The 247,975-nt window shown below is 39.5% G+C and overlaps 18 protein-coding genes and 1 long non-coding RNA gene across 41 annotated transcripts; 12 read left to right on the plus strand and 7 right to left on the minus strand.

The window, feature by feature from the left end:
• Nucleotides 1–1,185: 1,185 nt before the first annotated feature.
• LOC111948382 (zinc finger BED domain-containing protein 4-like) lies at nucleotides 1,186–2,686 on the minus strand. The gene has a single exon (XM_023961161.1). It carries the CDS (start codon nucleotides 2,265–2,267, stop codon nucleotides 1,248–1,250), a length of 1,020 nt encoding a protein of 339 aa, XP_023816929.1. The 5' UTR covers nucleotides 2,268–2,686; the 3' UTR covers nucleotides 1,186–1,247.
• Nucleotides 2,687–62,865: 60,179 nt separating this feature from the next.
• LOC110016069 lies at nucleotides 62,866–70,898 on the plus strand. Its single transcript, XR_002874369.1, has 2 exons — nucleotides 62,866–67,856; nucleotides 67,930–70,898. It is a non-coding gene; the product is annotated as an uncharacterized LOC110016069 (long non-coding RNA).
• Nucleotides 70,899–71,709: 811 nt separating this feature from the next.
• On the plus strand, nucleotides 71,710–103,638 carry LOC101166068 (calsenilin). 3 transcript variants are annotated; one of them, XM_011481841.3, is made up of 10 exons: nucleotides 71,710–72,243; nucleotides 74,131–74,305; nucleotides 80,787–80,789; nucleotides 80,934–81,058; nucleotides 102,433–102,502; nucleotides 102,622–102,692; nucleotides 102,775–102,882; nucleotides 102,965–103,069; nucleotides 103,258–103,320; nucleotides 103,399–103,638. In XM_011481841.3, exons 1-10 carry the CDS (start codon nucleotides 72,001–72,003, stop codon nucleotides 103,444–103,446), a joined length of 1,011 nt encoding a protein of 336 aa, XP_011480143.2. In that variant the 5' UTR covers nucleotides 71,710–72,000; the 3' UTR covers nucleotides 103,447–103,638. The 3 variants fall into 3 exon arrangements, with proteins under 3 accessions (XP_011480143.2, XP_020563365.1, XP_011480144.1); XM_020707706.2 differs by having other exon boundaries at nucleotides 71,712–72,243; nucleotides 74,135–74,305; XM_011481842.3 differs by lacking the exons at nucleotides 71,710–72,243; nucleotides 74,131–74,305 and adding an exon at nucleotides 78,473–79,425.
• Nucleotides 84,571–87,039, minus strand: LOC111948381 (paramyosin-like). The gene has a single exon (XM_023961158.1). The coding sequence runs from the start codon at nucleotides 86,504–86,506 to the stop codon at nucleotides 84,650–84,652; it is 1,857 nt and encodes a 618-aa protein (XP_023816926.1). The 5' UTR covers nucleotides 86,507–87,039; the 3' UTR covers nucleotides 84,571–84,649.
• On the minus strand, nucleotides 91,855–94,202 carry LOC111948380 (paramyosin-like). The gene has a single exon (XM_023961157.1). It carries the CDS (start codon nucleotides 93,746–93,748, stop codon nucleotides 91,892–91,894), a length of 1,857 nt encoding a protein of 618 aa, XP_023816925.1. The 5' UTR covers nucleotides 93,749–94,202; the 3' UTR covers nucleotides 91,855–91,891.
• Nucleotides 98,991–102,195, minus strand: LOC111948379 (paramyosin-like). Its single transcript, XM_023961156.1, has one exon. The coding sequence runs from the start codon at nucleotides 100,936–100,938 to the stop codon at nucleotides 99,082–99,084; it is 1,857 nt and encodes a 618-aa protein (XP_023816924.1). The 5' UTR covers nucleotides 100,939–102,195; the 3' UTR covers nucleotides 98,991–99,081.
• Nucleotides 103,639–107,636: 3,998 nt separating the features above from the next.
• On the minus strand, nucleotides 107,637–110,032 carry LOC101169548 (calcium-binding protein P). The gene is made up of 2 exons (XM_011481843.3): nucleotides 109,571–110,032; nucleotides 107,637–109,073 (listed from the first exon to the last, which is right to left on the minus strand). Exon 2 carries the CDS (start codon nucleotides 109,068–109,070, stop codon nucleotides 107,838–107,840), a length of 1,233 nt encoding a protein of 410 aa, XP_011480145.2. The 5' UTR covers nucleotides 109,071–109,073; nucleotides 109,571–110,032; the 3' UTR covers nucleotides 107,637–107,837.
• A 1,385-nt stretch (nucleotides 110,033–111,417) lies between these two features.
• Nucleotides 111,418–119,163, plus strand: LOC101169795 (protein phosphatase PTC7 homolog). The gene is made up of 6 exons (XM_004074797.4): nucleotides 111,418–111,962; nucleotides 113,481–113,660; nucleotides 114,794–114,992; nucleotides 116,594–116,717; nucleotides 116,806–116,935; nucleotides 117,034–119,163. The coding sequence occupies exons 1-6, from the start codon at nucleotides 111,761–111,763 to the stop codon at nucleotides 117,090–117,092; spliced, it is 894 nt and encodes a 297-aa protein (XP_004074845.1). The 5' UTR covers nucleotides 111,418–111,760; the 3' UTR covers nucleotides 117,093–119,163.
• Nucleotides 119,164–120,198: 1,035 nt separating this feature from the next.
• Nucleotides 120,199–136,609, plus strand: tbc1d10a (TBC1 domain family member 10A). Of its 7 annotated transcripts, XM_023960717.1 has the most exons (12): nucleotides 120,199–120,899; nucleotides 122,095–122,194; nucleotides 122,283–122,390; nucleotides 123,428–123,534; nucleotides 123,630–123,744; nucleotides 123,911–123,976; nucleotides 124,240–124,429; nucleotides 125,619–125,773; nucleotides 125,865–125,955; nucleotides 126,540–126,556; nucleotides 135,653–135,669; nucleotides 135,935–136,609. In XM_023960717.1, exons 1-10 carry the CDS (start codon nucleotides 120,721–120,723, stop codon nucleotides 126,554–126,556), a joined length of 1,128 nt encoding a protein of 375 aa, XP_023816485.1. In that variant the 5' UTR covers nucleotides 120,199–120,720; the 3' UTR covers nucleotides 135,653–135,669; nucleotides 135,935–136,609. The 7 variants fall into 7 exon arrangements, 6 of the variants coding, with proteins under 6 accessions (XP_023816485.1, XP_023816483.1, XP_023816484.1 ...); XR_002291347.2 differs by lacking the exons at nucleotides 126,540–126,556; nucleotides 135,653–135,669 and adding an exon at nucleotides 128,938–129,121; XM_023960715.1 differs by lacking the exon at nucleotides 135,653–135,669.
• Nucleotides 136,610–147,135: 10,526 nt separating this feature from the next.
• On the plus strand, nucleotides 147,136–149,816 carry LOC101170033 (apelin receptor B). Its single transcript, XM_011481847.3, has one exon. The coding sequence runs from the start codon at nucleotides 147,252–147,254 to the stop codon at nucleotides 148,320–148,322; it is 1,071 nt and encodes a 356-aa protein (XP_011480149.1). The 5' UTR covers nucleotides 147,136–147,251; the 3' UTR covers nucleotides 148,323–149,816.
• Nucleotides 149,817–153,338: 3,522 nt separating this feature from the next.
• nfkbil1 (NFKB inhibitor like 1) lies at nucleotides 153,339–156,505 on the plus strand. Its single transcript, XM_004074799.4, has 4 exons — nucleotides 153,339–153,756; nucleotides 153,833–153,951; nucleotides 155,481–155,589; nucleotides 155,675–156,505. The coding sequence occupies exons 1-4, from the start codon at nucleotides 153,483–153,485 to the stop codon at nucleotides 156,250–156,252; spliced, it is 1,080 nt and encodes a 359-aa protein (XP_004074847.1). The 5' UTR covers nucleotides 153,339–153,482; the 3' UTR covers nucleotides 156,253–156,505.
• Nucleotides 156,506–157,098: 593 nt separating this feature from the next.
• On the plus strand, nucleotides 157,099–169,218 carry LOC101170529 (V-type proton ATPase 116 kDa subunit a). 2 transcript variants are annotated; one of them, XM_004074800.4, is made up of 20 exons: nucleotides 157,099–157,759; nucleotides 157,947–158,025; nucleotides 159,288–159,385; nucleotides 161,351–161,488; nucleotides 161,713–161,810; nucleotides 161,891–162,017; nucleotides 162,103–162,185; nucleotides 162,267–162,360; nucleotides 162,432–162,644; nucleotides 165,463–165,613; nucleotides 165,715–165,854; nucleotides 165,948–166,105; nucleotides 166,193–166,283; nucleotides 166,364–166,482; nucleotides 166,864–167,074; nucleotides 167,161–167,280; nucleotides 167,365–167,481; nucleotides 167,608–167,725; nucleotides 167,843–168,014; nucleotides 168,267–169,218. In XM_004074800.4, exons 1-20 carry the CDS (start codon nucleotides 157,649–157,651, stop codon nucleotides 168,367–168,369), a joined length of 2,541 nt encoding a protein of 846 aa, XP_004074848.1. In that variant the 5' UTR covers nucleotides 157,099–157,648; the 3' UTR covers nucleotides 168,370–169,218. The 2 variants fall into 2 exon arrangements, with proteins under 2 accessions (XP_004074848.1, XP_011480150.1); XM_011481848.3 differs by having other exon boundaries at nucleotides 161,734–161,810.
• Nucleotides 169,219–171,158: 1,940 nt separating this feature from the next.
• Nucleotides 171,159–182,582, plus strand: LOC101170773 (oxysterol-binding protein 2). The gene is made up of 14 exons (XM_011481849.3): nucleotides 171,159–171,600; nucleotides 172,219–172,424; nucleotides 175,249–175,499; nucleotides 175,623–175,791; nucleotides 176,408–176,528; nucleotides 176,629–176,695; nucleotides 176,808–176,942; nucleotides 177,554–177,796; nucleotides 177,963–178,083; nucleotides 178,182–178,285; nucleotides 178,428–178,523; nucleotides 179,204–179,388; nucleotides 179,489–179,709; nucleotides 179,879–182,582. Exons 1-14 carry the CDS (start codon nucleotides 171,440–171,442, stop codon nucleotides 180,019–180,021), a joined length of 2,223 nt encoding a protein of 740 aa, XP_011480151.1. The 5' UTR covers nucleotides 171,159–171,439; the 3' UTR covers nucleotides 180,022–182,582.
• Nucleotides 182,583–182,874: 292 nt separating this feature from the next.
• On the plus strand, nucleotides 182,875–190,239 carry slc35e4 (solute carrier family 35 member E4). Of its 3 annotated transcripts, none has more exons than XM_004074944.4 (3): nucleotides 182,875–183,017; nucleotides 183,710–184,317; nucleotides 187,412–190,239. In XM_004074944.4, the coding sequence occupies exons 2-3, from the start codon at nucleotides 183,729–183,731 to the stop codon at nucleotides 187,927–187,929; spliced, it is 1,107 nt and encodes a 368-aa protein (XP_004074992.1). In that variant the 5' UTR covers nucleotides 182,875–183,017; nucleotides 183,710–183,728; the 3' UTR covers nucleotides 187,930–190,239. The 3 variants fall into 3 exon arrangements, with proteins under 3 accessions (XP_004074992.1, XP_020563370.1, XP_020563369.1); XM_020707711.2 differs by lacking the exon at nucleotides 182,875–183,017 and adding an exon at nucleotides 183,047–183,231; XM_020707710.1 differs by lacking the exon at nucleotides 182,875–183,017 and adding an exon at nucleotides 183,312–183,334.
• A 2,166-nt stretch (nucleotides 190,240–192,405) lies between these two features.
• On the plus strand, nucleotides 192,406–194,638 carry LOC101166813 (smoothelin-like protein 1). Of its 3 annotated transcripts, none has more exons than XM_020707712.2 (8): nucleotides 192,406–192,567; nucleotides 192,953–193,052; nucleotides 193,250–193,325; nucleotides 193,399–193,506; nucleotides 193,583–193,640; nucleotides 193,839–193,953; nucleotides 194,067–194,218; nucleotides 194,351–194,638. In XM_020707712.2, exons 2-8 carry the CDS (start codon nucleotides 192,987–192,989, stop codon nucleotides 194,496–194,498), a joined length of 723 nt encoding a protein of 240 aa, XP_020563371.1. In that variant the 5' UTR covers nucleotides 192,406–192,567; nucleotides 192,953–192,986; the 3' UTR covers nucleotides 194,499–194,638. The 3 variants fall into 3 exon arrangements, with proteins under 3 accessions (XP_020563371.1, XP_020563372.1, XP_011480153.1); XM_011481851.3 differs by having other exon boundaries at nucleotides 192,407–192,567; nucleotides 192,951–193,052; nucleotides 193,842–193,953; XM_020707713.2 differs by lacking the exon at nucleotides 192,953–193,052.
• Nucleotides 194,639–196,772: 2,134 nt separating this feature from the next.
• Nucleotides 196,773–205,478, plus strand: LOC101167057 (inositol polyphosphate 5-phosphatase K). Of its 2 annotated transcripts, none has more exons than XM_011481852.3 (13): nucleotides 196,773–197,126; nucleotides 197,630–198,298; nucleotides 199,413–199,520; nucleotides 199,686–199,794; nucleotides 199,883–199,999; nucleotides 200,400–200,575; nucleotides 200,859–200,970; nucleotides 202,606–202,715; nucleotides 202,808–203,018; nucleotides 203,134–203,271; nucleotides 203,355–203,420; nucleotides 203,501–203,605; nucleotides 204,553–205,478. In XM_011481852.3, exons 2-13 carry the CDS (start codon nucleotides 197,700–197,702, stop codon nucleotides 205,039–205,041), a joined length of 2,340 nt encoding a protein of 779 aa, XP_011480154.1. In that variant the 5' UTR covers nucleotides 196,773–197,126; nucleotides 197,630–197,699; the 3' UTR covers nucleotides 205,042–205,478. The 2 variants fall into 2 exon arrangements, with proteins under 2 accessions (XP_011480154.1, XP_011480155.1); XM_011481853.3 differs by having other exon boundaries at nucleotides 196,774–197,126; nucleotides 197,686–198,298.
• Nucleotides 205,479–208,162: 2,684 nt separating this feature from the next.
• LOC101171015 (S-adenosylmethionine synthase) lies at nucleotides 208,163–218,260 on the plus strand. Its single transcript, XM_004074801.4, has 9 exons — nucleotides 208,163–208,427; nucleotides 210,061–210,138; nucleotides 210,692–210,814; nucleotides 212,899–213,011; nucleotides 213,082–213,225; nucleotides 214,085–214,303; nucleotides 214,485–214,667; nucleotides 215,436–215,569; nucleotides 216,155–218,260. Exons 1-9 carry the CDS (start codon nucleotides 208,346–208,348, stop codon nucleotides 216,255–216,257), a joined length of 1,179 nt encoding a protein of 392 aa, XP_004074849.1. The 5' UTR covers nucleotides 208,163–208,345; the 3' UTR covers nucleotides 216,258–218,260.
• A 230-nt stretch (nucleotides 218,261–218,490) lies between these two features.
• On the minus strand, nucleotides 218,491–222,079 carry LOC101171262 (prosaposin). The gene is made up of 10 exons (XM_004074802.4): nucleotides 221,952–222,079; nucleotides 221,815–221,870; nucleotides 221,365–221,439; nucleotides 220,067–220,189; nucleotides 219,873–219,983; nucleotides 219,714–219,788; nucleotides 219,454–219,646; nucleotides 219,031–219,089; nucleotides 218,879–218,944; nucleotides 218,491–218,797 (listed from the first exon to the last, which is right to left on the minus strand). The coding sequence occupies exons 1-9, from the start codon at nucleotides 221,998–222,000 to the stop codon at nucleotides 218,888–218,890; spliced, it is 798 nt and encodes a 265-aa protein (XP_004074850.1). The 5' UTR covers nucleotides 222,001–222,079; the 3' UTR covers nucleotides 218,491–218,797; nucleotides 218,879–218,887.
• A 6,788-nt stretch (nucleotides 222,080–228,867) lies between these two features.
• LOC105357979 lies at nucleotides 228,868–243,585 on the minus strand. 9 transcript variants are annotated; one of them, XM_023961016.1, is made up of 8 exons: nucleotides 243,456–243,585; nucleotides 243,207–243,340; nucleotides 242,267–242,332; nucleotides 241,266–241,343; nucleotides 239,924–239,986; nucleotides 237,062–237,111; nucleotides 231,718–231,911; nucleotides 228,868–229,206 (listed from the first exon to the last, which is right to left on the minus strand). In XM_023961016.1, the coding sequence occupies exons 1-6, from the start codon at nucleotides 243,472–243,474 to the stop codon at nucleotides 237,103–237,105; spliced, it is 369 nt and encodes a 122-aa protein (XP_023816784.1). In that variant the 5' UTR covers nucleotides 243,475–243,585; the 3' UTR covers nucleotides 228,868–229,206; nucleotides 231,718–231,911; nucleotides 237,062–237,102. The 9 variants fall into 9 exon arrangements, 5 of the variants coding, with proteins under 5 accessions (XP_023816784.1, XP_023816785.1, XP_023816787.1 ...); XR_002874324.1 differs by lacking the exon at nucleotides 243,207–243,340 and having other exon boundaries at nucleotides 243,456–243,553; XM_023961017.1 differs by lacking the exon at nucleotides 231,718–231,911.
• Between the last annotated feature and the right edge of the window lie 4,390 nt (nucleotides 243,586–247,975).

Genomic DNA, 247,975 nt, shown 5'->3' on the forward strand with positions numbered 1-247,975 from the left:
CCCAGGGACACGAACACCCCCGGCTCAGGTGTAATATGAACCCCCCCACCGTGCGGAGAGAGCACCGCCGGGCCCAGGGAGCCGGCACCCAAGGGACACGGTTGCCATCGCCAAGGGGCCCGCACCCCCCACCAGGGAAGGGGTAGGGGACAGATGGACCCAGGTCCCACCTTCCTTGTAAAATGTGTGTGCGTGTATGGGTGTTTGAGAGGGTGTTTGTGTGCATGTGTGTGTGTTTATGTTTGAATGTATATATTGAAGGGGGAGGGGTGTGTGTACTAAGGGGGGTGCAGTTAAAATTGGCGAGTAGGGCACTAAGGGGACATCTCCTGATTACTCACAGTGATGTCCCCTCACCCTCCACACCAAGGGGCCCTAAATGTCTAAGGTGCGGTTAAAATTGGCGGGTAGGGTGCCAGGAGGACATCTGCTGCTTGCTTGCAGTGATGTCCAAGCACCCCCCCTACCAAGGACCCTACATGTCTAAGGTGCAAATAAAACCGAAAGAGGGGGGGCCCACTCCATACGGCAACCATAGGAGGGGGGCCACTCCCAAGTAGCCCCCCCCCCAAGGCGCATCGCAGGCTAGACCCCCCACCCCCTCACCCTAATATGAGGTTATATAAGGAAGGGGGTAAGTTGGGGACAGCTGGTAGACTGTCCCCCGGTGGTCAAACAGCCGTCCCCCAGCCCACCCCCAGCAAAGGGGCCAGGGCCACCCAGCCCAGGGGCCCACCCCCGGAGGCGCCGACACCCCAGGCCCGGCACCACCCACCCCACACAGAGAGAGAGGAGCCAGAAAGCGTCGCCCCCCCCCCGGAGCAAGCCCAGGCCCCCACCCCCAGACGCCGGCCCTAGAAGAGCTCTGGTCAGGCCTCGACGGGACCGAGGAGGCCAACCGGCCGAGGCAACCACTGATTGCCTCAGCGGAGACCCCGACCCGCTAGCCCCCCCGACCCGTACTAATAATGGGCCCCCCCTCCCCCCCAGAACGCCCCCCCACAGGACAGGGCCGACAAGCCCCCCACCCCACCCCACCCCAGACCCCGCAGCCGAAGCGGGTGACACCCAGAGCGACCGGGGGCCCCGAGAGGGTTGTCCCGTCCCGCCCCAGAGCCAGGGAAGGGCCGATCCCAGCCCCAGGTGCAGATGGGCAGCCCATCCGGCGCTGCGCCTGCATGCTCTTTAATACGCTCTGACGCGCGCGCGCACACACTCACACAAACAAATGTGTAAAATAAGATTTCTCACCTCGGATCGAGGATTGTAGCAATGCTATACAGGCGCTCACATTCAATGTCACGGAATCTTTTCTGGACCGCTTCCAACAACGTGGCTTTTGAAGTTTTTACACCGTGGTCAGTCTCTGCTGTCTTCTCAAGAAGACGAGTTAAAGCTCTGATGGATGGTATAACATCTGCAGCCGATGCAGTGGATGAGCTGATCTGCTGCGTGAGCTCTTCAAATGGGGCGAGTAGCGAAATCATATTTTCAGCTAATTTCCACTGGCTACTGGTGAACATGGAGGGTAAGTCATAGTCGGCTACATAAGCACACAGGGCACGTTTCTGTTCCAGCAGACTCTGCAGCATGTATACAGTACTGTTCCACCTGGTAGGTACATCTTGCTGTAGTCTCTTGATAGGCTGGCCCAGTTGTTTCTGAATACTTTGAAGTCGTGAGTAAGCAAGCGGGGAGTGTTTGAAATGACCGACGATGCGTCTTCCAGAAGCGATTATATCAGCGATGCTGCGTTGTGACATGACTCCCTCGGTCACGGCGAGCTGGAGTGAATGCGCCATGCACGGCAGGCTGGGTAGATGGGCATCCCTCATGGCCTTTTCCATGTTCTTTGCGTTATCCCTTAGAATAACATGCACTTTTTCTTTCGGGATTCCCCATGCTTGAAACATGTCGCTGAATGCAGCAACAAGAGCCTCTGCGGTGTGTGACCCTGAAAACTCTTGAGAATGTAGAACAACTTTTTGTAGTTCGAAGTTTTGATTAATGAACTGCGCAGTGAGGCTCGACATGGGGCATACACTCGCACTCCAAATGTCACTAGTGAAACCAATCGATGTTATGTTGTCCTTCATAAGGCTGTCGACATATGTAAACACGGTTTGGTATAACTGCGGCAGGCACACATCAGTGAAATATTTACGCCCTGGCAGAGTGTAACGTGAATCTAAATAGGACATGAGTCGCTGGAACCCTTCGTCTTCCACAACAGACAGAGGCTGGTGATCTAGGCAAATGAATTCCATTATTTTGTCTGATATCTCTTTATGCTTCTTACTGTCCCTGCTGTAGGGTTGCTTTCTTTGAAATGTCTCTGTTACTGACAGCTGAGTGAGTGGCGCTTGAGTTGCTGAACTGTCTCGCTCTCTCTTTCACGTTGCAGATTGCTAATGTATTATCTTTTTCGCACACCACGTAGAATTGCCAGACCGGTGAAGCCATTTTTAGCAGGGCGTAAAAAAATCGTCTCGCGAGTTTTGCGTCATCTGATCGGCTTTTCTGGATCGGCCTTTATAGAGACGGCCGATCAAACATCCCAAAGCTATAATCGGCCGATTATGATCGGCGACCGATCAATCGGAGCACCCTTACTTTTAAGGTGATGTACAGTAAGGAACTGAAAAAAAAAAGATTTCTACATTGACACTGACTGTGTCAATGTAGAAACAAGTTTTGTGAAAGCAAATTATCTGGCAGTGGTTACATGATGAAAAAGCAATAAAATAACAACGACATCATCAATAGTCTGTGCAATCACTATTTTTGTGACTGACTTACTGTAGCTCCTTTTTGACTTCCTGTAAAGTTTTGCCTTGAACAACGAAAGTGGTCATTTCTGCCCGTAGAATTTTGGAGGCATGAGTAATGTTTTCGGCTGTTTCTATTTGAAGACAAAATATGGTTAAAAGAATCCATTTAAATGGGATGTTTGTAAAAAACACATACGCTCTTTATTTTCTGACACATACAGTAAGGCAAATACATATGTGATTTTGCAAGTTTTCACAATAAGAAATCAGGGGTCCATCGGAAATTTTCATCTTAGCTCCATGTACACTGTGAGAGACATAATTTAAGAAGAAAAAATTTGTTTTTCAATCAACGAGAATTGCAAAGCAGAAGACTTCCATAATTCTTTGTTTCGTTGTTTTGCCCCACCCCTGTAACTCCTGGTTAATAACTGAACAGATCTTCACTCATGTGGTTTTTTTCACAAGCTTTCGTTCAAAACAGAAATGTCCAGCGGAAAGCAGTTTGAATACAGACCAAAAGTAAAGTTCAGGACTCAATCCAGATCAAACTTGGTCTGGACCAACAGATGGTTCTACTCTGAACACACCCAAAGTGTCTGGTTTCAGTCCTTCTTGGCCAGGTTATCTGCTTTGTCACCTTTTTGTTACTCTATGGTTTGTTGTCATGTTTGGGTTTATTTATTGAATGTTTAAGATTCCGCCATTAAGACAAGTCTACCAAGAATTGGGTCCTACAATTCCAGTTCCTGAAAATAAATACATGCTGTAATTTCCGGATTATAAGTCGCTACTTTTGTTATACCCTTACAGCCCTGCGGTTCACTCATGATGCGGTTAATTTATGTTTTTCAATGACAGCTGGCAGGAGCACTCTTAGAACGGAGGCTGAATACATGATCCAACTCCTAGCAACAAGCCTTTTTGTTTTAGACACACCCACAAGCAGCCAAACATCATGAACCTCACTTCAGCTCTTAGACACTTTAGTCATGGTGCAACAAAAAGAAACACCCATGCCCAGCCGCATCCCACAATCCTTTGGTGCCATTAGACCCAACGTGCACGTGATCGCCACTACAATATGACGCAGCTTTCAAGATAAAAGCAATGGTTAAAAGCAGCGTGAAAAAATCCAAGATCACCTATAGGTTAGGAAAAGCTGGTCTGCTGCTTGATGGAGAGGACAGCGCAAGCTCAGGAGGGAATTTACCTCTGAGTCAGAGTGACACTAGCCTAAGGACTGAGCGACATTTTGCTTTGGAAAGCTCACACCGCCCCAAAGCCGCTATGTGAGATGGAGACATTGTTCTCCTGAATTCGGCTGCTCGTTTACATAGAGCTGCAGGAAAGATGACAGTCTGAAGCCTCCCTCCTGTAACAAAGCATCCTCCCCGCCCCTCAAACACAAAACCTATTAAGTTTGGTTGCTCTGCTCAGAGACACGGTTCGCTCCGTCCACAGGCAGCCGCGCCCTGCGCGCAGGGACAGGACGTCAGGTGCACGAAGCGTTCCTCCCTGGCGCCCCCTCGTGAGGGGAGTCGGAGAAGATTGGACGGAAGGGGCAAGAAGCCCGCGGGCAAGGGCGGAGCACAGAGACGTCCGCGGAGTAACAGTGTGTCACTGTTGTGGAAGGAAACTTCTGGGGCATGCGCTGCGCAGAGGCCCGCTGAGGCGTGCGCTTGCTGCTCTCTTTTACTGGTATGTTTTATTAACCAGCCCTGTTACTACCATATTGCTGCCGTGACAAAGGTGGAAGGAGAGGAGAGCTGCACTCCCGTTCTCCCCTCTTTCCGCTGCCGCTCCCTGCTCCTTCTTAAACACGCACGCGGTTTCAGCACATATAGATCCTCAATCTACAACACAGTGTGGCGACCTGGGGGTTAGCCTCCCCATAAGCCCCTAAGACTCATGGGAAGTGGGGAATCCCGTGTGTAAATTTCCTCAACCTAACAGAGGGACCTGTGAGGAGAAGTGAGGTCCATGCTGTTTGGCAGATGTGGGTGTGTTCAAATAAATCGGCTGATGATTAACTCCTCCCTCAGTGAGACTGAAGCCAGTTGTCCAGTCTGTGGGTCAGGATAATCAGTGACAGGCTTATATGCGGCTTGTATACTAGTGCGGCCTGTGTATGCAAATTGTGACTTAATCTCTTTAAATTGAGAAGGTGTGGCTTGTGATCAGGTGCGCTCTAAACCCGGAAATTATGGTATTTCAATTACAAAGTGTTATAAACTTAATTACCAAATTTTTTTTACTGTAATTTTTATAAATGTTTTACATTTAAAAATATTAAACTTAAACTCTCATTATGGGACAAAAAGCTTCACATGCAGCGTCAATGGTTGGAGGGTTAAATGATAAAAATATTCTCGAGCACCACTGCCAGTGTGTCTTTAGGCCTTGTTTGGAATTATTTTTTGCTTAATTTATCATTATTAAAAGCTTTAAATGTGTCACAATGTTTCATTCAGCTCCAAATAGCAAACAGAACGGCACCAACCTTTTTGGTCTCCAGTCAACATCCAGATTTTGATGTGAGCTTGACCAAGTTGCTCAATGGTGTGGGGAACTCCTTCTTGTAGTTCATCTTCTACAGCTGTTGCACCCAAGAGCTGGAAACGAAATATGGAAATGAAATATTTATTAAACCTCATTTACATGAAACTATGTAATAGTGTAATTTAAGCTGCAAGCGGCGTTGTATGGTCCGCAGACGCAACCTGCCTTCCACGCATATTTTTGTTGCGTTGCACACTTGTCCTGTTGTTTTTATGCTTTGGGTGACTTTTGACCAGATTTTTTGACTCATCTCGTATGTCAGTGTAAAAGCTGTACATGTGACAATAAAAGCTATTCATTCATTCATGTTTTGAACCTTTTTGAGTGTTCGACCCTCGTAGCAGTTACCTGGTCCCTGCAGTCTTTGACTGCTGCGGGCCACAATAAATGAAAGTTTAGCCATTTCTTTAAGAAAAAGAGAACAAATGGAAAATTAACAAGTGAAGAAGAGTCAAGGAAAGGAACTGAAAGCAGGGGATATGAGAGTAGCTAATAGCATTTAAATAGAGCAGCATTTGAGGTGTGTTCAGTGGCCCTAAAGTGAAAATCGCATCAGCAAATCACGCAACACAAAAACATTTGAAAGACCACAAGAACGATTAAAAAAAGAAAACAAATGTTAGAAGACAAAAAAATTAAAGTCAATGTAATCCTGCTTTTTGATTTTGTTATATGTAAAATATTCCTTTGACATTCTAACATTTATGATTGTTTCTTTTTCACATTTATTAAAATATGTGAAATGACTTAATGATCTATTTTTTTTTAATTGTCAGTAAGTCTTTAAAATGATTTAGTATCAAGTGGTTTTTCTATGTGATTTGTGCTTCAGGGCCACTGTGGGTGTGAGTTCATTGGCAAACTTTTTGATTTAGAGACACATTTTGCTGGTGCACTAACAGTCATGTCCTTTTCAATCTCCTCGAAGAGTTCCTCAAGTCTCTCCTCTCTTCCCTCCATGGCGATGCTGGCCTCATGGAGTCTCTCTTTCCACCCCTGCACATAGCTCTCTTCAAGTTGTTTAGAGCTTAAAACTAGGGCCCGTAGGCCGTCCTGTGCGTATTTCTGTTTTGATTAGAGTAAAAATATTATTTTTAGTGTTACACAACGTGTCTACATTGCATGAATAAAAATAATGCAGTTGTACATCTCACATTGAGATGTTCTTGGGTGGCTTCTTTAAGATGGTTGAAGGAGTGCAGTCTTTCAAAAACAACGGTGTCTGCTCCTTTGCACAAGAGGGTGGTTTTTCCTTCAGGGCTGCACACTTTTTGACCGTTAAAAAAAGTTAGTAAAAAAGCCTATTAGTCACACTATGCATGCGCAAAATAGATTCACCATTTTCAACCTTTTTCTTTTAGAGGCTGACAAACCTGAGTTATTGAGGATGTAAAAGGAAAGAAAAGATTTACAGGTTAGTTGTACTTCATCTCAATGAAACACAAAACTCAAAGTAATGAGGATCAGTTTTGATGCAAAAATCAATACACTTAGTAGGATGTAATACCATGCTTGTAAACTTTATCCATTATCTTGCAATCAAAAAATGATATTAAAAAAATGATTACTAACGGTTTTGTTCGTAAAAAGCTGTTTTTTTCTCTCTATCAATAGGTTGTTTTATTTTCAGGTATTAGTTTTTACCCACCTATCACTGACATCCTCTTCCTCCTATTGGTAAAGTCCAGGACAGCGACAAGGTCATAAATGACTTTATTTCCCATCTCCATGAGCGTGATGGTCTCTGGTGTCCGGGAACGGAACTCAAAGCCAAAGCTCCTAGCCGCGGTCACCAGAGCGCTCTCATCGGGAGACTGAGCCTGGTAGATGAGCTCCCCTGTGAAATGAAAAAAAAAAAAGAAGTAATATTTGTTTTACTTCACTGAGTAAACTTCTTATTCTACGTTCACACTGGTCTCTGCAACGTGTGTTCAAGTGGCCACTTCCAAAGAAAAGTCCACAGAAATGCACGTTTCGGGCTGCCACATTCAAAATGATCACATTAATGTGTCACTATGGAAGATTTGTCTGTTTTTCTACGTACAAAACGTGCGGCCATTTAATGCACGTTGAAAGTTGAATCAGTTGAACTTTGACCGATTTGGGACTCGAATTTGGTAGTGACGCATGGATGACGTGCCAATCGTTTGGAAATTGATCATGGAGGAGAAATAAATGTGTCCAGTCAGAATTATGTGCTACCAAGTCATTCACACCTAAAAAGAGCTGTAAAAGAAAAAGCCCGTGACAGGATTCATGAGTGTAACACCGCTTCGACATTTTGCACCAAGCCTATTCCAACTGTAGCTGTGTGTACTTCTGCAAAATGCCTTTAATCTGTTGAAAGATTGGATTAGAACTGAACTGTGTACATGGGCTCTGAAAAAAATGTATCCGAGTATAACAAATGTCTACATCTGTCACACGCTCGATCGGAATTACATTGCATGTAATTCGCAATTACATTTACATTTAAGATACAACAACAACAAATCCCAGTACAAATGAACAAAAAGCAAATCACAAATTACTAATTAAAATACAAATTATTACTGTTTTCTTTAGGTGGACATTATAAATACATGAGACAGTTCAAAATAATTTTTTAAAAATGTATTACTACAGTAAAAATTACAACAATGTTTAGAAAAGGTACATTTTGTGCGTCACTATTAAGGGTATTCCCTTTCCGTTAAGTGTGCACAAGACAGAGAAAAAAATTAACGAAAGAGAGCAGCTGCTAATGGAAAGGGAATACCCTTAATACCAGAAATGACAAAAACGGTTCAACGCGTGTCTGCTTTCTTCGAGCTTTCGCAAAAGCCTGCATCGTTTATGAGGAGCCGGCTACGAGACGTACTATTACAATGACGAAAGGGAAACTGGCGTGTGTGATAAAAATGTAGCCCAGCTGTTCATTTCATATACAGAAGATGAGGACTTTGATGGATTTTTGGATGCTGATTTATGACTGAAAAAATGTAAAAATACACCATAGCATGCATATTTGCATCTTTTGTATGTGTTAAATACAGAAAAAGCACCCATAAATGAAACTTCACCATATAATACAGTACACCCTATGGTCATAAAAATGTGGGTATTTATAATGTCCACATAAAAAAACTGTAAGAAATAACTTTATACAGGATTCGTTTTATATTACATCCCTTTCTGTTAGAAGCCGTGTCTCCACTTTCGTTTGTTGTATTTCTGGATTTGGTCATTTGTGGCGGGACTGCTTTTTGTGATTCGGTATTTGGTCGTTTGCATCCAGATTTGCTGTTGTGTTTCAGGACTCTGTAATTTGTTCGGTAAATTGCTGTTGTGTTTCATGATTTGCTGTTGTGTTTCAGTATTTGTTCATTTGTACTGGGATTAGTTGTTGTTGTACCTTAAATTTAAAAGTGTCTTGCACCGTAAGAAAAAGTAGCAGAGTTCTGTTGAGGACCAAAGTGGCTGTGGTTAACATGGAGTGAGACGATCTTTCATGCATGCTTTTATTTTATTTTTTGAAAGTGACCATTGCTGAACTTTTTTCTTGCTATTAGGGTGCACTTAGGGTTTGGTTAATACGGCCAGCAAACATCAACATTGGCCCAACATATCACGTGTGATAGCTGACCAGTGAAAATACGGGCATATGTTGCAGAAGGAGAGACAGCAGGATAATTATTTCTTCATTCTAAACGCCGTACATTTAATGCCCCCCTCTTCTACCAAAGACAAAGAGCCACTAAAGGAATCTGAGGAGTTAAGACTGGTGCTTTTTGGAGTTCACGATCAAGACTGGAAGCACGCTGGCCATCCGTTTGCACAAATTCACATGATTGAGCGTGGCATTTCCCCAATGCTGGCTTGTGCAAACGGACATTAATTGAAGTAGGGTCTAAGGGCAAGGATGCACAGTTCAGCTTAGTCTGTTTAGTTTAGTGTAGTTTAGCAATTCAGCTATTGAATTCTATGACTTTATGTTCGTTACGGTTCATGTTTATTACACAATTACTGGTATGAAGCCCATTGAGAGGACTATTGTTGTAAACATTGGGCTACTTGAATAAAACTGAATTGAATTTCCTTCCGGACCTCCGTCTGGAGGTCTGGAGCACACACCATGACAAAGCACCCCCTGCTCACAGACACAGTTCTCTTCATGGGGAGTAGCCGGCTGGACCATACTCCAGAGCACAAACTGTCTCCACATGACGTAAAAGCCAGCGCCGTATTGACCCAAAAATCAGAATATTTTCCTGACATGATATGCACCTCACGTCTCACTTATAAGTAAAATATTTTAAAATAATGTTTTTGATGGGGCTTTTACCGTCCTCCTTTTCTTCAGACATCACAGTATGGCACAAAGCGAGCAGGCGAAAGAAAGCCTGAGCCTCCGGGTTTCCTTTCCTCACTAACTCCACCAGATTGGGATCATGGAAAATAAAATTTGAATCTCCAATCTGATGCCCAGAAGAGTTAGACGGCTCCCCTAAACAAAAAAAATTATTTAAAACACATATATTTTACACTAATGAGCTCTATTTTTGCTGTGTTGAACATTTTACATTTGCCCAGATGCTCACCATAGGCTTTTCCTTCAATACAGCACTTGATGAAGGTCATGATGTTGCGCGTCAAGGTTCCCGTTTTGTCACTCAAGATGTATTTTACTTGCCCCAGCTCCTCACTGAGCTTGGTGGTTCTTGCTCGAGCAGGAGTGTTGGTCCTAGGACAATACATATCTCTGTCCCAGTTTATAAACAAACTGTTTCCAAAACAGATTATCTCCAGGCTGAAAATCAAGCATGCAGTGTTCAAACTCTACCCACTTTTCTTCGAAGACATTTTTTTGGCAAATATACCTGACGTAGAGAGACATGGGCACCAGCGTGTTGAGGACTATCACGTAGGAGCAAAAAATTAAGAAGGACGACAGCTCAACACTAACGTCAGGTAACCGAGGAAGAAACACTGTGAACGCAGCGTCAGTCGTCTCAAAGAAGAAATACCAGACTGAGAGAATAGCGGATATTGTCACAAGGAAACCACCGATCTGATGAAAAAGGACAAAACATGTGTTAATAACATTTATTTGCATGTTTTTCAAATTTCTGTAAAAAAATCCCATTATATTTAATCTGTGCCAATAAATGCATTAATCATGAAATTGCATCACACAGATTTCCAATGAGGGTGAGATAAATGGATTTTTTAATTTGCTTGTAGATTTTGAATTTAAATGAACATAAACTCACACATAGCACTAGGATGTTCATCATGCAATCAATTCTTGTCCTTTTGAATGTAGACGTTCCACTGTTCTGCATGAGTTTAGTGTCAGGACCTAAAGGAATGCAAAAAAAAACTGACATTGTCACATAAATTCACCTAGACGATAAAGAGAAACACAGTAAGAGACCACACCAACAAGCAACGGTTCTTGTACACAAGGGAGGAACAAGTGTGATGGAGAGATGCCATCACCCTTTTTCTCAAAGGACTGCTGCTCTCCTTGCTCCTTTAATTCAAAATAGAAGTGGAAGGTTACAACTCACAAGCAGAGAAACAGAGTTGAAAAGTTCTTTAGGGGTGTCATATAATTAACCTTTTCAGCATGTTTTCAGTTCAAACAGCATCCTTCTTTATCTGCTGAGAACAGTGTGTCGTATACCCCCCCCCCCCCCCCCATCCTAGTTTATCGTAGGAAGCTCATGATAAAACCCACTTTTACTGGTAAAAGATCCTCTATAAACTACAGCAAGTTTGGTCTCCTGCATTTTGGGTCCTCCACCACCAGTTTCTGACAAAAAATAAGCAGGTGCTGCTGTTGGAAGTCTGACTAGCTTTGTATTTTCAAAGCTAGTCACACAATGAGCCAATGAGCATAAAACTGTTGGTTTGGATTTCTGTCATAGAGGAAGATTGATCTGCTTCAGAAAATGTCAATAAGTGTATCTTTTTTTAATAAAAAGAGAAACATAAATTAGACAGATAATGTTGTGCAGAAATAAGTCAGAGATTAGTTCCCTAATCTGGTCTCTGATCAAAAACAAGATCCGTTGGGACTATTACAGAAAAAAGCTCAGCACTAAACTTGAACATATGCTCAAACCTGTAAAGTGTCTGTTCTAAAATATCCCTTGAAATGACATTAACATTTGCAGTAGAATACCGTAAAGGCAAGAATACAAAGTTGGTAAAGAGTTTTACAACTTTGCTTTGGGCTTTAACTGAACACTACACTTTAAAGACCCACTCTGATCCAAATTTTTACATGTTCTTGCTGCATTTTACTGATGGAGGACATATATAAAGAAAATTAAGCTTAACTTTTTAATATTTCTTCATTAAATCGTTGTAAATCAGGAGCAGACAAATGCAAAAGTTGCTTGAAAAACAGCGTATTTGTAAAGAAGAAGAGATGCTTGGGGGGCCACAAAATCTCTGTGAGGGGAAGGAGGCGGGTTGCTGCGCACCAGAGGCAAATTTCCTTTAAACTACTGCAGCTCTGCAGAAATGATGTCCTAGAAAATGACACAGGATTTTGATTTGGGCTAAAAACAGTATTATAATAAGTAAAAGAACACTTGGCATCCTTTCACATTAGATGAAAAGATGATCAGAGTGGGTGTTTAAAGACAAAAATTTAACTGAATTCAGGAAAATATGGTAGTTTTAGTTTGTGCTTTTGTAGTAGGAATGGATAGATTCAGTTTTACTAAAGTAAGACAAAAAGTATCTAAACTCTTTATATTTGTTTAAAAGGTTGTGTCCTCTTCCATGCAGAACTTCGTACAAGAGCTTAAAGGAACATCTCATAGAGCATGTGTAAATATTGTGACAGAGCCATGGTCACCTTCACAAACTATCAGTGCAGGACAGTTAGATAGTTTTCAGTTAACAGAAGCATTAGAAAAGAGTAGGGGGGTAAGTCTGCACAGACACGATTTGCTCCGTGCACCGGCGCAATGGGGACGAAGCTTTCCTCCCTGGAGCCGCCCTGGCCAAGCATGTCGTAGAAGATAGGAAGGGGAGACAAGGAGCCCGCTTGGCGAGCACGGAGCGCAGAGGCGTCCGTGGAGCAACAGTGTTTGTTGTGGAAGGAAACTTCTGACGCACGCGCCGCGCTTTTCAGTCGCTGCTGTTTTATTTTACTGGTGTGTGTTTTTAACCAGCCCTATTACTCCCATAACGCTGCTGCGACACAAGTGGAAGGAGAGCTGTTCCCGTTCACCCCTCCATGCACTGCCACTACTTGCTGGCTACTTGGGCAGGAAAAAGTGCCTAACAAAGGGACAACAGGGGCGTCGCATCGATATCTACTTTTTAAGAAGTAGGTTGAATCAGTCGACTGAAGTTCAGCAGCAGGACACACACCACAGTCTGCAGGACATCAACACTCCTGTCCCAGAGGTGGAAGAACTAGGCACAGGAGAACAACCAGAAGCCAACACATCGCACCCCTCAATTGAGAAGAAGATCTTGGGGCGAAGGCCATTAGTCAAGTGGCCGAAGTCCTGCGACAAGACACTGTGGATGGAGGTCAACAACGATCTCTGCCATATCCTTGAAGGAGTCAGAGGCAACACCATGAAGAAATTGGAGAGAATGGGGAACTTCATCTTCACATAGGGATTGGAACGGTTCGGAGTGGTCGAGGGCAAACGATCTACTCCGACAATCCACACCAAATCCCGAAGGCAAAAAGAAATAGACCTGTTAGTTAAGGAGAGGCGGCAGCTGAAGAAACAGTGGAGGAAGGCCACAGAGGAAGAAAAGGAGGGAATAAACGTTCTGCAGGAAGAGATCAAGGGTAGGCTGTCCACACTGAGAAGAGCAGAAAACCTCCTGAGGAAACGCAGAAGGAAGGAGCAGACAAGATCACGCTTCTATAAATATCCCTTCAAATTTGTAAAGAGTCTATTTACAAAAGAAAAAAGTGGAAGTCTCTCTGCATCAAAGGCTGTCCTGGAAGAACATCTTAAAAAAACCTGTACGGATGACCGACACCATGAAGAGGTCTCACTCCCACCTGACATGCCACCAGTGAGCACACCAGAATACCAGCTTGACGCGAGTCCACCCAGGTGGAGTGAAGTGGTCAAAATTGTGCGTAGGGCAAGGGCCGCATCCGCACCAGGCCCCAATGGAATTCCTTATAGGCTCTACAAAAATGCCCCAGGCGTCCTGCAATTCCTCTGGAAACTGATGAAAGTTGTGTGGATAAAGAAGGAGATTCCAACATCCTGGCGGAGAGCCGGAGGGATCCTCATCCCCAAGGAGAAGGACTCTGCAGTTCTCGGCCAGTTCTGCCAGATCAGTCTCTTAAATGTTGAGGGAAAAATCTTCTTCAGCGTGGTGGCTCATAGGCTAACAAGCTACCTGCACAGAAACAACTTGATTGACACATCAATCCAAAAAGCAGGGATCCCAGGCTTCTCAGGATGTGTAGAACACACTAGCGTTATCTGGCATCAGATTCAGCTTGCCAAGAAAGAAAGAAAAGATCTCCATGTGGTCTTCCTGGACCTTGAAAACGCATTTGGCTCTGTCCCCCACAAGTTCCTGTGGACAGCCTTTGATTATTTCAGAGTCCCACCAGCTCTCACAACCCTGGTAAAAGCCTACTTCCAGGATATCCAACTGTGTGTGACGACGGCAGAGTACACTACAGCGTGGCAACACCTGGAAGTGGGAATCATGGCTGGCTGCACCATCTCCCCGTTGGCATTCACCCTGGCAATAGAAGTCATCATACGGGCTTCTCAATGGGTGGTTGGCGGGCAACAAATAAGACCTGGGCTGAGGCTTCCACCGGTCAGGGCCTACATGGATGACCTGACTACTCTGACTACGACCAAGGCTTGCACATTACGGCTGTTGGGAAAGCTTCACAAGAACATAGAGTTGGCTCGGATGAAGATCAAGCCAAGCAAGTCCAGAAGTATCTCCATCGTCAAGGGGAAGCTGTCAGACCACCGCTTCCACATTGGTGAGGAACCTATCCCAACAGTTTCCGAAAAACCAGTGAAAAGCTTGGGCCGCTGGTATGATGCTTCCCTCAAAGACAAAGAGCAAGTAGAGCAGCTCAGAAAGGACATAGCTGGTGGCCTAGAGAACATAAACAGAACCCTGCTCCCTGGCAAACTGAAGCTTTGGTGTATGCAGTATGGTTTACTCCCACGACTTCTCTGGCCATTAACCCTGTATGAAGTGCCACTGTCAAAAGTGGAAAAGTTAGAGAGGCTGATCAATGCCTATGCCAGAAAGTGGCTTGGCCTTCCCAGGTGCCTCAGTACCATTGGACTCTATGGCAGGGGGATGTTAGGAATACCTATCTCCAGTTTGGTAGAGGAGTGCAAGTGTGCCAAGGTCAGGTTGGAGATGACACTCCAAGATACCTGTGACTCACTGGTTGTCCAAGCAGCTCCCATCCTGGCCACTGGGAGGAAGTGGGCCCCCAAGGCAGCAACTGATCTGGCCAAGGCAGCACTTAGACATAAAGACATTGTGGGATGCGTGCAGGAGGGGAGGAGTAGTCTTGGTCTCTCATCTAGCGCACCTTCCTGGAGGAAGGCCAACCCAGCTGAGAGGCGTAGACTGGTGGTCCAAGAGATACGCCGGGAAGAGGAGGCAGCAAGGTGTGCTCAAGCCGTGGCCCAGGCAAAGCAAGGTCAGTGGATGGGATGGGAAGGAGTGGAGAAGAGGAAGTTCTCCTGGAAAGACCTGTGGGAGATGGAGGCATCCAGGGCAAGTTTTATAATTAGGGCTACCTATGATGTCTTGCCTTCTCCTGCAAACCTAAAACAGTGGTATGGCGAAGACCCCTCATGCCCCTTATGTCAAAGCCCAGCAACATTGAAGCACATCTTGGTGGGATGCAAGACCAGCCTCAGTCAAGGCGGTTACACCTGGCGACACAATGTGGTTCTAAGGTGTCTGGCAACAGTGCTGGAAAAACAGAGAACAAGCGTGAACGCCCTTCTTCAGGCAACATCTCATCGGCAGCTAATACCCTTCCTCCGAGAGGGTCAGGCCACCTTCAACACCACCAGTGCAGCTGACATAGGACAGCTGGGTAGAGCACGGGACTGGAAAATGCTGGCGGATCTGGACAGAAAACTCTGCTTTCCACGGGAGGTTGCATCCACCAACCTTCGACCAGACCTTGTACTGTGGTCATCCACACTCAAGCTTGTATACATCGTAGAGCTCACAGTACCCTGGGAGAGTGCAATAGAGGAGGCTTATGAAAGAAAGATGCTGAGGTACGCCGAACTTGCAGCAGACGCCAAAGAGCAAGGCTGGAGCGTGAAGGTACGCCCAGTGGAAGTAGGCTGCAGGGGTTTTGTGGCCACCTTAACACCCAGGCTACTCAGGGAGATGGGAGTGCGAGGGAAGGCTCAAAGGCAGGAAATTAAAGACCTCTCCCAGGCAGCTGAGAAGGGAAGTCAGTGGCTATGGATCAAGAGGAAGGACCTGACCTGGGCCTCCAAATGTCTGGTGACTGATGGGGGTGAACCTGGGACGCTGGGATTCACTGCTGAACCCTCTGGAGGTGTCGTGGGCCTATCAGCGAGACACTGAAGAAGGAGGGCGCCCACTTGAAAACCCAAGTGACGTCACCACTCATCTGCTTGCCACAGTGTCTCATCGGTGCCTTAGTAATTATTCAGGGATAACAACATCTAGTCCTATAAAACAGACATGATAAACTCTTAGTAGTTCCAGGCATTTTTAAGCTTGTTTGCTTGATTTCCATCTTTTTAGTACTACCCCAGCTTCTTTTTTTCCATATATTTTTTATCATAGTTCACAATGACTATAATAAACTTTAAACTGTTCCAAAAACTAAATTACGAGTGGCAAATGTCATTTTTAATGGAAAATTCACAATAATAAAGACCAAACAATTTCTATTCTCAATAACAAGATAACAAACATGTAGACAAAATAAAAATGTATAAATCCAAAAACAAGTCAAAACCATGTGAGCATGTCTGAAAATCCAGGCAACCCTTCAATAAACTGCAAACAAAGTTGCAAGGATTTATTCCAAGAGTTTTTATCATAATGCTTTTACATAAGTCTCCACCTCTACAGCTTTTCTACCTGAAATTGTTGTAATTGTTTTTACTCATTTTATCCAACTATGCAACGTGTTTTAGGCAAAACTCACCTAGGAACTGAAACATGGTGGGAAAGCTGGAAAATAATTCAATGCTGCTCAAGATGAATGTTGCTGCAAAATAGGCAACAGAGCTGCCCCACAAAAAAATGTGGTTTATCCATGTCCAGTTCCTGATTTCCAAACACATCTGAAAAACACAAATATGAACAGTTTATACCAGTATACTGCAACCTGACCTCCATTGTGGCTATAATGAAAATGGCCAATGATTTGAAAAAGAAAAACAAGGGTTAGTCAGTTACTTGAGACACAATGTAATTTATTTTGAAAGAAACCTTTATGTGCTTTTGTCTAAAGTAAAATAAAATAAATTAAAACAGCTATATACAGGCTAGAAGCCGTTTATTTCTTTGCTTGTGTTGCAGAGTGGGGGCGTGTATGATGGGGACCGCGCTTGCTGTGTGTGTGTGTGTGTGTGTGTGTGTGTGTGTGTGTGTATGTGTGTGTAAGGAGAGGAGAGGGGGTGTGAGCGCGGAGCGGGAGAGTGTCGGAGAACCATAATAAAAAGAAGGTGTCTCCCCCAAAACATTGTTTTGGAGTCTTTCTTAACCCACTCTGTGAAGGATCCGCCTTCGGCCCTGGAGGAAATCTCCCGTGCGTTTCTGACCACGGTCGGAAAAAGAGAAGTCATCGCGCAGTAAAGGTTCAACACTTGATCAAACTGTTAGTACAGCACGTCTGCAAACACTTCCTCATTCAAAACTCAGAGCACATAAGCCGGCCGCGCAGCCCCCCTTCTTCCTCTCCCGCGTATACCCTCATCCAGGAGCGCCCAAGACAACGCCTCCTTCGTCGCTGAGTTGCCTCCATGACAACCGCAGTCACACTAAAGTCCGAAGAAGGTCCGCGGAAGGCGGAAATGCTGCTACTTAGTCCTCAGAACGTCTACGTTTGATAGCTTCAGCATTGTATAGTGTAAATGCAAAACTTGGATACGGGTCACTTTTAAAAGATGATGTAAGCGAGTCGTCAAAAAAAATCGGATATAGTCAGAAAATGGGATGTGGGCATCAAGACCTGCAGTGTAAATGCGACCTAAGAGACAGCTTTCTTCCCCAGAGCGGTCTCAGCCCATGACTGTACAATAGAACTGGACTTTGTGACCCCTCCCCCTTGCATTCCAAACAGGAAGTACCTGCTGGTCACAACAAGCCAAAACCCCATAGGTTTCTATAGAGCACATGTGTCAAACTCAAGGCCCGCCGTGTCTTTTTATGTGGCCCGCGAGTAGGGCTGTAACGTTGACCTCATCACCGCATCACCGCACTTCTTTTTTTGTAAGTTCAGTATATGGTGCGTGATTGGAACTATAATAAACACATTAAACACATTCATCTTTGCTGATAATTTACTTTTTCTGCTAGTCCTGTGTTCAGACTTTCCTCCTTTCAGACTATTCTCTCCTTCTCTCCCACCGCGCCTGTCACCTGTCTCTCGATGGCACGCTCTCACTGCCTCTGCTGCAAGTGGCACGCAGCTCCCTTTACACACACAGGCGCGCACTTTCAGAAGCACACATCCTCATTCTACAACAGAAGTTTCCATCTTGCGAGGAAATACGACAAATTAACTGCGTCCTAATTATTCATTTCTATTGTATTCATTTCCATTACAAGCTGCGTGCGTAAACCGCGACAACGCGCCCCCTGGTGGTTCATCAACGCAGTGATCAAAATTCGGACACCAGCTCTACCCACGAGAGCATAAAAGTTTTAATTTCTTAAAAAAAATTGGTGTGTATTTATTCATAGCTAGGGGGAATTGGACTTCAAATATCAGATTGGACAACTAAACATTAGGACTTAAACACTGTCCATATAACCTAACCTGACAGAATCAAATGTAAAAGGATTTATGCTAAAATAACAAGCAAACATATGTTTCTATGTAACTGTAATTGTCACTTCAATAAGTTATAATAAATAAATGAGCTATTTAACATTGAGGAGTAGTTATGTTTATTTTTCATTACATTTAGTTCCATGTATAAGTTATATCTGGCCCTTTGAGGACAACTACTATTCTGATGTGGCCCGCGGTTAAAATGAATTTGACACCCCTGCTATAGAGAAATAAACAGCTGTTACTTAACCGTTCTATTGTTCAGAATAACTAACCATTCTTACTCTGATATCTTTTTTGTTTTATAATATTCTTTATTATCCTTATTTTTTTCTTATGCCTCTCTCATCTTTTAAGTGGGAGAACTTGAACAATTGGTGGCTGACTAAATACTTTGAATAGAACAACTGTAATAAGCAAAGTTGATTTGATTTTTCTTGTGCTTTGGGTAGTGCCTTAAGACATCCATAGCTGTGAACTGACTCATTCTAAATAAAGGGCAGTGGATTGAAAAGAAGGAAAGAGAAAAAAGGGAGAGGAAGAGGACAAGAAAGAAAACTGGAGAATGAGGAAGAAGAGGAGGAGGCAGTGGGAGGAGGATAATTAGAAATGGACAAAGAGGAAGCACATTCTCACCAACAAATTAATTTTTAAAAGGGCCATGTCAGCCTCCACATCCATCTTTACAATGGTGGCAGGGAAACGTTGCCCACTCTGAAGCTGGACCTGGAAAACAGTGAGGACACCTTCAGACCTTCTTCCTGTTCCTCCAACATTGAAATTGAAGTTTTAGTAAAACAACCTTGCTGTCGCCCACCTCCACTCTGGAGTTCCCCTTCAGGATGTGGGCACAGGTCATAATCTCCCCATCCTCATGGATGATGAATCCGGCTCCAGTTTTCAGGCCCCCCCAAATCAAAATAGTTCTAAAGAGAGACAGAGGGGACAAAAGATTTAAAGGGTATATATATCATGCTATTCTATAGCCTACATGCATATATATGACAACCTTCTGCACACTAAAGAAGGATTTAAAAAAAGAGAAAAATTAGTTATTTTTGCACAAGTATGAAAATCCGCTCGTTTTCATGGATTGGGAGGTGCTGATACTCAGAGAACAGGTTTTAGAGGAATACTCAGAAATGCCTGAATGGATCAAAATACTGCTTTGGGGCTGTTTTTTTTTTAATAATTTATAATTTTGGATTTATACATTTTTTAATAAAAATGTATAAATCCAAAAAACAAGTCAAAACCATGTGAGCATGTCTGAAAATCCAGCCAAACCTTCAATAAACTGCAAACAAAGTTGCAAAGATTTATTCCTAGAGTTTTTATCATAATGCTTTTACATAAGTCTCCACCTCTACAGCTTTTCTACCTGAAATTGTTGTAATTGTTTTTACTCATTTTATCCAACTATGCAACGTGTTTTAGGCAAAACTCACCCAGGAACTGAAACAAAGCTGGAAAATAATTCATTGCTGCTCAACATGAATGTTGCTGCAAAATAGGCAACAGAGCTGTCCCACAAAAAAATGTGGTTTAGCCATGTCCAGTTCCTGATTTCCAAACACATCTGAAAAACACAAATATGAACAGTTTATACCAGTATACTGCAACCTGACCTCCATTGTGGCTATAATGAAAATGGCCAATGATTTAAAAAAGAAAAAAAAAGGTTAGTCAGTTACTTGAGACAGAATGTAATTTATTTGAAAGAAACCTTTATGTGCTTTTGTCTAAAGTAAAATAAATTAAAACAGCTATATATAGGAAAAAATATAAAGCTAGGATTCAATCATTGTAAACATTTAAAGCTACATTTTATGAATGAATGGCTTAATGGCTACAAATTCTTTTTAAATAATAGTAAAGAGGTTCATGTAAAGAAAACAGCTGAAGGTGCTATACATAAAAACAAAGAAGAATGCAAAAACACCAATCCCCACTCATTCAATAAAATAATGAAATAAGCCCCTCATCGTAAAATCCACAAAAACAAACAAGTAAAAGAGAAATTACTTAAGTAAAAAAAAGCTAAGGAAGAGAGAACCCAGAAGGCGCCGTCCGCCCTTTCCTCTTGTTGGCGGGGGTGTCAGCATAAACATAAACACCCCAGCCAAGGGTGAGAAAACAATCATAAACAGTCTAAAATGTAAAAAATTATTAGAAAACTTAAAATATAAATACAGCTAAAATATGAAACTGGGATTAAGTTACTGCATAAAAAGTGCATAAAATTTTGTAAAATACATGAAATATAAATAAGAATTAGTTAAGACATTAAGATAACTTGACTAAAAAACATTAAACAAATAAATGTGTGATAAAATAACATAAAACATAAGAATAAGAATACAAATTCTAGATTCCACATAGGAAATCTAATTAGTATCTAGTACTGAAACTAACTAGTGCGCACCAGTTAGTTTTTTTTTCTAATTTACTTCAAAAAACAATTTTTTAACTTTAAATTTCTTTTTTCTTTCAAAAAAAAATTTTTTTCCTCCAGTTTTTTCTTTTCTTCATCAATGGCCCTTAAGGTGCTCCGTACCAACCTGTAAAACACAAGAGGGAATGATGAGACGAGACAACAGCGATGTTATTCTTTTTGCCGTTAAGATTTCAAAACAAAAATCACATTTAAAAGGGATGTTTGTAAAAACCACATAGCTATTTTTTTCTGACACCAAACAGTGAGCTAATTGTGAGTCCCTAGTAGTACCTCTTTCCACGCCTCTACCACGCTGCGTTTCCATTGACCATATCTGCCACTGACTATGAATTTGCGCATATTGGATTTGCGATTAAAAAAATTCACCTAATGGAAACATGTCGATTTCGAAAAAAAAAACCTCGCATTTTACCGAAACGTTTCTATTAATCTGGGGAACAGAAATCCAAAAATGACACGGCTCTCATAGGCTTCCCTCCATTTCTCCCCTCAGTTACGGCTGCAGCAGTCTAAGCGCGCGCGGCGCCTGAGCCTCCTCCCACAGCACATAAAAAGAAAACAGCACCGAAAATTGGTAAACAGAAAACCAAAATAAAAAAGCTATGTATATCATTCAGGAAAGAAATCAGTTTTTTTGGCGCGAACTTTATTTTGGTTCCCGAAACCACGCACATTAGGCTAGCCCATTAGAGTTGCTAATACAAAAACAAAAAAAATACAAAAAATACAAAAAATACAAACCATGGAAAATTAACACTACACAATTCCTAATTTTCTTAGTTCTAATTGTAACAAATTAACAACCAATTTAACGAAAAATATCATTACAAAGGACAGACTCTAGGAGGGGCACGTCTTACCTCAGTCATGGCCGACAGCAGTCTGCTTATTAGGTCCTGCTTGCGTGACCGGGTTTAGTTCAAGTACCCTTGGACAGAGTAATACTCAAGTACAAATGTCTGTAAAACAACTATTTGCCACGAATTTGGTGGAATTAAACTACCAGAAACCAAACACTTGTTACAGTTGCACCAGGAGACTGAATGATTTTATGTTTTGAACCCAGACATGATTATCAATGCTTTTGTAGAACTTTTTAAAAGAAATGCGATCTCCAAACATCTAACGTTGCTCCATCCATGTATATTGTAATTAGATATACAGTAAACCCTTGTTTTTCGCTGGGGTTACGTTCCAAATAGAACCCGTGATAGGCAAAATCCGTGAAGTAGAAACCTTAATTTTTTCTTACAATTATTGTACAATTAAATTCTCTATTATACATTGAAAAGAAAAAAAAAACGTTTTACAGGCTGAAGCATTTGTTTCACAAATAAAAGCTTTTTCAACAAATAACTTCTTTACTGTACTGTCAAATAATAGTTTGAATCATCAATGTGAACAGAAGGCTTCAAATCGCGGAGATTAGCCCCGCCCACCGCGACCCGAGAGTAATTAAATTAAACGGGAGAAAATTTAAAATTATTATTAAAAAAATACAAAGTACGGTCAGACAAATAGTAACTCAGGTGTATTTCACTGCTCTTGAGCCGCTGCATCCTGACTCTGCTCTGCAGTGTTTTCTTCTTGAAGCCCGCGGTGCAGCTGTGTTTGTTCGGGAGAAGAACACAGTGATTCTTGGCAGCTGTTGTCGCTCTTTTTTCTGTGGGTTTTAGAGAAACTCCAAATTGCAAGAGAATTTGCACGTATGTGTTGTTAATTTGGCAAACTGATTTACGTACATGAACATTGTAGTGGCACTCTCTGTGCGTCTTTCTCTTGTACCACCGTTTGAAGCCTGTCCAGCAGTAGCGGTTTTAGGCACGGGCCATACGGGCGATCGCCCGGGGCGGAAAAATGACGGAGGGGCGGCGCCAGCGGCTCAGCTCTTGTAAAATACTTTATGCATCACTATTGGTTTACTTATATCACAGAGTTTGTAACAGCCTGAAACCTGGCGGCGCCCCCGCCCCGCAGCTGCGCTCTCTCCTGTCTTTGAGAAGTAGACGCAAATGTGTGTGAGAAGGAGAAGGGAGGGGGCGCGGGGTGAAGAAGGAGAAGGGAGGGGGCGCGGGGTGAAGGGTGCAGGCTGAGCTGAGCACGGAGCACAAAACGCATGCGCAAACCTGGCTGGATCTTCTTCCAGGGGGGCAACGGTCGCGTAGGCCGAACTGAAGTAGGCCCAAATATTGCAAATAACGTCATTTTTAAGATATTTATTCTTAAATGTTTGCTCTGCCTTAACTTGTAACATTAGTTATGATTCGTGTGTCTGTCTGCTCTGCTGTAACACAAAGTTTTTGTTGTGTTTTATTGTTGTATATTAGTTCATAATGTTAAATAAGCTGTGATGGTAGCATGCTGCTGCTGCTGCTGCTGCTGCTGCTGCTGCTGCTGCTGCTGCTGCTGCTGCTGCTGCTGCTGCTGCTGCTGCTGCTGCTGCTGCTGCTGCTGCTGCTGCTGCTGTTAGCTTTTCAAAACTCCAGTTGATCAAGTCATACCTGAGATCACCAATGTCTCAGGAGCAACTCACTAACCTGCTGTTGTTAGTATCAATCATTCAGGGGGGGAGCAGATTTCATATGATGACGTTATTGACAAGCTTGCATCAGGAAGGCCACAAAGGTTAGGTTTAGTTAGTGTTTTCTGTTCTTAGTGCCTCAGTTACATTTATTCTAGTGTGTTATTAGTGTGATTTGTAGTTTATAATATTTATTTTAGATTATTTATTTGTGTTTGATTAAATATTTCCCACTGTATTTTCAGTTACAATAAATGGACAAAGTGACTCTATTGGGGGGGGCGCCAGAGGAGGGTCTCGCCCGGGGAGTAATTCAGGGTAGAACCGCCACTGCTGTCCAGCAACTGTTATTTGAAACGCGAGTGAGACGTGTTCTTCCTCAACGTTTTATTAAAAAAAATGAAAAATTACACCAACACACGGTCAAAAAACTATATCGCTTCCAACTTTCTCCGGCTTCAATCAACACTGAATCTTGCTAACAGCATCTCTGTGACGTAGCTTTATCTAATTGGAAGTTCAAACAATCTTTATTTAAATTAACTATTAAATGAAAACAGTGCATTTGTCTTAAACAATAACCGTTAAATATAAACTGCAGATTTGGCTTCAAAAATAAATATTAAATGAAAAAACTCTGAATTTGGCTCCAACATAATCCGGCCCCTAATTGGTTAGCAGGATGACTAAGCAATTACAAACTCAAACATAGAGAGCCAAATACTTCAAATATCCATAACACACATCTTCTTTCCTTTGTCTTCACTCTTCCGATACTGCTTCTTCCAGCAGACACAGTTTATTCACAGGCCTTTCCAGCAGACTGGTCTTGGTCTTTATCCGTACTCTTCTCACCATCCCACTGGAGTCTGGTATTGTTTCCACCACTTTCCCCATAAGCCAAGAGTTGCGTGGGGAAGAACTGTCCACAACATCTCCAGCCATGAAATTTCTTCTTGGTCTCAGCCATTTCTGACGTTCCTGTTGTTGTGAAAGATATTCACGGGTCCATCTGGTCCAGAATAAATCCAAGGTAAGTGTCTTCCTTCCAGTTGTTTTTTGGTACTTTCTTAGGTGTTGCTCCACTTTGGTTTTTTGCATCTCAGGGTCCTTTTCTGTTTGACTGATTGTTCTTAATAACCTTTTTCTTTCCTCTTTCAGGTGTAAAAGTGTTTCTTTTATCTTTAGGATCTGTAGTGTATAGCAACAGACGGGCTATTTGTGATGACGTCATCAAGGAGTTGTAAAAAAGGGCGAGAGGGAAATAAAAAGCATGGTGACTGCTATCCAGAGTCCGGTGAATAATTCAGAGTGAATTTAAAGGAGAAACACTACAGGATCCATGCCACTGACCTTTTCAGTTTATGCCAATCTGAATGGTAGTTTATCAGTTCATTCAATGGTTCCTCAGCTTGTTTGACTCTGATGGTGTTGACTGCTAGTTTGTTTTTAACCTCTGGATCATTTAGGAGTTTTTCATCCTTTCTTTCTTTCTGTTCTGGCCAATCTTTTTCACTCTTAACCAAAAAAGCTGGCCCACTGATCCACGTCCCCCCTTGCACCAGACTCTTAGCGTTCAGGCCTCTCGTGGCTTGATCTGCAGGGTTTTCTACTGTTCTAACATACTTCCACTGTGATGGTTTGGTTGCTTCTTGGATCATTCCAACTCGGTTAGCAACAAAGGTCTTAAAACGTGCAGTTTTGCTGTCAATATATCTAAGAACAGTAGTGCTGTCTGTCCCAAAGATAGATTGCAGCAACGGGATTTTGACTTCTTGTTTTAGCATCTTGTCTATTTTAACTGCCAGAGCTGCTGCAGTTAGTTCAAGTCGAGGGATTGTGATTACTTTGAGTGGAGCTACTCTTGATTTTCCCATGAGGAACACACAGTGCCTTTTTCCTTCATTGTTCTCTAATAGCAAGTAGGACACAGTGCCATATGCATTCTCTGACGCATCTGAAAAGTGGTGCAACTGTGCTGCAGCAATGGATCCAAAATCCAAAGGCTTCAAACACCTTGTTACCCTGAAGTTGGAAAGGTGAGTATCATCTTCCAACCATCTTTTCCAGTCTGCAGCATGTTTTTCACCAATGTTCATGTCCCAACCGTGATGTTCTTTACAGAGCTCTTTCAGAAGTAGCTTAGCTGGAAGAATGACAGGAGCTAAGAAGCCCAGGGGATCATAAATGGAGTTGACAACAGATAAAATCCCTCTCCTAGTCATTGGCTTGTCTTGCAGTTGTATTTGGTAGGTGAAATTGTCAGTTTCTGTGTCCCACTGAATGCCAAGAGTTCTTTCAACTGGCAGAGTGTCGTGTCTCAAATCCAAGTCTTTTACTTCACTTGCTCGATGAGGTTCGGGAATTGAGAGCAATACTTTCCTGCTGTTGCTCATCCACTATGTTAACGTGAACCCCCCACTGGCACACAATGTCTGAAGATCCTGAGCCAAGGCCACTACATCATCTTCAGTAGCTACACTTTTCAGACAATCATCCACATAGAAATTGCTCAGAACTGTTCGCACAGCTGCTTGAGGTGCAACATCTTTGTGGTCTTCAGCAGTTCTTCTTAGTGCATATGAGGCAACACTTGGTGACGAGATGGCGCCAAAGAGGTGCACCATCATTCTGAACTCCTTCATGGGCTTGTTTATTTTGCCATCAGGCCACCAAAGGAAACGTAGGAAGTCAGCATCATGTTCTGGCACTCTAACTTGGTAAAACATTGACTCGATGTCGGCTATTAATGCTACAGGCTCCTCACGAAATCTCAAAAGGACACCAACCAATGTGTTGGTCATGTCCGGTCCTTGTAGCCACTCTGCATTCAAAGATTTCCCCTGATAAGTGGCTGTACAATCAAAAACTACCCTCAGCTTCTTTTTCTTTGGGTGATAAACACCGTGGTGTGGTATGTAAAACACCTTGCTGTCGTCACCGTCAGTTGGTGATTTGGCACTTCAACAGCATAGCCCTTCTCAATGATGGTGTTCATAAAGTTCTTGTAGTGCTCAAAGAACTCAGGATTTCTCTGGAACTTGTTTCGTAAGCAGGCTATACGCTGCTCTGCTACACATCGGTTGTTTGGCATTTTGACATTTTTGTTCTTGAATGGCAGTCCAATACTGTAATGTCCACTTTCAAACACTATTGTTTTTTCCATAGATTCCATAAACTGCTTGTCATTTTGAGACATCTCTTCTTTTTCATTATACCTCTGTTCAGGAAAATCAGAGTTGTACTGTTCAACCAGTAGCTTCTCAATTTCAATCATTGAGATCCTGTTTACTGCATGATGAGGTATTTCATTTTTGATGTCCTGTGGTTCTTGCCTTATGGGTCCATTTACCACCCAACCAATTGCCGTTTTTATAGCATAAGGTCCTTTTTCTTGGCTGTTAATTATGCGCCATGGCACCAATGCCTTTGCACAGTTAGCTCCAACAAGTAAACCCACATCTGCATTTATTTCTGGCAAGCTCACTTCTCTGAGATAAGACCACTTCTCAATGTCTTATTGTTTAGGTATGTTTCCAGCGTGGACAGGTAGGTTTCTGTGTGTAAACACCTTTGGCAAATCTATGAACTCTGTGTCTTCACACCCACACACTTCCAGGTCAGTAAGCACTAGACTGTTCATGAGCTTTGGTTCTTCCGGTTCATCCTGTCCCATGGTACTGAGAAGTATTCTTGTTGGTTTTCCTCGTACACCAAGTTTTTGTTGCAGGTCTTCTGTGCAAAATGTTGCTGTACTTCCCGGGTCTAAAAAGGCATAAGTTTCAACATATTTGTCACTCTTCTTTGATTTAACTTTCACCGGTACAGCAAACATTCTTCTTTTCCGGCCCCAGTGCGGCTCCCTGACTGCTGATGGATGGAAACTTGTGCACAAGATACCTCAGTTCCATGTCCATCTTCTTTCTTTTCAGATGCAACTGAGCCTTCCTCTCTTTTTACATGCAAAATTTCAGGATGTTTCAGAGCACATTCTTTACATTCAACTCGCTTTTTGCAAAATTTGCTGAGATGACCTGGTACTAAACATCCAAAACATAAGCCTTTTGATTTGAGGAAATCAATTCGATCTTTGTACACTTGACCTTTGATTTTACTGCACACAGCAAGAGTATGTGACTGCTGGCAGTACAAACATGGCTTCTCGAAAGCACTGACACTTTTGATTTGGCATGTGTCTCTGGAGCATTTTTACTTTCTGAAGAAACGTTAGTTGCAAAAATTTGCTTCTTGGCAAACTGCTTTTCTTTCTGTTCACCCTTTCCGCTTGTGTTTGGACGGCTGTCTGGTATATGTCCAAAGAGAGGATCTGAAGCTATTTTGGCTTGACGGTCAATGTAGTTCACCAGATCAGCAAACCTTGCTCTTCTTCCATCTCGTTCTTTGATATTAAAAGCTTCAGCCTGCCAACGCTCTCTCATTTTGTATGGCAGTTTAGACAACACAGTCTGCAGGTTGGTAGGATTGTCCATCTCATCCAAATATTCAATGTCTTTCATGGTGTTCAGACATCCAATCAGAAAGACTGCATAAGCAGTTAAAGCCTTTGCATCATCAGATCTCACTTGAGGCCATTTTAGTGCTTTATCAATAAATGCACTGGCTATCTTTAGTTCATCCCCATATTGGTTTTGAAGCAATTGTTTTGCCTTCTGATAGCCTCTGCTAGGTGTCATGTGAGCACAGCTGCGAACAAGCTCTTGGGGTTCCCCAGCCGTAAACTGTTCCAGAAAGTACAATTTATCTTGTTCATTGTCCGTTCTCTGCTCAATTGCATGTTCAAAAGCTCTTATAAAACATTTGTACTGCAGAGCATCACCTCTGAACACTGGAAGGTCTTTGGTTGGTAGCTGAGAGAGTTGCTGTTGTTTTACTAGCAGCTCGGTAATTACATTCTGTTTTTGCATGACTGCTAGTATGTCATTACCTTTTCTGTCATTCTGGGTGTTTGGCTGATAGCTCAGCATAGGATGAAACACCGGTATCGTTTGATGGTGCTGCACTGGTGACTGAACGTGCATGTTTGCAGTAACTTGCGGTGGCGTCTTGTTAATTTTCTCTTTCTTAACAGTTTCAGTTGGAAATTTTTGCCTTGATGTGTGGCTACTGCAACCATCTTCCGAGCTTTCATATTCCTTTAACACCTTTAACTCTGCTTGACTTTCAGCCAACGCCGTATCCAGCTCCAACTTTTCTTTTTCTGCTTGAATTCTTGCAGCTTCAAACTCAAGCTCTTGCTTTCTCTTTAGTGCGGCCGCATGTTCTAGCAGCGCTGCATGTTCTGCTTCCTGTCTTGCTCGGGTAGAAGAAACGCACGATGAAGCTGTTATCTGACTTGCACGTGAACTGCGAGAACTAGTCTCTGCTTGTGAAATACTGTCACTTGGCCTCACAGTGTCTTGCAAGTTATTCATAACACCAGAATGTCCTTGCGCATCATCTTCATTTAGTGGTGACAACCTGAGCTCCTGCTCAGCTGCTAGCCATGCTTTTGTGGTTCGCATAAATGCTCTGATTTTTGCCATTTTGGGCTCAAACCAGGTCTCCTGGTCAAAAGTGATCTCATCTTCCTCCAAAAGATTTGTGACTTCAGTATTACAACTGCAAAAATCACTGACCAAAAATTGAAAACCATTTTCCATTGCATCTTGTACATTTTTGACATTTTTTGCATCATTCATTAAAATTTCAAGCTCTTTAGTTTTGCTTGTCAGTGCACTTAACTTTCTTCTTCTTGATGCAATACATCTCTGTAACTTTTCCTCTAAAGCCTTTTCAGTTAGTTTCCGTGATCTTCCCTGCTCTGCTGCATCCTACCCCCTCGCCTGCTCCTCCTCATCAGCCATCACTCAAGTAGCAAAGTTTAAGCACAAACTGAATGCGTTTTTAAGAAGCTTCTCTTTCAAATGACTTCTTTCTATAAACAATCGCAAACAGTTTCTTCAAAAGCACCGAACTCTACGTTGACTGAATTAAAGTTGCAGTCCGTTCACTTATGCGGGATATTCACGGTGATATGTATAGCGCAGCTCGGTGACGTCATCACTTTCATCTCGTCCCTTTTCTTATCAGAAATCTTCGTGTCTTCTTATTACTCACAGAAAAAATAGTAGAATACCTTGTGTGGATAACAGACAGCTTGACAGTCTTATGAGGTGCGTGTGTGGGTGCCTTTCTGTCCGTCTCACGTCCCGCAGCAGGCAAATCACTTCCTCCAGACGTCCGAGCGATCCGAACTTCAAAGCCAGTTTTTTGATTAAAATGTAGTGGCACTCATCTTTCTCTTGTACCACCGTCTGAAGCCTGTCCCGCAACTGTTATTTGAAACGCGAGTGAGACGTGTTCTTCCTCAACGTTTTATTACAAAAAATGAAAAATTACACGAACACATGGTCAAAAAACTATATCGCTTCCAACTTTCTCAGGCTTCAATCAACACTGAATCTCGCTAACAGCATCTCTGTGATGTAGCTTTATCTAATTGGAAGTTCAAACAATCTTTATTTAAATTAACTATTAAATGAAAACAGTGCATTTGTCTTAAACAATAACCGTTAAATATAAACTGCAGATTTGGCTTCAAAAATAAATATTAAATAAAAACTCTGAATTTGGCTCCAACAAACATATTAAACTGCAACGTTATTGACGCACAGGTCGAGAAGAAGCGGAGTGACTTTTTAGCCAATCAGAATACAGAACACAATGCACGACGCAAATCTGTGAAGTAGCGAAACCGTGAAAAGTAAACCGTGTTATAGCGAGGGATCACTGTATACAAAATTTTAATGCATCTGCTGTAAATAAAAGATTGTTCACATCTGTGTTTTTGAAGGACTTATTGTATGAGTTGGTTTGTTGTTATTCGCACAATTATGATTAAATGGAAACAGTGTTATTGCGAAAATGTGTTTTTTGACATTTCCAGAATCTTGATAAAGTTTTGTGCATTGGACTAGTGAAACACAGACTGTATTCAGCTTTCCCTTTATACAGTCAATAACACAGCCTCGGGAGAATTGTACAAGCCATTGAGAAAGAACCATTCGAACATCTGAAACTGTGAACTGTAATTTATTTTTATTTTTATAGTTTGTCCCTCCTGGTTCACCCACGTTGAGCCCGAAACACACAGGATAATCTTTGTTGTTGTTTTTTGAACGCTTTAAATAGAATTGAAGAAAAAGGCCTTCTCAAACGGTATGGATGAAATCTGCTGCCATTGGCTGTCCAAAATCTGTCAATCAAACACCTCAGATGTTCGACGTCAGACCTACATGCTTTTACTGAGGCATCTGATTGGTCCATTTATAACTTGAATAACTTGCAATCAAGAAATAATATATTTAAAAAATAGTATTAGAATGGAGGTGGGAGCCGGTTTAGCTCGTGCTGGTTTGCGGCGCCTTCCGTCCGTGACTGCTCCCTGTTCCCTTCTCTACTTCTCTGCCGGTCCCAAGCCCGGTTGCTTTGAGACGGTTGCGTCAGGAAGGGCATCCAGCGTTAAAAACATTGCCAAGTAAACCATGCGACTTGTTCGCTGTGGCGACCCCTGATGGGAATAAAGCCGAAAGAGAAAGAAGAAGATTAGAATGGAGGTGTTAAGAAGAAGGTATCAGAGCAATAATGGGTATTTTGACAAATGAAATGTTTAATAACTGTCTATTTCTCAATAGAAGTTTTTTTAAACCAGCCACGCTTCCCATTTGGGAACACGAGAAGGGAGATCTTAAGCTGTCCATTGTTTTTGTCTATGCAACACACAGTGTATCTTCTAATAATAGAGTTTATTCCAAAATGTTTGGTAGCCGGTCCGGCGTTTATTAGAGACGTGGTCCTGCTCATCATCCACCACAAATAAGTCAGGTGAAGATTCCATGTCTGCATGCCTGTGTGACCTCAAACCACATGGGTCAAACTCAAGGCCCGGGGGCCAAATGTGGCCCGTCATGTCATTTTATGTGGCACGGGAGAGCATAAAAGATTTTAATTTCTAAAAATAAAAATTTTCTTTAGTTGATTACATATTATTTATGTGTAGTTGCTGTAATTATTCAATGTTTTTCAGGTCAGGCAGACAAAATCTTACTTATGTGATACATGTTCTTAGCAGCTCAGTTTTATGTTATTTTTCTTTATTCGCTTGGACAGTTTGATCCTTCATTAATGGAGTTATATGGGTTTTAATAAGCGGACAAAATTTAAAAGGATTTCTGCTAGAGTAACAAGAATGTTTTCTATGCAACTGTAATTGTCCCTTTAAAAAGTTATAATGCATAAATAATGAGTTATTTAACATTAAGGAATAGTTACATATAATTTCCATTACATTCAGTTACATGTATAAGTTATATTTGGCCCTTTGAGGACAGTCACTTTGCTAATGTGGTCCTCCGTGAAAATGAGTTTGACACTCCTGCCTTAAACAAACTGTTCTGGATTGTAGTTTCTTTTAGCTTGGATATACTGTGAATGTGTGACCAGGAGAAGAGGGAATTGTGTCATCATAGCTGTGTGTCCACATGTAGAAACATACTTCAATCTGTCAGAACATCCAGCTGTTTGCTTTAACAAGAATGAAGTACTAAAAACTGATTGAATATTTATTTATTTTCCAAGAGACCATGGTAAGCGGGATAATGGCCTTCAAAGTGTGCATGTTCAGAAATTAATGCACTCTGGGGAAGGAACCTCAGGCTTCCACGTAGTGCGTTAATTTCTGTCAACGCACACTTTGTTGACCTTTATTCCTAACATAATCCCATTTTATTCAGCAGTGCATTGTGAATGGCTTCACTGAAGAATGTCTATAGCCTACGTGCACAATAGAACTTCCGGTTAACTTCCGTGTTTTGAGTGTAAGGCCGACAACTTCCTGTTGGTCGTGTTATTGTTGTGGGGAGTTTTGTTGAGTTGCTAGTTTTGAGTAAATAGGAGCGGATTTCGGGTAAAAGACAGGCGTTTGGTGTTTCAACGCGTGACAAAGACATCACAACATTGTTGTGTACCCGTGTGCGAATTTGTCAAAGTACAACAGTACTATAAGCTTTCATAGCTTTCCAGTATATGTGTTGTCGGTGAGAGCAGAATGGATGGTGAACACGGCGGGAGGACTTCACCCCAAGCAAGACGAGTCGTGTTTCGTATTTGCAGCAATCGGAAAGAAAATGCGTCATGTAAACACGCCGTTCGGAATACTCTGCCCCGGTCAGACTCGTTCGGATCAAAATTTCTTTCCGATCGACATAGCTGGCTTATACCGATCGTTGTTCATGTAAACGGTCATTATGATCGTGTGTCACTACTGCTCTGGTTTACGTCATGCATAGACGGTGTTTCGCTGAGAGAAAGCTTTGGAGCTCATACGGGACCGACCAGCTGCTCTGCGGACGCCCCGCGTAAAGCGTCGCTCCGCTCTCGCTCCGCGAACCGGAAATGGTCGGCCTCACACTCAAGGCAGCGGAAGTAGAACTCCTTATGCTCCTTATGTGCATGGAGCCTATTGCCCAGTGTTAATGGAAACGCCATGCTGATGATTGTAAATATCCTGTTATAGTTGCTGATATGATTCTGGGCAAAGATTGCAAAAACTCATTTCTGTGTCCTTTATTTTGGAAGACATTGTTCTGACCAAGGAATTTCACTTAGAGAAGAAGAGAAATTCAGAAGTATAATTTCATCTTTACACTGGGCAAGTTGTTACGTGTTGCTTGCTTACAGACAGGAAATAAACTTTTTTTTTTAACATCAATTTTCTTTCTAAATGGTCTTTGCTGCAGCTCCATGATGTTAAAGAAACAATTACAAAAATCTGAATATTTTAATAAGTCTAGTCTTTGTAAAACTGTCAATGTTGACCTAATAATGAATGCACTCTGAAAATGTCAGAGTTGCATGTTTTTCCCACTATCTTTTCCTCCATCACTGCAGTATGTTCCTTTTTAAATCTTTTGGGTTTCATGGGATTTTTAGGGTCCAAATAAAGAACTCTCCTTTGCCAATGCAAAAAGGCACTTCCATTCGCCATCTAGTGGACAGAAAAATATACAGCAGGCAGAAAGAACAGCCGTGAATGATCATTGAGGATCAGGAGGAAAGATTTAAATTGAACAAATGAATGAAAAAAATATATAAAGGTTTGTGATATCAAGATGAATGTTAACTATATTAATATGGAGTCTGATTTTATGATACAATGGTTGGATTAAAAGAAAAAGCAGGAATACATTTGAGATGAGGATGTAATGTCTTGGCTTGTTACTTTATGGCTGTACTTATGTGATAGTCAGAACATCAAAATAGTGACATTTTATTAATTTTTATTAAAATTTTTTTTTAACTTAAATCTCCAAAATTTCTCTAAATTCTCACTTACCACAACTCTCCTCCAAACACAAAGGAGCCTCAGGAATTCATGATTGATAAAGCCGGTCAGCAAAGCTTCGGAGTCGGACGCCATCATTTTCACCTCCTCCCCCACAGTTAGCCAGCCTCTATAATGCTCATTGAGGAAACGCCCACTTGGCACGCACTACAAGCTTCAATACAGAATGTTACATCACCATTAAACAGCCTATTTCATTAAAACATTGGAAAGCTGATCTAAAGCAATTAACAACACAAATCCTGCTGCTGAATTTTATAAAGCAGATTCAAATTTAGTGTCGATCCTCCCCATTTTGTAATTCGATTGATAAAACTCCAGAACATCTTTTTTTCTCGTGTCAGTATTCCTAGGATTAGGTATTAGGAGTTGGATTAAGTTTAAATGTTGCATTCCCTCATTTAGATGTGTAAACAATTAAGGACAATTTAGATGAATGATTCCCAAAAATTCATAATTCTGACAGGATGGTGGAAGTGGCTGTGCTTAAAGTGACCAGTTGGGGTCTTGGTTTGTTTGGAGTCCAACATGTTCTCACTATCAAACTCCATCCACCTCTCTTCTCCACTGAACCAACACTTCTGGTTAAATATCCTCGCCCCAATTGGTTCAAACCATTGCAGAAGGAAGGCAGGGGCTAACAATGAAACAGGCCTTTCAAAAGTGGTTTCAACTGAACATTCAAAATGGCTGCCAAGCACCTTAACTATGTTTTTTGTTGGCACGTAATCCTAACCATTTCTCTGTATCCAGCCAGTCAAGCTCTGGCAACAATAAAAGCATGTTTAGAAGATCATCTCGCTCCATGCCAAAGCTTTGTTTGTTTACAACAGAACTCACTATTTCTATGGCCGTTTCCAGTAGTTCAGACAGTCCTTCGCATGTCAATGATTTTTTCCGATCGAAGGTGTGGCATATAGACACGTTTGTTATAATCGGATAACATTTTTCTGGGAACATGTACACAGTTCAATTCTAATCTGATCTTTGATCCGATTAAAGATACATGTAACAGCAGCTAATGATCATTCAAGGCTGTTCTTTTATCACTCTCCCTGCTGTACATTTTTTGTCCACTACATGGCGCAAAAAAGCAAAGAAGTGCCTTCATAGGATTAGGTAAAGAGCAATTAAACTTACTTTTTTCCCACTGCTAAGAGTTCCTTGTTTGAACCCTAAAAATCCCATGAAACCCAAAAGATTGAAACTTACTTTTTCAATTCTCACGTAAAGCTGAATACACATTACTTAAATGTGCAAAACTTATTAAAAATTCTAGAAATGTTGAAAAAAACTCAATTTCATATTTACAAATTTGCATTAAATCTTAATTGTGCAAATAAACACAAACCAACTTATGTGATAAGTTATTCAAAAAACACAGATGTGAAAAATCTGATGCACAGTCATTGAAATTTCTGTTTGTATATGTATCATTACAGTGCATGGACGACAGTGAGGATGTTTGGTGATCGCATTTCTTTAAAAAAAAAGTTCTACAAAAGCGTTGATAATCATGTGTCCATGTCTGGCTTCATACAATCATTCAGTCCCCTGGTGCAACTGTAACAAGTGTTTGGTTTCTGTTAGTTTAATTCCACCAAATTCGTGGCAAATAGTTGTTTTACAGACATTTGTACTTGAGTATTAGTCTGTCCAACGTACTTGAACTCACCCCGGTCACGGAGGCAGGACCTAATGAGCATGCGCGCGCAGACTGCTGCCGGCCATGACTGAGGTAAGACGTGCTCCTCCTAGTGTCTGTCCTTCGTAATGATATTTTTCTTTAAATTGGTTGTTAATTTGTTGCAATTAGAACCAAGAAAAAATTGAGTTGTGTAGTGTCAATTTTCCATGGTTTGTGTTGTTTTGTTTTTGTATTAGCAACTCTAATGGGCTAGCCTAATGTGCGTGGTTTCGGGAACCAAAATAAAGTTCGCGCCATTTTGTTTTATGACTTTTCTTCTCCTTTTCTGACTCCTTTCTGAGTATTTTGTAATTTTTAGGGAGAAACTCGGTACTACAGTGTCATTTTTGTTTTCTGTCAGGTACGGTGCTTTTATCTGATGTGATTGTGTTTATTCTTTTTTGTTTTATTTTACGTACTGTCGTGGGGGGGGGGACGCTCGCGCTGCAGCCGTTAGTGAGGGGGAAACAGGACAGCCGTTTTATTTTGAAAAAAAACCCAACAACTTTACATCGCAGTTTTGCCAAAATATCCTCAACAACTATCTCCTTCAAGCTCAAACTTTTTCTTTTCGATCACACACGGAATGTCAAATAATGGCTTATGCCTTTCTGTGAAGTTTAATGAGAGAGTTGACCAAACGGTTTTTCTGACTCCAAAAGCACATCCACCTGCACATCTTGTCTACGATTGCAGCCGACGAGCGCAGAGGAAGAGGGGGCGCCCCCATCGGTAGAATTGGGTAAGACACCCTAGAAAAGGCTGGAAAGTCTTGTTGACGGCAGAAATCATGAGGAGCGAAATCCCCGCAGTGAGTAATACGTTTTTAAGTTAAGTCACTAAAATCAAAGTTTTTGAAACAAACAAACAAGCTGTGACAAATATTTCAACCAGCAAACATTTATACCATGGTCTGAGTGAATACTCAATGCCAGTGTGGAATAAAAAGTGATAATCCACAGTAATGCACACCTAAAAATGAAGTTCCGGTCACATACCGGTAGCTTAAATGTTCTATATCACTGTGCTGGTTTCTTTAAAACAAACTTTTTAGGTTTTTCTAGGTTTTTTATAGAAGTAATCTATTTTCATTTTAAGATCTACAGAAAAATAATGGATTAAAAGACATTTATGTCCATTTGCTGCTCAAATTTTAGACATCATCTAAAAACCTGTCATTTTCTAGGATATTTCTGCATAGGGGCAGGGGTTCATTATATTTTGCCGCTGAGTTATGGATGGGACCATTGGTAAACAGTAAGCCTGCACCTATTTATGGCCATTCATCTGTTAACACGTCCTCCTACTAGCATGCAGCCCCTCACAACCCTGAAAACAAAAATGGTGAACCATATTGGAGGTATCCCAGCCAAGCAGTTTTGAGCCAGATGCCGGCTTGGACGAGGAAAGTGTTTGTTTTTTCTTATCCTGAAAAATATTTTGTTGTGGAAATCAGACAATGTTGACTGTTCCCTTTCTATATTTTTAGTCACCAAAATAAAAGCAGTATTAATTTGTTTGGGTAAAAGCGACTTATATATGAGATACAGTTGCAGTGCTTAACATTGTGATCATTAAATAAACTGAATTTTACCATTTTATTACAATGGAAGACAAATTGAAATTCAGGTAGAGTTTTTTTCAATGTCATATTTAAAAAGTAAAAGAAATTGTTTTGGGTTTTGGTAAAATATCGTGATATGTATCGTATTGCCAGGCTCTTGCCAATGCACACCCCTAGATTGTAGCTTTTACGTGACTTTTTCAGGTGTCATTTTTTTCTTTTGCTCTTGATTCACAATAATGTGACGGAGGAAATATCCAGAAATGCATATTTAATCTTAATTTTATATAAATATTTCCTCCATCATGAGTAAAATACTACAAGAACGTGTTAAACTCTAAAAACATGATTTTGATTGGAGTGTGTCTTAATATCCTCATTATTAGTGATAATACTACTTAAAAATATTTTTACGGCATTTTTCTTTAAGCTTTTTTGCTGGGTATCCATCTTTTCAGTACCACCCCAGTGTCTTTTCCCCCCCATTTCTTTAAAATTATAGTTTACTCTAGAATTAAGTTGAAACTGTCCCAAAAAACTCAATTCGGAGTAGCAAATTCACAAGAATAGAATTTTTTAGAGACAAAATAGAAATGTATAAATCCAAAAACAAGTCAAAACAAGGTGAAAAACGTCTACAAAAACAGGCAAACCTCGAAAAAACTGCATACAAAGTTCCAAAGATTTCTTTTGATTTTTGATTTGAATAGGTTTATTTCAAGCAATCAAATAAGAATACACAAAAGCAATACAATCATCAGTTATACATTCATACAACGATGAATCAAACTTAGGATAATTAGACATATTAATAAATATTGCTTGAAAGGGAGTGGAAGGAACCAAACTTATATAATCCCACCTCTGTTCTACCATAACCATTTTATTACATGATTTATCATTATCCTGTTCCTAGCTTTTATCAGACAGAATTAAGAATCATAAAATATCAATAAAGCACATGACAAAGATGAATTACTTAATTATTATGTAAAAATAACTATTTCAGAATATCAACATGGCAAATGCAGATCAGTTATCCAAAATATATGCAGTTTATGTTACTTATAAAAGTAATTGATTTGATTAAAAAAACACTATATACGTAAAATGGACAAAACACTGTTTCAGAGATTTTCAAGTATCTCAAGTATCAAAAAGTATTTCAAGTATCAAAAGTTAAAAATATGTGCAAAATTGTGTTACATTAGGAAAGAATTATGAGTCAATTTATCAATTTTTGGAGCAAGTGAAGTAGTATCATTAAAAGTCAATCAATTTAACCATTTTCAATAATTGATTAATCATTTGTTTTACTGTATTTTTATTTACTTATTTTATAATAAAGTAATGCTGTCAGGGAAAATAAAAAGGGTCCATAATCTGTCTATTGTCCAAGGTTGGCATTTCTTCTTCTGCTGATTAACAGCCGCTCTTCTGGGTATAAACAGAGTTTATAGTTCTCTTCGATGTTATGTCTGCAGACATTAGATTAAGGTCCATAGCCTTCTTCAGCTGATATCAGCGACGGTGAAAGTTGAGGTCAAGTTGTCTGCGGGTCAGAGCTTAGCTGAGAATCAGGTTACGTCAGACTTTTGGAAAAAGCGATGAATCCAGGCGTCATAATTCTTCAAATGATTTGGCTCTTTGATTTATTACTGCATGTGGGTTCAGACGTCCTTGATCAAACACTTCTCAAAGTCCTTCATGGTGTTAATAACCAGAACCTTGGACCGGTCCGGTGGACCAAGTGGTTTGACATAAATCCTGCAGCCTTTAACCCAAGTGTTCTCAATCTGCTTAAGCTTCCTGAGAAGCTTGCCATGTTTGGCGATTTCAGCATTCCTTCTGGTCAGATGGTCGTTCAGATAAGCAGCAGATCCCTTCAGATTTTTCCTTTCATTCATCAGAGCTAGCTTGTGTTTTTGATTCACAAACCTGATGAGGATCGCTGGTTTATCCGTCTCCTTTCTCCTGGGGAGCAGGTGGCAGGTCTCGATGGTGATGAGATCCAGGGAAATCCCTTTAGACGTGATAAATGATTCCACTTGGTGTTCCAGAGACTCTCCACTGCTCTCTGTTTCAAGACTGCTAGCGCTATTAGCATTAGCAATGCTAACTCCAGCTGCGTTTAGCTTTGCCCGAGGTTTGATCGGTACTCCAGTAAGAATGACATAATTCATCTTTACTTGTTGTTCTACATCGTCCAGTCTTTTCTACAGAATGTCAACCCGGTTTTCATTTATTCCAAGGGTTATTATGTTTCTACATATGTCTCCATCTCTACAGCTTTTCTAATTATTAATGTAGAGGTTACTATTTGGTTACTCTTTTCTTCAATTACAAATTAAGATAGAAATTATTACTGTTTTTTTTCTGTGGACATTATAAATACACAAGACAGTCCAAAAGCCTTTTTTAAAAATGTATTACTAGAGCTGTGACGGTGTGGGTTTTTTGATCACCGCAGCAGGTGTTGCGGTTAACCAACACCGCAAGTCCATCAAATTATTGTATGGCACATGCAAGCTTTCCTCAGGAGCTTCAGCTCCAACTCCTCCTTAAATGCCAATGCCTGAAGACCACATAGTTATTAAAATATGTTTTCCTTTTTTTTTAAGCAGCAGGCAATGAGCCTGACAATTATTGTTGTCAATTTCATGTAATCATCATGTAATAGCTTCAAAGTAGTACTAAGTTTAAAAAGGGCTTGTACCAAGCTGGATCCACTGATGACCAAGCCATATTTCCCCTCCATCTGGCAAATGGTGTGACTTAGTAAGCCAGGAGAAGCCTCCACGAGAGATTTTTATAGACGGCTCTGTTTCAGATTTTGGACACATTGTCTTTCTCGTTTCTCTGAAACCAAAGTAGGGGAACATATTTCAGTACGTGTTCTATGAAATATGTAACATATTCAGACTAAATATAATATAAATAAGTTGGTGTCAAGATCACATCCTCATAAAAAAATACCTTGAATATAATCAGTGTGCTATTGCTGTAAAAAAAAGCATTTTAGGGTTATGTACAGTAAGGTACTAAAAAAAAATTCACAGCCTGACTGTGTCAATGTAGAAACAACAGTTTTGTGAAAGCAAATTATCTGGCAGTAGTTACATGATAAAACAGCAATAAAATCCCAAGTACATCATCAATAGTCTGTGCAATCACTATTTTTGTGACTGACTTACTGTAGCTCATTTCTGACTTCCTTTGCAGTTTTGCCTTCAACAAAAGTTGTACCAAGCTGCCCTTAGTATTTTGCAGGCATCGACGATACTTTCAGCTGTTTCTATTTGAAGACAAGATATGGTTAAAAGAATCACTTAGATTTAAAAACAATAAACACTTTAAAAAGGGATCTTTGTAAAAACCACATACACTCATTATTTTCTGACACATACTGTGAGGCAAATAAATATTTGAACACCCGGGTGAAATGATGAAAAGATTCTCGAGCACCACTGCCACTGTGTCTTTAGGCCTTGTTTGGAATTAGTTTTTGCTTAATTGACCAGTATTAAAAGCTTTAAATGTGTCACAATGTTTCATTCAGCTCCAAATGGCAAACAGAAGGGCACCAACCTTTTTCGGTCTCCAGTTAACATCCAGATTTTAATGTCTGCTTCAATAAGTTGCTCAATAGTGTGGGGAACTCCGTCTTGCAACTCGTCTTCCACAGCTGTCGCACCCAACAGCTGGAAACCAAATATGGAAATTAAATATTTATTAAACCTCATTTACATGAAAGTATGTAATAGTGTAATAAATGAAAGTTTAGCCTTTTGGTTAAGAAACAGGAACTGTTTGGATGTTACCGGGTCACCGTAGCCATGAAAATGGGAAAAGGCGTAGCTGGAACGTCTCCTGGCACTGGTGACTGGGCAACATGGCACAACTAGTGGCTCTCCGTCCCTATGCATCTTAGTTTTGGCCTTAAAGAATGAGGAAGGCCATGAGTTAAGAGATCATATAAAAGTTAATCATGGTTTGTGTCAATGGTTTTCTTGCCTCTTCATTGATTGTTGAATAATATTGTGTTAATATAACGTGTAAAAAGATGACTGGAAGTATGCACAGTAGAGAGGACAGGAAAATGCCCAGCCAGGTGTAAAACTGACTGAGGTAGTTTCTTGCTGTTCCTGAATGAAAAAATAAAGATAGTTTAAAAAAGGGCGGGCTGTATACACTCATTACTAGTAATAATGTAACTTAAAACATATCATATTTCCTCTTCTTGCGTTTATAAATACATAGAAAAGAAACATAAAAATGTACACCTTATGGAAATCATTTAAAGATGCTAGATGATGTGTGTGATGATTTTGTTTTAAACTCTTAGTGGTTCCAGGCATTTTTAAGCTTGTTTGCTTGATTTCCATCTTTTTAGTACTACCCCAGCTTCTTTTTTTCCATATATTTTTTATCATAGTTCACAATGACTATAATAAACTTTAAACTGTTCCAAAAACTAAATTACGAGTGGAAAATGTCATTTTTAATGGAAAATTCACAATAATAAAGACCAAACAATTTTTATTCTCAATAACAAGATAACAAACATGTAGACAAAATAAAAATGTATAAATCCAAAAACAAGTCAAAACCATGTGAGCATGTCTGAAAATCCAGGCAAACCTTCAATAAACTGCAAACAAAGTTGCAAGGATTTATTCCTAGAGTTTTTATCATAATGCTTTTACATAAGTCTCCACCTCTACAGCTTTTCTACCTGAAATTGTTGTAATTGTTTTTACTCATTTTATCCAACTATGCAACGTGTTTTAGGCAAAACTCACCTAGGAACTGAAACATGGTGGGAAAGCTGGAAAATAATTCATTGCTGCTCAACATGAATGTTGCTGCAAAATAGGCAACAGAGCTGTCCCACAAAAAAATGTGGTTTAGCCATGTCCAGTTCCTGATTTCCAAACACATCTGAAAAACACAAATATGAACAGTTTATACCAGTATACTGCAACCTGACCTCCATTGTGGCTATAATGAAAATGGCCAATGATTTGAAAAAGAAAAACAAGGGTTAGTCAGTTACTTGAGACAGAATGTAATTTATTTGAAAGAAACCTTTATGTGCTTTTGTCTAAAGTAAAATAAATTAAAACAGCTATATATAGGAAAAAATATACAGCTAGGATTCAATCATTGTAAACATTTAAAGCTACATTTTATGAATGAATGGCTTAATGGCTACAAATTCTTTTTAAATAATAGTAAAGAGGTTCATGTAAAGAAAACAGCTGAAGGTGCTATACATAAAAACAAAGAAGAATGCAAAAACACCAATCCCCACTCATTCAATAAAATAATGAAATAAGCCCCTCATCGTAAAATACACAAAAACAAACAAGTAAAAGAGAAATTACTTAAGTAAAAAAAAGCTAAGGAAGAGAGAACCCAGAAGGCGCCGTCCGCCCTTTCCTCCTGTTGGCGGGGGTGTCAGCATAAACATAAACACCCCAGCCAAGGGTGAGAAAACAATCATAAACAGTCTAAAATGTAAAAAATTATTAGAAAACTTAAAATATAAATACAGCTAAACTATGAACGTGAGAATAAGTTACTGCATAAAAAGTGCATAAAATTTTCTAAAATACCTGAAATATAAATAAGAATTAGTTAAGACATTAAGATAACTTGACCAAAATACATTAAACAAATAAATGTGTGATAAAATATCATAAAACATAAGAATACAAATTCTAGATTCTACATAAGAAATCTAATTAAAAGCTGAATTAAATTGACGCGTCTTTAATAAAAAAAACGCCTCTCTCACCCTCCGCGTGTGGTTTCTCCTCCAAGCTCGGGTCCTCTACCAGAGGCCTGGGAGCTTGAGGGTCCTGCGCAGTATCTTAGCTGTTCCTAGCACTGCGCTTTTCTGGACTGAGAGGTCTGAGGTCTTTCCAGGTATCTGTTGTAGCCACTCTTCCAGCTTGGGGGTTACTGCCCCGAGTGCTCCAAGTACCACAGGCACCACTGTCACATTCACTTTCCATGCTTTCTCCAGTTCTTCTCTGATTCCCTGGTATTTCTCCAGTTTCTCATGTTCCTTCTTCCTGATGTTGTAAAGCGGAACATTGCATCATCTTGTCAAAAAGCTTTTATCCTTTTTTAAATTGGAGGTAAAACTCAGCAGTTTCAGCTATTTTTAAATCGCCATTAACTTTCATCTAAATTTGGGGATTTAAATACATTTTACTTTGTTTAAATAAACCCTTTTGCTTGAATTTAAACACTAATATACATATTATATACACTAATATACATATTATTCCCAAGGCGAGGAATAATTTTCCGTAGCCAAAAGCGCATTAGAAGAGAGTAATTCTATTCTGTGATGACATCTTCTAAGCAACTTGACCTGTAAAATATTTAAAGAACTTTGTATTTTATTCCTCAGCCTAGTCTTTTAAATGATTGTGTGTCAAGTGATTTGTCGACGTGATTTGTGCTTCAGGGCCACTGTGGGTGTGAGTTCATTAGCAAACTTTTTGATTTAGAGACCCATTTAGCTGGTGCACTAACAGTCATCTCTTTTTCCATCTCCTCGAAGAGTTCGTCAAGTCTCTCATGTCTTCCCTCCAAGTGTCCTTCTTCTTTCCTCCAAGTAGCTCTCATACATATCCTTATAGGCAAGAACAAGTGTACGTAAGCCGTCCCGTGTGTATTTCTGTTTTTATTGGAGTAAAAATATTATTTTAAGTGTTACACAACATGTCTACATTGCATGAATAAACACAATCTAGTTGTACGTCTCACATTGAGATGTTCTTGGGTAGCTTCTTTAAGTTTGTTGAAGGAGTGCAGTCTCTCAAAGACAACTGTGTCTGCTCCTTTGCAGAAGAGGGTGGTCTTTCCTTCAGGGCTGCACACTTTTTGACCGTTAAAAAAAGTTAGTAAAAAAGCATATTAGTCACTATGCATGAACAAAAGTAGATTCATGATGTTTCAACCTCTTGCATTTAGAGGCTGATAAACCTGTTATTGAGGATTTAAAAGGAAAGGAAAGATTTACAGGTTAGTTGTACTTCATCTCAATAAAACACAAAACTCAAAGCAATGAGGATCAGTTTTGATGCAAAAATGCATACACTTAGTAGGATGTAATACCATGCTTGTAAAGTTTATCCATTTATCTTGCAATCAAAAAATGATATTAAAAAAATGATTATTAATGGTTTTGTTCGTAAAAGCTGTTTTTTTCCCTCTATCAATAGGTGGTTTTATTTTCAGGTACAGTAAACCCTTGTTTTTCGTGGGGGTTACGTCCAAAAAGAACCCGTGATAGGCAAAATCCGTGAAGTAGAAACCTTTTTTTTTTTTTACTATTGTTATACAATTAAATTCTCTATTATACATTGAAAAGAAAGAACAAACCATTTTACAGGCTCATGCATTTGTTTCACAAATGAAATTACTTTAGAAACGTTTTTTCAACAAATAACTTCTATACTGTACTGTCAAATAATAATTTTATTCATCAATGTGAACAGAAGACTTCAAATCGCGGAGATTAGCCCTGCCCACCGCGACCGAGTAATTGGATTATTTCACACTTTTATTTCAGACTCAGATGTGGTCCATAGAAAAAAAGATACAAATACAGTATACATAATAAAAAGTAAAAAGATATAAATTAAAAGGAGTTTTCCTTTTGTTTTCCTTGTTTTCTTCTTTTGAAGCCCGCGGTGCAGCTGTGTTTGTTCAGGGGAGAAGAACATAGTGATAGGCAGTTGTTGTCGCTCTTTTTTCTATGGGTTTTAGAGAAACTCAAAATTGCAAGAGAATTTGCACGTACGTAATGTAAATTTGGCAAGCTGATTTACGTTCGTGTACATATTAAACTGCAACGTTATTGACGTGCAGGTAGAGAAGAAGCGGAGTGACTTCTTAGCCAATCAGAATGCAGAACACTATGCACGATACAAATCCGTGAAGTAGCGAAACCGTGAAAAGTAAACCGCGTTATAGCAAGGGATCACTGTATTAGTTTTTACCCACTTATGACTGACATCCTCTTCCGCCTATTGTGGAAGTCCAGGACAGCTGCAAGCTCATATATGACTTTTTTGCCCATCTGCATGACTGTGATGGTCTCTGGTGTGTGGGAATGCAACACAAAGCCAAATCTCCTATCTGCGGTTACCACAGCGCTCTCATCAGGTAACTGAGCCTGGTAGTTGAGCTCCCCTGTGAAACGGGGGAAAAAAAGCACTATTTGTTTTACTTCACTAAGTTAACTTCTTATTCTACGTTCACACTGGTCTCTGCAACATGCATTCAAGTGGCCACTTCCAAAGAAAAGTCCATGGAAATGCACGTTTCGGGCCGCCACATTCAAAACGCTCACATTAATGTGTCACTATGGAAGATTTTGATTCTGTTTTTCTATGTACAAAACGTGCGGCAGTTGAACATGTTGAAAGTTAAATCAGTTGAACTTTGACCGATCAGGGACTCGAATTTGATAGTGACATATGGATGGTTTCCTTTTTAATTCACAGATGTGCCAATCGTTTGGAAATTGATCATGGAGGAGAAATAAATGTGCCCAGTCGGAATTATGTGTTACCAAGTCATTCACACCTGAAAAGAGCTGTAAAAGGAAAAGCCTGTGGCAGGATTCTTTAGAGTTAAACCGCTTTGACATTTCGCTCCAAGCCTATTCCAGCTGTAGCTGTGTGTAGTTTTGCAAAATCTATTTAATCTGTTCAAAGATTAGATTAGAACTGAACTGTGCACATGGACTCTGGAAAAAATGTTTCCAGGTATAACAAATGTCTACATCCGTCACACGTTCGATTGGAATACAAAATTTGGACATTCGCTGAACTATCTTAAATGCTGGAAACTGCCATAGAAGAAAATACGGTGGCCGAAAGGTGCAAAACCCGTTTACATTTAAGATACAACAACAACAACTCCCAGTGCAAATGAACAAATATGGAAACACAGCAGCAAACAAGGAACAAATTACAAATTAAGATAGAAAATATAACCTTTTTCTTTCTGTGGACATTATAAATAAACGAGACAGTCCAAAAGCCTTTTTTAAAAATGTATTCAGGGCTCCAGACTAACTTTTTTCACTAGGAACACTGTGGCCCCTAACTGAAAATTTTAGGGGCGCAACCAGAAAATGTATGGGCGCATACCTTAAATCAACATGCTAACCAAATCTACTCATTTCCACTGTATTACTAATAAATACTTTAATAATAGATGCAGAAATTACAATGTGCTGTTTCAAATTCAGTGTCACATTTTATTCTGCACTTTTGAAGATGCAACAACAAGGTAAACTGACAGCACCATCGCTGTCATGACAGTACAAATACTAAACAAAATGGATGGAAATTTATCTTGGTGAGACCAAATAAGTGCAGCCAAGATGCACAATAAGTGTGTTTGAGATCACCCAGGTGGACGAAAAGCTGCGCAGATCACCTGGTGAGACATATATATTTTTTTTTGCTCCAACATCACCTGTCAATCATCACAAAAATATTGCAAGAAAAGGGTGGGAGCAAGGGGCAAACCTACCCGAACACAGCTGGAAATTTAATACTGAACTGACTGAAAGCTGCCCTATAGACTACAAAACAATGCATTATGGGACATGTGTCCTGATGGGTTTTTGTAGTTGAGTGATCAATTAAAATAATTTAAAATACCAATTGATTAAAAAAAGGCAACATACATTACAAGACATTAAAATAATCATAAAATATATAATAACACAGATCATACTAAGGGGGAAAGGAATATTAAAACTAAATTGAATGTTAAGGACAACTCCAACTCCCTGTTCTCCTTTAGTCTTGCTGTAGATTCGCCTTCATCTCACAGCCCCCCCAGCCTCCCCAACTATCCAGGCGAGCCGCCGGTTTAACTCAAACACGTTTATCGTTGCATTTTCCCCACATATTTTCAGTGTGTCTAAGGCTAATCTTGTTGTCGCTCGCACGTGTTTAAAGTTCAAGCCCCGTTAGCTGTCACGCATGTAGGTGTGGGACATTTATTCTCCTCAGCTGACCCGACTCCCGAGGGAGCGGTGTGCTGCCGTAACAGCCGTGCATAAACCGTTTGGTTGCGGCTGATGCGTTGCCGTAACCAAAACCTAAACCTTCCTCCAGGTCTGTATGTCCCAGAGAAAAGTTCAGCACTGAATGCATGTATTTAGAAAATTACGAGCGAATAAATACGTTCTAAAAAGGAAAGTAAGGAACTCCTTAATGTGGTCCGGGGAGGGGGCGGTCAGGTTTCCTTCTTTCAAGACCTGTCATTGTCACGCCCCCAAGAATCATTTACCCCACTGTGATTGGTTGGTCAGCTCCACGCACGACAATGTAAAAGCGTCATTCAGACAAACTGGCGGCCCGCAATAATATTAAACTTTCATATGAAGGCAGGGGCCGCAAAATATCATCTTGGGGGCCGCGAGTTTGAGACCACTGCTGTAGACTCTGGTACACTAGCCGCAGGTCAGAAGAACGAATCAATAGTTCGCTTACCCATAGCTCAGACGCACGCACATATCAGGTTGTGGTGATATTTGTCTCCGTTTCCTTCCCACAGATGTTTACGCACGCTCGATTATCTCTAGGCCCCTCCCCCTACACGCATTTTAGCCACTTACAGTGGCTTTCCCTATTCTTCTCACACACATTGTCCACCTCACAGACATACATCACGCCAGTGTGCGCTCGCGTTTCTTGAGTATGTGTGCGAGTGTGTGTGTCTGCCTGCGTGCGTGTGCGCTCTCGTCTCATTGATTATTTCATTGCTCATTGATGTGCCCCTTCCATGTTTAATGTATAAAAAAATACGGAGGGTGTAAAATTCAGTCGCACACTCAAATGTTGGTCGCAAAATGCGACCATTTGGTTGCAGTTTGGAGCCCTGGTATTACTAGAGGTTGTGGGTTTTTTGATCACCGCAGTGATGAAGCAGCAGGAGTCGCGGTGTTGCGGTTAACCAACACCGCAAGTCCATCAAATTACTGTATGGCACATGCAAGCTTTCCTCAGGAGCTTCAGCTCCAACTCCTCCTTCAATGCAAATGCCTGAAGACCACATAGTTATTAAAATATATTTTCCTTTTTTTTTTAAAAAACAGCAGGCAATGAGCCTGACAATTGTTGTTGTTAATTTCATATCATCATCATGTAATAGCTTCTAAGTAGTACTAAGTTAAAAAGGGCTTGTACAAAGCTGGATCCATTGATTACCAAACCATATTCCCCATCCACTTTGTCGTCCTGCAAATATTGTGTCTTGGTGAGTCAGAAGAAGCCTCCACGAGAGTTCTTTATAGACGGCTCTGTTTCAGATTTTGGACACATTGTCATTCTCGTTTCTCTGAAACCAAAGTAGGGGAACATATTTCAGTACGTGTTATACCTTGAATATAATCATTGTGCTATTGCTGTGAAAATAAGCATTTTAAGGTTATGTACAGTAAGGAACTGAAAAAAAATTCACAGCCTGACTGTGTCAATGTAGAAACAACAGTTTTGTGAAAGCAAATTATCTGGCAGTAGTTACATGATAAAACAGCAATAAAATCCCAAGTACATCATCAATAGTCTGTGCAATCACTATTTTTGTGACTGACTTACTGTAGCTCATTTCTGACTTCCTTTGCAGTTTTGCCTTCAACGAAAGTGGTTATATCTGCCTGTAGTATTTTGCAGGCATAGGCGATACTTTCAGCTGTTTCTGTTTGAAGACGAGATATGGTTAAAAGAATCACTTAGATTTAAAAAGAAAAAACACATTTAAAAGGGATTTTTGTAAAAACCAAATACACCCGTTTTTTTTGCCATGGAATAGCTTCTCAGTAGTTCTAAGTTTTAAAAAGGAGCTTGTACCAAGCTGGATCCATTGATTACCAACCCATATTTCCCATTCACTTTGTCATTTTGCAATTATTGTGTCTTGGTGAGCCAGAAGAAGCCTCTACGACAGGGGTCGGGAACCTTTATGGCCATAAACGCCACATATTTTTAAATGTAATTTCGAAAGAGCCATACAATAATGTAGTGTTCCTTTCCCACATTGAGGCACGGTGAATTAACCTCTTTTAAGGTTCTTTATTCTGGTTACTATAGACCGCAACAAACGGCGTACAATTATTTCAGCAACTCCTCAATCTCTCCCGCTGAGACGAGAGCGCTTCTACCAACTTTATATTCCCCTGCTCCCGCTCCAGCCCTCCCATTTCCCTTATTTGGCCCATAGCTGAACCCCATTGGTCCAAACTACCTAACAACAGGCTGAGCGACAGAACTGAGAGCCAATCAGATTTCTGCTTGATGCATTTAATGAACTACAGAACTTGTAACACGGCACAACAGCCACCCAGTCCAACTCTCTCCGCGATATGTTCAAAACTAAATATACAAATGAATGTGTGCATTTGATGTAATTTCAACATTTTTAAAGTACAATAAACATGTGGATTCCTTTTAATAACATTGTTATGCTGTTGCTAATGAATGATGAGTATTTGTCGTAGTAGTTTTGCTGATGGTCTAGTCTGGTTGACACGTGGTGAGTTTCTGCTTCATGCAGGCGTTGAGACTTTAAACGTGATCGTAGGTCTGAATGTTCTGTAGATGTGAGAAAGACCGCTCACATGCAGACCTGGAGCCAAACATATACTCATACCCTGCAGTATGTGACGGGCAGCGTGTTTTACGTTTTGACAATCCCTGCGCGATTCACCTTGCTGCACCCCCCCCCCCCCCCCGCTTTCTTCCTCACACATCCCGTCCCCGCAACTGCGCGCTCTTTCTCAGAGACGGGAGCGCGCAGTTTTAGGCACGGCAATTCACAGGCATCGCATTGCGCCTGAGAAGGACTGGTCTCATGAAAAAAAAAGTATATTTAAAGATTTGTCCGCGAGCCACATGTGACCATCAAAAGAGCCATAGGTTTCCGACCCCTGCTCTACGAGATTGTTTCATAGATGGTTCAGTTGCAGCTAGTGGACACATTTTCTGTCTCGCCTCTCTGAAACCAATGTAGGTGAATATACTCAAGTATGTATTTTAAAAAATATTTAACATATTCAGACTTAATATAATATAACAAACTGTGTCAAAATCACATCCTCATTAAAAAAAAAAAAAAAATACTTAAAAATATTGTATATTCTATTCTTGCATTTATAATTACATAAAAAACAAACGTAAAAATGTGCAACTCTTGGAAATCTTTTAAAGATGCTGGATGATGTGTATAATATAGTCCTGGGCATTTTTTTTGTTGCTTTTTTGCTTGATATCTATCTGTTTAGTACTAACCCAGCTTCCTTTTTTTTTCTTATGTTTTTATCATAGTTCACAGTTACTCTACAATTAAGTTGAAACTGTCCCAAAAAACTCAATTCTGAGTGACAAATTCACAAGAATAGAGATCAAACAGTTTCTATTCTTAATAACAATATAATAAACAAGTAGAGACAAAATAAAAATGTATTAATCCAAAAACAAATCAAAACCATGTGAATAAAGTCTAAAAGGCCAGGCAAACTTCAAATATGCGGCAAACTTCCTTATTCCAATGTTTACACAGAGGTCTCCACCCCAGTGTCAGACCCCCCTGCCGTCTGCCCTGACTCTCGCTTGGATGATGACTACCCCGTCACTCCTCTGATGCTTTATTGCCTGTTATTGACCCCTGCCTGCCTTACCTTGATTTAACTTTGTGGACTTTTAGCTGAGCTAAATAAGCTGCTGCATTTGGATCCAGCCGTATGTTTTTTGTTTGCTAAACCTACCGAAATAACTGATGTGTCTTACATAGAATGCAAGACTAAAATGTTACAAAACAAAGAAATTCAAAAGAGTAACCACATGCCAGACTCCCGTGTTGCATTGCAGGAGAACAAACTGATTCAAGTAATAGATAATGCACTGGTAAAAATGATTAAGCTGAAGAACGGGTTTCATCCTAAAGGCTGTTATCCCGTACTACTGACCACACCAACAGTGGTAAAAATAGCTAATTGACCTAGCTGGATCCACCTGTCTCATTGTAAACTCTGTAAGTTTCCTGAAGGGTCACCCACCGCTGTAGACAAATCCCAAGTCCGGCTACAAAGGGGGACGGGACGTATAGTGTCCCTGACGTCTCAAACCGGTGAAGCTCTTTATAAGGTCTCTGCAGCACTTAGGGAGAGACCTGGAAGGACGTACAGACTTGAACTGAGCAGAGATGACATGAAACGCATTTAAAAGCAAAGAAATTCCAAAGGTGGCAAGCCGCAAAGGTCCTAAGAGGGGCAACGCATGACCCGTAATCCGAACTAGATGTCAAGCGGTGAAGGATGAAGAAGTGGAACCAGACTAGAAAACTGATAATGATGATGGCCCAGCAGCAGAACTGAAGAACTGAAGAAACCGAGGACAGTTCTCCAATCCCAAAGACAACCTCCAACAGATGTGAGACTCTCCACACTCAGCTAGGAGTGAGGCCTCCATGTTGCCACTCGCAACACCAACGCCCCCACATTGTTGATATGATAATGATGAAGTTGACATGGACATGGCCGCTGTACCCTCCCTGGTGCAACCACTACCCTTCCATTGGACATGCAAGATCGTGGTGGACTGTGGTGCAGCGGCTTTTCATGCTCCCGGCACCAACACCGTTTCCACTACTATTTTAGCTGACTATCCTTTGTAAGCAGACTCTTTGGTCAGGTTCGTAGAGACTGCCAGTGTTAAGAAGCACATATAATGTAGCCGGTCCGAAATGATGACCATAACGAGCACAACATCAAGAATAGCAGGGCCCGCTACTAGCAGGCTGCATCTCTTAAGGGCTCAGAGGTGGCGGAATGATGTACGCTAAACAGAGAGCAAGAGGAAGCGGTGTGCGCAGAAACAAAGGAGGGGTAAATGGGATGGAATGCTAGCCTGGCTAAAGGCTAATGCAGGAAGACCACAGATTCAGTCTTTTTTCCAGGCCAATGTCCACTCCCTGGACAATAAGATGGACATGCTTCCACTGAGGCCAGGGGCTTCCAGTGAGATTAGGAACTCTGCAGTGAGTTGTCGCACAAAAACGTGGCTGAATGACAACATGCCGGACACAGCCTTCCAGTTCGATGGGTGGCTTCCGTTCTGGGCGGACCTTAACGTTTGGCTGGAAAACTTGTGGGGGTGGATTGTGCATCTATATCAACATGGGTTGGTGTACAAACTGCACACTGGTGAACAGCCACTGCTTCATGGCGATAGAGCATATGAATGTTAAATGCCGGCCTCACTATCTGCCTCGTGAGTTTTACGGCGGTGATTGTCATGGCTGTTTACATCCCACCAGGTGCTAATGCTAATAAAGCGCTAACGGAGCTCCGCAACAACATCAGCTCGCTCCAGCATAAGCACCTGGAGGCATTTTACGTGGTTGCAGGAGACTAACCATTTAAACCTGACAGTCGTTTTGCCCGAGTTCCACCAGCATATCATCGTTCCAACACGGGGAATTAACACTCTGGAAAGTGTCTACACCAACAAAAACAAAACGCATACTGAGCTGTCCCCCATTCCCATTTGGGCTTCTCTGACCACATTTCAATCCTCTCTCCTCACACGCCAGGCACCAACACAGAGGACCACCACAGTGTGGCCCAGTGAGGCTGCCCTAGTTCTTCGAGACTTTCCATTACACAGAATGGCAGATCTTCAGGGAGGAAGCTTTGCATGAGGGGGAGGTGGACCAGGAGAAAATAAATCAGGCTACCTCGGCTACATCAGGAAGTGCACAGAGGACGTCACCAGCGCCAGGCCTGTAATGGATTGCCCCAACCAAAAACCCTGGATGAACACAGAGGTGTGGTCTTTACTGAAGACAGTAATGCTGCATTCCGGTCTGTTGACAAGGTGGCATTCAACAGCGAGAAGGGAGCTGTACTCTGGGGTGAAGAGGGCCATGGCTGCATACATTCAGAAAATCCAGGGACATTTTACGTCCAATAATCCCTGGAGTATGTGGAAAGAATCAGAAGTACTTTAATGATCCCACATGTGGGAAATTTGTGCGTTACCACAGCAGTAAACATAGGAGAAAATAAAATAGTATAAAAACAATACTATAAAAAACAAAAATGTAGCAGAAATGTAAACAAATAAGGCGATATAATTTAAAGACTATTTACAAACCGGTAAAAATGTGCAAAAGTCATCTGCTACACTGAGTTATTGTAGAGTTGAATTGTGTTGGGTAGAAAGGATTTCCGGTACCTGGAAGTTTTTGAGCGGAGCTTTTCTGAGCCTCCTAGAGAAGGAGCTCCATTGTTTGCCCAGAACAAGGTGGAGAGGATTCATCTGGGTTGTCTATTATGGATAAGATCTTGTTCAGTGACCCCCTCTCCATCAGCAGGCATTAGAAAGCCTGAGCCTCCAGGTTTCCTTTCCTCACCGTCTCCACCAGACTGATTGTAGAAAATTAACTTTGGATCTGCAAGCTGATTCCAGCTGAAGTCCACTCTCTCTATATTCTCTTTAGCAGGTAATTGGGAAAAAGAAAGCATTAATACTGTTTAAGGTAATTAGAATCATAAAAGCTTTGTGGACATATAAAGCTTTGTCCTATGTCCCAAAAAGTTAGACAACTCCCCTAAACTAAATAAACAATTTAAAACATATATTTTACACTACTAAGCTATATTCTTGTTATGATGTACATTTTACATTTGCCTAGATGCTTAAAGTAGACTTTTCCTTCAATGAAGCAGGGGTTGACATAGCCCAGAAATTTGCTATGGGCCAGTAGTTTTTGAAAGTTACTGGCCCTGCCTGAAAGTTACTGGCCCGACACCGCGCACAGCGGGACCCGCCGCTCCGCAGGTGCTTGCAACTTTAGGGGGGTCTGGGGGCATGCCGCCCCGGAAAGTTTTAATATGGTGCTATTTGGTGCATTCTGGTGACATCTAGCACTTATTTATACACTTTTTCAATTACTGAAAATAGCCCATATCAAACTTAAATCTGCTCTAGTCTGTTTCAGATGTTTTGAAGAGAGCACTGCAGTGTAGTAGGTAACACTAGTTAATAAGTTTTCATGCTGCTTTTAATCACTGCTATTTCACATTTGTTCGTAATCAATGGTTAAGAAGTTTTATTTACTTTTTTGTTCTGACTGCCTTGAGGTTCTGCTTTTTGTTACTGTTGCAAAGTTACATTTACTTTTTAGTTACTTTAGTTACTTAATTAAATTAAATAATTGAAAAATTCAATAAAATTAAATTACTGAGATCATTCAGCTTTTGATTAGAAATACTTACTGCTTACAGTGTTGTAAAGAAAAACAAAATTAAGTACTTTGACATTATACTGCATTTGAGTCTGAGATACAGGTATTTGGAGTTGCCTTTGATTCTTTGAAATTCAGCTTAAAGCTTAGTGCATACAGTTTCATCTTCAATGCATTCATTAAATATATTGGTGTCCATACTCCTTATTCCACCCATTACTCCATCTGACATATTCCTATCTATTCCTGCCATGTCTTCCACATCTCCGACATGCTTCAGTCTCTCTTCAGTGACGGTGTCGGATTTATGATCATCGCGGTGAAAAACCACCAGGGGGCGCGCTGATCTGGGTGTCAGTTTAAATATATCTGCGTAAAATGTAATAATAACCCACTGGCTTGTTCCTTCGTTGTTGCTGTTTAACATTGTTTTGTATTGAATTGTTAAATTCTATAAAGTTAGGGGGAAAAAAGTAGAGTGAGCTTAGATTAGATGCAAAACAAACACATGTAGTAGCTCACTTTGTAAAATCATCACACACACACAGCCCACACACTCACACACAAATATTATCTTTGCATAATAAGGAAACATGTATCTACCTGAAGTATAGGAAGCAACAGAAAGTACACTTTAGAAAGCCTGGTGAACTGCATGAACAGATTAAGAGGCAGGAAGGTAATGACATTGTATTTGGATGTCTTGATGGCCTTTCTCTAAGGAAGCGGGGAGATAAAAAGGATTGGCATCAAAGTAAAAAAGGAAACAACACGTCAGTATAATGAAATGACAGGCTGAAATGTCTGTCATTTGCCCATAGGAGACGGTCCTTCTCTGAGAGATACAAAAATTCTGCAACAAAAGTGAAAACATGTTTAAAATCAGAATGGCAATTAAATCATTGCTGCAACATTCTATATGGGTTTTGTTGTTTTTAAAATTATTAACTTACAATTGATGACACATTATTAGCTACTAAAGTCTCAATTTGAGGTTTGGATCCAGCAAAAATGAGATTTGGATCCAGCAAAACTCACCTTGTTTTTTCTCTCCACATGTTACACCTGAAAAGCACATTTGTTTAATAGAGATAATGAGGAAATTACATTTTTCCCCATACTTATTGTAAAGAAAACTGTTATATTCAATTGTTTCTTACTCTAGACATTTGTGCTATGATAAAAATTGTGTTTTTGGTGTTTTTATCATGTTTTTGTAGCCTTTCTCCAATGATGGAGGACTTATTTGAAGAAATTTAAGCTTAAAATTGCATTTCTGAGTTTTTTTTATTTATTTAAAAAGCTGTGAAACAGGATCAGGCAAAAAAATACAGTTTGAAAAAGAACTTATTTGTAAGTAGAAAATACTCTGGGCGGGCCAAAACATCCCACCTTCGCTTTACAATGGGTAGAGGAAGAGGAGACAGGGTAGCGCCACACCAACACTCCCATGTCCCTAGCGTAAGTCTACAATCACCTCTGGAGTTTCGCAGACCTTTGACCTCGGGAAAAGGAGGCCATCTTAAATTTTCTATAAAAAATACCTTTACCACATGATTCAAACGTAAATTTGTCTTTGGAATTTTCATCGATCGTCCCGAAACCTCTTGGGCATCAATGGCAAGCTACCATGGAAAAAATGTTGGAATTAGAAGTTGTAGATTTTGAACAGCGTGCCCGTGGCGAGCTAACAAAGTGGCGCACTATTATAAGTGCCATGCCTTTCATTGGAATACAGTGAAAATTGAATGCATGCATCCATGTCAGGAACTGAACATAATTAAAAACACTGGATATGGACATATAAGGAATGTGGGCGTGGTTAACATAAAACCACTGTTGCTAAGGACAACAAAAAGTTTACTTTATCCGATTCGCCTGAAACTGACGTCAATCTGTTTGTCATCCCGAGGCGACTAAAACATAAAATGGTTGCTATGGATATAAAATCCACAGAAAAGCCGCCATTTTGAAAAATTGTTTTTTCTTAGTAACTTATGACATATAGCTCTCACCAATGGAGCAATGTGTTTTTCTGAGTCAGTTGATGATGCTGATTGCTATGCTAGCACTCTGAGGCACATTAGCATAGCTAGCATAGTTAGCATAATTACCAAATGCAATTTTAACAAGCCTTTACCAACGTGGGCAGTGAGGACGGTGGTGCGTAGAGTTGAGCGTGGAAGGCGGGTTGTGTCTGCGGGCTACACAACGCCGCTTGCGGCTTTAATTATTATGGCCCGCAGCACTCACAGAGTGCAAGGACCATATTGTAACTGCTACGAGGGTCGAACACTCAAAAAGGTCCAAAACGTCAAAAAAACGCGTCAAAGCGCCAAAAAATGGGGTCAAAAGTCGCCCAAAGCACAAAACGACACAATTGTGTAACGCAACAAAATACACACACACGCACAACACCCCCGCACAAACGTCAAATTTGTAATCGCAAAAATGACGACAAAAACACGAAAAAGCCAAAAAAAAAGCCTCAAAAAGCCCCCAAAGGAAGGGTTTAAAGCCAAAAAGACATGCCCAGCCTATGGTAAAAGACAGGCTTCATTGAAATACACAGGCCACCTTACTGCAAAAAACTTCTATATTGTTTTTCGAATGTTTTTTTTAATCATTATTATTTGTCTGAAACTAACATCGATCTGTTCATCATCAAAAGGCGACCAAAACACAAAATGGTTGGTATGGAGATAAAATCAACAGAAAAGCGGCCATTTTGAATTTTTTTTTTTTTTTATCAATTTATGACATGTAGCGCTCACCAATGGAGCAATGTGTTTTTCAGTTAATGTGTTTTTCAGTTAATGATGCTGATCGCTATGCTAGCAATTTTAGCCACATTAGCATAGCTAGTATAGTTAGCATAATTAGCATAATAGATAATGTGTTTTTCTGAGTCAAATGCTGATGCTGACCGCAATGCTAGCACTTTTAGCCACATTAGCATTGCTAGCATAGTTAGCATAATTAGCATTTCAGGTAATGTGTTTTTCTGAGAGAGTTGATGATGCTGATCGCAAAGCTAGCACTTTAAGCCACATTAGCATAGTTAACATAATTAGCAAATGCAGCCTTGACTAGCTTTTAATTTGTGGGCGGTGAAGGCGGTGAAGGCGTACAGTTGGGCGTGGAAGGCGTGTTGCGGCTGCGGACCATACAACGCCGCTTGCGGCTTTAATATTTTTCTTGTTTTTCCAATTTATTAAAATAGTTTTTTTTAGTAATACAAAGAGTTATGAAAATGATAGATACTAATCCTTCTTCTATATTGATGGCACTCATGTCACCAAGCACACAAAGTAACGGTGAAGCCGTAATTGAAACCTTAAGCCAGACTGATAGATCGGCACATACCTGCTGCCAGAGAGCCTGGACAGGCGTGCAGAACCACAGCACATGCATGTAACTGTCGGGTAGATTAATGTCACAGTGCTCGCAAATGTCTGAGTTACTGAAACCCATCTTGACATCCTCTGTCCAGTGTAGTAAATTCTGTGTATAGTTTTAAAATGGATTAGCTGCAGATTTGGACTTTTTGTCAGTTTATAGGTGTTCAGACAAAGTTCTGACCAGAAGCTTTCATCTGTGCTGATGCTCAAATCTGCATCCCATTTTGTTGTTGGAAGGGAAATATTATTGTCTAAATTACATAAAAGTTTGTATATTCTGGAGAGAGTTTTATTCATTGAGAAATTAATCAGAGTGTTAACTACATCTGGTAGCTTCAAATCGTCTCTGTATTTAAGCTTTTTGGTAATAATTGATTTAAGTTGCTGATATTCCAAGAAATTATTTATTCCATGTTTTTCTTGAAGTTCCTGGGGAGTTATGAATCTTCTATCAATAATTATGTGCTCTAGTTGTTTTACGCCCCCTGCTTGCCAAGCTGGGAAGTGTATCATTTTTTTGTTTATAAGGATGTCTGGGTTGTTCCAGATGGGTGTCATTTTGCACGGTTGACTTGATGATTTTGATATTTTGAGAAATTCCCACCAGGCTGTTAAAGTCGTGTTTATATTAGTACTTTGAAAACAATCCTGTTTTTTAACTGTTTGGCTAATAAATGGTAGATCTGACTGGTTGATCTTTCCACATAACACCTGTTCCAAGTCTAACCATGAGTTGGTTTCTGGATTATTTTTTAACCATTTTAAGATGTATTGAAATCTATTTGCAAGAAAGTACTTGTGGAAGTTAGGTAGTTCTAATCCTCCACAGCTTTTTGCAGATTTTAAAGTTTTTAGACTAATTCTTGCAGGTTTATTGTTCCATAAAAAGCTTGATATGGATGAGTCTAATGTTTTGAACCATTTTAGTGGCGGTTGTGTGGGAATCATTGAGAAGAGATAATTAACTTTAGGTAAGGTTTTCATTTTAACCGTGGCTACCTTGCCCATAAGGGACAGAGGCAGGTTGGTCCAGCGTGTTAGATCGTCCTGTATGTTTTTCAGTAATGGGGTGTAGTTTAGCTGCACCAGTTCTGATAGTTTGGGGGGAAAATTGATACCTAGATATTTGATATTTCCTGATTTGACTGGTATTGTGAGTCTTTGTTCCGCATTCCTGTTGAGTGGTAATAAAACAGACTTATTCCAATTAATGGAATAGTCTGATATGGAGGAGAATTCATTAATGATTGTTGTTGTTTCATTTACAGAATGTAAATTACTTAAAAACAGTAATATGTCATCGGCATAGAGACTAATTTTATGATGGATTTTGGTGGGTTTTGACATTTGTGGTGGGGGTCAAATCTTCGCTCAAAGGTGTAAATAGAAAGAATCACTAAAAAATATCTGGTCCTTCAGTCCAGAACTGCAGAAGGACATAAAAAAACAATTTGTTTTTAAAAAAAAAACGACCTGGACCCATTTAGTTAAACCAGTGAGTTAGTAGAACTCAGTCATCTTCATTGTACAGATGACAGTTTGGATTGACCTTCACTGCTCACACATACAGGAAGTGACACGTCTGCACCGACAGGGTTTCCTGTTTCCTTTACGATTCTTAATGACCAATCACAGTGTCACACTCTGAATGTCAGATGAACATCACTCACCATATTTATTAATGCCCCCCCGAGAATCCTTTCTGAAAGAAAACAGGAGAAGCAGCAGTCAGAAAGTTCTGAACGATTCTCATGGACACACTGACCAACTACAACGGGAGTTTACCATCATGGATGCACTTTGTTGAATGTACATCCGGTTGCCAAGGGTTAGAATGTTACTACCGCTCCTTTTGTTCGTTGTCATGATCCCTGACGTGACCGTTCCATTGAAAATGGGAGGGCTCCCAAATGCTAATATGGTCTCTACTGCCCGGACAGCTGAAGAGCTTCCCACTGTCATAGTGGGAAGCTTTGTCTGTGGGAGGGCGATGAAGACAACAAAGATTTGAGCAGATCCTTGACACCACCTACCACATCAGAGAGGATGTCTGTTTGACATCTACAGCTCCCTCTCCCTCAGTAAAGCCCAGAACATCACCAGAGACGGCTTCCACCCTGGACATTGCCTCTACTGGCCTTTAGGTGGCGATACAGATCATTTTCAAACAAGAACAAATAGACCTAGGCTGCTTTTACACTGCATGGTTCAAGTGACCCAATTCCGATTTTTTTCCTCTCATGTGGCACAGATCGGATATGACCAGTGAACGTGTAAGCAGGACAAAAGCGCATGGATTCGTTTTTCTCAGATCGGATACAGGCCTCGTTCATATGTGGAAATAAATCGGATACGAATCGGACACGTGCATTTGCGTGTGCCATGTAAGCAGACAAATAAGATATTCCCCAGTAAATGCGAGTCGTATGTCAGTGACATCAACTCATGACACCACCAACTGAGATCACATGACTTATTAAGGTGCTTTTGTGCAGATTTTGCTGTCAGCGTGTTATCTTTCAGCCTCATGCTTCAGACCGTAGTCGGAAACCGCTGTTATTTCCGGTCCCGGTCGGGACATAAACGGTAACTAATCAAGCGGGCCACTGTTGCTATGGAACAGGCTAGAAGCCGTTTATTTCTTTGCTTGTGTTGCAGAGTGGGGGCGTGTATGATGAGAACCGCGCTTGCTGTGTGTGTGTGTGTGTGTGTGTGTGTGTGTGTGGGTGTGGGTGTGTGTGTGTGTGTATGTGTGTGTAAGGAGAGGAGAGGGGGTGTGAGCGCGGAGCGGGAGAGTGTCGGAGAACCATAATAAAAAGAAGGTGTCTCCCCCAAAACATTGTTTTGGAGTCTTTCTTAACCCACTCTGTGCAGAATCCGCCTTCGGCCCTGGAGGAAATCTCCCGTGCGTTTCTGACCACGGTCGGAAAAAGAGAAGTCATCGCGCAGTAAAGGTTCAACACTTGATCAAACTGTTAGTACAGCACGTCTGCAAACACTTCCTCATTCAAAACTCAGAGCACATAAGCCGGCCGCGCAGCCCCCCTTCTTCCTCTCCCGCGTATACCCTCATCCAGGAGCGCCCAAGACAACGCCTCCTTCGTCGCTGAGTTGCCTCCATGACAACCGCAGTCACACTAAAGTCCGAAGAAGGTCCGCGGAAGGCGGAAATGCTGCTACTTAGTCCTCAGAACGTCTACGTTTGATAGCTTCAGCATTGTATAGTGTAAATGCAAAACTTGGATACGGGTCACTTTTAAAAGATGATGTAAGCGGGTCGTCAAAAAAATCGGATATAGTCAGAAAATGGGATGTGGGCATCAAGACCTGCAGTGTAAATGCGACCTAAGAGACAGCTTTCTTCCCCAGAGCGTTCTCAGCCCATGACTGTACAATAGAACTGGACTTTTTGACCCCTCCCCTTTGCATTCCAAACAGGAAGTACCTGCTGGTCACAACAAGCCAAAACCCCATAGGTTTCTATAGAGCACATGTGTCAAACTCAAGGCCCGCCGTGTCTTTTTATGTGGCCCGCGAGTAGGGCTGTGACGTTGACCGCATCACCGCATCACCGCACTTCTTTTTTTGTAAGTTCAGTATATGGTGCGTGATTGGAACTATAATAAACACATTAAACGCATTCATCTTTGCTGATAATTTACTTTTTCTGCTAGTCCTGTGTTCAGACTTTCCTCCTTTCAGACTATTCTCTCCTTCTCTCCCACCGCGCCTGTCACCTGTCTCTCGATGGCACGCTCTCACTGCCTCTGCTGCAAGTGGCACGCAGCTCCCTTTACACACACAGGCGCGCACTTTCAGAAGCACACATCCTCATTCTACAACAGAAGTTTACATCTTGCGAGGAAATACGACAAATTAACTGTGTCCTAATTATTCATTTCTATTGTATTCATTTCCATTACAAGCTGCGTGCGTAAACCGCGACAACGCGCCACCCTGGTGGTTCATCAACGCAACTAAACATTAGGACTTAAACACTGTCCATATAACCTAACCTGACAGAATCAAATGTAAAAGGATTTATGCTAAAATAACAAGCAAACATATGTTTCTATGTAACTGTAATTGTCACTTCAATAAGTTATAATAAATAAATGAGCTATTTAACATTGAGGAGTAGTTATGTTTATTTTTCATTACATTTAGTTCCATGTATAAGTTATATCTGGCCCTTTGAGGACAACTACTATTCTGATGTGGCCCGCGGTTAAAATGAATTTGACACCCCTGCTATAGAGAAATAAACAGCTGTTACTTAACCGTTCTATTGTTCAGAATAACTAACCATTCTTCTCTGATATCTTTTTTGTTTTATAATATTCTTTATTATCCTTATTTTTTTCTTATACCTCTCTCATCTTTTAAGTGGGAGAACTTGAACAATTGGTGGCTGACTAAATACTTTGAATATAACAACTGTAATAAGCAAAGTTGATTTGATTTTTCTTGTGCTTTGGGTAGTGCCTTAAGACATCCATAGCTGTGAACTGACTCATTCTAAATAAAGGGCAGTGGATTGAAAAGAAGGAAAGAGAAAAAAGGGAGAGGAAGAGGACAAGAAAGAAAACTGGAGAATGAGTAAGAAGTGGAGGAGGCGGTGGGAGGAGGATAATTAGAAATGGACAAAGAGGAAGCACATTCTCACCAACAAATTAATTTTTAAAAGGGCCATGTCAGCCTCCACGTCCATCTTTACAATGGTGGCAGGGAAACGTTGCCCACTCTGAAGCTGGACCTGGAAAACAGTGAGGACACCTTCAGACCTTCTTCCTGTTCCTCCAACATTGAAATTGAAGTTTTAGTAAAACAACGTTGCTGTCGCCCACCTCCACTCTGGAGTTCCCCTTCAGGATGTGGGCACAGGTCATAATCTCCCCATCCTCATGGATGATGAATCCGGCTCCAGTTTTCAGGCCCCCCCAAATCAAAATAGTTCTAAAGAGAGACAGAGGGGACAAAAGATTTAAAGGGTATATATATCATGCTATTCTATAGCCTACATGCATATATATGACAACCTTCTGCACACTAAAGAAGGATTTAAAAAAAGAGAAAAATTAGTTATTTTTGCACAAGTATGAAAATCCGCTCGTTTTCATGGATTGGGAGGTGCTGATACTCAGAGAACAGGTTTTAGAGGAATACTCAGAAATGCCTGAATGGATCAAAATACTGCTTTGGGGCTGTTTTTTTTTTTTAGAGGAATGAACATGGTATTACATTTAAAAAGTCGATTTTACATGATTTAAGCGCCTTAAGGAGCTCATCTGTGTCTAAAGCATAGTATATTCTGTTAACCCTGTAAAGCCCACTCCATCAGATTTTTAACATAGAGATGAATGATTTGAAATGAATTTAAAATGAATGTTTACATGATACATTTTTATTCTTAACAGTTCTTCATTCTGATTATTTTTGTCCAGATAAATACAGCTGAGACATCAACATCCCATCACTATGGCCAGCCTTCAGCTCACTGAACAGAGGTTAAGGCACTTACCTTCGGTACGATACTACGTTAACCAACGCCGGTAAAGTGGCATCCACAATATCAGGGACATACCACCTCCTCTGGAAAACAGGCGTGTGCTGACCAGGGCGGGGGGATTGACAACCTATGAGAGCAATGGAAAAAAAACATTTTCTTGTTCTTCAAAATGGATAGCTATTATTACACTTATTTATTACACTTATTATTATCTAAAGATATTACTATTGTAATTGTAAATAGAGTTATACTTCGCAGAAGTGAAGGTTCTAGGTGATCTTGGTGTGAAAAATGCAATCAACTCAAATCATTCAATTTCACATTTTTACACATCAGAAACTGGGTTTATGTATTCTTTAGTATCTAAATCATAATTTAATCCAGGTTTGAGCAGTCCAGGTCCAGTGGTTTTTGAACAGCATCCAGTTCTAGCTGATTGTAGTCGCCATGATCATGTTTGTTTATAATTCCCTTTTTTTGGTCACGTGATTAGTTAAGACGTCATTTAGGCACACCTGTCACCGGTGTTAGTTTGGTTTGTTGGTTTGATACAGAGAGGGTGCACAGGGCCCAGTATTTTTTGTTGACCGCTTTTATACATGATTATGAACTCTGCTTTGATGGATCATATCATATCTGTGGCAACAACAAAGTGGAATAAACCACGACACACAAACAAAGTTGATTTTTTTTTTATATTTTATTTTCAAGTTTAAGTGAACATATGATGTAAAACAACAACAAACAAAGTCAAAGGGGAAAAATAACAACAAGCCCAAAAAAACATGACACTTGCAAAAGGCAAGAGGCCAAAATAAATAAATAAAAGAAAAAGAAAAAAAAATAGCTTGCCAGATTTATCATACTAATCTATAAACAAATACACAAGTAAATGTTGCAGTCAGACACAACTTGTACAAGAGAGGGGGATGCAAAATTACATTTGCGACCCAGGTCCGGCACCTCTTCAATTGTAGTCCTGTTGTTCGGTGTTGTAGTTCAAGTTATGTTGCAGCGAACCAGAAAGGGTTTCCAAACAGTGTTGAATCTATACTGTGAACCAAATCTGCAGGGCCTCAGCCTGTCTAGCCCAATGGCATATATGATCTCAGCCAGCCAGTGTTCAAAGGACGGAGGAGTTGTTGATTTCCAGTTTAGAAGAATACGTTTTTTGGCCACCACCATTCCCAACTGTAGAACTGTCTGTATATGTTGTGGCAAATGGGAAGTTTGTGAAGAACATCCAAAGATGGCCAGGTGGCTATTGGGCTGGTTATCCTTATCATATGCATCAGAAAAGCATTTAAAAATCTTACTCCAGAAACTGTGCAACGATAGACAAAACCAGAATAAATGACCCAGCGTACCTTCTGATGTTTTACACCTGTCACAGGTAGCCGAGACAGCTGGAAAGATTTTGTTCAGCTTCGTTTTGGAATAATGCAGTCTGTGCAGAACCTTAAACTGAATCAACCTGAGTCTGGAACTGATGGAGGAGCGGTAAATTTTAGACAGTGCCTCATTCCAGAAACCGTCAGGTACCTCACAGTTCAAATCTGTAGCCCAAGCATCTCTAATCGAGTCAGAGGGGACCACAGTAGAGAACCAAGAAACAAATTTAGATATGATCCGCTTGGAGTCAGGGGGAAGTGAGATGAGCTCATAGAGGGGGTGTGTAGTTGGGAGGTCAAGGCTTGGACACCACGCCCTGACACAGTGTCTGACCTGAAGGTAACGAAAACAGTTACAAAACAGTTTGTAAAAACCTCACCAAAACCGAATTTTTTCAGCGTTGCTATGAGATATGGCCATTCTATCATATCGAAAGCTTTTTGAGCATCCAGAGCCAGTATGGCTGCCTTGTCTTTCTTTCCATATTTAGGTTAAATGATGAAAAGATTCTCGAGCACCACTTCCAGTGTGTCTTTAGGCCTTGTTTGGAATTAGTTTTTGATTAATTTATCATTATTAAAAGCTTTAAATGTGTCACAATGTTTCATTCAGCTCCAAATGGCAAACAGAACGGCACCAACCTTTTTGGTCTGCAGTCAACATCCAGATTTTCATGTCAGCTTGAACAAGTTGCTCAATAGTTTACATGAAAGTATGTAATAGTGTAATAGTGTAAATGAAAGTTTAGCCATTTTGTTAAGAAAAAGAGAGAAAAAATAGAAAATTAACAAGTCAAGGGTCAAGGAAAGGGACTGAAAGTAGGGGATATGAGAGTAGCTAATGGCATTTAAATAGAGGAGCATTTGAGGTGTGTTCAATGGTCCTAAAGTGAAAATCTCATCAGCGAATCACGCAACACAAAAACATTTGAAAGACCACGATTATTAAAACAAAACTAATGTTAAAAAGAACATGTTAAAGTCAATGTAACTATACTTTTTTATTTTTTTTTATATTTATTATGTTCCTTTAACATTCTAACATTTATGATTGTTTCTTTTTCAGATTTATTAAAATATGTGAAATGACTAAATGACTGTGTGCACATCATCAGACGTGTCCGGATGTGTCACTAATCTATATTTTTGTAATTGACAGTAAGTCTTTAAAATGATTTTGTGTCAAGTGAAATGTGCTTCAGGGCCACTGTGGGTGTGAGTTCATTAGCAAACTTTTTGATTTAGAGACACATTTAGCTGGTGCACTAACAGTCATCTCTTTTTCCATCTCCTCGAAGAGTTCATCAAGTTTCTCCTCTCTTCCCTCCATGGCGATGCTGGCCTCATGGAGTCTCTCTTTCCACCCCTGCACATAGCTCTCTTCAAGTTGTTTAGAGCTTAAAACTAGGGCCCGTAGGCCGTCCTGTGCGTATTTCTGTTTTGGTTAGAGTAAAAATATTATTTTTAGTGTTACACAACGTGTCTACATTGCATGAATAAAAATAATGCAGTTGTACATTTCACATTGAGATGTTCTTGGGTAGCTTCTTTAAGTTTGTTGAAGGAGTGCAGTCTCTCAAAGACAACTGTGTCTGCTCCTTTGCAGAAGAGGGAGGTTTTTCCTTCAGGGCTGCACACTTTTTGACCGTTAAAAAAAGTTAGTAAAAAAGCATATTAGTCACTATGCATGAACAAAAGTAGATTCATGATGTTTCAACCTCTTGCATTTAGAGGCTGATAAACTTGTTATTGAGGATTTAAAAGGAAAGGAAAGATATACAGGTTAGTTGTACTTTATCTCAATAAAACACAAAACTCAGAGCAATGAGGATCAGTTTTGATGAAAAAATGTATACATTTAGTAGGATGTAATACCACGCGTGTAAAGTTTATCCATTATCTTGCAATCAAAAAATGATATTAAAAAATGATTATTAATGGTTTGTTCATAAAAAGCTGTTTTTTTCTCCTCTATCAATAGGTGGTTTTATTTTAATGTATTAGTTTTTACCCACCTATGACTGACATCCTCTTCCGCCTATTGCTGAGGTCCAGGACAGCTACAAGCTCATACACAATTTTTTTGCCCATCTGCATGACTGTGATGGTCTCTGGTGTGTGAGAATGCAACACAAAGCCAAAGCTCCTATCTGCGGTTACCACAGCGCTCTCATTAGGTAACTGAGCCTGGTAGTTAAGTGTAATGGGGGAAAAAAAGCACTATTTGTTTTACTTCACTAAGTAAACTTCTTATTCTACATTCACACTAGTCTCTGCAACATGTGTTCAAGTGGCTGCTTCCAAACAAAAGTCCATGGAAATGCACGTTTCGGGCTGCCGCATTCAAAACGCTCACATTAATGTGTCACTATGGAAGATTTTAAGTCTGTTTGTCTACGAACAAAACGTGCGGCCATTGAACTAAAAGTAAAAGGATTTGACAATAATTCTTCTTTGTTTATTTGTACACATGTTTAATTTTGACTTGATTATCTAGCAAGAAATACTGGAAAACTTCACCTGTTTAGTACTTAAGTATTTATCTCTGTCTAAATTTTACTTAACTTTAGGTCAGTGAATCGGATCAAATCAGATTGTTCAAAATGAACCATTATCAACTATGAATCACGTTGTCAACCACTAATTATATGATTTGAAATGTTAAAATGAATATTACACAACTAAAAAGAGTTAACCTGCAAAGATGACCAGGCCAAAGCACCATTCAGTGTTTTTCAGGGTACATCCTCTTAGCAGCACTTTGTCATTGTCCAGACCATGAGTATGTCCTTTCACAGTCATGGTTCCTTTGAACTTTTCTAAACGGTTGTTGGGGGTTTCATATTGCTCTTCACCTGAGAGGCAACAGTGTTGTGAGTAGTGATGACAAACCAAAGTATTACAGTCATCAATGTCAATGACCTGTTAGCCCAGTTTCTTATTGTGAGCATACACTGGTAAATTGCATGGTTTTCTGAGAGTTTTTTGCATGTTTTGCTGTGCTTGCTTTTACAAATTTTTGCATGCTGCGAATGGACACGCCCCGTTGATGCACTTTCCCTGATCAGCTGAAAAGCAACACTGCAGACTGGTTGGAATAAGCAAGAAGGTTGCAATAAGCCTGCATTTTGGAGTGCCTTTGGTGCTGCTGCTTTATTTTTCCACGCAGGAGCCGCAGAGTGTCGAGGAAGCCCAGCCAGAAGTGACACGGGAAAGGAATGCGTGACGCTGGACACACGCAGAGACAGAGGGGAACTCTGCCTGCCATGTGAGTAAATTGGAAGTGTAGCCACACTCCTCAGGATAGCCTAGGGCAGCTGTAGTCGTTTTGGTACTGGCAGATGCTTTTGCCCACAGGTCCTGATGCGTGTGACCGGAGGGATCCCTGTCCATCTTCTAGAGGAGCCGGCTGGGCGAGGACGCCCCTCAGTTTTAGACTTGTGACTTTCTTAATTGAATCTGCTTTTAATCCTGTGTTTTAACTTTTTCTTCCTTTTAGAACTTTTTATATATTTTTGTAGTAGTTTTTAATCTGGTATCTCAGAGGCCGTTACCATGTTTTGTTAACTGTTTTTGTAAATAAAGTGTATGCTTTGGCCAAGGGTCTGGTCCTCTTTGGTAGCATCATGTGTGCTGTCACTCAGTCCATTTTTCTTACCTCATAATAATCCTATTCCCTTTTCCATCCATAGTCAAACCTCCAGTCCTTACATTATGAACAATACACAACACTTTACATGTTTAGAAAAATCTTTAAAAGTCATACAACTCATGTTTAACCAGTTTTAAACATGAGTTTGACAGACTTTGATAGAGCAGTGTCAATATAATCACTTCAGGGCATTTGTGGCTTTCACTGGACTTTACAAACAAAGGATTAAATCAGTTCTGTGGCTTTTTCATTTTTAGCTCTCAGACTCATCTTAGATTTTTTTGTCATAAACTTTACAGCTGGCTGCAGCAATATAGAATGCAGTTGCAGAAATGGGCTGCATGAGGAGTCTGTTGCATTAGTTATGAAGTGCAATGACTGGAACAAGCAGAGAGGCAGTAGGATATGAAACTTTCATCTGCTGCCTTCCCTGTGCGCTGAGACTCTGGAGGAAAATAAGAAAAATGGCGGGGCAGACCGTAATTAACCTGTAACCTGCAGTGGTAGAAAAATAAAAGAATGCCCATGACGACATCAACAAAACTCAAGGCTGTGTAATGAACAGAGAAGACAGATTATCAAGTTAATTAAATCTTTAAATAGCATTGACTTTATGATTCCTGTCAGCTTTGTGGGTTCAACATTTTAGCATCAAGGGAAAATGAAGACTTTAAGCTGTGCTTCTTTACTTTCTACTCAAGAATAAAGCAGTCAATGCTTTTGTTTTTTTCAACTCATGTAAAAAAAAAATATTGGACTTTAAACATGAATAGTAGTTCAAACCAAGAAGAATGACGAAGGATCAGACAAATCAAGATTCAGTAGTCATAAAATATTTTCTTAAATCATACAATAAGCTTTATGAATGAAAGTCAGGCACTTAAGTGAAGCCATCTAGTTATATTTTTGCTTTTTAAATAGTTGCGCTTGTTTTAAATATTTTAGGAGTTTTGCATTAAAATTTGACTTAAGACGGACTTAACTTTTCTTCTTTTTAACATTACAGGGAGAATAAACCTAAAACGAGAAACAAAATATTTGAAATTATCAATGATAATGTTACCAGAATGCAGAATGGCTAGAATTAAGGAGACGGCAGAGGGGTGAGAGAGTTCTGATTTTTGACAGATAAATCATCACAAGGGATTTTTTTTTCTCATAGGTTATTTTTTTATTTAATCCTGTGTAACTAATATTACAGAAAATCCATGCATTCTCTACGTGACACCAAGGATGGATATTTGTGGGAACTTTAGCATACATGTTTTTTTTTTTACTTTAGCATACATGTTTGGTGCAAAATTCCCTCCTTTTCATTCTTTTCACCAAAGTTAACAACAACAAAAACATAGCTTGGAGGCCAGAGCCTTTATTTGAAGTTCATGTAGTCTCATATGACTGCTCTTTATCGTGCATAATTTGTGGAAATATAAAAGTAAATGACCTTTTTAAAATTTCTCACTAAGAACAACAAATTCCAGCTCAAAATGTGTGCATGTACATGTCTGTAGCAAAATGTGAAACATAAAAAGGCTGAAAATGTTTTTTTAAAAGTGAAAAAGATGTCGTTATTTCTGCAACAAACAGCCTCCATTCTCAGGTAAACTAATAGCTAATGTCTAAAGAACTCAGGAAACTGGATCTTTGGTGGAAATTTGAGTCTAAAAACAACCCGAGTGTCTGCAGGAAAGAGATGAACCTGAAGGAGGTACAAGGACAGAATAATTATCCAGGTTTGGAGAACATCAGCGTGTTATCATTTTTTCATTTCTATGTTTCTATTAAGAATCACATTTCTGATCTATGAAGTTTTCCATTGTCACTGGATTCCCCCCCCCCATCATACTGTGCTACAGGGGGGACTGCATATAAGAAGCTTCCTGAATATATTTATTTTCCTTCAAAGCAAGTGTGAAGCTGAGGTTATGCAGCATAAGTGATCGCTGTAACAGGATGAAATTTCAAGTTGCAAAGTCAAAACAAGGACAGTTCCTCAGAGACGTCTTGTTGATGCTGTGGTCTCACAGACCACAAACAGCCTGTCTTGATGTCTTGTTTTCTGAGGTCAGTTTGATGTCGAATTGGTGCAAGAAAGGACAGTAAAACCAACTACAACATTTATTTGTTCGCACAGATGGAATGTTTGCTTTTAGGATGCTTGTGGAGAAGCAGGTCAGAAGGAGGAGTCCATGACAGACTACAGAGAGTCTGGAGTGCAAGAAAAGCATGTTAGGTAAGGGGTCTGCAACCTGAGTCAGGCTCTGGGACCACATCTGGATCTTTGGCTGAAGACAAAAATGTCATTTCCTCATCTACGGCTGGATAGCTCCAATGTTGTTGGCCATTTTTGTTGCACAGGAAATGTTAGGTTGGGGGTGTGAGCGGCTGTAAGCTAGTGGGAGAGCGCAAACAGATAGGTGATGGAAAAGGGGGTGGCTTACTCCGTGCCAGCATTCACGCTCACAACTTAAAGGCGAATTATGAACTTCTGCCGCTCTGAAAACGCTTTTAAAAGCCTTTTCTGTGGAGTATAATTTTTTACCAAAAGTCACTGGTTACCACCCCCCTGGTTTTTGGTGTGAGTGAGCTGGGTGTACAGAAGAGAGTTAGTTGGATGGTGGTTTTAGGTTGACGGACCGCTGAAGCGAGTTTCCAAAAGACAAAGAAGAGCATGGAGATAAATACATAAACAATAATCAACTGTGTTGGCTGTAAAAGAGCATCATTCTTAAACATTTTTGCTTCTCTGCCTCAACAACAATAACACCTGCAGTCTAGAGGGCTGCATTGGGATCGGGTCCCGCGGGACCCAACCCAAATCTCGCGGGATTGGGCGGTTTGAATTGTGCTGTGGGCGGGAGCGGGCGGCAAAAAATAAACCCCGCGGGATCAGTGCTGCCATGAATATCTCATGAATATATATTAGCAGACTACGTTAGGCTGAGCGGCTGTTGGATTCTTATGTACTGAAGCTCCGTGAAGGCACCAGGTAGAGACGCCCAATGGCCTCTGTCATCTAACCTGTTGTTGGGGGTGCGCCCCGCCCCGCCTCTTACTAAGAGCGCGCTTCAGGCCGTCTGTCTGCGCGCACACAGGGACACTTTTAACCGAACAGGATTTGTGAAAATATATTTAATATTTAAGTTGCACATTACACAAGAGGAATGCATCAAAAGATGAGGCTGGAGGAGGACATGAATCTCTTTAATAATATCAATAAAAATACGTGTTTTTTTTCCTGCGGGACGGGGGACGATACAAAATCAATGCATCTCTATTACTGTGCGGGACTAAATTCTCTGAGTTTTGCCGGTGCGGGCGGGAGTGGACATACATATTGCGGGAGCGGTCGGGAGTGTAACGCATACGTTGCGGGAGCGGGCGGGATTGGTCAAAAATTCAGCGGGCGCGGGCGGGAGCGGGATGAAGAAAATAGTCCCGCGCAGGGCTCTACTGCAGTCACGTTTAAATCCAGACTTTGAACAAAGAATAAGACTCTCACTCTCAAACTTTGTCTGATGAGAGGCTGTAAAAATATTTCTTTTAATATTATTTTGTTGGGACGGATCATCCAGACAGCAGCCTTCCTCTTTAATTTCCACAGAGACACAGTGTCTGAAACTGCTCACGTATCCTCACAGCAGTATACAATATTATCTGGCACTTCTAATAACAGTTTTCACAAAGCAAACTGCCCCTCTGCACCTCCTTCCCTCTGCTCCATGAGGTTTGCTTGTTTGTCATCTTTTCAAAGCAGCAAATGCACTTTACACATCTGCTGGAATTTGTCAGGTCATTTTTCTTCAGGTTTGAGCTTTCACTGTGCTTCAGCACTTCATGCTTACAGCGCCACAGCGTTCGTCTTCTGCTTCAGAGACAGGATTGCTCCTCCTTTCTGTCTCTCCACACTGCTGTGCAGCTCACTGAGGGTGGTTGGAGGAGGGCAGGAGGAGGACTGCACACGTTTCTTCCAGGCAAAAACGGACATCCTAATATAATGCAGGTGCAGTAAAATCTAAATACTTTATACTCTGACCCATAAGCTTATTTTAGTTATAACATTTCTGCAGGAATTCAATAACTTTTTGACTTTTGAGCCCAATTCAAGTAATTTCAAAAAACAATTTATAAATTACAAATTTATTATTAAAAAAATAGGCTGTTTTAAATGAATTAAAATTATTGCTTAAAATATATAAAGCAGACTAGTTATTTTGGAACAAAAATGATCATAATTATCTTCAATTAGTCCTTTTATTTTCATAAAACCGTGCAGTTATTTTACATGTTTTGAAAATATGTGTTCAAACTGTTTCATGTTTTTTTTGATTTGCTTTAGTAGGGCTTAGCTACACATTAAAAACATAAATACATTTGACAGTACTAAACATTTGGAGAAAGATAAAAAACCCAGAACCTCAAAGTGTTGTGAAGGCAGCGTTGGACATTATTTCACTTCAGCTGCCTTCTATATTTTTTTAAACAATTATATTACATGAAGATCAGACCCTTTCAGTAATTTTTCCCCCTATTTTAAGAATGGATCTTTTTTTTTCTACCTAAAAACAAGCTTCTTTATTTGCAAAAAATATGATGAGTTCTCAGGTATTTTTGGTGCAATTTTCTCACAATTGTGTTGATATTTTTTTTAAATGATGTAAAATGTTTCTGAATAAACATACACTGGAAGAATAGATGAGACAATTCTAAAATGTCGTGCTGCATGTATGAATGAGACACATGTGATGATGGATTCATGAATCTTTCAGTGTTGTTGTGTGACAGGCATTTTGTGGTTTTGTATGCTAATGTGTTACTTTTTTGAAGATGTCGTGCCCTTCGTTAGTGCTGGTCATCGTTTGCAGAGCGGAGGTCATCACAAAGCGCGGCATGGCAGCTGCTATTCTGATCTTTTATTGATGCGGTTTTGTGGAGTGTGAATTATGGAGGAACGTTCTGGATGCTGCATGCTCCACATATTCAAAGAAGGACAGCGTGGGGACCGGGGAGATCCCTCCACAGTGGTCCTGTGCGCTCTCCGCCATGCAGCTACTCTCTTTGTTTTTTTGGGGATTACTGTCACAAGTTTTAAAACCTACAGACAGGGACAAAGCAGGAGGAGAATAGGACACAATCTTTGACATTCAGCACTGTTTGACGGGTTAACTTCTACATCTTAGCCCTTCAATGTGAGAGCAAAAGTGGGAAAGAAATCAAACATTTGCAGCCTTGTAGATTTTAGAGAAAAATAAATGTTAGGTTTATTGTTTGTTGGATTCTGAAGCATTAAGCCCAAGGAATGGTCAAATTGTTTAGGGTTCCTTCTGCCCAAATTAACATTGCTCTGAAGATGGACGATTCAGCTTGACAGATCAGAGTTTTTTCCGTTTATCCAGCTAAATTTCTTCCCACCCCCACCTCACAGCTGTCATGAATAGTAAATAAGGCTAAAAATATGTAAACTATTGTTATAATCAGGCTTTTGAGACATGTATGCTTTATTAAACTCAAAGATTTTTTTATTTTATTTTAAAAAGTGAAAGGGAGAACACTTCAGTTTTAGGTGTAAAGGTGTAAACATGTCAGACTGATGTCAGACTGATGTGCAAATAAGCAATAAAGATCATTCTGAAAATTCCAAAATCTTTCACAATTTTTTCTCATGAAAATAAAGTGTAAACTTGTCTTAATCAGAGTTAGGGAGATTACTACATGATAAGAACATTTATTAAATCCAGGAAAGGTGAGCAGATTCCTGTCCAGGAATGAGGTCAGAACAGGATCTTAGATTTTAAGGAAAACTAACACATTTGGATTCATTAGTATAGTCTGACTTTGTGTCCCAACAGTTTTCTTTTCCTCTTTGGAAAAGTTACTTCTCTTTCTTCAGGCAGATGGGAAAGCGGTGGATGGCGATTTCCTGCCTGATGCCAACGGCAAAGATTCAAACTCGATTAAACAGACAGACGGCTCAAAGTGGCAGAAACCCAGACTCACGCGCAAATCGCTCATGAAATGCTGTCTTGTCAAGTGGATAATCGCCAGCACCACACAACAAGGCCCAGGTAAAAACATACCACCTAATACAACATTTCCTGTTAGTTTGCTTAAGGATAGACATGTGATCTTTTACCAAGAACTTAAAAAAAAGATGTCTAACTTTTTGTTGGTTTCATTTGTTATCAGTTTTTGATTGGATAGTTTACATATTAAAAAATACAGTATTCAAGTAAAAACCCTTACTTAATAATTCCATAATTTAATAAATATATATTGTTTTTTGTTGTTCTGGCCCAAAATAATAAGTTCTGCCCTCACAGTTTGAAACAAACCTAAACAGACTGTTTCATTAAAGGTTGGCTCATATTGAAACACAGCACATGGATCAGGATCAGATGGGAAAACAAACAAAAACTTTCAGTTAGGGCCAAGACAGGTTTGAGGCTGAAACTTCACTTTAAAAAAACAGCATTGAACACATTGATTCACACTGATTTGCATGCATTTTTGCAGTTTAATATACTTCCACATGTGTACTGATGAATTAATTTTTTTAGTCATCTGACATCTGATCTTGACCTTTACTGGATCTTTCAAATGAAAAAAGACCCCAAGGACCCCTAAGATTTTTTTACAAAGGAAAATATAGGGTTCTACCTAAATTTGGAGGCAGAACTATCAAGGAGCTCATAAACTTGAGCTCGACCTGTCATCAAACAACTCAAAATGTAAGAAATATAATGTTATAAAACATCTAACCCAATAACAACATCAAATTATACTAAATAAAGATATGTATCACTAATAAAACCCCAAAATCTGAAGTAGAAAAACAGACACCTTTTTAGAAACTGTTGATGAACTTTTGTTTACATCACATTAAACCATCACAGTTAGGGGTTTTGTTAGATACCTTTATCCCTTGTGCTAGCCTATGACCCCACCCTGACGTGTTCTCCCTACCATGACAAAGGTGGATAAAGGTGGAGAGGATCACATGTAATCCGTGCAAACCAGTAAAGATCACAAATCATTGAAGAAAAAAGGTTCAGCACACTGTCTTGTGGGGTCGTAATGACCCCACTCCCAATCTTAAAGTTCCTAGGATAGCACAAGTGTTAAGCTGAAAATTATCCAGATGTCAGCATTTTTAAATTAACATTTTCTCACCAACATCTTGTTTTGACCGTAATTTGGCGCCATCTAGTGTTATATCAGTATCATAGCAACTGATCGTGTCTTGTTCCACATTCCTTTTAATTCGCTGCACTTTTCCAATTGTGTTGGTGTTTAATGACTTAGCTTACTTGAAAAAAAGTTTAGAAAAAAACAAATTAAATTATTCACTGAATATCGATAACAGCTGACTGATTTTAATAATGCTTGTCAAACATGGGCATGTTCTTCAGTGATGGTCTGTGGAGGAGAGAAAGAGAAGCAAATATAGCATCACCAGTTTGCATTAAAATAGCAGCAGTTTTGAAAGAATCCTCTAAAGTCACAACCAAGCCTCTAAGTGACTGTGTGTTTACATGGTAGCAAGTTATCGTTCTAAAATGTCTAAGTAGTTGCAAAAATATTAAATCTATTGCCCCTGGGAAAGTGGTGAGCTGCAGACACGCCGCGGTGAACCATTTGGTGGTTTAACTCCTCAATCCCCAACCCCCTTAATACTAGCTGTCAAGTAGAGAGGCATTGGGTTTCATTTTTAGAGTCTTTGGTATGACTCAGGTTGAACTCACAACCTTCCACTCTACCATAAGGCCACTGAGCTGGTTAGTTAGTGGTAGGATTTGTCTTGGTAAGATGTATCAAAATAGGTTGTGATGTCCTATTTAGCTATTAAAACCCTAAATTTATTAAAAATGATATGTCCTAAAGCAATTGTGTATTATGTAAAATATATTGGTACATTTACATACATACTAATTCTTTTCTTATTAACTATTTTAACACTTAAAACTGTCCAACTATGCTTATTTAGACCAATTAACATAAGACAAGAATTACACATTTTGGAATAAAGCTGTCAAAATTGTATCTAGTATGCAGTTTCTTTAGAGATAGTACTGAAGATTTTGATGAAAAGTTACTAGTAAGTTAAATTAGTCTTATATCAAGTGTAATAAGATACAGTGGTATGAGAAAGTTTGGGCACCCCTGATAATTTTCAAGATTTTTCTTCATAAATCATTGGTTGTTCGGATCATCAATTACAGTTAAATATATCAAATAGCAGATGAACACAGTGATATTTGAGAAGTAAAATGAAGTTTATTGGATTTAAAGAAACTGTGCAATAATTACTTAAACAAAAATTGGCAGGTGTGTAAATTTGGGCATCCCAGCCGAAACATACCATCAGTATTTAGTAGATCCTCCTTTGCAGAAATGACAGCCTCCAATCGCTTCCTATAGCTTCCAATGAGGGCATGGATTCTGGTTGAAGGTATTTTGGTTTACCGAGATGCCCTTCCAGAACATTGTACTTGTTCCTTTGCATGAATGCCTTTGTAGGACTAAAGCAGTGTTTAGGGCCATTGTCTTGTTGAAGTATCCAGCCCCGGCGCAACTTCAACTTTGTCACTGATTCTTGAACATTGTTTGAAAGAATCTGCTGATCCTGACTGGAATCCATGTGACCTTCAACTTTGACAAGATTTCCAGTACCTGCACTGGCCACACAGCCCCAAAGCATGATGGAACCGCCACCAAATGTGACTGTGGGTAGTAAGTGTTTGTCTTGGAATGCTGTGTTCTTTGTTCGCCAAGCATACCGCCCCTTCTTATGTCCAAATAACTCCATTTTAGTTTCATCAGTCATTCCACATCACCTTATTCCAAAATGAAACCGGCTCATCCAAATGTGCTTTAGCATACCTCAAGCGACTCTGTTTGTGGCATGTGTGCAGAAAAGGCTTCTTCCCCATTGCTCTTCCTTACAGCATCTGCTTGTGCAAAGTGCGCTGAATGGTTGAACGATGCACAGTGACACCATCTGCAGCCAGATCCCATTGTAGGTCTTTGGAGCTGGTCTGTGGGTTGAGTTTGATTGTTCTCACCATCCTTCGCCTCTGCCTAGCTGAGATTTTTCTGGGCCTTTGCTTGAACTGTGCCTGTGGTCTTCCATTTTCTCACTATATTCCTCACAGTGGAAATTGACAGCTGAAATCTCTTCATCCTTCATCTAAACTACGATGTTGAACAATCTTTGTTTTCAGGTGATCTGACAGCTGTTTTGAGGTTCCCGTGTTGACATTCTTCAGAGAAGATGCAAAGAGGAAATACTTGCTCTTGGTCACCTTAAATACCTCTACTCATGATTGGCTTCATGTGTGTATGTAGGTCAAGGGTCAATGAGCTTATAATACAAATCTTGTGTTCCAATAATTATTGCTAAAGGTAGTCATATCAATAAACAACAGGGGTGCCCAAATTTACACATCTGACTATTTTTGTTTAAGTACTTATTGCACAGTTTCTTTAAATCCAATAAATTTCATTTCACTTCTCAAATATCACTGTGTTCATCTGCTATATGATATATTTAACTGAAATTGATGATCCGAACAACCAATGATTTATGAAGAAAAATCTTGAAAATTATCAGGGGTGCCCAAACTTTCTCATACCACTGTAATTAAATGAGAAACTAGATGAAAACATTTTGGGATTTTGTGTGTTTTGCAGTTAAAAAGAGGAAAACTCACTTAGTGACAAAAAGCACACCTTTGTGAATGAGAGGCTCTGTGATCCTCTGTGCTTTTGTGTTGCTTTCAGTGTTGTCAATAAGCAACGCTGATGAAGCTGAAGCCTTTATGACCCACATCTAAACATGCCCCCCCCCCCCCCGTAACTATAGGGAGAACACGAACAGAGCAGCACTTAAGGTGCATCAACATTTTAAAGGAAGTTCCAGTGTAAGAGACGGCACAAGCTAAGTCATTCTTGTAGATTTCTTGCGATTTAAAAGTTTTATTGACTATTATTCTAGGTATTTAATTATGCTTCTTTTGATGGTACTTTTTCATCTACAATGTCTTATTCTTGGTGTGATGGTAAAAAGACAGCCACGCAATTTCCCTCAAGATCAATAAAGTATCAATCAATCAATCCAAGTTTCCCTCCATTCAGTTTGGTATACTGAACAAATGTCTGCAAATGCAGACACAGTGTTGAGCTTTTTATGCTTCTTTTTTTTTTTAACTTACTATGGATTTCAAGTTCATTAGTTATTAGCGAAGTGGCTTTCTAAAATCCATTTGAAGTTTGGATTCCTTTCCCTCCATCAAAAGCACACGCGGCTCACTTTTCTCTGCCTCTTCACAGACTAAAATGTCATCTCTCAGCAATTGATTTGCTGTCTGCCTCATTTGCTCCATTATGATGTGCCGACTCATCAGTACTGAGCTTTGCTCAAACACTTCCTCACTCTTTATGTGATCGTGAAAAGACTCAAAATTAAAGATAAACAGCGTTTACATTAGAGCTGAGCTTTAAGTGCTGTTGTTCTGACCGCCTCATAGTCAAAACATCCTATTTTACCCAATAAGAGTGAAGGATCAACCCTTTAAGAAACCTAAAATAATGAGCTTAAATCATATTTAAATATTTTAGTGTGAGAATAGGGCCTTTCAGGTCTGTGTATGCATCGAGGACAAACCACGCCCACTCCTCCATCAGCCTCGCTTGCACATGGATTCTTTTTAGAGCAGCAGAGTAGGAGATAAAAAGAGGAGTAGAGCCATGAGTTGGTGCTAAACCGAACCGGATCACTAATGGCTTGCCTGAGAGGAGAAACAACTGTAGAGAGTTTGGACTTTGTGCAAGTGTCCGGCTTCTCTCCTGCACATGATGGACTTTGGGCCCTCTTACCTAAGGAGGATACTCTGCGGTCACCCTGTTATGTGTTTTCTTTGCCAGCTAGTGGTTTAGGTAAAGTAACGACTGCTGATGCAAGTATAAAAGACTTGAAAATGGACAGGAGGCAGATGAAGATGGTATTATTCTGCAGGCTGGCAGAACAGGGGGCGGATTGGTCCATTTTAAGGGTTTTTGGAGCAGTGCTATTCGAGGCAAACAATGGGTTTGGAGGGCATGGAAATAATTGCCATTACTGTTGTTGTTGGACTATTTATTGTTGTTCTTAAACAGTTTGGGATTTGGGAGCCTCTGTCTCTGGAAGGTAAGGCATAAGGATTGTCTGTCCAGTTATATGAGTGCGTTGCTGTATTTCCTTCTTAAAAAATAATAACAACCTAGAGTTAAAATAAATAAAAAAACGGACTTAGATATTTTGATTATCCCAGTTAGTTTAGCTAAACCTTCTCATTGATGACAATATGACTTTCTCCTCTTAAGTCGAGAAATGTTTGTCTTTCATAATCACGTTTAATTAAAAAAAGGCCGTTTTTGCACTTTGCCAGTAAAGATTCTGGCACATAAAAAAGCAGATATCTGTGTAGTGTATTCGAAAAAACTTATTGAGTTTTTGGAATTTTCATGTTGGTTCTGGTATTTTGTTGACTGTTTACTAAATTATGTTCTCATTGTAACTAGTTTTTAAGTATTTTTTAAAAAATATTATCCATTTTTAATTGGATAGTTTTGCACGAATCATTTTTAACTCGTCCACTGTAGGAAATGTTTTAAGATGCTTTAGTAAAATATACATACGTGCATCATGTTTAGTAAGCACATTTTTATATTTCTACATTAGTAAAAAAATTAATCATTTGAAAATATTTTAATCTAGATATGAATTCTTTTCACTTCATTTTTCATCACATACTCTCTTCTTTTTCATTTGGCTCTTCTCCATCTGTCTAACATTAATGTAAAGAAGGGGAATAACTCAAACGGTACAATTCTGGGAATTGTTCTCTAGTTTTCTAAGGAATCAGTTCTCCTTTAATCTGTGTTAAACTTTCCCTGTTAGCTCTGATTCTAAAACGCTGCCACACTTCTCATTGCAGACAAATGTTAATAAAACATGAAACATTTTTTCTGTAAGAAATCATTGTCTTTAAAAAGGACATAAAAAGATGATACAATGTTAGCAGGTTAAAGAATTATTTTTTTCTTGTTTCCTCACACAAATTTATTTTTAAAAAAATTGATTGGTCACATTTGAAAAAGTGAGAATTTGATTCGAAAAATTAAACCCAAAAAATGTGATTTATGCCACATATGTTTATATTATGCTGGAAAAATGTCGTTGCAGAGCAAACCAGTTCTGTTGTAAAAACTCACACTGAGTCAAGTGAATCAAAATATCAAACTTTCCCAAGTGTCTACAATAAAGGAGCTCAATTTTTTGATGTTTTTTTGTTATTTTCTATTCTGATATCTCCTCTGGTTTTTGTCTTTTTGTATGGTCTAACTCTCTAATAATGCAAGTTTGTCTTTCCTCCCAAAATGTCCACATTTTCCTTACTGTCTCATTTGTCAAAGTTATATTCATCTTCTTCTGTTATGACATCTCCTGCCTTTTTCCTCCTCCCTTTTCTTCCTTCTTCAATGTGCTTCGCTTTCTTTTCCACACAGACGGTGAGTGTTTCCCTCTTTTCTTTATGTTGTGCACTCCATTTCAGTCCCTTTTCCCCCAATTCCTTTCACTACTTACTCCTCTATCCTTTCTGTATGCCCCCCACCCTGCTCTTTCCCCCTGTATTTTCCATTTCCATGCAACAGACACTAGTGACAGTGACCTCGAGCTCTCCATGGTGCGTCACCAACCTGAAGGCCTTGAGCAGCTGCAAGCCCAGACCAAGTTTACCAAGAAGGAGCTTCAGTCTCTTTACAGAGGCTTCAAAAATGTAAGACAGCACTCAGCCCGTTACAGATACCATTCCTTTGATACATTTGCTCATCGATCTGGTGAGAGAACAGGAAGTTTTGAGGAGATTTATTACAAACCAAACATTCAGAGCTAAAATAAAACAAACAGGAAACAAGATTTGCAGCTGAAGAAAAATAATAGCAAACTTTAGCAATGTACAAAAATGAACACAGAAATTAAATATATATTTTCAAAGTTCACTAGAGAAATATGACATAAGTTGATTTCCACATGTTAATTTAAAAAAATTCAAATAATTTGGAACTTGGAGGTTTATAAAATACCAGCAAGAGGTAGGGTTTTGTATTTGGGGTATACACCAAAACAAAGTGAACTATTAGTTGATAATAAAACTTTTATCCAGAATTTGCTGATTATTGTGAAACAAGAAAAGCAAAAGCCTAATTTTATACTTCAAATAAAGTTTGAGTAATTTACACTACATTATCAAAAGTATTTGCCCACCTGCCTTGACTCACAAATGAATCAGAATCTTTTATTCTCATTATGCAGTGCACAATGAAATTGTTTCCAGCAGCTCTTTTTCTAGTACATATAAAAAATAAATAATACCAAAACCTGTTCGGTTAAAAAAAAAAGATGAATATTGCACACATGAAATGAGTATTAGTACTGTGGAACTGGAGTGCCATCCAATTCCTAACCCAGAGAGTTCAACATGATGTCTGTCCAGCTTTTGCATATATTACAGCTTCAACTCTTCCTCCAAAAGTGCATTGGTGAGATCACACATTGATGTTGGTGGAGAACGCCTGACTCTCAGTCTCTGCACTAACTCATTCCAAAGGTGTTCTATTAGGTTCAGGTCAGGACTCTGTGCAGGCCAGTCAAGTTCATCCACACTAGACTCTTACATCCATGTCTTTATGGACCTTGCTTTGTGCACTGGTGCCCAATGATTATAACACCTTTTAGATGGGTGAGCAAATACTTTTTTAGCAATTGACTGTGCAGAAGTCTGCAACCACTTTGCACTATGAGGTTCAACATCCGCTGACCCCTCTCCATCAGTTTACGTTACCAACCGCTTGGTGAATGAGTTGCTGTTGTTTGTAGGTTCCAAACTCTTCCATTTTGTTATGATAGGGCTGACAGTTGTCTCTGGAATATTTAGGAGGGAGGAAATTTCACCACTGACTTTGTTGCACAGGTGGCATCCTATGACAGTAAGTGTACTTATATATTTTATCATAAACCAAATAAATATTAGTAAATATTGCACTCTGTGGTCTTCATCAAAAAAAATAAACAAATTCCCATTAACTAGTCCACTAATAGCTGTTTTTTAATTTTTAGAAAGATACACAATCACAAACAAAATTATGTATTAGAATTTAGTAACTTGTCTGTGAATTTGTCTAATCTTCAGCTACAAAGATTTTTGTATTGTATTTGTATTTAACTACTTTAGTCCTTTGAAAGTTATGACTAAAATCTGTGAAAAAGAGAGAAGCAAGCTCTTAAAGGTTTGGTGGGTGGCTCTTAAAAGAGCCGTTGTGGATTCTGGAGCGGCCATGGGTCTGCTCCCTCTCCTGGAATGTGGATGATGGAGTCTCTCAGCCAGAGAGCCTCTCTGGAAAGGTTGCTGGCAGCAACCTATTTTAATCCCATCTTCAGTAATCACAGCCTCATCACTGCAGGATCCTGTCATGCTGAGGACCTGATGAAGCTGTGCAGAACACGAGAACTTCACACTCTGCTCTGGAACTTCAATCAGGGGCTCATACAGTGTGTAGAGAGCATCCAAAAGGCATTCTTCTCAGCCGGGCTGGGGATAGGTCGTCGTTAAAGATGCACCTCTATCGGGGTGGGAGCCGCTCAGGAAAGGACTACCCCATAGCAATTAAGGAAGAAACCACCAGACCAGCACTAACTGGTCGGGCTCAAGGGTGGGGCCCTGGTAACTCTTTATGGGGTTGGGGGGGTTAGTGGATCTAGGAATAAAAAGGTCTTTGTTTGAACCGCCCTTAGTCTGGCCCGTCCCCCAGGACCAGTTTGAGGTGGATCACCACCCGACTACTGGCTCCTGGGATCATTCGGGCACGCAAACCCCTCCACCACGATAAGGTGGCGATTCAGGGAGGGGATACTAATCAGTCACTAGCCAATCACTAAGAATTATTGTGGGGAAACCGAAGGGCTCGGAGAAAACCCACAGGACTTATTTGGGTTCATTATCTATCAATTTTTGTGACTGATATCTATCTATCTATCTATCTATCTATCTATCTATCTATCTATCTATCTATCTATCTATCTATCTATCTATCTATCTATCTATCTATCTATCTATCTATCTATCTATCTATCTATCTATCTATCTATCTATCTATCTATCTATCTATCTATCTATCTTTTTATTAATTAGTAATTTATTATTTATTATAGTTAGTATTTTCTTCTAATAATTATAGTTTTATTTTGTTAAAATTATTAGAAGTTAATCTATCTTTCTATCTATAGATTTTTTTATTTTGTATTTTATTATTTATTATAATTAATATTGTTTTTCTCTTATATTTATAATAATTATAGTTTTATTTGTAAATATTATTATTAATATATTATGATTTGCATTCATATTACATAATCTGTTTTTAATGCTATTACTATTCTTTCTTTGTAATATTATAGCTTTTTTTTTTTATTCAGGGTTGCCTTTATTTAGCATCTTAAGGTCCTAGACCCGCCTGGAACCAGGAACCCTTTTTGGTAAGGCACCCTGATGCTGTGCAAGTGCAGCTCTGTATTGTTGGAACCTGCTAGTTCTTTGTGTGATTTCAGAGGTTTCCTCCAACACAGGCTGACTTGGTTGGTTTGGAGCAGGAAGCTCTCCTGGAGCAGCCACTGGCTTGTGGCGGCCAAGCGTTCATAGCGACATCGCTTTTTGATGCTTCAATGTCTACTCTTCCTATCATTGTGAAGCAGAATTCACCAAGCTTTGGATTGTTCACCCACTTATAGGGAACGTAAGCCGGGTTTAGACCGTCGGGAGACAGCTTCGTTTTTTTTTATTAATTAGTAGTTTATTATTTATTATAATCAATATTGAGTGTCTTATAAATACAGTTTTATTTTGTTAATATTATTAATGTTTTTTTATCTATCTATACATATTTTTTATTAATTAATAGTTTATTATTTATTATATTAACATTGTTTTTTTTTATAATTATTGTTTTATTTTGGTAATATTATTAACATTAATATATTATTATGTACATTCATATTTATTATAATTTATATTGTTTTTCTTATAAATACAGTTTTAATTTCTCAATATTATTACAGTTATTTATCTATCTATACATATTTTTTTTTTATTAATTAGTAGTTTATCATTTATTATATGATTTTTTTCTCATATAATTATAGTGTAATTCTGTTAATAATATTATTAACATAAATATATTATTATTTACATTCATTATACATAATCCGTTTTTACTTTTTTTTTATTATTACTAGTACTATTTTTTCTTTGTACTTTTATTTCTTCTACTTTTTTTTTTATATCAGGGTTGCTTAAGTTTAGCTTTTTAAGTTCCTAGACCCGCCGGGAACCAGGAACCCTTTTTGGTAAGGCACCCTGATGCTGTTCAAGTGCAGCTCTGTATTGTTGGAACCTGCTAGTTCTTTCTGTGATTTCAGAGGTTTCCTCCAACACAGGCTGACTTGGTTGGTTTGGAGCAGGAAGTTCTCCTGGAGCAGCCATGGCTGGAGTCCGGAGAGGGCGCCTCAAAGCAGCGTTCTGTGGTTCTTGTGCAGACTTTGAGGCTTTGGCTTTTAGAACTGCATTTTCAGCCAGAAGTGCTTCATGTTCTTGTTTTGCAGCTGCATATTTGACCTCCAGGTGTTTTTGGCCCAGAATTTCTGAATTGATCTTTTCTAAATCTTTGGTGAGGTTAAAATTTTGTTTCTTCAATTCTGCAATGCTGGTCTCCATTTGTGGATATTCTGTGGCCAATCCTTCTAATTGTTCTTTCATGATTTCCAGATTTGTGCGTTCCTCCAAAAGGGATTTATTGATTTCTTGGACTTTACTGATGGACTCTGTGGTTTCATTGAATTTTTCCATCATTGGCCTGAAGTCCTCACATTGCTGAGAAAGAACTCTGATCTGCTGCTTTATTGTTTTGTATTCACTCTCCACAGCCTTTTTCTCAGCCTGCAGAGAGGAATACTGAAGCATCATCTCAGAGTCTTTCTCATTCTTTTTCTCCAGCTCTGTCAACTTTTCTTTCAGGTTGGCGTTTTCTTTCTGCAGAGACTGGAACAAATCCGATTCTTCTTTGTACTTCTGTTCCAACTCATCTGGAGACACACCAAGGTTTTTGCGGATGCGTGCCCTTTCCTTGTGTAGCTTTACTTTTAGAGTTGAGAACTCCGAGGTGAGGACTCTGTTTTGGGTTGAGACCGTTTGTTGTTCAGCTTTCAATGCAGCAAATGTTTCTTTTAAATCTTGGAGATTTTTGAGGTTCTCCTGAAGGTCTTTGACTTCTTTTGTGAAACGTTCATTTTCTTGTTTCAACGAAAGAAAGTCTGACTTGGCTTGAAGGTATTCTTGTTCTGACTGGATGAGTTGTTCCTGCTCTTTTTTCAGATTTTCCAGTGTTTTCAAGAGTTCAGCGTTGTTTTGTCTCAGTCCATTAAGGTTGATGGTAATGTCCTGGTGCTGCTGAACCCAAAGTTTTGCCTCCTCACACTGCACAGTGAGCTGGATAATTTCAGTATCAAGGCTAGAGTTCTCCTCTTCCAGAGACTTGGTTTGGATGAGGATGGAGGCATAACGTTGTTTTGTTGCTGCCTCCTCCTCACGATGGCTTTGGAGGTCTTTGAGCTGGTTCTGGAGGGCAGTGTTTTTGTCCTGCAGTGTTTGGAGGCGATTCTTCTCGTCTTTGAGCTGAAGTTCCAGAGGTTCAAGGGCCACAAGGGTGGTTTGGACCCTGTGAACCTCTTTCAGTAGCTCACTGTTCTCCTGACTCAGAGCTTTGGCGGTGAGTTTGACTTGGATTAATTCGGTGGATAACTCTTTAGTATCCCGAACTCTGGCCTGGAGTTCCTGAAGAGTTTCTTTGAGAGTGGTGTTGGTCTCTGTCAGGAGGTTGACTTTTTCCTGTTGGTTCTTGCAACGGTCCTCCAGGGGTTTTTGCTCCTGGATTTTCTTGTTGACACGTTGCAAGTCCTTTTCCAGCTTCTTTGTAAGTGTGGCGGCCGATTTCTTTGCCTGGCAGAGTCCAGAGAAGGTCTCTCTCAGATTTTTCTTGCCTTCCAGCTCAGCGGCGAGGGTTTGCAGCTGGTTGGTCAGCAAGACGTTTTCCTGGACTCTTTTCTGAAGTTTGGAAAGATTCTGTGTGAGGCAGCTCTCCTCTACACCAGAATCTCCAAAATGGCGAGGGAACATTTTAAATATTGATTTTCAGGATAACTAAGAAAATCTTTAAAATGTTCTCGTAGATGATAAAGAAAGTAGATGCAGTTTTTGTAACGTAGAAAAAAACTGCGTGTTCCTCAGTAGCTCGAAGGGACCTGACGAGATTGCAAGGTTTTCGTAGCTGGGGAACAGAACGTATGCTCTCTGGTGCGAACCAAACGGGCAATGAAACAGAATTAGTTGAGGGTCCTATAAGGCAAAAACATGTGTGACATCATACTCTAAGCCCCTCCCCCTTTCCCCCATGAAGATCAAAGGCCTGGGTGGGAACATGCCCAGGCAAAGTCCTCTCGATGATGATGTCACACTTGGTAATATCCGTCATTAGGTGTGACATCACCAAGAGTGACATCACCAAGGGTGACATCATCATGTGTGGCATGGCCCCTCCCCCACTGTATTTGGGTGTGAATGTGTGAGTTGCAGTCTGTGCAGGTTTTGTGGCCGTTACCATGACAACACAGCATTCTAGAAAACAATTGAAACCAATGAAATAAAAGGCAAATGCTAAAACTTGATGAAATAATTATTTCTGTTGTAAATTGACCATGTTAAAGGTAGGTTATTGTCATTCCATGTGTCTATTTTCAGAATTTAATGCACTTTGCAGAAGCAACTGTCCTCTGCCTTCCGTCAGGCGGTTTTTACATTTCACACCAAGCCTCTTTCAAGGACATGTGCCAGTATTGTGTAGCGACAGACCACCGATATATGTTACTGGATTGGCCTTTGCCTATTTGCTGCTATACATGGATAATGGTAAATGGCGTATACTTATATAATGGCGTGTATACGGCCCAAAGCGCTTTACAGTCACAGTCCCATTCACACAGTCACACACACATTCACAAACTGATGGCGGCTCCGCTGCCGAACTTTGGCGGCAACGTTCCACCAGAGGCAAGGTGGGGTTCAGTGTCTTGCCCAAGGACACTTCGACACATGGGCGTGCAAGGCGGGAATCGAACCTGCAATCTTACGATCATGGGTCGACCGCCCTACCGCTGCACCACGGCCGCCCACATACACGGTGATGTGAGCGTGCAGGCGCCATTGCTGTGCATTGAGGCACGTCAACAGAACCCTGCCGTTCCAGTTAAGGACAGTCAGGCATCGATCGCAACCTGAGAATGTCCTACATGTCTCACAAGATACATTCTATTACCGAAAATATTTGCTCAACTGCCTTGAATGACATATGAACTAAAGTGCTATCCCATTCCTAACCCATAACTCTGTCATCCATGTCTCAATGGACCTTGCTTTGGTCACTGGTGCACAGTCCAGTTGAAAGAGGAGGGGGCCCACTCCCAACTGTTCCCACAAGGTTGGGAGCATGGAATTGTCCAAAATGTTTTGGTATCCTGAAGCATTCAGTTCTTTTCACTAATACTAAGGGGCCAAGACCAAGTTTTGAAAAACAAGCCCACACCATAATTCCTCCTCCACCAAATTTCAACAAAGCATCAAACATTAATCAAAATATACATGACCCAAACTAGAATGCTGGCAGTCACTTTAGCACCCACCTCATGCTTCCCAGCCTGATTTCTCCTTATTAAAATAAGATTACTAACCTGTGAAAGGTGATTTATCTTGATCATATAATTTTGTCACAATTTTTGTAGATGATTGTAAAACATTGCGTCCACTTTTGTAATTATTTATTTTGTGTGCAGCACTCAGAAACTGCACGCTGGGGTTACTGGGAGATGGAGTGCATTCATTACTCTGGAGATGGTTCCCGCTGGTCACCAGAGGGGAAGACAGAGCTGTGACTTTTGAGAAAATATCAATGGTGACATTCCTGTGTGAGCACCGTAAGCTACAAGCACATTCAAAAACCTCTGTTCAATGCAGTCTTGAATGCACCACGCATGCTCTGTGTGCACGTGGCATCACAAGTGGCATGCGGTTGTTTAAACTCTGATAAGACAGATTTTAAACTGTGGGTAACTTGTTTCACTGCTTTAATGCTACTAAAAAGCATTCTGCCCCATATAGTAGCTTGATTTAACCCTTGTGCTATCCTAGGCACTTTACCATTGGGAGTTGGGTCATCTAGACCAGTGTTTTTCAACCTTTTCTGAGCCACTGCACACTTTAACCTTAAAAAAAATCCCGCGGCACACCAGCATCCAAAAAAAAAAAAAAAGGAGAAACTCATGGTCTGTATTGATCTACAGTCCCTCCACAATCTCACATGCATTTTTGATATAATTGTGTCAGAAAAAGCTGGAAACTGCAGCTGTTTTTTTTCCTAAAAAATGCAATAAAAGTTAAGTTAGAAGATTTTAAAACAGATTGATGTGTGTTCGTTGTTTCAAGACGTTTAACAACAGATCTCCTTGTGCGCTGTCAATCTCATGACCCAATGCATCATGGGAGATGTAGTGCATAAAACGGCTGGAGATCGGTTTTCGGAGCTTCAGTGTTTTGTTCACTTGTTCCACGGTCTGATACCGGATTCTGTGCAAAGCTACAGCGCAAAAGACGAGCTTTAGCTGCTATTTTTGTTAGAACTGAGCGACTTTACGAGCTAAATCGGGACAAGGAAGTGAAGACTTTAACCACTTCTGATTGGTCAGACCGATGACATGTGATTAAGCTCCCCAAGAATGATTGGTGGAGACAGTTAAAGGGACGGGACTTTTCCCAAATACAGCCGAAGGTGCAGCTGAATCGCGGTACTGTACAGTCATTCTTATCAAAATGTCTTTAATAAAATAAAATTAACGCAAAGAAAATGTATTTTACATCTTTTATATTCCTAACTCCTCAGTGTTTTATCAGGGCCTGTTTGGATGAACAGAGAGCTGAAATCCTGGAGATGGAAAATGTTTTTAGATCAGTTAATGAGGACAATTTCCCACGGCACACTTGACCATCTCCCACGGCACACTAGTGTGCCGCGGCACACTGGTTGAAAAACACTGATCTAGACCCACTAGACAGTGCGCTGAACCTTTTTTCTTCAATGATTTGGGATCTTTACTGGTGTCCATGGATTACAGAAATCTTTGCACCTTAATCCACTTTTGTCATAGTAGGAATAACACGTCAATGTAAGGGTGGGATCATCTAAGATAGCAAAAGGGTCAACAAGGAAGAGGGCAGTTCTGCTCCAGTCCAAATGTACTCCTAAGCATGTTTTAATCTCTTACCTAATTAACTACTTAAGTCCTTTGAAAGTTATGACTAAAATCTGTGAAGAAGAGAGAAGCAAGCTCCTAAAGGTTTGGTAGGTGGCTCTTAAAAGAGCCGTTGTGGATTCTGGAGCGGCCATGGGTCTGCTCCCTCTCCTGGAATGTGGATGATGGAGTCTCTCAGCCAGAGAGCCTCTCTGGAAAGGTTGTTGGCAGCAACCTATTTTCATCCCATCTTCAGTAATCACAGCCTCATCACTGCAGGATCCTGTCATGCTGAGGACCTGATGAAGCTGTGCAGAACACGAGAACTTCACACTCTGCTCTGGAACTTCAATCAGGGGCTCATACAGTGTGTAGAGAGCATCCAAACGGCATTCTTCTCAGCCGGGCTGGGGATGGGTCGTCGTTAAAGATGCACCTCTATCTGGGTGGGAGGTGCTCAGGCAAGGACTACCCCATAGCAATTAAGGAAGAAACCACCAGACCAGCACTAACTAGTCGGGCTCCAGGGTGGGGCCCTGGTAACTCTTTATGGGGTTGGGGGGGTTGGTGGATCTAGGAATAAAAAGGTCTTTGTTTGAACCGCCCTTAGTCTGGCCCGTCCCCCAGGACCAGTTTGAGGTGGATCACCACCCGACTACTGGCTCCTGGGATCATTCGGGCACGCAAACCCCTCCACCACGATAAGGTGGCGATTCAGGGAGGGGATACTAATCAGTCACTAGCCAATCACTAAGAATTATTGTGGGGAAACCGAAGGGCTCGGAGAAAACCCACAGGACTTATTTGGGTTCATTATCTATCAATTTTTGTGACTGATATCTATCTATCTATCTATCTATCTATCTATCTATCTATCTATCTATCTATCTATCTATCTATCTATCTATCTATCTATCTATCTATCTATCTATCTATCTATCTATCTATCTATCTATCTATCTATCTATCTATCTATCTATCTATCTATCTATCTATCTATCTATCTATCTATCTATCTATCTATCTATCTTTTTATTAATTAGTAATTTATTATTTATTATAGTTAGTATTTTCTTCTAATAATTATAGTTTTATTTTGTTAAAATTATTAGAAGTTAATCTATCTTTCTATCTATAGATTTTTTTTTATTTTGTAGTTTATTATTTATTATAATTAATATTGTTTTTCTCTTATATTTATAATAATTATAGTTTTATTTGTAAATATTATTATTAATATATTATGATTTGCATTCATATTACATAATCTGTTTTTAATGCTATTACTATTCTTTCTTTGTAATATTATAGCTTTTTTTTTTTTATTCAGGGTTGCCTTAATTTAGCATCTTAAGGTCCTAGACCCGCCGGGAACCAGGAACCCTTTTTGGTAAGGCACCCTGATGCTGTGCAAGTGCAGCTCTGTATTGTTGGAACCTGCTAGTTCTTTCTGTGATTTCAGAGGTTTCCTCCAACACAGGCTGACTTGGTTGGTTTGGAGCAGGAAGCTCTCCTGGAGCAGCTCTGGCTTGTGGCGGCCAAGCGTTCATAGCGACATCGCTTTTTGATGCTTCAATGTCTACTCTTCCTATCATTGTGAAGCAGAATTCACCAAGCTTTGGATTGTTCACCCACTTATAGGGAACGTAAGCCGGGTTTAGACCGTCGGGAGACAGCTTCGTTTTTTTTAATTAATTAGTAGTTTATTATTTATTATAATCAATATTGAGTGTCTTATAAATACAGTTTTATTTTGTTAATATTATTAATGTTTTTTTATCTATCTATACATATTTTTTTATTAATTAATAGTTTATTATTTATTATATTAACATTGTTTTTTTTTATAATTATTGTTTTATTTTGGTAATATTATTAACATTAATATATTATTATGTACATTCATATTTATTATAATTTATATTGTTTTTCTTATAAATACAGTTTTAATTTCTCAATATTATTACAGTTATTTATCTATCTATACATTTTTTTTTTATTAATTAGTAGTTTATCATTTATTATATGATTTTTTTCTCATATAATTATAGTGTAATTCTGTTAATAATATTATTAACATTAATTTATTATTATTTACATTCATTATACATAATCCGTTTTTACTTTTTTTTTTATTATTACTAGTATTATTTTTTCTTTGTACTTTTATTTCTTCTACTTTTTTTTTTATATCAGGGTTGCTTAAGTTTAGCTTTTTAAGTTCCTAGACCCGCCGGGAACCAGGAACCCTTTTTGGTAAGGCACCCTGATGCTGTTCAAGTGCAGCTCTGTATTGTTGGAACCTGCTAGTTCTTTGTGTGATTTCAGAGGTTTCCTCCAACACAGGCTGACTTGGTTGGTTTGGAGCAGGAAGTTCTCCTGGAGCAGCTCTGGCTGGAGTCCGGAGAGGGCGCCTCAAAGCAGCGTTCTGTGGTTCTTGTGCAGACTTTGAGGCTTTGGCTTTTAGAACTGCATTTTCAGCCAGAAGTGCTTCATGTTCTTGTTTTGCAGCTGCATATTTGACCTCCAGGTGTTTTTGGCCCAGAATTTCTGAATTGATCTTTTCTAAATCTTTGGTGAGGTTAAAATTTTGTTTCTTCAATTCTGCAATGCTGGTCTCCATTTGTGGATATTCTGTGGCCAATCCTTCTAATTGTTCTTTCATGATTTCCAGATTTGTGCGTTCCTCCAAAAGGGATTTATTGATTTCTTGGACTTTACTGATGGACTCTGTGGTTTCGTTGAATTTTTCCATCATTGGCCTGAAGTCCTCACATTGCTGAGAAAGAACTCTGATCTGCTGCTTTATTGTTTTGTATTCACTCTCCACAGCCTTTTTCTCAGCCTGCAGAGAGGAATACTGAAGCATCATCTCAGAGTCTTTCTCATTCTTTTTCTCCAGCTCTGTCAACTTTTCTTTCAGGTTGGCGTTTTCTTTCTGCAGAGACTGGAACAAATCCGATTCTTCTTTGTACTTCTGTTCCAACTCATCTGGAGACACACCAAGGTTTTTGCGGATGCGTGCCCTTTCCTTGTGTAGCTTTACTTTTAGAGTTGAGAACTCCGAGGTGAGGACTCTGTTTTGGGTTGAGACCGTTTGTTGTTCAGCTTTCAATGCAGCAAATGTTTCTTTTAAATCTTGGAGATTTTTGAGGTTCTCCTGAAGGTCTTTGACTTCTTTTGTGAAACGTTCATTTTCTTGTTTCAACGAAAGAAAGTCTGACTTGGCTTGAAGGTATTCTTGTTCTGACTGGATGAGTTGTTCCTGCTCTTTTTTCAGATTTTCCAGTGTTTTCAAGAGTTCAGCGTTGTTTTGTCTCAGTCCATTAAGGTTGATGGTAATGTCCTGGTGCTGCTGAACCCAAAGTTTTGCCTCCTCACACTGCACAGTGAGCTGGATAATTTCAGTATCAAGGCTAGAGTTCTCCTCTTCCAGAGACTTGGTTTGGATGAGGATGGAGGCATAACGTTGTTTTGTTGCTGCCTCCTCCTCACGATGGCTTTGGAGGTCTTTGAGCTGGTTCTGGAGGGCAGTGTTTTTGTCCTGCAGTGTTTGGAGGCGATTCTTCTCGTCTTTGAGCTGAAGTTCCAGAGGTTCAAGGGCCACAAGGGTGGTTTGGACCCTGTGAACCTCTTTCAGTAGCTCACTGTTCTCCTGACTCAGAGCTTTGGCGGTGAGTTTGACTTGGATTAATTCGGTGGATAACTCTTTAGTATCCCGAACTCTGGCCTGGAGTTCCTGAAGAGTTTCTTTGAGAGTGGTGTTGGTCTCTGTCAGGAGGTTGACTTTTTCCTGTTGGTTCTTGCAACGGTCCTCCAGGGGTTTTTGCTCCTGGATTTTCTTGTTGACACGTTGCAAGTCCTTTTCCAGCTTCTTTGTAAGTGTGGCGGCCGATTTCTTTGCCTGGCAGAGTCCAGAGAAGGTCTCTCTCAGATTTTTCTTGCCTTCCAGCTCAGCGGCGAGGGTTTGCAGCTGGTTGGTCAGCGAGATGTTTTCCTGGACTCTTTTCTGAAGTTTGGAAAGATTCTGTGTGAGGTAGCTCTCCTCTACACCAGAATCTCCAAAAACGCGAGGGAACATTTTAAATATTGATTTTCAGGATAACTAAGAAAATCTTTAAAATGTTCTCGTAGATGATAAAGAAAGTAGATGCAGTTTTTGTAACGTAGAAAAAAACTGCGTGTTCCTCAGTAGCTCGAAGGGACCTGACGAGATTGCAAGGTTTTCGTAGCTGGGGAACAGAACGTATGCTCTCTGGTGCGAACCAAACGGGCAATGAAACAGAATTAGTTGAGGGTCCTATAAGGCAAAAACATGTGTGACATCATACTCTAAGCCCCTCCCCCTTTCCCCCATGAAGATCAAAGGCCTGGGTGGGAACATGCCCAGGCAAAGTCCTCTCGATGATGATGTCACACTTGGTAATATCCGTCATTAGGTGTGACATCACCAAGAGTGACATCACCAAGGGTGACATCATCATGTGTGGCATGGCCCCTCCCCCACTGTATTTGGGTGTGAATGTGTGAGTTGCAGTCTGTGCACGTTTTGTGGCCGTTACCATGACAACACAGCATTCTAGAAAACAATTGAAACCAATGAAATAAAAGGCAAATGCTAATAATTGATGAAATAATTATTTCTGTTGTAAATTGACCATGTTAAAGGTAGGTTATTGTCATTCCATGTGTCTATTTTCAGAATTTAATGCACTTTGCAGAAGCAACTGTCCTCTGCCTTCCGTCAGGCGGTTTTTACATTTCACACCAAGCCTCTTTCAAGGACATGTGCCAGTATTGTGTAGCGACAGACCACCGATATATGTTACTGGATTGGCCTTTGCCTATTTGCTGCTATACATGGATAATGGTAAATGGCGTATACTTATATAATGGCGTGTATACGGCCCAAAGCGCTTTACAGTCACAGTCCCATTCACACAGTCACACACACATTCACAAACTGATGGCGGCTCCGCTGCCGAACTTTGGCGGCAACGTTCCACCAGAGGCAAGGTGGGGTTCAGTGTCTTGCCCAAGGACACTTCGACACATGGGCGTGCAAGGCGGGAATCGAACCTGCAATCTTACGATCATGGGTCGACCGCCCTACCGCTGCACCACGGCCGCCCACATACACGGTGATGTGAGCGTGCAGGCGCCATTGCTGTGCATTGAGGCACGTCAACAGAACCCTGCTGTTCCAGTTAAGGACAGTCAGGCATCGATCGCAACCTGAGAATGTCCTACATGTCTCACAAGATACATTCTATTACCGAAAATATTTGCTCAACTGCCTTGAATGACATATGAACTAAAGTGCTATCCCATTCCTAACCCATAACTCTGTCATCCATGTCTCAATGGACCTTGCTTTGGTCACTGGTGCACAGTCCAGTTGAAAGAGGAGGGGGCCCACTCCCAACTGTTCCCACAAGGTTGGGAGCATGGAATTGTCCAAAATGTTTTGGTATCCTGAGGCATTCAGAGCTCTTTTCACTGAAACTAAGGGGCCAAGCCCAACCTTTGAAAAACAAGCCCACACCATAATTCCTCCTCCACCAAATTTCAACAAAGCATCAAACATTAATCAAAATATACATGACCCAAACTAGAATGCTGGCAGTCACTTTAGCACCCACCTCATGCTTCCCAGCCTGATTTCTCCTTATTAAAATAAGATTACTAACCTGTGAAAGGTGATTTATCTTGATCATATAATTTTGTCACAATTTTTGTAGATGATTGTAAAACATTGCGTCCACTTTTGTAATTATTTATTTTGTGTGCAGCACTCAGAAACTGCACGCTGGGGTTACTGGGAGATGGAGTGCATTCATTACTCTGGAGATGGTTCCCGCTGGTCACCAGAGGGGAAGACAGAGCTGTGACTTTTGAGAAAATATCAATGGTGACATTCCTGTGTGAGCACCGTAAGCTACAAGCACATTCAAAAACCTCTGTTCAATGCAGTCTTGAATGCACCACGCATGCTCTGTGTGCACGTGGCATCACAAGTGGCATGCGGTTGTTTAAACTCTGATAAGACAGATTTTAAACTGTGGGTAACTTGTTTCACTGCTTTAATGCTACTAAAAAGCATTCTGCCCCATATAGTAGCTTGATTTAACCCTTGTGCTATCCTAGGCACTTTACCATTGGGAGTTGGGTCATCTAGACCAGTGTTTTTCAACCTTTTCTGAGCCACGGCACACTTTAACCTTAAAAAAAATCCCGCGGCACACCAGCATCCAAAAAAAAAAAAAAAAAGGAGAAACTCATGGTCTGTATTGATCTACAGTCCCTCCACAATCTCACATGCATTTTTGATATAATTGTGTCAGAAAAAGCTGGAAACTGCAGCTGTTTTTTTTCCTAAAAAATGCAATAAAAGTTAAGTTAGAAGATTTAAAAACAGATTGATGTGTGTTCGTTGTTTCAAGACGTTTAACAACAGATCTCCTTGTGCGCTGTCAATCTCATGACCCAATGCATCATGGGAGATGTAGTGCATAAAACGGCTGGAGATCGGTTTTCGGAGCTTCAGTGTTTTGTTCACTTGTTCCACGGTCTGATACCGGATTCTGTGCAAAGCTACAGCGCAAAAGACGAGCTTTAGCTGCTATTTTTGTTAGAACTGAGCGACTTTACGAGCTAAATCGGGACAAGGAAGTGAAGACTTTAACCACTTCTGATTGGTCAGACCGATGACATGTGATTAAGCTCCCCAAGAATGATTGGTGGAGACAGTTAAAGGGACGGGACTTTTCCCAAATACAGCCGAAGGTGCAGCTGAATCGCGGTACTGTACAGTCATTCTTATCAAAATGTCTTTAATAAAATAAAATTAACGCAAAGAAAATGTATTTTACATCTTTTATATTCCTAACTCCTCAGTGTTTTATCAGGGCCTGTTTGGATGAACAGAGAGCTGAAATCCTGGAGATGGAAAATGTTTTTAGATCAGTTAATGAGGACAATTTCCCACGGCACACTTGACCATCTCCCACGGCACACTAGTGTGCCGCGGCACACTGGTTGAAAAACACTGATCTAGACCCACTAGACAGTGCGCTGAACCTTTTTTCTTCAATGATTTGGGATCTTTACTGGTGTCCATGGATTACAGAAATCTTTGCACCTTAATCCACTTTTGTCATAGTAGGAATAACACGTCAATGTAAGGGTGGGATCATCTAAGATAGCAAAAGGGTCAACAAGGAAGAGGGCAGTTCTGCTCCAGTCCAAATGTACTCCTAAGCATGTTTTAATCTCTTACCTAATTAACTACTTAAGTCCTTTGAAAGTTATGACTAAAATCTGTGAAGAAGAGAGAAGCAAGCTCCTAAAGGTTTGGTAGGTGGCTCTTAAAAGAGCCGTTGTGGATTCTGGAGCGGCCATGGGTCTGCTCCCTCTCCTGGAATGTGGATGATGGAGTCTCTCAGCCAGAGAGCCTCTCTGGAAAGGTTGTTGGCAGCAACCTATTTTCATCCCATCTTCAGTAATCACAGCCTCATCACTGCAGGATCCTGTCATGCTGAGGACCTGATGAAGCTGTGCAGAACACGAGAACTTCACACTCTGCTCTGGAACTTCAATCAGGGGCTCATACAGTGTGTAGAGAGCATCCAAACGGCATTCTTCTCAGCCGGGCTGGGGATAGGTCGTCGTTAAAGATGCACCTCTATCTGGGTGGGAGGTGCTCAGGCAAGGACTACCCCATAGCAATTAAGGAAGAAACCACCAGACCAGCACTAACTAGTCGGGCTCCAGGGTGGGGCCCTGGTAACTCTTTATGGGGTTGGGGGGGTTGGTGGATCTAGGAATAAAAAGGTCTTTGTTTGAACCGCCCTTAGTCTGGCCCGTCCCCCAGGACCAGTTTGAGGTGGATCACCACCCGACTACTGGCTCCTGGGATCATTCGGGCACGCAAACCCCTCCACCACGATAAGGTGGCGATTCAGGGAGGGGATACTAATCAGTCACTAGCCAATCACTAAGAATTATTGTGGGGAAACCGAAGGGCTCGGAGAAAACCCACAGGACTTATTTGGGTTCATTATCTATCAATTTTTGTGACTGATATCTATCTATCTATCTATCTATCTATCTATCTATCTATCTATCTATCTATCTATCTATCTATCTATCTATCTATCTATCTATCTATCTATCTATCTATCTATCTATCTATCTATCTATCTATCTATCTATCTATCTATCTTTTTATTAATTAGTAATTTATTATTTATTATAGTTAGTATTTTCTTCTAATAATTATAGTTTTATTTTGTTAAAATTATTAGAAGTTAATCTATCTTTCTATCTATAGATTTTTTTTATTTTGTAGTTTATTATTTATTATAATTAATATTGTTTTTCTCTTATATTTATAATAATTATAGTTTTATTTGTAAATATTATTATTAATATATTATGATTTGCATTCATATTACATAATCTGTTTTTAATGCTATTACTATTCTTTCTTTGTAATATTATAGCTTTTTTTTTTTATTCAGGGTTGCCTTAATTTAGCATCTTAAGGTCCTAGACCCGCCGGGAACCAGGAACCCTTTTTGGTAAGGTACCCTGATGCTGTGCAAGTGCAGCTCTGTATTGTTGGAACCTGCTAGTTCTTTCTGTGATTTCAGAGGTTTCCTCCAACACAGGCTGACTTGGTTGGTTTGGAGCAGGAAGCTCTCCTGGAGCAGCCACTGGCTTGTGGCGGCCAAGCGTTCATAGCGACATCGCTTTTTGATGCTTCAATGTCTACTCTTCCTATAACTGTGAAGCAGAATTCACCAAGCTTTGGATTGTTCACCCACTTATAGGGAACGTAAGCCGGGTTTAGACCGTCGGGAGACAGCTTCGTTTTTTTTATTTAATTAGTAGTTTATTATTTATTATAATCAATATTGAGTGTCTTATAAATACAGTTTTATTTTGTTAATATTATTAATGTTTTTTTATCTATCTATACATATTTTTTATTAATTAATAGTTTATTATTTATTATATTAACATTGTTTTTTTTTATAATTATTGTTTTATTTTGGTAATATTATTAACATTAATATATTATTATGTACATTCATATTTATTATAATTTATATTGTTTTTCTTATAAATACAGTTTTAATTTCTCAATATTATTACAGTTATTTATCTATCTATACATATTTTTTTTATTAATTAGTAGTTTATCATTTATTATATGATTTTTTTCTCATATAATTATAGTGTTATTCTGTTAATATTATTATTAACATTAATATATTATTATTTACATTCATTATACATAATCCGTTTTTACTTTTTTTTTATTATTACTAGTACTATTTTTTCTTTGTACTTTTATTTCTTCTACTTTTTTTTTATATCAGGGTTGCTTAAGTTTAGCTTCTTAAGTTCCTAGACCCGCCGGGAACCAGGAACCCTTTTTGGTAAGGCACCCTGATGCTGTTCAAGTGCAGCTCTGTATTGTTGGAACCTGCTAGTTCTTTGTGTGATTTCAGAGGTTTCCTCCAACACAGGCTGACTTGGTTGGTTTGGAGCAGGAAGCTCTCCTGGAGCAGCCATGGCTGGAGTCCGGAGAGGGCGCCTCAAAGCAGCGTTCTGTGGTTCTTGTGCAGACTTTGAGGCTTTGGCTTTTAGAACTGCATTTTCAGCCAGAAGTGCTTCATGTTCTTGTTTTGCAGCTGCATATTTGACCTCCAGGTGTTTTTGGCCCAGAATTTCTGAATTGATCTTTTCTAAATCTTTGGTGAGGTTAAAATTTTGTTTCTTCAATTCTGCAATGCTGGTCTCCATTTGTGGATATTCTGTGGCCAATCCTTCTAATTGTTCTTTCATGATTTCCAGATTTGTGCGTTCCTCCAAAAGGGATTTATTGATTTCTTGGACTTTACTGATGGACTCTGTGGTTTCGTTGAATTTTTCCATCATTGGCCTGAAGTCCTCACATTGCTGAGAAAGAACTCTGATCTGCTGCTTTATTGTTTTGTATTCACTCTCCACAGCCTTTTTCTCAGCCTGCAGAGAGGAATACTGAAGCATCATCTCAGAGTCTTTCTCATTCTTTTTCTCCAGCTCTGTCAACTTTTCTTTCAGGTTGGCGTTTTCTTTCTGCAGAGACTGGAACAAATCCGATTCTTCTTTGTACTTCTGTTCCAACTCATCTGGAGACACACCAAGGTTTTTGCGGATGCGTGCCCTTTCCTTGTGTAGCTTTACTTTTAGAGTTGAGAACTCCGAGGTGAGGACTCTGTTTTGGGTTGAGACCGTTTGTTGTTCAGCTTTCAATGCAGCAAATGTTTCTTTTAAATCTTGGAGATTTTTGAGGTTCTCCTGAAGGTCTTTGACTTCTTTGGTAAAACGTTCATTTTCTTGTTTCAACGTTAGAATGTATGACTTGGCTTGAAGGTATTCTTGTTCTGACTGGATAAGTTGTTCCTGCTCTTTTTTCAGACTTTCCAGTGTTTTCAAGAGTTCAGCGTTGTTTTGTCTCAGTCCATTAAGGTTGATGGTAATGTCCTGGTGCTGCTGAACCCAAAGTTTTGCCTCCTCACACTGCACAGTGAGCTGGATAATTTCAGTATCAAGGCTAGAGTTCTCCTCTTCCAGAGACTTGGTTTGGATGAGGATGGAGGCATAACGTTGTTTTGTTGCTGCCTCCTCCTCACGATGGCTTTGGAGGTCTTTGAACTGGTTCTGGAGGGCAGTGTTTTTGTCCTGCAGTGTTTGGAGGCGATTCTTCTCGTCTTTGAGCTGAAGTTCCAGAGGTTCAAGGGCCACAAGGGTGGTTTGGACCCTGTGAACCTCTTTCAGTAGCTCACTGTTCTCCTGACTCAGAGCTTTGGCGGTGAGTTTGACTTGGATTAACTCGGTGGATAACTCTTTAGTATCCCGAACTCTGGCCTGGAGTTCCTGAAGAGTTTCTTTGAGGGTGGTGTTGGTCTCTGTCAGGAGGTTGACTTTTTCCTGTTGGTTCTTGCAACGGTCCTCCAGGGGTTTTTGCTCCTGGATTTTCTTGTTGACACGTTGCAAGTCCTTTTCCAGCTTCTTTGTAAGCGTGGCGGCCGATTTCTTTGCCTGGCAGAGTCCAGAGAAGGTCTCTCTCAGATTTTTCTTGCCTTCCAGCTCAGCGGCGAGGGTTTGCAGCTGGTTGGTCAGCGAGATGTTTTCCTGGACTCTTTTCTGAAGTTTGGAAAGATTCTGTGTGAGGCAGCTCTCCTCTACACCAGAATCTCCAAAATGGCGAGGGAACATTTTAAATATTGATTTTCAGGATAACTAAGAAAATCTTTAAAATGTTCTCGTAGATGATAAAGAAAGTAGATGCAGTTTTTGTAACGTAGGAAAAAACTGCGTGTTCCTCAGTAGCTCGAAGGTACCTGACGAGATTGCAAGGTTATCGTAGCTGGGGAACAGAACGTATGCTCTCTGGTGCGAACCAAACGGGCAATGAAACAGAATTAGTTGAGGGTCCTATAAGGCAAAAACATGTGTGACATCATACTCTAAGCCCCTCCCCCTTTCCCCCATGAAGATCAAAGGCCTGGGTGGGAACATGCCCAGGCAAAGTCCTCTCGATGATGATGTCACACTTGGTAATGTCCCTCATCATGTGTGACATCACCAAGAGTGACATCACCAAGAGTGACATCGTCGTGTGTGGTATGGAATGGTCCAAAATGTTTTGGTATCCTGAAATATTCAGAGTACTTTTCACTGGAACTAAGGGGCCAAGCCCAAGTCCTGAAAAACAAGCCCACACCATAATATCACCTCCACCAAATTTCTTACTCGGCACAATACAGTCTGAAATGTACCGTTCTCCTGGCAACCTCCAAACCCAGACTCGTCCATCAGATTCCCAGATGTTAAGCATTATTCATCCCTCCAGAGAAGTCCTCTCCACTGATCTAGAGTCAGTGGCGGCGTGCTTTCCATCACTGCATCTGACGCGTTGCATTGCACTTGGTGATGTGTGGCTTCGATGCAGCTGCTCAGCCATGGAAACCCATTCCATGAAGCTCTCTGCATTCTGTACTTGGACTAATCTGAAGGTCACATGAAGTTTGGAGCTCTGTAGCAATTGACTGTGCAGAAGTCTGCAACCTCTTTGTACTATGAGGTTCAGCATCCGCTGACCCCTCTCCATCAGTTTACATTACCAACCACTTGGTGAATGAGTTGCTGTTGTTTCCAAACTCTTTCATTTTGTTATGTTAGTCTGGTAAAATGATTAGAACACCTATTCTGTTCATCTGGATGGGTGAGCAAATCCTTTTCGCAATATAGTGTAAGTTTAATTACTGAACAAAAAATTTTAATCAAAAACAATTTATAAAATAATATCAACGGGGGACCTTTCTGTGTGGAGTTTGCATGTTCTCCCCGTGCATGCGTGGGTTCTTTCCGGGATCTCAGGCTTCCTTCCACCATCCAAAAACATGCTTCATAGGTTGATTGGCAACTCTAAATGCTCCATAGGTGTGAGAGTGAATGGGTGTGTGATTGTGGCCCTGCGACAGACTGACGACCTGACCAGAGCGTCCCCTGCCTTCGCCCACAAGTGGCCGTGATAGGTTCCGACATTCCCGCGACCCCGAAATGGACTAAATGGAATAGAAAAGGAATGAATGAATGAATGAATGAATGAATGAATGAATGAATGAATGAATGAATGAATGAATGAATGAATGAATGAATGAATAATTCGCCAATTTTTGTGCTTAATGTTTTTTTTTTTGGCTCTAGGAATGTCCGAGTGGTCTTGTGGATGAGGAAACTTTTAAATCCATCTACTCACAGTTCTTTCCTCAAGGAGGTAAACATCTATTTATTATCATCAAGGGCAAGAAATATTATAACTTTGTGTTAGAGGTGATTTAGCTAGATTGTGTGTCTCTTTTCAAACATCTGCACTTCTCCTGGGTGTAATTTCAGATGCAACCACATACGCACATTTCTTGTTCAATGCCTTCGACATGGATCGAAACGGTTCAATCCGATTTGAGGTGAACACGTGAGCAGCTTTTTTTCATTCAATTGGTTTTTTTGTGTGGTTTTAATTTAATAACCTTTGAATTGTCTTTGTAGGACTTTGTGATTGGATTGTCTGTTTTGCTTCGAGGTTCTATCACAGAGAAGCTTCGTTGGGCTTTTAACCTCTATGACATCAACAAGGACGGCCTTGTAACTAAGGAGGTGCAGACTGTGAACAAAGGAAAAAAAATCCAAACTTGGTTTATTTATACAAGTTTGAATATATTTTTATTTTTATTTTTAGGAAATGTTGGCAATAATGACTTCCATCTATGACATGATGGGCAGGTACACCTTACCCAGTGTGCGAGAAGAATCTCCCTTTGAACATGTGGAGAAATTCTTCCAGGTAGGATTCATTTTTAATACAAAAAAGTTTCTATTACTGCTTATAATGTTTGTTTATACATATTTTCACAACAAAAGCCATGAGTCTGAATTACTACTAATTTCTAATAACTGAATTCCCATGGATAAATCAGTGCTTTGTTTTATCTTCTAATGTTTACTTTATTTCTTTTATGCTTTAAACACTAGAAAATGGATCGTAATAGAGATGGAGTGGTGACAATAGATGAATTCATTGAAACTTGCCAAAAGGTAACACCATTGGAAAGCATTTAAGAAATTACAAATGACACTTTTCACATCATTTTACTCAGTTTTATGATTCAACAGGATGAAGATATAATGGCATCCATGCAGCTCTTTGAGAATGTCATCTAATTTCTGCAGTTAAAGCTGAACTAATACATCTGAACAGCAATACGTCCAGTCTTCAAAAGAATGCATGAGAAGTTTTAACAATATGTATTTTTTAGTTTCAGCACATAGAGGGGATCCGATGCATCATGATAGCCAGATAAATATGATATGTTTTTCTGTGACATTAAAACAAAGCATGTTATGCAACCATCACAGAGTTGTGTTTCAGCCGGCTAAAGATTTTTGATTTCTTTTTTATTGATTTAAAAGGAAATTATTTTCTAAAAAGAAAGGGAAATGTGTGCATTTAACCAACTCAAGCTTTGTTTTAACTTGAAAACTCACATGATCTTATCATATTTTCTCCAGGATGTGAAACAACATTTCTCAAAATACCGACACAGATGTTTTTTTTTCTACACTACAAATAAGATGAACCTTTAAAACTTCTAAGTAAACTCCTGAACTAATTTGAAGCATCTTGCTGCATGCATATAGTAGCGGATGTATTCTTTTGTGCCAAGGCATGTAGATGTGCTCAACAAAGCTTCACTTGTCTAAATTTCTCTTTTAAAATGTTCCCCAGAACCCCTGACAACAAGCATCCTTAGTGACCGATCTTCTGAATCATTTTTAGTTCTTATTTTCGAACAGATATGTCCATTGTTTCAGCTTTGAACTCATTACACAGTGGTTTTGGTATTTAATACATAACTATCAGTTTCTGTCCACTAGATTTTTTTAAAATCCTTTCAACTCTTAAGAAAGTTCTTGATGTTAATAACTGAATACAGATATGTGCCGATTTTATTTATTTATTTATTGGTTTGTTTATTTACTTTGTGGATTGCAATATTGCAATACTTGTGTTTTATTTTGTCTAAAAAATGTTTCATGTATTTATATCCAGAAATGTTCATCAATGGTTATTTTTTTTTAATTAAGAACTTTAGGAAACTTTATGACAGATTTAAATGGATTATATATATTTTTATCCACTAGGAGATTAAACTTTAAATAAAAAGGAAGTTGATGGGGGGGAAAAAAGAGATAAACAAAAAAACAATCTGTATTTAAACTGTTGGATGATGGGAGAAAATTCACACAACAAAGATTAACATCAGCGTAAAAACACAGCGACTGTTTTTCAGATATTATTGATCTGTAGCCAATCACAGAACAGAAACTTTTTGGAGGAGGAGCTAAACCGCAACCTGATTATTGTTTGGAAATGAACATGAAAGCCATAATGCTGATCTATGACAATACAAGAGTTGTGGCATGAACAAGGACCACAGCACCTCTCCATCCCTGAATGATCACCCTGAGAGGTAAGATTGTTTAGTTTTTATTTTGATCTGCTATGCAAAACGTTTTCTGTCACAACAATGTTATATGTTGTTTATTTAAAAAAAAGGCATTTTTACTTTATAAAAGTTGCCAACTTCACTTTTTAAATGTTCCATTTCTGGCTTTATCCATCTTTAGTTACACAGACAATTTTTGAGAACATCTAAAGAAATATTTAACAGTAGATCAACAAATACATCATGAACCGGAGAAATGGACATCACCTAATACTCAGCAAATCCCAGTGTTACCAGAGCTGCTGGATTGTTCTAGATGTCTGTTGTGTTGGTGAGCATGTGACTTTGTTTGTGCAGAGACGGTTTGAATGCATGTCCACACTTCTAAGCTCTTCCTGTCTCGTATATGAATGAGCACGGTGAACTGCACAGAAATGCCAAATTAAGATGTGAAGGAAAGACAGAAAAGCAGCTTTTTTTTCACCCCAATTGTCTCTCTGTTTCTACAGCTCCGAAAATGGTTTTCCAGCAGAAGCTTGTCTCATTTGGGGTTCTGGTGCTGCTCCTGGCGGCTTTGTGCCCACAGTATGCATGCGGTAAGCGAGGAGGCCCTTTCAGAGGCAAAGGAAAAGGTGACGACGAAAAGGGGTCCTCCTCTCAGGGTCGAGGCCTCTCCAAGCAGGGCCTAAAGTGGGCGGGGGCAGCAGCAGCAGCAGGCATGCTGGGAGGCACGGGAACCGGGTACGGACTGGGCCTGTTCGGCAAGCCAAAGCATGGGGGCGGCAACTTCAACAAGCAGAAAAGTGCTTCCTCGGATCAAGGTCAACGGCCTCATTACCAGGAAACCCAGAAACAGAACAACCAGACATTCTGGAGAGCCTTTGTTCGAGGAGCTGCCCCTGTTCCTGAGGCGAACATGTTTGGCATGCTGGGACATGTGCTGCCTTTTCTCACAGCAGCGTGGATCAGAGGGATTTAATGCAGTGTGAAATCAAATAATGATATCAATGAATAAAATCAAAGCGTTGTGCTGAACTTATTCTTGCTTTGCTGAACTTATTCTTGCTTCTTCAGGTTTTAAGTCACTAAGAAATAGACCTAAATTTTAATATGCTCATTCCAAATGGGTCATTAGTGCCTAATTTAATCAATTTTAATAGTTTGTTTTCTACTTAATTATTTTTTATTATATTAAAAACAGTAAGACTAAGATGATTAGGTTAAAAAAGGAAATTATAAATTAAATTTTTACCAACAAAAACCTTGAAATTTCATATAAATATGGTGGAAAATATTACAGCTCCCTTAAAAATATATTTTGATCATTTGTTTATGTTTAAAACTGGAGCCATAAATGTATCTGTTCTGTTTGTTTGACAATAGTCTACTAATTCTATTATGTCATTTATCTATTTTTCCACTTTTAAATGTTAATATGAAAAAAGTTTGGAATCTAAAAACTGCATTCAAATTTTAAAAATGTTGTGAAAAAAATCACAAAAAAATTAAAACATAAACCGTCCTTAATAAGGTTGATTTTCCATAAACCTTTCCATTCAATTTTAAATCTGAAACTGCTGTTTTTATTAAATACTAATATAATAATCATAAAAGGCACCAATCAGGACATTTGGATCATGTAGACAGAGAAACTTTATTTAATTAAACACATGAACATCCACAATAACCTAAATTATAATCCATAGCATTTTATGAATAACACGAGGAATTCACAATGTAAATCAGAAACAGGCTTATACCATGCATTTAAACTTCAAAATAAAAGCTTATGGAAACAGTAATGGAAATTCCAGTTTAAATTGGGAATAAGTGCACTTCACAGATCTTTCTCATACAACATGGCATCAATAAAGTAAACCTGGGAGGAACTTATTAGAACAAACATGTAAAACAACAATACTGGATTCTAATATAAAACTATAAAGGGGTTTGGTGAAAGGCTAGCTGAAAACAGGAACATGCACGTAACAGAGAGCATCACTTTAGGATAGTTTCTGTATTTGTTATTTTAAGTTTAAAGTCCCTTGAAAATGTCATCATTGACTAACTACACATGGGACACATTAAAAAAACTTTTACAGCAGTGCTTTAATTACAGCCTAAAGCCAGAAATGTTTGTGTGAAATTAAGGAGAAAAGCTGACCTTTGGATCTCCAAGTGATCCTCAGGAACATAAAAGGAAGAAAAGTCAATTAGCCAGTTCTTTAAGCAGTCTGTAATGTTTCTTTTAACATTGTGTTACTTATTACAATGAGTCACAGGAATACTCGCCAACTGTAAGTCCCACTGCAATCACAACATCGATGCAACCAAAATTGGACTTTTCAGTAACTTTTATAAAGGTGAAAAAGGAATTGTTTTGAGCACATAAATAAATAAAACTGCCAAAATATGGAGCAACTCCTAGCTTTCAGTGCAGGACATTATCAGAACAACTTAGAGGATACTTTTGTCCTCTCGAAGTGCTAGGTTTGCATTACAAACCAGAAACCAGCTGCCAAAACTAGATTTTTAAACATAAATAACTGTGACTTCAATAAATTCAACTTCCAGTTTCTTGACAAAAATAATGGAGAGACAGAATCATGGCTTAGTTATGCAAGATGCTAGCAGACTATTTGAAGCCTGAGCGCATATAAAAGACGTTTTAGTGACAGCTTTTGCAAAACTGACAAATGTACCTGTGAAAGGTCCTGTAAAACAGCTTTAGTGATTATTTTCTGTCCCATCTAGCCATTAGAATTGAATCCGATTGGTTCTGGTTTCAGTACACGAAAACTTTTAAGTGCAAAACAACGCTAGAGCAACAAAAGTCTAAATGAATACAAGAGATAACAACTGTACTGTTTGTGCAACACAAAAAAGATGATCTAAATATACTAGAAGCCACCTCTTTTAGAAAGCTTTCACAAGCTCTTTTGGATATTACATACATGTTTCTCTCCGCTATTTGTATTAGGAAGGTTGTTGTTTCCACCGTGGCAGTTACATACATATTGAGAGGAAGTAGCCATGCATGTACAAACAATGGGAGTAAAAATTACATTAGAGATGAAGTAAAAAGAGTGAGGAAGTTGTTTTTCCTCACTGGAGCAGGAGCATGCTGGAAAGGAGCATGAAACAGGAAGTGAAAAGCTCAAATAACCCGTAGCTCAGAGCACTGCTACGACCGGCCTGGGACTGTTGCTCCGATCGAGATTCAAGGAACTGCTCTGAGTAGATCATGTACTTCTCCACGCAGCGCCGGGACTTCATTTGCTCAATAAGGGCAGGGTACCCAATCTCCTGAATGCTGACGGTGTCATCCTCCTCAGTATCCACTCCACTCACGGGAGCAGGGGAGCGACTGGCCTGGCCGTTGTCGGTCTCATTCATGCAGCGCGCCATGAACTTCTCATAGGACTCTGCGCGTGGAGGAATTTTGTAGACGTAATCTCGGCCATAGTCTTTCTCATCTGTGGATTCCTTACCGTAACGACGGTACATGTAGTTGTTGTAGTAGGATTCTTCTTCAGGGTTCCGGAAATTAAAATGCGGTCGAGGGAAGCGCCCTAGTCCGTATCCCACAGCCATCCCAGCAAGAGCACCAACACCTGCTGCCATCATGGCTTTTTTTGCAAAACCAGTAGACCTGGGCTGGATCCCCATGCCCTGCACTGAACGAGAGAAAGGAGACCCGCCCATCCCATAGCCAGGCTGTCCATAACCTCCTCCGCCAAACCTGGAATTGTACACGTTGTTATTTGGATTCCAGTTGGGGTAACCACCAGGATTTACACCTCCTCTGCCTGGGTATTGGTTAGGATACCCTCCAGCTGGGTATCCAGCTCCTGGATATTGATTAGGATAATTCCTCCCAGGGTTTTGGTTAGGATATCCACCACCAGCAGGGTACTGGTTAGGATATCCTCCTTTGCCTGGATATTGATTAGGATACCCTCCAGCTGGGTTTCCACCTGCAGCTGGGTAGCCACCTGCAGGATAACCCCCGGGATTCTGGTTTGGATAATGGCCAGCTCCTGGATTATTTGGTGGATTTTGCCTGGGATATCCTCCGGGATTAGGATTGCCTGCTCCAGGATGGGGATAACTTCCTCCGGGAGGATACGGATTTGGGTTGCGGGCGGGATTCTGTGGCTGCCGGGGGTAGTTTCCTGGCTGAGAACTGGATGGCTTTGAGTGTGTCCCACCCTTGTTGCTTGACGATGAGGATTTCTTGCTGCTGCTGCTACTTCTCTTAGCCCGTGCCGGTTCCATATTGAGGAGAGATATAATAAGGAGGGACAAAAGGCCCAATTGACACAATCTTCCCATCATGGCCTTCAAGAGAAAAGATTGAAAACAGCAATTACAACAAACTCACAAGTCATCTTTGTTATCTTTATCCTGTGATGTAAGGGATGGAAAATAAATAGTCTTGTTACTTGACATTTCATAATCAAAAACACTAGATAAACACCTAGTAAATAATATAATTGTTTCTTCAATCATCATCTATTGAGCCCATCCTTTAATTACAAATAAAAAATAGCAACTGAAGGGGAATGACTTGTTATTATACGCATCACTTATTTATTCGAGTCATGTTACGATTTATTTCCATTTAAACGAATGAAAGATTTACATTGCGCCACCTGTTTTTACTGACAACATTGAACGCATCGTTACCATTTCGCCAGCCTAGTCGCGTAATCCTCGATGAATAACAACACGCGTGGTACATACATAATATGCTGCAATATGATTGTTGTATGGTATTCGTCTTAAACTAATGAATGGCCGGATGTTTTCATTAATATTATTATCATTATTCCTACCGTGCTGAGATGGCCTGTCCGTGCTCCTAGGATGCGTTTCTGAGAAGCTGCGTTTGTTGTCCTCCCACCGTCGCTTTTCCGTTACTGCGAGAGACAGAAGGCTGCAGCCTGGGTTAAGGCGGAGCTAAACACACACGAGTCACTTCTGCGAAATTACGAGGAGCTTGCACGTCCAATAATCTTCCTAATGACATTTTATTTCTCTGATTAAATACAATTTTTCGACTGATATTGTCCACCAAAACCCACTATAGTTCTTTTGGTGGCCTGCAAAGATGAATAAATGTGAGACTAAATGACAACAAGGTACATGTTTCGTGTATGGTAATATTTTATCGGCGAAACCAGTTTAAAAATAAAATGTTTTTAATTGGTAAAATGTTAATGTTAAGTACCTTCTATTATAAATTTAAAATAAAAAAATGTAGAAGTAAAGCCGACAGAATGTGTTTGTGCCGGTCACTTTTAGGTGGAGCACAACGTCACACCAAAAGACTTCCGGTGACTTTCATACATTTGTTTGGTCGTCACAATCAAGTTTGTTAGCAGATAAGATACGAGGTCGATATAATATAATATAATATAATATAATATAATATAATATAATATAATATAATATAATATAATATAATATAATATAATATAATATAATATAATACGATTAAAAAAGAAGAGGAGCATCCACCAGAGAATATCACGACTGACGATGACACACCTAATAGCACAGGGTTCATCGGCAGTTGATGAAATCGGCAATTACGTTCTGAGAATGATAAAAACTATGGACAAATCTGTGCAGTGCGATTCTGAGAAAAACCTGTGGAGTAGAAATTCCGGCAGGTTCTTCATACTAAGAAACAAAAGATGCTGCTTTAACAATTCAGGCTGTACTAACATTTTATTGAAATAGTCCTCTCTGCTCGCTCTTGTTCACAGCAGATGTAAAAAAAAAGTAAGGGGGGGGGGGGCAGCTAAAGATCTAGATAGTATAATACTACTAACAGCATTTCCTTTTGAATAAACCTTGTTATTGTGCCTAGAGGATGGTCTAAATAATCGCAATGCTTTCTGGGGTGTTTCTAAAATAGTCTTTAGTTTTAATGTTTTTGTTTTTTAATTATTTATTGTGGTTTTAGTTGTAGAAATAACTAAGATCCTCGGATGTTATTTGTTGTTTGACCCTATGGTAGTAACTCTGACTCAACACTCATTTCCATTTTAAAGTTGTTGTTTTTTTAAATTAGGTCTTCTTAATAAACCAACCCTGCTGGGTCAGATTAGGTGAGTGTTGGGAAATAGAGGTTAGACTTTGTGGATGGACAATGATAGAATGGACAATACAATAGAATAAAATAGAAATAGAATAGAATCTAATAGAATAGAATGCTTTATTGTCACCATACAGATGCCATCAGATTAAGATGCATCTGGTGACATAATAACTAAAAGGCAATGGTATAATAATTTATTTGTTCACATTTATTCATTTAAAATTATCTAGCAGAATTAAAATACACATTTGCCTTGTGTATTACTTTTTAAAAACGTTTAATCTAAATAGAAAGACGTTTGTGTCAGAGATAGTTTTATAAATGATAATTGATTAGAATTAGTATTCATTAGAATCGTTCAGTATTCAGAGTAAACCTCCATTGACCATTTAAAATTTGTGTTTACCTTGGATGTGTTCTTATAAAAATAATGATAACAATCTTCAGTAACTTGTGTCAAAAATGTAAAATTTATTTAATAGGTCACCGACTCAACGTTTTTTTTCCTTTCGGCGCTTCAAACAATAAAGTTTTTTTTTTCTGGGAGGCGTCGGCGCATGCTCTGGTGACGTCACTGTAGTAAACGGTCAAACACCCGTATGTAGCTTTGTGTCCGGTGGAAACATGTCGGTAAGGAGAGAACCCAGTGGAGGAACTGCGGCGTCGGTGAAATGCACACCTGACACGCGAGCTGAGCGCTAAAAAGTCACGACAAACGGTGGGAGTTTCGTGGACGTTTTTGGGGGCTGCGCCATCACAACAGAGAGGGTCGGTGGAGGACGAATGGAAGGATAAAAGAAGACATCCGTGGCTAAGTTGATCTGACTGACTGAAGACTCGCTGGCAGGTGAACGGACGCAGAGGGAAAAAAGGGGTCAGCGTGTGCTCTCATCAAGACGGAGCTTTTCTTCGCTAGGGGATGTTATCCGTGCTATCGTATGGTAGACTGGTAGCCAGGGCTGTCCTGGGCGGACTCTCTCAGACTGACGGTCGGGACTACAGCCTGATCACCGCCAGTTATGGCTTCGGCAAAGACTTTCGGAAAGGTATCCTCAAGAAAGGGATGTGCTATGGGGATGACGCCTGCTTCATAGCGCGGCACCGGACTGCTGATGTTTTAGGTAAGGTCTTGTTCACAGATTCTCCATTTCAAGGGTGACCTTCAGCGATCTGGGTCTGCACGTGTACCGATCACTCGTATGAAAACACAACTGCCTCTCCCCCCCTCTTTTACACATGCCAAACTTTTCCAGTCTGCGGCTTTACGTGTCATTCTCTGCATTTATACTACTTTTTTTAATACTTTGAACAATATATGGCACAAAAACGCTCACAAACATATACATTTAAAGGTGAATTGCAGGTGTTTTGGTTTAAAACACATGTGACCTTTCACCTAAATAAACCAAAACAAGTAAAACTGCACGTGCAGGAAATATACAGAGGTCACACAAGGTTTGAAGATGCGTAAAAAATAAAATTACAAAGGAATGGGCCTGGAATGCAAACGCTAAATCGTCTTGGATTGAACACTACAATGTCTTGCAAAGGTCAGAATGGTTGGGTATGGAGGCAGCCATGTTGCTAGCACCTAGCTTAGTCAAATCCTGCTGCTTTGTCCCAAACCAGCCGGCATGTGGAGAAAGCGGTCAGTCTGTGAAAACACGTGGCTGGGGGCACGGTTCTGGCTTTTCAGACAGGTGTGGGGCTCAAAGAGGACCGCACATACTGAAAAAATCTATTTGTCCTCGAAGCTTATATCATGTACAATGAAGGCTGATTGTTGGAAAAACGGGGGTTATTTTAATATTTTTTAATTTTATTTTTAGACTGGGGTTTGGTTCATCCTGGCAGCTTTGATTCTAAGTAACAGATTTATTTAGGAAATTTCCAGGAATTTTTCAGTTTCATAAATGGGTTTATTTTCGTTGATATGTTACAATGTTGATATCATAAACCTGGTTGTTAGCTGTGCTCTGTGGCTGTTACAATCCAATAGGTTTTTCCACCTACAGCTGTTTTGTATCCTGCATGCTGGCATGTTGATGCCTTTTCCTCTGACTGCTCTTAGCTTGTCATATTCATTTTTCTTTGTTATTAAAGAAATGCAAATCAACAACACTTCTGAATATTTATGCTGATTGCAAATGTTAACTCATGGTTCTGATGTGGTCGGGACATTTTTACTATAATTTTTTAATATTTAATTGGATTTCCTATCTTATGCGGTTTTATATAACCATATACATTTGTATCATTCTACTTATTTATATGATATTGCTTCTAATAGTGCATACATATGTGTTTTTAATACAGTCAAATTCAGTCACTGCTTATTATTTTATCTCACATGTTTGAATCCTGACTAAATTATTCAACAATCAAACCTATAATTCAAATTTTTATTTTATTTTAAAGTTACACACATGACAGTTTTTGATAGTTATTTTGATGGGAAAAGCTGGAATGAACTATAACCCTGTTTTCATTTTTTTCTTGATAAATGACTGAATAGTTTGTATTTAAACTATTTTCTTTGTTTAAATATGTACCAAGGAGTATTTGTCTTAAAAACAGAGTTTTTTTGGTTGGTAAAAATGACCACTTGATAAGATTTGAATTTCTACTTTCTCCATCAGGTGTCGCGGATGGTGTAGGCGGCTGGCGGGACTATGGTGTTGATCCGTCTCAGTTCTCTGCCACGTTAATGAGGACCTGTGAACGGCTGGTAAAGGAAGGACGCTTCACTCCGAGCCACCCGGTGGGCATTCTGACCTCTGGCTACTATGAACTTCTGCAGAACAAAGTCCCATTACTAGGTGAGGACAGAAAGTAAGACCCGTGTAAACCGGAAGTGTATAGAAACGGCACTCAGCAAATGTGAAATAGGACTTAAAAACACATACAACACAATGATCCAGTACAGCTTTACTGCATCTTTACAACATATTTGTATTTTTTACCTGTATGTGCACCTATTTAAGCTTTTTAACACAATCACTGTGGCTTTTTTTCCATAATAGAAATGCATGTATCTTCTAGGGTTTGGTAAAATACTGTCAGTAAGTCAACTGTGATCATGGAGGCAAAACAGTCTGCTTATGGGAGACATTCATTGGTGGGTTTACGTGCACAGCGGTGCAGCCGGATTCCATAGCTTCACTAACTTTCATGCAGTTGATGCTCATTGATGTCTTCAAAGAATATGCGTAAAAAGAAAAGAACAAAAAAACAACAACTCCATAATCTATGGGTAAAAATTTGGCTTCAGGTCACACACTCAGGCTTACTGACTGAGCATGGAAAAGCTTAGTTGGTTCTTTGTTCAATGAATAATATGATTTCAAAGAACAAATGTTCAAAAAAATGAACCACAAAGCAGGCAATGAACAGTAGTCCAGCCATTTAAAATGGAAAACGAAAGAACAGGGTATTCGAATTGACCCAATAAAAAGATTGATTTTGTTTTGCCTTTTCATTGTTCTGCCCTACTGTTTGGCAAGTTATAGTGAAGTAGTAACCCTACAGGTGCAGAGATCTTTATTGGAGGAGCGTGTGCTAAACTTGTGACCTTGATCACATTTCTTCTGAGGCTCAGTATCTCCAGCCAAGAGTCTGCAGGCTCTCAATGGCTGCAGCAATATTTTCCAAAGGCCCCAATTATATTTTGGGAAACTACGAGAAGGTCAGTTCTTGACTGCTCTCACTCAAGGTTACAATGACTCCAGATAACTAGTCCGTGGGGAACAAGACAGATCTAATGCCCTGCAGCCTTTTTTTCTTCTCACACCAGGACATGTTAAGATTATGAATATATTAATCACTATGGGAATAAATGGTAAAATGTATTTATACATTCAGAGGCTTGCTTCATGGGGCGTTGATTTGCATAAACAACAAACTGTTTTTTGTGAATCCATGTGTGTTTTACCGTTTCATGCCTCATTTCTAGGCAGCAGCACGGCCTGCATTGTGGTTCTGGATCGTAGGAGTCACCGGCTACACACCTGTAACCTTGGAGACTCGGGCTTCCTGGTGGTACGAGGTGGAGAGGTGGTCCATCGCTCAGATGAGCAGCAGCACTATTTTAACACGCCCTTCCAGCTTTCCATTGCTCCCCCTGGAACTGAGGGAGTGGTCCTCAGCGACAGGTCAGCAGCTCACACCCATTTCATTTTGATTAGTTCAAGCAACAAATATTCGTCTAAATGACCACTTTTTAATTTAAAAAAGAAAAATTATGTTCTTTAAGCAGATGACAAACGCTCCTAAAATGGTCAAAAATATTTTGCCCTGGAAATGAACAGTTGAAAGTTGTTAGGAATGTAAAGCTGTTGCTGTTCCTTTAACAAAACTGCAGTTCCTCATTCTGTTGTGGATTAGCAACAACCACAGATGACGTCTGGGTCACCTCAACAGTATTTTCAAATTCTTTTTCACATTCTAGGTCACAATCTCTCCCCTCTTAAATTGTATTACTGAAAATAGTAAAAAATAAACCAAACATAGGAATGTATTTTTGATAAGATTTCAATTCTAACACGTACATATGTGGAAGGTGGAGGAGCTCTTACAGCTCATTTAGGGGTGAAGATTAGCCCATAAAAAACCCAGGATAGTTTTTTTATGCTTTAAATGAGCTAAAGTGCATTTGGCATACAACTTTGTAATGCAAAATAGTATTTTTATTCTGCATTCTTTACTTGAATCTTATTTTCTAAAAATATTTACTCTTTAAGTTTTGTTTTGGCCTCAAAGAAACATAAATATAAGAGAGATTTTTTTTTTTTTAGCTTGTCTGCTGGATTATAAAATGGATGAATGTGATCAAGCATCAGCATTTTCCTCTCATGACTACGATTTGCATCTTTAATCTGTTTTCCCGCCCACATTGATATCCTAGTGTTAGATATTTAGCAGTACATATTTACTTTAACTTTGCAAAAATGCCTTTTTTTCCAGGCAAAGGTTAATCCAAGCAGGATCCTATTTATAAAGCTATCCACTCTGCAGAGTGATGAAAGTCCACAACATACCTCAGTCACAGTTTGAAGCTTTTCTGGCAGCTTTGGATTATGACAATGATGGAAAAGCTGAATATTAAGAAAAAATGTCTTACTTTATGTTTTGCATAAAAAGTAATCATACAGTTTTTCAATAGCAAAATAATTGTAGTATAAGAAAACATGTCTTAGTGACTATAATTTTTTTTTCTTAAAGGAATTTTTAGTAAGACAATTATTCTTACCCTATTGGCAGATTAAAAATTTTTTTTTTTTTTAAGAATTTGTGTCTTATTTCTAGGCGACCTGTTTTTGCAGTGAACTTGATCAAACAGACATGTGACATTTGTAGCATATTTTTTGCTTTTTTTCACTGTATTCCACTTAAACAAAGAAGGCAAATGGTAGACCAGAAGTGTCTGTCTCTTTCAAGATGAGATTTATGCCGCTTTCATGTCTGTCACTTTAAAAAAAGACCAGCAAGAGAAGTGGGGAACATGGGGTTCCTGGGAAATAAAACTTGAGTCCTGGTGTCGGTGCGTAACAGGGCCTCCCTGCAGACGGAAAGAACACGATGACCAGGTCGCGTTTTGAGAGAGCTGCCAAATTACACTCCTCCACCACATGCACCATTACATTTTGATTACTCAGCTCTGTGACTATTTACATTTTTCACCACCACCTCAAAGTTCGTCTTGCTCAGCTGCTTCTTTCCACACCCTGACTGCCTCTTGTTTTGTCCCTTCCAGCCCTGAAGCAGCTGACAACTCCTCTTTTGACGTCCAACTCGGCGACATCATCTTAACGGCAACAGATGGCCTTTTTGACAACATGCCAGATTACATGATTCTTCAAGAGCTCAAAAAACTCAAGGTGCCACTTCTAGATTGCACCCTGTAATGCACGTGTGATTAAAATCTGTGTGTCGGATTGTAACGCCAGTCGTTTTTGCTCCTGTCAGACGTCCAACTATGACAGCGTCCTGCAGACTGCTCAGAGCATTGCGAAACAAGCTCACGACCTTGCCTACGATCCCAACTATATGTCCCCTTTTGCACAGTTTGCCTGTGACAATGGCTTGAATGTAAGAGGTGAGGAAACCTTCAGTTATCCTAATTTAGAAGGTATGTGATTACATGTATGGGTTAGAGTGAACACCTTTCTCACTTCTTGTTCTTCTTCTCTGCAGGAGGGAAACCGGATGATATCACAGTGCTGCTGTCCATTGTGGCTGAATACACTGATTAAGTGTGTGTGTGCATGAGTGTGTTTTCTTTGGAGCTGATTCATTCTTCCCATCTGCCAGAGTCTTCCGTTTTATGTCTTCGCAACGTGAACTGCAGGCCAGCAGAGGATGCTCGCCGTCACAAGTCACACTCCTTGTAGAGTTTAGTTTTCTTCCACTGCTTTTATAGCTGGAGAGGTGGTGGGAAGCCAGGTCGCCTTTCATGTTGACCATGATGGGGGACGGCGGGCTGAGGAACGCTTTTCAGGTCGACATGTCTCACTTTATGGCATCTTTCACTTTTTGGTTATGTAATAAGGCAGCCTGGGAGAATTTGAATGTGTAAGTAAGCCAGGGATTTTGGACACCTAACTGATGAGCAGTAGAGCCGGTTATAGGGTGTGTCGCTTCAAATGTTTTTATGCTTAAAGTTCAAATCAAAGGCAGAGATTTAGACTCAGGATGGGAATAACAGATGCTTCCAAAAGAGAATAAAATGGGATTTTGGGGGCATAACAATGTGAGGAAATGTTTTGGAAAAAAAAAAAATCTGTAAAGACAGAGTTCAAATATCCAAGAGTTTAAGTGAAGGTTAATTGGGTTAGCTTTGGGAAATTTTTAGGTGCGCACATCTTTATAAGTTGTACATATTTCTACGTTTTTAAAGGTAATTTGCAGGCTTTTTTTCTGTTTGCAAGCAGTTTTGTTATGTCAAAGACAAACACTGATCCATGCACGTGTTTTGTTTTTCTCGTATACATGGGGATGTCAATGTGAGCTGCATCACCTTCCAGTAGATAAAATGAACAAGCAGGGCGTGTTCCTGCATCACACGTGCAGCAGGAAATATGTGAATTTGTGTGTGAGGTACGAGTGAAACGTTAGTGGAATGAGCATTGTCTTTTTCTGTCCTCATGAAGCTAAAATTAGCATCTGGGAATGCTTAAAATGGAAATGATAGGTCAAAAAAAGTCAAATGTATATTTTTTTTAACTTGTTTTTTGTCTTTCTGTAAAGTAATCCATAAAGTTGAGAGTGACAAGAAGATTGCGTTAGAATCAGATGTACTTTAGGTTTTCATTTGTCGTCTGTTCTCAATGTCTCTTTTGGCATTTGTTTGCTGCTTTTCTTCAAATTCAAATGTCTTTATAGAGCTCAAATGTTGTGATTTACATGTATATAAGGTGGTGTTTATGTGTGCAAATGTGAGTGCAGGATTTTGCAAAACTATATTATTCAAAAGAAAGGAAAAAGTAAAATGCTGTTTTGTTCACAGTAGTCTGTAGCTACGTTTCTGCATACGTTCATCACAGTTTAAGAGCTTTGGCACCAAAGACACAATTGTAATTCAGTTTGCTTCGTTCACTCAAATCACACGGCAAAATGACATCTGTGATCTCTTACGGACCTTAAAATGTGTCTGAAGGGCATTCATCTACTTTTAGGTTACATGTCATTGGTTATCTGTTAGCGTAAGACAAGTAACCAAAGAAGGAAAGCCATATTCATGCACATGATTCGGGTATTGCTCTGTAAAACACACTGCAGCTTGTTGAATCCATGCTTTCACAATTGAAATCATCCACCACATATACTGACAACTTCATAATCCATTTGTCCTTTCTGTTGAAACGAGCAGTTGAATCCTATTTTGAAAATGTAGTGATCAGTTCAAATGTCGCAGGTCTTCCTTCATGACAAAATGTAAAGGTTATTTGAGCGTCACTCACCGGACTCTGCATTGTTTGTTTTCGCACGTCTTGTGTCTTATCTCCATGGCTTATTCTCTGACATTTGGAGTCTGTTCTCGTCTTTTCTTTCTTCTGAGGGTGAGCACAGTTTCCGCCTTAAAAACTAGACTCATAATCAAGAGGCCTTTCCTGTTATTTCGAGCCTGTCACATCAGTTGTGCTGCAGAGCATTAGATTCCCCGACATCCCTCTCATTTATCTCATGTTACGCCGTTTCAAAGGTGCTTCTGCAGTCTGAAATGATTGTCCAGTCTACAATGTAACAATGCAGGTCTGATTTCTGTAAATACGTTTTGAAATATATGTACATTATTTAAATAAAGAATCTAGTATTTATACTAAATATGATTGTCTATGCTGCACTCTTTGATATTTAAATAGATGATCAGCAAGTTTAAAAGTTTTCTAAAATATTAGTATAAAATTAAATAAAAATATTCAAAAAGAATTTATTACTTATCTAATAGTGAAATAAAACTGCAGTTTTCAGGTTAATTGCTTGATAAAAGTGACCAATTTATCTACAGTGTTTTTGTGCAAATTACTGTACATTTTGTTATGTTTATTTTAATACTTTTTAGTCCCCAACATTGTAACCTCTTGACTACTCTTGTCCACTCACTTCTTTTTTTTTAAAATATCCATAAAAACCACAATTCCCAGAGGGCCTTGCCCCTTCACGTTTGGAATCTGAAAAGCCCCAATTGCCCTCTAGACATTAAGAGGTTAATTCAGGAGTATGCAGTAGTTGGGAGATATTCAGGGTTAGAAATACCCTCTACACCGGTCAAATTTCCATTCCTGGAAATCAGGAGGATATCTGGCTTTAGCAGAAAGTAGTCTATTTAAGTGTACTTCAGTATATTTAGTCTATACTAAAAGTATGGCAGTATACTTGAAGTTGACTTCCTATATCTGTATATATGTTCCGATTTATTCTGAAGAAGTATTCAGTCAGTAGACCTCCACCACTATACTATACGCACATGGTAAGTACTAGTATACTTGTACAACTGGGTATCGGGACGAGTATAGCAAGTATACTACAGGCCATATATTTAACGTGTTTCAATTTACTCTGAAGAAGTATTAAGTTCGTATACTTCCAATACTATATGTAAATGATCTGTTTAGCATACTTTTTAAGTTCATACTTATACTAAAGCTTAAAAAAACCTTCAAATGTACTACTTTTTGCTAAGGGTGAACTAAACAGTGTTTAGACGGAACACAATAACCTAAAGCAAAAAATGAGTTAAATATTTTAAAAATAAAATGTATATTTGCTAAAAGCCATAGTATAATTAGAGATATAAACGAGGTTAACTCTAGTACAAACATTAAATAAAAACAAAATCTGTATCACATCTGGTCACGTGACCCACTGGTTTCTGTGGTGACCACAAGAATGGGGAAATTTCTTGCAGTAGGTGGCAGAATGGAGCCAGCAGATGCCATGGATGTTTGTTTACTATCCTGCTTCAGGGCAGGCGGTCTCTCTTCCTTGTAGCAGGCAGCTAACCTTCGTTCCTGCTGACAGCAGACTTCTTCTGGCCGGATTTGTGTTCGCCCGTGTCAGCTGACGTTAGCATGGGAGCTAACACTTAGATTTCGTGGTGAATTTGCGTTTGTTATCGTTGTGTATGTTGTTGTAGGGTTCGTCCTGTCAAAACGGATACCCCTTTTTTTTAAGCCGGAACACAATGAGATAAAAATAACATTGTTGAGGAAAGCAACATTCTGAGCTGCTGTGTTAGCTAGCGGCTAAAGGAACGGGTCTACATGCAAAGACTTTTGAAAAACAGTTTGCGGCTGTGCAGAGCGGAATGTTTTTTATTCTTTAGGTTGTGAGAACTTTCGGTGGACGGTCTCTCTGTCAGCTACCATAAATGCTGATTCAATGGCAAAAACCGAGCAGGGCAATGGACTCGAGATGCGTGGCGGTCCCCAGAAGTTGACAGAAAACGGGAACGCCGGTTCTTCGGCCCCTGACCCAGAGGTGAACGGAAACGTCACCGAGGACAAGCAGGTGGACAAGTACGGGTTCATAGGAGGCGCACAGCAGACCTCCGGAGAGCTGTAAGTGGACTAAAACAACGTTTGTTGTGTCATCTTTCTGATTTCAAGACGATCAGGTGACTGTCTGTCTCAGTGTCTGTCTTCTTCCGTGTCAGATTCTCGCCTAACGTGATGTAATCTTTAATTTTAAAGTGTATGCCTTATTGACCCCCCCCCCCCATTATATAATGAGCAGCAAAAAGGGGGAGTTTCTATCCTATAAAAAGTTGAATGGGGCCAAACTGCAGGCCATGGGGATGTCAAAGTTTTCTTTTACAACTGCACATACAGGTCTTCCTGAAGCCAAGGTGTGTCCACCTGCGGCCTCCCGCCCACAGGCATCCATCACCTCCACCCTGCTTCTGTTGTTTCGCCTCTATTTCGTAAATAACCTAAAAAAGAACCACAAAAACTTAGATCAATCAGTTGTCGTCAAATTAAAAGAAAGGTGATGACCTTTTAGTTATTGGCACAGGCCTTATTTATTCGATTCCCAGACTTTCTTTTTTTTTAAATTAAATATATTTGTTGTTTCAAATGAGTAACTTCCTATACTGCAAACTAAATAAAGTAATGAATAAATGTATGTGCCACCAAAGCCAATGTTATTTAAGCCCATGTGTACTCAGCCCCACTGTGGGGTGCAGGTAGAATATCAGGGATGGGGAGGGGCAGCGGGTGTCCCTCCGAGCCCCTAAAACGCTTCCAAAACCAGTTCATCTATCCATAGATCTATATTCTCCTTTGATCTATTTAATAGAGTTTCATATTGAAGACTCTTCCTGACACTAGCATCTGCCTTTACCGGGCTTGGGACGGGCACAAGCAGGACACTAGTTTGTTTGTTTCTGGAAAATTGTACAGCCATGACTGCATTAAAAAATGTGTTTGAACACGTTCATTTTTAAAGTCAAATATATTACACTGGACTGTACAGGAAGTGTTTGTGTCACTATGTGAGAACAAAAATTCTCATTTTTAACACTAGTTAAGGATCTTTGCTGTGTAGTGCTGCAGTGAAGTGAATCAGGCCAAAGTTCCCACAGCTTCCTGTTTTCTTTATAAAACTCTGCTGATGGCATCTGTTCTGCGGCTTTGTTGCACCGTTTATTTTGGGGGGCGGGTTTCTGCTTGAACTAGGCAAGGATGAGCCTCATTCTGACTGATGTGACTATGTGGTGTTTGTCTACATATATTTGGTTCTTTATGTCGACAGAACTGAAAAACTTCCCATTGAGGTTTTGAGGCAGCGAGAAGCAAAATGGCTGGAGATGCTCAACAGCTGGGACAAATGGATGGCCAAAAATCACAAGAAGGTCTGCTTTAAAAAAAAAAAAACTCAGACCTATCTCTTTTAGTTACTTTTTCTGTTTTAAAAGTAGCTGTTTTTGTGTAAATTTACAGATAAAGGAGCGTTGTCAGAAAGGGATCCCCCCATCTCTCCGGGGTCGGGCCTGGCTCTACCTCACCGGGGGCAAAGTGAAAAGAGAGCAGAACAAGGGAAAGTTTGAGGTGAGGCATGAAAATATAGTATTTTTTTATTAAGTTTGACCCCTTTTTTATTGATAACTTCAAGCATTAACCTCACCTGCTCATGAAAACTATAAGAGGAGCTACAATTAAAAGTAAAAAAAGCCCCAATGTGTCGGTGTGTCATAGAAACGATGCGTTTAGTTTCTGTGCTCGTCATGAAATCACCAGTCTGTTTTATTCTCAAAATCTTAAAAGCATCACAAGTTCTCCTTCTTGTTAAAATGAACTCCCCTGAATCCGTGTAATCATTACTCTTTCTCTCAGAGTGAACCATTAATGCAAGTTTTAGACGGATCCTTATCTCCTCGCTATCGGACTACAACTGTTGTAGTCCTAAAAGAAATTAAGGCAAAAAAGAGGGGAAAACAAATTAAAATGAAAAACAAAAAACAATATATCACAAAACAAAAAAAATCACAAAAAGCAAAAAAAAATATATGTATATATAGATAAATCTTCTAAAAAGAAAGTCATAAATCCATTTGATTGACCACACCCACAGTGTGAGCGTCCTGGTCACCCACAGACTTTGCTGCTTTCTGCCCAAAGTTATCGTCGAGATTGACTCACAAACAAAAATAAACTGTTCATACTGGTCAATATTGAAGATTTCCCCAACATCTTGCTCTGTAATGTTTGTCGTGACGAACACATAAACAAATCGGATCATGTCTATGACACGGACACTTTGGAGCTTTTCAAAAATTTGAACAAAAAAAACGTTTTTTTTTTGTATTAATGGAAAATTCTTCCATTCCTTTTCCTGTCAAATTGTTTATTGCTTAGATAATTTTTGACATTAAGTAAGTAAACATTTGTGTGGGAAAAAAAAACCTCAGAGCTAATTAATATTAATAATAAAAAGATGATCAAATCTGCAAGTTAGAAATTGCAGCTGAAAATATTCATTTTTTGAGTCAAACTCAGCTACATTTTTCGATTTAGGGTTAAATTGTGTAGGAATAAATGCAGAATTTTAGCCTGCCACCAAAGCTGAGCAGAGTTGTGTGTTTTAGGAGTTAGACAACAAGCCTGGAGATCCAAACTGGGTTGATGTCATTGAGCGAGACCTTCATCGACAATTCCCCTTTCACGAAATGTTTGCAGCAAGAGGCGGTCATGGGTACATGCAGTCCTTTGAAGAGCTGTTGTTTCAATTCCTGTGTAGCAGTGGTGAGTGGGTCCTGAAGGCGGTTTGTTGAATGTTTTCGTCTGCAGGCAGCAGGACCTGTTTCGAGTGCTGAAGGCTTACACCCTGCATCGGCCAGAAGAGGGTTATTGTCAGGCTCAGGCTCCCATTGCTGCCGTGCTGCTGATGCATATGCCAGCTGAGGTGATGATTCAGCTGTTCATGATCTCATCCTAAGTAGTCTAACGTGTTATTCCCTAACTCACCATGGCTCTTTTTACATCCGCTATCTTCCATCTGACGCTTTCACTTCAAGCCACAGTCTAATAGGGTTTTTTCTTGGTTTTATTTTTTTGTCTTCATCTCTTAGGATGCATTTTGGGTTCTTGTTCAAATCTGCGAGAAATATCTTCCTGGATACTACAGCAAAGAGTTGGTACGTCATGGGAAGAGGTCGCAAACATTAAAATGTAATCATGCACGCTAAGTAAGCTTGTCATCCAAATACATTTTTTTAATGAAGCTTTGGCTTCATTTTAGTGCCTCAACATTTATTCAACAGGCCGGTGTGTCAAAGTTGTCGGGCGAGTACGCCTTGCTCAACATAGAGTGGCCTAAAAACAAACGATAATCAGATTAGGCAAAGAGATAGGAGACTATTCTCTGGCTGGTGGCTGCTATTACATCTCTCCTCAACAGGAGGCAATCCAGCTGGATGGGGAGATCTTGAATGCTCTGCTTCGAAAGGTGTCTCCTGTTGCCCATCGTCATCTGAAGAATCAAAAGCTGGATCCTATCCTGTATATGACTGAGTGGTTCATGTGTGCCTTTTCTCGGACTCTGCCGTGGGCGGCAGTGCTGCGAGTCTGGGATATGTTCCTGTGTGAGGGTGAGGCAACACACAGCCCCTACAGAAATGAGATAAAAGAACTTCAGGCTCTAATCAAGCAGAGAACAATCTGATGTTGGGTTCAGAAAAGTAGTCCTAACTAGCCTTTTTATTTAAGGAAAAAGATGTTAAATAGCAAGCCAACAATTTAGTCATTCGTTCATCTTCTAAAGCCGTTTTGTCCCTTTCGGGGTCACGGGGTGGCTGGAGCCTATCCCAGCCACTCGTGGGTGAAGGCAGGGGACATCCTGGACAGGTTGCCAGTCTGTCGCAGGGCCACAAATTCCAAATCCATGCAGACTCACATTCACACCGGGGGACAATTTAGAGTAACCGATTAACCCATGAAGCATGTTTTTCGCACGGTGTCCCCAGAGAAAACCCACACATGCACAGAGAGAACATGTAAACTCCACACAGAAAGGTCCCCTGATGGTGTTCTGGTTCAGGTCCCCCAACCGGGACTTGAACCAGGGGCCATCCCCCTAACGACCGCACCACTGTTTTGTTTTGTCCATGAAAATGCTGGATTTAAGAATTGATGTTTTGAAATGAGAATGGAAACTATTAAAAAAAATGTTCCAAACAACAATAAAACAAAATAATCTAACAATTACACAAACATTTTTAAAATATATTATTTTTTATTATGTTGTTAAACAAAAATAAATGGAATTACTGGACATCTTTTCTTTCATTTTCCTTATTATAACAAGAAAAAATATAGCAACTTTGTTGTTAGTAAGGACAAGGATTTTTATTTAAATTGCACTTTTGTCTTTAACAATAGTACCTACTCTTATGGCAAATGGGAACCTAATATTAAAAATAAGGGATTGAAAAGCATCAAATTGTCTTAAATCTGTAGCTAATGGGTTTACTTTTTTTTTTTGGGGGGGGGGGGGGTGTACTGCATCAATGCATTATAGTCACCAAAGAAGAAGAAAATGCTGTCATTAAGTTGTAAACTGGTTTTACATAAATTCTTACCAGGTTCTAATTAGATTATGTGCAAAAGAAATGAGAATATATATATTAGATAATACCTTATGACATGATTCCAGCCTCCAAAATCAAGATCTAAAAGTTCATGTAATTGTTCTCAATATCCTAATTTACACTGAACATTCTCATCATCACAACAGGGTTCTAATCAGATGCATGTTGTCATATGTGGCGCTCTTTTTAGGAGTGAAGATACTCTTCAGAGTGGGCCTGGTTCTGCTCAAATGCACGCTAGGATCCCAAGAAAAACTGAAGGCCTGCCAAGGTTTCTATGAGACCCTGGAATTGCTCCGGACAATAAAGCCCCAGTACATGAATGAGGGATTCTTGGTCCATGAGGTACAGTAAAAGCAGTTACGTTTGTGTGTTTCTCTTCATTCCTCCAAGGCTGTGGAAAAATGATTTAAAAAATGAAAACTCTTGATTTCAGATCATAGAGCTGTCAGTGTCAGAGAAAGACATAGAGAAGGAACATCTCGCTCAACTGCGGCGCTGGAAGGAGAACCACGGAGAGCTGACTTGTAAGTCCCCTCCAAGGATGCATGGTGCAAAGGCCATAATGGCTGCCGAGCCACCCAGCCGACTGGATCTGAGACAGAAACCCACCATCATCGTGGAGTCCCCCCTAGCGTCCAAAACAGAGGGGTTTCGAGAAGAGGAAACCAGAAAAATCAGAAAGACTGTACAGGCCAATGACCCTCCAACAGCTGTGCCACCTAAAGAATTCGCTGATACTTACCAAACTCACAGCCAACCCGTGCCATTACTGAAACCTACCACCTTACAGGTGTCCAAAGATAGCCTGAGTAGTGAAGAACACGACACGTACCTTTAGGGGGCCAACGTTTGCATCCGTTTACAAACACAAATCATTCCATGCTGACACATATTAGCAGGAAACTTTACAGGTTTTGTGTGTCAGCATTCACTACGTAGCTGGGAACTTCACATTTAATTTAATAACACTCCACTTCCATTATCCAAGCTGCTGCCGAGTATGAGAGTGATTTGGACCTTCTGATGAGAATGTAGTCATAAAAATTGACAATGAATTTGTGTGAAGCTTTGAAAATTTCATCTCAACACATCCATGTATCCATCCAAGGTCTTGCGAGGACATAGGTGAGTTTTCAGTAGATTGACTGATGCATAGATTTTAGAGCAGCTACCACCTCCTCCTGCATTTCCCTTTTGCAAAGGAGAGCTAGTTTGGATTTAGATTTACTTTGTCACTACAGATAAGCTTTTTTTCTAGTGCACCTTCAAATAGCAGTCTTCCGTTTGCCTTTATTATCCACTACATTTGTCTCAAAGGGTTTGTCATTCTCGCACATTACGGTTAGTGCTCCACCAGAAGCATGTCATTACCATCTTCGAACACAAGGGGGCGATCTGACATTACTATTATTATTATTATTCTGCTTGTGCCATAACCAGGTGGAGAAAATAAACTGACATTTAGAGAATGAAGGAGTAAATTGTAAGGATATTTTTGCCATTAAGCCAAAGATTTGTAATTCATATTTTGAGTAAATGTATATGGAAGTATAATCGCTTGTTACTGATTGTTTTCAACTTGAAAAATGAAAGAGTTTATATATTTTTGTTGATGGAAATTTGAAGGATGATTATGCTGCTTTTGTAAAATCAAAAATAAAGGTTTTTGGTTACTTTGAGTAGAAAAAAAGAAAATTATATCACAAAACTAATACAAAAATCTACAAACCCAACATGAAGTTAAAGTCTTCTTCAGCTATGAGCTTAAGCGGTTCTCAGACTGGACAATACTTAAAGTGTAAATAAAAGGGAAGTGAACCATAAACCTTTGATATACATGTATATTCTGAATATTGGTCTTCATGATGCAAAAAAACAAGTTACAAAAGGAAGCTTTACTGTCCATGAAACTGTCATAAACAAATCCTGTTGCAGCTACAAGCTGGAATCTTTTAATCTTCTCTTTTTTTAATCTAAATGTTGTGGAAACGGTAGAAATCCACATTAAAGTGCATAAGCTAAATTCTCCATGTTCTTATCCATGCATATTGTTAAATCTGCAGATTTATTCAATTAAATAAGTTTTTTATAATATTGCAGCGTGAAGAGCAGCAATTTAGGAAATTTAGATATGATACTTTTTATCAGCACTGTTTTAAATACCTAGAAACCTCAGATGGTTAATTAAATAACACATGTCAAAAAAGCCAATATTCGGCAGTCTTAAATGCCAGAAAGGGAATTTACATATGGCATATATAGAGATGTATTAAAATATTTATAATGTATAACATTCAGTTAAGATTGGGACAGCTTATTCTACGGTTGGTTCTCTTGGGTTCCATGTTTCTACAGTGGCCTCAAAGGACAAACTCCAAATTTGCTCAAAGATTTTCTCATTAATAAAGTTCCTCCCATGCACCTGCTTGGAAAGATTCATACTTTCTCAATTTCACTGCAAGATTTCATTGAATCCTATCGGCGTTTACTTAACACGTAGTTTGTGCTCAAGAAGTCAAGCATTTACTAATTATAAAAAGTTTCAACATGTGTACAGTACACAACCCAAATTTTGAATTTAATCGTTTCAACGTAGAAAGTGTAGATTTTAACCCTACATAACCATTCAAATCATATTCAATAGACACATTTCCAAGACTCCTATCTCATTATCATGAAGAGAAAACCTAAGTGCGTAACTTGGTCTGTGATTTTTGCCTTGTAGTTCATCATCTTTCCACTAGGGGCAGGAGAAGGGCTTTTCCTATTTATTTCAAAATGGCTACTTCCATGAAATGTCAAAAACAGTTTTGGCAGGAAAGGTTTTATCAATTTTCAAAATTTAATCTTGAGAATAACTCATCTATTGTTATTCATTTTTAAAGAACTACTAGTTGTATAGAAAAAAATGCTAAATTTGTTAATTCTTGTTTATAATACATTTACACCATGTTAACCCCTGTGCTATCTTAGGCACTTTGACATTGGAAGTTGAGTCATCTGGACCCCACTAGACAGTGCGCTGAACCTTTTTTCTTCAATGATTTGTGATCTTCACTGGTGTCCATGGATTACATGAAATCTTTCCACCTTTATCCACCTTTGTCATGGTAGGGAGAACACGTCAATGCAAGGGTGGGGTCACCTGGACCCCATAGTATAGTACAAGGGTTAAAAATGTCTGGATCAAATTTGAGACGGTGTGTGAACAAGGTATCTTTTGTCCCGAACACTAATGTCAATAATTTTCCATCTTAAACTAACATTATTGTGGAAAAAACCCAACGGATCATGATTATAGTATATATCGAATAAAAAAATGATATTGTAACATATTTCAAGGATTTTGTTATGAGTTAAAAAAAAAAACACCTTTCCGGTCACTTTTTTTTTAATCAATACTTTGATGTAATGGGCTTTCAGGTTTAAAAGCCTAAAAACAATTTGACCATAGCATATTTGTAGTTTTCAGAAGTTGAAAACACTATTTATGTCTTTGCCTCCAGAAGAAACAAAATGAGACGAGGAGAAGGGCAGCACAGACGAGGGCGAACATTTGAATACACCCTGTGTTATCATTCAGCACCCTCGCCACCGCCTGCCCTCCCTCACCCTCGCAGCAGCACACTTCCTTGGACACCTGTTTCTGCAGCTCTTTCAGCTCTTTGAGGAATTTGCATCTCAAATAGGGTAAATTCCCACAGCACCTTCTAAAGTGTCTCATGCAGCCATTGGCCTTTGGTGTTTGAATGGAGTCCTCTGGGTGCATACAGGCCTCCTTATTCTGCCCCCCCCCCCCCCCCCCCCCCAGCAAAATTCAGCTGTCCTCCAAGAACATGACAGCCTAGAACCTTCTCAACATTCCAGTTCAACCAGTCTGGAAAAATTCAAGACTGATGGAGATTATCTTTATGTAATGTTTACCCTCCTCACGTTAATGGTGCTCTATGTTTAGTGCTTTCAAGGAGTAACAGAAGTCTTTCATTAAGCATTCTCAACAATCAGATAAGATTGTAAACATCGTCAATGTCGTGTTGAAGCTCCTCCCAAGGAGTCATTTGTGGGGGGGTTTCACCCGATAACTGTCATCATGACGTCTTTACGTTTGTCCCTCCTCATCTTATTTCGTCAGTCATATGTAAACAATGTAAGCTTGTCTGTCAATTCTAAGCCCAACTTCACCCCCTCACCTCCATTAAACCCTTTCCCTGCCCCCCACCTGACTGTCTTCTGTTGTGAATGATGCGACTTATGCCCAAACTGAGAGGCGGGTGTCCCGTGTGACCGTCTTTGTGGCTAATCTGCAGAAAAGGAGACGTGACCCAGACGCGACCTCATGACCGCTCTTTAGAAAAGAACTGAGCAAACTTTTTTTGTACTTTGAGATATTGCTGGGTTTCAGAGCATCATCTTACTCTTTCTTTTTTTTTAATTAAAATTTAAAGTAAAAATAAATAGGGTAATGGAAATTCACTACAGACCTTCTAGCAGACAAATGCTTCAAAAAATTGTTAAACAAAACACACCAAGGGCTGTCTTGGCCAAAACTTTACATAGTGACCAAATCCTGATTCAAGTTTGCCAAATGAAGAATATTTAGTACATCCATAGTTGAATCAATGTGCAACTGTTGAACCTGAATTTATTTGATGCAAGTGTGTAGATTTCTTAAAAATGTTATTTAAAACAAGCAAAAGATCCATCAAAGCTTAGTTAAATTTTCGCATTTTAATAATTTAAAAATTTCAAAAATTCAACATCGTTTTTTTATGACCACATTTTCTTAGGTGTTATAATTTGGTGATCTCTTCAGCTTACCAAAACAAAATGTACACTTTTAATGTACATAACACCAAAAGTTTTGCCTTTTTTAAAAAAAAAATGTGTAGTGCCCATAAATGTGTATGTGAACAAATACTTCACATACCATATTTGTTTATGCACTTCCCCCTCATAAGAGGGTGGAGGTGGATGATCTCACAATGCCATATGTGGGAAGCGTCTGGGAGATTACAGTCTGGCATCATGGGCTGTAAAGCTTCTCAAAGATTTTTGGTGACGAGGACTGAGAGTCTGCAGCTTTATCCCCCACCTGCCACAATCCCCCCACCCCCAATTATGCCTTTAACCCAATGGGCCAATTTGGAGACATAAAGGTCAGGTCTCAGAAAGCAAAATCTCAGTAGAAGGATGTTTTATGGATTTTGTCTGATTTATGTTTATAGGGTTCTAAAGAACTACAGACGTTAGTCAAGACAGTGGAAGGTGTTCATACAATTGAGGGTGAATGAACGTGCTACAGTACATCTGTAAAATGACCTTACTGATGGAATTAAATATATATAAGTAAAATTCTTCAGAGGAGCAACACTGTGCAGAAGGGATGTGGGATTTTTGCTTAAAAAAGGATTCAAACTGTTGCAAAAACTAGGGATGGATTGGGTTTGTACAAAATTAAACACAAAAAGCACAAAATTCTGTGCTTGATCCATTGGTTTTTTTTAACTCTTCTTATTAATAGAATTATAAATTCTGTTGAAATTAAATAAACTTGATTAAACTTTTAAACAAGAACATAAATTTGTGGAGGGAGCAGCACAGCATGTAGGTTACACCCACGAAAAATTGTTTAAATAACTGCCAGTATTGAACATCTTATGCCATTGATTTATGTTTGGTGGTTTGGATGATTAAAGGTTGAAGAAGCAGAGACATATTCTCATTTAGCAATCAATTCATCTGACAAACAGGAGCATCAGCAAGAATATATATGCTAACTATGGGAACGCCACTAATCTTACCGCTTTGCATTGTTGATGAGTAATGTTGTTTATCCATCAATGAAGATGCCGTCCCATCCCATCCCATCGCCTCCAACAGGTGATGTTATTCTAAGAGTGGAGCAAACAGCATCTGTCATCCTCAATGCGTTTCTCCACATTTTAACTTCATAATCTAGAATCCGGATTCACTGAACAGAACTTTCCTGTCAGTGTTCTGATTTTAGTGGACATGATGTCAAAACTGTTGTAGACGTCTGACAGTGGAGAGGCGTCACAGAAGACCTCCGGAAAGCCATAGTTTTAGCCGAGTCTGTCCCTGACCCATTAGGCAGGGACGCATTCGTCCTGAAAATCTCTTGAAGGCAAATAACAAGATAGTTGCAACGTGCATTGGAATTGTGGCTCATCAATTCAGAACTTATAACAAGAGTATAAAAACTTATAAAAAGAGTGGATTTAGTCCCTGTGAGAGCTCAGATTTTTTCTCACCGTTCAGTTGTAAGAAGTTATAGGTTTAATGTCAAGAAAAGCAGTTGGAGAGGGGAGAGCGTGGAAGTTTTGAACTGTGTTTGCTGGACAGATGGAGCTGGGTGTCCTCAGAAATATGACGAAGGGCTGGAGGCAGAAGGTTTTGAGGTGGATGAACTAAGTAAAATCCAGTGGAGGTGGGGGGTGTCAATGATGCCAACGGAAGATGATCTATTCAGGAGGACAGAGGGAGAGGTGGTGTCAGAAGTTACACTTAAATTGAGAAGCAGTGGGTAGTTGAACAACAGGTGTCATTATGAAGTCTTTATGTAATCCTGAAATGGGTGCAGCTCTGAATAGCTTATTTTTCTTAGATCTGTCATTTTCCATCAGATAAGACTTAAAAGATAGTTTCTCTTATCTTCTTTTCCCCTTGATGAATTGCTTTTTTCACATCTGTTGCTTGAGATCAGATAAGACTGAAAGACCTTTTTTTCAGTTTCTTTTATTCTCTTTAGTCTTTTTTTCATGTCTCTCACCAATTATTACTATATAAGCAGAAAAAAGTATTCATTTAATGTTTACTGTTCCCTTATAAGCTGTTTTACACAACTCCATGTGTGTATTAATGAAACACATGCTGGTCGAATCCTTCATTCTCTGTCTTGTTTCTCAAGACTCACCCACATGTTTACCGGATGTTTCTGCCACCAAATTCCCGATTCAAATGAATGAATCTCTAACAGGCCTCTGCAGAGCAGAGCTTGGAGTTATGGAGCAGAGAAACATGTAAAACATGCAGGGCAAACAGCAACCCATGCAGACATAACAGAGACAGTGCAGCGCTGGAAGTTACATTCAATTTCTGCTTGTTTACTCAGCACTGCTTCACTTCTGCAACTAGTTCTGTACAAAAATGCAACAGATGTAGAAGGACGTGTAAAGTTCATCAACGATGGTGTAATTAACACATGCATGATGTAAAGCCCACAAGTTCAACAGACTTTTTTTAGCATCTGGGCTGCACTCTCATCTTAATTTTTTAATTCAGGCTATCATAGACTACATGTTCCAGCTTCTGTTGTGTAAATAATGGTTAGAAACTGCTTTGATTGCTCATACTGTACATGCTACAGAACTAATGTTGCCTATGTTTTCTGAAAGAACGCCCAAAAACGAACAAAGTATTTTCTGGAGTCTGTTCTGGAGAGAAATAATTGTGTGTGAACAAAGTTTTTCTCAGACCTTGAGATATTCCTGTTTGCAGCCTCCCTGTGTTCGGAGAGCATCTTTGATGAAAAGTTTCAAGTAGCAGAGCTGCACGTGTGGGACAGGAAGCCGAGTGGAAGGTGTCAGGGGTCAGACAGATGCTTCGCTTAGTGGACGGTCGACAGGAAGTGTGGAACTTCTTTTATGGTTCTTCCCAGGGTTAACAGTAGCTCTGGCCCTAATGATCTCAGATCCCTCAGCTTTTTGGACACTAGGTTATGATTTGTAATGGGATATGACACTGAACACCTGTTTTTCTTCCAGCCAGGGACTACCCAATCATTTTTAGATCAAATTCCCATCTGTATGTCACATGAGTCATAATAAACTTGATTTATGTTTGTCACAAAAAGAACAAAAGGATACAAAACAGAAACTGATGATTCAGAAGGTGACTTATGAAAAGCTTTTCAACACAAAAGGACTTCTGTAATTTATCCAAAATAAAATACTATCTCAATAAAAGAATAATCAATTTTTTTTTTATGTTGGCAACAACATTTTAAAACATTACCTCTTGTAGGTATTTTACTCATGATTGTGACGCAACTGAAGTTGGTGAGTCTTCATATCAGTCACGGATCTTGAAAGGATTTCAGCGGCCCCTTCTTCTGTTTCAGTTTGATGTGAAATGCCTGTTCAAGTTCAGCCAGTTTTATGATCTTATATAATGTTCTAACATAATTTCTATCTATAGTAAAGAAGAAAACCATGTCTGTAATTAGCCTAATTTTTTTAAATCTTGGCTTTAAGTCTCATGCTTTACATCGGCCTAAGCAACGATAATTCAAGCAACCACTTTCCATGAAAAAGTCTATGTAAACTGTTGAGTTCAAAACGCTCATGTTCATGTAAGTTTTAATTCTCATTGCAAATTAAACTAGGTCTAGCTTCCACCAATCAGGGACTTGGGTTTGGTAGTGGCATATGGTTAGCTTCCTTTTTAATTTGTGGGAGTGTCAACCGTTTGAAAATTCGTCATGGAGGAGAAATGAACAATTGTGGTTTGTGCCCGGACGGTTTTATGATAGAAAAATCCTGGTGCAAAATTCGTGAGATTTTTACCAGACATTTGACACCAAGCGTCTTCCGACTGTAGGTACATGCACTTGTATCAGTTAGCGACAGTCCAGTGTAAACACCATATGCCAAAAGCGCTTTTAAACACCGGCGTTAAGCATGTTCTTGAACACGCGACACATGCCCGGGATGAATGTGTTAGTTGCTTGTCATTTCAGCAGATTACATTTATTTTTTAACAGTAAGGTTCATGTGCCACGGAAGATTGCAGGTTCGATTCCCACCTTGCCTGCAGTGTTATCCATCAGTGGGTGAATGTGTGTGTGAACGGGTGAATGGGACTGTGACTGTAAAGGGCTTTGGGCCTTCAAAGAAAGTAGAAAAACGCTATATAAGGACATGCCATTTACCATTTACCATTTAAACTGGAGCATATTTATCTGGTCGAGTAAAAGTGCTCGAGTTTGTAGCAGACAGGCTCCCATTGTCATTGCAAGTGTTTGAACATGTTTTAATAAGGAAGTGTACGGAAAAAAAAACTCTGATTGCTTTTCACTTCTTCCGGCCTCTCTTGTTTTTTTAACCCTTGTGCTGTCCTAGGCACTTTAACATTGGGAGTTGGGTCATCTAGACCCACAAGACCTTTATTTTTCAATGATTTGTGATCTTCACTGGTGTCCATGGATTACATGAAATCTTTCCACCTTTATCCACCTTTGTCATGGTAGGGATAACACGACAAAGTAAGGGTGGGGTCATCTAAGATAGCACAAGGGTTATGTGCTTTTGTCATTTAGCATGCTCAAAGAGACAAATATGCTCAAAATCTGAGCACATATCAGAGCTAAAATAGATCTTCAGCGTGGACAGTGTGACATTGGAATTTGATAATCATACAGTGTTATTTAAGTCGTAAAGTGCAGAAGAAGAGACGAGTAAAAACTGTACTCCATTCTATCTAAAGTATACTATTCCACATTTTCTGGGTGTTTCAATGCTCCTTTAAGGGCTAAAATCCACAAACTTAGCATCCCACTTCTTTAAAATGCAGTCAACAAAAAAGGGGATGGCTAACAACTACCAGTAACTTGATATTGCCATGAAATAAAACTCAAGTTGGTTTATTTTGCAAGTGGGTTATTTTAAAATCTGCATCAAGCTAATTATAATAAGCAGTTGTTACCAGGCAGTCCCTCGGAAAGTTTTTCAGCTTTACGCTTTTAAGAAAAAGAAAAGACCCCCACAGTCTCTCTTTACAAATGTTGCTTTTGAATGCAGTTGTGATACATGTGGGCTTTATATTTTTGATAATCACAAATAAAAAATAAAATAAAACCATTGCTTTAGGTAATGATGTAAATTAAAATCCACAAAAAGAAGAACGTACTTGCACTCAAAAACTGTCTGTGTGGCTTTTCACCATGCACATATGTAATAACCTTTACTCTGTCGCATGTTTTAGTTTTAATAATAATAAATCTGTTGCATTCAAAGAATTCTAACCTCTATTAGTACATATATTTCTGGAGAATTTGTGAACTTTTATTCCCTATAGTAATTTTAAATAATTCATCTTTATGCTTAGCACCAAATCTACATTTGATTCACAGTTGCAAACTTTTTTTTACAGTGCAAAGGATCAAAATAACAAATAATCTTTTTTTTTTTTTTTTTTTTACAGCAGTGAGCCCAAAATGAGTAAGTTGTAAACCTATTCTTGCCGTGAGGGTGTATTACCGTGCAGACTTGTGTTCCATGACAAGACGTATGTCTTCTAAAATTCCCCTGGCAGTGTTTGTGCTACGTGTTTATCTCCTCAGTGGGGATGTTTGCTAATTCGTTTCTGCTGTGTTAATGGTGTTTTGCACTAATTTGTATTGATCTGAAGTCACATCCTGCCATTGTTGAGTCACATCCCCACTGTCCCCTCTCTTCCTGACAATCTCGTCTTCTCTTTCCTCAGCAAGGAAACTGGGAGCTCGGGGAGGATACACAACTGGAGGGTAGTGCCGTGAGTGTGTGCGTGGGACAGATAGAGTGCTGCTAAGACCTGATAACACACTGATATTAATGGCAGGCAGAAGAAGTGTGAGTGGCTTTGGATAACACAACAGAAGCATTATCCAGAAGGGCACTGAGAAGAGAAGCCACTCTGTGCTTACAGCCAAGATCTGGAGCTGATTCATCATTTAGTTCACACTTTACGGTTTATTTATTTATCTCCAACAATAACCCAAACAACTGCCTTCTTATTTTATGCAAACCTGCAGCTTTTTAAAGAAGAACTTTAGAATTTGTCTACGGGGATATTGCAGATGCTACATGCTAGTGGCTTAACTGCAACAAACAAATTTTTATCTACCATTATGAGAAGTAACATTACCATGCAAGACGGTTAGACTTGTAACCTCACATTATCCACCCCCAGAAGTAAAAATATATATACTGTATAGGTACACTATAAATATATTTTATTGCTTTGAACAAGTATGTCTCCAAAATGCTGTTTAACTTCTCTAACAGAAAAGTAAAGCGCTCCAATGAAAATGTGGTAGCCAGTGTGTTAAAAATGTAAACTTGCTCCTGAAAGTAATTAAATGCAGAGAAATAAACAATTATTTTGTCTTTGAATAAGTTATTTTTGTCTTTTTCGTGCATTTTTTGCTGCAGAATTCGCTTTTGTGTATTGGAAACGAAGTGTCTTGAGTGTTCGTCCATTTGTGAATTAAAGAACTAAATGATGCCTTATGTCCTAGGATGACATATTTTAATGACCCATTTGTGCACAAAGTCATTGTCAAACTGTGAACCTATTTAGATATGCACTTCTTGATACCTTGCAAAGTGTAACTTTAACGATTAAAACTAATGGAACATTTTACAGTTGGATCTACAATATGTACAACCTTTTCCTCCTTGGTCACATTGTGTGGTTCAACTTATTGGGATGGAAACTCCTCTACTGAAGTAGTGAACTCTATTAAATATTTGGGTGTCTGGATTGATAAACAACTGAAATGGACTGTTCATGTAGACTATCTTTGTGGAAAACTCACCCAAAGACTCTACTTTTTGAGAAGGCTGAGGCTGTTTGGTGTCAGCTCTAAGATACTGATCACCTTTTACAATGCAGTATTGGAAAGCCTAGTGAGATACGCAATGGCAGCATGGTTTGGGGCACTAAGTGTCAAAGATAAAAATAAACTTTATAAGCTACTCAACGTAGCCCTCAGGATCTGTGGCTGTAGGGACCATCAAACATTGCAAGTCACATACTGTATGAGGAAACAACACAAATCGATTCAGATCTTCATTCATTCCAGCAGCGGTCACCCTGCTGAACAAAAACTGGTTAGTTGTATTTGCAGAGGGAAATCTGTGTAGAGCAGTTGTCCTAGAAATAACAAAATCGGTGTTCTTCTCATTTGTTTAAAGGAGCTTATGTATTTATCATGTTGGGTACCAGTCCCTAGTTTTAATAATTGTTGTAGATTAATGGAGAGTTGTTGTGTTTTTTTTGGAGGGGGGGGGGGGGGGGGTTGATAATGCATTTAAAAAAATAACTTTAAGCAAGGTGGTTTTAGGGTTCGAATGACATATTTTTACTATTTTTTTACTATTTTACTATTCGTGTTCTCGACTGTGAAGGTTGGCCTGGGGGAAAAAATCTGTGTACTCTGTTTTTATTTACGTATTATGTATTCGCTTTATGCTCTTTTATCATGTATGTGATGTGTGTATGATGAATGATGAAGGATGTTAGTTTGTAGCTCTGTGGCCCAGAAGAAATTTCCTCTCTGAGGACAATAAAGTTTACCTTTACCTTTATAAGCAATTTTGAAGAATTTTTTCAAGTTTTGGTGTGAATATAGGTACAAATTTCATAAGAATCATGCAAATATTTTGTATTGTAAAAAATACAATTAGGGCAATTTCTGATAGAAATAACCCTCTAGATGCTTCTCTCAAGTAATAAACATTTGTAACATCAATGTATGCTGGTTATGTACAAAATTCAGTGTAACCCAGTTGTTTCCATGGTAACAACACCTCACAAAGATTTGTCCTAACTGTGAAATTTGACTTGGACTTGCAAACAATGACTTTAGACCAATTTTGGGTCTTTTTGTGCAGTTTGTCATCACATATTAGTGCCAGTTTATGCTAATATACTGTAGCGTTCCTGTTACATACTAAAAAAAACACACAGATTGTTTAGTTGTGTGATTGTGCACACTGAGTAAGCATTGTGTGCCTTTACATGCACCACTGGGTGACCTCATAGTCATTTATAATTGAGGCCAATGACAAAAGCACATGTGCACTAAGACCTTTGGTTTAAGGTTACATTAGCTTATTGTATTGCATCCAGTGAAGTCATGGTTGTTACACGGCCTGCGCGCATGGTGCTGAATGTGTTCTCTGTGTCCATCTCACAACTTTGAACGTCTATTGACAGCTTGTATTTTATTAAGTGTGCAGTAAAGTTCAGACAGCCGCAAAATCAATAGACCAGTTCATGTTACGTTCAAGGGATCTAAGACCCTCTATCCTGCAGCATGTGGATGAGTACCCATGGTATTTGGCCTCCAATCTTTGCTGTCTTAAACACTAGAAAACATGAATAAAGTATAAAGGAAAATTGAAAAAATGAGAAAAAGATTTAGTTTGTCAACTGGCAACAGATTGAAGTGAACTTCTAACAGTGATTTGAACATAAAAGGGCATTTTCTGTCTCTTTGAACCTTATTAACGAAAAACTAAAAATAAGAGGTTCACAACAGATAAACTGGAACTCTTTATTTAATTTTTTTTTTCAAAATTTTCAGCAAACCAGCAACATCTGTGTCTCACATCACAGACAGATGAAAAGGATAAACAGCTGTTTGAAAGCTATTCGGTGACACTAGTGTTTTTTAAAGAAATTCTGAAAGCAAATTATGATGTGTTTTTTAAATGCTGCCTTTCAAAAAAGTAATTTGCAATGCAAAATGTATCATTTTTAATATGTTCATATTCTTTTATCACTTTTTTAATATTTCAAAAATAAAATACTGAAATATTTGTCAAGGGTGAGTCTGTTTTGGTTTGTATTGCTTATTTTTAGATTTGCATCAACTCCCAGTTTTTAAAAATTGTTTTTTACATTTAATTTTGAGCAAGTTGGCCGCTAAATCAAATGAAGTAATGCTAATAAGAAAAAAAACTTAAGGAAGTGGAAAAACTGAAAATATATCCTTTCTTAATTGATTTTACAGAGATGTGTGATCGCTAATAAACATTACATTTTAAAATATATATATATTGAATATATTCCTGGTTTAAGGTTTTATACTCTGTCTAAAAGTTTGTTGACCAAATTTTAAATATTTGTAACACTCATGAAGAAATCTATTTTTAACTTAAAACTGTCTTTCTGCCTCTCATTACATGTCGACACAATCTACAAGTCTTCACTGAGATTGCTTCATTAAAAACAGTAACAGTGACACAAACCCTTAATGAACTTTGACGTAAAAAACTCAAGGATTCAAATTGAGTAAAGAGAAAACATTAAAGAGCTTCAGCATTTGTCACATCTGCCTTTATCTGGAACTTGATGTTTGCTTTTTAAGCGTCTGTGCCGCTGAGCAAACAAACAAAACTTTTAATTGAATCTTATCTAGTGTCAGACAGAAGGCTAACACAAACTCTCAGAGGGATGACATAATCTATTTTCAAAATAGCTTAGCATGAAAGTGCTAACTTTCATGGCTCCTAATGTAATAAGAAAGTTTTTTCTAAGTTTTGCCGATGAGGTGAAATTAATTCTGGTTTGGTATTTTGATGCTTTTGTAAAATCTATAATTGTAAAGGTCGTCCTGATTTAATCTCTGTTTATATGTTTGCAACAAAGTAGTTTTCCTGGTTTCTCCTTGTATTTATATGACATATTTCTGATTCGGCTCGGAAGATTTATAGTATCTTGAAAACAGGAACGTTTCTGTCAACAGACTGTCCCGGTCAACTGACCAACACGCCATCTGCAGAGGTTAGTTGATGTCAAAGGTTGCTGTTGCTGCTGATGTCTGAAGGATTTGCTGCAACATCAAGATAAAACATTCGGGGGGGCAAAGTTGAAGATGGCAAAGTCGATAGTGTAATGTTTCCAACTGAAGCATGAATATTTGAGCACACTGTGTGTGAAACAATGATGTTTTGCTGAGCTTGTTTAGTAGTCCACCCACCTGCCAATAACAAAAAAAACATGCACCGAATAAAAAAATGAAAACCACTTCTCAACATTTTAAGATTTAAGGAAGTCAAAGCTTTCTTCTGAAGCCAGCCTCAAGTGGTCATTTGAGGAACTGCAAAGTGAGTCATTCTGGTTGGTTTTGAATTCAGGAACAGACTTAAGGCCTGTTCACACCGGGACGAATTTCGCCGGCGATTTTCGCCGACGTTTAACGCCTCGTGACTAAACAAAGGGCACCAACGAGAGTGTGCACACCGACGCGAAAAAACGCCAGGCGTTAAAGCGTCAAAAAAAAAAAACGCCTCGGGTTCGTTTTTTTTTTTCGACGCGTCGCGTCGAAATCTACTCGACCAATGAGAACGGCGCTTTTGCTCACGTGTCTGGAGCTTCTGAAGTTACAGTAAAACACAACTTGGGGGCGCTCAAACACAAAACTGCCTTGCTGAGCACACATACCAGCGAAGAAGATAGACGCCAAGTAGCGTCTACACAGCCGCGAAGCAATAATGACGGACATTCTAAAACATCCCCGAACCAAGCACCAGTTGGAGCTACTGATGCTTGAAATATTCATGTTTTCTTTGTTTGATTCTGACAAGCGTGTAAATACTTGCTCTCTTCTTCTGAGTGAAAAGCGACTTTAAGAAGCGTAAAGTTGCGCAGCGCCACCTTGTGTACAGGAGTATTTCTGTTTTACATTAAGCGCCATCTAATGTCAGGGAATGAAATTGCATGTTCACTCCACTCATCGTCAGCGAAAATCGCCTGGGTGTGAACACAAAAAACGTGGCGAAAAACGCTGGCGAATAACGCCTGGCGAATATTCGTCCCGGTGTGTACGGGCCTTGAGGGGCTTGGCCTAACCTGCTTCTTTGAGTGACCGACATGGTTTCTTAATAGCAAGGAAAAAGAAGGTTGGGAAATGCAGCTTCCCAAGGTAGATTTAGGGAAACCAGGTTTCTCTGTCATGTAAAATGGTCAACCAGGTTTCTACTCCGTTCTCCAAAAGCACATTTGCATGACAAGAAGTGCAGACTCAGCTTTGGGCTCAAAGGATCAGTGGGGTGAAAACCAAATTAACTAACGGTTACAGAAACCAAGTCATTTTAGGTGCATTCAGACCAGGCCAGTCCAGCAGTTTCTGTTTGTATGGGTGGGAATGCTGGACAATTTAGCACCTTCATTTGGTTTGTTTTGGTTTCACATTTCATCAAATCTCAAGGACAAACACATGGAGTTATAACAGCTGCTAGACGGGGGAGTTATTGCCTCAGTTCATCGGTAAGAAAATAATATGAGGAGCTTTGCTTCCCTGACCAATTTTTAAAGGGCATCTGCCATATTTCCTGATTAGTGTCTCTCTATATTTGCACTGTAAACACTTTTTTCTGTTTTTTTGTTACCTTAACATGCACAGCTACTGCTACTCATCAATACTGTGGCCCTGGAGTGCAAATCACAGCAACAAATCACTAAAAAAGAATTCCAGATAAAATGTAAAGAAAAATAAAATGTGGAAAACTGAAGTAATTTCCAGAAAGGTTTTGAAGATAAGGAAAAGCAAAAGGATGTTTTGCCCAAACTGTGCTAAAGAGATGATTGATCAATCACCAAAATTTGCAGTTGCATTGGTCAGAAGCTTAAAGAAAAGTAGTCTGTCGGAAGACAATGCCATGCCAAAAACACTACTGAGTAAAAAGGTAAACGAACCTCATCATGTCATGTTTTTTATTTTTATTTGTTTTACTTTTTTAATTTTTGTTGTGATCATTAAGGTTTTTCCAATGAGTGATTTGCTGATGTGATTTGCACTTAAGGGCCACTGTACCTTCATAGTCATACCAGCAGGTCTAATTCACACCAAAGTTCTTTGGTTCCAATCAACTGCTTTTTTTGGGTATAAGTCAAACCTCACATGATCTGTGGAGTAGACCAAATGAGCCAACCCTGGTTCTATTGAGAGCTACAGCATCAGTTCACTCGAGAGTTAACCAAGGCGCAGAAGCAAAGTAAGGGGGTCTCATGACTTTGTCCTTAAGAGTACTCTGTGTGGTTCAGTGAACACAGTAATTGTTCAATGCACCACAGCGCTGAAGTGGACCAAAGACAATAAAAAGAAAGCAGCTTTCCCTTTCCGATTAGCAAAGAAAAACATCAACATAATTATCTTCTAATTGTGCACATCAACAAAGCAAAGGCTTTGCAGGATATCAACTCACTTTGCTCTTTCTAGTTGGTGCTAGCACAATACCCCCCCCCCCCCCCTCTAGTTTTGGTGTCACATTTCCAGGCTTCAACCAACCCAGACCAAATGAAGGTATGACATGTTTCGGCACCTCACCCAATCAAACTGAGTCCACTGGACTGTCTGCATCTAAAACTGTAGTCCAGGACAAACGGCTCTGCTGTGAAAGAATTCACGCCTTTGTTTTCGAGTAACCCTAATAAAGTGAAGACATGCCATGCATGAAAGCCATTGTAGGATAATTATCTTTGTTTTGCTGAACAGAAAAGAAGTTACAACACCAAAATGTTTATTTTGTCAAGAAAGTTTACTTTAAAAGACAACCAAAGGATGAAAGGATTAATTTATGATATTTTGTGTGTAAGCTAATGAATTTTGTTATTTAATCCCAATCCAGTCCTCTTTTGGTCTATTTCTTAGTTATTTTAAATCTAAATTAAAAAAAGCTGCGGAAATTGTGGAAGGGACCATTGGCATGAAGCAACCCCGCCCCCCTTCCCCCTGTTACCGATAGCTCGGAGCAGTGAGCTTGCGGCCCACCCAGCATATTTTCTTCGTCACAAATAAGGCTCCTGATTCACAACAATTTAATTAAAGAAATACTAAAGTAATACAATTTTAAGCATAATTTTCTTTCTTTATTTCCTCCATCAATAAAAATACCACAACAACATTTTAAAAACACAAAAAATATGGTTTTCGTCAGAGTGGGTCTTTAAAGAAGTCAACAAGAATTCATAAACCTTTGGAGCAAAATCATAAAAAAAATGTGTTGAACCTACTGTTTCTGAATTTTAAATCATATTAAATACATAAACAGAAGTGTTTTCAAATGAAAACAACTTTTTTTTCTTTACCTCAGTTAGGGCTGTCCTGATGGCGTTAAAAACACCAAACCAAAACCAGTTTCCACTTAAAGGTGCCAACCTCTCCCACTTTGGAGACCCATGTGTCTCACAACTTAGTGTCAATCACATTATCGTCTCCGCAGAAAAAGTGTACAGAGAGGTTGAATAAGTAACCAAATGGTCAAGATGTCCTGATGCTATTAGGAACATTTTAAAACTTGACGGAAAAAACTAAAATTTAATAAATATCAGCCAGTTAAACTACATCAATAAAGCTGCTGTAACCTTTTTGCCCAACAGTCTTGTTTTTGGAGCTGTCCTGAATTTTCAGATAAACAAGTAAAACCAAGAGGGGTCAGCTGTCTCCATCCAGAGCATGTGGTCCGACAGCTTAAAAAACACATCAAACAACTGTTGGACCCCCACCAGCCTTCACACACACCTTCACAACAAGAGCACACGCCTCCTGCTCCTGCGGTGCCTTGAGAACCCCCACAAAAACGGCGCCATCAACAGATCAAAGCCCTGCGACATTTTTATCTTTTCTGTTCCTGGAAGTCATGCATCCTCTCCCTCACTCCCTCGGTTATGTTCTCATAAACCGACTCATTACTGATGGACGGCGGTCAAATGAAAGGGCCGAGCGCTCCTGAGGTCGGGAGCATCTCGGAGTCTGCATGGTGTGTGGTTTACAGCAGCGGGCCACACATGAGAGGAAAGCACCAACAACAATCAATTTGAGACACAGGTGGGCAATTAGAGGGGGAAACAGGAGCTGAATGTTGTGGAAAGTGGCTTTTTTTGGTATGCGGGGAGAAGGGAGGGATGCTCTGCAATGAGGTTCAACCTCCAACTGGAAGCTGTCACTCTCCAGGGCCAAAAGCTTTATTGTTTTTGATGTAAAATCCTCCCAAACTGAGGACATGTCACATGATATCTTCATCTCATGGCATGTTTTTCCTGACAGCCGATAAGGAGATTGTGAGAAACATGAGTGGTGCTTCTAATACATCCATAAGTTCCCATCCCAGTCAATGAACTCAGTTAAAAATAGACCTGCGTCCCACCAGAGTACAGATAGGAAGCCTCCTTCGATTCACTTTACTTTGCCATTTTCCTGTTCTGCCCAGCGTCCTGCTGCACGGTGCTCGCCACATAAAGAGCCGGATAACAATCATGCACACGGAGAGTGGTCGAAGCCCGGGCGGAGCCGCGCAAACACAATCACACCAAATGCCCCGCGCTGACGTCACAATATTTGGCAACAACAACAGCCCCTTGAGGGTAAATGATGCTGAAGACAGGAATTAATCCTCATCTTCATAATGGGAGGAAGAGAGGGATGACTTAGGAGAGAGGAGGGAAGGATGGAAGGGTGGGTAAGGAGGGGGAATCAGTGGAGAGAGATTGTTGAGTGATACAGTAGTTGTGTCTAAAGGTCGTCGCTTCGGCGCCACCGCTGCCGCTCTGCTGAGAGACAGATCAGGCTGAAGACTGAAATGCACCACCTGGAGCAGAAACACAGCGGTTAGAGAAAAGAGGGAAGTCTTTGGACACGTTTTTGCTTTTGCTCAGTCTTCAAAAAAATGATCTCACTGCACACTGAACATGCCACATATTTGCTTTATCTCTGCGATGAGCAGTCTTCCCTTCAAATGTTAGAATAGCAAAACATCTTTAAAATAGGAATGCAAAATCCTTCAGTTCTATGCCGGTATATTGAAATTAAACAATGAAATAAAATAAAAAATACACGACTAAAGCAGCAAACCTCCTTAAAACCAGTAGTTTTAGTGCATTTGGTGCTAAACTGGCATGTTTACAGAAAGGAAGAAACCTTTTTCACCATATTTGATGTTCTTGAGGAGTTTTGTAAAGTAAAATGACTTTGAGGCGCCACGGCAAATGGCTTACATCACTTTAAATTTCATCCTCTAGTTTAGTGACCCTCTCTGATGCACCAATGAAGGCAACAGGTCAACCCTGATGTTTTGTCATAGAATAAAGCTTAATCCTCAGAACAACATCAATTCGGTTTGCAGTTTGCTCTTTAAGAGGACCTTTGCATGCCTGCAACCCCCCCCAAACACACACACCGCAGACAAGAGCCACTGACACCCCCCTCCCACTTAGGGCTCCAGAGATGCTTTACTTTCATTTATCAACTTTGATAAAAGTTTTTTTTTATACATTAAAATGAGTTGACCATTTTGTTGTAGTTTGGTTGAACAAAAGGTTATCTGTCAAATAAAACTTTTTTGGGAAAACCTATATGGTTAAATGGTTGTGGTAATATTCTTTTTCATGGTTTTTAATTCTAAATGTGTCATTATAATGTAATTTGAAACTGCAGCTTTAACCTTACATAAAATAAATTCTTCATTTACATTATATGTTGACCAATTTCATTTATTTGTTTTTTACTACAAACAGCTACAATATATCATATTACATGATGAATGTGTAAGGGATGGGAATGAATCTTTTTTTTTTCTTTCTCCAACTACCTTTTCGAGCTCTTGTTAATTAAAAGAAAAAACACTGTCTAACATTATGTGACATGTATCTGGATATGTGGAAATTATTACTATGTAAAGGGTTGAACAATAAGAGGAAAATTTGCAATGTGCGATAATAATGATTAATATTGAAATGACAATATAAATAGCAATAAATGAACAAAATAAAAAAACAACAACTGACACATCATTTCCATTTCACTGGAACAGTTTTATTTAAATAAAAGTCATCATAACTGAAATTATTCTCCAAATGACTCATGTCTACACTGGAGGTTGGCGTCTAACATAAAAAGGGGCCATCCGATTGGTCAAATGCGTAAAGGGTTTTATTTGATACGATAAATATTTAAAGCTGTCGCAAGATTGTTTTAGCATGTGTGGAAACATTTAAGGTTACCATTTATTGCAATTTATGCCATTTTTTGCATTAGACTAGGCACAACATGTATGTATATGCTTACATATAGATGTATTTGTGTGCACTCATTGTATATGTTTGTTGTTAATTTTGATCTATATATACTCATAATAATTGAATAAAAACTATAATTTTAGTACATTCGACCTTTTTTATTTCTTTTCTTGTATTTTGGCTTTTGTTGTTTTGAAAAAACTATCCAGAAATCATATTTTCTAGTTTGTTTATTTGTTATTGTTTGGTATTTGCTTTCTCTGACATAATAAAAAAATGATAGTTGGAAAGAAATTACAGTTTTTAAAAAGATTCTAAACAACAACATAAATTAAAAGAGAAGATTTTGTTCATGGCTACCTTATGGAGGAGATTTATGGTCTCTGTCCGGGTTGTGTAACACCCTGAGGTTGCATCCCTGCCTCTCACTTGTGTTTGTAAGTCTTCAGACATGTTCTGACAAGACAAATGCAAAAGCTTTCCTTTTTACTCTAATGAATGACAGTGATCTGATGTAAGTGCAACCCTCACCCGATATTAGCATTTTTTATCCATGAAACTTGCCCAGACTTGACATGTGGGCTACTGTCCAAACATGTCTGCAGAGCTTTCACTCAAAAGTTGGACTTTACTTTTTGACTGTTTGTGTTGCCTCTTTTCCCTGTATTCATATTGGCATACAAAGAGTGAATAAAAAAAGAAGAGGAAAAAAAGGGAAAAATCACAGTGAACACAATATGTTATGTCCTCAGGGAGTTTCACATGTATTTAGGGTCCAGTGAAATGAATGGTGGGGCAGGAGCATGTGCAGAGCAGGGAGGAGGAAGGGCAGCAGGAGGTAGGAGGGGTCTTTTGTGGGAGGGTGTAAGCTGGGTTGGGGTATAAAGCATGAGCAGATTTTACACTTAGAAAGACTTGACTGAGTGCTGCACACTGCTGTGAACCAACAGGTCAGAACAAATAATTTGATTTTTTTTGTTTTTTATTAAAAAAGAAGAAGAGAAGAAGACGGTCAAAGATGGAGCCTACTGAGGATCCTTCAGAGTACTATGACTATGGAGAGAACGCAAGCTCCTCCATGTGTGACTATTCAGAGTGGTCGCCGTCATACTCTGTCATCCCTGTGCTTTACATGCTTATTTTCATTCTGGGCCTGTCTGGAAATGGAGTGGTCATATTCACTGTGTGGAGAGCCCAAGGCAAGCGTCGAGCCACTGACATCTACATCGGCAACCTGGCCCTGGCGGACCTCACCTTCGTGGTCACCCTGCCTCTGTGGGCTGTTTACACAGCCATGGGGTACCACTGGCCCTTTGGGACAGCCCTGTGCAAGATCAGCAGCTATGTGGTGCTCCTCAACATGTACGCCAGCGTCTTCTGCCTCACCTGCATGAGCTTCGACCGCTACTTGGCCATCGTCCACTCCCTGTCCAGAACCCAGCTCCGCACTCGTGGCCACATTCGAGGCTCTTTGATAGCCATCTGGCTGCTCTCCTGTCTGCTGGCTGCCCCGACTCTTCTCTTCCGTGCCACCAAGTACGACTTCGAAACCAACCGCACGTCTTGTGCCATGGACTTTAGCTTCGTGATGGCGACCAAGGAGCAGGAAAATGTGTGGGTTGCAGGGCTCAGCATCTCCTCCACAGCTTTTGGCTTCCTTCTCCCTTTTTTGGCGATGATGGTGTGCTACTGTTTCATCGGCTGCACCGTCACCCGCCACTTCAACACTCTGCGCAAAGAGGACCAGCGTAAGAAGAGATTGCTGAAGATCATCACCACGCTGGTGGTGGTGTTTGCCGCCTGCTGGATCCCCTTTCACCTCGTGAAGACCGCTGATGCCCTCTCCTACCTGGACCTGTTTCCCGTCACCTGCGACTTCCTGCGCTTCCTGCTGCTGGCTCACCCTTACTCCACCTGCCTGGCCTACATCAACAGCTGCCTGAACCCCTTCCTCTATGCCTTCTTTGACCTGCGCTTCAGGTCCCAGTGTCTGTGCCTGCTGAACCTGAAGAAGCTGATGCATGCCAGCTCGCCCAGCTCCCTGTCCTCCCAGAAGACAGAGGCTCAGTCTTTGGGCACAAAAGTGTGACTATGGCAGGGGCCCAGGGGCATTCTGGGAAAAAAGGTGAACAATGCAGAACCCAGCAGGTAAAGGGCAACTTTTGCAGCAGGGGGGGGGGCTCGCTTGTAGATCACCTGAAGGCAGTTTGAGGATGTCACCTTCTGCTCTTGACTCGCTGGACTAAAAGGGAAGCTCATGGATTTTTGGGACAACACTCAAACCTACCGCCACTCCCCATCCCTACCGACCAGAAAAAAAAAAGAACTGAACATGAGGAGTCATGTAAAATTTTGTGTTGAGAAAAACAAACGGAGCCACGCAATGATGAACTCTTCTCAGCTCTCATTTGTAGACTTTAAACTGAGCTGTGAGGTCATGAAGTCAACCAGCCGACGTTTTTTTCTTACATTTGCCACTTCTTGTTTTCTTTAGAAAGCACTTGAGGTGTCGTATCCAGCAGACTGCCCCGCACCGCAGATCGAACCGGGGATATCTGCCTCACAGCTGACAGAGTTGTGTTGTGTGTAGGAAGGGTGTGCCAATCAGCAAGAGGTGTCGGAGTCAGATAAAAGACTTGTAAAATGTGTGTGTTGGTGTGTGTGTGTGTGAGAGGAAGAGAGTGGATTGGGGATGGTTAGTAGTTCAAAAAGGGGGGGACCAACCAGACAGACAGATGGCAACTGACAAATGTTTTCAGGTTTGTTGAAGGTCTAATTAAAAGGTGACAGGTAGTGTAAAGGAACGACTGATGTGTTTTTGTGTGTTTGGAGTATCTCATTTGTTCCAACATGAAACATCTTGCGAATACACATTGTATATTTGTAATAAAAGAAATTGGTGCTTTGATGAAACAAATATTCTCTGTGGTGTCCCTCTGTTCCCTCCGACGACTTGTCATGCTTGCTGGAATGTCTTTTCTCCTGTCTGTTGAACATACTTCTTCCTGTTGGGGCCATTGCTCAGAGAAGGCCGTCTCCCTGCTATTGTGTTTGGCAGGGCTGAAATCAAAGCATATGTCTGCAGGAAATGCACGTTCGACTTCTGTTTCCCTCTTCTCTTACAATTTACTTGCACAAACAATCAGCCCACACAAAAGTTTTTCAACTAGATCAGCTTCAGGATTTTTTGGCTCTCTCCCAGAAATGTGAAAATCTTCAAAGTGTTTATTAAACGCTATTTATATCCCCAAAAAGCCTTTTCCTATTTCTTGTGCGTTGAGCTCTTTTTTCAACCCGGTTTGTAGAATAATCCTTAAATGTGTGGTTTTAAGGATGTTAATACTCCGTTGGTTTCTGAGTTCTAAAGTTTAGTTCTATGATTAACCTTTTTTGACTGTAATGAGCTTTTCTCAGGATATAATCTGCAACAGCGGGGAGACAGAAGGATTGAGCTAATCCCTGGTTGTTGTGGCCATTGACTGTGAGTCCCTTTGTTACACCTGCAACAGAGCGCAGCTTCATCTGCATCATTTACAGAGGACAGGACTGTTTTGACAAAAAAAGAATAAAAAAATCGAACGCCTTTTTCATCTCGTCCTTCTTTCCGTTTATCTTTATTTTCTGCAGTAAAAAGGTTGAAGTCTTGAGCCCTCAAATTCGGAATGCTGCTATATTCCTTCTAAAATCCCTGGAGAATTTTCCAGGACGTGTCAAAATCCCAGCTAGTTTTTACGAGATTTGTCACATTATCCCCCACCTGTCAGCTTCAAACACAGAGCCTTCAGTAAAGGAACAAAATATCTGGACGGATCGTTTTCATGGCCTTTCGAGTTTTATGAAGTTTGTCCAAACGTGTTACACAATCTAATGGCTTAAAAAACCCAAACTGCAGCCGAATCACGATTTATTTTGTGATTACATCATCAATGGGCTAAATTATTTGAGGGGAAAAACTAAACAAAAACTTTAAAATTTCAACGCATGACAGCAAAGCAGACTAGCATGAGGAAATGCATTTTGTCAAACAACTCACTTTTTCTTGTCAAATAGCTTTCCTTAAACCATAAAAATAAAGATTCTAGAAAAAAATGTAGCAACAGATATAAAATGCAATTGTCAGAAATAAGAAGTGAGAACAGAAATTTGAGAGTTTTTGATATAAAAACTTTAAATGCAACAACCTTTGTAAAACAGCTCTTAAAAACATCTAAAATAACGTGTCTTTTACAAAACAACAATTTCAGAATAAGAGAAGCACAAAGTCTCCATTAAAGATGAGACTTAAATGTACTATGATGGTGTTAGCTCTGTGGACTGATCAACCTGCAATCAATCAACGGGTTGACCGCTGTTACCATTATCTTTATTTTAGTAAATCATGGCCCTATGATCACTTTTTCTCACTCAATTGTTGCTCACCTTGGTAGCATTTAGAGTGGTCACAATCACATAACAGTTGCATATATGATGCAAATTAAGCAAAACTGCATGAATAAATATAAATTATTAATCTATGAGCAGAAATAAACCATTTTGCTCAGTTTTTCCAAAATAAGATTATTGTGTACAGTCAACACATTTAAAAAATCATTGTGGTTTGAGGGATGTCATCTGGAAAAACAGTCACATTCAGAGTGGGGAAAAGGTCATGAGTGATCTTACACTGAATGGAACTCAACAGAGAGCAAAACCTGAAGTCAGTTTCTATCAGCTCTAAACCCACTTATTGTCATGTCAACGAGTGGCAAACAGCCCTCATCATTGTGTTGTTTGGAACCAGGCTTGCAGCCAGAAGCGCATGTCCTGCCCTCATAAATCAAATGCCAATAAACCAGGTCAAGTTAAAAAATAGACAAAGGAAGTGTGTTTGGACGTTTCTCCTCTGTCCTAACAATAGAGAATAAGCACAGCAGCCAGCAGACCGGACCTTAAGCTTGGCCAAACCGCGGCATGGTGGGATGATTGGATGACCCCTGGAGCGTCTTGAAGGACCCTCCTGATTGGGATATCCTGTCTTTCAGAGACAACTTACTTTTGGAGACTTCTGGAGAGGGGACCTCTACCAGAGTTGCTGGAAGAGTAAAAGACAGACTTGTGCAGAAAGCAAAAGATTTAAGTTGATTTTTCATAACATATATGTGATTCCAGCAGCTGAACTGACAAACCTTTTGCCTCCTTTCCCCCCTTCTATCCCTCTTCTCCTCTGTATCTCTCAGGACGGCAGACCTTTCAAAGGCGTTTACACATGTTTGCCATCGTTAGTGGAGACACGTCGTTTCCGAAAGAGTGGAAGTGCCCAAGCTTTTGGTGACTCCGGATGTCGGTTAAGGAATCGTCCTCTTTACTGGGCACAAAGTGTCCCTTCATCCTTTCTCCTGTCCTCTGTATTATACATCCTGCCATCTCTCAGGTCTAAATGGAGGCCCTGTGATCCACAACAGGCCTGAGTCAGTTGAGAGTCTCAGCTGCACTAAAAACAAATTGCAGCATAACAGGTAACAAACATCTATACCAACAAAAGTTGAGGCGGCGCCGCAAGAAATGATTTGCAGGTTGTGTGTGAGTGACTTGAAGGTGAAGGAAAATATTCTTAAAAAATCAGGTTTAACAAGTGAAAGCTGATAAAAGAAACAGACGGTTTGTCAGTCTGCTGAATGCTTCTGGCCTTTTCAGTTTCAGAAAATCCGATTCAAGGGAAAACATGAAAGTGTGAAATTTAAGATATTTACACCGAAGTTCATCAGAACATAATGAAAAGAAAGTAAATAAGCTTGACGGTAAAAATAACTTAGTTTATTTTTAAATGAAAGAAAATATAAATCTCCAAGGCCCAAACTGCATATCTCAGTTAAAAAATTAAAAAGTAAAAAGAATATTTTTATTTCTTGTTTTGTTGTTATCAACAGTTCTTAGGAGATCACAATTTATTTTAGATTGTTTTTTAAATTTTGTCTCTGCAAGCAGCTTTCCTAGTATCATCATGTCACTATCTTTTGTGTCTTACTAACCATAAATCAGACTGATTTTTTCTCTCTCCCCTGATGACACCTAGAATTTTTTGCACATTAATATATTTGTCTTTCCAAAGATAGCAATTTCCTTCTTTTTTTTATTTAACACATTCAATTTTAGCACATATTTTGCAAACGTAAAGAATTGGGCCTTAAATGTGAGCGCAAGAACAATGATCTTTCTGAAAGTAAGAAATTGAGGATGAACATTCAGCAGATCCAGATCAAATGATATTTCAGGCTCTCACTTGTGTTCATTAAGCAGAGAAAGGAAATTTGTTTTCTTTTTATTTCTATTAAAGGTGTAAGCCTCTGCTTACCCATTGTTGACACTTAGTTTATCACAATGCAGAGTGTTTACTTCAAACATTTCACATATTTACTCTTCCTCATATATTGTTCAAGGAAAATTTGGTACAAATTAAATGCATCAAGTGTTTTTTAGTCTTCAGTCACTCATCAAGAACTGTCTGCCAAATGTTCTGGATCATTCCTGAAACTCCTACATTTATCAGATAGCTGTACAAAAAGCTGCAACAGCTGTTATACTTCATCAAGTGAAATCCTACATTTTCACTTTAAAAATATAGAAGAAGAATCATATATATGATATATGATCATATATAAAGACCATGCAAATATTTCCACATCAAATTTTATTTTATCTTAATACATTGCAGGGCACCACTGTTTGCAGACATCTGTAATGTGATTGTGGTTCTGTACATTTTCAGTAAAGTCTTTCAGTAGAGGACACACAACTTGTGTAATTGAGATATACTTACAAATGCTGACTAAAGATCACACATAAAAAGCATTGTGAAGCAGGAATGACGTCTCTATTCTTAGTGACTTACATGCAATCCCAAAGACATAATGCAGAACTATATTTGACTTTAAATGACAGCAGAGCCTGTGAGAAGGAGAAACATGCTTTAAATCATCCACCTGTCAGATAGCATTAATAGCAGAAGTTGTATATATATTTAATAGCTATATATAACAAAGATAAATACAATTTGGACAACAGGTTTAGAAGAGGCCTGAGAGCAAACAATAGCCAATAGTGACACCTGGTGGAAGAATTATCACCCGGAACTAATATTTGGTGTCGGAGTTATTACGAAGACGGACCAGCAAACTGAGGCCTGTTTTGAAGCCGAAAATTTCCTCGAACCAATCCTCTAAAATCAAGTTTAAGTTTAGTTTCTTTATTGTTCTGTCGGTTAGACCGCGGTATGGTGTCCTGCAGACAGGTCCGCGTATGGAAGTACGTGGAGGAAGGCAGTTGTCTAAAGTTAAAATCGTATCTGCGGAAGCACCGGGACCTGGACCTGAACTTCTCCCAGGGAAAGAGACAGAGGAGCCCGCTGCACTTGGCCTGCTCCCTGGGTGACGACGCCGTGCTTCGGCTGCTGCTCCAACATGGAGCCGATGTCCTCCAGACGGACCGCCGGGGAGACACTCCTCTGCACACGGCGGCTAATAGGGCTCTGAAGCTCGGCAAGAGAGGTGAGGGATCGGGCTTTAAGAATTTTATACATGAATGTTTTGTTTTATTTTAACCCTTTGTTTTGTTTTGTCTTAGCTTATGATGATCTGGTCGTGCCTCTCAAAAAAGCATGTCCGGAAGCTTTGAATGCTTCAAACAGGACTGGGGTCACACCGCTGGACCTGCTGAGCTGGATGAACATGAAGCAGTCAGAGGTAAACACCACTTTGAAACGGGAGCCAATAAAACTACAATGATGACTGCTGCCTGCCGGGTTCTATTTAATATGACCAAACATCAAAATCAATTTAGAAAATTAAAAACAACAGAAACACACATACAACAAATCAAATACTAGTGGTTGATATGAGTTGTTCCCTTTTGCATTTTCATTTTTGATCAATTTAAGTGCAGTAGAATAAAAACTGCTGAAGACGAGGGTTAATTTTCGCCTGTTTTCTCATGGCAACAGCATCTACTATCCCGTTATCACGAGAAAACATCACAATTTTTTTCCTGATAAAAGACCAAGTCCCAAGTGACGTGCAGTTCTTCCATCCTGCAACTCTCATGCATCATTCTGTTACCATGGAGACAGTCTGGTCCCCTCATCATTTTGACCCATGAAATTGACAACCGCAGGATCACTGAACTGTACCTGCCGCGCCAACCTTCTCCTCAAATGACGATGACTGCTTTGGACGTTGTTTATGACCGACAACATCAGCACAATCTCCACTGGAGTTAGACCACGGTTAAAGTAATCGATTATAAATCTATCATTTCTTCTAGCATTCCACATTTTCTCTGACAAACTGATTTCTTTTGCTGCAGATTGTTAAAAAAAAAAAAAAAACTCCCAAAAGTATGTGCTTCCTTATGATAATGACATCTACAATGTTATGATCACTAGAAAAAAAAACTGTTTTTTCATTATAGTTGATTTGATCACAAGAAAATGGGCAAAAAAATATAGCAAGGTTGGCTTTTCTCGACTTCAGTTATAAACAGATCTCCTTATGAAAAATTATTTTAAAAGGGGTTTGATTTTTAATAACCTGTTTCTCTCAATATGTACAATTTACCGATTTTTACTAAAACATTAAAAACTAAGTCCAGAGGGATACTCCAAAAAGTATTTGGTGTTTGTGCAACACCAACAGATGAAATCCTTCCAAACAATATTCACATACATGCATTTATTGAACAGATGATTCACAAATTCCATATGAATATGCTGCTGGGTTTTATAACAGGAGTCCCATCATGTTCAGTGGCAACGGTGACAAAATTATGCAATAATAGTAGATCATGTTGTGTGTTTTGATTTGAAAACACAATTTCTTTATGGTTGTTTCTACGTTTCAACTCTACATTTCATATAGTATCATAGTTTTAGTCCAAACTTCCACAGGAGCTCTGGTCATTTATGATCAGATCAGGTCTTCATGTGTAAAAAACAAAAACTGCTGTTCCCTGATGGTTGTAGTAAGTAAGGTATTATAATCTCCAGCACAAATTCAACACATTCTATTAAAAATAAGGTAAACAAAATTTATAAACGACAAAATTTAGTTTTTATTTCATTAAGGAATGTCCTTCAGTTTATTTTAGATCAAGTTAATAAAGACAGTAGACGCAGTTCTAAATGTCAAAATCCCTTATAACACCTTATATTGACATAAAGTTTTTTTTTTTTTTTTTTTTACTAATTGCTGCTGTTTAAATAAATTGAATTTATCAGGGTGCAGAAACTATTGGCCGTCCTCAGACCGACCCTGAAAAGGAGTGGATGGAGAAGCTATTTGGCGAGTGCGAAGACGAGTTTTGTGAAAACTTTGGAGCTTATGATGGTAAACGCTTGAAGTCTATTTTTAAATGTAACTTAATTGTTCTGAATTTTAACTGTACTCTTTTCTTCTTTTTTTTTTACTTTAGCTGATGATTTTCTTCCTGTTGATGAAGATGAGGAGGACTTTGGGGATTGGGCTGAACGTATAAGGAGAGAGTATTTTTCTAAGAAGCATGCTGAAGCGCAGAAACTGGCAGCGAGGTGGAAAACGCAGAAGAGCGGGCAGAGAAGAGAGCAGAAAGAGGAAAGTCACAAAGACCTGCACGAGAGGCTAAAAAGAGAACACGAGGAGTATCTGGCTCGAGCAGCACAGAAGGAAGAGCAAACGCGGCAAGGAAAGAAGCGTTGTTACGAGGAGAGGTGCGCCGCTACTTTCTCTGACCCATCCTCATCGAGCAGCACCAAGCTGAGCTACTCCGACATCCCTTGGCCCGCTCCTAAAGGCACAGTGCAGGAGATGGTGGATGTGATGCTACACGGCGTGGACAGAAAGAATGTGGGGGTGTTTCGGAAAGCGCTCCGGAAGCAGCAAACCCTCTGGCATCCAGATAAATTTGTCCAAAGATGCGAGGCTCGGTTGGAGGAGAAGGACAGGAAGCGGATCCTGGATACGGTCACGGCTCTGTCTCAGGAGCTCAACCGATTGGCTCAGAGTTTGAAGTAGTAGTACCAGCTAGTTGCGCCACAGAATCAACAAATGCTTTTTTGGAGGGATATTTTATTTCAGATGTTGATAAAACTGTGTACAGGACGCACCTGTGTGATTTATTTAAATAATTCCTTTAAATCATAAAAAATGTTTTAAATGTGGTTCAAGTTTGGAAATCTATAAAAAAATAAGCAAACATTTGTTTTTCTTTTATTTGGTCTCAGTTATCCAAAGAAAATATAAACCTTAAACTTGTGGATGACATTTATGATATTGTGTTGAGTCATGGTGCATCAAAAACACAGCTACCTGTTGTAATTTACAAATTAAATTAGGCTTTCATTTTGAAATAATAAAAATATAAAAATAAATTCCTAAAGTACACAAAAAGGATTTTTTTTTAAGTAAGTGGAAAACGTCTATGGAAAGGATCGAAGAAAATGATGCGCTAGTTGCCAGGTTTGTGAATAAACCCCCTTAACAAATCGAATATTAAATTGTAAGCAATTTAGAAAATCGTAATTATGAAGCGTCAGACACAAGATAAGCTTAAAATGTGCAAATAGGTTATAACTTAATCAAAGGTAATTGGTAGCCAAATTGATTACTAAAGCAGGATTTCTGCCCAATGCATGTTTTGTCAGCCTACTTTTGACTTTAGTATTGCAATAGTGTCGTTACTACAATATTATTTGCAACTTTGTTAAAAGAAGAAGAAATTAAGGGATTTAAAAATAAATAAATACAATTTCAGACAATAAAATTTTACTCCCCCTTGGCTTTAGGTGGCTATTCTTCATGAAGTAAATCGGCTTATTCCCGAGCAGAAGACCAGACCTGGCAACCCGTGGACGCAATCTGTGTCAATTGCTAGGCGACGTAAAGGGAATAAAGGCCGTAGCCTATTTCTGACTGGGGGGCTTATTTTTAACGAGTGAGGCTGACTCTGCGGCCTCGCTTACTGACGTGGCGGGTTGATAATTCATTTTCTAGTTTGCCTGCTCGCTTCTGTCCACGCTGCGTGCCGTGTTACCCTATTGTTGTAGTTTTTCCCTTGATAATAATGACAGGTGTTGAAGGTAAAAAGCCGACAGGATGATCATGACGTCTTTCTCTTCGGCTACTCGACGCAAAAATGTGCACCAGGATGGTTTGTGTCTTTGTTTTCATCTTGTTTTTTGAATAGTCATCGCAGGAGGAAAGGACAAGAAAAAAAACGGAGTGGCTGTCAGAGCCAGAATGAGGATCTTTTCCTAAAATCGTCATTATCGGTTGATGATAACTAATCCTCGGTGGAGGGGAGTTGTAGTTTGGTGGAATGGTGTGATGTGGCGTCGGAGTTCACAGTGATCAGAACAGCAGGCTGCAGACAGATTACCAGGGGAGGGCTGCGCGTCTGGCAGAGATAAAGATGGTGTTTCGGAGCGAGGAGATGTGCTTGGCGCAATTGTTCCTGCAGTCCGGCTCAGAATATGACTGCATTAGTGAGCTCGGAGAACTGGGGCTGGTCGAGTTTAGAGATGTGAGTATAACGATGTTTATTTTTAGTCTATCTAGCCGTGGAAAAGTTAAAGAAAAAAACACTTAATGTGTATTAAATATTCAGTTAATAACAGGTGCATATTCCCATAGAAGAGTTGATTTATGGCCCCATTATTGAACAGGCATTCACCGCAGACACCTGACTTAAGATGCTCTCCTGCTTTCAGCTCAACCCCAGTGTCAGCTCTTTCCAGCGGCGCTTTGTCAGCGAAATCAAGAGGTGTGAAGAGATGGAGAGGATTCTGGGTAAGACAGCTGCCGACCACCTGGGATTTGGGGTACACACCTTGATCGTGAAGAGTCTGTGTGCTGGAATCTGCAGTGTTTTCCATTGTAGGGACCCCAGGGACCCCAAACCTTAGGGGCCACACTCACACCTTGAGGGTTTCATCACAGTTGAAGGAATTTGACTAAAATTATGTTTTTTTTGCATTCAAATAAAGCACAATGCAAAACTGCGAGATGCGATTTTCTGCTCATTTAAGCAGCTTTTTGATGCTGTAATATATTTAAAAATGAATAATCTTTGCCATCTTTCTTTTGAGATACAAAACCCCACTTTTCATTCAAATTCTTTGTCAACAAATGCAAAATATGTAGGTTTTCCTTTTTTTATTCTTTAAGCCATCAGCTATTCTTTTAGATTTTAAAAGATAAATACCTCAGCTCTTTCTCTGCTGCTGCAAAAAAACTCTCACTTTTTGTCAGGTTTCTTGCTCTTAAGACATTTGATGCTGCTGTTTTCTTACTGTTCTTTTACCTTTGTTTTACCTTTGTTAACAATATTTTATTTTTAAATAAAAAAATCTACAAGAATCAGCCATCTTTGCGATGGAATGGCTGCAATTAAAATAAAATGCGCATAAATTACCTTGAGGGCCAGAGGTTTGACATCTTTACCTGAGAAGTTTTTAATTGGTTTACTTTGACCGGCTAAGAAAATAGCCACGACATGTTTTCAAATAAGAGAGTTTACTTCAAAATGATATTACTCAAGTAGAAATGATTAATACACATAATTACTGTAGTATTAAAAAAACTACTACCCATTTATAGACTAAAAAAAATCTGAATCAAGCAAAGAAAAAATACAAATTCTTGTATTTCCAGATTCTCAAATAAAAATAACTAAATTAAACTTTCACTGTATTCTAGTCTTCTGCAAAAACACGGTTTTGACTGGTGTGGAGAATAAAATAGGCATGCTTTATGTTTAATTTTTGCAGAAATGAACATATTTTTTAGCACATCCTGATCGATTTGGGACTTTTTTAAAATTTGAACTAAGATTAAGACCAAATCTGTTCCATTTTTTGAGAAAAGTAAAAGTGAAAGAAATTTGGATCAGGGGGAAAGTATGATGCACCCAAACTACAGCAATTTTTACAACGAGTGATTTTGGTGAATGTAAGTATTTATTGCTTGTTTATACTCACTTGTGACTTCTAAACTTGCACTGTAATTTCTATAAACTCTCAATAAATCTATATTTTTGAATGTGAATGCAGGTTATCTTCTGAGGGAGATTCACAAGGCTAGACTAGCCGTTCCAGAGGAGGATCAGAGCCCACTGGCTCCTCCACCCAGACAGGTCCTTGAGATCATGGTAAGTGTTCCAACCGTCTCTTTAGTCAGCTTGTTTGTAGTGCTCAACAAATATGTCCAACAGCATGAAGATTTCATTTTGTTTACCATTCATTTGTTATTTTTTACACTATGAAATCCATATACACATGTTTGCTGTTGTTTTTAATTTTCCTAAATGCAGCTTTTTTAATCTAGGAGTTGCTAGGCAACCATCTTAAATTATCGTTCCAGTTAGATCGTCTGCTTATTTAATCAATCCGCCTTTCCTTTATGAATAGGGACACCAGGTCATGGTGTAGATCAGGGGTCCTCAAACTACGGACCCGGCCCGCCCACCCATTTGACCCGGCCCCCTGAACGATACCAGTTTGCATTCTTTTTATTTTAGCCTGGCCACGTGATCGAGACTCATGGAAGCAGTGGAGTGGCCACCCCACGCCACTTAACTGTGGTAGCATCAGTTATGCATTTCATCCCAAATGCACAGCCAGCAGGCGGCAAGTCGCTCTGATCACTTAAACCTGCTGCCTTTGCGTGCGCAGACATCTAAAGCTGAAGACGAGCTGCTGGATGCAGAACACGGATAAGACGGTGAGGCTGATCTTCCTTCGGGGTTCACTTCCGCGTTCGAACCCTCATCAGAGCCTCAGAGCGGTTAAACACAAGAACCAGTCTCAGTTCTTCAAGAGGAACTTTCTTTATTATTTTTTCCTTAACTCCAAAACGGCAACTGACCACACGTGTATGCACTCCACATTCTCACACACGCTGCCCCCCCCCCCACCCCACTCCCTTCCTGCACCCCTGCAAGCCCAGAAAAAGCAGTTTCAGCACATATTATACATGTGCTGATTATTAGAATTGGTTTTTTTTTGTGATGACCTCTGTGGCTTTCAGTTTACATTTAGGCACACTTTTTCTGTTTTAAACTGACCTTGGCCTCCGATCAGAGAATGGAAACGTCATGTGGCCCTCGCTGGGAAAAGTTTGGGGACCCCTGGTGCAGATGGACCCTCCCTCATATTCTCCTTTTTTAAAGTGACTTAACTTAACCCCTTCACAAAATACCATTGAATCCAGGACTCTACTTAATTTAGCATAGCCTCGAATGGAAAAAACCTCAAGGAAGTTGGAAATAATCCTGAGTAGTTGTCACCTTAATTATGTTTAGTTTATTTTTGTGTGTTTTGTCATAAAAAATGGCTATTGAAATAAAACGGTTAAAAGCTGAAGATTTCTCGAATATTTTCAGGGGAATTATTTATTTTTTTAATGTAGAGGGTTTTAATGTAAGGGAAATTTGAGAACATTCTTTGTACAATTCATTAGTTTGAATTTTCACGAGTAATTTTTGCATTTTTCTTTCTGTTTTCTCACATTTTTTTTGAAAAATGTCTCCTATCAGCGTTCTACATTGGTCCAGACCTGCGCTTAATATTTGAAGAGCTTTTCTGTTTATGAAAAGGTTGCAGCCACAAAGTTTGTGCTTTGTTATTGTCGGTTCTGTCGACTGAAGTTTAATCATCCGGTGAAGGTTTTACAGCAGAAAGTGTGAACAAAGTCTTTAACCCCTGTGGATCTGTTGAGGTGTTGTTTCTGAGATGTTTTTGACCGTCTTTTTCTGCTGTTTTTTCTGCACATCTTAAGTTTCAAAATACCGGACTTTTGCTTGAGTCCAAGTTAACCATTTCTTATGTTATCTGTTAAAAACCTCCAGATTTAACTTGTTTGACACCTTGGTTAAAAAAAAGCAGTGATGCGTAAAAAAAAACAGTCCAGTACCTAGAAAATAGCATTTATGTCTATGTAAAATTAACAAAGCTTAAATGATAAAGTAGCTGTGCTTAGGACTGTGGAGATTCATCAATTTTTTTTTTTTTGTTGCTTGTTGATTTAGCTTTTAAATTACTAAAATGATCAATTTTTGCAGCAAAAGTCACACAAATGGGTCGTTTTGCTACTAAACTGACATGTTAATGTCCAGGAGCAGCTTCAGAGGCTGGAGATGGAGCTCAGTGAGGTGGCGAAAAACAAGGAAAAACTTCAGCGGAACCTCCTGGAGCTCACCGAATACACACACATGCTGAAGATCACTCAGACCTTCATCCACAGCCGCTCCAGGGTGAGTGAGTCAACATTCAGCTACTCGTTCATCCTCATTAGTTGTTGTGTACTGGATCTTGTAGCTCTTGATCAAAGATAAGGTCACATTAATGCCGTCACAGGCGCAGCCTGACTCATCCAGGCTCTCGCAGCGGCAGCCTTCCCAGCTGTGTGAGGCAGAACCCTGCATGAAGTCGTTTCTACCCACTGTTCCAACAGAAACATGTTCCCTTTTATAACTAGCATGAGGCTCTTGGTCCCCAGTATGAAGAGTTCCCCACCATGGAAACAGACTCTGCTGGAGGATGCACTGGTATGCAGAGGCTGGGAGCCAAGCTGGGGTGAGCTGCAGCCTCATTTATATACATCCCCGCCAGAAGATGCTGTAATGTGGAGGTAATCAGATCTCTCCTGGTCGCAGGTTCATTTCTGGTCTGATCCAGCGGGTGAAGGTGGAGGCCTTCGAGCGTATGTTGTGGAGAGTGTGTAAAGGTTACACCATCCTCAGCTATGCAGAAGTGGATGAAAGCCTCACTGATCTCGACACAGTGAGTTTTAAAGGCTTTGCTAAAGCCTCCTGCAGCAATTCTTTATTAGATGCGGCTACAATGTCTCTGATGTGTGTGGTTTTAGGGTGAAATAGGCAAAAGTGTGGTGTTTCTAATCTCTTTCTGGGGGGACCAGATTGGACAGAAAGTTCAAAAGATCTGCGACTGGTAAAATCTTTCATAGTATTACTTTAATTTTCACTGAGTTGTACGTTTCTCCATCATTTATTTATATATCTTTTTCTTCAGTTACCACTGCCACCTGTATCCTCACCCCGAGAATGACGAGGAGAGAGCAGATGTGCTGGACAGCTTAAGAACCCGGATTCAAGACCTCAACAATGTAAAAAAGAAGCCTTTTAGCCCCTACAGGAGGGTGTTTCCTTCGTTTGCAATAACTGTTGTTTTCTGCAGGTGCTTCATCGCACTGAGGATTACTTGAGGCAGGTTCTGCAGAAAGCGTCCGAGTCGGCCTTCAGCTGGGTTGTGCAGGTGAAAAAGATGAAAGCGATCTATCACATCCTCAACCTCTGCAGCTTTGATGTCACCAACAAGTGTCTGATTGCTGAGGTGTGGTGCCCCATCAGTGATTTAGCGAAGCTAAGAGGAGCTCTGGAAGAGGGTTCGGTGAGTGTTATGTTCACTCAAGTTTTTGATTTTTTTTTTTATTCAGCAAAAAAGTAAAACACTTTAAATGGATATTGGGGAAAAGCCGCTTTGAATTGTTGCTTACACTCGCAAAGCTGCTTTTTTCTGCCGATCATCTGATTCATGTTGATCGCATAAAGAGTTACGGTCAAAGCAGGCTTTGACAGACACATCTCTGGTGTTAAAGTTTTAACGCTTAAAGTGGGAAAAAAAAAACCCACAACTCTTAGGGTCGTGGTTAAATTAGTGTTTTTGGACCAAAAAAGAAAAAATTTCAACTGAAATTGGGAGAGAGGGGGGGTGGGGGTAGACTTCTGGTTCTGGACTTTCGGTCCCGGCTAACAGTGTCTTCCTGCCATGTTGTCTGCAACCGGGTCCTCTTGGAAAAATCCAATGATCCACAGTACCAGCAAAAAGCAAGAAACAGTGAAGTAAATAAAAAAAACTGAATATTTGTCATTTTTATTGCATTAAAATGTGGGATTTTTTAGGACAACAGTCAAAACTAGATTTGTTGCTCCAGTTTTAATGTTTTGGGGTGTTACCTCACTACTGACGCTTTGTGGTGGAGCGCAACATCCCTAAAGAGTACTGACAGATTGAGATAGTGGATGTACTGAACCTCCATTGTTGTGCAATGTTTTCAGAAGTGCAGAACACGTGTTTGGTCCAAACTGCATTTGAAACGGATTCTAAGACCAACGTTTTGAGTCGCCCCTAAAGGTTTTCACTGATAGTGATGTTACATTACACAGGCTCTGTGGAGAAACATTCCTTCAGACTGATGCTGCAGCAGGACTGAGGAAAATTTGTTACATCTTAAAAAATCTTTTGCATTTACTAAAAAATGCATTGTTTTCTACCATTTAAACCAATATAATATTATTTATAAATCATAAAAGCCTTTATCATGGCCAGTGTTTCCTGCCCAGTTAGGCAGTTTTGGTTCTGAATTTGCGGGGCAAAATTGTTTTGGGCGGATAGACAAAAATGGGGCCGATTTGGGGTCGGTTCAGCGGCTTTTATTTCTCATTAAAAGACTTTTTTTTCGGTGACATGCAGTCAGGGGAGGCACGTGAGACGGTACTACACACGTCATTATCCCCGCCATCATCAGCGACTAATAAAAAAAATAAATGTATTTATAATCTGTCTATACATGCAATTTTTATGTATCATTTTAATCCTTATTCCCCCTTAAAATCTGTGTATTTCTTGTTTAGTTACATCGCAGCGCAGCCTCACAGCTGATCTTACAGTCCAGTTTAAACTGGGTTGAATTCTTGCCTTTAGTTTACTCAGCGATTGCTGATAATGGAATGCTTTATTATTTTTTTAATACATTGTTGTCAATTTCTATTACATACTTTCCATGTGATGGTCATATATTTCACGTTTGTCTGATGTTAATTTAGTGTTCAGATCTGACATGAAGCTGCACTTAAAAGACATGAAGTGAAGAAAACAGCTGTGCTTTTTGTGATAAAGAAAAAACAGCTGTTTTATGAATGTATCAACGTTTTTGGGAGGATTTTTACTGTTGGTGTTGCACAAAAGTAGGAAAACACCAAATCGTTTCTGGAGTAATTTAAGGTGATATTTGATTTAGTTTTAAATGTTTTATCTCTAGGCTACTTAAACAGAAATTAGATTCACAAGAACAGGTTTTAAAAAATCCAACCACTCTAATATGTTTAACAAGGACATTTGCTTCAATTTTACTTCACTTAAATTCAGCTAAAGAAAAAAAGGCAGAAAAATTTTCCACTTTGGATCATGATTAAAAGTTACCAATATTTTTTCCCCTTTTCTTCTTTTTTTCTGGATGTTCTTAATGTTTAAGGGGAAAAAAAGGAAGACCAAGCCCACCTCTGATCTCCTGTGGTCGTTAAAGAAGTTTAATGGAAGTCCACTATTTTATGTTTTGCTCTGGCTAGCAGCCAAATTGTGGATGTAATGTCATTTAACAAAAGACCTCAAAGTCGGACTTTCCATCAAAATGGAAAGTAATAAATAAAGAATAATAATTACAGCTAATCAACCACTGATCAGACTTTTTGGGTGTTTTTTTTTTTTTTTTTTGTGGGACCTGATGGTTTTTAGATGACTTTTTGGCTGGAAAACTGTGACTGTATCTGGCAACACTGATCATGGAATTTAGTTGTTGTAAACTGCAAAAACAAATAAAAAAAAAGTGAGAAGACCTTTGTTTCAAGAAATACATTTTTTTTGTCATGCAAGAAAAATTATCTTAAGATTCAAATGTCAAAATAATCTTTGTCTAAGAAAGAATATCTTAGTGATTTGAATTTTTTTCTTAAAATAAGAAAAAAATAAGACAATTTTTCTTGCCCCATTGGCAGATTTATTTTGTACATTTAAAGAAAACATGTAAATGGGGTAAGAATTTTAGACTTCTTCCTTTGGGGCCTGTATTTGTGATGCAGATTTGAGAGTAGTGATCAATAAAACAGCTGCCAACTGCGCTATAGTCCAAGGCTTTGATTGTTTCAACTGCTGACAAAATAGTTTATATCTAGATTACCTGTCAAGTTCAGTTACATATTTAACAATATTTACAATAACATAAAGCTGTTTTTAAAAAAAACATTTTTTTCTAACCCTAAACCTTGTCGTAGTGAAAGCAAACCAGACAGTGTTATTTAAACATTTGTGCAAAATTCCCATTTGCAAATAACTTCCTAGCCTGTAGAAGAAAACCCTATCTAAGTTCTAACACAGATGATTCTTATTTTGATTGAAATCTCTACTTTCCTGAACTTATCTTCCTCATCAGAGAAAAGGGGAAGCCACTGTGCCATCGTTTGTGAATCGCATCCCATGCACTGACACTCCACCTACCCTTTTAAGAAGCAACAAGTTCACAAGTGGGTTTCAGAGCATTGTGGAAGCGTATGGGGTGGGGGATTATCGTGAGGTAAGCCCAGGTAAGATCATATTTTCTAAAGGATAAAAAAAAAAAAAATCTCGTTTTTAAGTGATTCTGGGTAAGAACACATAAAGCAGTCATGTGCTGGTCTCCTTTCAGCTCCTTACACCATCATCACATTCCCCTTCCTGTTTGCTGTGATGTTTGGTGACCTCGGTCATGGGATCGTTATGAGCCTCTTCGCCCTGTGGATGGTGCTGACAGAGAAGAAGCAGAACAAGAAACGGTCCAATAATGAGGTGGGAATGAGCCACCAGCTTCCTCCACAACTCAGATTTAGATATTTTTTCTAATTAGTTGGATCTGATTACTGATTTTCTACTGACTCTTAGATATGGACAACGTTTTTCAATGGACGTTACATCATCCTGATGATGGGGCTTTTTTCTGTCTACACCGGACTCATTTACAACGACTGCTTCTCCAAGTCTTTGAACATATTTGGCTCTGGGTGGAGCATTAAGGCAATGTTCACGAACCAGCAATGGACGTGAGTATCAACACAAATCCTTGAAGACATAAAATAAAACATCTACTCTATCTAAATTTCCCTTTTTTTTAATTAATAAAAAAACAGAAACAAAACACTCCAAAGTAATGCTTTGCTCACAATGGACCCTAATGTCAGTGGAGTCTTCAACGGCCCTTATCCTTTTGGAATCGATCCTGTGAGTGAAAACTTTTCTAAACTGCAGTCAGTACAGAAACTTCTGGCTCTGTTTTACCCTGGCTCTGTCAAATCTTTCAGATATGGAACATGGCGGTGAACCGGCTCTCCTTCCTCAACTCATACAAGATGAAGATGTCTGTTATTGTTGGAGTCATTCACATGAGCTTTGGTGTGGTGCTGAGTGTCTTTAACCACCTGTAAGTCACCTGAACATCCCATTTCCTTCTCTAAATCTCAATGACTTACCTTATATTACTGTCAGTTAAAATCTTTCAGCTTGTTGCAGATTTGATTTTAGCCAATAAAGATGTTTCAGTTATTTAATGAAACACAGCAAGTGTGTATTAAAGATAAAAAACAAGGATATTATCGCTTGGTACAAGAAGGTGGATTTTTTTGCAGGTTGTGAGAAAAAGAAATGACCTCGTTTAAAAGGCGCAAGTTATAGAAAATAGTATTTCCAAGGAAAAGCAGGTTCATGAAATTTGCCCTGAGCCCTTCCACATATTTGTTAAAGAACATTATTTTACTTTTCTTAATAATTTGAATGAATTCCCACTTTTCTGTTCTCTTTTCAGGCACTTTAAACAGAAATTTAACGTCTACCTGCTGTTTCTTCCGGAGCTTCTCTTCCTGCTTTGTCTCTTTGGCTACCTGGTCTTCATGATTTTCTACAAGTGGTTTGCATTCAGTGCGCGAGAGTCCAACCAGGCCCCGAGCATCCTCATCCACTTCATCAACATGTTCATCATGCAGGGAAAGGACATCAGTCCTCTGTACCCGGGACAGGTGCGTGCATGCCGCCTGCCCGTCTGCATCCCAGGTCCTCCTGTGACCCTTTCTTGAAGCTTCTCCGTGTTGATGTGATTCCACAGACTGGGCTGCAGATATTCCTGCTTTTGGTAGCAATGCTCTCCGTTCCCGTCCTGCTGTTAGGAAAGCCTCTCTACCTGTACTGGCTGTACCGGGGAGGGAAAGGTCTGCGGAGACGCAGAGTAGGTTGAACAAAAAATGACCACCGCCTTTCATTTTACTTTTAACACTCAGCAGCTGACTTTAGGTTTCTGGCCACTCCTCAGGGTTATGAGAGGGTGAGGCGTGCAAGTGAAGACGACAACTCCATCACTCCATCCTATGACGATGATGAAGAGGAGGGATTTGATGAAGTGACCAGCAGAGAGCCTCTTCCCAAACAGGTATTAATTTTGCACAAAAAATGAAGCGCTGAGGTCTTGCTGCCAATCAACTGTGTAGACTTTAAATTTGAGGTTATGGTTTATATTTCCTCTGAAATCAGACTCTCTGTTTGAACTGTGTTGCAGTTTGACTTTGCAGATGTGTGCCTGCACCAGGCCATCCACACCATTGAGTACTGCCTGGGCTGCATTTCCAACACCGCCTCCTACCTGCGCCTCTGGGCTCTCAGCTTAGCTCACGCTCGTAAGTGCTACCAAGGAAAGAAGTGCACACTGTGCATTTCTTGCCTCTGCAGCATCTTTTGTTTGTTTTTTTACTCATTTTTTTTGCCTCTGCTGGCTTTGCTTCCAATACTTTCAGAACTGTCAGAGGTCCTGTGGACCATGGTGATGCGTCTGGGTTTTAAGATCACCACAAAAGTTGGGGTAGTGTTTTTGGTCCCGGTGTTTGGCCTCTTTGCCACACTTACTGTATCCATTCTGCTCGTCATGGAGGGCTTGTCAGCGTTCCTTCACGCTCTCCGGCTTCATTGGTGAGACGCAACGCATTTGTTTGGACTACACTGATTAATGAGTGCATGTTTCAAGTACAAAGCTAAAGCAGGAAATGCAAAAAGGGGAACAATGGGCAACAAAAAAAGCGCAGAGAAGCAAACTAATCAAATTCAGTCTCTGCTATATACAATAACAACAAAAAGGGTTCAAAAAATACCACAAACATGGACTAAAACCCTATTGTAATCCAAATAAACTTAACTAATGTGTGCTTTTATCATTAACCTCAGGGTGGAGTTTCAGAATAAATTCTACCACGGGACCGGTGTCAAGTTTCTACCATTCGACTTCTCCCTCCTACCCTCTGTTTTCGAGCAGGAAGGCCTCCTTTAAAACTCTCTGATGCAGTGGATGGGACCGGGAGCTGATTTTAAACAAGGGAAAGGATGCCGGCGAATCGGACATTTGACACTGTGATACTGAAAACGAACCTTCAACTGAAGCTCATTTCTTGTAGCAACTTTTTCACCTTGCTGGTTTTTAAATGTTAAGCTGACTGCCTTACTGTTGTACCCAGCAAACTTCTGTAGAAGTTTTCCTTCTATGAATTAATAATCTATTGGGTCCGGATTTCGTAATACTTCTACTATTCATACGTATTTAAACATTTTATTTGCATTGTGCTGTGTAAACAGATTTTTTTGGGTTATCTTTTACCACATGGTATTTAACCAGTTCAATTTTAAACCCAAGTGAAAACATCCCCAAGCATTCAAAACGTAGTGCCATAAAAATTATTTCTGATTACGATAATGGGGATGACTCACCCCCCCCCCCCCCCCCCCCCTTTAAAAAAACATGTTGAGAAAGAAAAGCTGCAGGCATTAAAACCACTGACATGTCAAGCCTTTTTGGGGACATACTTTCACAAAGCACTTTGCAGAAATGATTGTAGAATTAATGTTTTCACTGACTTATAATGCCAAATGAAAAAAGAAAATCAACTGTCTGCTTGTTTATTGTTTTTTATGCATTAATTGTACGTAACTTCCCTGTAACTGACAGGAAAACATCAAGTACTTTAGAGTAGCTTAAGAAGCCTTAGCTGTTTGTTTGTTTGTTTGTTTGATTTCACTGCTAGTGGCATTTATTAATGATAATCCATGGTATTTATTTCAACTGTCCGTATCAAATATTTTGACATTCTCAAGTGTAAAATAAAGTTTTGAGTCATGCAAGCAAGTTAACATGTAGTGGTGGTTTGTTAATTACTCCGTGACATGCAGATATACATTTTTATTGTTTAGTATCAATCTGACAATCTGAGTTATCAAGAACTTTTTGTAGTTTTTGTGCAATTCAAGACGATGTGCAACTGTCAGGCCTGAGATTTAAATCCCCAATCAACTAACCATTGGCAGACGGACGCTTAACACCTACAACACCTAGCCTTTGGAGACAGACTGATGTGTTCAATGTTACTGATTTTTACTGTCTTCCAATTAAAATAAAAATTTGAGTGTCACAGAATGTTCAAATATAGAACAGAGAAAAGGTAGAATATTGAAGACTAGATGTGCTACACTCTTAATTTGACATTTCAATCAATTACCAGTAAAGGCTTCCTGGCTCTTTTGAGATCTGTCTGGATCAGCTTTTCATAATTGGAATTGGCATTGAACAAAAGGAAAGACGTAAGAAAATGTCCAAATACTGTTGGAACTGGAAAGTTTAATGGAAAAAGAAGATATGGTGCACAAAGGTGAAAAAGCAGCACACGGCCATAAGAGGATTTAAAAAGAAAGCTCAATTAAGAATTAGGACAAGACTAACCAAGAGGAGTTAATGCTATAAGAGCTATCAGAGCCTGATGTATCCAGGATAAGCTTTAGTTACTTTGAAACTAGAGTAAAACCAAATGTCAACTGAGCTAAAGACATAAACAACTGTAGTTGTCAAATATATCTCTGTTTTTATTATTTTTCAAAAATCAAGGTCTTTGAAAAGAGAGAACAGGGCTAGAATTCAAGTTGCTTGAGTTTTAGGGTAAAGTTTCTTCTACCAGTAGTGATTTGGAGATCCTGCTGTTAGTTCACTGGCTTTTATCAGGTTCATTGTGTTTTAGGGCAGCCATCCTGGAAGTTTAAAAAAAGTCCCTCTGATACAGTTTGGAGCCCTAAACATGACATTGAAAATAAAAAAGGTTCCCACAAATTAGACAAAACTGAGTATTTTTGTGTGCACAAATTAGTATTTTTTTTTGTACAAACAGCCATTCTGTGTGCACAAATTAGCATTTTGTGGGCAAACATTTGGATTGTGTGCGCATACCACAAAATAGTAGAGGTAATTAATGGTACTAAAATTCAAAAGGCTCATTTCTGTTCACAAAATGCCAATAAAATGCTGAATTGTTTCCATAAAATACTAAATTGTAACTACAAAATACCAAATTGGGGCCACAAAATGGTAATTGGTGGACACAAAATACTCCTTCATGGTCACAAATTATGAATTAGTGGGAACTTTCTTTATGAATATCATGTCCAGATTATAATAAGTCATAAAGTTGTTTTTTTTTTTCAGCAGAACTTGGGGTAAATCTAAATTATCAAAAAACATTAGTTTCTGATTCAGAAACATCTTTTTGACTGATGGGCCAGCAAAGCCATCTGATTTTTATGCTAAAGGATCTCTGACCAAGTCATGAGTTATTTCCCTTTCTTATTTTAAATGTCTGCAATTAAACTTTTTAAAATTGTTCACAAATATCTTGTTTCTTTTATAAACTGAATTTTAAGTTTGCATTTACTATTAGAAGCTTAATTAACATAAAAAAGTCTCATTCATTTGTTTGTAATCAACCTAACTATTGTAGCCTTAACCTAAACTTGAAATAATTTGTTTGATATTTTAATTAAAAATAAATGTATATTTGCTAAATGAGTATAATTTTTGGCAATTAGAAAATAAGAATAAATTAAAAATGCAAATGAAATTTATGTTGGTAAACTAAAATAAAACATGTTTGGGGGTTTAAACGCTAAAATTACAAATTACAAATACTATTTTGTACAGCACAGCAGTGCACGCGACTACAGAAATCGCGGGAAATGCCTTGTGTGACACTCACGTGCACACTTGCACGCGCGCACTCACAGAGCTGCATGAGGACGTCATCATCACGTTTACTTCTTTATAACTACGCAGGTAAAGTAAGCCATTCTCGCTGTCTCGTGCTTTAAAGATTTTTGCCACATTTTACCGAGTCCCAGTGTCAGGACGGGCTGTTTTAAAGGAGCCTCAGAGGGAATTACACCGGCAGCTGCGGGCTAACAGCAGCCTGTGAGCAGGAGGAGGCGCTGTGTCTCTGCTGCTAGCTAAACCGTCCAGCTGTTGGGGAACTAAACCCAAACTGCGCCGACTCTCCGCGCATCCCGCTGCGGGAACACTGGAGGAGCAAATGGACGAGCTGGTGAAGAGTTTGCCCTCCCCGACACTGCCTGGGCTTCACCTCCCGTGCCTGGACGCCCACAAAGGCTGGCTCTTTAAATGGACCAACTACCTAAAGGGCTACCAGCGGCGGTGGTTCGTCCTCAGCAACGGCCTGCTGTCCTATTACAGGTGACCGTACCGCTCCGCTCAGAGCGGCCGCCAGGGCTCCGCCCGGGAGCGCGCACAGCCTCACCGCTGACTTAGAGCTGAAGTTTAGAGCAGTGTTTGTCCAGACAAGACTATTCAACTATTTCTATGATTTATATGGAAGCTCACAACAACACAACTGATTTAAAGCAGAACTAAAAGATTAATAATATTAAGTTTTATCACATTTTGATTGTTTTTAAAGCCAAACATTAAATATATACATATATACAACAGACCATATTGTTATAACTAACTTAATACACAGACTCATGTATATTTGATATAAATAGAAAGCTTTCTAGTTTTTGTGTGTATACAGAAAGGGTTACCAGGTTCTCACAAAAACAAGTTTTTGTTTCAACCTTATTTATATTCACTTCCCTGTTGTTGTTTCAAACACGTTATTTAAGTTGTTTTGTTCTAAAGACTTCTTAAGGTTTCATCAGTAAATTTCCATCAACAGATTTCTTTTTTTTTTTAAATGGGTCAAAACAGTGTGGAACTGAGAGCAGACAGAAGCTGGGGTCTTTTTTCCTGCCTCCCTCCCCACACATTTCTATGAATAACTCGGTTAATGTTGTGACTTGTGTCCCTCAGGACTCAGGCAGAGATGGCACACACTTGCCGGGGCACTATTCCCTTGGCTACGGCCCACATCGGGGTGGGTGATGCCTGCCACTTGGTGTTAACCAGCGGGGGCCGGAGCTACCACCTAAAGGCCACATCTGAGGCCGAGTGTCAGAGATGGGTGTCAGCACTGCAGCAAGCCAAGGATAACGCCACTGTCCTGATGCATCACTCAGGTTGGAGCTAGTTGTTTAATAGATCTCATGTGTTTTTAGGTTTCAAATATACATAGCAACCTAGAAAAACAACAGGAGCCTGCACCTGAGTCAGGGCTATAGTGGAACTAGTTTTGGCTGTAACCCAAAAGCAACCTCTGGGGAGCAAGACCCACTTCTCTAAAAGCATATCATGTTTCTTTTAGAGGCGTTGGTGTCATGCACCCATGAGGACACCAGGGGGTGCTGTTGTCCAATTGTTCCTTATGGGAGCACTCGAACGTGATGAGGTTGTGATTAAAGGCCAAAATGAGGCTACATTCAACCGCTTTTGGGGGGGAAAAATACATATTTCACCAGCTGTCATTATTTGAATGCTTTCTCTAATTTTATCCCCAGACCAGATCATATAGTGCTTAAAATGTTTTAACAATGATTGCTGCTTTTTAATTTTTTTTAATGTTTAAAATAACAGCTATGTTTTTCAATTTTTCCAGATGTTTCCCTCCCACTCTGCATCCCTTTGTCCCTCCCTGTCTCCTCTAAGCGGGATGGCAGTGAGGGCTGAATGAAATGACCTTCATCCAAACTCCTCCTCCTCCCATTCTGGTTGCGGGAGGAGTAACATAAAAAAAGACAGAAATGAGAGAGAGGGAGGGAGACAGAGAGCATGCCGGCACAAGGTTTTTATTGAAATGTCTCGTAGCATATTGTCGGGGTAAACTAGCAAATGACTGCAGCTTTTTTCCTGATTCTGACATTGTGAGTAATCCTTTAATCATTCAGAAAAATAACATAATTGTGGGCACTGTGTTTGCATGCTAATTTCTTGTGTTTGTCCAAAATTGCATGTTGCTGGGGATTGTGTTAGGTTTTATTGTTTTGTATGAACTTAAAGAGCAGATTTAGAATGGTTCAAAAGTCCCTGAAGCCATGGAGAATTAAACCTGGGTAAAAGATTCAAACCGACAAATCAATATTTCATGTGACCTTCTGTATGCATTTACACAAAAACCTGGACAATTATGCAAAGAAAGGAAACTTGCTGCAATAATTACAGCTAAACGTATTTGCTAAAGCTGAAGTTTTTTTTTTTTTTTTTTTTGTCTTGCTCTATTACGAAGGTTTTGGAAAAGTCAAATTTTGTTATTTTTGGTCTAAATTGCTTAGCGTTCCTGGCATCAACTAATGATTTTAGAAATCTGTGACAAACGTAGGTACGTGTCAGTTGTGAGGAACGCTTTTGTGTGCAAACGCTGGTTGCTTCGGCACGAATGGGCTTAGCTGCAGGATATTTTAACTGGCTATAATGGATTAGATCAGTAGTTGAGTTTGCTGAAGCAGTAAAGCTCCTGTCCTGTAAAATCTCTCACATAACAAGCTTTAGACTCAGAGATTCATAAATAGATGTGCTTTGTGAGAGTTTGATTCAAAACAGTGAGAAAAGGTGGAAGCATGACAGAAAAGACGCGCCTCACGCTGGGACAGGACAACCTTTGCACTGACTTTTGATGATCTGCTGCAGTTGCTGCTTACAATCCATCTCCCCTGCTATTTAAGTCAGACTCTCTTTCCACAGTGTTTCTATAATGACACTCCTGCTGTTACCTGTAGGTGTGTGTCTGTGATTCAGTGATGAGTCACCATTTGCTCTCAGACTCCTCACAGTCCTGACTGAAAATACGATCCACCACTGCATAGACTAAAGCAGCCTGTTACTTTTTTGTCATTATTCCAGGCTGGAAGTGTTCCTCTTCATTCTAAACACGTTTTTACCTTGAGCACCACAAGTCAGCTGTATGTGGGTCATGAGACCATCACAGAAGGATTTTCAACCCTCCTATTTTTAATCTTCATCTCCAGAGACTTTGCTAATCCAGTTTGCCCTGATTGTTTTCTTTTTATTATTATTTTTCCTATTCCGCTGTTGTGGTTTGTCTTAGTGTACTTAAAGAAATTCTGGACTGGCCTAGATTTAGACAACAAGCTCTTGAGATCTTTTATTTGACCTAGAAATTTTCCATTACAAAGGTTGTAGAATTACGAATAAAAAAGAATATTCATAATAGTAAAATGGGAATCTACAGTCCTTTTTATTTAAAAATAGGGGGGTTGTTTGTCTGTTTTTCAGTTTCTGAATGTTTTTGAAAACAGATGTAACCCCAAGTTTTTTAAATCTAGGCATTAATTGGACTGAAACCAAAATAAATCATGTTTCTTTCAGTTTCATGTCATTCACATTGAAAAGCATTTTTACGGTCAAGGCAGGAAGAATAAACAAAACTCCTTGTGTTTAACCAAAAATGACAAAGAGAGCTTTTATTGGCAAAGGGTTAAACAGTCAAGGCACATCTTTCCTAATGACCGACAATCACTACAGCCTCCTTGAAACTTCACTCAACCAGCCTTAATGATTGATTGCTCAGCTCGTGGTGGCAAGGGCAGAGAGGCAGAAAGAGGGGAGGAAAGGGGTAGTGCGTCATCGTTTTTTTCATCCTCTTTCTCTAAAAATAGCCTCCCCTCTTGATTGCATAGGCCCACGTTTCCAGGGCAACGGTTTTCATTCACAGTTTCCTCGCCTTGTAGAGGAAGGGTTGTGGCGGTCCGGGGTGTGAATTGTTGTTGTTTGCTTCCATCCATTTCACATTGAGACACTCAGCTTGTGTGAGCTTCAAACACAAAGTCTTTAAAAGGTCTTTACCGCTCGGTCAGAGGAGATACTGATTATGTGTGTGTGCAGTTGACTCCAGTGTATAATACCTGAATCATTACCACTCCCATACTTCTGATATAATAATCTCTAATGATACTATGGATTATTTTGTTTTCGTATCTGTGTATAAAGATGACTCTGGTGACGAAGCCCCGATTCCTCATGAGGAGCGTGCATTAACCCAAGGGGTGCTCAAGACTCTGGCCAGCAAGCTGGATGATCTGAGCACCTGTAATGAGCTTATAGGAAAGCACGGTGCCGCCCTCCAGCGCTCCCTCAGCGAACTCGAGGAACTACGCGGATCCAACGACAACACCGACAAAGTGAAAGCTGTTAATGAGCGAGCCACCCTCTTTCGCATCACCTCCAATGCGATGCTCAATGTAAGTTCACAGGGTTAAGCCTCAGCGGGCTTATTAAAACTGCACGGGAGGAACGGATCAGTGGCTGTGGCTTTTTTAATGAGGGGACGCTGTCCTCTGATGTCTGTTGTGTTCACGCCGTAGGCCTGCCGTGACTTTTTAGATGTGGCAGAATCTCACAGCCGGAGGTGGCAGAAGGCTCTGCATTATGAGAGAGAACAGCGCCACCACCTGGAGGAGACCATCGAGCAGTTAGCCAAACAGCACAACAGCCTGGAGAGAGCGTGGAGGGAGAATCCCTCCTCATACGCAGGTAGGGCTTTTACCCGCTTCTGTTGCCTAAACAGCCTCTATGCTTTTGTCAGTTTAGGCTCCTTTCTGGCTGCCACTAGTTATGAATTATGATGACAAAAATGACATGAGATTTATGAAAGAATTATGCAACATGAAAACCAAAAGCACAATTCTTATTTGCATTTATTTACTTTAACTGGGTATGATGCAGATCTCCTTTTAGGTGTGCCAAAGCTCAAAGATCTCCAGTGATTGTGAAGTGTGTGTTTTTTTAGGAAACAAGACGTAAAAATTATTTTCCAAAACCGTTCATTGAAGAATTTATAATTTTATTAATGACTGACTAGTTATGTAAAAATCGGTTATCACAACCAATACGTTTTATTTTTCAACCTTTTTTTTTTACAAGTAAAAATTAACTAATTTAATCTTAATTGAATTATTTAAAAAAGTAAATCAAATCCAATTGTAAACTTGTAAATAAAAGTGATTCAGTATTTTGGCAGCTTTACCTCCCATTAATTAAACCTAGCAAAATAATTATAAACAATTGAATTTCTGTTTAGAGACTGTTTGGAGCTTTGTTAAAGCTTTCTTAAAGGTTTAAAACAGTGATTGGATTAAACTGGTGGTAGGTGTGGAGCGGCCTCAGGACGGGGATGTGAGCGACGACAATGAGGAGGCCGAGTTCTTTGACGCCATGGAAGACTCAACAGCATTTATCACTGTGACTGCTGCCAGCGACATACAGCACAAGTGAGCAACACTACCTTCATCACATGCACATTCAGGAATGCCATGTTCCCACCTCTGCAATGGTTGTGAGGCATGTTCAGAGGTTGATGTTTTCCTTTAGGCGCTCAGGCAGCGATCAGAGTATGATGAGTGGAGGAGTTCACAGCGACTGGACTCACAATGAGAATGTATGTTCTAAACGTACACATTATCATTCCAGTGTTTGTTGTATCAGTCAGACAATTAGCTTCTCAAGTGTCTGCTTTTACATTTACTGAGTCCTTGTTTGTGTGTTTTAAGGACACTTCCACAAACCACATGCAGCTACGGAGAACGAGGCGCACCCGAATTCCAGACAAACCAAATTACTCCCTTAACCTGTGGAGCATCATGAAGAACTGCATTGGCAAAGACCTTTCCAGGATCCCTATGCCTGTAAACCATCCCAACTTTTTACCAAGCAACACAGTGAGCCTGTTTACTTGGCAGCTTCAATCAGATTACTGGAGGAAATTAGATCATTTGCAAATTGACTTTGGAAATGCAATTATCAGAAAATCATGGTCTTTATTTTTTATTCTAGCAATTCTTGCAAGTTTCAAACTTCCTGTAGCTTTCAATACTTCCACAGGTGTGTCTTTGGTAAATGTTGCAGCCACAGTGTTATCTTTGCTCATTTGCACATTTGTCTGAATAGACACGTTTTTACTCGCCGACGTAGAAACGGTGGTTGCCTCAGAAACACAATGCTACCTTGCAGCTTTTTGTGTGTGTGTGTGGTTTTTTTACACGTCTAAATACAAAATGCCAAAATAAATTGTATAAACGTGGATACATGTTTAGATATATCAACTTTTTGGAAGGGAATCTACATGTGTAATGGATACAGATGTTTGGATTTACCTTGTTTCCATGGTCATTCAAAAAATCAGGTAATTTGAAAAAAAATAGAAAACCTTCTGGTAAGTCCGTAAACAGGCTCAGTGTTTGTGAAGTTCTGAGTAATTGACTGTGTTTTGGTGGATCTGATGTCAGCTTTTTTGTAGGTGAACTTCAATGAGCCACTGTCCATGCTGCAGCGTCTGACCGAGGACCTGGAGTACAGCGAGCTGCTGGATCGAGCAGCTCGCTGCGACTCGTCCTTGGAGCAGATGTGCCTCGTTGCTGCCTTTTCCGTCTCCTCTTACTCCACCACAGTTCATCGAACAGCCAAGCCTTTCAACCCTCTGCTGGGGGAGACGTACGAGTTAGACCGCCTGGAGTACGGTTACCGCTCCATTTCTGAGCAGGCAAGACAAAAAACACATCCATCTTGTGTTAACCTTATTTCCACGGCTATTTTGTACTCAAAGAGATCAAATTAACCTGAGAGCTGGAAATTAAAATAGAGAAGAGTGTGACATAGGAACAGGACGTTGCCTTCTACTGACACCAGCTGGTACCATGCACTCTCAGATCAGTCATCATCCACCAGCTGCTGCCCACCATGTGACTTCACAGCGAGGATGGACTCTGTGGCAACACATCACCATTGACAGCAAGTTCCGTGGAAAATATATTTCTGTCGTGCCATTAGGTAAGGCGCTTTCAGATAAATGACCTCTACAAATGACATGGAATCTAATTTTAACCTAAAAAGGTGAGATATAATTGCATTTTCTTCTCTTTCAACAGGTAATATTCATCTGCAGTTTCACTCAAGTGGAAATCACTACGTTTGGAGCAAAGTGACGTCAACGGTGCACAACATCATCGTAGGGAAGCTTTGGATTGATCAAGTGAGTTCCTGTGATCAAGTCAGATTCATGGAGATTTGCTCAAATCTGAGCCGCTTTTGTTTGAGTAAAAACAACTAAAGTTTTGTGGAGGAGCCTCGTTGTTCTCCCCTCTTATGTCAATTATGTCTCATGCTGTTGACAGTCTGGAGACATTGACATTGTAAACACCACTACAAAGGACACATGCCGTCTCAAGTTCTCCCCTTACAGCTACTTCTCTAGAGAAGTTCCCCGCAAAGTAAGTGTCCTGTCTCATTTGCATTTTGTTCTTTTACTCGTCTGTATTTCCTATGCCTTGTGGGTGGACCTGTTGGCACTGTGTAAGCCCGCCCCCACTGCCCATCATCCATCTGTTTACACTCTGTACCTCTAGATTAAAGCCCCCTGTAACCCCAACACAACATTACCAGTGCAACAAGAATGGCGAGCTATATCTGAGCTATCCAGCCGTACAGTTTAGAGCCAGATGCCAGCTCAGACCAGAATAACAAAGATGTACTTTGATCTTTTTGTCTGCAAGCGGATGGATCAAATCGGAACAGAGCAGGGATCTTCTAGCCTGGCGATTGTAGAATCTACGTCACAGCTACAAGTTTTTTCCAACTGCATTTTTTTATTTTCTCTTTATTCACAATAATTTGAATGAAGAAATACTCAGAAAGGCAATTTCAAGCTAAAATTTCTTCAAATATGAGAAAAAATACTATAAAAACATATAAAAAAAATTGTATTGGAGTGGGTTTTTAAGTCTCAGATTTATAAGATGAGAATATTAAAAATAAGTATTGGGATTTTTAGGATTTGTTTGTCATCGTCCATCCATAGTAGCTAACAGACCATTTGACTGTCACCGTGTATTTGCACTTGGACAGAAGTCAAACCATGCTTGCTTCCTGCTGTTCTGTTCTGTCTTCTCAGGTGACGGGAGTCGTTGAGGACAGAGAGGGCACAGCTCATTACATTCTTTCAGGAACCTGGGACGACAAAATGGAAAGTGCCAAAATAGTAGAAAGCAGCCACGGTGGTGGAGGCTCTGAAGGAAAACAGAAGACAGTTTATCAAACCCTTCAACCCAAGCTGTTGTGGAAGAAATATCCTCTTCCGTGAGTGACGCTTGACTTTTTTTCCTATTGAATAAAGGATCATTTTGTGATCTGCCTGTACCTACCTGCTATTTCTCTTGTGTATCACTTATCGTCTCAGAGAAAATGCAGAGAACATGCACTTCTTCTCCTCCTTGGCGCTGACTTTGAATGAGCCAGAAGAGGGCGTCGCTCCCACCGACAGCCGTCTGCGACCTGACCAGCGACTCATGGAGGAGGGACTGTGGGATGAAGCAAACATCCAGAAGCAGCGACTGGAGGAGCGTCAGAGACAGGAGAGGAAGAAAAGGGAGGCGCAGGCCAATCAGGCTCTGGAAGATGGTGAGTTCATGGACTGTCAGAGTTTCTGACCACCACCTTTCCGGGTGGAGTTCTTGTGATCTCCAGCATGAAGTTTCTGAGCAATTGTTGCAAAAGTTCTAATGAGAAAAAAATGAGAGAAATACAAAAGCACAGTGAGTTTTTCTGAAGAATTACATGTGTTCTACAGGCCAAGACATTGAGGGTTATCAGCCACTATGGTTTGACAGGAAAACAGATGAGAACACAGGGGATGCCACCTACTTCTACAAAGGGGGCTACTGGGAGGCCAAAGAAAGACAAAACTGGAGCCAGTGTCCGAGGATCTTCTAGGACAAACTAGCAGCAAGAGACATACTAAGCAGGTCCTGGTGATGTAAGGAACTGCTGGTGGTTTGTAGAGCTCACAACTGCACGAGTGAGTGGTCCATTCTACTTTAAGATGTTAAAGCACAAAGACTCCTGCTTCCACTTTCTGATGTCGTTGCTTTGGTACAGCTGTGGTTCCAGATTGCATGGCTTCAGCTTTTGCGCACAACCAAACGCTATAAAGAAATCATTTTGGAAACAATTTTAACTTTCTTTTTTGTTGGTGCGCAAGTTTGAAAATAGTAGTGTTGACGGAAGACAACTGTCTGTGCACAAACACACCATGTGTGAGTTTGTTCAGGATAATGGAGGGTGAGCTGAATGTCTGCTAACAGCACCAAATGTTTTCTTCCCTCTTAAAGCTGGAACAGCCTGTTTGTGGCTGAGACACCAAGCTCTGAAAGAATTCAACAAAACCTTCTGTACTTTATCTTTACATCTGCTGATCTACCAACCACTTCTCAGATTTAAAACTTAGCATAAGGTGAGCTCTTTTGACAAAGATCTTACTGAGATTTTACTTTTAAAACACAAAGAAAATCACTTTACCAGCAATGACATAAATTGAAGAGCAGTTGCAGAATTAGGGGTTAAATAAAATGTGCTAGGAATGTATGAAAACAAATCTGAGATTCTGAATTTATTTGTCATATAATTTCTGTTGGTAACTTTGATTTTTTTTTTTTTATCTTTATCTATCTTTATAAAAGATAGAAAAATATTGACCTCTCAAAGCGTAAATGCACTTGCTGTGACACACATCTGAGTTCTGTCTTATCCTTCATCCAGCACTGATGAGGAGCTGCAACAGTTTGGCAAATCTTTTCCTCAGAAAACAAAACATCTGGTTTAATACTTGATGGATTTTAGTTGATTAGAAAACCAAACAAGCAAAAAGAATTGACTTCAAAAGGGGTACATGTGTGTGAGCTGGTAAGGAAACATTAAGTCACAATCACTTGGAAAGGGAGTGCAAACTTTTAGTTTTATGGTTTGCACAGAAATGTTTGGATTAGTTCCTAAAAGTGTATTAAAATTCAAAAATTAGGAGTTTATTTTATCTACATATCTAGTAAAGCTCCAGGACTTTCCTCAGCGAGGGATTATATTGGTGCTTACTGGTCATTTAAGCCTTAATTATTTCATTAAGAATTTATAAATAGGCATTATTAAACAGAAACAAATGCTTTTTTTTAATATCATGCAAGTCCAGGGTATTTTTTCTTTTTAAAATGTACATGTATACAATCTGGTTCATTTTGTTTTAATTAATTTATTTTTTTTATGAATTCATTCTGAGTATAATTCATTAACAAATGTATAATGGCGACAACAAATGTATTTCCAGTGTTTAGAAGACTTAGGGAGTAAATCTAGATTCTTTGGGTGAAACATTGTGTTGCTTCTTGAACATCATCTATGCCAGCAATAACACAAAGCACGTAACCGTCCCATTCATCAGTAGTTGCTCTCGATCTAAAAAGGACATCTTTGTTCTCATATTGTAAATATTTTTCCTTGAATCTCCTCCTCAGAATGCCATGAATGCTGTGTGGCTGTGGTCTGTCTATGTTCTTCCTTCTTCTCTGGAGAGTAGAAAGGGTTTTATTACCAGAGACTATTAATATCTCTTTGTTATATGTACTATCTTAAACATGGAAATATTTCATAATTATTGGTATATTGTTGTATAAACTATACGGTTTAAATGCCTGGTTATTCCTGACGGGGAACTGCAAAGGTTGACAAAATACCAACAACTGAAAATTATTCCAAAATAATTCACTGCATATCTTTAGATTGCTCTGGATGAAACGCACCATTGACCTTTCCAATAGTTTTTTTGTTTTGTTTTTACGAGAAAAGGTTTCCAGTTTCAGTAAACACAACAAAACGGTAATCGGATTTGGCAAATATACCTTTGAAAAAATGAGATTTATTTACATCAGCCTAAAATTGAAAAGGAAAGGCAGCAATTAATATGTTTATAAACAGTATATAGTATTACTTTATAAGTCAGGGCATGATAATCACTTATGACTGCCACATTTGTGTTGGCCTGTATATACGGTAGCTGGAATAACATAGAAATATAATCACCTCATTAAAAACATGTTATAAATGTTTTACATGATTGGAATATTCATAATTAAAATATTGTTAATTTGTGTATGGAGTAAAGAATACAGATGCTTATGGTTAAGATGGTGTAACAGATGTCTAAATGTTAGACTTATTATATATCTATATAATATAAAGATTAAATGCTGCTCACATAAAGCACAATGTCATGTTTCATGCAAAGACACATGGTTCGTTTCTCAAAGGTTTCCATGGCAACAAATAGCAATGCATGGTTTTACAGAATGTTGTGCTATAGTGGGGACGAGCCTTTTTATAGCTTGACAGTTGTTTGTGAACCGTTGCTAAGACGTTGCGTAAATTCACCTTTTGTGCCGATAATCACAACTAAAGATTATTTAACAAAAATTATTAATAAAAAAAACATGCTTGATTAAAAATGACACATGCTTTGTCTTTTACTTTGACTACTTTTAACTTCCCACATCTTTGCATGATCTTCTTATATCAAACAATATAACAGTTTTTTAGTTCTGGATATTTATTTTATTTGTACTTTTTTATTTTATTTGTACTATACGTTGTTGTTTAAAAGGCCAGTATTATTAGAATAGTAGTAGAAATATGACATATTCATTAATTTTGTGTAAATCTAGTATTTATTTATATAATAGTTTGAGCTAATTATGTCAAGAATTCATTTCCCGGTTTTTTGGGCATGTTTTAATCATAAAGTTGAAGCGGGACGCTCCGTCTCATACGTCAGCAGTGAGATGAAGCTCTGTTCTCAGAGGCGCGTGGCCCTTTAAATGCTGCTGCTGCTGACAGACACCGGCTGACGCTCTATCCGGGGATGCAGTCACCGCTTTGGGAACAAGGTAGAAAACACCGCCGCTGCTATGGAACTAGTGATTAAGTAACATTAAATGATGCGGGGAAAAATGTGTTTAATGATAACAGTTTAGATAGTAGTTTAAATGATAACTGTCCTTAGCTTTCTGGCGCTGGACGGTTGCTAGCTAGCAAACATTAGCATAAAGGACGTTTTTAGAAACTAAGGCGTTTGTAACGGCAGCTCAGTTCACGGTAAAGGTCAGATAACTCCAGTCGTGTTATTGAAATAATTACGCTGTTTGACTCTACCTAGAGGTGTAATAAACAGCGAGTTCCTGCCTCTCAAAACTAACATGATGAGGTATAAATAACTAGCAGCGTCATTCAAATCTCATGTTATTCCCGTCTGGTGTTTTTATAAGCCTGGTGTTTTCTTAGAGTGCATCATAGTTTCGTCACCGAACCATGATTGCACCACCAAATAATTCAATCTTCCCCGGGACTTGACACGAACAGCCCACTCCGCGCTATTTATTTTTATTACACAACCGGGCCGGCATGCAAACTAGAAACACGTGTCCAGAGGCGGAGCCCTAAGCACGTCTCCATCGACAACTAAGCTGAATGGAGGAAACGGCTCAACCCGCTGCGCTCTTTTACAGATTTCTAGCATCAAAGTTAGTGGTTTCATGTGTGGATATGAGTGGATCGAACCCAGCACATGTTTTTCTTCCAGAGAGGACAATGGTGCGAACATGATCGATGGCGTCTCAAAAGGAGAAGGGGCTGTGCAAAGAGGCAGAGGCAGGAGGAGGCCACCCGCAGAGATGCTCCATCTGCTGTCAGCTGTCATCGTTTGGCTGGTGACTGGCACCACCATCTCCAGCCTCAACAAATGGATCTTCGCTGTTTACAACTTCAGGTACCCGCTCCTGCTGTCAGCGCTGCACATGCTGACAGCCATAGTGGTGGACTATGGGCTCATCAAACTGCAGGTCATCCGTCACAGAGGGGCTGCAGAGCGGGACCTGACTCCCAGCGCAAAATGCAAGGTGTTCCTGTTGAGCCTGACATTTTGTGCCAGCATCGCCTTTGGAAACATGGGTCTGAACCACGTCCAGCTGTCCTTTGCACAAATGATCTACACCACCACCCCTCTCTTTACTTTGGCCATTTCCACTCTCATCCTGGGAAAGCAGCACCACATCCTCAAATACACAGCCATGATGCCCATCTGCTTGGGGGCATCTTTCAGCATTATGGGGGAGGTCCAGTTTCATCAGACCGGGTGCTTCTACGTGTTTGCAGCGACTATGCTGAGAGGAGTCAAGTCTATTCAACAAAGTAAGTCCACACTCCTGCCAATACATCTCAGTGTTTATATTAGCTCTGTGTTGTTATTAATGTTTCTTAAGTTCTGCAGTGTTTTACAGTTGGATGACTCACTCCACGCTCTCAGAGTCACACCCTCACATTTAAGTGGAGGAGGCCAGCAGAATACATTTTGGTTGCTTAGGAGACAAAACACAAGCTAGCATCTCATAGCTGTGTGCTGTGTGTTCAAAGCTTATGTTGGATTTGCATCCCCTGAAAGATTCAGAGACAAAGGCCCCTTTCATTGGAGGTTGACTGATGTGTTTAAGAGCAGGTTTTTTTCTATAATTTTATTTACATTATCATAAGGACAGCTGGTTCATGTTCAAAGTATTTACCTGCTCGGAAGCAATTTATTTTTAGCGAAATGTTCTGCTGATAGATTATTAAATAACAAAGTTCATAAACTATGTTGAAGTTAAAAATAGCAGTCTGGATTTAGCTTCTTTAAATAAAAAAACTGGATCATTTTACTTGAATTATTGTCAGGAGGATCAACAATCACCTTTGCTAATGATATCCTGGGTTATCTTTGATCTTATCCTCTGTTCTATTGCTAAAGAAGCACTAATTCCTTCAAAGTTCATTTCTTAGACATTGTTGCACCAAACTGTCAGCGTGCAGTAGATGATCAACCAGTCACGGCATTAGTCTTTGTCTACTGTCACTTGTTAGAGAAGTGAGCTTCCAAAAAAATATAAGTGGAAATTTCATTCTTTTTAATTTTTTATGCGAACATCACATGGTCACAAGACTATAATGCAGGACACCTTCACTTCAATTCAATGAAATGAAGAGAGGCTCACAGTAACAGAGGCAGCCTCTATGTTAAAGTCCCACTCAATCATCTTTTGATCTAATTTCAAAGTGCTCTTTTAATGATTGTTTTTAGCCTAAATCAAAAAACCTGTGTCGTTTTGTAGGAGATCGTTTCTGCAAAGTAGTAGGAGGTCATTAGACATTCGTCTCTGCTCTGTGGACGATGGATAGTCGTCATCAGAATGGAGCATCAGAATAGGAGCTTGTGGTCCGCCACTGAAGCTTCTACGGCACCAACAAGCTTTTTCCAACCACATTTTTTCTTCTGATCTTGATGCACAAAGATTCTAATAAAGAAATATTCAGAAATGCAATTTTAAGATTGACATACGTCATCAACCATGAGAAAAATGCCACAAGAACATGTTCAAAACACCAAAAACACAATTTCCATGGTAGTGGGTTTTTAAAGGCTTCAGTGACTCACTGTCCACTAAGTCTGCACAGTCATGAGAAGTAAAAACTCACATTTAATGTCAGTCCAAACTTTATACCTTTTTAAGGTTTTTTTTTTTTCAGGAAACTAATTTCACCAAATGTTGTAACTGCTTTTTATTGCTGTTTAAGATTAAACACATTTATTCAAATGAGTCCAAAGTTGTTTTTAGAGAGTTAGAGGCAAACTTTTTACAAATTTTGATTTCAGATAGACCTATACTTTCTTATGTGCAAAAATACGTTATTTAATTATGATTACTCTCCAATGGGCTCATAGCTCTGATGTCATGCTAGTTTCTGATATGAAGGACCTCAAACACCAAAGAAGTACAATCTTCCAGAGCAAAGGTTTTGCATAATGATGTGCAGTTTCTCTGCCATGAAACTGCTTTAAACCTCTTCATCATGCTGGGGAATTTTCTCTTATTAAACTGGGGAGAAAAAAAAGAGATATTTAACTTTTGTTCTAGAGCACCAGCTGTTTCTCCAAAAATCAAACGAATGGATGCTTCCAAAAGAGGATAAAGTGTACATTTGTTCTAATAAGTAGTTGACATGAAAGTACCGGTATACCAAAAGCAATGACAACACCATAAGAAGCATTCAGTTCATGTTATGAATGCTGAGTGTGATGGTCCAAAAAGTACGCTTGCTTCACATTTCACCGTTTGAAGGTGTGAGTGAGGAGCATTTTGGACAGAGGTGGATCATTTGCTGTGGGGACCCCTAAGGGAGCAGCTGAAACACAAAAGCTGTCACAGTTTGACGAGAACAAAAGCACCGTGCCAGGAAATGTATTCTGCTCCCATGGAAATAGTGTTTTTGGTGGTTTTAAACGTGTTCTTGTGGAAGTTGATAGAGGACATTCATAGAGAAAATTATGTTCAAAATAGCTTTATTCAAATCATTGTGAATCAGGAGAGAATGAAAGAAAACTCTGTTAGAAAAAGGTTTTAAGTTTGACTACAACAAGCCACCTGCTCCGTGCACCGCTCCATTCTGATGCATCTATGTCTAGATCCATGTGGCTCTTTGTTTTTCTTGTCTGAGCTGGACTCTTCCTTAAAACTGTACAGCTGGATAGCTCCAGGATTGCTCGCCCTTTTTGTTAGGTGTTAGGGGCTGTAGTGGAAGGACATGTAACAGGAAGTAGAGGTGGGCGTACGCCACGCTAACGGTCAGGCCCACAGCACAGAGGTGGATTTCTAATGAACTGTTGCCATGCTGCAGAATCTATGTTCTAAACAGAACAATACCAGTTTTTTATTTATTTATTTTGGCTAAAAACAGCATAATCCTAATTAAAAGAGCACTGGGAATCCTTTAACAATAGATCAACAGATGATTGGAGTGGGACTTTTGAATGATATACCTTTCTGCTTAGATTCCAGACTGTATAGTTCATGATTCCATCTGGTGTCCATCACGCTAAAAACATGTAAACCGTATCTGACATGAAGTCGTTTTTCTGCTCGTCTCAGTGGTTTTGTCCTCGGTCACCTTTCACTTCCTGTTTCTGCTTGGCTTCTTTGTCATCAGCGATGCTGTGCATGAAAGATCTTGACTTCTTTTTGTAAATTCATTTCTGCATATACTGTCTATAAATCCTTAAGTTTTGTTCTCTCCTTCCTATGTTGGATGAAACCGAACCTCGAACATTTCAAACACATTTAATGTTCAGCTACTTAAGACGAGCTTTGCTGATTTGAAAAACATATTTTTCTCAATGCTTAGCGAGTTTGTTCATATTTACAAGCATTTTAGCACTAGATGACTGTATTAATTGTGGTTTTTGTTTGTTTTACAGGCATTTTATTGAAGGAGGAGAAGATCAACTCTGTGTTTTTGCTTTACCTGATGTCCATTCCCAGCTTCTGCATCCTGGCTGTGGCTGCTCTGGCCTTGGAGAACTGGGCTTTGCTGGAGTCCCCGCTGCATTATGACCGCCACCTGTGGGTCTTCATCCTCCTCAGCTGCCTGGGCTCCGTCATGTACAACTTGGCCAGCAGCTGCGTCATCACTCTCACCTCAGCCGTCACCCTGCACATCCTCGGCAACCTGAGTGTGGTGGGGAACCTGCTCCTGTCGCAGCTGCTGTTCGGCAGCGAGCTGTCCCCCCTCAGCTGCGTCGGGGCGGTGCTCACCTTGTCGGGCATGCTGATTTATCAGAACTCGGAGTTTATTGTGGACTTCCTGGATGCGCGCAGGTCTAAAGCTGCAGAACGGGTGGATTTTAACACTACATGCGAGGAGAAAGAAGCAGAAGCCTCCAATAAAACACATCCTTCTTGGAGAGCGGACGCAAAGCAGGAAAAAACTGACTGAGCAGCACATTAAAAAACAGCAGACACTTTAATTTGTGTTTTCTTTCCTTTGGGGAAAGGCTTTGACCCTCTCTTCTTCCTTGTGCCAATTTACTTCTCCTCTGGTCGCTCAGAGCTAGAGTCTTTGCCTTTAGATTTAATGAGGGGTGGCCAAAACCTGCTGTTTATCCATGATCACGCGTATGCATGCTTGAGCATGCATCAGCACACTGAACTGATTGATACCTGACCAGGTATTGATTCTTTTGGTCACACTAACACTGTGAAAATGGACTCCAGAGGGCTCCAATCCTTGTTTTTGAAGGCTCAGGCGGGGCTTGCAGAGCTTTCTGCTCTGCATCTAAATCGGCACTATTTTTATTGAAGATATATTTATAAAACTGGTCCTGTTACCAGATATTTACCCGCCCCTGTCGTGTGAAGGGGCGGGGATTTGGGCAGCTTTTTGTGTTTTGTATATAAAGGAGGGACTTGATTGTTGGGCTTTGGCTTTGTGGCTGAAGATGCAGCGATGGACAAAGTTTTCTGTGCAATGAAACGCTTCTCCTCTCCTGAAGCACATTTGGACTTGGAGGCAGAAACTCTGTTTTTTCCTCTGTTATCAACTTTGATGTGGCTTCACATGAAAGGCCTAGATTCCTTTCACATGGCAACCTGTAAAGATGTCTCTGTAGAGTCAATCCAATTACTTCTCCTATACAGCAGCACTCTCCTTTTTTGGCAATTCCCCTCCATAATTAGTGTCACAAGTTCTCTAAGGAGTGTCACTCAACTTCAGCCGTTTGTCTGCTCTGATGCAGGGAAAGAAACTTAAGAGTGAGACATCTTTAAAGGTGGCTTCTTGCTTTTTCATCTGGTTTGAGATTTTAAAAGTTGGAAAGCTGAAAAAAGCTGATTCCTGCTGGTCATGTTTACATGCACATCAATATTCTGACTGGGCTTTAAGTGATGCAGTATTCTGATGTTGGGGTTTTCCATGGGTTTCATGCAAGGTATACTCAAAAACTGCAGTTTAGATGCTGAAAAGCATGATGGAATTGACAAAACCTGTCCTTTAACGCCCACCCAAAGTCTTTAGAATTCTTTTCCACTAAAAAACGCATGTATTTCCTTCCCTCTGGCCTCCATCAAGTCCTGAGGGGTTATAAATCTAAAACTACATACGTCTAAATAAAAGCTAGAACTTTTTTGTGGTTTTAAGGTTGTCAAAAAAGGATTACATTAGTAATCAGATAACTGTTGTGCATGTAAACACATCCAGTGCTGCCTGTTTCAGTATTCTGATAGCATTTTATTTAAAATTCTATTTTTTGAAGGTGCCATTCATATTGATGTTGAAACCAACATAGATTGTATGTTGTAGGGTATTTAGTAATCGCTGACGTTGAATGGAGCAGATCTTGGTCCTGAATCATTTGCCCATAAGAGCAGTTCTCCCTCTTCAGAGGGGAACAGTGGGACAGGAGACTGCCTGTTACTGCTTCCAACAGGAGAATGGTTTCCCACACGTGTACTTTACATCTGCTGTTCTTAAGTTGCCATACTGGTTCTGTCAGTGATGGCGGTTGTTGTTTAAGGTCTCGTGTCGCAACTCGACTACAAGTCTGGGCAACAAAACTGAACCCATTTGCTTGATTTTTTATTTATTTTTTTTTGCAATAAAGAAGTCTGCATTTCCATTTGAAGAAGGCCATAAACGTAATTTTTTTAGAGAAAATATTTCAAAATGCCTTTTTTCTTTTGCTGAAAATAGTGCGCACATTTTTGTAGGTTTGACGTTTAAATATCGCTTCAGTTACATTTTTCAAAATCGTCTAAATATCATTAAACTAGTGTAACAAACAATACCTCAGTTTTTAAGTAGAACTTCCAACAACTGCATTTATTTATTGCCACTAATGGTTACATAAAGCAGCTTTACACCAATGATGGAATAAAACATTCAAACTGGCTTTTATTTTTTTAATCTTAATAATCAAAGTTTGGCTGCTTGTTCTTTTGGTTATCATGTTGAGGAGTTGGGTGAGATGCTTCTGTTACTCTGATGCTACACAAGAACGCTGCCTTTGCAGCTACTGCTTCTTTGGACACTTCTGGTTTTAACATTTGCAGAGTTTGTTGGATGTAAATAATGATACTTATCATCTTTGGGCATTTTGTATTCGCACAGGTTTTATTGGTTAAAATGATGTTAACCTCATGCCTTATTTGGACATAATGATGATGTAAAAGCATGGATTTTAGTTAATCAGTTCATACTGACAAAAAAGACAAATACTGGAACAACAAATAAAGAAACTTAAGCACCTCATCACTGTCTAAGAGCTTTTATTGAATAGAGTTTGACAAATAAATGAAATAAAGGCTATGAAGTAGGATGAAAGCATTCCATTAAATAAAAAGTATTTATTTAATCAATTGCAAACCAATTAAGTACATTTTTAGAGGTGGTTATTAACATTTGGAAGAGGATATGCAGATTTTTTGAGTCAGTGTAAAAGCAGAAAACATTGATCATTGTCAAAAATATTACACAATCTTTAAGCATTGGGAGAGATTACCATGAAATGAAAAATATTGTAAAGGAAAGGAAAGTTCATGACACATTTATTATTCTAGTAAACACAAAAGTCACTGTATAACAATTCAAAATGTCATTTTTTTCACTCAAGAATTTTTAATTCAATTAAAACAAAAAAAACCTCATTAAACCCTCATGATCTAATTTAAAAGCAGCTCCACAAAACCTCTGGGGCTTTTTTGTTGTTGTAGAAAAATATAAACTTACTTTTTTTCCACAAGAAACTAAGAAACATTTAAAGAGCTTCATCCAACTTTCTTACTTGAGAGGTTCTGACTTTACTGTTTTTGTAAAAGATTTGGTCCTGAAAATGTTATACTTCACTTGTAAGTCATTATTTAGAAAAGCATACAACTAGATGTAAGTGTGATATAATAAAATACATGTTTCTTTTTGACAGTTTATATCAGGGCTGTCAAACTCATTTTGGTTCAGGGGGCCACATTCAACCCGTCTGATCCCAAGTGGACCGGACCGGTAATATAAAAGCAAAAAACAGCTTAGTTGTGTTTTTTTTGGTAGCCTAATCATTTATTATTACACATTCATTTGGTGCCCAAGTCTCCTCAGAGATGTTGGATCTGTAATCGTAATCCTTGACAGACTCATGTTGGCATAGGTCAACTGCTTTTTTTGAACAAGACTTCTGCAGCCTTCAGCATTTTTCCACAAGTTCACCATCTGAAAATGGTTTGGATGTTTGCACCAACTTTTTTGCAATAAGGTGTTTGTAACTGTTGAATTACTGACGTCACTGCTGCAGTAAATACAGACGGTTGTTTTTTCAGTTCAGCTAATAGTTGATAAATCTTCTCTTTTCTTAACTCCTCCTGCAATTGGTGAAACTTTTCTTTATGGTGATGCTCATAGTGGTGCTGAATGTTATATTCTTTGAGCACTGCGACCTGTTGATGACATACCAAGCATGCAAGTTTTGCATTCAGCTCCGTGAACAGATAAAACACTTTCCATTTTTCCAGGAAAGCTCAGCCCTTCACTTTAACCTTTTTGACAATATTCTGGTCATTAGGGTGTCACTACTGATCATTCTTATAGCAATGTAACAGTGGTGAGACTCACGAGGAACCATACTAGATCTTACCCAGACACAGAGCTGTTAGGTTTAGCTTTTGGCACGAACAGAGATGCTTTTTCACCTGTTTTGCTTTTCCTTTGCTCCCCCTAGTGGTGGAATTGCGCATATCGGTTACTTCTTTAAAAAGTCACATCCTTGTAATTTTTACTCTGCATGACTGGGCCGGATTGAACCATCTGGCGAGCCGTATGTTTGACACCCCTGGTTTATGTCATTCAGTATTGTAACAACTCTTTGGACATTCCCTAAAGCCACTAAAGATCTCACAGGATCTTTGACGTCCACATCCTGATGCTTTACAATGGAGAAACTTTAGCAGCAATTTTAAAGTTCCACCACTAGACAGAGCTGTTTGTCTCCCGTCTGATTTGGTAGATTGATCTTCAACTGTCCATTCACTTTTAAGCTCTTAAAAGAAAACTGAACTTTGAAATTTCAGGAATTCTTCACATATTCTAAAAAATTTGTTTTTCTTTTCATTTTTCTTGAAGAATGCGACTTTCCTTCAAGTCGTCCCTTTTCTTCTGTCAACAGAGTTCCTGACCAGCGTTTTGCCTGAATAAGGCAGTCGTTTCCTTTAATCCACATTAACTCTTTATCACCCGTATCAGAACTTTTCTTTTCTTTGCTCTCAGTGAGAAAAAGAAAATAGGCTTTTCAAAAATGTCAGGGAATCTGTGGAGAACCCAGTGACGTTGTTCAAGATCCTTTCATAAAGGTGACAGATGAGTGGAGACCTTTCTCCTCTCCCTCCTGCTCCTCCTCCATCCTATTTTGGACAGATTTGAAAAAGCAAACTCGCTCCAAAACAGGGGTCCCGATGAAGCACTTCAGCGTGATGTCAGGGCTAAGCCCTCCCTCCTGTCTTCATACAAGGTTGAGAGGAGCTCCAAAGAGAGGATCCAGGCTCACTGAATCCAAAAGACTTCCACAAGACCCATCCATCAGCATCCTGATCTCAGGTGAGTCCCTCACCCTGACTCTGACCTCATTACTCAGTTCTTCCTGTCATGTTCCATCAGGCGTGAGAGATTTTCTTAAGAGTCTCAGCACATACTTGTACTCCGTTATCAGAATTTTTGAGTAATGGTCTCGCTTCATTACATTACTATATTTGTACGTGTTTAAGCTCCTTCTGTGCTGCAAGCAGCCAAACATTTCCCTGCCCTGTTCTGCAGAGGCTTTGTTTATGTTTCAACTACTTGAGACTGCAGATCAAATATCTGCTTAGTGCAATATTCTCCCCATCTGGGACGAAATGAGACATTATTACTGTTCCAAATGCAAAAGTTGTCGTATACAAGCATTTTAAGGCTGCTTCGTTTTATTTTTTTGTCATAAAAAGAGGCTTTACACGACTAGATCAATACTGGAGACAAACATGGATGCATCACTAAGCAGCAAAGAACTGGCCTCTATTGAGGATGAAGAGGTGCTCAATAAGATGGTGAGCCTGTTCAGTGTTACTTAATCTGTTGCTACTGTTTCTCTTCTTCTTTTTTTGCGATCCTGGCACTGGTCTGATGCTTTTCTTATTTTCCATCTTCCAAACACATTATTAACTTGGCTCTTTATCACCTTTTTACCATGAACGTGGGAAGAATTAGTCAGAGGGTTTGTTAAAAGTTTTTTTTTGTCTCTTAGCTGGACACTGCAACAGATTTTGAGGAGAGGCGGATGATTCGTGCTGCACTGAGAGACCTTCTCAAGAAAAAGAGAGGTAAAATGAAAGCTATTTGAAAGGAAGCAGATAATGCACCATAACTATGTGAATCCACTTTGCTTGTTGTCAGAAAAACGTGAGCAAGAACGAGGGTCAAGGCAGCAGGACCTGAGGCAGCAGGGCCTGGGCAAAGCTGGAGCTGGTACAGCTTCCATGAACCAGCAGCCAACAACACACAGCAAGTCAAAGTTTCTCCAGTGTTAATGTCATTTGCTTATTTCAATTTTCTGAGTTCAACACTTTTTTTTTTCCAGTGTCAACTACCCAGCAGTCTCCATCTTCCTCCACTTCCTGCAGCAAGACCTCAGGCAGGCAAGTCACATTCAAGTTTTTCTTACTTTGATTGATCTTTAGTAAAGATAAAAATCTATCTTCTTTGAGCAAACATTCAAACCATCAGCGTATTCCGTTTTTTTTTTTTTTCTGCACGTTCACCATTTAAAATGTATGGCATGTTCAACTCGTACTAATTGTCCGGTTAATGTACGTACATCTGAATGTTCTGTTCAGCAGGGCCAGCACTGCTGCAGCCTCATCCCAGAAATGTCCTTCTGCAGCGCCCAATGCCAAAAATGTCAAACAGATGCTTCTGGACTGGTGCAGGGCCAAAACAGAGCCATATGAGGTAAATATCTCCAACTCACTTCCTCTAAGAGTTAGTGCCTGCTTGAGCTTTACATACCTCTGTCCTTTATGACCCACTTGTAATCTAAACTAAAATCCTCTCTTTCGATACAGGGAGTGGACATTCAGAACTTCTCCTCCAGCTGGAAAGATGGCATAGCGTTCTGCGCTCTGGTGCACCGATTCTTCCCTGATGCATTTGAATACTCCATCCTCAACCCTAACAAACCCAGGGACAACTTCCAGCTGGCTTTCAGCACTGCAGAGTGAGCTCTTATTCCTCATATGGAGTTAAAATAGCATCTGAGACAGTAAACTCTTGATAACAACTAGCTTCATGCGACTGAAATCACAAATTCTGTTTAATCGTTAGGATTCTCTTGGCATTCTGTGTGCAGGAAGATGGCAGGATGCCCCCCTCTGCTGGATGCTGATGATTTGGTCCGGATGCAAGAGCCTGATTGGAAATGCGTGTACACATACATCCAGGAGTTTTACCGCTGCCTCGTTGAAAAAGGTCTGGTTAAAACCAAAAAGAGGCCATAGACTGCAGCAAATCCAGAATTCAGAAATGTTTGGATTCCCCCCAACATGATTTCAAGCACTTTCATGAGCGGAAGTTCAAAAGATGTCATGCAAAATTTAAATTTAGTATATGAATAAAGACATGTATGCTCTTTGATGTCTAATGTTTGGATAAGTCTGTGTGTGTCAGCAGGGAATCATGGGTATCTGTGTGATTTCAGAGAACAGCTGGTGCTTAGAACCAGTACATTTAGCAGAGATTACACAATTGTGATAATCCTGCAGTCATCTGAATGTGACCTTTTACCATCATGCCTAGCGTATACGTTGACAGACTGCCTTTTTATAAGACCATAAAAACAATTCCATTGTGCAAATCAATGTTCTACTTTTAGATATGTTTTAAATATTTTAGAGTTACAGGATTCAGGTTAAGGACACTGAGCTGTGATGCCTACATTCATTTATTTTTGCATGAGCTGTCTAAAGCCTCACAAAAAAAATAAACTCAGATGACATCTGCAGGCTTTAGTCAGAAGCTGCACATTTGTCCCAGCGAGTCTGTTGTGTGCTGACAAGGGAAACATGAGTTTTTGCCATTCAGAGGGTTGTAACGTTTCATTTTAAAGGACAACTGGTGTTGCATAATCAGATTTAATTAATTAATTAATAGTTATTTAATATTAAATACTTATTTTCTTTACTTTAGGAATGAACATTAAAATGTAATGGATTAGGACATTACTACACTACACAGTAAATAAACTGCTTAAAATAATTTTTTTTTTTTTTTGTCAAATTCAAGCAACATTTTAGCTTGAATATCTTTTCAGACTTAATTTTATTGCCTTTAACTTTATTTTTCCCTTTAAAATGTTATGAGTGTACAATATATTTAAATGAAAAAATGTATGAATATGTTGTTAAATGAGAACTTAATAATAGTCACTTAAAAACATATGGTGATAGTAAAACTATAAAAGGGAATAATGTACCTGTTACTTGCTTTAAGTTCAAATAAAGTTGCATCTTGCTTGAAATATTCAAGTTCCCTGTTTTTGGGGCTTGTTCTAAAAAAAATTAGTATCTTAAAGTCTGATGGTTAAAACCTTAAAACCTTAAAACTTATGGGGCTACTGTAACCGAAGCGGTTCCATGACAAGCAAATAAACAAAGTATGGAAAGGAAAGACCCCGAGGAAACCACGCGCTAAATTGGCCAAAGGGATTAATTATCTAAATGGCAAACAGCTGTGGTGATGATGCAGGTGCGCACGTGACAGACAGACGTGATTGAGCCAAGGATCCAGCTAATAATGACTTTAAAGAACAAAGAAAAAATAGTCTACTACGCAAGCGCATTTTTGACTGTTTTTGTTGTTGTTGTTGACATCTACAGCCTTTGTGTTCTCAATAAAAAAAGTAATATGCATTAATGGGTTGTTTCTTAACTCCACTCCGAAGTTCAAAAGGGAGTAACTTTTTCCTAAGTTATTTTAACTCAGACCTCAAAAAAACAAATAAATAAATAAACAAATTCAGGAAATAAAATAACATAAACTGCGTTAAAATGAAGCTACCATATAAAAATCTTAATAAAAAAAAATAACATTGCTCCAAAAACCTGAAAATATATCCCAACGTGAACAATCCAAGACTTGGGTTGAAGAAATAACCCAAGATTTTGTAAATAGCTCATTCATGCTGGTGACATTTGAGACCACATGACATAATATCCTATATTTTGTGTAGAAATGGACTACTACCTTTTATTTTTCACAAAGCCGACATGATTAACATTCATTTACCATTAGAAAACAACATTGTACAAGGTGAATCCATGAAAACGTTTGTATTCCTCTTTAAGGAGAAATACACTAAACTACCCCCCCCCCCCCCCCCATGCTGTTAAAGTATAAATGCAAATATATAGCCCTACAAATTTATAATCCAAAATAGGATTTTTTTTGTTTATGTTTTTATTGCATGCATGCTTTGTAGGTTTGGGGCATTTTTGCATGTTTGTTTCATAACGTATACCTTATATATTTCGGGGGTTGGTTTTCATTTCTCATTGGGAAAATGATAATTAGGCTGTGGGCCAATAATATTGACATGCTGATCAATTCCCGCCATCGGTGACGCACAGCTGCCGGATCAATGCGTCACTCATGGGACAGATACGCTGTTATTTGCAGCCGGCTATGGCAGCTGAATTTTTCTTTCCCTCCCCGCCTCCTCCACCCGCTCCCCCCCCCCCAAACAGTCATGCGTTACCGGAGAGGGAGGGGGATGGAGAGGTGCCGGTACGCAGGAGGGGCAGGCGGACATTCTGGCCGCAAAGCGCGCACAGCAGTCCACTCCAAGTGTGCGCTCTGCGAGATCACGAGTGTCCGTCGACACTTTCAAGACTCAAACGTTTGGGAAACGAGATGCGTGATCGCTTTTCTGTTTTGAATGCCCGGTCTGCGGCGTGGACGGCACAGTGACATCACAGGCGCTGTCCATGGTACCGACAGGTCGCGTGCGCCCCGTTTTCTTTCCATCATCCAACCTTCTATTTTAATAGACAGTAAGGGGTAATGAAAAAAGGAAAATAAAGTCTGCTTTTCCTCTGTGGATTTAGATCAACCTTGCGGTTCACCTTAAGGTAAGTTAAGACAATCAAATAGAAAAGTGTTTCAGCTTACAGACGCACATCCGTGAGTCATTTTACCTTTTGTGATTTAGATGCCTCTCCTAGAATGGCAGGAAAATTGCCTATTTGTGCCTACATTTAAAGCTTTAAAGAAGTTCAACTCCCCTGTCTGGTCACCACTGTTTATGTATGCAGGTTGAATGTCCATATTTGAATATCATGAATCATTGAAAGAGGGGTGTATGATTTCTGTCTGTGGGAGGCATCAAGCTAAATGGAGAGAGGCTCCTGTTTAATTTTAGCCACCTGTTCCCCTGTGACCTACAGTATCTATTCACATTATCTGATGTGCTTCTAGATGGAGCTTCTCAGTTCTTCTTTGAATGAAAAAGGGGGACAGGGGTTAATTAATGTTGTTAACTCTGAAGTTAGGACAAGCCTAAAGTTAGTTCCTCAGCCCATTTGTCTTTTCTGACCATACAGGTATTTTAAATCATGCTTATTATCCTCTGCTGGAGCTTTGTAGATGTGCATCGGATATTTTGAAATCTTATTTTTAATTTTTAAAAAGGACTACACGGGTTGATGGATCGCCTGGCCAACAAGGAAGTCAGCACGGATCCTTTTGGTCTAAATGTCAAGGCCAGATCCTATGATGAGGGGGGTCCAGATCCTCCTCTGCAGCAGGAAGCGGAGGAGACCGTTCTCATCAGTCTGTCGGAGGCGCTCAAGATCCAGTCTGAACTGAGCCCCAAACAGCCCCTGAAAATGACTGACAAAAGGTTAACGGAGCACCCAAAATCTGGGTCCACTCCCCTGGCGAGCATAAGCCGGCCCAGACCAACTGCTCTCAGAACTAAATCTTCTCCGAGATCAAACAGACTCTCATCTGAGTCTTCCAAGGAAGTTGACTTGATCCCCTCTGGTATTCCTGGACCTCAGAACTCGAGTATCCTGCCACATTCAAAGTCAGACTCGGCCTTCCCTCTTTGCAGCGTTCAAGGTCCCAAAAACCCTCAACCTTACCTGAACCCCAACACGAGCCTGCCTTTGTCCAGGCCCAGCCCAAATCTGCCCCTCAGTCTCAGCTCAAACTCCAGCCTCAGCCCTCAGAGAACTCCATCACCTGGAAGCTGCAGCCCAGCTCAGTCTGAGAGGCCCGGAGAGGAGAACAAAGACTTCAGGTGAGATAAGAAACTCCTTATTTCTAAAGACGCTGAGTCATGTCTCCTGGGAATTTAATCTTTCTGAATGTTGCAGAAAATACAATCCTGTAGTCAACAGGCAGGAGGAAGTTAAAGTATGTCTGCCTGCATCGCACATTCCTCAATGGGCTTGACAAACCTGACGGGAGGACATTTTTATTGGTGGAGGCACTTATATTATATTTTTCCTATATAAAACAAGAATCATTTTAATGAATGAAAATAAAGATTTGGGTTGAAAGTTTTCAATGGGAAATTCCCACCAGTTCTAATAGAACATTAAAAAAAAACTTTAAATACAAAAAATGCAGCTATCGTAAATAAATGTAAAAAAATAAATGTATTTAATGATAAAAATACAATCATCTTTGCAAATAATATTTAAATGTGTCTTGTTTGTAAATAATCATAATTTAAAACATAGTTTAGTTATTCAAACATATTAAAAACAATATATTACTATAATGAATTTTTAACTTGAAGGAATACTCAAATAGATATTTAATATATTTAATATGTTACTTCAGATTTTTGCTAAAGATATTTCACCTCCCCCCCATTTTTTATGGGTGAGTAAACAAGTAAGAAGGACAAGCAGCAGATCTTTTTTTTTGTTTACTCTTTTGATATAAAAAGAACTTTCTTTTTATTTCATTATTGACAAATTTGTGGCCCAATCAGCTATAGATGTACAGACAAAACGAGGGTGGCATTGTGTGCCACTGACGGATAACTATTTTTTCATTCTCAACAAAGGATTGATAGTACAGTATTTATTTAAAAAAATAATTGATAGAGATATTTTAGATAAACGCAATGCGCAAAAGAAAGTTTAATCAGTCATTTCTAGAATTTCCTGTCCAATCACTAAAACAGTCATTGCATCTCTGTACTTAAGTCTCCTAATGCCACTATGCTTAGTCATTGGCGAGCTACAGGTGCTTAATTGTGTTTATCCTTTTTTTTTTCCAGTTATGGAGGCCCAGATGGAAGCTTTTTCCCTCTGAGGATTACAGCTCAGATTATGTCCTCTTTTCAACCAACCATACTGTACTTTAATGCAGCATCGCCTCTGTTCTTACCCTTTTGAAAGGGTGTACATCGTCACATGGAACGTGGGATCAGCTGTCCCTCCAGATGACATCACGCCAATGTTTGGACCAAATGTTTCAGATGGGAACATCGACATGTTCGTCATCGGGTAAGCAAGTATTTTTGCAGTGCCAGGGTGACAGCCGTGTGTTCCCACTCAGTCATCTGCCCCTTTCTCTCGCAGCTCACAACACCACCTCCGATCTCTTTGTTTTGGTGGTTAAAGTTTGTATTTTGGTTTTGAGTGACAGCTCCGATTCCCATCTCCACACAGACTCCAGGAGGTCAACTCCATGATAAACAAAAGGCTGAAGGATGCTCTTTTTTCAGACCAGTGGAGTGAGCTTTGCATGGACACTCTCAGTCCGTTTGGATATGTTTTGGTCAGTTCATCTATTTTTAATGTGCATCTGTGCACTGAAACTGGTTTAACTGTTACATATATTTTTTCTTCCTGTATCATTCTTTTAGGTGGCATCCCAGCGAATGCAGGGAGTGCTGCTAATGGTTTTCTCCAAGTTTTGCCACCTTCCCTTCCTCAGAGGTGTGCAGACACAGAGCACTCGCACAGGACTTGGGGGTTACTGGGTACGTGCTTTGCAATCAAGAGCGGGTAATCCGAAAGCGGCTGAGAGTTATGATGCTGCAAAAAAAATGGGGTAGTGTCAGAGGAGTTTGAAGGCGTGGGGCAGACACAGGTAGTCTGTACCTCCAGCCTACAGGCACATGCAGGCCTGGGTGAATGTGTCAGTGTGTGACCTTCCTATGTGTGTTGTCAGCAGTCCCCCCTCCCCTGGCGGGCTACTGCAGTCTCCTTCTCTTTGAGGTCAGTGCAGCAGCAGGCTGTCTGGTTCTTTGATTCTGTGACTCAACGTCGTAAAAAAAGCATCGTGTGTTTGATGTTTGCCAGCCATTCTTTGTATTAAAGGCTCTATATACGGGGTTTGATTTGTCACTACGTTGTTTGACCTTTCGTTTGTCATTAAAGGGAAATAAAGGCGGTGTGAGCGCGAGGATGACGGTGTTTGGACACCCGGTGTGCTTTCTGAACTGTCACCTGCCGGCTCACATGAGAAACCTGGAGCAGAGGGTGGAGGACTTTGAAAGCATCCTGCAGCAGCAGCAGTTTGAGGGAGGGACAGCGCCGGGAGTACTGGACCATGAGTGGGTGATTTGCACTCGGCACTTTTTTCTTTTTCTTACTTCAGTCAACAAATAATGAATATAAACCACATGTACCTTACTGCTATAAGTCATCACAGATTCTGATGGAGCATCTTAAAGGAGGCTAAATTATGTAAGAAAGCTAAGATAGCTCACACTTCAGTCAATTTTCCATGTTTTTACAGTTTCCTGAAACATAGTTTAAATTCAAGCTGTTGATATTAATCCTGAGACATAAACGCATTGATATGACCTAATTTAGAGGTGTCTGTTGTTTTCTCAGTGTGGTATTTTGGTTTGGGGATTTAAACTTCCGGATTGAGGACTATGACATCCATGTGGTGAAATGTGCCATTGACAGCAACAAGCTGCCTCTGCTCTGGGAGAGGGATCAGGTGAGGCTTCCTTAGAAACATCTGGCCTTCACAACATGTGTGCTGGTGACTGACTCCTACCAACAGATGGAGCCGTTATACAAATCATACAATTGAAATAGACGGATTTTTGTGACAGTATGGCTCTGTCACAGACTGACAATGTGTCTTGGGTGTCCCCCTCCTTTGTCCAACAGTAGCTGGGATAGGCTCCAGTAACCCCATGAACCTGAAAGAGATTAAATGGGTTTGGAAAATGAATTGATTATAATAATTTTATTCTGATCAGGGTTGATGGATTTTGTCTAGTTTACTTTCATTTTGATTTAAAAAAAAGTCAGTCATTGTGGGGAGCATCATAGAAAACAAAGAAAATCAAAGGCAAAGCACAAAAAAGCTCATTCATAAAGATTTTATGAAATTTTTTATTCCTATATGTTAGAAAAGAAGCAGTCTTTAAAGCTAATCTATAAGATTGTATTAATTTGATATCATTTAATACTGTTTTTACCTCTGAAAGCTTATCTTTAAGTCCGTTCTGAAAACTTCAAGTGAAAGATGATTAAAAAAATCTTTTATATTCTTACCACAATCCCCACACCATGCCTTGCTTTTAGATCATTCTGATCATAATTGACAACATTAGTTCTGCGTTGAAGCTAGTTTTCTGCATCATTTTTGGAAAAAATAAGAATCTCCTTTATTGTCATTGTAATTGAAATTTTAAATGTAAAATATAAAAATATCTTAAATTATTTAAAGTCAAAATTTGTACATCAATTGCGCTTTTCTGAACCAAATATTAGATGTTCCACACACAAACATCTAACTCTGAGGTTAATTTTTGGCATATAAAACCCTAAACTGGGAGAATGGTCAACTAATCACTTAACAAAAGGACATGCAACGAAACTTATCAAGATAAAAAGAGATTGAGTAGTTTTTCAGTCTTATGAGAAAGTCATAAACTTGTCCTCCATGCCACCTACTCAATGAATGAGGCAAAACATAAACTTGGTTTTTAGAGGACTGTGAGTTTCCTCACATTGAGATGTACTTGTGCTGAGGCAGAAAGTACAGCATCATAATTGATTTTTAAATAGAAACATACCATAAAATGGTTCATTTTACCTGAAAATTGGCTTTTAATTTTCCCTTCTCTGAAAAGCAATTATAGTCAAGACCTAAACCATCAGACAAACCTCTATTATCCACGAATGCTTACTGCACCTAAATCCAATTAGGAGAGAAACAATAAAAGCTATAATTAATTGTGACATTTGTGGCATCAAACACGTGGCTCCAAACCCAGGGGGAAGACGCACGGGCAGAGAAGCATTTAAGTGATTATGATCAAGTAGAGCTTTCTGCAGGACCTTTGGATGAGATATAACACTTGTGAGCAAGAAAACACATTGATAGTAATTCACAGGCTTCCTGACTGTAGTTCCACAAATGGTCACTCAAGGGATAAGAGGTACTCTGCAGAAACAGCTCTGCCTAAAAAGTCTAAAAAAGTGACACTGATAACTCTCTCCAGTAATTTTCTAGCCCTCATTATTGGTTTTCCATCCAATAATTTTCATGTGGAGCTGAAAGATCTTCTTTCAGTTTTCTTTCATGCCTTGTTCCAATTTGTACTTGTTTTTACCGCAGCTCAACCTGGCAAAAAACACAGAGTCCATCCTGGATGGTTTTATGGAAGGACCACTTAACTTCCCACCTACGTATAAGTTTGACGTGGGCACTCACACCTATGACACCAGGTATCCAAGACAAACCCCATTTTAAAGACCCCAACAGTTCTCATCTCTTCATTTTGCTTATTTACCTACTTGTATTTTGGTGTCTGTGTTAGTGCAAAGAAGAGAAAACCTGCCTGGACAGACCGCATCCTCTGGCGCCTTCGTCGCACCGGTTCCCCAGTTCCTACCCACAATGCCTCACTGCAACGTGGTCTGACTTCATGGTTGGGTGGGGCAACTAAAGTGACACAACACATGTACCGAAGTCACATGGGCTTCACCATCAGTGACCACAAGCCCGTTTCTGCATTGTTTTCACTGCATGTGAGGGAGCATCAGTTCAATACTTTAGAATGAGATTGTCTTAATCCTTTGTAGAAATGTTTATTTTCTGATGTACGGACTTCATTTTTAGCTACAACCTGTGTTTGGTCTTTAGTTTCCATTCAGGGTGGATAAGCCTCTGGTGGAGCTGCAGGTCAACAAAGAGTGGAGCAAAGTGTCAGATGCTGTGGTCAGATACACCATTGCATCAACGTACCAGCGCAGCTCATGGGACTGGGTAGCCATTTACAAGGTATTTGTTAAAGTTACTTTAAGTCCATTCTGATCCCTTCATTCTCCAGCGAGAACAATCATAAAGGGTTTCCTTCTGAGCAGATTGGGTTCAAACACTACAAGGACTACCAGGTGTATGTGTGGGCCAAAGGGGAGATCGCAACACAGGTGCGGACATGATGAGGACAAAAAGAACAGGGACATTTAAGGATGCAGGAAAAATGTGATTATTCAATTTTTATTACCAGGTGACATTTCCAGAGGAAGATTTGCCGAGAGATGACTGTGAATACATCCTGGGTTACTACAGCAATAATATGAACAGCATTGTTGGATTGTCATCAATAATTAAGGTAAAACAATAAGCAAAATATTTTTTTATTTACTATTAATTATTTTTCTTTTTTTATATTGGTCTTTTTATTACTAGAAATAAAGTCTAACACTTTGGAATGAGATTATCTTAACCTTCAAATGAAATGTATACTCCCATATTCAAATTTTAAACATTTAAAAGAATTTTCTTTTGAAAAACTGCCAGTTCAAGGCACACGAGCCCCAGAGACTATAAGCATTAAAAGAATTATTGATCAGAACGATGCCTTAAAAACATTATCTACAGAGGATTTGCTGCAAGTTGCCAAACCAAGACTTTATGTTAGTTGGTTTAAACTGTACATTGTCCTTTGAAAGGCTGTAGTTAAAAAAAAACCATAGTGCTCTTTGTAGAAACTGTCCTGAAGCAGTTGGTGATGGTTTGGATGCAGTGACATTGCTGGGAAAGTGCCAACATCTACAGATATTTTAATGCAGCACAGAATGTGAAGTCTGGCTGAGCAGGAAATGAACTGTCCTTTTTAGAAAATACCTTCTCGATGTTTCGATCAAGATTCTTTTTATTGCACAGAACAGATCACTTTAAGTAATTATAAAAGCGCTTTACTTGACAAAAAAAGCTCTGAGTCGTTAAATTGGCATAATTGTAAATTATTAAATGTTTATGGCTGCAGGATGCCGCTCTATAGAAACTATATCCTAGAAAACAACTCGTTTTTTTTATTCATTGTGACAGTACATGCATAGTTAAAAGAACACTGGGAACAAATTAAAAACAGATCAAAAGATGATTGGAGTGAGACTTTAATGTTTGCTTTTTATGAAAAAACTGGTAAGCAAATTTAAGGAAAGGTCATAACATTTTTGCTTATGCATGGTGTGCTAATAATCATGTTTTAGGATTTAACTGTTGAGCATTTGGGTCATTCAGTGGGAATCTTGTCCTATTTTACATTCTCAACAGATCAAAATGCCGGCTCACAGCCCCAACGTCTCCCGCTCTGACAGCTCAGAGGAGAGTTCAGAAGATGACAGCACTCTTGTTCTGCTGACTCCAAACTCCCGCAGTCCAAGCCCTAAAACGGGAAAACGCCACCATCGTCATCGTCGTAGTCACAGTCCTGCCGTTCCAGCTCTCTCCTCAAACCCTCTCCCCTCCCTGCAAGGCCTAGGCCTCAGTCATCGCACAAAGGAGAGCCACACACAACGCCGCTCACCCTGCTCTGCTTCTAAAAAGGAACGACTTGTCTCCCCTGACATGGGGCCATCTCCCATCAGCCCCCTCAGTCCTCGAAGCCCAGTGTCTCCGGGTTGTAGGGTGACTGCCCCTGAGGCCCTGATCGTGGCGATCTTAGGTGAAAACAGTCCAGCTCAGATAAGCCCCACAGGCGTGAAGCACATACGAACACCTGAAGAAACTGTTACAGCAAAGAAAATCAACACAAAGAGTTGAAATGAATTCAAACTGAAACAATCAGTGCGTTCAGGATCGTCTGACCCGCCTCTGTCTTTGTGTTGACTACCAGTAATGAGTGTAACTGTAACATGTCCCATTTTGTAACCCTGCAGTCGGCTATTTTTGAGTGTATTTTCATGTTCTGCTGTAACATATGTGTGGAATCAAACACGTGATCAGACTTTTGAGGTGCTTTCACATAGACACAGCAGTGCAGTAGTGCAAATACAAATGTTGAAAGGGAAATCGGAGTCTGAGGAGAGCTCTGATGAGGGCAGTCAGTTACTATTGACAGCCGTATGGATTTTTAAGAGTCTTGTCTCAAAACGAGGACCCTGGGCCATACGTACTGATGATATCATAGTTCACAAAATGTCTTTGTGTGGGGGTTTTTGTTGTAAGTCTGTCTATTAAAACATGAATTCAATATTTAACACATGCATTTTGGATTTGATTGTAAGCTCTAATCTCCATTCAAAAGCTTAAAGCTTCATAAATGTTTTAATGGTCTTGGGCCTTCTTATTTAAATGATATACTTTTAAAGTATTAGCCCTCGCGTACCCTGAGGTCCTCCGGTGTTGGCCTTTTAGTTGCCCTTAAGGTGTGGACTAAAACTTATGGTGAGGCTATTACGGTCCTCGCCTGTGGAACACCCTGCTGGACAGCCTCAAGGCTGCAGAAACTGTAGAGGTTTTTAAGAAGAGACTCAAGAACCACCTTTTTCATTTTGCTTTGAGTTGATCTTATCTGCTTATTTATTCTATCAGTTTTAATACATATTATTTTATGTATTTAATTTAATTTTATGCATAAATTTATTCTCAATTTTATGTTTTTTATCTTATACATTTTATGTATTTAATTTCATTTTATGCATAAATTTATTCTCAATTTTATGTTTTTTATCTTATACATTTTATGTATTTAATTTTAGCACATTATTATGATTTTAGCCCCAGTGTTTTTTGTGGGGATCTTTTCTACAGGGCTTGCTGGCTCGGTTGGTGGTTGTTTCCGCGGTTGTGGCCCTTGCTGGGGCGGCTGGAGTTTAACGTTGCAGCCTCACTGCTGTGGAGTGGACCCCGTTGCTGTCCATGTCTGGGTGGGCACTGTGGCGATGTTCCCATGGCCGAGCTGGATCCTGGTATGAAGATTCCCAAATGCTCTTTCCTCACAGCAGAGCCAAGCCTTAAGTTTCTTTTAGAAGTTATTTTAATTAGTATTTATTGTGGTGGGGTCATGTGTGTTAACGGAGGGGAGTGGGAAGGGTGAAGGGTGGGTTGGGTTTTTATAGTAATATTGTGTATGTTTTTTTTGTGTTTTTTTTATTAAAGTGTTTCGAGTTGCGCAAGGCAGGAAAAGTATTTTTTTTAATAAATAAAGTTTAATTTGATTTTGATTTAATGTCTATGAGTTTAGTCCAACTTGCCAGCCTTAAAAGTTACAGCTGTGTGAGCCTTAGGACCAACCAGAACTATCTTTTCATTTAAGCAGTTTTGTGAGTGGTTTCTCTGTTCTATAAAGTTCACTAAATTGTCACAAAAGTTATTGTTTAGCTTCAAGGATGCATTTTTTTACTGTGAGAACTTGAGAACACAATAGGTCTATATTATACTCATATGTTCGATATATGTTACGATATGTTACGATAGATCCTGACTACCCAAAAATAAATAGTACGTTAGTTTTACTCACTCAAAAATAACCAAATTTGCATGTAATCGATGTCACATGCAGTATAGAATTTTCACTGAAGTCCAAACATTTGCAGTGCAAAGTTTAAATAAGGTCACCATATATATGTGTACAACATTTTATTTATAGTCTGTAAATTGTTGTTGTCATTTTGTGGTTAGTGACTGATAAAATTTCATAATTTAAATGACTCTCCGTGATTGAATAAATTTTTTTACTAAAAGCTTTTCCCACAAATAAGATTTAGTCTCACAAGAAAACAAAACAAATGTCATCCTTCCAGAGCAGGCTCAGCTTACACTGGGATTTTCTGATTTGTGTACAGGATGAGTACATGAACAAAGCTTAGGTTCACTTTGATTATAGTAATAAAGATAATTACTCTTTGGATTACAAGCAGATCCAAATCCAAAATCCTTGGGTTTGAAAAAGAAAGAAGAAAAAGGTATCTTAAAACAACTGTCCCGCAGGTTTTTGTGATGATTCTATAAAGAATATTGCTTGTTTTTTTACTTTATGCTGATATTTATCCTACATTTTTTTTGTATTGATCATAATCTATAATCATTTTATTAACATTATTACATTTAACATTGTTACATTTCAAGGATAAAAAGGAAATTGTTCTGACTCTGGATTTAAGAATTCTCATCTCAAATTTCATTCAATAAGTATGGGGTAAACACGCTTTAAAGAAAAAATAGAATGTCTTACGATATTTTTGTGAATAAACTGGACAACAGAATTCTTTGAAACAAAACTTTTATAGAAATTATTAAATGTATGTTGTATCTAGTAAATACCAAGCTTTCTTTGTTAATTGAAATCACTACATTTAACTGCATTTTTGTGTTTATTATTTTCATACGTTCAAAATAAAATTTAAAATGAGTTAAAAGACAGAATTTTCTTATATATTTGTAAAGGATAAAAAACCTTAAACAATACTAGAGGATTGTGATAATGTTACCTTAATTAATTTCTGCGGGTTTATTTTCTTTTTCATGTCTTTTGAAAAAGATATTCACATGAAATCACCTTTATGCAAATGAAAATATGCTAGTAAATTAAAAAGTATTTTTAACCAGCTGGTTAATGCAAAATTATTTTATTCTATACATTTATTTTCTATTATTGAAATACAATAAAAAATGAAATGTGTTTGTAAATGCAACATTATTTTTTACATATATTTAATTTTTATTATTTAAATGCTAAACTAAAACTTATAAAGTGCTAGTAGATGCGAAACATTTTTTTCTTTAAATTTATTTACGTTTGTGTATGAAAGCAGGAAAAATAAGGGTATGAAAATGATTTAAAGGCGCCAGTTAAACAAGATTAATATCATTGTTTTGATTTGAGAAGCCCCGCCCAATGACACCACGTGGCCTTAGCTCTCCAATCATTGGCTGTGGAGAAATGACTTGACGGATCTCGACAAGAGGCTCAGACAAATAAATGCAGCGGTCGAAAACGTTGTCCGTCACCCGGCGTTGTGGTTGAAAGAAGCGGGAGACTGTGGTTAGCCGACTTTCAATAACCCCACACTCCCGGCTTCTATTAGTTTCAGAAACAGCAGTTTGTTTCCTAACCCGTCTGAAAATGAACGGTTTCCACCACGACCTGCTTCACGATAAAGACTGCTTCCTCTTTACCTCCGAGTCTGTGGGAGAAGGACACCCCGGTGAGTCCCAACTGTTTAGCAGAGCCAACCCCTACCACTGATTAGCCTAGCATCCTGTTAGCTTTACTAAACGCGTCATGTGTCTGTCAGCTGTCACCAGATTAATTAGCACACTTTGCTAGCCTCTGAATCACTTGGAAATTAAATTTTAAGTCATGAATTAGATAGCAATAATAATAATATAAAACAGAAAATCCCGGTTATTTGAAAAATATATATATAATTACAATTAAATAAAATTAATCACAACTTTGTTTAGTCTCTGACTGATGCAGTCAGTATTAGGGTAAAGCAAATACATTAAGAAAAAAACAAAAGAACTGTTGAATTATTATTTTTGGTTCATAAAAGTTGCCGAAACACATTTTCAAAGTTTAGTTTAAACTCATCATGCTGAAGAAATAGTTTACCGAGCATGGAGACAGCATAGATGCTAGCTTAGCTGCTGTAGCTAACTCCTGATGACTGCTGGCGCCTGTCAATCAATCAGGTCGAAGGTGTACTTAAAGATGCCACGCGGATTTAGCTCACTGTTAGGGCTTGTTGGAGTAAAAATATAACAAAAAAAGACTAACATGCGAAAAACCAAAGACAGAAGAAGGAGAAAAAAGGCAACAAAATAACTTGTAGTGACTAAAATAATGGAGGTTGTACTTAAGGAAAATTAATTAATCAAACCTAAAACCAAATCTAAGATTAGCCTAGTTGTAATTGATTAAATGGATAATGTCTGAGTCTTCTAATAGAGTAGTGGCTTATTTTAAAAATTTGTTTAATGGGAAAGAAAAAAGATGAGTTCATTAATCGATTAATTGATTTATATTCCTACGGTCCAACCAAATGAGGCAAGTTGTTAATCGAATCGAAACCTAAACCATTATAAAATGGTTTTAAAATGAAATGAATCAATCTATAATCAATATTGAAAAATACCATTCGGATTGAAGCATGGTAGGTTAATTTTTACTATAACGTAAAAACGACCAAGTGTCATTAAAGCAGACAACACGCATGTGATGCAGCAAAACATGATCAAGCCATCATTACAGTCCAGTCTGTGGAACATTTTTAGATTTTGCAAAGACATGATCATACAATGTGGTAAGAAAGAATGTTCAGTTTTGGGCGGAACTCTATGAAACTAAAATCTGAATGGATTTGCCATGAATTCTTTTTTACTTGTTTGTTTGTACACATATTTAATTCACGTTTGATTATTTTGCAAGAAAAACAAGGAAAGTGGAAAATGTAATCCTTAGTGTTCAGTATTAGGTATTCATCTCTGGTTAAAGTTTTGGCTAAAGATGTCCTGGATCAATCTTAGGTCACTGAATTGGATCGCTCGAAATGAACCTATATCGACTACAAATTGTATCATCAACCACAAATTATGATATAAGTTAAATCAGTGTTAAAATGAATCATATATTTATCTAAAATAAATGTATGTCTTGTTTGCAAGATGTTTTTTGTAGTTAAAACAAGAAAGTAATAATAAGTATCTTTTATACATGGTACTGAAATAGTTGTACTATCTCACCGCTTTTATTGCAAGTTCATATTATGAAAGTATAAACTAATATTTTGCTTGAATGTTTTAACTTGTGTATATATATATTCTGATCTTTGACAGATAAGATTTGTGATCAGATCAGTGATGCTGTGTTGGATGCTCACCTCAGTCAAGACCCTGATGCTAAAGTAGCATGTGGTGAGTAAACAGAGCTCTAAAATATCAAACAGTGGCATGGAAGGGTAATTTAGCCAAATACAATCATTATACCCTTGTTTATCTAGAAACTCACTGTCTCTATTGTGTCTTTTGATGGTTTCTGGTTCCATGCATTGACTTTGTTTTGCACTTGAAAAGATGGAGCGTGCAGATGATCAATTTAAAAGCTCTTAGCTTTCAGAAAGTTGTTCTTCAAAGGACTTATGCATGTCACGTTCCATATTCCTTTCTTAATTCCACAGTTACCAGCCTTTTGTTATCCTGGGAACCATCAGCCTGTAGTTTTGTTTTTGTTTAGTTCAAAGTTGTAATTTGAAATGATAAAACTTTTAACCTCCTGAGGCCCGAGCTCTTGTTTGAAAGTTTTTTTATTTTATTTTGAAGTCACAGTGCCCCAGGTAATCAGAATGAACTACAATGGTAATAAAACTCACAATGTGATGTCCTCGTATGTGGACGCCAGTTCTCAGGAGGTGAAGTCAACGGGTTGATACTGTTAGCATCAAACCACTGCTTCTTCTTTGGCTTTCAGAGACTGTAGCTAAGACGGGGATGATCCTGCTGGCGGGGGAGATCACCTCCAGGGCCAAAGTTGACTATCAAAAAGTTGTCAGAGATGCGATCAGAGACATCGGCTATGACGACTCCTCCAAAGGTACATGGATGAGTTATGCATAGCTGGGAGCACATTCCTGGATTAAAAGCAAATATTGTTTTATATTTATATTATTGTAGTAGTTGAATAAAGAGAAAATGTCATCTGTCTTTTTTTCCAGGTTTTTTCCCATCAGATCACTAATATGTCATTTCTTTCATTCATTCATTCATCCATCTTCTTCCGTTTATTCCCTTTCGGGGTCACGGGGCTGCTGGAGCCTATCCCGGCCACTGGTCATTTTAGATTAATTAAAATAGTCTCGCAAGAGAATAAACTTTTGGTATTGGAGTGACCAAAAATGGCAGTTTTATTACAGCAATAACATTTTTATTGTAACTAAACCTAATCTTTAGAAAGTAGTGGTTTTTTCCTGATGACTACACAAGTAGCTTCAGGTTTTTCCTTCAAATATTGATATTCAACTTTTCTTCTTCTTCTTCTTCAGTATAGAATAACGGCAATGAGCAATCACTGGAGTTTACAGCAGCTGTGGTGGAACTAGAGCAACTTTCAGTTTGCTGCTTCATCCTCTTGCTTTTCTGTTGAAAATCATCAAAGTCTGCCGGATCTTGCAACCTGAATCCATCTGGGCAGCCCAAGCATATTTGCTTTTCCTCCAGGCTGAATGTCAGGATGTCTGGACCTTTGCTGCTCTGGTGAATGGAGTGAGCAGAGCCTGCTCTCTGTTTAAACTGCTTATCATCCAGCACATGCACCAGATGTCCCCTTCAATTCAATCAGTGGAAACAAAGTGTACTCTTTAGCCATCCTGACCTCATCTTGAAGTTTAAATCATAAATGCTTTTCAGAATACTTTCGCTGTACTTTAACTAAAACATCAAACCAATTCTCCAAAAAGGCACTTCTAATTTGAAATGTGAAAATTTTGTTTTCGAAAAGAATGTGTTGAACTCTTCCTCATTTTGAAGTGCTCAACGATGAAATGATCTTTAGGAAAAACAGTAGCAAAGCTATTTCCATCTCTAGACTGTAAGGAAGTGGAAATTATCTCAAGCATGGTGGTGCAAGTGTCATGATTTGAGTGGTTTTGCTGCTTTAAAATGAAGGATTCTGCCTTGACTAGAACCGACTGTACACTTGTCATCCACATGAACTAAAATAGAAAATGAATTATTTTGCCACCTGTGTAAAATCTTGGGTTTGTTGCGTCAGGATGGTTACCAATCCTGATCTGAACATCTGAGAATGTGAAGTTCAAATCTGAGCCCATTTTTAAAAGTGAAATCCTGGAAGGGCTAAAATATTGAGGGGAAAAACAACTTTGTAGCTAAAAATTATAATTCCTCTTTAGAATCAAGAGATATTCGTTTAAAAAAAAAAAGCTTTTAAAATGAAAGTTTGCCCAGTGTTTTGTTCACCTTGAAAGTTTTTCGACTGAAGGTTTTAATATTTCAAGAGTATTTTTGTTAATTTTTAGGACATCTGGACAGTTAACTAGTGTGGGGGAAAGCCAAAGTGGAGCTGCTATTTGGTTCTTGCTGCTATAAGGCGACAGTGTGCTAGTGTGGCAGACAGTGCTCCTTCTTTCACTTTCAGCTTCTCCCATCAGGGGTCGCCACAGTGAAACAACCCTCCCTCGAGGAAGAGTCGCATGGTTAACTCCAGACGCTCAAAGCGCTTACAATGTGTCCGATATCCCTTCACCCCTCATGTATACTTGGAGGTGGTAGAGGCGTGGCTGCCAGTTTTGCGCCTACAGTCCCTCTGACCATCACCAAGGCATTCATAGATATTCACACTGGAGGCAGGGAGGGTGAAAGGAGGAAGTGTCTTGCCCAAGGACACAGAAACAGTTTATTTGGGGGGGGGGGAGCAGGAATCGAACCGCCATCCCTTCGATTATTGGTCAACCTGCTCAACCTCCTGAGCCACTGCCGCCTGAACTACACCATCATCAAACCATATCTTATCATACTTTTGAAGGAACGCCTCCAGTCAGTGATCCTAGTCTTTGGGGGTCTTTCACATGATGGGAAGAATCACGGTTGAATCCTAAACGGACGGGGAATTCTTCAAAGTATGATGATGCATCAAAACATTTGACTGTCATTGATTTGCAGGCTTTGACTATAAGACCTGCAATGTGCTGGTTGCCCTTGAGCAGCAGTCTCCGGACATCGCTCAGGGTGTTCACCTGGACCGGAAAGAAGAGGATGTGGGAGCAGGAGACCAGGTACCAGCAGTGCTGTCATTGATGATTCTACGCTGGGTGTCTGCTGTCATCATTACCTCTCCTCTGACAGGGTCTGATGTTTGGATATGCCACGGATGAGACGGACGAGTGCATGCCGCTCACAATTGTTCTGGCCCACAAGCTCAACGCCAAAATGGCCGAATTACGGCGAGATGGAACTCTGCCGTGGCTCCGACCCGATTCCAAAACTCAGGTCAGATGGAGGAATGTTTTTCCCACTTTTCTCCAGGCAGATGTGCACACATGTGGACAATGACATACTTTTCAAATGCCGTTGTTTCAAGCTTGTTACTAGGAATGGTGCCGTGTTGGATAGCTTGGGGTCATTTTTGCATTTTTTTACAGCCTTTAACGTTTGACTAACAGAGGATGGAATTCCCTTTACATCCTAAACAAACCTAACATTTAGTTAGAAACTTTAATACTGCATTATGTTTTCTTCAAAGTGCTCAGGGAACCAGATCTCATCAGAAAATCACTTTTCAGTTTGCACAGAATAATATAACATTATGAAGTAATCTTTATAGATACATTTCAGATTTAAAGTAAAAAAATCAACTACTTTCTATGATTATTCAAATTAATTGCTAATATGAATGTATACAGAGTTATTTGGTCATTTAACACCAGACTGTTAAGATTGATCTTGGGTTAAAATAAAAGCAGTTTTTTCCTTTTTTTTTATGTTTTTCTGTTTTTACTGGTATTTTCTTATCTAGTTTTTTCTCTTGCTTTATTTTGTGCCTGTTTCAAATTATTTGAAGCTAATTTAGTTTAGTATTAAATTGAAAGATGCTGTTCTTTTTCTCTACTTTTGGAGCTCACTTTAAGTTCAAAAGCTCTTTTCTTTATTAGTGTTCAAAGCATTGCTTATTACCACTTAAGAAACATTTATAAACTAAATAAACCAGGTTTCTAATGCCATAAACTAGCAGGTTGGGATTTGCAGATGTGTTTTTCACCGTTTAGTTTGAAGCATCCTGATCCTAAAACTGCTGTGTGTGTGACCAGATGAGATAACATCCAGTTTTCTGCCCGTCTTTGTTCTGCAGGTGACTGTTCAGTACAAGCAGGACAGAGGAGCTGTGGTGCCGCTGCGCGTTCACACGATCGTCATCTCCGTGCAGCACGATGAATGCGTGTGTTTGGAAGAAATGCGCCGCTGTCTGAAGGAGCAGGTGGTGAAGGCTGTGGTCCCGTCTGGGTACCTGGATGATGAAACCATCTATCACCTTCAGCCCAGCGGCCGTTTTGTCATCGGGGGTCCACAGGTGAGAGGAGGCGTCGTGCTTTTATTTGATAGCTCTATATATTTTTTCTGACCTTTCACACAGTCAGACAGGAAGTGACTTCATGCAACAATTGAATCCGCTTTAGTCGATTCCCTTCTATAAAAATCGTATTCAGATAAACAGTTGGGCTTTTTGTTGCGCTGCATCCTTCTATCCACAGGGGGACGCTGGTTTAACTGGCCGTAAGATCATCGTGGACACCTATGGGGGCTGGGGGGCCCACGGAGGAGGAGCTTTCTCTGGAAAGGACTACACCAAGGTGGATCGTTCAGCTGCCTACGCCGCTCGATGGGTCGCCAAGTCTCTTGTGAAATCCAACCTCTGCAGACGCGTGTTAGTCCAGGTCAGCAGAGATGCCAAAGGAACATTTTAATACTTTTGAAATGCTTTTGACTCTGTGATTAGAAGTTAAATGAACTGGGATTATTTGCTAAAAGTCTATGACTCCTGGCCATCTTTTTATTTATTCTTCCTTTATGCCCCGTCAGCAGCTGAGCAAACAGACAGAAGCTGAAAGTCTCATCTGGAGCGATTTTAGTTTTACATGAATATCCTCCTACGAGAAAACCAGCTTTATATTTGTTTCTATATTTAAAGTTATATATGTTTTGTTTTAGGTTATAAATTGACTATTTTTTTTTTGTTTTTTGAAGGATGAAATTGTGTTGTTAAACTGCTTCTCATGTCCCTGACATCCTTGCCACTACACCATAGTCTGAGCATTGATTCTCACATTTGGGGACAATCTGATGAAGGAGTTTTATGCTTGACCACAAGCTCAGAAATTCTGTAAAATACAAAAGAATAAAAGTCAGTGCAGACGTCGTTTTTCCAATTGCCACGTTAACCATCCCCGCTTCAATAGTTTGATGGATTGCATAATAGTTGTTCCTTGGTTGATATTGCTCAGGTTGGACTCAATGGTTGTGTGCAGAACTACAGATTTTTGTCTTCAGAGCTAAAAGGCTTCTTATTTTCCTGCAGCTCTGCATGCCAGGCATTTGTTCTAGCTTCTTATAAAACATGAAGCAGCCTTTAGATATTTTTGTTATCTGCCTTTGTACTCAATTTCAAGTTGTATTAACTTATACTTTATTTTAAATTTGTTTAGGTTTCCTATGCTATTGGAGTGTCCCACCCCCTGTCCGTCTCCATCTTCCACTATGGGACGTCCCAGAGGAGTGAAAGGGAGCTGCTGGACATCGTGATGAAGAACTTTGATCTGCGTCCTGGAGTTATTGTGAGGTAACATCAGCTGTTCTTGTTTTGAAAAAGGTCTCCGTGTCGGAAGAAAGATTTAGGAAGACGTCCAAATAGGAAAAGAACATGAATCCTCAATAATTCGTCTGAAAACTGTTAAATTCAAATCCTGCGTTGCTGCAGTGTCCTGCTCTTCAGTGACACAGTCAAAATAAAGACACGTTTGACTCTAATGTTGTAAACTTCAATGCATAGAACACCTCTTCAACTGCCTGGTATGGCAGTGGGAGAATAGTGGTGTGGGCTTTTGTAGCATTGAGTATTTTACTGAGTGGAATAAAAGGATTTAGGTAGAACTGCTTTCATTGGTGAGAGAACGATCTCTGCAGGGTGCACCAGGTAAAGGCTTCCTCTGTGGACATGAGTTCTAAAGCCCAACTGTAGGGGGCGCTCTTGCACTAAAAGCTGCTGGTTGGACAGGTTGACTGTTTCCAGATGGGATCATTGAGTCACATTTAACTTTTATTTATTGGTACTGAATTTGGGGAACAATTCAGTTGTACTTTCTACAATATGAACATCCTTTTCAATCCTCAGTTTAAGATGTTCTGAATTCTGTTTGTGCTCCAGGGAACTGGATCTGAAGAAACCCATCTACCAGCGCACCGCAGCGTACGGCCACTTCGGCCGTGACGTCTTTTCCTGGGAGATGCCCAAGAAGCTGAAATATTGAACCCTGGCTTTTGCTGGCTAACACATGTCAGCTCCTGTTTAGATGAACGTGTCTCTTTCTCCTGCCTCCTTCCTCCTCTTTTCCCTGCTCTTCCTCACACACACGAGGGCGTGACGGAGCATCCACGACACTAAACCTTAGATCTACTGAAGACCATCCAGGTAAAGCAGCAGCTTTTGGGGAGTTACAGGGCTGAGTTGTGCTGCCAATACTTCATGATAGTTTGTTCCCTTTTTCCTCCGTATTTTGACATCTGAGTGCATCTTACAGGGTTGGAGGCAGTAAAGCTTCAATTAAGAGTTTTGCTTGATTTCAACACAATCCTGAGTATTTTAGTTTAGAAAAAAGGGTGTCTGCAAATCCTTAAATATTTATTTGTGTTGGTTCAGGTTTTTGGATGTTTTGTAGAAATATCTGAAGCTGCTAACAAACTTCTGTTAAATCAGCTCCACTGGAGGTCACTTTTTCTATTTTGTGGAGTAAAAGGTCAAGCTAGTCTTCTGATTAACACTAAATAAATGCTGGGATGTTTGTCTAATATTAAGGGGAGTCATTTCTTTTCTAAAGAGTGAATCAAAGTTTAGCTATAAACATAATGTCTGATTGAAAAGGGATGTAGACATGAGATGTGAATGAGGAGAAGCTTTAGTGACATCTGATCGGTTGAGAGGAGTTTTTGGATAGATCAGCGCATAGTTAGCATATCTGAAAGTACTTTTGTCTCCTTGGAAGTTAGTTTGTGGAGTTTCTGACCTCTAATCTATTCCGAAGACACAAGAATTCCAGCAAAATCCACAGTTGCTGCAGAAGTTTTTTCTTTCTAAATATTGACTCAAACTGCTGAGATTAATAGGAATCATGGATTTAATGATTTGAAAGTAACAAGGCCGTTGATTCAAAGCAGAATTGAGCAGCTGATGATTCAAATACTTGAGTCTAATGTGCAACTAGCTAAAGCAGACATAGATCTCTCCTTCTTCCTCTTTCCCTACTCTTCCTCACCCATATCATGGAGCATCAACTGCTTTACGTGTAGTTCATGCTCTTCCTGTAGACATCTGTGTGATGTTCTGTTGTCTGTTTCTACGTGTATTGGGTTTAAATAATGGGGTCCCTCGTCGTCAGTCCAGGCCTAACCTGTCTCCTCTAAGTGGAATGTGCTCCAAGAACTGGGTTTTGCTCTTGGATTTATCATAAACGCACAAAAAGAGATGCAGATACTGGTGGTTAAAGTTCCCCTAAATGTTTTCTTCCCTCTTCTGCATCAGTGGTTGACCTTAAGCAAGTCACCAGAACAATCCCTGCACTCCTGACCTGCTGCTGAAGCAATCAGCTGGTTGTGTTTCGACATCATCCAAGCTTCTTGTCTGTGATGTCTGGTGACCTATATTTAAAAATGGCACCAGTTTAGTTTTTAACAGCGTTTTGTGTAAGAAGCAATTTTAGACGCCAAAGATTTTCCACCTGAGGTTTGGATTAACTTGCAAAAAATTGAACATAAAACATGGAAACCAAAGAGTTAAAAGGATTTGAAATGCTCTAAATGTATCTCCTGGACTAAAATCCAAGCAAATTGTGAAACACAGCTGGACAGTTTGTGTCGTCTTTTAACGTCTACAGTATGAAGTGGAGCTGTTTCCTAGTTAACTCTGATGCTGGACTTTGTTTTTCTGTGGGACTGTTCTGCACTAGCTCCCCCTTGTGGTGTCGTTGCAGTAGTACACTGTCTGTTTTGTTGTTTTCTCTGTGATGGTACACCTTCTGTCTCGTCCAGAACGCGGGCTGCTTGGCTGGTGTTGTACAGAGAAACCGGCTTGTTTACACGGCCTGCTGAGGTGAGATTGAAGAGCTTCTCCTCTAAAGTCAGTCTGTCGGCGTGTTGCATAATGTTCAAAAGTGCCTCTTTGTCATCCATGCACCCTTTCACCTCCCATCTGTCTTTTTCTGTAACGTCTTATTTAGCTCCTCATGGAAACTGTTTCAATAAACGATCTTTTGTGTGGCGGGGCTTCAGATTATTTCACTTCAACAGTTCACAAGGCAAAAGATGAAATGAAGATGGTCGCTTCCTCTCAACAGATGCAAAAATTGTTTTTGTTCTTCATTTCACTTCTGCTTTGTTTCCTTGCATTAAAGGTTTGAACATTTTCAGAAACGTAGTTTGTCTTAGAATGTTGCATGAAGTTTGCTCTCTAAATTTAAATTGGTATGCAACAAAAATTGAAGAAACACATTGTTGACAAAGATCATTTATTTTTATTACAGTTATATTGTTCATGTTTTTCAACCATTACATGACTAAATTAATGGAAAAGCTACAGACAGGAAACGTGATTACAGTCACCTTGCTTATATGTCCTTTTAACCTTTAAAAGCGTTTTTTTTTTTTTTTGTCCAGAAAGAAAATTCCAATAGGCTTTAATTGTTTAATTCACACAGTTTGTAAACTAAACTCAAACGGTATAAAAAAAGAGATGAGAGAAATCCGGCTTTGCAGCTTGAAGATGATGAGCGATTCTGATTCTCCTTTAGCTCGGAACCTGCCCAGTTTTAACATTAAACCGGTTAAGAACTTTACATTTGAATGCTTTATTTAAATGACTTTTCCATTTAGGACTCACCTGATCAGGTTAGAGCGTGTCGTAGTTCACAGACTTCCAGAGAAATTTCTGACAGTAGAATAAAGTCTAGAGAGAAAATATCAAATGTATTTGATGCTGAACATCCAGACAGACGCATAACTTTATATGAGAGTTTTCAGAGGTTTGCTTACTCCACATTTAAGGGCAGTCTTTGTGTCTCTGCAGCTGTATAAAGTCAAAGTGCATGGATCTGCCGGGTAGAAAACATCTTTTAGCACACAAGCAATCTGCAGGTTTAAAATATTCAATACTAAAATGTGATTAAAAATCTTTTATAAACCAACTTTAATGCAGTTCTGATGATCTGTGTTAGTGCAGCTCAGGTCATTTTCACTCATTACACCTTTTTATCTTACGGCTTCAGTAAAATCACATCAAGATGGGTAATTATGGGTTTTATGAAAGAACAAAACCCACAAATTTGATATAATTCTGTGTGTGATCAATCAAATTAACTTTTCAAAATTGAAGGACAAACGTCTAGGAATCTTTTTGGAGAAACATCACTTTTGAAAAGCTTTTTTTTTTTTTCCTCTTTGAAACAAAGGACTGACCAAAAACGGAGGCCTCCTCCTCCTCCTGCTGCTTGCACATGTGCAGGAGAGCACAGATGGTCTGGGGGGTGGCGTAGTGGATGAAGGCATCCATCACGCTCTTGCTGAACTTGTCGATGATGGCCTCACACTGGCCACGGTAAGAGGGGGGCAAAATGTGACAAATCTTGTCCAGCAGCTTGGCGACGGCTTCCTGTGGAGCAACAAATGCAGTAAATGTGCACCGAAGCAGGTCAAACGTTCCCTCCAAGAAACCTCACCTCAGTTCTCTGCTGAGGCAGCATTTCCTCCAAAGTCTTCACAAAAAAGAGGCAGAAGGAGCACTGGGGTCCGGACTGCATATGGGACAAAAAGATGAGTAAAGCAAAAGACTACAGCAGTCTGGTTCTTGAAAACAGGAGCCTTTCTGATGAACTGACAGTGTCACTCTGCAGATTCGCCTGCAGGGCCTTGTTGACAAAGTAGCTCAGGATCTCACTGTTTGGACAGGAGTTGCAGAGCCCAAGCATTTTGCAGACTTCTCCGGGTTTCTAATGAGAAAGAGAAAAGTTTTAAGCATTTAAAAGGTACTTTTTTTCAAAATTTAAATGCGCCTGTATGACGAATGACTGACCGCTACTCCAGTGAAGAAGGTGATGGCCAGTGGGAGCATCTTGTCCACCTCTTCCTTGCAGAGTGAGGCGGTGGGGCCGGGCAGGAGCGCACAAATATGGTCAATGCCCGCCAAGATCTTTTTCTAAGATTCAAGAGACACCATGTGGGGGTAGAGATGAGAACATTCCAGAAAACTCAATGTCTGTATGGAGGTTATTAAAGTGGTGTGATCTATAAATCTCAGGGTTTTCTGGTCTGTTAAGCTGCAGTGTAACAAAAAATGGAGATAAAACCTTCCTGCTGGAGCTCTAAAGTTCATTTAGAAGAAAAAAAAAAGCATCTTCTCCAAACTTACTTTGTGCAGAGAAACCGAAACATTTAACCCTTGTGCTATCCTAGGCACGTTAACATTGGGAGTTGGGTCGGGTCATCTAGACCCACTAGACAGAGCGCTAACTCCTTTTTCTTCAATGATTTGTGATCTTCACTGGTGTCCATGGATTACATGAAATCTTTCCACCTTTATCCACCTTTGTCATGGTAGGGAGAACACGTCAGTGTAAGGGTGGGGTCATCTAAGATGGCACAAGGGTTACAGAGTTTTTAGGCGAGTCTGCTTTTGTTCTTGAAATTAAGTTTTCCTGTTTTGTTAAGTGTTTTGAATAAGTGGTTAGTATTTTTTGTTGTAGTTTAGCTCCCATGCAGATTTAATGCTTAAATTTAGCATTCATCCAAATAAATCTTAAAAATGCAATTATTTTCACTTAGGTTTTATTTACTTTATGTTTATTTACTCATAAATATGGTGCACAGATAAAATCAACAGTTTTTTCTTTCATAAAAATCCCTGCATTGTCTGTTAAATACAAATAATTTACATTGATATTAAACGCTTTAAGCTTTTTAAGGTTTTACAAAGCGTCAGGAATCTGGTTTCTAGAGTACACTAAAAGGAAGAGAATCTTTTGTGGTTTGTTGGGGTTTAAGATAGAAAAAGGCAAATTTCATTTCAGTATTTAGCAGAAAAAGGAAGTGGCTTTTCTTTTACATAATGAAAATAAGACCTTTCTTTTCCGTGTTTTGTTCCACAAGCCACTGGTAACACGTTAATTCAAAGAATAGTATTTCTGTTGATTACAGGACAGAGAAAAACCCCTGAGGTTAAACAAAATTGATATCTGTTTATTCAATGAAAGCTATTCAACCACAAAGCTTTAAGTGCATGAACTGCTTTGTTGATTTATGAAAATATTGACTTAAACATGGCTGATAATGCAATCAAAGAGCAAACAGGACGTCTCAGTTGTTTGAGTTCACCTGCAGGTCAGGACTGGAGAGCATGTCTTCAAGAAGCTCAAATATTTTGGTGCAGTCCTGGCACACATCACTCCTCTGGATACAGGAATAAAATCACCACACAAATGAAAATGTTCAACTATAATATATTTGCATCATATATTGAGTAACATACTTTTATTTTTAAAGTGTAAAAGTCATCACCTGCTTTAAATTTGCCTGTTTCTTAACAACTGTTAATATATATATAGTATTAATCAATGGATTACTGCTCACTGAATCTGAATATGTTAAAAAAAAGTAGAGATTGTACTTCCTGTCACATGTTCATTGAGAGTATTTTTGTAAATCCCGTTGCACATCATCAATTATAGAAGGTCTAATAAACTTTTTGTTTGTTTGCACCCTGAATAAAAGATACATTTTCACTTTAGTTACTTAAACTGCAAAAACAGAAAATGTCTCACTTACTTTTAGGGCATCAGATGTATCTTCCAAACCCTTGATGTCATACGTCGCTGTTAGAGCTGCAAAAACAAACGTTTGTCACTGAAGGTGAATATCTTGGCTCATAAACGAGATGCAGTTGAACGGCTGTAATTTCTTACCACTGCTCTGCAGACCGACTAAGAGGAGCAAAGCTAACACAACCATCATTGCTTTGGGGGGTTTTCTTTAACTCTTTGAAACGTCTTCCGTTTAAATGTCAAAAATAAACTCCTCATGCCACTTATATCTGACATGCCCCACCCACAGAGCCCCCCCACCAACCTCTGCCATGACTGAAACTTCAAGAAAAGTTTTATTCATAAAAAGGCGTCATTTTTTTTTACTTCTGCTTCCATATGAAACTCCACATGAAAGTGAAAATAATTATCAAAAATCAATTTAGACAGTTACTTCCAAGATTGTGCTGATTTGTTTATAAAAATTTAAATACACATTTGAATTTGTATTTAAAAATGTAAATACAAATATAAATTTTAAGAAGAGATTAGTTCTTGAAAATAAATCCTTGATCTAAATTCACGCTCTGATTGCTTTAAGTCCTGATTCAATCATTTTGTCTTTTTTTGTAAAGAGAAATGTAAAAAAAAAAGAAAACCTGTTGCGCAAGTTATGTTTTGTATTTTGTGAGATTTCACAGTTGTTTAAAAAATAAATAAAAAGATACTAAAATGCTCAAGTTATCCTGATTTGCACATTTTTCCTTTAGCCCGTTTCAAGTTTTGAAATAACAGACAATTCTCTGTCTTTGTGTTGGGCTTTTATAGGAAAAGTGCTTTTTAAATACAGTTTGATTTGATTTTTAACTTTAAGTTGTATTGCTGCTTTCTGTTTTCATGTCTTTGTTTGTGGGAGACCACTTCTGCATCCGGGGCAGATTCACTTCTGGATTTTGAAAACCATTTCTGATTCCCTCTGAAGGCACTAATGGACTCTGCAGTTTCCATTTTCTTTTGTTGGGTCAGTATAACTTTGCCACGGGCTCCTCTGTCCACTGCAACTATCTACTATATCAATTATGAAATATTACAGACAATATTTGCTATAAGCACATCAAATTAAGTCATTTACATTTAGATGGAACAACTGAAATTATAGAAAAAAAATTAATGCAATCTCAGTTTTACTTTGAGTCGATGAGAAAAAAGACCTTAAATGAAAGTGGAAGGAACTCCTAAAATTAGAGTTTAAACTACCCCCCCACACACACACACTCACTCACTCACACAAAGTAGAAAACATTTTTTAGAAAGTTTTGCATTTTTTATTTAGTGTGTTTTTTCTCCCGTGTATTTGGTCAGAGCTTAGTTTGACAGAAAAAAAATCTTTAGCAGTTTGTGGGGATAAAAAACTAAATATTAAAAACATTTTATTCACATTCTTTTTTCTTTTCTATTTTTCAACTGTTGGATAAAGTATAAATGTATTCAAACCAATCCTGTGAACAGTGCACTCCAAAAGAAGTTTCCATGTTTTTTTGCACCTTCAGTATGGTACGGCTTCCATTTTTCAGTATGTGAAATTGTATTTTAACCTCTGTTGCTGTGACTGACTTTCAACCTATTTGAAAAACCTCAGTGATCAGTGTAGTTTTGTTCATTTTAAAGTATTTTCTGTTTTTAAACACATCTATTGTGTTACAAAACCCAAGAGTGCAGTACATTTCCAAAGATTCTTTCTGTTTCCTGGGACAATTCTGATCTTTTTCTAATTAAACTCTGTTCATGAGTTTATCAAACTACTTGTATCTCACAAGAGTAATAAAATAGTTGTTTCTAAAATGTGGTATAAGTTAGGGTAAAGGGGAATACGCTAGATTTACATAAACGCTGTTTGGATTCACAATTGCCTTTTGAGGGATAAACAATAAATCAGGTGAGAAGTCTGGAAGTGACAAAGCCAAAGTTTGAACCTGACTGCCTTTTCAGAGGAATTCCCAGCTCTGTGGTTTGGCGGTCTGTGCCTTCCAAGAAAACCAGACGAGATAATTCCTTCCTTCATTTCTCTATCAAAATTCTAATCTTGATAGCAGCTTTACGCAAATGTTATTCTGGCAAAGTGTTTTCTTTTCCCCTAGCAAATAGTTACTTTAGTTTTCAGCGGAATGCTGGGACTATAGTTTACGGTGTTTGCTGTCTAGTATTTTATTTCACAGCACAGATGGAGTTGACAGAGATCAACCGTCTATTAGGATTAATATAAGTTTTTCTTGAAAAACATTTTATTTTCATATATATATATATACCAGGTCTTAGACCAGCTAATTCAGAATTGACAAAGCCTCTTGGATAAGAGGTGAAACGTCTTATAACTTTAAAAAACCAAGTCCAGATGACATCCCCTAAACCTACTAGAATTATTTTCAGGAAATTACTATAGTTAGGTATCATAAAGACTAGCACTAACATGTTAAAGTCAATCAAACTCAAAAGTTTCCAGAGACAAAAAAAAATCCCTTTTGGGGATTTTTAATCATAGATAGCATAAATTGGAATCCTCTGCAATAATTCAAGACCATCTTTTGCACAGTGAATAGAGAGAAAAAAAAGTCTGAAAAAATTATTTTAATTTTTAAAATTGAAGGGTTCAAATGATTTTTTTTTTCATTTGCAAATTTTATATGATAGAAAAATGTTGATTGCATTTATATGATGAAATGAACACAATGCAATTGACAAAAAATCTTATGTTGTACATTTGAGGATTTGAAACCAATAAAAATATCAGTGAAACATTTCTATTTATTATTGGCAAAAGTTCTACTCAAAAGAATTTAGACCACGTCTGCCCCCTGCTGGCAATAACTATTAATGCACGACTCGGCTCTCGTTCCAAATTTTTTCTTTCTTTTGTTTTGCAGAAACAAAAAGAGTCAGCCTTCTTTAGTTTAGTTTTTTTGGATTAAAAAAACACATTTTTGGTTTCAAAGTTTGTTTTTCTTGAATAAATAAAAACAAAAGTTTGCTGTTTGGAGCATTTCTGATCTAATTTCATTTCAGTGTAAGGAAACAGTTGCACTTAATTTTTTTCTATCTCTCTTTTTGTTGTTTGTTGTTGTTTTGGGGCATCATCTTTCTCAGTCTCACCATGAGAACAAATGAAAGAAGCAGAACATACATAAAAAGGCTGTTGGTTATTCTTTATTTGTTGAGAGTTTTACTGTAACCATTGTTGAACCAACACTTTTCACAAAATCTGTGTGAATATAATAAAAACATGGACATATGAAAGAAAAGACAAACTGTGAACAACAAATAAAACAAAAATATTCCAGGAATTTTGCAGTGGTGTCACTTATTAAAAGAGGATTCAAATGTTTTCAGTTTATTTTAAAATCAGGCTAATCTAGTAGATAAATGTGGGAATATTACAGAATATTTCTGTATGTAACCATTAGACTTTTACTTTCACTGAATCAAGAAAATCGATATGATCTGTGTTTATAAGATTACACTTGGCTTTCCTCAGTAACCTGTTGTTACTTTAAATGTCACACATATTTGGTCCTTGTTCCCAAAGTTAGGTATTAACTTGTGACATTTCCTCAATTACATTTACTAACTTCATGAAAAACATCTACTCACTGCATCCTATGTTTTAGCTTTTCTAATGGAAAACCAAGAGTCTTACTCACTTATATTGTTACTTTAGACTGTTTTTGTGTGGTCAGCCTTTACACATCAAAAATAAACTGATTATAAGTTTTATTCTGTTTGAAATGCATTTCAAATCACAATTTTAAAAATATTTTTAAGCTGTCTAAACCTATGGCATCAAAACGACAATGTTGAAAGTGTTACATCACTGCAAAGACTGAATCTTAAGAAAGGAAAAAAAACTTGTTTTAAGAAAAACGTCTGTAACGCAAGAAGAATAATCTCATCCAAAACATGTGCATGTGCTGCAAAATGTAGGAAATGGGTCTTTGGCTTTGAAGAAAAATGCTACTGATAGAAATAAGTAATAGGTTTGTAGTTTTTATTGTTTCGTTTTAGTGGTTTTAGTTGAGCAGTTGTCTAACATGTTGGATAACTGGGCAACTGGTGGTAAAAAGTTTAATCAGAGGGGGTTATTATGAGAATAGCTCTTTCAGCACATATTCTTATTTTTTGCTGCACAACAGCATCTAGTTGCTGTGATTGGATGGGAGAAAAAAGATCAAAAAGCATTGAAGTCATAATAAAATTTCGTGTTTGACTTTTTTAGATTTTCAATTCAAGTTAATCCACTACAGCTGGAAGAACACAAAGAATTTGATTTTGTAGGCAATTGTCAAAAGCAAAAGAAGTCCAAACTCTTCTGTACAGAAAAATAGGACATTATTTTAATTTTTTTTTAATAACATTTTGACAACTTTTTGTGGAAATCCGGCCTTTGGTTGAGGTGACACGTTTAACATTTACGAAAAAATTTCCCCAAAACGTTTTCTAACTTCATGTGTCTGAACCATGAAGTACAATTTTCTAAATGTTACAGAAAACGTGACAAAACCATATTATAAACTAAACATTTCGGAAAGGATTGTGGTGCATTAAAGGTTCAAATAGAAAAACGTAAAAAATGCATTCATTTGGGCAGTGGTATTTTTAAACGCTGGTATTACTGGTATGTGTTTTATATCTGATTGTATAAACCAGTTTTTCACAATAAATCTGCAATTGTACAAATTTACTCTTAAGAAATAATTTTCCAGAAAGATCAGACTTACAAAAGGGTCAATTTATGATTCTTACGTCTGGGCTTTAAACGCGGCGTGAGGATCCCGGAAATGTAACCATCATAGGTTGGTGAGTGGGTTGAATTTGAACTATTGACTATAGAGAACTCTATATAACTCATAAAGAATATAGTTATAAATATATAGAACTCTATGTACAGTCAATGCTGTGAACCAGTATCTGCCAGATAATTCAGATAAGCCACATTACCAACCAGAAATTTACTGATGGCTCCTATTTGCCTCCAGAATAACAAACAAAAAATATCGGATTCTATGTCACAGAGCTGCGTAAGCAGCTGCCCACATTTGATACAAATCCTCTATGAACTCTTACATTAGTTAGTGATTCATCTATGTAAGTATTTACTTGCATTTTATTTTTTATTTACCCTTTACGCTGTTGAGCATCTAACAGCTATATAAAAGGTTAAAAAAGGTTAAACTAAGTTAAGAAAATTAGTAAAAGGATAAAATCTGGCTCTTTTGTTCAGTTCTTCAGTTTGGTTTCTCTTGAAGTCAAGTCCTGTGATGTCAAATGGCTTGTAATTCACTTGTCTATTTTAAAAACTGTGAAAAAACATTTATTTTAACCAGGTATGTTATCTAGAACAAGTTCTCCTTTACAATATTGACATGATGGAGGAGGAAAAACACGAGGGCAGAGAAAGCAGTTTATGACTATAATTATGTCAAATAAAAGTCATACAAATACACAAATAGAATGTATCAAGACATTTTTTTCTAAAACATGAGCAGGTTTTACACAACATATTTATTAAAAGGTTTTCAAAAGAGACAACAGGCTCAGTTTGAACACTTTTTGCTGCAGAAAAATTGAGTTCTTCATGTATGGATTTGATGTAGCGAACATTGGCTGCATGGAAGTGGACCAATGTGCTTTAGGAGTTATCAGGTTAATAACTCAAACTTTTCCCTCCCTTTTCTAACCAGCAGCAGCAGCCTTAACAGAGGGCCTTCATTTGGAATTGACATAACTAAAAAAAAAAAAAATGCATCGAAACTGTAAAACATCACAAACTGTCAGCGGTACCCACCACAATTGGCACACATCGTACCTGATGACAATGAATTTTGGGCATAGTGAACGGCCCATGTTCATGGATTGATGGCCACGTTCTAATGCACACTGATAGCAGGGATTAACGACACACGGATGTGTGCACGTAAAGCCCACAGAGACTCTGTCATCTTATTGCCTAATAGTCCTTTTTCTGCCGTATGGCTCCGCAGGACAGGGAAGTTTTTGGGATGCACAATATAAAGCTGGCATCTCAATTGCTGCCTCGTCTGAAAACATTCTTCAATGGGCTGAGACCGCTCTGGGGTAAGAAAGCTGTCTCTTAGTCTATTTGTTCTGGTTTGAAAATAATCTGTATCGCCACCTAGAGGGCAGTAGAGGCGATGTCCAGGGTGGAAGCCGACTATGGTGATGTTCTGGGCTTTACTGAGGGAGAGGGAGCTGTAGATGTCAAGCAGACATCCACTCTGATGTGGTAGGTGGTGTCAAGGATCTGCTCAAATCTGCATTGTCTTCATCGCCCTCCCACAGACAAAGCTGCCCACTATGACAGTGGGAAGCTCTTCAGCTGTCCGGGCAGGGGAGAGCATATTAGCCTTTGGGAGCCCTCCAATTTTTAATGGAACGGTCACGACAGGTATAACGACCAACAAAAGCAGCGGCAGGAACATTAAAAGCCTTGGCAACCGGATGTACATCCAACATAGCGCATCCATGATGGTAAACGGTAGCCCTCCAGATTTTGAGGGCACTGTAACGGAGGGCATCGTTACCTCAGGAAAGAGGACGGGTAAAAAGATGTGGCCCCTGGGGTCTAAACAAACATACATACAGCATAGCGCTTTCATTATGGCGAGCTCCCGTTGTAGTTGGTCAGTGTGTCCGTGAGAATCGTTCAGAACTTTCTGACTGCAGCTTCTCCTGTTTTCTTTCAGCAAGGATTCTCGGGGGGGGGGGGGGGGGGGGGGGGGGGGGCGCATTACTGAATATGGTGAGTGATGTTCATCTGACATTCAGAGTATGACACTGTGATTGGTCATTAAGAATCGTAAAGGAAACAGGAAACCCTGTCGGTGCAGACGTGTCACTTCCTGTATGTGTGAGCAGTGAAGGTCAATCCAAACTGTCATCTGTACGATGAAGATGACTTGGTTCTACTAACTCACTGGTTTAACTAAATGGGTCCAGGTCGTTTTATTTTTTAGAACCATATTGTTTTTTTATGTCCTTCTGCAGTTCTGGACTGAAGGACCAGATATTTTTTAGTGATACTTTCTATTTACACCTTTGACAAAGCTGCCCACCTCAGTGACGCTTGGGAGCTCTTTAGCTGTGCGGCCAGGTGAGAGTGTCCTGGCCTTTGGCAACCCTCCAGGTTTTGAGGGAACAGTAACAGAGGGGATTGTCACCACAGCGAAGAAGAAGGGTGACAGGATAAAGTCCCTGGCCTCCAACCGGACATACATCCAACACAGCGCCTTCATGATGGTGAGCTCCCGATGTAGTTGGGTCAGCGTGTCCGTGAGAATCGTTCAGAACTTTCTGACTGCAGCTTCTCCCCGATTTCTTTCTGCACGAATACTCGAGGGCTATAGCACTGAAAGAAAAAAAAAGTTGGATTTACGTAAAAAAACATGTACATTGGTTGCGTGTCATAAAGTAATGTTTTCGAAACAACTTTATTTTCTTTTTTATACGTAACTTTATGTATTTTACAAACCTTTTTTTCAAATAAAGATTTGATATATTTTTAGATTAGACCAGTGCTTCTAAATTATTTTTTGCCAGAAAATGTTTCGCGTCCACCTTAACACCCCCCCCCCCACACACACACACACACACTTGCGCAGTAACAATATATTGGATAAGTATCTATAAAAACTGTGAGTATAGCTAAAATTGTATCTTTTAACATTAACAAAATAAGAAAGCAATATAAATCCACTTTCAACAAATATTACATTTATTTAGCCACAGAAACCCTGATCTAGTTTAAAACAGAAAAGAAGCCTAAAGTGCATGAAATAAAAAAAAAACTGTCAGTCCTTATTTAAACTAGAAACAATTTGACCAACGGAACCATTTGATGCTGAGAAAAATAATTCAATCAATAAATAATATTAAATTCTAAATTATGGATAGTTTATTTATGATCTCATAAAGTGCAGCTGTTTTCCTGCAATACCAGCTGTCTTTCTGTCTGTCTGACACCAACTAAACCACAGGCAGACAGAGAATCCATTTATGGAAAATAAAGACATGTCATCAAAATGTCTACAACACTTCATAAAGCATGACATTATTAGCATGAGCTGAGGAACCTAAAGGCACATGATGATCCTGGTGTTGGGCAACAGGCAGCTTTCCGCCTGCCCCGTTTCACCTGGCAGACAGAGCCCACACCACCCATCCCCTTTCGTTCTCACACACAGCCGTGTGTGACACGAAACGGGAGCAGCTGCACGGACGGGGATTCAAAGGTTTCAGGCTGTCGCACAACTCATTATATATCTCTCGCACAGACTTGAGTGTCAAGTAAACGGTGCTGAATCTGGTTTCAACCATCTGAAGCACTGTTTTTTTATTGTTGTGCTGCCAAACCAGATTGCTTGATGAAACGGACAACACTCTTGGCTGCACTAATTGTTTCTCCGATGTCTGGGGCGTCTGCAGACAGTGCGTCCTTGTCCAGGCCATGCCGAAGTACGGTGTTGATCACATGATCAAGGCACGAGAGGCGCTTGTAAGGCTCCAAAGCCTTCACAATGTTCCTGCCCTGATCTGTAACCCACACTATTCTGGATAAAGATGAAGGTTCCAAACCAAATCTATTCACCAGAAGCCGGACCAGTTCTCTTCTTATATTCTTCCCCTTTTTGGCATCTTCTGCTGGAAATACAGAGGTGGTAAGTGTTCTTCCAACCAAGCTGAAGTCTGTTTCAGTAAAGTGACAAGTTATTGCAATATAACTCATCTTTCTGTAATCATCCGTCCACATATCAGTACTCATGGCGACGTCACAGCCACCTGCCAGAGCGTTCTTTACCCGCTCAATTAACAAGCTCCTTTCTTCCTCAGCCTTCTTGCCGCACGCCTTTGACACTGTGGTGTAATGGGGGAGGACCGAGTCGACAGGTATGCGCCCAAAAGTTGACCCAACATTGATCAAGTCTTGGGCCAGACTTTTAAAACTTCGCCAGAGACTACGGAAAATGGTCTAAGGTCCTGACAGCAAAAGTCCACGCACTTGTCTGTGATGGCCTGCTTAGCGCGAAGAGGGGCGGTCCTTGGGAAAAATGATAATATAGATGTTTGACGTACATCACTTTTGCCATTACAGCTGTTTAAATGCCTGCTCAGCGTCGAGGTGCCAGTCTTTTTGCTCTCATATGAAAGCAAAGCGCCACATTGACTACATTCAGTGAAGCCAACACAAGTTTCTGTATCATTTTCCACTATCAATTTGAAGCTTTTCCACACTTCCGGCGGTGCGTGTTTGCCTTTTCAGTTCCCCTGTCTTTAGTTTATCTTTGACTTCTTGCTGCTCCATATCGAGGATACCTAAACAAAATAGATGCAGACTTGGGGGGGGGGGGGGGGGGGGGGATTACATTCACGTGGGCAATGCGTGCCCAGGCTCTGCATCTGCGCACCGCGCTTCCTGTTCAGTAGTAGTTAATAAAATAGCAATTACCTTACAGCGCCTTCTCTGTTTTAACCAAATTATTAATTTATAACAAGTATTAATTTGTTTAGTATCCACACATCGTTTTAGTATACATTTTTCTAAACATATATTTATTTAAAAAGTCAGCGAGAGAGAAGCTCGGCCCGACCCGAACGTAATGTCTTCATTTTAGTGCCCGATCTGACCTAGTTCTGACTCGGGCTCAGGCTTAAGATCTTACCTCTAATTGTGGGATAAATAAAAGTATCAATTATTATTATTACTTAAGATCACCTAGAACCTTCGCTTCTGCGAAGTATAACTCTATATGATATAATTCTATTTACATTTACAATAGTAATATAATCAGAATAATAAGTGTAATAATAGCTATCCATTATGAACAACAGGAAAATGGATTTGTTTCCATTGCTCTCATACATTGTCATCTTCTCCTGGTCAGCAGAGCTCCATGCCCGTTTTTCAGAGGAGGTGGTGTATCCCAGACATTGTGGATGCCACTGTACCGGCGTTGGTTCAAGTAAAATCGTCCCGAAGGTAAGTGCCTTAACCTCTGTTCACTGAGCTGAAGGCTGGCCATAGTGATGGGATGTTGATGCCTCAGCTGTATTTACCTGGACAAAAATAATCAGAATGAAGAACTGTTAAGAATAAAAATGCATCATGTAAACATTCATTTTAAATTCATTTCAAATCATTGATCTCTATGTTAAGTCTCTGATTTACAGGGTTAACAGAAGTATACTAGGGCTTTCATAGACACAGATGAGCGCCTATATCATGGAAAGATAAAAACAAAAATTCTGCTTTTTGAGTGTAATAATATCATGTTAATTCTTCTCAAAAAACAGCCCCAAAGCAGTATTTTGGTCTTTAAAGGCATTTCTGAGTATTCCTCTAAAACCTGTTCTCTGAGTATCAGCCCCTCCCAATCCATGAAAACAAGCGGGTTTTCATACTTGTGCAAAAATGGAGCGGCGAAAATAACTACCGTAAATTCCGGACTACAAAGCGCACCCGATTACAAGCCGCACCCACCCATTTTTACGTGTTTAATTAGTTTTCTACATACACAAGCCGCGTCAGAGTACAAGCCGCGCATGTGTTAGGCGATATTGTCATCCTGACAGATCACGGTCAGCATCCCAGAGTGAGTGCAATTCATTAGCACATTGTGGGTGGTGCCAGCTTTGCCTCAGGCTCATGTATTTGAGTGTATCGACATCTGTCAAACAGCATGGACCTCTATTCTGTTCACAAGTTCCTCAGTTATGGTGTTTTTATTTCATTTTTTTTACTTATTGACAATCTAGGTATCATACATAAAATTACAAACAGTAACCATATAATCAACATTACATCCCTCAGTTATGATGAGGAAATTTACATCCGCGATTCCACATTTCCCATGAGTCTTAGGGGCTAAAGGCGGGGCCAATGCCCGGCTCGCCACACTGTTGTACGTGTTTAAGAATGAGCAGCAGTGGATGGAGGGGTTAACGGGTAAAGCTCTCCTTCCGCTTGTGTCGCGGCGGCGTTATGGGAGTAACAGGGCTGGTTAAAAAACACACCGGTAAAATACAGCAGCGGCGACTGAAAAGCGCGCGCCTCAGCGTGATACGCGCGCCTCAGTGCGGCGCGTGCGTCAGAATTCAAAAGCCTCTGCACTCCGCGGACGCCTCTGCGCTCCGCCCCCCGCGCTCCTTGTCTCCCCTTCCTATCTACTCCGACACCTCTGGCCAGCGCGGCTTCAAGGAGGAGCACTTCGTCCCTGTTGCGCCGGTGGATGGAGCAAATCGTTTCTGTGCAAAGCAGTGATGAAAGTCAGGCAAGGAAAAAATCCCTGAACTTTTCTTTGAGCGATATGGCGGGCACAGAGCGAAATTTTGGAAAAATACGTGGTCTTAGATGCATTCTGGTGCATTCTGGCAGCTAGTTATTCACTTCTTTATCAAGAAACTAAGACTAATTGGAGCATCATGATTTGTCATTCAAACCCCTAGTTTGACTCTCCATTAAGGACTTGCTGGTCCTAAAAAAGAATTTGGAAAATTGCTCAAAGTAACACAATCCTACAATCTACGCTTTTCCTTAAAGCTGCAAAACATACAATTGCTAAAATATAGTAACATCAAAGCCCCAAATGGCAAAAAGAACACCAGTAACTATGATATTCTATGAAAATACCTCAGTTATTTATACATTATTTCTGCTTTAGAAATGACTGATGTACAACATCCACTTGCACTGTTTTCTCAAACTATAATTACATCAAAATATGGGATCTGCTTTAAACTATAATTCTATAACATAATACATCAATTCTTTAACACCAATACTAAGTAATCTGGGAAATATCAAAACAAACATACAAACTAAACTAAACATTGTAAACATTATTTTTTAAGGGAGTGCGGGTCCAAACCATCAAATACTTATAATTAATGTTAACTATACTGAACTAAATCATGGTAATTAGGAAATACAAATAAATTAGATAGAGAAATGTATTCAAAATAAAAACTGAAACTCAAAACTAAAATTGAAATTATTTCAAAATGTGGTTTTGAGATTATTTTACACAAAAAAGTATTTGACCTACACTACCTTAAAAATCTTTTTTTTTTTTTCCAGCCAAGACCACTTCAATTTGTTTTTTATCGTCTTCTCACAACTGAGGTCGTGACCACGCTCAATAATGACGATGCCTGCCATTATTTTAACACAAATTTGATCGCAAACTCTTCAGATGTGTTTGTGAAAGTTTAGCGTGGGTCCGCCAGTTTTGGTCTCTAGGGAAGCAAGTCACGCTGACCACGTGGTGCAGACAGAGCCAATCAGACCCGTCGACGCATCCGAAAGCAACTAAAACGTCCCGTCATTGGTCAATTAGGCCGGGAAGACGAAAGATGGCCACGACCATAGAGGAAGCGATCTGCGGAGAAATATAGAAAATAAAGCTAAAATTAGCTGATTTCAGACCATTTTCTAATCCGGAAAGCGATTTGTCCGTAGAGATCAGGTCTTTATTTCCCGGAAAGTACGTTCGGTTTGCTCAAAAACCCGGATTTCCGGGAATTCCCGGAAGACTTTCATCACTGGCAAAGGAATCGGACTTAATACTGTACGTTTTGTGTATGAGGGGCGGGTGCGTTGTTACGTGTGGGAGCCATCAGACTGCCATCGGCCCCGCAGCTCAATCAGCAGGAGAAGATGTCTCCAGCTCACACGGAGGCTGTGAGTTTTTCAAAGCAAAATTCCGCTTTTACGGTTTCCTTAGAAACCGTAAATGGAGTGTAAATTCACTCCATGCGCTGTTCTCTCCGTCACGCAGCAAACCGGCTTTTCCAAACCCGTTGGTGACGGTGGACTTTTTTACGCTGCTTTTAACGATTGCTTTTAACTTGAAAGCTTCATCATATTGTAGCGGCGATCACGTGCACGTTGGGTCTAATGGCCCCAAAGGATTCTGGGATGCGGCCGGGCATGCGTGTTTCATTTTGTTGAACCATGACTGAAGTGTCTAAGACCTGAAGTCAAGTCCATGCTGTTTGGCTGCATAGAGGTGTGTTGAATAAAAATGCCTTGTGCTTGGTGTTAGATAAAGAATTCAAACTATTCACTGAGTTCGAAAGTACGTACATGGCGGCCGCTAATTAAATCCATAAATTAGCCGCGTCACTGAATAAGCCGCAGGGCTGTAAGGGCAGGAAAAAAGTAGCGGCTTGTAGTCCGGAAATTACGGTAATTTTTCAATTTCAAAAATCCTTTTTTAGTGTGACAAAGGGCACTGCGAAGAAGAGGGGTGACAGGATAAAGCCCCTGGCGTCCAACCGGACATACATCCAACACAGCGCCTTCATGATGGTGAGCTCACGTTGTTGGGTCAGCGTGTCTGTGACAATCGTTCAGAACTTTCTGACTGCAGCTTCTCTGTCATGATCTGGTCAGTCTCCTCCCCCTCCATCTCAGTTCCACTCCTAACCACCACCAGCTGTCGCCACTCAACCTCATCAGCCTGCAGTTTAAAAGGAGACTCAACCCCATCATTCAACGCCAGATTGTTGTCCTCTATGGTGACTAAGCCTGGGGCCTGTTTCAGAAAGGAGGTTAAGTGTAAACTCTGAGTGCGTTAACCCTGAAATCAGGGAAACCCTGGGTTTTCCGTTTCAGAATGGGAGGTTTGTTAAACCAGAGTAAGCAGAGTAAGTCAAACCCGTTTCTGAAAGAGAGGTAACTTATACTCGGAGTCAGTGTCCATGGTTACTTATGCTGTGAACCTAACCTGGTCGGGAGCAGGTTTTATTCTCCAAACTCGAAGTTTCTGCCGGTCCCCTCCCCTTTTTAAAGACGAAGCGGTATGTTTCGCTTTAACCTTCATTGCCCACATTTCCGTCACACAGAGACGGTCTAAGTGACAAGAATGGCTTGTTCTTTTTTGGAGGACCCAATAGACGAGGAGGCTGCATTAATTCGTAGAGAATTATATTTACCTCGTACGAGGATTTTGAGAAGACTCGATTTTTTGTCATTTCCCCATACGTTTTTGTTTGAGCGTTACCGTTTTTCGTTGCAGTCAATCACATATACAAAATGAAAACAACATTAGGTATTGCTATGTAGATGTTTCATATGTCAAATATTGTCAACAAAGCCTACATCCATGACATGCTCAAATTTGACCTGATTGAATTATGTTTTTATACTTCATTTTTAGCTGCTGCCATGTTCTTTTAATTCCTGCAGGATTGCATCTACATGAAAATGAAATCAGGGACATTGAATTAGATTAATGTAACAATTACCTTTTGGAAACACAATTTGCTAGCACTGCTTACTTTCTTAATCCCATATAAACCTATACCACTTGATCAATACAAGGGTAGTGTTGCAGCGTGTGTGTGCTGAGCGGGGTGCAATCCACGAGAGACAAGGGGAGGGGCGATTGCAGGCGCAGATGGGGGGGGGGGGGGGGGGGTGAGCACGGAGCAGAGGTGTGTGCGTGGCATATATTGTGTGTTCGGAGGACGGAGCACTTAGTTAAATAAAGAGAAGGTGTCATTCCCAGAATAACTGTTATGGAGTCATTCTTAATCCGCTCTGGAGGTTGAGGGTTTCGAACGCGAAGTGAACCCCGAAGGAGAATTCCCTTCGGCCCTGAAGGAAATCTCCTCTGCGCTTCTGACCACGGTCGGAAAGACGAGAGAAAAGAAAGGAGAAGTCTTCGCGCTGCGAAAGGTTCAACAGTAGACAAAAGTTCACTTTTAAAAACACAATTGCATGTATTAATATTAAACTGACCAAAGTTTGCAAGAGGGGAAGGTTAACAAAAAAGTCCTCTAAACATTATCAACGTTAAATGCATCCCCCCCCCCAGATTGGTTCTGTATACTATGCAGCATTTCATGCATTTACACCAGGAATGACACTTCAAAAGTACACCTATATATCGCCATTTTTTATTTCACTCCTTACGCTATTTAAAAAGTTATTACATTCAATATTTTATAACAATGATTGAAATGCAAACTTAGACATTAACTTAAGCAGCTATGTTTTCCCACGTTAACTGTCTCTGTTTTGCAGATGCGGTGTTGCTTTTCTTCTGGAATATGTGCTCATATTCACTGTAACTCTGCAGCAGCACGTCAAGTTCAGCTGGCGAAAAATACGCAGACCTCTTTTTTTCACGGTTGCCTTGGTGACTCGTGATATCTGCGCTCCATTGATAATGGCTTCTCATAGTCGCGGTGCGCACGCTCACCTCCGAATCAGTCCACTCAGAGTTGATTGACCTGACTCCGATCAGCTTCTCTGAAACAGAAAACTCAGAGTTGTTAATCTCCCGATTGACCAACTCAGAGTTCAAGTTCAACCTCAGAGTTGGTTGATGATAACATGTACATCAGTTACGTGTAATAAAATTGTTTTCCAAACGTTACTTTCTTACATCTTTTTCACAAAGATTTTATATATTTTTTAGGTTAGACAAACATATATATCAAGTACTTTTTTTAAATATATTGACATAATGTCTAATATTTAAATTTCCCTTTTAATTACTTGAATTATTAGGTCATGCAATAATTAAATACTTGTGTTTACTGTATAACACAAACAAAATGTGTAGGTTTTATATTATTCCACACTATAAAAAAAAAACGTTTTCTGCCATTATAAATGCTTCTTTTTTACTGCACCAAATAATTTTGCATTGACAAAGATTTCATTATGCAATTTACAGGGCTCCAGACTTTCCAGATTTTGCGACCAAAATTTGAGAGTGTGCGACTGCATTTTACATCCAGTCGCACATGTGCGACCAGTAAATTTGCCTCCCCCACCCTCCGTATTTTTTATACATTAAACATGGAAGGGGCACGTCAATGATCAATGAAATAATCAATGAGACGCGAGCGCACACGCACGCAAACACACGCACACATACTCATGAGACGCGAGCACACACTCTCGTGATGCCCGTCTGTGAGGCGGCCAATGCGTGTAAGAAGAATAGGGAAAGTCACTGTAAGTGGCTAAATGCGTGGAGGGGGAGGGGCCTAGAGATAACCGAGCGCGCGTAAACGTCTGTGGGAAGGAAACGGAGACAAATTTCATCACAACCTGATGAGCAAGCGAACTATTGATTCGTTCTTCCGACCTGCAGCTAGTGTACCAGTGCCAGAGTCTACAGCAGGGGTCTCAAACTCGCGAAGCAAACCACGGCTCTCATGCACGGCTGTAACGTCATGACTCCGCTCCCGCGGGAGATGGTCAGCTGAGGAGCATAAATGTCCCACACCTAAATGCGTGACAGCTAACGGGGCTCTAACATTAAACACGTGCGAGCAACAACACTATTTCGTCTTAGACACATTTAAAACAGGTGGGTAAAATGCAACGATAGACGTGTTTAAGATGAACCAGCGCCGCGCCTGGATAGTTGGGGGGGGGGGGGGGTTTGAAGGCGAAGCTGCAGCGAGACTTAAGGAGAACAGGAAGTTGTTGTCCTTAACATTCAATTTACTTTTAATATGCCTCTTCCCCTTAGTATGATCTGTGATTTCTGATATTATATCTTTTATAATTATTTTAATGTTTTGTAATGTATGTAGCCTTTTTTTAATCAGTTGGCATATGAAATTGTTTTAATTGATCACTGAACTACAAAAACCCATCAGGACACATGTCCCATAATGCATTGTTTTGTAGTCTGTAGGGCAGCTTTCAGTCAGTGCAGTACTAAATTTCCAGCTGCGTTCGCTCTGGTTGGGGTTTTGCTCCCACCCCTTTCTCGTGATATTTTTGTTTTGATTGACAGGTGATGTTGGAGCAAAAACAAAAATATACGTCTCACACCAGGTGATCTGAACAGCGTTGCGTCCATCTGGGTGATCTCAAACACGCTTATTGTGCATCTTGGCTGCACCTATTTGGTGTCACCAACATGAATTTCCATCCCCTAATGTTTACATACATTTAAGTATTGTTTGTAATTGTGAAATGACCAAGAGGTAACTACGGTAATCACTTTGTTACTAAAAACCTTTTTTTATTCTAAATGTATGGTATTTTGTTTACTATTTGTACTGTCATGACAGCGATGGTGCTGTCAGTTTACCTTCTTGTTGCATCTTCAAGAGTACAGAATAAAATGTGACACTGAATTTGAAAAAGCACATTGTAATTTCTGCATCTATTATTAAAGTATTTATTAGTAATACAGTGGAAATTAGTAGATCTGGTTAGCATGTTGATTTACGGTATGCGCCCTTAAATTTTCTGGTTGTGCCCCTAAAATTTTCAGTTCCCAGGCGCGGCGCTGGTTCATCTCAAACCCGTCTATCGTTGCATTTTCCCACGTGTTTTAAATGTGTCTTAAGACGAAATAGTGTTGTTGCTCGCACGTGTTTAATGTTAGAGCCCCGTTAGATGTCACACATTTAGGTGTGGGACATTTATTCTCCTCAGCTGACCATCTCCAGCGGGAGCGGAGTCATGCCGTTACAGCCGTGCATGAGAGCCGTGGTTTGCTTCGCGAGTTTGAGACCCCTGCTGTACACTCTGGCACTGGTACACTAGCCGCAGGTCGTAAGAACGAATCAATAGTTCGCTTACTCATAGCTCAGACGCACGCACATATCAGGTTGTGATTATATTTGTCTCCGTTTCCTTCCCACAGATGTTTAATCGCGCTCGGTTATCTCTAGGCCCCTCCACGCATTTAGCCACTTACAGTGACTTTCCCTATTCTTCTCGCACGCAGTGGCCGCCTATCACGAGAGTGTGTGCTCGCGTTTCATGAGTATGTATGCGAGTGTGTGTGTTTGCGTGTGTGTGCGCTCGAGTCTCATTGATTATTTCATCGATCATTGACGTGCCCCTTCCATGTTTAATGTATAAAAAATACGGAGGGTGGGGGAGGCAAATTTACTGGTCGCACATGTTTGACTGGATGTAAAATTCAGTCGCACACTCTCAAATTTTGGTCGCAAAATGCGACCATTTAGTCGCAGTCTGGAGCCCTGGTATTTCAATGTTTGAGTGTCAACTCAAGTTATGAATGTTAAGTGAAGTATGTACAGCTCACATTGTGAAGTTAAAATGTCTGGATTACAATACTCACTTGTACTACAGACTCTTTGAATAAACCCTGGCACTTGCTGATACTCGCAAGAAAGTCAGCAGTCTAAAATACAAAGAGGCAGCAGATTTTAAATTCACAAGCAACTTTTTTTAAAAAGTACAATTTTTACCCTGGGCTCATTAATAAATGTTATAGTTACTGGGTGTAACCCCTTGGCATCAGACAAGCCATCAGACTAACTGTGAACACCTGGCCCCGCCCTTATTGTGAGAGGCCTGGTGTGTATACAAGTTCCTGGTCAGCTGGTGCACTTCCTGCTTGTTGCTTGCTACTCCCTGCTTCCTGTTGGCTGCTTCTTGCTCTCAGCTGTTGCTGCTGCTGTGGCCACACCAGGACGCCTAAAACATATTACGAATAATACGAACAAATACGAACATATTTGGACACCTCAGCATTTACCTTTGGACACTAACTAACCCCAAAGAGACCTGCTCATTGGTGAGTTTTTTTGCGGTCGCGACACCGAAAACAGAAAAAAGCTTTATCATAGTCACAGAGCTAAGCTAATGCTGCCTTACCTTTTGAGACTTTGTTTTATTTAATGGTTCTTGTTTGGTTGTTTTAATTTAGTCGGCTGAATTCAAGCCGAAGCAATTTTTGTTAAGTCGCTTTCCTTCTTTTGTGTTAATTGAACACTTTGAACTGTTATAGTTACTTTTATTTCCATGATGCCAAAATGGCCACTGTCTTTGAATTAGATAATGGAATGAAAAACCATGTTGCGCAACATTTGAAATTTGAAAGTTTAATTTGTTTAAAATTATTCTACTTTAATAATGGGATAAAGTTAATTTGTAACTTCAGAGTACATTTTTGATTTAAAACTTTTATCCACTTACCTTGAACCTTGATATGGAATTGTTTGACTTGTGTACACAATTTGAATTCTATTTGAAACAGCTATTTGATTTTTGATAAGAACATTGTTTCTCTTGTTTTTACTTTCTACAATAATGATTAATCTGATCTATTTCAGTATACCCAGTGAAATGACTGTGGTTTGTTTTTGTTCAATTCTTGATTTGTTTTTTTCTGACCCTTTCTAGGTCAGGTTTTTGTTAGGTATGCTTTGATCTACAACTTGATGGCGAGCTACCCAAATCTGAGATCCTGATACTTCCACCCTCAATAACATCTCCTCACCTGCAGCAAACCTCAACTACATCCCAACCAATAGACTTTTGGAAACCACTCAATAGGACTCAGACCCATATCCCGATTCCTTTTGTTGTTGTTTTTTTGTATTCTTTAAGTGTCTATTTTCTGTTAATACAATCGATTGCATTTTACTTTCATCGCTGTCTTTTTTTCATTTACATACCTTGGGCTCCCTGAGACGAATTCTGATTATTGCGTCTAGTCCCATAATCTTGGAAGCGTTACATGGGTTAACAAAAGGCTGGGAGGGAAAGAGGCAGAAATAATGTTTGGATGTTTTGGCGGAACATAAAAAAATGTTGCGGGTCTTGCATCACTTTAACTGAATCCTGACATTTGAAGATGTAATTATAGTTAACGACAGTTTTAAAGTCTTAAAATAATGGTAAAACCGTTAACAATAATTATGTCTTCAGACTGTAATGCTGCCCATATGGATTAGCTACCTACAGTGGATGATCCTTTATTTTATTTATTTCCATTTTATAAAGGATTATTCAATTTGTACATGTCTTCCCTGAGAGCTTTCTTTCTCAAATATTTCCAGACATCAGAGCTCAATACAATTGGCTGACAGATCAATTTAACGCAGCAGCTACTGGTTTGAGCTCTGCTGAGGATCAGTTCATTGATACACTCAGACTCCACCCAGAGGATGGGGTTTACAGCACAAACACTGAAATATGCTGGGTGTGGAGAGGGAGCATCCACTCATGGGGCAGAAGGATGAGGGCATTCTGCTTCCAATCTACATTATACCGTTGTGAGATTTTCTGCTTCTGCCACTTTGAAAACAGAACAGAGCTAGGCTTAATAATGAGCAAGACCTGAGAGTTGCAGTAACAAACCTGCTAACTCGTTTTGAAAAGATGTGTGTAACACAAAGACACATGTAGCAATCAACAATACTTTGTGTTTCTTTTTACACATAGGTTCAAAGTTATTGTTCTTACAAAGTGAATGATTCATTCATTTTCTTCCGTTTGTCCCTTTCGGGCTCCGGGCTGCCAGAGACTATCCCGGCCACTTATGGGCGAAGGACAGGTGAACGATCCTTTATTTGTCTGGTTTCTAGCATCAGGAATGTTTAAGATTTTGATATGGTTTGACATTAACTTATTTTGTCACAGTTTTTATGGCAAATGCATGATGAGGGGGACCCACCTGACTCATTGAAGACCAGAGCATGGACATCATCAGGGAGGACCAGTTGATAGTGTGTGATGAGCTCTGTAGTCAAGACAGAGATTTCTGAGTTAAATGTTACATTTTACATAAAATAACGAGTAACACTTCCACAGCTTTGTTGCATTGTTGTACTAACTAAACGGGTCGCGTTGGTTTGAAATCAAAAGCTGCAATAGAAAAAAAAACCTGAAGAAATTAGAACTACATTACACCCCCACCGCACCCCTCCCCCCACAGGATTCAACCCGCCCACTGAGAACCCCGCGAATTTTAAAATGGAAACTGCAAACTAACTAAACTAGCATATCGCGAGTAAATAATCACCCCACCCAGATATACGGCATTCCCTCATTTATCCCAAAATAGGTGAAATTTGTGAAGTAGGATTCCCAACGTTTTAAGACTGTAAAACTTATTACTACACACATTATACGCTTTTGTTCCCCAAGGTCATGATGAATAAATTCTCTCCGTTTTAAACTCTCAAAATTAAAATCTTAACAGAAAAATAAGTTCCGCATAATGAAAACCAAGCTCTGCTTGAAATCGAAGATTTATTTAATCCGAACGCATGCTGTGCACGAGACGCGCACGGTAAATGATTGACAGCCAGCAGCGACACTGAAGTACACCGTCTGCTGATCAAATAATGCCATCCTAGCTAAGTCATGGGTGGAATGGTATCGAAGAACTAAATAATGTCAACAGAATCTTCTCACATTATACTTCAAATTCGGTCTCTACAACGCAGATTTTAGCAAACAGAAATCCTCTAATGACGTTGAATTCCTAGAGTTTTCCGCCTGTGTGGGGGGAAAGAAAAAACAGTGTCCACACGCAACTACTGCCCCCATCAAGAGCAAATTCCCACGGCATAACTACTTGCCACTCTTCCCTGCGCATCATTGGAACTCACCGCGTTACCGCTGAATCTGCCTGCGGCGTCAAAATACAATACACCGCGCACACCTCCCCCTACCTGGCTGTCGTTGAGGGCTGCAGGCAGCCGGCAGGAGCCAAAAGTGGCGCGCATAGCCTGAACTTTGATAACTATGATAAAAAAAATAGATTACAAAGCTCTTCTCTGTGAAAACTATCAATATTTATGATAAATATGACGTCTCTCGCTTCCCTAAATTCACATGTTAGAGTAAATTCAACTTACCTATAACAAGTTTCTCCATCCAGCAGGTGCTTGGAGCTTCTCTAAAATGGCTGACTCCAAAGATTCTCCTTCTGGAAAATGTTTCAACAGACGGGGTTTTCTTTTCCAGAATTAAGGGGCATGACAGTTATTTTTTTTTAAAAACTTTATTAACAAATATTGCACACACAAAATACCAAACACACAACTCCACACTGTGTGCAAAATACAATTTTGACGTTCGCTAGGAAATTAAAAAAAAAATACATAATAACAATGTAAAACAGGTTAAGCAAAAATAAAACAAATGTAATAAAGGCAAAGGAATCTGTTAAAATTTCAAAAGAGACCATGTTTCAACTGTTCTGACAGCTTTTTTGTTAGTGGAGGACTTTATACTGTTTACATACAATACCATTTATTTCTGAAAAACATAAAATACTGTTTTTTTGTTGGCATATTTACACTTGTGTATAAAGTATTTAGCCATAATTATAGTTAAATTAACTACCGGTACATACATTTTCTCTGCATGAAGTCTCCCTTGTTTAAAATATCCAAAAATAATATGCTCATAAAATAATCTATAATCTTCACATAGATGAGTTCGTATAAAAAGTATCAAATCTTTCCAAAATAGTTGAGTGAAGGAACAATACCAAAAACAGATGGGGCACAGTTTGAGGAATGACAAAATGTACAGTTTATGTCCAGGTCTTTTTAAAACTTAGTAAACAAGTGTTTCACTGGATAACATTTATGAAGAATTTTGAAAGAAATATCTCAGATTTTATTGGTGATGAAATACTTTGTGTCATTTGAAAACCAAAAGTCATCCCCCCATTGAGCTTGCAAAAATTTGCATCCTTAGCAAGTGAATGAGATTCCTGAAAAAAAAAACAAAGTCTATTTTTTGCTGTTTAGCAAATAAAAATAAGGCCTTACGCTTTACATTATTCCTTAGCCCTCTGGCATTTAAAGAGAAAACAGATAATGACATAAAAAAGTAGAAAAATAAGTAAAAAAAATAGAACCTTTTTAGCCTTTTAAGAAAATTTAAGTCCAAGAAAATATAGGTCAACTGCAAAACGCAGTCGCACCTTTTTCAATCAAACTGATGTGGAAAAAAAGAACACTGAGAACATTTAAGCATTAACTCAACATCCTCTTTGCTTATAAAAATTTCAAGAAAAATGATATTTATAAGTCCATTGTGTTAACACTTCAAACTGATTTTTTTCCCTCTTTTTCTGCTCCTTTAAAATGGAGTTACGCTATTGATCACCAATGATGATTTCCCCTTATCCTTTGATGAAGGCCCTGGCACCAGCATAGGAGGCAAATTTTCCAGCAGCTCGAGCCTTCTGAATCTCTGGCCACAGCCGCAGCCTCCTCTCTCTGTCACCTTTGGAAAGATCCTCCTTGAACTGCAGACCGTGTTCCTTCATGTAAGGTGAATCCTTCCCCGCCTTCCAGACTGCATCCCTGCACAGCCGAGAGATGAACTGCAGAATAATAGCTCTGGGCCGTGTGTTGCTTATAGGCTGCCTCGTACTGCCAAGTCGATGCACAGTGTCTAGAACATCCACCAGCTTTTCCTTCATGGAAGGGAGGACCATCTGACAGATTTTTATCACGACAAAGCGGGTGTTTACATTCTCTGTCTCAGGAACTCCCACAAGCTTCAGATTCCTTCTTCTTGTGTAAGATTCAAGCTCATCCACTGTTCTTTGTAGAAGTTTGACAGGCATCTCCAAGGAGTCTACCCGTTGTTCCAGAACAGCCATCTTGGTGCTAACAGTTCTTCGAATAGTCGTGAGCACCGCTAGCAAGCGCGCCCGAGCTTGCACCAGCACCGTTGGAGCCCGCCACAGCCAAATATTCACGTTTTTTCACCACGGCGATTAGCAAAGTTCTAAAAAACATTCAAGATTAAACTTTGATAAGTTAGGTTTGTCGCCATATAACTTTTCACAACTGTTTTTTACTGAAGTAGGTGCGGAGCGAAGCAAAACCAGACCAACTAAGCCACCATCTTGGAATCCCCCAGGCATGGCAGTGATGCACCTGAAAATGAACATCCTGAGAGGGAATGTTGTCCGTACCCCACACACTACTATGACTACGAACAATTTCTGAATGGGAGGAATAGATTGAGAAATAGAATGCTTGTTTTCTTTCAGGCATCTACGTCCACTATTTATACACAAACAGTGAAAAAGCATGGAAGTCACTTCTGCTCACAGCCTCCTCAGATATGGTGAGGGTCTTCATACCCAAGATTCCCCACTTCCCATCAGTCTTAGGAGCTGAAGGCGGGGCTAACCCCTGGGTCGCCGCAGTATGTTTGGAAGGTAAACATAATTTGTTTATATTAAACAAACAGTATTTGTTTAAAGTATTTGTATTTGTAAATTGAACAACCCCACTTTTCCCGTTTTTCAGTGTAGTTAATATGCTGATTGATGTTCATCTTAGCAGAAGCTGGATTCTGACGTTCAGAGTACGATGCTGTGATTGGTCATTAAGAATCGTAAAGGAAACAGGAAACCCTGCAGACGTGTCACTTCCTGAAGTGTGCAGTGAAGGTCAATCCAAACTAAACATATCTTCACATATTTCAATTCTGATGATTAAAAAAAAGTAGAAAACAGTATTAATTTGTTACGTATCCAATCTAAGTTTTACATACATAAGTGCAGAATAAAAAAAAATTCAAGTCCCAATTTTACTGCATTTAGGAAAGAGATGTTTCAATGTTATGAATACATTAAAAAGATTAACACACCCAAGGCAACTAACACTGGAACAATTTGTGCTTTTTTGTTTGATTAATCCCCTCCTCTAAGAAACATGTATTTTGTAAATATTATTATTATTTTTATTATTATTATTATTTTGCATTCTCTTTAAGATATTTTAAAGAAAATTATAAAAGAACCAGTCAACAAAAGATTAAGAAACGAAAAAACCATGAATGCTCTAAATAATGACTTTTCCACACAAAACTGGAACTATGTGTACAGAAAGAAAGATGTGGATATCTCTTATTAATGTTTTTTAGAAATATTTAGCTCACTTTACAATAAGAACTGTCCAATTCATAAATTCAAGAACAAATTTGCCAAATGCCCTTGGTTAACTACCGGTCTACAAAATGCTTGTAAAAAGAAGAATAACCTCTATAAAAAATTCTTAAAAACAGGGGAAAAGAGAAACTGAACAAAGATATGAGTCATATAAAAATAACTAGACTGAAATAACATGGCACGATAAAAAGGTTCACTTGAATAATCTACTGAATGAAAATAAAAACAACGTAAAGCGAGTTTGAGACACTTGCGCTCGCACCTCTTTGCGGTAGTCTTTGGAACATAAATCACAAAGTTCGAGAGGGGGGCATCACTCACCGGTGGCCCGGTGAATCACACACAAACACAGGTAATTGGGAATCTTTTTCAGTCTAACAATCAACTCTAGGAGTACGCGCTCCTGTCTTAGAGAAGAGCGCGCAGTGTGTGAAGGAAAAGGGGAGGGGTAGTGGGCGCAGGCTGCGAGGAGCGCAGGCTGCGAGGAACGCAGGTGCGATTACGCAACACCTGGATCATGGCGTGCTGTTCGATCACTCAGCAGCTCATGTTAATGATATAATTATTTACTGACTATTGAAGATATTTTTATTGCGTGTCTTTTCTGTTGTTTAGTTGGTGTCAGTATTTGACATAAAGACAGCAGGTAATGCAGGAAAACAGCTGCGTTTGTTGAGATCATAAATAAACAATAGATCATATTTTTATGAAAGGATTGAGGTTTTTGGGGGATCATTACTGTAGGTGTTGCACAAAATTAGGAAAATGCCAAATATTTTAGAGTAATCTCAATAATGAGCTCTATAGAACTCAACTGAAGTAGAAATGAAAAAAATGACTCTAGTAAATGCTTCGAATATGTTTTATGCCTCGTCTGAAGACATTTTTTCAAGTCCTGGTAGGTTTGTCTCGTCAGCCACAGCCTTTTCTTAGCTGGAGGATATGTAAAACCTGCAGCAGCTTTAAGGCAGGAGCCCAACAGAAAAATTAAAGGCGTCTACTGTAATAGTTCTGTGAATTAAGTCCCAACAGTCTTGGTAAATCCTCTGGGTTTTTCTTGGTTGTTTTGCTATTTCTTCATGTATTGAAAGTTATTTCATCATTGCAATATTTATCTGTAATTTCGCATATTGCGAGTTTTTCCTCATATTATGCAGCCCTCATCTAATCTATTTTCAAAGTGTTCCCATCGGTTAGTTATGATTATGAGAGCGAGAGCTGTCTGTTTACAATTTAAAATATATACTCACAAGTTGATTCAAAAGATAAAGAACACAAAAGAAATATATGCTTTTTTCTGTGAATTAGAATTTCTCCTAATCATGAATGGACATATGTTCATTTTTTAATACAGCACACACACACATCACACTGAAAGGTTGAAGCAAAAATGAAATATTTTATTCCTTTGTGCTTAAATGCTCCTAAAGTTAAACTAAAGGGGAGTTCCTT

The sequence above is a fragment of the Oryzias latipes genome, chromosome 12 (assembly GCF_002234675.1).
Source record: "Oryzias latipes chromosome 12, ASM223467v1".
Classification (NCBI taxonomy): Eukaryota; Metazoa; Chordata; class Actinopteri; order Beloniformes; family Adrianichthyidae; genus Oryzias; species Oryzias latipes.

Coding starts and splice junctions, on each gene's coding strand:
- LOC111948382 (XM_023961161.1), bottom strand. CDS start 2,267: ATGGAATTCATTTGCCTAGATCACCAGCCTCTGTCTGTTGTGGAAGAC.
- LOC101166068 (XM_011481841.3), top strand. CDS start 72,001: ATGCACTTTACACATCTGCTGGAATTTGTCAGGTCATTTTTCTTCAGG. Junction 103,070..103,257: donor ATGTGGAGAAATTCTTCCAG/GTAGGATTCATT, acceptor TTTAAACACTAG/AAAATGGATCGTAATAGAGA. Junction 103,321..103,398: donor TCATTGAAACTTGCCAAAAG/GTAACACCATTG, acceptor ATGATTCAACAG/GATGAAGATATAATGGCATC.
- LOC111948381 (XM_023961158.1), bottom strand. CDS start 86,506: ATGTTCCCTCGCCATTTTGGAGATTCTGGTGTAGAGGAGAGCTGCCTC.
- LOC111948380 (XM_023961157.1), bottom strand. CDS start 93,748: ATGTTCCCTCGCGTTTTTGGAGATTCTGGTGTAGAGGAGAGCTACCTC.
- LOC111948379 (XM_023961156.1), bottom strand. CDS start 100,938: ATGTTCCCTCGCCATTTTGGAGATTCTGGTGTAGAGGAGAGCTGCCTC.
- LOC101169548 (XM_011481843.3), bottom strand. CDS start 109,070: ATGATGGGAAGATTGTGTCAATTGGGCCTTTTGTCCCTCCTTATTATA.
- LOC101169795 (XM_004074797.4), top strand. CDS start 111,761: ATGTTATCCGTGCTATCGTATGGTAGACTGGTAGCCAGGGCTGTCCTG. Junction 111,963..113,480: donor CCGGACTGCTGATGTTTTAG/GTAAGGTCTTGT, acceptor TTTCTCCATCAG/GTGTCGCGGATGGTGTAGGC. Junction 114,993..116,593: donor GGAGTGGTCCTCAGCGACAG/GTCAGCAGCTCA, acceptor TGTCCCTTCCAG/CCCTGAAGCAGCTGACAACT.
- tbc1d10a (XM_011481844.3), top strand. CDS start 120,721: ATGGCAAAAACCGAGCAGGGCAATGGACTCGAGATGCGTGGCGGTCCC. Junction 122,391..123,427: donor AGAACAAGGGAAAGTTTGAG/GTGAGGCATGAA, acceptor TGTGTGTTTTAG/GAGTTAGACAACAAGCCTGG. Junction 125,774..125,864: donor AGGGATTCTTGGTCCATGAG/GTACAGTAAAAG, acceptor TCTTGATTTCAG/ATCATAGAGCTGTCAGTGTC.
- LOC101170033 (XM_011481847.3), top strand. CDS start 147,252: ATGGAGCCTACTGAGGATCCTTCAGAGTACTATGACTATGGAGAGAAC.
- nfkbil1 (XM_004074799.4), top strand. CDS start 153,483: ATGGTGTCCTGCAGACAGGTCCGCGTATGGAAGTACGTGGAGGAAGGC. Junction 153,952..155,480: donor TGAACATGAAGCAGTCAGAG/GTAAACACCACT, acceptor TGAATTTATCAG/GGTGCAGAAACTATTGGCCG. Junction 155,590..155,674: donor AAACTTTGGAGCTTATGATG/GTAAACGCTTGA, acceptor TTTTTACTTTAG/CTGATGATTTTCTTCCTGTT.
- LOC101170529 (XM_004074800.4), top strand. CDS start 157,649: ATGGTGTTTCGGAGCGAGGAGATGTGCTTGGCGCAATTGTTCCTGCAG. Junction 162,361..162,431: donor GGATTCAAGACCTCAACAAT/GTAAAAAAGAAG, acceptor TGTTTTCTGCAG/GTGCTTCATCGCACTGAGGA. Junction 166,284..166,363: donor ATCCTTTTGGAATCGATCCT/GTGAGTGAAAAC, acceptor CAAATCTTTCAG/ATATGGAACATGGCGGTGAA.
- LOC101170773 (XM_011481849.3), top strand. CDS start 171,440: ATGGACGAGCTGGTGAAGAGTTTGCCCTCCCCGACACTGCCTGGGCTT. Junction 176,529..176,628: donor GCCAGCGACATACAGCACAA/GTGAGCAACACT, acceptor GTTTTCCTTTAG/GCGCTCAGGCAGCGATCAGA. Junction 177,797..177,962: donor ACCGCTCCATTTCTGAGCAG/GCAAGACAAAAA, acceptor ATGCACTCTCAG/ATCAGTCATCATCCACCAGC.
- slc35e4 (XM_020707710.1), top strand. Junction 184,318..187,411: donor AGTCAAGTCTATTCAACAAA/GTAAGTCCACAC, acceptor TTTGTTTTACAG/GCATTTTATTGAAGGAGGAG.
- LOC101166813 (XM_020707712.2), top strand. CDS start 192,987: ATGGATGCATCACTAAGCAGCAAAGAACTGGCCTCTATTGAGGATGAA. Junction 193,326..193,398: donor CCTTCTCAAGAAAAAGAGAG/GTAAAATGAAAG, acceptor GCTTGTTGTCAG/AAAAACGTGAGCAAGAACGA. Junction 193,954..194,066: donor CCAAAACAGAGCCATATGAG/GTAAATATCTCC, acceptor CTTTCGATACAG/GGAGTGGACATTCAGAACTT.
- LOC101167057 (XM_011481852.3), top strand. CDS start 197,700: ATGGATCGCCTGGCCAACAAGGAAGTCAGCACGGATCCTTTTGGTCTA. Junction 199,795..199,882: donor GTCCGTTTGGATATGTTTTG/GTCAGTTCATCT, acceptor TCATTCTTTTAG/GTGGCATCCCAGCGAATGCA. Junction 200,000..200,399: donor CAGGACTTGGGGGTTACTGG/GTACGTGCTTTG, acceptor TTGTCATTAAAG/GGAAATAAAGGCGGTGTGAG.
- LOC101171015 (XM_004074801.4), top strand. CDS start 208,346: ATGAACGGTTTCCACCACGACCTGCTTCACGATAAAGACTGCTTCCTC. Junction 208,428..210,060: donor TGTGGGAGAAGGACACCCCG/GTGAGTCCCAAC, acceptor GATCTTTGACAG/ATAAGATTTGTGATCAGATC. Junction 210,815..212,898: donor CTATGACGACTCCTCCAAAG/GTACATGGATGA, acceptor ATTGATTTGCAG/GCTTTGACTATAAGACCTGC.
- LOC101171262 (XM_004074802.4), bottom strand. CDS start 222,000: ATGATGGTTGTGTTAGCTTTGCTCCTCTTAGTCGGTCTGCAGAGCAGT. Junction 220,190..221,364: donor TCTCCAGTCCTGACCTGCAG/GTGAACTCAAAC, acceptor CTTGAATCTTAG/AAAAAGATCTTGGCGGGCAT. Junction 219,984..220,066: donor CCTTCTTCACTGGAGTAGCG/GTCAGTCATTCG, acceptor CTTTCTCATTAG/AAACCCGGAGAAGTCTGCAA.
- LOC105357979 (XM_023961017.1), bottom strand. Junction 242,333..243,206: donor GCAGATTCAGCGGTAACGCG/GTGAGTTCCAAT, acceptor TCTTGACTACAG/AGCTCATCACACACTATCAA. Junction 239,987..241,265: donor TTCGTCTCAGGGAGCCCAAG/GTATGTAAATGA, acceptor TTTGTATTTTAG/ACTGCTGACTTTCTTGCGAG.